General features: G+C 32.2%; 16 protein-coding genes, 1 long non-coding RNA gene and 33 other non-coding genes across 66 annotated transcripts in view; 41 read left to right on the plus strand and 9 right to left on the minus strand.

The window, feature by feature from the left end:
• The first annotated feature begins 2,582 nt into the window (after window positions 1-2,582).
• Window positions 2,583-14,870, plus strand: LOC144844115 (ras GTPase-activating protein-binding protein 2-like). The gene is made up of 10 exons (XM_078700847.1): window positions 2,583-2,743; window positions 3,968-4,105; window positions 6,328-6,406; window positions 6,787-6,888; window positions 7,215-7,392; window positions 10,239-10,350; window positions 10,925-11,204; window positions 11,837-12,035; window positions 12,348-12,472; window positions 12,807-14,870. Exons 2-10 carry the CDS (start codon window positions 3,987-3,989, stop codon window positions 13,002-13,004), a joined length of 1,392 nt encoding a protein of 463 aa, XP_078556973.1. The 5' UTR covers window positions 2,583-2,743; window positions 3,968-3,986; the 3' UTR covers window positions 13,005-14,870.
• Window positions 14,871-15,268: 398 nt separating this feature from the next.
• LOC144844390 (protein KRI1 homolog) lies at window positions 15,269-24,562 on the plus strand. Its single transcript, XM_078701281.1, has 16 exons — window positions 15,269-15,396; window positions 15,847-15,920; window positions 16,406-16,511; window positions 17,789-17,978; window positions 18,548-18,629; window positions 18,725-18,799; window positions 18,941-19,047; window positions 19,843-19,969; window positions 20,529-20,624; window positions 20,974-21,144; window positions 21,277-21,355; window positions 21,619-21,704; window positions 22,246-22,384; window positions 23,006-23,201; window positions 23,407-23,505; window positions 23,788-24,562. The coding sequence occupies exons 1-16, from the start codon at window positions 15,291-15,293 to the stop codon at window positions 24,362-24,364; spliced, it is 2,310 nt and encodes a 769-aa protein (XP_078557407.1). The 5' UTR covers window positions 15,269-15,290; the 3' UTR covers window positions 24,365-24,562.
• A 149-nt stretch (window positions 24,563-24,711) lies between these two features.
• Window positions 24,712-31,177, plus strand: LOC144844391 (AN1-type zinc finger protein 4-like). Of its 2 annotated transcripts, none has more exons than XM_078701282.1 (9): window positions 24,712-25,453; window positions 26,092-26,167; window positions 27,464-27,531; window positions 27,805-27,994; window positions 28,469-28,610; window positions 29,212-29,892; window positions 30,051-30,105; window positions 30,403-30,526; window positions 30,828-31,177. In XM_078701282.1, the coding sequence occupies exons 1-9, from the start codon at window positions 25,315-25,317 to the stop codon at window positions 30,961-30,963; spliced, it is 1,611 nt and encodes a 536-aa protein (XP_078557408.1). In that variant the 5' UTR covers window positions 24,712-25,314; the 3' UTR covers window positions 30,964-31,177. The 2 variants fall into 2 exon arrangements, with proteins under 2 accessions (XP_078557408.1, XP_078557409.1); XM_078701283.1 differs by having other exon boundaries at window positions 30,051-30,099.
• Window positions 31,178-36,520: 5,343 nt separating this feature from the next.
• LOC144844674 (uncharacterized) lies at window positions 36,521-62,152 on the plus strand. Of its 2 annotated transcripts, XR_013612455.1 has the most exons (9): window positions 36,521-36,707; window positions 37,526-37,597; window positions 37,808-37,888; window positions 38,180-38,243; window positions 39,488-39,564; window positions 39,797-39,960; window positions 40,133-40,224; window positions 40,576-41,038; window positions 61,790-62,152. It is a non-coding gene; the product is annotated as an uncharacterized LOC144844674 (long non-coding RNA). The 2 variants fall into 2 exon arrangements; XR_013612454.1 differs by having other exon boundaries at window positions 36,523-36,707; window positions 39,797-40,224; window positions 61,790-62,150.
• Window positions 62,153-67,374: 5,222 nt separating this feature from the next.
• On the plus strand, window positions 67,375-79,203 carry LOC144844486 (uncharacterized). 3 transcript variants are annotated; one of them, XM_078701420.1, is made up of 6 exons: window positions 67,375-67,472; window positions 73,054-73,337; window positions 73,747-74,373; window positions 74,440-74,704; window positions 75,488-75,587; window positions 76,321-79,203. In XM_078701420.1, exons 2-6 carry the CDS (start codon window positions 73,259-73,261, stop codon window positions 76,336-76,338), a joined length of 1,089 nt encoding a protein of 362 aa, XP_078557546.1. In that variant the 5' UTR covers window positions 67,375-67,472; window positions 73,054-73,258; the 3' UTR covers window positions 76,339-79,203. The 3 variants fall into 3 exon arrangements, with proteins under 3 accessions (XP_078557546.1, XP_078557548.1, XP_078557547.1); XM_078701422.1 differs by having other exon boundaries at window positions 75,488-75,578; XM_078701421.1 differs by lacking the exon at window positions 67,375-67,472 and adding an exon at window positions 69,704-69,873.
• Window positions 79,204-80,300: 1,097 nt separating this feature from the next.
• Window positions 80,301-128,614, plus strand: LOC144844306 (zinc finger protein GLIS3-like). Of its 3 annotated transcripts, XM_078701149.1 has the most exons (11): window positions 80,301-80,424; window positions 84,999-85,313; window positions 101,953-103,571; window positions 112,171-112,332; window positions 113,564-113,674; window positions 114,769-114,937; window positions 118,552-118,753; window positions 119,492-119,616; window positions 120,084-120,116; window positions 124,189-124,485; window positions 125,154-128,614. In XM_078701149.1, exons 2-11 carry the CDS (start codon window positions 85,013-85,015, stop codon window positions 125,306-125,308), a joined length of 3,174 nt encoding a protein of 1,057 aa, XP_078557275.1. In that variant the 5' UTR covers window positions 80,301-80,424; window positions 84,999-85,012; the 3' UTR covers window positions 125,309-128,614. The 3 variants fall into 3 exon arrangements, with proteins under 3 accessions (XP_078557275.1, XP_078557277.1, XP_078557276.1); XM_078701151.1 differs by lacking the exon at window positions 120,084-120,116; XM_078701150.1 differs by lacking the exon at window positions 80,301-80,424 and having other exon boundaries at window positions 84,945-85,313.
• A 1,408-nt stretch (window positions 128,615-130,022) lies between these two features.
• On the minus strand, window positions 130,023-133,501 carry LOC144844611 (tax1-binding protein 3-like). The gene is made up of 4 exons (XM_078701595.1): window positions 133,344-133,501; window positions 132,810-132,908; window positions 131,671-131,748; window positions 130,023-131,527 (listed from the first exon to the last, which is right to left on the minus strand). The coding sequence occupies exons 1-4, from the start codon at window positions 133,371-133,373 to the stop codon at window positions 131,408-131,410; spliced, it is 327 nt and encodes a 108-aa protein (XP_078557721.1). The 5' UTR covers window positions 133,374-133,501; the 3' UTR covers window positions 130,023-131,407.
• A 547-nt stretch (window positions 133,502-134,048) lies between these two features.
• Window positions 134,049-149,603, minus strand: LOC144844120 (uncharacterized). Of its 2 annotated transcripts, XM_078700853.1 has the most exons (16): window positions 149,497-149,603; window positions 145,553-145,667; window positions 142,505-144,756; window positions 142,040-142,139; window positions 141,367-141,540; window positions 140,949-141,206; window positions 139,835-139,888; window positions 139,618-139,686; window positions 139,244-139,408; window positions 138,641-138,865; window positions 138,401-138,483; window positions 138,184-138,288; window positions 137,685-137,835; window positions 136,791-137,034; window positions 136,029-136,311; window positions 134,049-135,496 (listed from the first exon to the last, which is right to left on the minus strand). In XM_078700853.1, the coding sequence occupies exons 2-16, from the start codon at window positions 145,623-145,625 to the stop codon at window positions 135,344-135,346; spliced, it is 4,389 nt and encodes a 1,462-aa protein (XP_078556979.1). In that variant the 5' UTR covers window positions 145,626-145,667; window positions 149,497-149,603; the 3' UTR covers window positions 134,049-135,343. The 2 variants fall into 2 exon arrangements, with proteins under 2 accessions (XP_078556979.1, XP_078556980.1); XM_078700854.1 differs by lacking the exon at window positions 149,497-149,603 and having other exon boundaries at window positions 145,553-145,693.
• Window positions 149,604-152,353: 2,750 nt separating this feature from the next.
• Trnan-guu (transfer RNA asparagine (anticodon GUU)) lies at window positions 152,354-152,427 on the plus strand. The gene has a single exon. It is a non-coding gene; the product is annotated as a tRNA-Asn (tRNA).
• Window positions 152,428-152,505: 78 nt separating this feature from the next.
• Window positions 152,506-152,579, plus strand: Trnan-guu (transfer RNA asparagine (anticodon GUU)). Its single transcript has one exon. It is a non-coding gene; the product is annotated as a tRNA-Asn (tRNA).
• Window positions 152,580-152,660: 81 nt separating this feature from the next.
• Window positions 152,661-152,734, plus strand: Trnan-guu (transfer RNA asparagine (anticodon GUU)). Its single transcript has one exon. It is a non-coding gene; the product is annotated as a tRNA-Asn (tRNA).
• A 229-nt stretch (window positions 152,735-152,963) lies between these two features.
• Window positions 152,964-153,037, plus strand: Trnan-guu (transfer RNA asparagine (anticodon GUU)). Its single transcript has one exon. It is a non-coding gene; the product is annotated as a tRNA-Asn (tRNA).
• A 72-nt stretch (window positions 153,038-153,109) lies between these two features.
• Trnan-guu (transfer RNA asparagine (anticodon GUU)) lies at window positions 153,110-153,183 on the plus strand. Its single transcript has one exon. It is a non-coding gene; the product is annotated as a tRNA-Asn (tRNA).
• A 79-nt stretch (window positions 153,184-153,262) lies between these two features.
• Trnan-guu (transfer RNA asparagine (anticodon GUU)) lies at window positions 153,263-153,336 on the plus strand. The gene has a single exon. It is a non-coding gene; the product is annotated as a tRNA-Asn (tRNA).
• A 76-nt stretch (window positions 153,337-153,412) lies between these two features.
• On the plus strand, window positions 153,413-153,486 carry Trnan-guu (transfer RNA asparagine (anticodon GUU)). Its single transcript has one exon. It is a non-coding gene; the product is annotated as a tRNA-Asn (tRNA).
• Window positions 153,487-153,565: 79 nt separating this feature from the next.
• Trnan-guu (transfer RNA asparagine (anticodon GUU)) lies at window positions 153,566-153,639 on the plus strand. The gene has a single exon. It is a non-coding gene; the product is annotated as a tRNA-Asn (tRNA).
• A 1,036-nt stretch (window positions 153,640-154,675) lies between these two features.
• On the minus strand, window positions 154,676-167,810 carry LOC144845832 (S-adenosylmethionine synthase-like). The gene is made up of 9 exons (XM_078703280.1): window positions 167,592-167,810; window positions 164,441-164,518; window positions 162,665-162,787; window positions 160,762-160,874; window positions 157,258-157,407; window positions 156,346-156,564; window positions 155,902-156,084; window positions 155,368-155,501; window positions 154,676-155,209 (listed from the first exon to the last, which is right to left on the minus strand). Exons 1-9 carry the CDS (start codon window positions 167,680-167,682, stop codon window positions 155,107-155,109), a joined length of 1,194 nt encoding a protein of 397 aa, XP_078559406.1. The 5' UTR covers window positions 167,683-167,810; the 3' UTR covers window positions 154,676-155,106.
• Window positions 160,231-160,303, minus strand: Trnav-gac (transfer RNA valine (anticodon GAC)). Its single transcript has one exon. It is a non-coding gene; the product is annotated as a tRNA-Val (tRNA).
• A 1,612-nt stretch (window positions 167,811-169,422) lies between the features above and the next one.
• On the plus strand, window positions 169,423-190,924 carry LOC144844318 (UBX domain-containing protein 8-like). 2 transcript variants are annotated; one of them, XM_078701165.1, is made up of 9 exons: window positions 169,423-169,532; window positions 170,890-171,012; window positions 172,177-172,250; window positions 173,501-173,620; window positions 174,008-174,163; window positions 174,830-174,871; window positions 175,165-175,239; window positions 175,455-176,627; window positions 190,646-190,924. In XM_078701165.1, the coding sequence occupies exons 1-8, from the start codon at window positions 169,442-169,444 to the stop codon at window positions 175,614-175,616; spliced, it is 843 nt and encodes a 280-aa protein (XP_078557291.1). In that variant the 5' UTR covers window positions 169,423-169,441; the 3' UTR covers window positions 175,617-176,627; window positions 190,646-190,924. The 2 variants fall into 2 exon arrangements, with proteins under 2 accessions (XP_078557291.1, XP_078557292.1); XM_078701166.1 differs by lacking the exon at window positions 174,830-174,871.
• On the minus strand, window positions 178,102-189,776 carry LOC144844321 (MOB kinase activator 1A-like). Its single transcript, XM_078701170.1, has 5 exons — window positions 189,674-189,776; window positions 181,166-181,332; window positions 179,664-179,757; window positions 178,631-178,758; window positions 178,102-178,350 (listed from the first exon to the last, which is right to left on the minus strand). Exons 1-5 carry the CDS (start codon window positions 189,685-189,687, stop codon window positions 178,115-178,117), a joined length of 639 nt encoding a protein of 212 aa, XP_078557296.1. The 5' UTR covers window positions 189,688-189,776; the 3' UTR covers window positions 178,102-178,114.
• On the minus strand, window positions 185,682-186,808 carry LOC144844186 (melatonin receptor type 1B-A-like). Its single transcript, XM_078700941.1, has one exon. The coding sequence runs from the start codon at window positions 186,795-186,797 to the stop codon at window positions 185,805-185,807; it is 993 nt and encodes a 330-aa protein (XP_078557067.1). The 5' UTR covers window positions 186,798-186,808; the 3' UTR covers window positions 185,682-185,804.
• Window positions 190,925-191,522: 598 nt separating the features above from the next.
• LOC144844319 (MOB kinase activator 1A) lies at window positions 191,523-200,299 on the minus strand. Its single transcript, XM_078701167.1, has 5 exons — window positions 200,147-200,299; window positions 198,842-199,005; window positions 196,178-196,271; window positions 195,116-195,249; window positions 191,523-193,704 (listed from the first exon to the last, which is right to left on the minus strand). The coding sequence occupies exons 1-5, from the start codon at window positions 200,158-200,160 to the stop codon at window positions 193,469-193,471; spliced, it is 642 nt and encodes a 213-aa protein (XP_078557293.1). The 5' UTR covers window positions 200,161-200,299; the 3' UTR covers window positions 191,523-193,468.
• Window positions 191,523-207,025, minus strand: LOC144844322 (eukaryotic translation initiation factor 4E-binding protein 2-like). 2 transcript variants are annotated; one of them, XR_013612420.1, is made up of 4 exons: window positions 206,750-207,025; window positions 205,282-205,452; window positions 203,100-204,599; window positions 191,523-192,441 (listed from the first exon to the last, which is right to left on the minus strand). XR_013612420.1 is itself a non-coding variant. In XM_078701171.1 (3 exons), exons 1-3 carry the CDS (start codon window positions 206,880-206,882, stop codon window positions 204,565-204,567), a joined length of 339 nt encoding a protein of 112 aa, XP_078557297.1. In that variant the 5' UTR covers window positions 206,883-207,025; the 3' UTR covers window positions 200,470-204,564. The 2 variants fall into 2 exon arrangements, 1 of the variants encoding a protein (XP_078557297.1); XM_078701171.1 differs by lacking the exon at window positions 191,523-192,441 and having other exon boundaries at window positions 200,470-204,599.
• Window positions 207,026-207,304: 279 nt separating this feature from the next.
• Window positions 207,305-210,287, plus strand: LOC144845057 (leucine-rich repeat-containing protein 20-like). 2 transcript variants are annotated; one of them, XM_078702187.1, is made up of 5 exons: window positions 207,305-207,417; window positions 207,832-207,934; window positions 208,254-208,397; window positions 208,873-209,040; window positions 209,218-210,287. In XM_078702187.1, the coding sequence occupies exons 2-5, from the start codon at window positions 207,871-207,873 to the stop codon at window positions 209,349-209,351; spliced, it is 510 nt and encodes a 169-aa protein (XP_078558313.1). In that variant the 5' UTR covers window positions 207,305-207,417; window positions 207,832-207,870; the 3' UTR covers window positions 209,352-210,287. The 2 variants fall into 2 exon arrangements, with proteins under 2 accessions (XP_078558313.1, XP_078558312.1); XM_078702186.1 differs by lacking the exon at window positions 207,305-207,417 and having other exon boundaries at window positions 207,816-207,934.
• Window positions 210,288-212,089: 1,802 nt separating this feature from the next.
• Trnan-guu (transfer RNA asparagine (anticodon GUU)) lies at window positions 212,090-212,163 on the plus strand. Its single transcript has one exon. It is a non-coding gene; the product is annotated as a tRNA-Asn (tRNA).
• A 79-nt stretch (window positions 212,164-212,242) lies between these two features.
• Trnan-guu (transfer RNA asparagine (anticodon GUU)) lies at window positions 212,243-212,316 on the plus strand. The gene has a single exon. It is a non-coding gene; the product is annotated as a tRNA-Asn (tRNA).
• Window positions 212,317-212,396: 80 nt separating this feature from the next.
• Trnan-guu (transfer RNA asparagine (anticodon GUU)) lies at window positions 212,397-212,469 on the plus strand. Its single transcript has one exon. It is a non-coding gene; the product is annotated as a tRNA-Asn (tRNA).
• Window positions 212,470-212,548: 79 nt separating this feature from the next.
• On the plus strand, window positions 212,549-212,622 carry Trnan-guu (transfer RNA asparagine (anticodon GUU)). The gene has a single exon. It is a non-coding gene; the product is annotated as a tRNA-Asn (tRNA).
• A 79-nt stretch (window positions 212,623-212,701) lies between these two features.
• On the plus strand, window positions 212,702-212,775 carry Trnan-guu (transfer RNA asparagine (anticodon GUU)). Its single transcript has one exon. It is a non-coding gene; the product is annotated as a tRNA-Asn (tRNA).
• A 79-nt stretch (window positions 212,776-212,854) lies between these two features.
• Window positions 212,855-212,928, plus strand: Trnan-guu (transfer RNA asparagine (anticodon GUU)). Its single transcript has one exon. It is a non-coding gene; the product is annotated as a tRNA-Asn (tRNA).
• Window positions 212,929-213,003: 75 nt separating this feature from the next.
• Window positions 213,004-213,077, plus strand: Trnan-guu (transfer RNA asparagine (anticodon GUU)). Its single transcript has one exon. It is a non-coding gene; the product is annotated as a tRNA-Asn (tRNA).
• Window positions 213,078-213,156: 79 nt separating this feature from the next.
• Window positions 213,157-213,230, plus strand: Trnan-guu (transfer RNA asparagine (anticodon GUU)). Its single transcript has one exon. It is a non-coding gene; the product is annotated as a tRNA-Asn (tRNA).
• Window positions 213,231-213,310: 80 nt separating this feature from the next.
• Trnan-guu (transfer RNA asparagine (anticodon GUU)) lies at window positions 213,311-213,384 on the plus strand. The gene has a single exon. It is a non-coding gene; the product is annotated as a tRNA-Asn (tRNA).
• A 79-nt stretch (window positions 213,385-213,463) lies between these two features.
• Trnan-guu (transfer RNA asparagine (anticodon GUU)) lies at window positions 213,464-213,537 on the plus strand. The gene has a single exon. It is a non-coding gene; the product is annotated as a tRNA-Asn (tRNA).
• Window positions 213,538-213,616: 79 nt separating this feature from the next.
• On the plus strand, window positions 213,617-213,690 carry Trnan-guu (transfer RNA asparagine (anticodon GUU)). The gene has a single exon. It is a non-coding gene; the product is annotated as a tRNA-Asn (tRNA).
• An 87-nt stretch (window positions 213,691-213,777) lies between these two features.
• Trnan-guu (transfer RNA asparagine (anticodon GUU)) lies at window positions 213,778-213,851 on the plus strand. Its single transcript has one exon. It is a non-coding gene; the product is annotated as a tRNA-Asn (tRNA).
• A 2,606-nt stretch (window positions 213,852-216,457) lies between these two features.
• On the plus strand, window positions 216,458-216,531 carry Trnan-guu (transfer RNA asparagine (anticodon GUU)). Its single transcript has one exon. It is a non-coding gene; the product is annotated as a tRNA-Asn (tRNA).
• Window positions 216,532-216,766: 235 nt separating this feature from the next.
• On the plus strand, window positions 216,767-216,840 carry Trnan-guu (transfer RNA asparagine (anticodon GUU)). The gene has a single exon. It is a non-coding gene; the product is annotated as a tRNA-Asn (tRNA).
• Window positions 216,841-216,919: 79 nt separating this feature from the next.
• Window positions 216,920-216,993, plus strand: Trnan-guu (transfer RNA asparagine (anticodon GUU)). The gene has a single exon. It is a non-coding gene; the product is annotated as a tRNA-Asn (tRNA).
• Window positions 216,994-217,072: 79 nt separating this feature from the next.
• On the plus strand, window positions 217,073-217,146 carry Trnan-guu (transfer RNA asparagine (anticodon GUU)). The gene has a single exon. It is a non-coding gene; the product is annotated as a tRNA-Asn (tRNA).
• Window positions 217,147-217,377: 231 nt separating this feature from the next.
• On the plus strand, window positions 217,378-217,451 carry Trnan-guu (transfer RNA asparagine (anticodon GUU)). The gene has a single exon. It is a non-coding gene; the product is annotated as a tRNA-Asn (tRNA).
• Window positions 217,452-217,530: 79 nt separating this feature from the next.
• On the plus strand, window positions 217,531-217,604 carry Trnan-guu (transfer RNA asparagine (anticodon GUU)). The gene has a single exon. It is a non-coding gene; the product is annotated as a tRNA-Asn (tRNA).
• A 79-nt stretch (window positions 217,605-217,683) lies between these two features.
• Trnan-guu (transfer RNA asparagine (anticodon GUU)) lies at window positions 217,684-217,757 on the plus strand. The gene has a single exon. It is a non-coding gene; the product is annotated as a tRNA-Asn (tRNA).
• Window positions 217,758-217,836: 79 nt separating this feature from the next.
• Trnan-guu (transfer RNA asparagine (anticodon GUU)) lies at window positions 217,837-217,910 on the plus strand. Its single transcript has one exon. It is a non-coding gene; the product is annotated as a tRNA-Asn (tRNA).
• Window positions 217,911-217,989: 79 nt separating this feature from the next.
• Window positions 217,990-218,061, plus strand: Trnan-guu (transfer RNA asparagine (anticodon GUU)). The gene has a single exon. It is a non-coding gene; the product is annotated as a tRNA-Asn (tRNA).
• Window positions 218,062-220,143: 2,082 nt separating this feature from the next.
• On the minus strand, window positions 220,144-222,934 carry LOC144844320 (mitotic spindle assembly checkpoint protein MAD2A-like). Of its 3 annotated transcripts, none has more exons than XR_013612418.1 (6): window positions 222,775-222,934; window positions 222,252-222,398; window positions 221,823-221,943; window positions 221,493-221,596; window positions 220,831-221,133; window positions 220,144-220,743 (listed from the first exon to the last, which is right to left on the minus strand). XR_013612418.1 is itself a non-coding variant. In XM_078701168.1 (5 exons), the coding sequence occupies exons 1-5, from the start codon at window positions 222,845-222,847 to the stop codon at window positions 220,964-220,966; spliced, it is 615 nt and encodes a 204-aa protein (XP_078557294.1). In that variant the 5' UTR covers window positions 222,848-222,934; the 3' UTR covers window positions 220,144-220,963. The 3 variants fall into 3 exon arrangements, 1 of the variants encoding a protein (XP_078557294.1); XR_013612419.1 differs by having other exon boundaries at window positions 220,788-221,133; XM_078701168.1 differs by having other exon boundaries at window positions 220,144-221,133.
• Window positions 222,935-224,787: 1,853 nt separating this feature from the next.
• Trnan-guu (transfer RNA asparagine (anticodon GUU)) lies at window positions 224,788-224,861 on the plus strand. The gene has a single exon. It is a non-coding gene; the product is annotated as a tRNA-Asn (tRNA).
• A 79-nt stretch (window positions 224,862-224,940) lies between these two features.
• On the plus strand, window positions 224,941-225,014 carry Trnan-guu (transfer RNA asparagine (anticodon GUU)). Its single transcript has one exon. It is a non-coding gene; the product is annotated as a tRNA-Asn (tRNA).
• Window positions 225,015-225,092: 78 nt separating this feature from the next.
• On the plus strand, window positions 225,093-225,166 carry Trnan-guu (transfer RNA asparagine (anticodon GUU)). Its single transcript has one exon. It is a non-coding gene; the product is annotated as a tRNA-Asn (tRNA).
• A 576-nt stretch (window positions 225,167-225,742) lies between these two features.
• The window catches only part of LOC144844309 (ras-GEF domain-containing family member 1B-like), an 80,012-nt gene continuing 17,396 nt past the window's right edge, over window positions 225,743-288,358 (plus strand). For 2 of the 5 annotated variants that reach the window (XR_013612414.1, XM_078701153.1), the window contains exons 1-8: window positions 225,743-225,813; window positions 232,433-232,556; window positions 234,158-234,250; window positions 235,376-235,410; window positions 235,753-235,837; window positions 236,309-236,359; window positions 250,444-250,503; window positions 256,811-256,951. Coding sequence is in view for 4 of the 5 variants with exons in the window: in XM_078701153.1 (XP_078557279.1) it covers window positions 232,452-232,556; window positions 234,158-234,250; window positions 235,376-235,410; window positions 235,753-235,837; window positions 236,309-236,359; window positions 250,444-250,503; window positions 256,811-256,951 (570 nt within the window). In the remaining variant the exon portion in view is untranslated. Of the gene's footprint in view, window positions 225,814-229,089; window positions 229,161-232,432; window positions 232,557-234,157; window positions 234,251-235,375; window positions 235,411-235,752; window positions 235,838-236,308; window positions 236,360-243,457; window positions 243,820-247,315; window positions 247,615-250,443; window positions 250,504-256,810; window positions 256,952-288,358 lie in introns of those variants that run through there. The other 3 variants (XM_078701154.1, XM_078701155.1, XM_078701156.1) reach the window with 3 other exon arrangements.

Genomic DNA, 288,358 nt, shown 5'->3' on the forward strand with positions numbered 1-288,358 from the left:
TACTCCATTATTTTCAATTAATTTATTATTAGGCCACAATGATACTTTTGTAAAAAAAAATACTCATGAAGTTGGTATACAATTCCAATTTTTCCCGATAAAGCAAAAAGAAACTACAAATTTTGTAGGTTTTAATAATAAAAATGAAACTGTTGTTGGTTTCGAAAGGAAAAAGAAACTGTTGTTGGTGTCGATAGGAAAAATAAACTTTGTTGGTGTCGATAGGAAAAATAAACTTTGTTGGTGTCGATAGGAAAAATAAACTTTGTTGGTGTCGATAGAAAAAAAACTTTTGTTTGTGTCGATATAAAAAAGATTCATGCTTTGTTGGTGTTGTGTTTATATTAGAAAAATGGAAACTCCACTTTGTTTTGATATCGATAAGAAAAAGAAAACTTCATACAATTTGTAAATGTAATTTTTCGTTATTTTGTTTCTGAAAGTTCTCATTCATCTTTCTTTTCATATTTATTTTTGGTGTCAAGGATTTAGCTGTTGTGAATTATGTATAGAGGGCGCATGTCAATAATCCTGCTCAGAGCCAAAATTATTTATGAGTCGTAACTCGTTCATATCATGGAACTATAATATAATGTTCATATGACTCTGTGTGATGATTGGCGGAATCAACTGTAAGTTCCTGGGTATTCTGTGTATAATAGTAAATTAATAATCTATAAAAACATACAATAAAAAAGTAAAAAATATATTCAATATATACAAATATACTAAATAGTTTAAAAATTGCATTATTGCTCATGAATGATATTTATTCAAAGTAGCCCAATCTTTCAGCCATAACTTCAGTAAAAGTGGTGTCATCATCTTAAACGCTAATCGTCGTTAGTATTGCGCGTTTCATTTGTGTTCACCACTCTGTACGTTTTTGAGCAAGCATGTGTATAGGTCTGCATGTGAAAAGTTCTGTTTCCTTTTTTATATTTGCCATCCATGTTGTTCTTGGTCTTCCTTTTGGTCTTTTGGTTTTTCTCTGAGCAACTCCGAGTGCGACTACTTAGCTGGTGTGTTTTCATTTAAACGGAGCAGGTGACCATACCATGTCAGCCTTCTTTTCTTTATGGTCGAGGTCTTACTCCACTCAGATCAATTTATCCTGTTCTTTTATACAAATCTTCATATTTTATTTTTTGTACTGTACAAAACCCAGAATAATTCTTGACTTCTACCTTACGCTCAAAAGGGAATGGAATAAACTTCCATCAATATTATTAAAAACACTGAATACATTTCAGAAATTATTAAACACCGAACAAAACCTTGAAAGTCTAAAAACCAAAGTCTCTTGCACCTTCAGTCATTTTATTTCAAACAGAAATTCAGAAATGAGGTTTGGAGGCTATTATTCTGTTAATAATATTAATAATTAATAATAATCCATACGCCAAATTTTACAGGTAATGACTTTTTAAACATATTATATTAAGATGTTACTATATATTTTGTAATCAAGTTAATCTCACTTTACTTTTCCTGGTGTTTATGTAAAATGGAAGCATAACTCGACTCCCATAGAGTAGGCTATGCTTCCATTTTTGTATCTTCTTGGAATGTATTTTTCTTTTTGTTTGATTTGATTTATTTTGATACTAAAGTTAAAATATAGATTTCTTCATTAAATATGTTGGTTTTTTTTTTATTGATATTCTATTTAATATAAGAAATAAATATTTATTATAAATTATTTTTTGTTTAACAATCACGTAGTAAATATTTAACGTAACGTAAATATAGTTTGAAATTAACGATTAAAGTCCTAAACTAAACTGGTACTGTACATATTCCGGGCCGTAGTGACCACATACCCCAACATTCCAGTAAACAAAACTTCTAATTAGCCGCTCAGACAAACGTACTCACAATTAAGCAAAATTCTTCATCATACACACCGATCGCAAAAAAATATTTACTGTAGAGGAAGGATTGTTTTGGAAATTATAAATTGACAGCCAAAACGAAAACATATGTTTATTGAACAGGTCTTACAGACTACTGTGTCTGCATAGTCTCATTACTGTCTTCTCCCAGACGTGCTTTGGGGTTTGCGCATTCCCAGTCCGAGTTTCCAAATACCCATTTTGTTTCAGTTAGTACTATATGCTTCCGCGTGATACAGTTTCCTAATCTTTCCGTCCTCTTGAATATAATTAGTTTCAGTTTAGATGGGTAAGTTTGTGCGGTGTGTGCCTTTTTAACCCCATGTCTACAACGAATCCAATCGGTGTTTAATTTAAATGTGTTGGTGGTTTCTGAGGCTTCGTTTATTGGGGCGCATGTGAATAATTACTAATAAAATAATTACTAACAAATTAAAGAAGTGGAGAGTTATTTTCATTTTGTCCTGTTTGTATGTCGGTTAATCGCTTAATTACAATAGGCTATAATCAAGCTGCAAAGTATAGATCCGTTTCTTTTATTAATGTGCTTCTGGTGGTGGACAGGAGGAGGTTTTTCTAGAACTTGGGTTTTGTAAACGAAAATAGAGGGCGACCTATAGGATTGAATAATTTGTGTCGGATTTCTGTTCTGGTTTGCAAAAATGCGCTGTAACCTCTTGGTTTTCAATAGCTAGTGCGCATTGAATGCATGTGCGACGCATTTTTTCCACAGAACGAAGAGAGATATCTTCCAAGGTTTTAACACCTTTACCCCTATAGATATTGCTTATTTTCTGATGAAAATTTGAATCTGTGTAGCTTATAGAGGTAGAATTTTCTGTGGAAAGGTAGGACATTGTTGAGAGTTGTGTGTACGTGACGTAAGGTGTTTTAATATCCGATATAGGGAATGTAATCAATGCTTTTTCTCCCGCGGTTGCCCCATTTCACTTCCTATTTCATTTGAACGACGGTGAACGATCGTCATGCAGTGAGAAAGACATGCTTTTTCCGGCGATGACGAATCTTTATTGAGCTTAGAGCATTTTTTTTCTTTGTCCTAATAACAAATATATATAAAACGTACTTCATATAATCTGCACTTATAAAACATTTTACGGGTAGGTATTTTCATATTTTGTAACCAAATATTAATAATTATTAGTTTTTGTTCACGGGTCACTTGAAAAGTGTTAATTTTTTTTTACTGGCTCAGCCATCATCATTCCATTGGAGTGGCTAGAAATTGTCGCCGAACACAACAAGAGACCATCCAAATTAATTAATATGAAAAGTAGAATGTGAAAATATAAATGCGTTTATTTTCTACATATTTGTATAATTTCCTTTTTTAATGTTATTTGATGTTTTCATTTCAAGAACAAGGAAATACATTGTTATTTATTCAAATCAAACACTCTTGTTCAGTGTTGGGAAATCCATGATGAGTGAATGTGGAATAATGCAATTAAAAATAATAATGACATCCAGATACTAAGCTTAATTTCATCCTATTATTTTTAGTAGTTAGGCCAAGAGAAATACATTTTGATTCTCATCAGCACCAAAGATTTAGATTAGAATAGGTATTTTATTGCCGGGTTTGTAATCGCATGCGAAAACATGTCGCATCAACTCAAAGGTCAACAAGTCGTCCAGATTCAGTTTTGGTCTACAGTACAGCAAGTTTTGTGACATATATGAATATAATATAGAATGAAAGTATCCCGATTGATTTTTATTGTCAGTCGCTGTCAAAACATAGACAAAAGATGACCTTTTTGATGGGGGTAGGGGAGGGGCCAAATTCACATACTGGTGGATGACTGGACCCATGTAATCTATTTAAAAAATAATTACGTCTACGTAATAATTACTGTATAACATGCATTCATAATCAACTGTACAATGTAAATATTGCCCAAAAAAGTAAGTAATTAAAATATATGGACACTCTTCAGTATAAATTTGTCAGCATTTACATACTGGTATTGGTACTGTAATTCAAATTGCATATATTATCAACTTTGATCATTTTCAATCAATCAGTTTTGTGTAATTTTTTCTTCCAGTCTCCTCCAACAGGCGGTCATGGTTATGGCTGATAATCCCTCTCCTCCACCTCAGTTACACAGTGCGGAGGTCGTGGGTCGTGAATTTGTTCGACAGTATTACACACTACTCAACGAAGCTCCGTTCTATTTGCATAGGTTAGTATAATAGTGTTTTTTCCATTTCATTTCATAATGGCAAAAAAAAAAATGAGGGGGATTTCTACAATTTCAGTGTCATGACATAGTGGAGGCAGAAGTAAAGCTTGTCATAGCTATGCGTGATAGTGTCGGATGTGTTACGATGTCCAGCATGTAAACTCTTGGCACTGAAGCAGTGATCCTGTGTATGTTAATGTTTGAGTCATCACGATACGGGGAGAAGTCATCAGCACTCCAAACAATTGTCAATAATGTGATCTGGTCATGGTTTACAACAAAACACACATTATACAAAGTAATAACTTTAAAACAAGTCCCTTTCCTTTTTTTTCTTTTAAACACAATACAAAAAGTTGGTTTCAATATAAATTTTAGGAACAAAATATTATGTTGGCTCTATACCACAGATCACATTGTATGAAAATGACTCATTTGGGGAATACCATGGCCAAAAAAATGTTATTACTAACACATTGTGATAGTGATACACATGACTAACAGTAGGCCTGTCCAAATCTGTATCCAGATCATCTGTCCAAGAACAAACATGCTTGAATAATTGTATCATATACAAAGAAATGGATTGTTTTGTGAATCTGCTATTGTCTTTCACAACAAGCCATAAATAATGTAACTAATTAATTACCTCCTTACTGAAAATCCACAATTAAGTGTTTCTTCCTATACATTTTCAATTGTTAGTAATTTACAATGTAACATCTAGTTCAACTTTGTTATCATTTTCAAGCGGCTAGCTTTTTTTTTTAAATTTAAGAACTCTGTAGTGTAATAGACCATTTTGATTTATTTATACCATTACATGATATGAAATCTGATATGAACTGAAATTGTTATGCATGGTTTATGCAAATTGATTATACAAAAGGTCATGCCTTCATAATTGACTAGACATAACATGTGTTTCATTTATTATTATTTTTTTATATTACAAATTCAAGTTTCGTAATGTATGGTATTTGTGTACTTTGGTTAAGTTTGTGTAATTTTACGGCGGGAAATATTACTTTAAATAACTAGTCATTCAAAATTGTATTGGTCTAGCATCCAATTGTCATCACTACCTGTACTTGTCTATTCAGTAGGCGTATAACCAAGGTATTGTATGTGTCTTCTATCCTGTAAATTGCATTGTTCCAATGTAGAACAAAGCATTTGTAGACAAAGTTTAGATTATTAAAATGTTGTCAATAGCCTGTCAGAGGATATCTGAAATATTGAGTAGCTTGGTAAGGAATGGGTTTTTTTAAATTCATTCAGTCCAGAATATAACAAGCAATTTCAATACCTAACAATACACTAATAGAAACAGTTTCAGCGATCAACATTAAAGTATAAAGAACTTGTCTTATAACAACCCCTAAAGAAGACATTGTATTCTGCATTCCATTTTGATTAATATTCGTAGAAACAATATGGATGTTTAATGATATACTGTACTGCAAAGTACCATATTTTGCAAATTTTGGAAATATCAATTTGTTTAAGAATATGCTGAGAAAGACATTACACAGTAGCACAAAAATTAAATTTAACCCGAACAACATGGTCAACAAATACAATTACTGCAAGATGCATACAGTACTACAATAATTTAATTCCTCATCATTACTTACATTGTCACTGGGTGGAATATGACATGCACGCAATTCAAGGGGAAAAAACTCATCCAAGCCGATGCATTTGTCATGGTAAAATTATTGTGTGGCCATTTTGCATTTACGTAACAGGCGATTATTGGAGATATTGAACCGTATTACATGTAGTTTACCTTGTTTTGCTTTGCTGTCATCAGCAGAAATGACTTTTTTGTTACTATACACAGGCCTTGTCTTTTAAGGCGAGCGAGTGCGATCACTCACCTAACACTAACTGCCCTTGAGGAGTGTGATTTACAACACGCCTAAATTTGGTAAACTTCTACACACCAACATACAAACAGCACACCTACAGCACCCCTGAATGTATTGAGGAGTGCAATTTGTAGCACACCTATAATTTTCAAAAGACAAGGCCTGTATACATAGCCTCACCAAATAATATTTCGTCTCTTTCGAACAAATCTTTCTTTTTTCTTGAGATCCACTCTTTAATATGTTCACTTTTTTGATGAATAATTGTATTCGTAGTTTTTATGATTGCATAGTTTGTTTTCTTCTAATGTGTATGTTAGTGAATGTGGTTTCATTTGGTTCTTTCAGATTTTACAATAAAGATTCTTCATTTGTGCACGGTGGAGTTGATGCTCATGGCAACCCTGAGGAAGCAGTCATTGGGCAGGTCTGTATCTGTAGACTAATAAACAAACCAGTCTTAGGAATAGGCTGTTGTAAGCATAGAAATATAAGCTCATCAATGCTTATTAGAACTTAAAGGACAACTTTACCGAGACAACATTTAGGATGTACATATGATTTCAGAACAATTTCAAGAATTATGTAATAATCATAAATCTTGCAATTGTTCTGAAATCATATGTACATCCCTCAATATGTTTTAAAAATATAGTTCTCTGTAAAGTTGTCCTTTGAAAAAAGGTAGTCTAGACGGTGATTCAAAACATTGAGCTTGAATTACCATATCTAGGCTAACATGAATATGTTGCATGATCAAATTTTTTTTTCACATTTTTAACTGATGTAAATATTTTTGTTTCGTAGGCCATTCGTGAGAAAATAGAGCAGCTGGATTTTAGGGATTGCCACACCAAAATAAAACAGGTGGACAGCCATGCTACTGTCGGTGATGGGGTTGTGGTTCAAGTAAGTATATTGACACTTTTAGTATACAAATAACGCACAAGTCAGAGGCAAGCACCACCCTGCTCGCGACCAAATCACCGCCTAGCTTAGGCCTAGCAAAACAGTTGTGTACCAGAAACAACAAGATATACAAGTGGTATATGTTTGATTTTTAATGGTGCTGCGACACAGAAGACTGGTTTCGTACTCGTAAATTGTGCAGTGCCTAGCGTACAAATTTACATGTTAAAATGGAGTATAATAAACCAGTCATTTTCCTGATAACTATTTTTCCCAAACTCGGTTAGGTAGTCCTCTACTTGAATTTGACACGTTTTAATCCACAGGTTAGTGGAGAACTCTCTAACAATGCTAAGCCGATGCGTCGCTTCATGCAGACATTTGTGCTAGCACCTCAGACCAAGAAAAACTACTTTGTCCGCAACGACATTTTCCGTTACCAAGATGAGGTATTCAACGATTCTGAAGACTCGGAGACAGAGAATGTTGAAGAAGTTCCTGCAAGTAAGTATTGGGCAAAAAATAGTAGTTTTACTATTATTAGGGGCATTCCACAGTATTTTTTTGTTACGGACGGGACATTTTTGAGAATATAACTAGACATATCTTAGAAATAAAAAAGAATACAAGATTCAAAGTAGAATAAATGTATACATATATGGCCAATGTTTATTATGAAAGTCAAAAAAAGAAAAAAGACTGTACAAAAAAAATTTTATTATGAAAATTGTATGCGTCGCGGATGGGACGGCAAATGGACATGACTTTTGAGAAGGTTTACGTATTGTAATATTGCTCCTCATTTAAAAGAGATTTTAAAATTTGTTTTGTATTATTATGTTGCCAGATAGTTGTTTTAGATAACTGAATGTTAATTATAAAAATTGAACTGAAAATTTATTAATAAATATGATTTATATGTCGTTACGGACGGGACATTTCTAACGTCGCGGACAGGACAACTTTGTCCACGTTAAAAAATTGTATCATTTTGCTTTTAAAAAAATTTAAAAATAAGTTTTTTACATCAATGTAATCTTTTATTTACAAATCAAAATATAATTCAACCTTTGAAACACTGTTTAAAAGTTTATGTCAAGTGAAAATATTAAAATTCATAAATATTAAATATTATTTATAAAATTAATTATTCGAAGAGTTATAACGAGAAGCAATATTGTAAAATGTTATCAAAATATTTATTTACACTAATATAAAAGTTATGCTTGGCATATTAAACAAGACTTCAAGATATTAACACATTTAAGGCGAATCTTTAAAAATTGGCGTTTGACGTCTGAATTTGTTAGTGGATCCAAGTTGCATCTGAAATTTCCTTCTATCCTTGCTTGGATTTAATAACTGTAGGCCTACTTCTATTAAAATTCAATCTTAATTATTTAGTATCTGATTTATAAAAGGTTCTTGGTTGCAAATTCACCAAAGAATGAAATCTACAAAGCGATGACCGCACCCAATACTCCCATTCATACTGGTCATGTTGTTTTGGATTTAGGTATTGTTCTTTTGTGGATTGTTATTTTAAATACAGACCACAATGTTTTGTGATTAATAAACAACAGTTAACACCTTTGTACAGTACTTCTCAGCCTACAGTACAAAAACACTTTTTAATTCTTACAATATTGTCATCACATCCATAAAAAAAATGTCCCATCCGTAACATTCAATAAATTTTGATAGTAATGTTTTTTTAATAAAAAAATACAAGTTTTAAAAAACTTGTTTAAATCTATTGCAATTTAATATCCTTAGGAGTTAAAAATTAAGTTTTAAAATTAGGAATTAAATAACAATTTTAAAGCCATTACTTCAATAAACACAAGTGAGGAAAAACCCCCAATCGAAATGTCTCAGAAGTAACAATTATGAATTTTGAAATGCAAGTATGAAATTAATAAACAATTTTAATATAAATACTTTATTATGAATAATTGGAGCTTTATACTTTGAAAAAAAAGTAACTGCAGTATATTTATGGGCAAAAATGTTAACAAGATGCATGGTTTTATTATGAAATAAAAAAGATTAAATGATGTGTCCCGTCCTTAACAAAAATGTCTGTCCCGTGCCTACGAAAAATGTCATCAATATATTTTTGAATATGATATTTTCACCAAGTTTCAAAATATTTGTTTATAATGTATTGCATATAGTTTTAAAAGGAGAAAACAAAATATTAAATTGTGGTATCAATACTTTTAACTGAAATGTAAAAAACACCATAAAACTACTATTAAAATGTCGCGGATGGGACAATTATGAATTTTGAAATGTATATATGAAATTTAATAAACAAAATATGTGTTATAAAATGCTTGAATATGTACAATAGGGACATAGAGTAACTATATCTGGCAAAAAAATGTTTAAAAGATGCATGGTTTGTGAAATAATTAGGATTTAAATGATACGTCCCGTCCGTAACAAAAATGTCCCGTCCGTAACAATATATTTTTGAAATATGATATTTTTATCAAAATCTAAAATTTTCAAAAAATTTGTTCATAATATAATGAGATATAGTCCTCAGGAGGAGAAAATGAAATATCAAGATTTTTGCATCATTACTTTTAAAATAAATGTAAAAAAACCGCCTAAAACGTCGCGGACGGGACATTTATGAATTTGAAATGGATGTATGAAATTAATAAACACCAAAATTTTAATTAAATACTTGATTATGTATTATTGAGATATAAAGTAACTATATCTGTTGAAAAAACAGTAATAAGATGCATAGTTTATGAAATAAATAGGATTAAAAATGTCCCTTCCGTAACGCCAAATATGACTTTTTCATATTTAATATTCAATAACTTAAAAAATCAATATCAGAAAAATAAAAAAAATGTTATTTAATAAACTTCAACATGTCTACTTTGAGAAATGGCCAAGAGTTACATCAAAATCAGTAAATGAAATTTTTAAACCCACGGACCAAATACTGTGGAATGCCCCATATATAGAATTAAGAATGCTTTTCCTATAGCCTGGCAGTAAGAGGCATAAACCATCATATGTAAACTTAAGCCATCATGTAAGCTCTAGAAAATGTAAATTTCATTGACTAGTAGTAGTAAACTATAGGCACTATTTATCTTTTTATTGAACCATGTTTCATGAGGGTAGCCCAGCTAGCAAAGTTGATCATTGGGCCTTCTACAATACAAAACATGTACAGTACAAAAATACACTAGAAAAAATGGCACTAGTAAATACAACCTATACTACACCTTAGTAGCCAATTCTTTGGCTAGTAAATTAATTGAAATCAAGGAAAATTGAAAAGTGCTTTTTGAAACTTCTTATTCTTTTTATTTACCCAGCATCGGAAGAAGAGACCGAGGATGCTGGTGTGGCCCAGACTGCCGTCACTGTCCCTGAACCCATTCAGGATCCAGTGGTTACATCTTATTATGAACCGCAACCAACTGTCAGGTATGTTTAATCCAGTGTTCATTGAATTTTATTTTATTCAATCGAAACCAACAGCGATAATTACCGTCACTAACAGGTTTGATACAAACAAAGCCAGGACTGTTTAAAGCACCTTGATTGGTCCTAACATTGATTAAGGGCTTCTCTCGTCCCACCTGGGCCAATATGTCTGAGGCAGATACTAGATGCAGGGGTTGCTATAAGAGTCAGCAATGTTGATTTCAAATGCCTAACGGACAGTAAACGAAAGGGTCTGTAATTAACAGAGTATGATGATTTGAAAAATAAGTGACGACATTCAGTCTCCTCATAAATGGACACAGACTTGGTGGGTGGGTGTGTGTGGGTGTGTAAGTTTCTTAGGTTAGCAAACTTCAAATGAAGAACTACACCAAATCAAAACCTTAAGGGATGCATACAAGGATTGTTGAAGTGTTAAATGAATGGCCACTGGTGGTTGCCTATTCAATAACTTATTAAATCCTATTATGTGCATGTTGCATATATAGTACAGATTAAAATTATTATTTTGGTTAGTACAAAATATTTACCAGTACTAATTTATTTTGTTTAGCAATGGGATTCCCCATATTGATAATTCCGATGTTGGCGTAACAAAAGCAGAGGAAGAGGAAGTAGCCAGTGAACCATCCAGTTCTGGTGACCAGCCTCAAATCCAAGAACCAGTGGCTGAGAACCATGTCCCCGAACCTGAAGAAGAGCAGCCACTCGAGGAGAAGGTTGTAGAGACTGGAACAAGAGCCCCGGTCTCGTGGGCTGAACGTGCCCGTGGTGGTGCCCCACCTGTGCACAGCATTTCAGTCGTCAATCCAGTGCCTGCTAAATACCCTTCGGTAAATTCTGATTTATTTTTCTTGCGCACATTTATAAGCTAGTTAATTTAAGTTACTGGATGAAAACTAGTAGCATAGGTGCAAACAACTTGTTCTAGCTAAAACAAGTCTACAGTTACTTGTGCACTTGTTTTAGAAAAACAAGACTGCACTTACCTGTGCACTTGTTCTAAAAAAACAAGTCTACAGTTACCTGTGCACTTGTTCTATAAAAACAAGTCTATAGCTACAGTTACCTGTGCACTTGTTCTAGAAAAACAAGTCTACAGCTACAGTTAACCTGTGCACTTTTCTAGAAAAACAAGTCTACAGCTACAGTTAACCTGTGCACTTGTTCTAGAAAAAAAAGTCTACAGCTACAGTTAACCTGTGCACTTGTTCTAGAAAAAAAAGTCTACAGCTACAGTTAACCTGTGCACTTGTTCTAGAAAAACAAGTCTACAGCTACAGTTACCTGTGCAATTGGTTCCTGCACGTATGTTTTGTTTGTTGGATTTCTCACTCCAATCATCAATCTATTTTCTACCCTTCAAAGTTTGTGACCACGCCCGTGCCATATACTGTTAATTCTGATGATTTTACCATCTTTTGTGTGTATTTTATAAGTTAGTATGTATTTTATTTGTTAATAGCATAACCAACAGGCCTCGGCTCCAGCAAAACCAGAAGGTGGCCAGTCCTCAAGAAATGATCCGCTACCCCAGAGAGAGGTTCGTTCTAAAGATCGTGGCAGCCGTGGAAATGCCAGACGTTTCCCAGACAATCTACAACTATTTGTGGGAAATCTGCCTCTTGATGTCGAGGAAGAGGAATTGAAGAGTTTCTTCAGCTGTAAGTGAAAATATAACGCACTTAACTACAAAAGCACTTAACTACAAAAACACTAAAATGATTTCATTACAACATCTAGCTACATGTACCAATTTCATTAAAAAACATGAAATACATTTTGAAAATATGAAACATTCAAACAACAAAATGAAATCATTACAATTCTTATTGTATGCATAATCACAATCTAATTCTAAAATCAATGCTTATTATAAACATTTTAATTTGCATTAGTATAAGGAATTTATGTTTAATTTTGTGGCGAAATGTGAACGATTGTCTATATTTAAACAATACATTATTTTGCAACAGCTTATGGTGTGGTGCTGGAGACAAGAATAAGTAAGAACACAATGGGAAGGATACCTTACTTTGGATTTGTAGTCTTTGAGAACACACAGCCTGTACAAGATTTGTTGAAAATGGCCAAGCAGCAGGTACCTATTTTGATTTTAAATTTTTCTCAATAATGGTTTCTTTTATCTCCTTACTTTTGACTTTACTGCAAAAACAATTTTTCAACATTATGTTCTTCTGGAGCCTAAAATTCCTTTCTTTTTTTTGTTGCTTATTTGAGTTTTCACATAATGATAAATTATGGTAATTTAAGTATGTGAAATAATAATAAACAAATTATATATTTCTCTATCGTATCACCTACACATTTTATATATGGAACAAATAAAGATTTGATTTGATCATTCATTGCATAATTAGCTTTTCTTGTAGGTTGCAATTTGTTGAGTTTAATTTTGAATCTATTTGTTTTAGGAGCAAATCCTGTTCCGAGGAACTCATCGACTTAATGTTGAAGAAAAGAAGCCGAGAGGATCAGATTCACGCCCTCGTGGACGTGGTGGTAACGAACCTCGCTTTGGTGGACCTCCAAGAGGAGGCGCATCCGGTCGTGGTGGAGGCCGAGGAAGTGGCTCTGGAAAAAGTGGCCGCGGTTTCAATCCACAACGTTAGTCTAATATGAATAAGGTGCTTGGTAGCCTATGTCACAAAGCATGGAAAACTAAAAAAAAAATCAAATAAATTAAATGACATTAATCAAACTCTTTTAAAAAAAAACCCGCACTCACGTTTTTTTACAATGAAGAAAAGAGAAAACTAATAAAATCATCAGGGCAGTGTGTGCACTTGCATAGAGGGAGTTTCGCAGTCGTTGGTAACAGCTATTTTTCAGAAATTACTTGTTGATGTCACATAATGTTGTCGTTGGTTGCCAAGATGTGAATTCTTGCAACAAATCTGGTATTAGAGCAATTCCTGAGAATGTTGTTGTTTACTTTCTTTATTTGTTAGCCTTATTATTATTGACCTGTATTGGTTAATGTGTCGCTGTGGTTTGTGTCAATTTGCTACAAATATAAAATTAGAGATAAGTTAAGTTTATGGGTGGTAGAAATGCTATCAGTAATAAGTAGGTCTGCAACTATTGTACATAGTACAACTTTGTGTTTGCTTTACAGATCAAAAGGGAAAACACCTAATAAATCCCTATTTATAGTACTTGAGCCTAATATTCTATGTACCGGTAATACCAGTAATGATTTACAATTGCTTACCCTATTAACAAGCTCATTAACAAATGGTAATAATATGAAATAACAGTGATGGAGAATGCATTAAAAATGTAGTTTATATATTAATGCAAGTTTGAAACTGACTCTTAATATATGGAACTTTTTGTGAATAATATGGAGATATCTATGGCTAGTTATTATTAGCATATGATTAACGCTGGTTATTAACCATAGAAAACCATGTAAAAAAAATATGGCTATGACTATGTAATTTTTATACCCTTAATATGGCAATGTATCTTAATTCTAGTCCTTTGCCACTGCGAGGTCACGGGCTATATGTTATACCAGTAAATGAATTAAAACCGATACAATGGCCATATGATTTCGTTTAATAGAAAATTCTTATTCATGTTTTTCGTTATACCTTTACCACTGGTGAAATAATGTTTGGGAAAAATCAAATATTTATTTCTACTGAAATACTTTAGTTACTTTTTTTTTATTATGTCAATTATACCAGTTTGTAAAGATAAACAATCATCATGTCAAAGGTCAGGAAGTTGTCCCACAACCAATAAAATAAAAAATAGAACATTTTTTTGGACTAGTTGTCGACTGTTCAGTACATAGATTACGCTTTATATATTATTGGGGCAATAATTTGTATACTTCTGAATTAAATAATGTTTTTTTGTGTGTGTGTATTACTTAAATATCTACATGTTCCACTTAAAAGTTGGACCAACTGGGATAAAAATCAATTTCTTTTCAACTCTTAATTTCTCAAGTAAAAATTAATTTTAATTTCAACATAAGCGTTCGCGCAAAAGGTTTAGCAGTTGAATAAATAGAACAATTTTTGTTTATGATTTTTATAATAATATAGAAATACTGGCTACTTTTAACTGCCTTATTCACTGTGTTTTATTGTGAAATTCTGTAATCTAGCCAAGCTAGGCTGCTTTGAAATGCTATCACTGTTAATCCTATGTCATTCACACAATGAGGGAATAACGGTACGGTTGCGAGATATTTATTTTGTGAAATTGCTATCATATTTAGTATATCGTTAATTGTTTATTGATCACACATGTATTCTGTAACAGTAATAACATCGCTACAAACTCATCTAAAAATAGCAGAAAACACACTTATGTATGTAATATATTATGTTTCCCAAGATGTGGCTGTTGTAGGCGAGTGTTGCCATAAATACCCTTGTTGTAGCGGGTGACTGCCTCTGTATTATTTTGGTTTTTTTGTCACAATGTGGAAAGTAAAATGTTTTAATAGTAACTTCTAATTCTGTCCTCCATTTTGTTTTTTTCATTGTTATAATTTAGTTGATATTAGTGATGGACTCGCTAGTCGAATGTCGTCACAACTGAAACGATAATTTAAAGACATGAAATTAATATAAAATAAATGAATTTGGTATTTCTACTGAAAGATTCTCGGCTTTATGAATATTTATGAAGTTTTTCTACTTTTGTTTATTGTGCTTAGTATTTCCTTTTTTTTTTTACTGTTTTTTTCCAGCAGTAGTAGTACAAGACACTTTGGTCGCAATTGGAACGTATTCTATTCTAAGGATTTCAAATTTGACAATAACTGAATAAATTTTATGTACATCCTCAATATTTTGATTGTTCCTTCATTTAAATTGATGAGCCCCCTCTATTGGGTTGTTTTGATGGTTGTTAAAAAGTTAACACATGGTGGAATGGAAAACGTGATGGTGATGGAGGACGAAGATTTAGAATTCAGAATTAATACTGATTTTGCAGAAAAATATGACAATTGGAGGAGGAAAGAAGAGCTTCAGAAACGTAAGAATATTCTAACAACTCCATGTTTTGGGTTATCTGTAATACGTTTGATGAAATGAAAATTTAGGCTAGGCTCGTCGTAGTCCGGCTTCGTGCGTGGATGAAATATATTATACGCCAAGGAAAGAGGTTCCTGTGCGGCCGAATTTTAGATGGAATAAAGCATGTGTATAGGCCTGGGCCTAGAAGTGACATACATTTTAATCGATGTCGATAATATTTTATATAGCATAGGTTGAGAAATTTTAATTATTGCAATGCAAAAGACACACACTGAAAACTCTGTACATTTTTTCTTCTTTATTAACCCTAGCCTAGGCCTATAATATAATTAAACTTCAATTTCATTATAAAAAATTATTATATTATAGGCCTAGCTAGGCTAGCTTGTCTGCATTCAGTGAATGATTTATGCTTTTAATTTTGGTTTAATGTTTGACTTTGATATAGTAAAAGATCGTTACGGAGAGGATGCTGTTGATCAGTCTTCCAGCTCGTCAGAATCTGAGGATGAAGATGCGGAGGTAAATCATTGGTGAACTTTTTCTAGGCTCAAATCATGATATGACTATGAGGCCTCATAACAAGTTGATTTTGTAAAATGATTGAACAAGAAAAGAACTTTATAGATGAAGGGCTGGGAAAAGAATTGGTCCAGTTTGGTGTGTTCAGTCACTGGATTTGCTCTACCACCACAAATGACTGTCTAAAGATTTTAGTTCCGCTACTACAATTGTGGCCACAAAACATTTTTTAACGGGCCACAGGTGACACAAAAAAATAACAATAATGTTTTAACGTCAAAATTATGTTATTTATTGTTAGGAGTTGTAGAATGAGGTAAACCATTACAAGTAATATTTCTACCCAGTCTAGATGGATGAGAGACTAACATTAAATATAATTTATGATTTTTTTCTGTGGCAGACATGAGCAATATAACTTGGAAAATAAAGGAGTGTTGTATTGTATTATATCTTTCTAATGTTGTTTTTATTTTAAATCATAGGCATTAACTCCTCAATTAGAAAGAGATTTTCTGAAAACTCTGTCTTATGTAAAAAGCCATGATCCAAGAATTTACAAGAAAGATGAAATCTTTTATGATTACAAAGGTAAAGTAGGTGATGACATTAAAAATCTTTCCTGCTACTCTTTCTATACTTAATCAGTGGACTCACCAAGTCACCTGACGCTCGTTAACCAGGTCTATGATTTTAACTAACCTGTTTAGCTACTATTGGCCCAGACAGTTTTCAAATTTTTATATTAAATCTACGGTAGAGCCCCTATTAAAGGGATTTCTTGGGACCCAACAAACTGTCCCCTTAGAGCTCAGGTACAGGCATGAATTTTAAATATAATATCTGGTTAATTGTACATAAATCAAATATTTGTAACAGAAATCAAGACGAAAAAACATGAATTTCCCTTAATATGGTCAAATACAAAATATGCCAAAATTCTGCCATAAAAACCAGGAAGACTTTTTTCAGTAGTTAGGTAGTTTAACCTAATGTAATAACATGTCTGGTGACTCCCTAGAAGGTGAAAAAAGATGGTGGATATACGGTGGATAATTGTTGCTATAGCATGAGAATAAAAATCTGAAGTTGAATAAAAATACCAGAAATGTAAAATTCAAGTTATATTACCTATATTTAGTCATCTGATAACATTTTTTACCACACCGTTTATTTTTCATAGCTTTTTAAAATGCCTCTCTATTTACAAAATTTGTGTACAAAAGAATAGATATTTTACTGTATAATTTGAACTATCCCCCCACTGATAAGAATATGCTTATTTTCAACAAGCTCGTGTAACACAAATAAAATCCCAAAAATTATGAAACATAGGGGAAACTATAGATCGATAATTATTGGAATGTATGATCAATAGAAATTTTTTGCCCGCACCTGGCCTTTAAAAGGGGTGTCCCTTGTAATATAGTTACCCTCGTTCGTTTATAGGGGTGTCCCTTAGGAGAATTTCTGTATTTCCAATAATTTATTTTGAGGACAAATTATACAGATGATCGCCTGTGCTTCCGCCATCAAGCATCAAGGACACAGGCTTTTTTCATGGATAGCCCTCATATTACCATGTGTCTGGTACCAGCTTCCCAGATCATTGACAGATGCTGCTATCCTAGAAAGCACATCAGCCTTCATTAGAAAAGTTCACATTCTTTTTGATTTGCTTTAACTGTATTTTGTGTCTTTTATGTGTAAACTGACTTTGGGGTTGGGTCAACTGGCTCAGCTACAGTGATTAAGTTCACTTAGGTTAATCTCCCCAATTTCAATTTTTTTTTTCAATTTATATACTGAAATAGACCGAATAAATAATGAAATGATGATGATAATTTATGGTTTTCAAATATACACAGAAAGTGATGCTGTACAGCCGAGAAAAACCAAGACAAAGAAAGACAAGCCAATGTATCTCAAGGATTTGGAGCGCAAGTTGATTTTGGAAAAGAATGGTGAAATAAGTGATAGTGATGAGGATGGAGAAAATGAAGAAGAAAGACCATGGTCACCGAGTTATGTAGAGGAACAGCAGATGCTTAAAGATAGGTGAGGTCATTATCTAGCCATAGGTTTGACCATCATAGAAACCAAAGTTTCATGGTCAGGGCTAATATCTACTGGTTATACCGGTGTGGTTTATTAAAGCCACAAGATAAAGTAATAATAAATATAAATAATATGTTAAATTTTATTATTATGTTTAACCAATTTTTTTCTATTTTTATAAATTGTCACGATTGTTGTAATTCAGTTTTTTTAACTGCAAGAACAATTGAAATAAATAAACCTTGATTATTATTATAAAGACCAACTTTGTTGATCATTGGATCTGATTGCCGTAATGACTTGGCCAAGTACTAAATAATGGATGTTTTTTTATATGTAAAGTCCTGTCTACACTATCAAACTTTATGTTACAAAAAAATGTGATGTGCCCATATATGGACATGATGATGTCATCATTACCATATTTGGGCATATCACTACCATATTTAGGCACATCACACTTTTTTTTTTCAAACTAGTTTGATTGTGTAGACAGAGCTTAAGGGTTAGCATGATAAGAACTAGTTGAAATTTAAATTTAAATCGTTTCCGATTTTATTGTTTTATAGTTTTAAAAATGCACTAGAAGATAGTGGTAATGAAGAGGAGGAAACAATACTTCAAAAGAAGCCAAAATCTGATAAACAAAAGGTAAGTTACTAAATATTAAAATCAAACTTGGAAATTGAATATAAATAGTTACTTGGTTGTTGATTATAACTGTTACTGAACAAAATGTTTTACAGGAAGAAGAAGAAGCAGATTATGTAAGTTGGTTAAAGGACCAAGGAGAGAAAACTGATGCCCCTGTTCAAGAAATGGTATGATCTTAACTTCAATACATAGTGTGTTCATAATAAAATTACAGACATTTGCTATGCTAATTAGCTTATTGACTTGGTTATACACATATACAAATTTTGAGTTTCATTTTCACAATTTCAAATGCTTTTTCTTTTCAGAAAGCACTCAAGCAGTATTGGAATGATCCCCAATTGGATGATGGAGAGAAGTTCCTACGAGATTATATTCTTAATAAAGGCTATATAGATAAAGGTAGTGAAGAAAAGTAAGTATGCTAGAGTGTTGACAATGAGTGCTGCTCAAAAATATTCTTCAACTCTTTGGAGTGGAGTTGGCTTGGTGGTTATGATGCTCATCTACCAATACAAGGGTCATGGGTTCAAGTCCTCCAGGATTGTTTCCAATGACAATTTACAACTCCACTCCTAAAGACTTGTAATAAGGCTTTGTTTATGTAGAGCATCTTGTGTATATGTTTGTATTGTCAACAGGATTTCCACCTTTAAGAAGGATAGTGAATGAATTCGCTTATGGTAAGCAATTTGCCTAAATATAAGAAGAAGCTCTCAGAGGGTACTTATACTTGTTCTTTTTCTTAAAGATGTATTGTCCCCCTGAAAAAATAATTCTTACAATATTTGTTGTTGAATATGCCATTTTAATGTCACAAAATAATTATCTAATAATTGGATCCAAAAAAAAAATTATTTACCTGAAAAAACTGTAATTTAAAGCAAAAAATGGATTTTTGGTTGAATTTAACCATTTATTTTGTCATTTTATGAATGAAAACATTTTTTCTCTTTTTTCTATGGAAGAGATTTACTCTATTAAAACTATACAAAATAACCTATTCAAAGTCTTGTTCAATTAATCTTCATTTTTCATGTTTTTTGGTAGACAATACATCTTTAAAGAATAATTTCTGATAATAAATGTTATCACATTGAGAAGGAAGTGGGGTTCTAGACAGCCAGTTGTACTGTAAATAAATATATGAACGTGATCAAATATTATAGTATACAACGATGGTTTATTATGTCTATTTTTTAACTACTAGTGTACCAAACTTCCATGAACTGGCAGAAGACGAAGTGGAATTCTCAGAAGAAGAACGTTTACTTGACGAACAAGAAGATTTTGAAAGAAAGTACAATTTCAGATTTGAGGAACCAGATTCAGATTTCGTAAGTTTTAAATTTCTTTAATTTCCTGTGGATGATTAGTTGACAAAAATGACTCCTTGGAACTTACTCAACTATCTTATGTTAACTGAACTTATACTTGCTTATAATTGGGTCTGGTATATAACCATATTATTATAGCGTGGATGTAAATAGACAGGAATGAAGAGTGGGTAAAAACAATACTTTGAGCTATCAAGAGATTTCTTTGGTTGATGCTGTGTCTAAGACTTTGGTCGAAAGTCTTAGTATATTTCCTTTAGGCTCTGTCTACACTATCAAACTAGTTTGACAAAAAAAGTTTGATGTGCCCAAATATGTAGTGATATGCTTAAATATGGTACAGTAGTGATATGACATCATCGTGTCCATATATGGGCATGTCACATTTTTTTGTCACATAAAGTTTTATAGTGTAGACAGGGCTTTAGGCTGGGTGGTGCAGACTTTGAAGGTGGGTATCTGTGCTCATCAACTTGCATCCTTGCTATAGTAGAAGATGAATGTACTGTATAAATTAGTTTTTTGTACTAATAAGCTAAATGTCATTGACACAATACAGATTAAACGATACCCAAGAACGGTAGCTGATTCAGTAAGAAGAAAGGATAAAAAGAGAGCAGATAAAAGACAAGAAATCAAGACCAGAAAAGAAGAGGTATTTCTATTAATAAACAGTGTAGATTTGTCTTGCGTGTTTTTTCCTACTTAGCCTACTTAATTAATCCCTATAGTAAATTGCTATAGATACAAACATTATTTTATTATGTCACAACAGGAGTGAATGTGTATTGTCGAAAGTTGTCAAATCTGTGACTGCAACACGATCAGTTCCATGCCCCTTAACAGACACAACGCGCCGCGGAGAATATGTACATAGTACAGAACTGTTGGTGTTGGCCGCAGCCAGACATAAGATCAAAGGACTGTTACGATACAGTGTATATTTATTTATATATTTTATTATTAATGAATGGTGTTAATGCGGTATACTTTTAAATAAATAGGAAAAACAAAGAATGAAGGAAGACTTGAAACAGTTAAAGAACATGAAGAAGAAAGAGATCATGGAAAAACTAGATAAGCTAAGGCATGTGACAGGGTCAGTTCCTGTTCACTTTCAAAATGAGGATTTAGAAGGTGATTTTGATCCTGAAGAACATGACAAACTGATGAAGGTATTGTTTTAAAACTTCAGACGTTTGGGAAAATTGAAAGTACTTTACTGTCTTTTGTTTGGTGTCTGGGATCTCTCTTGTTTATTATACTTATATCTTGTTTCATGGTATTTAAATGTATTTTTTTTCTAGAAAATCTTTAATGAGGGATATGAAGAAAAATGTGACGATCAAACAAAGCCAGAATTTAATGATAAAGAATTAGAAATAGGTTGGTTTAAATTCTTGTCTACACTATCAAACTAGTTTGACAAAAAAAGTGTGATGTACCCAAATATGGTAGTGATATGACATCATCATGTCCATGTATGGCCACATCACATATTTTTGTCACAAAGAGGTTGATAGTGTAGACACAGCTTAAGAAGTGTTTATTGTTCTTTTTTACTGCAACACATTTTTAAACCTAAGAGCCTAAACCTTGGGCAGTTCTCAAGAGAAAGATTATTTAGAAATATCTATTTCTATTTACAGAAAATTGGGATGAATGGAATGGAGAAGAATATGAAAATGAAGATTATGTAGAAGAGGATGTACACTGCGAAGACAGTAATTTTAATGTTAGTAGCAATCTAAAGCTCTGTCTACACTATCAAAGTTTATGTAACAAAAAAATGTTATGTGCCAAATATATGGACATGATGATGTCATATCACTACCATATTTGGGCATATCACTACTATATTTGGGCACATCACACTTTTTTGTCAAAATAGTTTGATAGAGTAGACAAAGCTTTAATCTATCTGGATTTAATAATTGATCAAAAAGAGTGATTGATTTGACAACAAACATACTTATATGTTTATAAGTAGGCTTATATTGTTGTTACTGATGCTTTAGTGAATTTATCAGATTACACCTAAAATTTGTTGATACATTATATAAAATAGTTTTTAACTTGGGAAGTTTAAAACTTTTAAGCTCTGTCTACACTATCAAACTTTTGTATGTGAAAAAATGTGATGTGCCCATATATGAACATGATGATGTCATATCACTACCATATTTGGGCATATCACTACAATATTTAGACTTGTAAGACACAACACAAGGACATATATGTAATATGTTAAATAATATTTTCTGGTTTCTCTAAAGATGGATGCTGATTATATTCCCCCGCCATCACGGACAGACTTTGGTGAAGAGATGACTAGAATGACTGGTAAAAAGAAGAGAAGGCGTGCTTCAAAGTTTGCACAAGCTGTTGGTCACAAGAAACCAGTTTTTAATCCAGGTGAATAAACTATGCTTACAAACCAAAATTGGGATATTTTTTTTTATTCAGGAACTTTTTATATATTTATATATAATCACTGTGTCAATTATTTATAAATTATACTGTCAAATTATTGTATATATATATATATATTTAGGCAAATTGACATGGATAACCATAAGTGAATTCATTCACTATTGGCTGTTCACAATACAAACATGTACACAAAATGCTCTACATAAACAAAGTCTTATTACAAGTCTTTTGGGAGCAGAGTTTTCATTTGTCATGAGAAAAAATCCTGACACTGACAGGACTTGAACCAAGGACCCTTGGATTGGTAGCCAAGCATCATAACCACCAAGCCACAACTCCACTCCATATGTCATGTTAATTAATTGTACGCATTTGGGATGTCCTGTTTTGCTCGATTCCTTGACACAGTTCGGTGAATTCTAGGCCGGTGACGACCTTTGATACAATATGCATAGGCTAGGTAGCAGCAGGTTTTAGTTCATGAAAAATCGAAAAGCTCCCTCATAATGAAATCAACATGTTGAGTACTCTGTGTCAAATTTATCGTAATTATAACTTGTTAGTGAACTGTTTATAGTGATATTTTCGTTTTTAAAATTTTAGATGACGGGGCGTTTGATGATTATGTAGATGAGTATTACAGACTTGATTACGAAGACATGATAGCAGGCATACCGTGCCGGTTTAAGTATCGAAATGTCATTGCCAACGATTTTGGCTTGACAACAGACAATATCTTGAATGCACGTGAGAAAGAGTTGAACCAGTGGGCGTCGCTAAAGAAAACATGCCAGTACAGGTAGAGTACCTAACTTGCCAGAAAAAGCATCTCATTTGCATCATATGCAAAGTGACTATAAAGTGATGTGTACTTATTCCTATGCCTACAAGATCTTATTTTGACTGGTTTTCAACCTGTCATTTTTTATATAATTTTCACAAGGAAAAAAAGAAACATAATCTATCATCTAAAATGTTTAGATCTTTATATTATTTTTTTGTAGGTCAGAATCTGAAGAAACGAAAGACTTAAAAGCATATTCTGCCAAAGTTAAGTACTCAGACAAATTCAAGAAAGTATTCACCAGTTTATATTCTGATAAGTAAGTAGAAATGGATTTACTTTTCTAAAATGCATTCTGTAAACCTGACTTAAAAAAACTGTCTGATTTCCAGATGGTTCACTATATTTATTGATGGCTTTAGTGATCTATTTTATGCAGTAGTCAGATACTGGGGCATTACAGAAAATTACTAACAAGTTTCTCAATTCTTTTCAGTTGGATTTTTTTTGGTGGGGGCGAGAGGGGGAGGATTGATTTTAGGCGAATATTATTTTACACTTATTTAAATCATTTGTACTTGACATTATATATTTTTTCCAGATCTGACGACCTTGAGGAAGAAAACCATGAACAAAGAAAGAAGTCTGTTAAACAAAAGGAAGCATTTACTAAGCATCAACCTTCAGATGGCGATAAGATTGACGCACAAAAAATACCAAGAACAAATCAAAAACACTCAAAAACTAAGAAAATCCAAAAAGTTACAAATGTTGAAAAAAACAAAGATACAAGTAAAGTTAATGAAAAAGAATCTAAACTTTGTAGAAAAGAATTAGCAAAAAAACAAATTAGGAAACAAAACATTTCCAAAAAGAGTAAAAGGAATGATGAAATATCAAATGTACAAAGAAAGAACAAATCTTACAATTCTATGGCAAATCAAACTGGAAAGAACTTTAGGAATAAACTTTACAAAAGCAACGAGAGAGCAATATCACGGAGTAGTCGACGTCCAGAATTATCAGGTAGAAGAAAAATCGGGAATACTGGTATAGACGTGTCCGATGCAAGACTTAAGGCGTATGGAATCAATCCAAGAAAGTACACATACCGAATGAAGTTCTTGGCTAAGTTGAAATCACGAAAAGAAAGGTTGCAAAAGAAACACAACAAATGATTCGCAAGATTAGCGAGCAAACTAAACCGGCCTAATTTTATTATACATGAAAATATTTGTACCAACATTTATTGATTCCTTATAGAGAACCATATTAGACTAATGTCATTTTTGCATACCAATCTGGTACATGAAATTAAAATCTGAGAATGATAACTTCTGTATAGTATTATTAAACATAAGGTTTAATATTTTATATTAATAAAATGATTAAATGTATTATTTTAAATGTGTCTACATCCTTTCAGGTGCACAGAGTAATTTAAAAATTAAATTTAATATTTAATCATAAAGGTGTATACAGTATTATTATTTATTTTTACAACAAAGTGATCAAGAATCTTAATGAATCAGAAACAGTGCTGATCAGAAACGGTCTCCTATTGTAATTATTTAATGGTAAATGATTTACTTAACGATACTTTGTGTATCTACGGTACTAAGAATGTAGTTAAGTACCTGCGTGTGAATCTATTTTGGTCACCTGATCTTGGTTGCTCTGGGAGATGATCTCAATCCGGGTTCTAAACATGGCTACCAAATACCTGTGTGCGAATCGTCGTCGGGGCAGTGAAGAATAACATTACAAGAGAAACGCCTGTTCTAAGTTCATTTTTATTGTAAAACTTGAACATTTGTGAACAACTAAATTAATATCTTATCTACCATTGAACAAGCTTTATCATGGTCTTAAAACAATTTGTTACGATTTTAACGCCATGGAAGGAACGCTAGTTAGGCCAGTCAGCTAGTCATTCACTAGCCGACCGTGCGCAGAGAGTAAGCCGGCTGCTCCCTGGATTGCTAATTTGCTTGGATAACCTGCGGTTTGTTTTGGTTAACGATGGTAGGGAGTGACATACAATGTGTCTCCTCCCATCTTATGATCAGTGCCTGATAGGCTTTACATTTTAAGTAGGCCTACACCGAACTTATATTAATTAAACAGTATGGATTATATAGACTATTCCGAGTATGCTGACTTGATGGAGTTATTTGTTGAAACTTTGACCGGAACTGTGTTTGAGTTGAGAGTTTCACCCTTCGAGACTGTTATTTCAGTGAAAGCCAAAATACAACGTCTTGAAGGTTTGTTTATTATATTTATTAAAATGTGTATTTCTGTTTTTATAGAGACTTGATTGCAATGCCATGTAACTAGGTCTACTGGCAATATAAAATCATTTTGTGTAGGGCCTAATAATATATAAGAAAGGCTGGTCTACATATTTATTAATACATTTTTTATCATACGTTTTTAAAGCGTCAACTGTAAAATTATAAATACCTGGTAGGTTTTTTTCATGGCTTCCCTAAAGTACCCATACAGTTACTATTATATACCATGTTTTTACGTCTATCTATTCACATTAACTTTGCAAATATGAATAAACTGAATTTGATTGTGTTTATTAATTATTGATGATTTCCATTGACTTTTTGATGTTTTTTATTTTTTACTGAAATAATAATATTTTTTTTTATGAACCGGTTATTGTGCAGTTGGTATTCATTGACGATTGTTGGTATTTTATTTTAGTGAATAACACTTTTTTCAATAAAATTGAGTTAAAATTATTTATGAATTTTGTTCTAGCCAACTTTTTCCTGCTTTTGAACAAGACGCTTAGAATGTTTGAACTTTTAAGATAAAAAAATTGTTTTAGTGTTTGCACAAGAACTGCTGAGATTTTCTTTATTTCTTATTTCATTTACTACATGTGTAGGTATACCTCTTAATCAGCAACACCTTATATGGAAATCAGTGGAACTTGAAGATGATTATTGTCTACATGATTATGGGTAAGCTTATTTTTAATCAGATGTGTGTGAATTTTGGTGACATAATTATTGTCAAACTTCCAATTTTTATCTAGCAAATCTGATTTTCTTATTTTTTGTTGTAAAAGGAGGGCAAATAATAATACTAAATACTTAATATACAAAAGCTTAAGCTATTGTATGAAGTACAGTACTACAGTAGGCCTACTGTTATAATATACTGTATAGAAATTCTCCTGAATACATTTTTATCTTTTGATTCTTTGAATGGATTTTATTTTGTGGTACGTTTCTATTCTTTGTCAATGAATATAGTTTGTATATGGCATGCATTAATGTGTATTTGTATACAAGAAGTACTTGGACTATGCCCTGTTAAAACAACCTCCCGGAGCTTTTCCATAACAGTGCACCCCACAAAGAGACCTCCTTACACTGGTCAAATGTCACAGATATGCCTGTTTACATGCCCAGGGGCAGCCTACTAATAGTGCAGTATATTAGTTTTTAAACTGTACAACAAACAACCAATTGTTTTTGTAGTTCTAGCATTGATTTAGTCCGGTTATTAATCTTAATTACTGAAAAGTACTTACTTAATTAGTTATCATATCTAGATAGCTTTGTTCCATATACTGTACTGTATACTACTATGGTAAAGATTACTTTTATTCCAAAACTATAATAAGAGCAGCCATTAAATGCAACTAATAAACCCATGTAGATACTATATGGATAAAATATGTTTAATATTTACTTATACATTACTGGTTACTTTGTGGTTTAGAAGTATTTTTACAGTGTAATAAAATCATAACACAATTATACTAACAGTCGATCAAGAAATGCTGTGCTGTGAATAGAAACATTTTCTGAAAAGCTCAGTTTGTTAGCCTTGACGTCAACAAACCTTAGCATTTAACAACACAATTAACGTCTTGTTCCTCACTAACACACTTTAACCCCTTGCTGGTGTTTGTATGTTGATAAACATACTTTCACTCTGTAGGTGGTATACAGTAACTTGCAATATTGATTGAATATAACTACTGTACTGTACTGCATATTTTTGCCATTCTATAAGACGAACAAAAATTTTATCAGAGAACCTACTAACTGTTCAAGACCAGCCACGATTTAAATATTATTGTTAATATTATTATTATAATTTATCAACTGTTTTGTTTTGGTTTTTTTTACTACAGTATTAGTAAACTGGTAAATAAAACTTTCAAACTGTTCCTTTTATATAGTATACTATAGCCATTACTATTAGTAATTTGTAACAATTAGTGATTGTTGTAATGTATTTTACAGGATAAGTGGAGGATGTACTTTAAAACTGGTTCTAGCAATGAGAGGCGGCCCCATCAATACAAGGAGAAGTAAGTTTGATGACATTATTTGGCCAACATTTTTAAGAGTTGGAAATACTGTATTGGTTTTTGTGGTCATGTTTAATGAAGGAGTTCGGTACTGAAATCGAGAGACTTGTCTGTAATGTAATTTAGTGCTTACCTTATCTATTCCCAGGGTGGATTACAATTACAGTAGTACAGTAGTTATAATTAATTACACTGTTTTGTTTATCAAATAAATTGACCCATAAAACACTGTGTTAATGTTACCACTAATGTTACAAAATACTTCTCTTTAAGTACCAATGGAAGATCCGGCCGTACGAGAAATGGCCGAGTACATGGAAGCCAACAAGGAAGAAATATGGGAACGAGTTCCTGGTAATAGACAAGTTACACTTTTAGTCTTCCGTGAGGGTGATCAACTCAATTTTTTCCGAGTCGTTGATCGTGGAGATGGCACATTGACTCCATTATCTGAGTCTTTAAGGTAACATTTTTCTTGATTCAATATAATTCAATTTTAAAAGTTTGCCATAGAAGGTAGTTCCATTTCTGTTTAATTATTAACTCTAATGAGATTGAGATGATTTTTATTTTATTGATTTTTTTATACTGAGGGACATCTTCAGTCAAATTCTTCTCCCAGAGGGCCCAGTATCCAGACAAACAAAGTTAAAAAAAACAAAGACAAAACACAAGGAAATGAAAACAACCCACCACACCTTAGAACTATTGGCAGCATTCATTACTCTTTTTGATAGTTATTTATAGTTAAAATCGGTAATATTATAATTTGCAAAGACATAGGTGAGGACCTCACATCAGGCTTAAGACCATACCTAATTCGTCCCCAGATTTCTCAGTATAAAACACTGTATACTCTAATCTAGACCAATATGGGATAGTCTTCCACATGATATTTCAAATATTGACACATGATGTTTTGTTTTTATTTTAAAAGCGGAGCATCAATGTACAACATGGTTGATGACGAGGAACAGGAGCCAGTGATTTCACAAGAAGCACTGAAGGAGAATGATGTGACAATGAATAAAATGAAACTGTTAAGAGCTAAGATGGAAAACATGAGTATTTCTAGAAAAGTAAGATCATTTTTGTTTTTATTCATCATAATTATAGGATTCTAAAAAAAAAAACCATTGTCCTGGTGTAAAGTTGGTGTTAGAACCATTTATCTGTCATGATCCATCTATTAATAGGCTTTTTCGACTAGATCTAGCCCCTCCTCTATCCAAGCAATTTGAAATAAAATCTTGATGACCTTGTGAACAAAGTGTTCTTTTATTCTATATTCATCCATTCATACATTTCACTTTTGATATCAAAGCATTCGACCATCCATTGCGGTGGAGCTGTAAAGCATAGATTTGTTGTTGATCTGTGGCAGGATCCTTTTATTTAATTTAAGCTTGGTTGGAAGCCTAAATCTCTGTCTACACTATCACTACTTTGACAAGAAAAGTGTGACATGCCCAAATATGGTAGTGATATACCCAAATATGGTAGTGATGACACTAATATCATCATCTCCATATATAGCAAATCGCATTTTTTTGTCACATAACGTTTGATAGTGTAGACAGAGCTTTGAAATAAACTGCACAAAATAAAAAGTGATAGCAATATTGTACATCCATTTACCTTAGTAATCATTCATTCTTTGATTTTTTATCCACATTTCAGAAACCTAAGGCACAACCAAGACCACCATCAGCAGGTCGGCCCAAAAGCAGTTTTCGTTGTCGGCATTCAGCCAGTAAAAAGAAGAAACCACATCCTGGTGTAAAACCTGCACCTATGTTTCCTCCGTTAATTTTATCACAACCCATAAACGAACAGGTCGTTACTAGCAGCCATACTCATGGTAGTTCGGACTCTATTGATGGCGCTAGTCATTCTCGAGCAGAGAAACAAACTAAACTAAATAGTCCTGGAACCTCTGCAAAAACATTAGACAATTTAAAGGACGTTTGTCTTAAAAGGTCTTACACGAATCTTGGCACCTTGCCATCAAGTTCAAAACATGTTTTAGAGGACATTCGTCCAAACACTTCAATGACGTCAAACGTAATAACTGCATCAAATGTGGATCATAAAAGCATGAGTGCAAAACGTGATTTTAGTACGTTAAAATCTTCTGATGCACGGATGGTAACAAATCTAGTGAACCAAGCAAGCAAGGAGGGTAAGATAAATAATATATTGTGCACAAAAACAAGAGACACTCATACAAGTAAAGGTACTGGTCATGGACGAGTGACTTCAGGTACTATTGCGTTATCTCGGACCATGAATAGTGCAGGAATCGGAAATACACGGAGGACTGAAAGAATTGCCACACCCGAAGCACGCAAATCATTGATTGTAAGTATTATTATTATCTTAATGTTCTCGGAGAAAATCGACATTTTAAATCAACTTGGTTGTTAGTGACATGTTATGTTTACAGAAATTCTGGATGGAGATATTTCAATAAAAATGTTGAAGGAATTATTTGTTTTTTTCACTTTCTTTTTCTTCAGTCTGCCCACAGTATACGGCATCGATTAAACAGTCGTGATGGTCGAATAGGTACTGGTAAGTTTTTTAAAAACACAGTCAATTAGAAAACAATAATTTAAAAAATTGTAATTTATATCATTAAAAAGATTAAAGGAATTGTCAAAGTGTCATTTAAATTAATTGTAGGCAAAGTAACAGAAGTTTATGGAAATTTTAAAAAAATGTCATGAACCGTCAGAAATCATAAATCCAAAAATAAAAAAGATTCCCACACATAATTGATTGAATTACAAACTTAATGTCATTAAGACAGATCTTATGAAACAGTATGCAAGAGATAAAATGAAATTGTTCTATTTTGATTATGCTTAGTTTCTCCAATTCATCGATTACCACCGGTATCTAAGCCAGCCCTGACATCCAACAAGAAAAAGTCAAGTAAAAGGTGCTTTCTATGTAACAAAAAAACAGGTCTTGCTTCTAGTTATAAATGCAGGTAAGAACAAGCTTATTGTCTACATATATCTATCTGTATATATTATATTCATTGTATTTTATCTGTAATTGTTTAAATAATCAATCTGTCTCCAGTGACTAAGGTGGACATCCATTTTAAGTATCATTAAGTTAAGTTAGTACCTCAAGTTGCTTATAATTTGCTTGCTTGTTATTTATTTTGATTTAGAAAGCATGTTTCTCAACCAGTAATTGGCAATGACATTTGAATAAGAAAATGTAGGCTCTACCCACTTTTTCCTTTTCTTTAATCTCCTTTTTTCTTCTTTTATCAATTCTAGATGTGGCCGAAACTTCTGTGCCACGCATCGATATGCTGAGGTTCATAGTTGTGGCTACGATTACAAAAGTGAAGGACGTAAACTATTAGAACAAAGCAATCCTATGGTTAGCGCCCCCAAGTTACCCAAGATATAACAACCAAGCGAGGGCAGTATAAAATGTTTGAAGCTGTTCAGACTTATTCATCATTCTGCAAAATTAAAGAATTTAATTATTATTAATATTTTTTAAGAATTACTGGTTTAGCATTCAACTAATGCAAATTGATATTTAAAAACCTGCTTGTTAATATTGCTGCAAATGCTAATGTTGTCTAATTGTGTAAAATTAAATCTTATACAAATACTGATTTTTTATCATTATGTACTTTTTACAAACTTTTTTCTTTAAATTTTAAATACTCTTCAAAGATCACATTATATATCAAATAATTTATTTATATGAATAATTTAATTTTTACCTATTTAATTGATTATATAATTCACTTTCTGATATCTTGTTTCAAATCATTGTTTTCATTTTTAGAAAATAATTATATATTGATACTAGTGATAAGATCATTATGTTTAGAAGATAAATTATCAACAGTACAATATATTAGTACAATATATTCTTTTTTTTTGCTCTGCCCTTAAAATTATGCATGCATTCTTACAAATATATCATGAAATGATATTTTTTAATTGATAATTCCATTTTAATCAAAATATTTATTGTATTTCTTATATAATAATTACTTTTTAAAAATTAATTTTTATTGAGGTTACTATTTACAATTGAATTGTATTTTAACTTTTTTAATGTACTTTTAAATTCAGGTATATATTGGGGATAAGTAAAAACCTTTTTCTGACAAGCCTCAACCACTTCTTAAGTAAATCGAAGGCCACTAATATAGTTAATTGCACTCTGTTCATATTAAGAATGTGAATGCTATTCTTTAACACTATAATTGTTTGTCATGCTTTTCTCTGGCCACTGGACTGAATCCATGCTTGGCCTTAATAACTATAATAATCATGGAGAAATTGGGTGATATAATCATGTGTGTGTAATATTACATCATCTTTGTACTTTCTAATTATGTATCCAATAAGAAAACATGTGGTGCTTATTTGTTAAATCTTCCAATGTTTACATTGTTCTGCCATTGTACTAAAGCGTAAATCTCTATCTACACTATCAAACTTTATGTGACAAAAAAAGTGTGATGTACCAAAATATTGTAGTGATATGAAATCATCATGTCCATATATGGGCACATTACATTTTTTTGTCACAAAGTTTGATAGTGTAGACAGAGCGTAAGATGGTTTCCCGGTTTACATTCTGGTTCTGTAAACAAATTCCATAAAGATACATATTCATTGATTTGTGAAAAGGAATAAGAAACAATTGTCATAATTAATATAATTATATATATATATATTCTCACAGATTTCCTCATCCTTTATCGTTTCAAATTTAAGTAATTGATATTCAGTAGTAAATACCCGGGCAGTTTAGAGTTTCTTCTATGCCTGTGAATTTATATATAATAAGGCAGCACTTGCCAGCTCTTATACATGACGTTATCCAAATTCCTTCACTTGCACTGATGAAGGGCTAGTGTTGTCTGGTAACTTTTCTGGCTGTTTTACTTATCGTTTTGATTTAGCTTTTCGCTTTTTTTTTGTATCTCCATTGAGATCGAGCCACTGATAGCCACAGCATTGTCATTTTTTTCAGTAATTTGCCTTTGGAGATATATATATATATATAAATATATAATGTCATAGCTATTTAATCTTTGGCCATACGTCGCCTGCCACAGAATTGGAGGGCAACATAATTTTTACCTGTCATAGCAATTGTACAATATAAATATACTTTATTCTGTCCAATATACATGAAATGCATATATATGGAAAATTGATTGGTTCCAGTGTTATTAAATAATAAAATATACAATAAGTTACATATACAAAATTGACCATTCATTCATACTTTAGACCATATTGTGTCGTTAGGTCCTATAATTACAATTTAAGAAAGACTAATTTAGGACCCATGTATTATAATAAATAGAGCCTACAACAGTATCAATTCAATGAAAAATCTTTTACGCAACACCGTCATGCAGTGTATAGTCAAAATTATTTTACGAGATAAACTCGAGCGCACTTTTGCTGGTACAACTACTATATGTGATGCAATGGTTAATAATGTTTGATCACTGGTGGTCTTGCTAAACATGACTCATTCATACTAAGTTGAGTCCTTATTGATTGATACTGATCAAACATAGACATTTAATTTACTGGACACCTGTATCTTTGGCGTAACTATAGCCTATATCTTGTTTTTCATTTACACAAAATGATAATTTTAGAATTAAAAACAAAATATTATTATTGATTTTATTAAGGCTCAATGTCTATTTTATTTAGTTAATCTATTAGTTTCAAATGTGCAATATGTATGCTTTATTATTTAGGGGGTTAGGGGTACAATTGTGTTGTGAACTTTGACTTTAGTAAAGATGACGTAAGTCACTTTTTATAAAATATCGTCAATAATACAAAGTCAAACTCGATGCGTGCATACAACAAAAGGTATGCTGTCATCGGCGTTCAAATAACCCGTCTCTTTTCTTTTTCTTTTTATTTTTATCTTTATAATATTCTTTAATACAGATTGGTTAAAGTAGAACCCCTTCGGGTCACTTTTATGATATGAATTGGGGCAATTATGGTCAAAACTAATATTCCAGGGGACATCCTTATCAAGAAGAGAACATTTGAAGATAATTCTTTGGTTTTCTCTTGTGTTTTGAATATTATAATAAGTACTTTCACTATTTAGAAGCTTTATGCTTGTAATGACTTTCTCAATCTGTACAGTTTGCATTGTCTCTAGGCCTAGTGTACGTTGTATCGTATTAAAAGCATTCCTCTATCACTTGCTGCGCGCGGCCCGACGCAAACTAGGCCTTTTAAGTGAACTTCTCATCCTTGTAGACTCTATTAAACATGTTTCTCGCTTATTTGCTGCTATATTTTGGTTAAAATAAGAATTCTAAATTCTGGATTTTTAATATAGTTTACAATAATAGTCAGCTTGCCGAAACAAATATGAATATCAGGCTAATAAAATGTTAGTGTTTATTGATTTTTGGCAGATGCATTTTTTTATAAGCGTGCCGATTTAGTTTAACATAAATTTGAATAATAAGAACACACATTATTAAGTCTTATGCATTGTTTTGTTTTTGTACTGTGAATCGTATTCCATTTATACACGCAAGCTGGCACAATTACGATCACGTATCGTTGGCGTAATACCATCCCGGTGGTACGGGCGTTATGAACCTCGGCACCCGCATAGGTCTTGTTCTTGAACTGCAGGAGACGGCCTACCCTCTAGTCCGCCGTTCCGCAACCTATGGGTCGCGACCCAATTTTTGGGTCGCAAAAAAAAATTGATGGTCGTGAAATTGTTTCCGATACTGACACTTTTTATCAATTATACACTGATCTATATGTGAAATGTTCTCAGTTCTGTAGAATCTACAACACTGATTACATTTTTCATCTACAGTTTTTCCCTATGTTGACGTGCGGTGAGTCCGTAGCGTACAAACAATTCGGGAATCGACGACGGGGCAATGGACGCTTTTGACGCATAGTTCGTTGTTAATATACAAGTGGGGAATCCCCTTTTAGGACGTGGATTTAATAACCTTATACCAACTGGTTCTACGACGCTATTTTTCTGTAGTTTGCAAAGTGTGTAACTTGACTGAAAAACTGCGAACTTTGATATACCGGCGGTGCAGGGAAACTTTACAATGAATATTAGAATAATAGAAAGAACAATATAAACAGGTCCATCCCAAATTACACTCCTGGCGATGTTATTCAGGCTCTAGCCAGGGGAAATCTTTATGATTCGGGAGAACCCCTTTAAAGATGTATTGTCCCCCAAAAACATAAAAAAATGAAGATTAATTAAATCAGACTTTGAATACATTATTTTGTAATAACAAAGTTAAACACTTCCGTAGAAAAGAAAACGAAAAAAAAACATTGTTTTCACTACTTATAAAACAGAAAGCCACTCCGAGAGTGCAACCTCCGTCTACTGTAAAATTCTCCTACATAAGATTTTTCCGGGTAAAAAAAAATATATATATATATATATAAACACAAGAGGCAAAGAACATTAATTCTAAACCGCCCGGTGATATACTGAAATTTAATTAATTAATTTGAAACGATAAAGATGAGGAAATCTGTGAGAATGAGAAAAAGTCGCCCCAACCGAGACTCGAACTCGGACCGCCTGCTTGATATGCAGATGTCCTAACCATTAGACCACTGGGGCTTTCATGGTATTGTTCGAACTCGATTGGATAACGACTCTTTAACATTCTCGGCGTGGTACGGCGGAACAGCACTAGTCCTCAGTTGTACGCACGCATATATATATATATATATATATATATATATATATATATATATATATATTAATAGAACTCAACGGCTTTTGCTACGATGGATATATATGTGCTATTTCTCAAATGGCCTTTGCTACTTTGCATTTGACCTGTGACGTATATGTTTTCCTATTCAATTACATTGCTCATCGATAGGAGCAAACGGCCAAAAACGTCTTGAGAATTTAAATTTTCAAATTACGATAACTTTTCTAAAAATGATCGAAATTTGATCGGATAACCACATTTATAAAGACATTTTAATAGAGTTTACCCTATCATCAGCTTATATTTTCTTATCACGCACTTTTTGAAATATTGGTTTCTGAATCATGCCTACTTATCGGGTAGTAGTTTTGATAGGCCTGATTTGACAACAACCAACCTTAACCGTCTTGAACTTCTAATTTTTTTTTTACTTATCCGATTTGAAATTTCTTTTTTGTATACGATAGAAGATCATATAAAGAACGTGTATACGAAATTTCATCGATTTATCTTAATTTTAAGTTACTTAAAAAAAATAATTCTATATTGAATTTTTTCGCGAAAAATTGGGATGTCATTTTGCTACGTACCAAAACTCAAATAGTCATTGCGTTTAACGTATTTACTCAATAAATATAATTTTTGTACAATGTGTTCATATATATTGTTGGATTATGTGTGCCAAATTTGGATTTATAAAACTAAAAAAATTCGGAGATATTTAAAAAATATTGCTCATTTTGGCCGTTTGCTACGTATTTTCTTAATTTTTAAAATGTATTTACAACGTGGTTACTTTACGAACACAAACTATTTTTAGGTATGTTAGTCTATGTTTAACATACTATCGATCTGCTATTTTGATTTTTTGAATTTAAGCGTGCTTATATTTTTAATAAAAACCGACTTTTTTAGATTTTGTGGTCGCTAGAACTCAAATATAATTGTCTCGTTCACTCAAAGTTTATTATAAATGTAAAATGACTTATTAAAATATCTTAACTATTATTAAATAGCAATTTACATAATGAACAGCTTTATTTTCATTATTAGTCATCATTTAGTTAGCAAATGATAATTTTAAAAGTAAATATTACAATTTTTCGGAATTTTGTTTTCATTCTAAAATTGTAAAACGTTTCAAATTTAAGGACTTGTGGCAGGTCTTGTATTAAATTACGATTTATTTTGTTTAACATACTAGAAACAAAAATTCCTTTAATATGTGTAATTATTAAAACATTCTGCATCTACTAGACGTTGATTTTATTGATTTATATAGTTTTAAAACTGTTAAATTGGCGATTAAATGTCACGAAATTTTAAAATCCTAAGCATTTTCACTGGAACCCAGCATCCTAGGCCTAACAGCATCAACAGCCTACAGTAAACTATAGAATAAACCAGGTATACCGTAAGTTGTTATTTATTTTTGTTGTAATATAGATTTTTTAAATAGTTATAGTTTAATGTTATATATTTAATGTTATTATCTGACTCTCTGGCGGTAATCTATGAGAGGTAAATAGGGGCCTAGGCCTTAGGTCTATGATGCACACAAAGTGCCAAACCTTGTGTACGGCCCGGGGGTCTCACACGCCCTGCCCAGGCGGCCTAATTAGGCTTACCGCTTAGGCCTCGTTCTACATTAGGCCTAGGCCCTAGTGTCTGTTTACAGGTTTGTAAGTGCATAAACAGAGTAGGCCTAGACCTAACTTTTCTGGAATCTAGGCATAGGATAGGCACTGACTAGGCCTTTGTCTAGAAATAAGCACTTATTATTTACAACTTTTTAGCCTGGCTTGGGGCCTACTGTAGGAGGCCTAGGCCTACTCCTCTAGCCTAGTCTAGCTAGGAGGCATAGCCTATCTTAGGCTAGGCTAGGCCTAGGTAGTACTCAGTGCTAGAAGCCTGCCTAGGCCTAGATGTAGCCTACATCCTAAAACTAGACTAGGCCTAGGCTAGAACCTCTAGTAACGGCTTTGACAGGTATCTAGGCCCTACCTACATTATGTATGTTAGGGCCTATCTGACTTCTAGCATAGGCCTAGCCTAGACATTTACAGAAGGTGTACTGTAGTAGGTTTCCCTTCTACATCATTAACAGCTAGCTTAGAACAAGCCCCGCATTAAATCAAGCATCCATCCTAAGTATTTTTAACATAATTTTGTAATACTATTATTCACGAATTAAACATACTATTATGACTTACAAAGCAAATTAATTTTTAGTTTTAGTGTCCGGTTTGGAGTATTCAATCAACTACTCAATTTCTGATGACTCAATAATCAATTTAACTTCAGGTATTTTAAGTCTCAAGCTTATTCAACTTATGTTTAATGTGACTAACAACATATAAAAATACAATTACTTTTAGGTCATAAAAATAACAATTACTCCTTAAAAGTATAAATAAACATTAATTCAATCCAAATAATGGTAGCAAAAGAGATGTTTTAAAATAGTAACTATTAAATACTGTTGTGTTGACTGTATTCAGTTTTTTTTTTCAGTGAAACACATTATGGTACAAATGGAGAAAAATATATCTAGAAGAGAGGAAAATAACAAGATGAAGGAGCAGGAAAAATATGGTATACTTGTCATTAGTTCATGTTAAAACAAAATGACTATTGAACTATTTTAAGCCCAATTAAATACAACAAAGCACCCAAGTCAATGACATGAAATGTAATTTAACAGGTGTCTTAAATTAATTCTAAAGCCAATACAAAGCAAATACATTTACAATTAAAATGAAGTGAGAAAAGTGTAATGTAACAGTCAGAATTGTTAAAAATGTAATATAAATAAAATACAAAATTAAAACTTTTATTTTAGACAACTTCTAATGTTTATTAAAATGTGCTTTTTCATTTTTTCAGTTACTGCTGTGGTTTCAAACATCCTCCACTTCACATACAAGTTAATGGCTTATTAATAATTAAGGTAATCAGTAAACTCATTATAAATGTTTTGCTTTAATTTACTAACAATGTTTCATTTATCTACTAACCATACATAAACACACTCACACACCAACATACACAAAACACCTTTTAGAATAGCTTGTATTTAATGTAGGACAAAATTAAACATAACAATGTAGTTGTAGACCAAAGTTAAACACAGCAATGCAGTTCAATTAGTTGTTGTAGGACAAAATTAAACACAACAAAAGTTTGATCTAGGCTTATTAGTTGTAGGACAAAATTCAACACCAATAAAGCTTAGTTAGTTGCTTAAAATTAAACGGAGGAATACAGTTCAGTTTAGTTTATATTATTTACTGTATATAAAATTTAAACGGAGCAATGTAGTTTAGTAGTTGGTTGTAGAACAAATTTACACAGAAGAATGCAGTTCAGTTGAGTTTAGTTATTTACTGTATAGGGAAAAAAAATAACAGAGGAATGAAGTTTAGTTTTAGTTGGTTGTTGGACAAAAATGAACAGTTTGGTTAATTGTTGTATGACAAATGCAGACACAGCAATACAGTTCAGTTTAGTTATTTACTGTAGGAAAAAATAAACACATAAATATTGCAGTTTGTAGGACAAAATTGGTTTAGAAATCATTTATTGACACAACATTAAACTAGTTAGACATGTGTAGCGGTACATTTATTATAGAACACAATTAAGAGTACATATTTAGACAATCTGAAAGTATAATTGGTTGAGAAATCATCTATTAAACAAACCAATAATACAGGACATTCAAGTAGTTAGACATGTGTAGTGGTACAGTTATTATAGAACACAATTAAGAGTACATATTTTAGACAATCTGAAAGTGTAATTGGTTGAGAAATCATCTATAAAACAACCCAACAATACAGGACATTCAAGTAGTTAGACATGTGTAGTGGTACAGTTATTATAGAACACAATTAAGAGTACATATTTTAGACAATCTGAAAGTGTAATTGGTTGAGAAATCATCTATAAAACAACCCAACAATACAGGACATTCAAGTAGTTAGACATGTGTAGGGGTACAGTTATTATAGGACACAATTAGGAGTTTGTTGTAGGACACAATTAAACACAGCAGTTTAGTTAAGTTAGAACAAGCCTCGCATTAAATCAGTAATCAAACACCCATCGTAAATATTTTAAACATAATTTTGTAATACTATTTTCACGAATTAAAAATACTATATATGACTTATAATGTAAATTAATTTTTAGTTTTAGTGTCCGGTTTGGAGTATTCAATCAACTAGCCTATTCAATTTCTGATGACTCAATAATCAACTTAACTTCAGGTATTTTAAGTCCCACGCTTAATCAACGTTTTAATGTTACTAACAACATATGAAAATACAATTATTTTTAGGTCATAAAAATAACAATTACTCCTTAAAATTATAAATAAAGTAATAAATAATAATAATTCAATCCAAATAATGGTAGTAGGCCTAGTGGTAACAAAAGAGATTTCTTAAAATAGTAACTATTGAATGCTGTTGGTGTTGACTGTATTCAGTTTTTTTTCAGTGAAAAACATGATGGTACAAATGGAAAAAAGATCTAGAAGAGAGGAAAATTACAAGATGAAGGAGCAGAAAATATATGGTTGAATATATGACTAAAATCATACCTTACATTAAAACAATCAATTAAATTAATATTTTATATTACAATAAAGCATGAAATCAATGGTAGGACATGTAATGAGGCCAGTCAAACTAATAACATATAGCATTGAAATAGAGTAAATGTAAAATAAAGAGGTAATTTAGGTGGAAAAATGCTAATAAAAAAAACAAAAACTGCTAGTACTACAAGTAAAAATGTTTATTCACATATTTTTTTTATTAATTATATTTTCAGCCTCTGCAATGATTAGTACCAAGTATTGTTAATCAGTCACCACTTCTCATGCTTTCAACAAGTCTTACTTCACAATTTGATGTCTTTTAAAGGTAATTGGTCATCGCTTTATGTTTTAAACCATCAGATAATAGTAATAATTGTAGCAGTACAATTAGAAATTAAATTTACATTACATTTATCAAACAAAATGTCTAATGTGATTAGTTGACAACACAATTACAAAAGACAGTAAAAAAGTAGTTAATTTGAAATGCCCAAATTCAATTTAGCTTTCCCTTCTCCATCAGCTGTTCTTGTTTGGGTACATTGTTAAAAATCACAATATATGGTACACAGAAATACAGTCTGTTTAGGTCATAAAAATGAATAATGCACTAAAAATGTTATTAGTTTTATTAGTATACTAATGACTATGAATATAATGGGTTTTTTTTAAACAGTGATAATGGATAAGAAAGAGGATAATCTAGAAGTGGAAGTGGAAACAAGATGAATAATACATTTAGGAAGAAAAAAAAGGAGATGGTTGAATATAACTAATAGTCTATATTTTCATACACATTAATTCATGTTAAAACAAAATGACCATTAAACAATTTTAAGCCCAATTAAATACAACAAAGCACCCAAGTCAATGACTAGAAATGTAATTTAACAGGTGAAATTAATTCTAAAGCCAATACAAAGCAAATACATTTACAATTAAAAATGAAGTGAGAAAAGTGTAATGTAACACATCTGAGAATTGTTAGTAAAGTATTATATTTCAAATCCAAAATTAAAACTTTTTTTTAGACAACTTCTAATGTTTATTAAAATGGGCTTTTTCATTTTTTCAGTTACTGCTGTGGTTTCAAACATCCTCCACTTCACATACAAGTTAATGGCTTATTAATAATTAAGGTAATCAGTAATCTCATTATAAATGTTTTGCTTTAATTTACTAACAATGTTTCATTTATCTACTAACCATACATAAACACACTCACACACCAACATACACAAAAGACCTTTTAGAATAGCTTGTATTTAATGTAGAACAAATTAAATCTTCTTGTAGACCAAAGTTAAACATAGAAATGCAGTCAGTTTAGTTAATTACTGTAGGGAAAAATTAAAAACAGCAATACAGTTCAGTTAGTTGTTGTAGGACAAAATTAAACTAAGGAATACAGTTTAGTTTAGTTATTTACTGTAGAGAAAAATTAAAAGCAGCAATGTAGTTTAGTTGGTTGTAGAACATATTTAAACTGGGGAATACAGTTCAGTTTAGTTATTTTCTGTATAGGAAAACAATTAAAAACATCAATTCAGTTTAGTATAGTTTAGTTAATTGTACTGTAGGAAAATTTAAACACAGCAATGGAATTTAGTTGGTTGTGAAACAAAAGTGAACATAGTTTAGTTTGGTTAATTGTTGTAGGACAAATGTAGACACAACAATGTAGTTTAGTTTATTTGGTTGTAGGACAAATGCAGACACAGCAGTTCAGTTTAGTTATTTACTGTAGGAACAAATAAACACGAGGATGCAGTTTAGTTTAGTTAGTTGTAGGACTTAATTTATTCATAAATAATATATTGACACAATTAAACACAGCAGTTTAGTTTATTTGGTTGTAAGACAAAATTAAACAGAGCAATTCAGTTTAATTTAGTTGTTTGTAGAACAAAACTAAACAGAACTGTTTAGTTTAATTGGTTATAGGAAACAGGTAAACACAGCAGTTCAGTTTAGTTTAGTTTAGTTGGTTGTAGAACAAAATAAACAGAGCAGTTCAGTTCAGTTTAGCTTAGTTGGTTTTAGAACAAAATTAAACAGAGCAATTCTAATTTAGCTTAGTTAGTTGTAGAACAAAATTAAACATAGCAGCTCAGTTTAGTTTAGTTGGGTGTAGAACAAAATTAAACAGAGCAATTCTAATTTAGCTTAGTTAGTTGTAGAACAAAATTAAACATAGCAGCTCAGTTTAGTTTAGTTGGTTGTAGAACAAAATTAAATAGAGAAGTTTAGTTTAGTTTAGTTGGGTGTAGAACACAATTAAACACAGCAATTCAGTTCAGTTTAGTTGGTCGTAGGAGAAATTTAAACACAGCAATGCACTTCAGTTTAGTTAGTTGTTTAGGACAAAATAAAACAGCAAATCTAACACTGTTGAGAAATCATCTATTGGACAACACAATAATACAGGACATTCAAGTAGTTAGACATGTGTAGGGGTACAGTTATTATAGAACACAATTAAGAGTACATTGTAGTTTGATCTATTGGTTGTAGGATAAATTTAAACACAGCAATGCAGTTCAGTTTAGTTAGTTGTTTAGGGCAAAATTAAACACAGGAATGCAGTTCAGTTTAGTTAGTTGTTTAGGACAAAATTAAACACAGCAATGCAGTTCAGTTTAGTTAGTTGTATGAGAAATTTAAACACAGTAATGCAGTTTAATCAGTAATTATTTGGGTAATTTAAACACAACATGTGTTTAATATTCTAGGAATGTTTAGTTGATTTGATGATAGTAGATGTAGTTGATAATAATTAGTTATTGTTCACCTGATTCAAACACAATAAATGTAGTTGATTATTCAGTAATTGGTTTGGTAATTTAAACACAACATGTGTAGTTTAATATTCAGGAATGTTCAGTTGATTTGATGATAGTAGATGTAGTTGATAGATAATTAGTTATTGTTCACCTGATTCAAACACAATAAATGTAGTTGATTATTCAGTAATTGTTTGGGTAATTTAAACACAACATGTGTTTAAATATTTAGGAATGTTTAGTTGATTTGATGATAGTAGGGGTAGTTGATAATTAGTTATTGTTCACCTGATTCAAACACAATAAATGTAGTTGATTATTCAGTAATTGTTTGGGTAATTTAAACACAACATGTGTAGTTTAATATTCAGGAATGTTTAGTTGATTTGATGATAGTAGATGTAGTTGATAATTAGTTATTGTTCACCTGATTCAAACACAATAAATGTAGTTGATTATTCAGTAATTGTTTGGGTAATTTAAACACAACATGTGTAGTTTAATATCTAGGAATGTTTAGTTGATTTGATGATAGTAGATGTAGTTGATAATTAGTTATTGTTCACCTGATTCAAACACCATAAATGTAGTTGATTATTCAGTAATTGTTTGGGTAATTTAAACACAACATGTGTAGTTTAATATTTAGGAATGATTAGTTGATTTGATGATAGTAGATGTAGTTGATAATTAGTTATTGTTCACCTGATTCAAACACAATAAATGTAGTTGATTATTCAGTAATTGTTTGGGTAATTTAAACACAACATGTGTAGTTTATTATCTAGGAATGTTTAGTTGATTTGATGATAGTAGATGTAGTTGATAATTAGTTATTGTTCACCTGATTCAAACACCATAAATGTAGTTGATTATTCAGTAATTGTTTGGGTAATTTAAACACAACATGTGTAGTTTAATATTCAGGAATGTTTAGCTGATTTGATGATAGTAGATGTAGTTGATAATTAGTTATTGTTCACCTGATTCAAACACCATAAATGTAGTTGATTATTCAGTAATTGTTTGGGTAATTTAAACACAACATGTGTAGTTTAATATTTAGGAATGATTAGTTGATTTGATGATAGTAGATGTAGTTGATAATTAGTTATTGTTCACCTGATTCAAACACAATAAATGTAGTTGATTATTCAGTAATTGTTTGGGTAATTTAAACACAACATGTGTAGTTTAATATCTAGGAATGTTTAGTTGATTTGATGATAGTAGATGTAGTTGATAATTAGTTATTGTTCACCTGATTCAAACACCATAAATGTAGTTGATTATTCAGTAATTGTTTGGGTAATTTAAACACAACATGTGTAGTTTAATATTCAGGAATGTTTAGCTGATTTGATGATAGTAGATGTAGTTGATAATTAGTTATTGTTCACCTGATTCAAACACAATAAATGTAGTTGATTATTCAGTAATTGTTTGGGTAATTTAAACACAACATGTGTTTAAATATTTAGGAATGTTTAGTTGATTTGATGATAGTAGGGGTAGTTGATAATTAGTTATTGTTCACCTGATTCAAACACAATAAATGTAGTTGATTATTCAGTAATTGTTTGGGTAATTTAAACACAACATGTGTAGTTTAATATTCAGGAATGTTTAGTTGATTTGATGATAGTAGATATAGTTGATAATTAGTTATTGTTCACCTGATTCAAACACCATAAATGTAGTTGATTATTCAGTAATTGTTTGGGTAATTTAAACACAACATGTGTTCAATATTTAGGAATGTTTATTTGATTTGATGATAGTAGGGGTAGTTGATAATTAGTTATTGTTCACCTGATTCAAACACAATAAATGTAGTTGATTATTCAGTAATTGTTTGGGTAATTTAAACACAACATGTGTAGTTTAATATTCAGGAATGTTTAGTTGATTTGATGATAGTAGATGTAGTTGATAATTAGTTATTGTTCACCTGATTCAAACACAATAAATGTAGTTGATTATTCAGTAATTGTTTGGGTAATTTAAACACAACATGTGTAGTTTATTATCTAGGAATGTTTAGTTGATTTGATGATAGTAGATGTAGTTGATAATTAGTTATTGTTCACCTGATTCAAACACCATAAATGTAGTTGATTATTCAGTAATTGTTTGGGTAATTTAAACACAACATGTGTAGTTTAATATTCAGGAATGTTTAGCTGATTTGATGATAGTAGATGTAGTTGATAATTAGTTATTGTTCACCTGATTCAAACACAATAAATGTAGTTGATTATTCAGTAATTGTTTGGGTAATTTAAACACAACATGTGTTTAAATATTTAGGAATGTTTAGTTGATTTGATGATAGTAGGGGTAGTTGATAATTAGTTATTGTTCACCTGATTCAAACACAATAAATGTAGTTGATTATTCAGTAATTGTTTGGGTAATTTAAACACAACATGTGTAGTTTAATATTCAGGAATGTTTAGTTGATTTGATGATAGTAGATATAGTTGATAATTAGTTATTGTTCACCTGATTCAAACACCATAAATGTAGTTGATTATTCAGTAATTGTTTGGGTAATTTAAACACAACATGTGTTCAATATTTAGGAATGTTTATTTGATTTGATGATAGTAGGGGTAGTTGATAATTAGTTATTGTTCACCTGATTCAAACACAATAAATGTAGTTGATTATTCAGTAATTGTTTGGGTAATTTAAACACAACATGTGTAGTTTAATATTCAGGAATGTTTAGTTGATTTGATGATAGTAGATGTAGTTGATAATTAGTTATTGTTCACCTGATTCAAACACAATAAATGTAGTTGATTATTCAGTAATTGTTTGGGTAATTTAAACACAACATGTGTAGTTTATTATCTAGGAATGTTTAGTTGATTTGATGATAGTAGATGTAGTTGATAATTAGTTATTGTTCACCTGATTCAAACACCATAAATGTAGTTGATTATTCAGTAATTGTTTGGGTAATTTAAACACAACATGTGTAGTTTAATATTCAGGAATGTTTAGCTGATTTGATGATAGTAGATGTAGTTGATAATTAGTTATTGTTCACCTGATTCAAACACCATAAATGTAGTTGATTATTCAGTAATTGTTTGGGTAATTTAAACACAACATGTGTAGTTTAATATTTAGGAATGATTAGTTGATTTGATGATAGTAGATGTAGTTGATAATTAGTTATTGTTCACCTGATTCAAACACAATAAATGTAGTTGATTATTCAGTAATTGTTTGGGTAATTTAAACACAACATGTGTAGTTTAATATCTAGGAATGTTTAGTTGATTTGATGATAGTAGATGTAGTTGATAATTAGTTATTGTTCACCTGATTCAAACACCATAAATGTAGTTGATTATTCAGTAATTGTTTGGGTAATTTAAACACAACATGTGTAGTTTAATATTCAGGAATGTTTAGCTGATTTGATGATAGTAGATGTAGTTGATAATTAGTTATTGTTCACCTGATTCAAACACAATAAATGTAGTTGATTATTCAGTAATTGTTTGGGTAATTTAAACACAACATGTGTTTAAATATTTAGGAATGTTTAGTTGATTTGATGATAGTAGGGGTAGTTGATAATTAGTTATTGTTCACCTGATTCAAACACAATAAATGTAGTTGATTATTCAGTAATTGTTTGGGTAATTTAAACACAACATGTGTAGTTTAATATTCAGGAATGTTTAGTTGATTTGATGATAGTAGATATAGTTGATAATTAGTTATTGTTCACCTGATTCAAACACCATAAATGTAGTTGATTATTCAGTAATTGTTTGGGTAATTTAAACACAACATGTGTTCAATATTTAGGAATGTTTATTTGATTTGATGATAGTAGGGGTAGTTGATAATTAGTTATTGTTCACCTGATTCAAACACAATAAATGTAGTTGATTATTCAGTAATTGTTTGGGTAATTTAAACACAACATGTGTAGTTTAATATTCAGGAATGTTTAGTTGATTTGATGATAGTAGATGTAGTTGATAATTAGTTATTGTTCACCTGATTCAAACACAATAAATGTAGTTGATTATTCAGTAATTGTTTGGGTAATTTAAACACAACATGTGTAGTTTATTATCTAGGAATGTTTAGTTGATTTGATGATAGTAGATGTAGTTGATAATTAGTTATTGTTCACCTGATTCAAACACCATAAATGTAGTTGATTATTCAGTAATTGTTTGGGTAATTTAAACACAACATGTGTAGTTTAATATTCAGGAATGTTTAGCTGATTTGATGATAGTAGATGTAGTTGATAATTAGTTATTGTTCACCTGATTCAAACACCATAAATGTAGTTGATTATTCAGTAATTGTTTGGGTAATTTAAACACAACATGTGTAGTTTAATATTTAGGAATGATTAGTTGATTTGATGATAGTAGATGTAGTTGATAATTAGTTATTGTTCACCTGATTCAAACACAATAAATGTAGTTGATTATTCAGTAATTGGTTTGGTAATTTAAACACAACATGTGTAGTTTAATATTCAGGAATGTTCAGTTGATTTGATGATAGTAGATGTAGTTGATAGATAATTAGTTATTGTTCACCTGATTCAAACACAATAAATGTAGTTGATTATTCAGTAATTGTTTGGGTAATTTAAACACAACATGTGTTTAAATATTTAGGAATGTTTAGTTGATTTGATGATAGTAGGGGTAGTTGATAATTAGTTATTGTTCACCTGATTCAAACACAATAAATGTAGTTGATTATTCAGTAATTGTTTGGGTAATTTAAACACAACATGTGTAGTTTAATATTCAGGAATGTTTAGTTGATTTGATGATAGTAGATATAGTTGATAATTAGTTATTGTTCACCTGATTCAAACACCATAAATGTAGTTGATTATTCAGTAATTGTTTGGGTAATTTAAACACAACATGTGTTCAATATTTAGGAATGTTTATTTGATTTGATGATAGTAGGGGTAGTTGATAATTAGTTATTGTTCACCTGATTCAAACACAATAAATGTAGTTGATTATTCAGTAATTGTTTGGGTAATTTAAACACAACATGTGTAGTTTAATATTCAGGAATGTTTAGTTGATTTGATGATAGTAGATGTAGTTGATAATTAGTTATTGTTCACCTGATTCAAACACAATAAATGTAGTTGATTATTCAGTAATTGTTTGGGTAATTTAAACACAACATGTGTAGTTTATTATCTAGGAATGTTTAGTTGATTTGATGATAGTAGATGTAGTTGATAATTAGTTATTGTTCACCTGATTCAAACACCATAAATGTAGTTGATTATTCAGTAATTGTTTGGGTAATTTAAACACAACATGTGTAGTTTAATATTCAGGAATGTTTAGCTGATTTGATGATAGTAGATGTAGTTGATAATTAGTTATTGTTCACCTGATTCAAACACAATAAATGTAGTTGATTATTCAGTAATTGTTTGGGTAATTTAAACACAACATGTGTTTAAATATTTAGGAATGTTTAGTTGATTTGATGATAGTAGGGGTAGTTGATAATTAGTTATTGTTCACCTGATTCAAACACAATAAATGTAGTTGATTATTCAGTAATTGTTTGGGTAATTTAAACACAACATGTGTAGTTTAATATTCAGGAATGTTTAGTTGATTTGATGATAGTAGATATAGTTGATAATTAGTTATTGTTCACCTGATTCAAACACCATAAATGTAGTTGATTATTCAGTAATTGTTTGGGTAATTTAAACACAACATGTGTTCAATATTTAGGAATGTTTATTTGATTTGATGATAGTAGGGGTAGTTGATAATTAGTTATTGTTCACCTGATTCAAACACAATAAATGTAGTTGATTATTCAGTAATTGTTTGGGTAATTTAAACACAACATGTGTAGTTTAATATTCAGGAATGTTTAGTTGATTTGATGATAGTAGATGTAGTTGATAATTAGTTATTGTTCACCTGATTCAAACACAATAAATGTAGTTGATTATTCAGTAATTGTTTGGGTAATTTAAACACAACATGTGTAGTTTATTATCTAGGAATGTTTAGTTGATTTGATGATAGTAGATGTAGTTGATAATTAGTTATTGTTCACCTGATTCAAACACCATAAATGTAGTTGATTATTCAGTAATTGTTTGGGTAATTTAAACACAACATGTGTAGTTTAATATTCAGGAATGTTTAGCTGATTTGATGATAGTAGATGTAGTTGATAATTAGTTATTGTTCACCTGATTCAAACACCATAAATGTAGTTGATTATTCAGTAATTGTTTGGGTAATTTAAACACAACATGTGTAGTTTAATATTTAGGAATGATTAGTTGATTTGATGATAGTAGATGTAGTTGATAATTAGTTATTGTTCACCTGATTCAAACACAATAAATGTAGTTGATTATTCAGTAATTGTTTGGGTAATTTAAACACAACATGTGTAGTTTAATATCTAGGAATGTTTAGTTGATTTGATGATAGTAGATGTAGTTGATAATTAGTTATTGTTCACCTGATTCAAACACCATAAATGTAGTTGATTATTCAGTAATTGTTTGGGTAATTTAAACACAACATGTGTAGTTTAATATTTAGGAATGATTAGTTGATTTGATGATAGTAGATGTAGTTGATAATTAGTTATTGTTCACCTGATTCAAACACAATAAATGTAGTTGATTATTCAGTAATTGTTTGGGTAATTTAAACACAACATGTGTTGTTTAATATTTAGGAATGTTTAGTTGATTTGATGATAGTAGATGTAGTTGATAATTAGTTATTGTTCACCTGATTCAAACACAATAAATGTAGTTGATTATTCAGTAATTGTTTGGGTAATTTAAACACAACATGTGTAGTTTAATATTCAGGAATGTTTAGCTGATTTGATGATAGTAGATGTAGTTGATAATTAGTTATTGTTCACCTGATTCAAACACAATAAATGTAGTTGATTATTCAGTAATTGTTTGGGTAATTTAAACACAACATGTGTTTAAATATTTAGGAATGTTTAGTTGATTTGATGATAGTAGGGGTAGTTGATAATTAGTTATTGTTCACCTGATTCAAACACAATAAATGTAGTTGATTATTCAGTAATTGTTTGGGTAATTTAAACACAACATGTGTAGTTTAATATTCAGGAATGTTTAGTTGATTTGATGATAGTAGATATAGTTGATAATTAGTTATTGTTCACCTGATTCAAACACCATAAATGTAGTTGATTATTCAGTAATTGTTTGGGTAATTTAAACACAACATGTGTTCAATATTTAGGAATGTTTATTTGATTTGATGATAGTAGGGGTAGTTGATAATTAGTTATTGTTCACCTGATTCAAACACAATAAATGTAGTTGATTATTCAGTAATTGTTTGGGTAATTTAAACACAACATGTGTAGTTTAATATTCAGGAATGTTTAGTTGATTTGATGATAGTAGATGTAGTTGATAATTAGTTATTGTTCACCTGATTCAAACACAATAAATGTAGTTGATTATTCAGTAATTGTTTGGGTAATTTAAACACAACATGTGTAGTTTATTATCTAGGAATGTTTAGTTGATTTGATGATAGTAGATGTAGTTGATAATTAGTTATTGTTCACCTGATTCAAACACCATAAATGTAGTTGATTATTCAGTAATTGTTTGGGTAATTTAAACACAACATGTGTAGTTTAATATTTAGGAATGATTAGTTGATTTGATGATAGTAGATGTAGTTGATAATTAGTTATTGTTCACCTGATTCAAACACAATAAATGTAGTTGATTATTCAGTAATTGTTTGGGTAATTTAAACACAACATGTGTAGTTTAATATCTAGGAATGTTTAGTTGATTTGATGATAGTAGATGTAGTTGATAATTAGTTATTGTTCACCTGATTCAAACACCATAAATGTAGTTGATTATTCAGTAATTGTTTGGGTAATTTAAACACAACATGTGTAGTTTAATATTTAGGAATGTTTAGCTGATTTGATGATAGTAGATGTAGTTGATAATTAGTTATTGTTCACCTGATTCAAACACAATAAATGTAGTTGATTATTCAGTAATTGTTTGGGTAATTTAAACACAACATGTGTTGTTTAATATTTAGGAATGATTAGTTGATTTGATGATAGTAGATGTAGTTGATAATTAGTTATTGTTCACCTGATTCAAACACAATAAATGTAGTTGATTATTCAGTAATTGTTTGGGTAATTTAAACACAACATGTGTAGTTTAATATCTAGGAATGTTTAGTTGATTTGATGATAGTAGATGTAGTTGATAATTAGTTATTGTTCACCTGATTCAAACACCATAAATGTAGTTGATTATTCAGTAATTGTTTGGGTAATTTAAACACAACATGTGTAGTTTAATATTCAGGAATGTTTAGTTGATTTGATGATAGTAGATGTAGTTGATTTGATGATAGTAGATGTAGTTGATAATTAGTTATTGTTCACCTGATTCAAACACCATAAATGTAGTTGATTATTCAGTAATTGTTTGGGTAATTTAAACACAACATGTGTAGTTTAATATTTAGGAATGATTAGTTGATTTGATGATAGTAGATGTAGTTGATAATTAGTTATTGTTCACCTGATTCAAACACCATAAATGTAGTTGATTATTCAGTAATTGTTTGGGTAATTTAAACACAACATGTGTAGTTTAATATTCAGAAATGTTTAGTTGATTTGATGATAGTAGGGGTAGTTGATAATTAGTTATTATTCACCTGATTCAAATAAATTCAATAAATGTAGTTGATTAATGAGTTGGACACAATTAAACATAGCAATTCAGTTTAGTTTAGTTGGTTTTAGGACACAATTAAACAGAGTAATTCAGTTCAGTTTAGTTGGTTGTAAGACACAATTAAACATAGCAATTCAGTTTAGTTTAGTTGGTTGTAGGACACAATTAAACACAGCAGTTCAGTTCAGTTAAGTTTAGTTGTTTGTAGAACAAAATTAAACACAGGAATGCAGTTCAGTTTAGTTGGTTTTAGGAGAAATTTAAACACAGCAATGCAGTTTACTTTAGTTAGTTGTTTAGGGCAAAATTAAACACAGGAATGCAGTTCAGTTTAGTTGGTTGTAGGAGAAATTTAAACACAGCAATGCAGTACAGTTTAGTTAGTTGTTTAGGGCAAATTTAAACACAGGAATGCAGTTTAGTTGGTTGTAGGAGAAATTTAAACACAGCAATGCAGTTCAGTTTGGTTAGTTGCTTTAGGACAAAGTTAAACAAAGGAATTCAGCTTAGTTTAGTTAGTTACTTTACGACAGAATTAAACAGAGGAATGCAGTTTAATGTTAGTTGTTTAGGGCAAAATAAAACAGCAAATCTAACAGTTTAATTGGTTGAGAAATCATCTATTAGACAAAACAATAATACAGAGCATTCAAGTAGTTAGACATGTGTAGGGGTACAGTTATTATAAAACACACTTTGGAGTACATATTTTAGACAAATATAAAAGTATAATTGGTTGAGAAATCATCTATTAGACAACTAAAAAATACAGGACATTCAAGTAGTTAGACATGTGTAGGGGTACAGTTATTATAGAACACAATTAAGAGTACATATCTTAGACAAATCTAAAAGTATAATTGGTTAAGAAATTATCTAGTAGACAACAAAACAATACAGAACATTCAAATATAGACATGTGTAGGGGTACAGTTATTGTAGAGCACAATTTTTCGTTTTATCTATTGGTTGTAGGAGAAACTTAAACACAGCAATGCAGTTCAGTTTAGTTAGTTGTAGGAGAAATTTAAACACAGCAATGCAGTTCAGTTTAGTTAGTTGTTTAGGACAAAATTAAACACAGGAATGCAGTTCAGTTTAGTTAGTTGTTTAGGACAAAATTAAACACAGCAATGCAGTTCAGTTTAGTTAGTTGTTTAGGACAAAATTAAACACAGGAATGCAGTTCAGTTTAGTTGGTTGTAGGAGAAATTTAAACACAGCAATACAGTTCAGTTTAGTTAGTTGTTTAGGGCAAAATAAAACAGCAAATCTAACAGTGTAATTGGTTGAGAAATCATCTATTGGACAACACAATAATACAGGACATTCAAGTAGTTAGACATGTGTAGGGGGACAGTTATTATAGAACACAATTAGGAGTACATATTTTAGACAATGCTAAAAGTATAATTGATTGAGAAATTATCTATTGAACAACTCAACAATACAGGACATTAAAGTAGTCAGACATGTGCAGGGGTACAGTTATTATAGAACACAATTATGAGTAAATATTTTAAACAAATCTGAAAGTATACTAGGTTGAGAAATCATCTATTGAACAATTTCACAATACAGGACATTAAACTAGTAAGGCAAATGTAGGGGTGCAGTTATTATATAACACAATTAGCAATTAGGACACAATTAAACAGAGCAATTCAGTTGAGTTTAGTTTGTTGTAGAACACAATTAAACACAGCAGCTCAGTTTAGTTTTGTTGGTTCTAGAACAAAATTAAACAGAGCAATTTAGTTTAGTTTGTTGGAGGACACAATTAAACAGAGAAATTTAGTTTAGTTTAGTTGGTTGTAAGACACAATTAAACATAGCAATTCAATTTAGTTTAGTTGGTTGTAGGACAAAATTAAACACAGCAGTTCAGTTCAGTTTAGTTGGTTGTAAGACACAATTAAACATAGCAATTCAGTTTAGTTTAGTTGGTTGTAGGACACAATTAAACACAGCAGTTCAGTTTAGTTTAGTTTAGTTTGTTGTAGAACAAAATTAAACACAGCAGTTTACTTTAGTCTAGTTTGTTGTAAAACAAAATAAACAGAGAAATTCAATTTAGTTTAGTTTGTTGGAGGACACAATTAAACACAGCAGTTCAGTTTAGTCTAGTTGGTTGTAGAACAAAATTAAACCGAGCAATTCAGTTTAGATTAGTTGGTTGTAGGACATAATTAAACACAGTTGTTCAGTTTAGTTAAGTTGGTTGTAGAACACAATTAAACACAGCAATTCATATTTAGACAAATCTAAAAGTATAATTGGTAGTTAAACATGTGTAGGGGTAGAGTTCTTATAGATCCCATTTAGGAGTACATATTTTAAACAAATTTAACAGAATAATTGGTTAAGAAATTATCTATTAGACAACACAATAATACAGAGCATTCAAGTAGTTAGACATGTGTAGGGGTACAGTTATTATAGAACACAATTAAGAGTACATTGTAGTTTGATCTATTGGTTGTAGGATAAATTTAAACACAGCAATGCAGTTCAGTTTAGTTAGTTGCTTAAGGACAAAGTTAAACAAAGGAATTCAGTTTAGTTTTGTTAGTTACTTACAACAAAATTAAAGAGAGGAATGCAGTTTAATTTAGTTAGTTGTTTAGAGCAAAATAAAAAACAGCAAATCTAACACTATAATTGGTTAAGAACTTTTAGACAAAACAATTATACATGGTACAGTTTTTATAGAACACAATTAGGAGTAAATATTTTAGACAAATCTGAAGTAAAATTAGTTGAGAAATTCTATATGAAACAACCCAATAATACAGGACATTCAAGTTGTTAGACATATGTAGGGGTACAGTTATTATAGAGCACAATCAAGAGTACATATTTTAGACAAGTCTAACAGTATAATTTGGTTGAGAAGTCATCTAATAGACAGGAAATTCTAGTAGTTCAAATTTGTAGGGAGGGGTACAGATATTATAGAACACAATTAGGAGTACATATTTTAGACAAATCTAACATTACAACTGGTTGAGAAATCATCTATAGAACAACTCAATAATACAGGACATTCAAGTAGTTAGACAAAACAATTATACATGGTACAGTTATTATAGCACACAATTAAGAGTACATATTTTAGACAAATCTGAAGTATAATTAGTTGATAAATCATCTATTGAACAACTCAACAATACAAGACATTCAAGTAGTCAGGTTACAGTTATTATAGAGCACAATTTAGAGTAAATATTTTAGACAAATTTAACAGTACAATTGGTTGAGAAATAATCTATTGAACAACCCAATAATGCACATTTCACATTCAACTAGTTACACATGTGGTTCTAGAACAAAATTAAACTGAGCAATTTAGTTTAGTTTGTTAGAGGTCACAATTGAACACAGCAGCATAGTTTAGTTGGTTGTAGGACAAAATTAAACACAGCAGCTTAGTTTAGTTGGTTGTAGGACCAATTTAACACAGCAGCACAGTTTAGTTTAGTTAGTTGTTTAGGACAAAATTAAACACAGGAATGCAGTTCAGTTTAGTTGGTTGTAGGAGAAATTTAAACACAGCAATACAGTTCAGTTTAGTTAGTTGTTTAGGGCAAAATAAAACAGCAAATCTAACAGTGTAATTGGTTGAGAAATCATCTATTGGACAACACAATAATACAGGACATTCAAGTAGTTAGACATGTGTAGGGGGACAGTTATTATAGAACACAATTAGGAGTACATATTTTAGACAATTCTAAAAGTATAATTGATTGAGAAATTATCTATTGAACAACTCAACAATACAGGACATTAAAGTAGTCAGACATGTGCAGGGGTGCAGTTATTATAGAACACAATTATGAGTAAATATTTTAAACAAATCTAAAAGTATACTAGGTTGAGAAATCATCTATTGAACAATTTCACAATACAGGACATTAAACTAGTAAGGCAAATGTAGGGGTGCAGTTATTATATAACACAATTAGCAATTAGGACACAATTAAACAGAGCAATTCAGTTTAGTTTAGTTTGTTGTAAGACAAAATTAAACACAGGAATGCAGTTCAGTTTAGTTGGTTTTAGGACACAATTAAACAGAGCAATTCAGTGTAGTTTAGTTGGTTTTAGGACACAATTAAACATAGCAATTCAGTTTAGTTTAGTTGGTTTTAGGACACAATTAAACAGAGTAATTCAGTTTAGTTTAGTTGGTTGTAAGACACAATTAAACATAGCAATTCAGTTTAGTTTAGTTGGTTGTAGGACAAAATTAAACACAGCAGTTCAGTTCAGTTCAGTTTAGTTGGTTGTAAGACACAATTAAACATAGCAATTCAGTTTAGTTTAGTTGGTTGTAGGACAAAATTAAACTCAGCAGTTCAGTTCAGTTCAGTTTAGTTGTTTGTAGAACAAAATGAAACAGAGAAATTCAGTTTAGTTTAGTTGGTTTTAGGATACAATTAAACAGAGCAATTCAGTGTAGTTTAGTTGGTTTTAGGACACAATTAAACATAGCAATTCAGTTTAGTTTAGTTGGTTTTAGGACACAATTAAACAGAGTAATTCAGTTTAGTTTAGTTGGTTGTAAGACACAATTAAACATAGCAATTCAGTTTAGTTTAGTTGGTTGTAGGACACAATTAAACACAACAGTTCAGTTTAGTTTAGTTTGTTGTAGAACAAAATTAAACACAGCAGTTTACTTTAGTCTAGTTTGTTGTAGAACAAAATAAACAGAGAAATTCAATTTAGTTTAGTTTGTTGGAGGAAACAATTAAACACAGCAGTTCAGTTTAGTCTAGTTGGTTGTAGAACAAAATTAAACAGAGCAATTCAGTTTAGATTAGTTGGTTGTAGGACATAATTAAACACAGTTGTTCAGTTTAGTTAAGTTGGTTGTAGAACACAATTAAACACAGCAATTCATATTTAGACAAATCTAAAAGTATAATTGGTAGTTAAACATGTGTAGAGTTCTTATAGATCCCATTTAGGAGTACATATTTTAAACAAATTTAACAGAATAATTGGTTAAGAAATTATCTATTAGACAACACAATAATACAGAGCATTCAAGTAGTTAGACATGTGTAGGGGTACAGTTATTATAGAACACAATTAAGAGTACATTGTAGTTTGATCTATTGGTTGTAGGATAAATTTAAACACAGCAATGCAGTTCAGTTTAGTTAGTTGCTTAAGGACAAAGTTAAACAAAGGAATTCAGTTTAGTTTTGTTAGTTACTTACAACAAAATTAAAGATAGGAATGCAGTTTAATTTAGTTAGTTGTTTAGAGCAAAATAAAAAACAGCAAATCTAACACTATAATTGGTTAAGAACTTTTAGACAAAACAATTATATATGGTACAGTTATTATAGAACACAATTAGGAGTAAATATTTTAGAAAAATCTGAAGTAAAATTAGTTGAGAAATTCTATATGAAACAACCCAATAATACAGGACATTCAAGTTGTTAGACATATGTAGGGGTACAGTTATTATAGAGCACAATCAAGAGTACATATTTTAGACAAGTCTAACAGTATAATTTGGTTGAGAAGTCATCTAATAGACAGGAAATTCTAGTAGTTCAAATTTGTAGGGAGGGGTACAGATATTATAGAACACAATTAGGAGTACATATTTTAGACAAATCTAACATTACAACTGGTTGAGAAATCATCTATAGAACAACTCAATAATACAGGACATTCAAGTAGTTAGACATGTGTAGGGGTACAGTTATTATAGCACACAATTAAGAGTACATATTTTAGACAAGTCTAACAGTATAATTTGGTTGAGAAGTCATCTAATAGACAGGAAATTCTAGTAGTTCAAATTTGTAGGGAGGGGTACAGATATTATAGAACACAATTAGGAGTACATATTTTAGACAAATCTAACATTACAACTGGTTGAGAAATCATCTATAGAACAACTCAATAATACAGGACATTCAAGTAGTTAGACAAAACAATTATACATGGTACAGTTATTATAGCACACAATTAAGAGTACATATTTTAGACAAATCTGAAGTATAATTAGTTGATAAATCATCTATTGAACAACTCAACAATACAAGACATTCAAGTAGTCAGGTTACAGTTATTATAGAGCACAATTTAGAGTAAATATTTTAGACAAATTTAACAGTACAATTGGTTGAGAAATAATCTATTGAACAACCCAATAATGCACATTTCACATTCAACTAGTTACACATGTGGTTCTAGAACAAAATTAAACTGAGCAATTTAGTTTAGTTGGTTGTAGGACCAATTTAACACAGCAGCACAGTTTAGTTTAGTAATTAAACAGAGAAATTTAGTTTAGTTGGTTTTAGGACACAATTAAACAGAGCAATTCAGTTTAATTTAGTTGGTTGTAGGACAAAATTAAACACAGCAGCTTAGTTTAGTTGGTTGTAGGACCAATTTAACACAGCAGCACAGTTTAGTTTAGTAATTAAACAGAGACATTTAGTTTAGTTGGTTTTAGGACACAATTAAACATAGCAATTCAGTTTAGTTTAGTTGGTTGTAGGACAAAATTAAACACAGCAGTTCAGTTCAGTTCAGTTTAGTTGGTTGTAAGACACAATTAAACATAGCAATTCAGTTTAGTTTAGTTGGTTGTAGGACAAAATTAAACACAGCAGTTCAGTTCAGTTCAGTTTAGTTGTTTGTAGAACAAAATGAAACAGAGAAATTCAGTTTAGTTTAGTTGGTTTTAGGACACAATTAAACATAGCAATTCAGTTTAGTTTAGTTGGTTTTAGGACACAATTAAACAGAGTAATTCAGTTTAGTTTAGTTGGTTGTAAGACACAATTAAACATAGCAATTCAGTTTAGTTTAGTTTGTTGTAGGACAAAATTAAACACAGCAGTTCAGTTCAGTTCAGTTTAGTTGGTTGTAAGACACAATTAAACATAGCAATTCAGTTTAGTTTAGTTGGTTGTAGGACAAAATTAAACACAGCAGTTCAGTTCAGTTCAGTTTAGTTGTTTGTAGAACAAAATGAAACAGAGAAATTCAGTTTAGTTTAGTTGGTTTTAGGACACAATTAAACATAGCAATTCAGTTTAGTTTAGTTGGTTTTAGGACACAATTAAACAGAGTAATTCAGTTTAGTTTAGTTGGTTGTAAGACACAATTAAACATAGCAATTCAGTTTAGTTTAGTTGGTTGTAGGACAAAATTAAACACAGCAGTTCAGTTCAGTTCAGTTTAGTTGTTTGTAGAACAAAGTGAAACAGAGAAATTAAGTTTATTTTAGTTGGTTGTAGGACACAATTAAACACAGCAGTTCAGTTTAGTTTAGTTTGTTGTAGAACAAAATTAAACACAGCAGTTTACTTTAGTCTAGTTTGTTGTAGAACAAAATAAACAGAGAAATTCAATTTAGTTTAGTTTGTTGGAGGACACAATTAAACACAGCAGTTCAGTTTAGTCTATTTGGTTGTAGAACAAAATTAAACCGAGCAATTCAGTTTAGATTAGTTGGTTGTAGGACATAATTAAACACAGCAGTTCAGTTTAGTTAAGTTGGTTTTAGAACACAATTAAACACAGCAGTTCAGTTCAGTTATTTGTAGAACAAAATGAAACAGAGAAATTCAGTTTAGTTTAGTTGGTTGTAGGACACAATTAAACAGTGCAATTCAGGTTAGTTTAGTTGGTTGTAGGACAAAATTGGACACAGCAGTTTACTTTAGTCTAGTTTGTTGTAGAACAAAATAAACAGAGAAATTCAATTTAGTTTAGTTTGTTGGAGGACACAATTTAACACAGCAGTTCAGTTTAGTTTAGTTTGTTGTAGAACAAAATTAAACACAGCAGTTTACTTTAGTCTAGTTTGTTGTAGAACAAAATAAACAGAGAAATTCAATTTCGTTTAGTTTGTTGGAGGACACAATTAAACACAGCAGTTCAGTTTAGTCTAGTTGGTTGTAGAACAAAATTAAACCGAGCAATTCAGTTTAGATTATTTGGTTGTAGGACATAATTAAACACAGCAGTTCAGTTTAGTTAAGTTGGTTGTAGAACACAATTAAACACAGCAATTCATATTTAGACAAATCTAAAAGTATAATTAGTTGAGAATTCATCTATTAGCCAAAACAATAATACAGAGCATTCAAATATTTAGACATATGTAGGGGTAAAGTTATTGTAGACAACAATTAAGATAATATATTTTAGACAAATTTAAAAGTATAATTGGTTGGGAATTTATCTAGTAGACAACAAAACAATACAGAACATTCAACTATTTAGACATGTGTAGGGGTACAGTTATTATAGAACACCATTAAGTGTACATATTTTAGACAAATCTAAAAGTATAATTGGTTAAGAAATTATCTAGTAGACAACACAATAATACAGAACATTCAAATATTTAGACAAGTGCAATTCAGTTTAGTTTAGTTGGTTGTAAGACACAATTAAACATAGCAATTCAGTTTAGTTTAGTTGGTTGTAAGACAAAATTAAATAGAGAAGTTTAGTTAAGTTGGTTGTAAAACAAAATTAAACAGAGCAATTCAGTTTAGTTTAGTTGGTTGTAGGACAAAATTAAACACAGCAGTTCAGGTAATAGGACACAATTAAGAGTAAATATTTGAGACAAATCTAACAGAATAATTGGTTGAGAAACTATCTATCTAATCTATTAGACAACACAATATTACAGCACATTCAAGTAGTTAAACATGTGTAGTGGTAGAGTTATTATAGAACCCATTTAGGAGTACATATTTTAAACAAATTTAACAGAATAATTGGTTAAGAAATCATCTATTAGACAACATAATAATACAGAGCATTCAAGTAGTTAGACATGTGTAGGGGTACAGTTATTATAGAACACAATTAAGAGTACATTGTAGTTTGATCTATTGGTTGTAGGATAAATTTAAACACAGCAATGCAGTTCAGTTTAGTTAGTTTAGGGCAAAATTAAACACAGCAATGCAGTTCAGTTTAGTTAGTTGCTTAAGGACAAAGTTAAACAAAGGAATTCAGTTTAGTTTTGTTAGTTACTTACAACAAAATTAAAGAGAGGAATACAGTTTAATTTAGTTAGTTGTTTAGAGCAAAATAAAAAACAGCAAATCTAACACTATAATTGGTTAAGAACTTTTAGACAAAACAATTATACATGGTACAGTTATTATAGAACACAATTAGGAGTAAATATTTTAGACAAATCTGAAGTATAATTAGTTGAGAAATTCTATATGAAACAACCCAATAATACAGGACATTCAAGTTGTTAGACATGTGTAGGGGTACAGTTATTATAGAGCACAATTAAGAGTACATATTTTAGACAAATCTAACAGTATAATTTGGTTGAGAAATCATCTAATAGACAGCACAATAATACAGGCAATTCTAGTAGTTCACATTTGTAGGGAGGGGTACAGATATTATAGAACACAATTAGGAGTACATATTTTAGACAAATCTAACATTACAACTGGTTGAGTAATCATCTATAGAACAACCCAACAATACAGGACATTCAATTAGTTAGACATGTGTAGGGGTACAGTTATTATAGCACACAATTAAGAGTACATATTTTAGACAAATCTGAAGTATAATTAGTTGATAAATCATCTATTGAACAACTCAACAATACAAGACATTCAAGTAGTTAGGTTACAGTTATTATAGAGCACAATTTAGAGTAAATATTTTAGACAAATTTAACAGTACAATTGGTTGAGAAATAATCTATTGAACAACCCAATAATACACATTTCACATTTAACTAGTTACACGTGTGTAGGGGTACAGTTATTATAGCACACAATTTTAGACAAATAATTTGTTTAGAAATCATCCATTAGACAACACAACGACACAGGACATTCAAGAAGTTAGACATCTGTGGGGATACAGTTATTATAGAGCACGATTAAGAGTACAGCTGTATTTTAGACAATTCTAACAGAATAATTTGTTTAGAAATCATCTGGTAAACAACACATCAGTACAGAACATTTAAGTAGTTAGACATCTGTAGGGGTACAGTTATTATAAAACATATATACTAGACAAATCTACCAATACAACTGTTTTAAAAATCATTTATTAGACAATAAAACAATACAGGACACTTAACTAATTTCTTAGAAAAAAACAATTACAAATTTAATTATACACCCAAATGCAAAAACCAAAAGTAACTATTGTTAAACAACTGTACTTTTAGTAGTATTACTGATACAATTTTAATGTTTGCAGTCAATTAAATGAACACTTTACATGCTTATTGTGAAATCTGGTTAAATCCTGCAATATTCTTCTACCCACAGTGTGTTGCTGTTTGGACTGTCATTGAAGGAGCATTTTCATAGAATGAGCATACTGAAGTAGAAGTCTAAATGTATTCACCTATTCATTTGAAACTCATCAGCATTATACAGCAGCAGCTCCATAGTGTTTGGTTGCATGAATGATTGGCCAGGACTTGTATTCAATGACATTTTTTAACAAACGTTAAAAGCATAGATGCTTACATAGGCCTTAATTCTTTAGCCTTTCCAGGTTAAACTATTGAATTTGTTACCTTTTATAAGAAATAATTATTTTGAATTAATTTAAGCTCTTCCCTTACAGTTTGTTTTTTAGTATTTTGTAAGTTTTATTTTAATTTGTTATTAAATTAAATCAAAGATGAAATAAAGTTATAAAAGTTGTCTTCAATTCTGTGTGCACCTGCTTTTATCTAATACATACAGCTACATATGAAGATTTAACTATTTAAAAAGCTCATCATCCTAAAGTTAAATGACTTAATTAATTTTATTAATCTTCAGTGTTCATGTTTTTGGAAGACAGTACATCTTTAAGTCAATGCGATTGGTTTTTTTAAACTGGTTATATATACTTGTTAAACCTTATTTCTGATTTACTTTAAACTGAAACCTTTGTTTTGCTGAAAAGGGTCAAGTCATGACAAGTGCTTTTGCACTTCTGGACTTGATCCTGACTGCCATAATTATGAGGTTTACTACAATAAACATGAATTAAAAATGAATTATGAGAACCCTAGCACATGATGATGTTTATGGATGGAGTTGTTGATTTTCTTGTCCATAATTCTTGTAACATCCAAAGTTGTATAACACCGCATCAGTGTTGTCCACAGCGTAGGTCTATTAGTGTCTGTCAACATATGGTTTTTATTATATAAAATGTTATCAACTACATGTTATTAACATGCTCCAATGTTATTTTCTACCAAAAACAAGTTAAAAAAACAATCTTGTATAGTCAATGTATTATTATCTCTATTCATCCGTTTAAAAAGAAATATAACATCATGTTTGCATGTACTTGATAACATTTTGTCATACAAACTTACTTGGTGTAGATTACTGTAGAAGCTTACTAAACTTAATCTAGGTACTTGGAAATAGTAACCCACCCCACACTCAGCTTTGTACGTCACTAATTTATTGAGAAAAATACAAAACTACAGTAAAGTAAACACATTTGCTGATTTACCTTTATTAATTAGTTTTTATTAATGATTTTGACACCTTTTTTCAAGTTAAACACAGGCCTACTACTATCATATGCTATTTATTACTGTATTTTGTATTCTCATCATCATCTTTTATTATTAGTATTTCTGCACAGCGTCAGCTACATAATCTTCATTGATTCCAGACAAGACAAATGTTCTTCCACCAACATTATATTGGTTATTATTATCAACTAACTTTTAGGATGGGCTTTAAAACTTTCACATCTTTTTATATTAATATATTATAATATCACAACCTGAAAGAAATAAAATAATTATTTAACAATTTGCATAACACATTTAGAAATAAAATTAAACACAGGTATTATAGTTATTACTAAAAGGTACTGTAACACATAATACAGCATAAAAAAGCCTTGCATAAGGCCTAGGCTAGTCCTATATAGCCTACAGACAGGCCCTGTCTAGCTAGGGCCTACCTACCTATGTAGGCTACAGGCCTAGTAGGTTAGGCCTAAGCCTAGGTCCTCTATTAAGCTAGGCCTACTTAGGCCTAGTAGCCTACTACTACTAGGCCTATAGGCCTAGGCTAGGCTTGCCTATGATGAGCCCTAGCTAGGCCTAGGCCGGGCCTAGGCTATATTCAAATGATTTATTTGATTTGAACAGACTTCGAGTCTGACAACAAAGCCCCGATATGGGTAAAAACCCTACCTGCCTAGGCTCCTAGCCTATGTTTGGTACAAAATACACAAAATTACGTACATTAATTATTTTTTATAAATAAATAAAGTTGTTGGAAAGCCTGAAATCCGTCGCAAATGGCAAATCATAATTTCATCGCACATCACATTTCCTTTCAATTTTCGAAGAAGAAATAACGGAAGTGACGTCAAATGGGCAATGAAAACTCCAACGTAGCAAACGTCCATAGCCAACGTAGCAAAATGACAGTAGCAAACGGCCAATGAGTCTTGAATTCGTAGCAATCGGCCATTTGAGTTCTTCAGAACGTAGCAATCGGCCATTTGAGTTCTTCAGAACGTAGCAATCGGCCAACAAGATCTGGATATTAATATATATATATATATATATATATATATATATATATATATATATATATATATATATATATATATATATATATATATATAATTGAAAGTGGATAACTATTATGTGACATTAAAATGCCATATTCGACAAAAAAAATGTAAAAATTATTTTTCAGGGCCGGTGGACAATTCAATACATCTTTAAGTATTGATTTTGGAAATGATATCAAATCCGTCGAGAAATTCATTATTTTATTTATTTTAATTTTATTTTATTCAGTTCACAACCAACAGCGATGAAACCGCCACTAACAGGTTGAATAACATGAATAACATTAACATGAGTGTAACATGCGGCGTAATCTCGGACTCGACCGTCATGGGAACTTTCTATAGTTTAATTCCTATGTGAGCATGGTGTGTGGTATGACGAAACGGAAAATCCATGCTTCCGAGAATTATAATATTGAACAGGAAAAAGTACATAATGTTTACGGAAGCATGCATGTAAAAATGTACTTTCAATCAATTCCGTGGTTTTAACAACCTTAAAATGTTGTGCCTGGCCTACATACCGTTTTTCAAACATTACCGTAAATTCATGCTTATAGTCCAGTTCCCTATGTCAAAAAAAGTGCCTTCGTGTGCAGATCATGGGGAAAGTGTAAACATTGTGTTTTATGAATATTTGAATCATGCTGGTTATAAAAACCCATGTTGTCAAATTTCTAAAATTCAACTTTGACCTCTGACCTCAATTTGAATATTTTGACCCATTGAAAACAAAATGGTCATATCTTTGCAACGCTTAGATTAAATAAAATAATTTTAGTTTCAAATTATTTAGAAGATGCATATTAATATTTGTTCTAATGGAAAAGTTTGTCCAAAAATGGCTGGAAGTATGATTTTTGGCATTTTTGACCTTTGACCTACATATGATATAACTTCGTAACTAACAGTTGGACAAACTTTAAATAGGGCTCAAATTATTCTGAAGGTATAAGTTTCTATTCAGTCTAATAAGAACTTTTTCATAAAAATTACTTAAAATCTTTGTATTGACCTTTGACCTGTACTGGTAGTACACTTTCCTATAATCTCAAAAACTATTGGCCGTAAAAGGGTTTTTTTTTGTGAAATTTTTAGAAAAATTTACATTTATATGTTGTATAATAACAACATTTTATAAAAATGTAAAAAAATTCTATTTATGAAAACTAACTTTGTAATTTATTAACATCACTAGCGTTTGTTATAGTATTAGTAATGTGTTATTTGCTGATTTTGAGCACTTCAAATGAATTTATCAGAATTATGTGTATTTAATATTAATTTTTTTTTTTTTGATATAAAGAAAATTTAATTATCTATCAAATAAGACCATTTTCAAATTATTATGGCTAAAACTTAATTAGATACAGGGAAAAAAGTGTATTTTTACTTGTGTGAACAGCGCCCTCAATCTTCATTTTTTCCCTTAAAATACCACATTTTTGTGTGGTTTCATAAACTTAGCTGGTTATAACTTTGTTTCAAAAATTTTTTACAGTAACCTGTAATTTACATACCCCTTCTATAACATACTAGGTCAGTTTCTGAAAAAATTTAGAAAAATATCCTGATAGCTTGATATTTTTGTTGAGGTTATTACATGATACATGCCAACAAAATATTTTAAATGTTGTGCTAAAAGTCCATCTTTTTGGTTTAATAAAATCTATCTAGCAGTATTACTACACAAAATTCATATTTTATTGGATAGATTTTATGATTATCTTTCCAGTAAAATGTGCTGTTTGTGTAAGAATGTCTGTACAAGATTGTTTGAACTGACCAAAAAGATGGATTTTTAGCACAAAATCAAAATCCTTTTTAGCGTGTACCATGTAATAACCTCAAGAAAAATATCAAGCTATCAAAATATTTTTTTCATTTTATCTCAGAAACTTACTTATTATATGGTAGAAGGGGTATGTAAGTTACACGTCACTGACAACAAATCCTTTAAAAAGTTACAACCAGCTAAGTTTATAAAACCACATAAAAATGTGGTATTTTGAGGGAAAAAATGAAGATTGAGGGCGCTGTTCACACAAGTAAAAATACACTTTTTTGCCTGTATCTAATTAAGTTTTAGCCATAAAATTTTGAAAATGGTCTTATTTGATAGATAATTAAATTTTTTTCATATAAAAAAAATAAAACTTCATATTAAATACACATAATTCTGATAAATTCATGTGAAGTGCTTAAAATCAGCAAATGTAACACATTATAATACTATAACAAACGCTAGTGATGTTAATAAATTACAAAGTTAGTTTTCATAAATAGAATTTTTTTACATTTTTATAAAATGTTGTTATTATACAACATATAAATGCAAATTTTTCTAAAAATTTCACAAAAAAAAAACCTTTTACGGCCAATAGTTTTTGAGATTATAGGAATGTGTACTACCAGTACAGGTCAAAGGTCAATAAAAAGATTTTAAGTAATTTTCTTGAAAAAGTTCTCATTAGACTGAATAGAAACTTATACCTTCAGATTAATTTGAGCCCTATTTAAAGTTTGTCCAACTGTTAGTTACGGAGTTATATCATATGTAGGTCAAAGGTCAAAAATGCCAAAAATCATACTTCCGGCCATTTTTGGACAAACTTTTCCATTAGAACGAATATTAATATGCATCTTCTAAATAATTTGACACTAAAATTATTTCATTTAATCTAAGCGTTGCAAAGATATGACCATTTTGTTTTCAATGGGTCAAAGTATTCAAATTGAGGTCAGAGGTCAAAGTCAAATTTTAGAAATTTGACAACATGAGTTTTTATAACCAGCATGCTTCAAATATTCATAAAACGCAATGTTTACACTTTCCCCATGATTTGCACACGAAAATACATAGGGAACTGGACTATTAGCAATCTCTCGTGAATTACGAGAGATTGTTAAGCATGAAGAAACCCACGATGGTATAAGAACTATATAACATTAGTAATCTTTAGCTCTATGGTATAATCATCAGTAAGTTTTTAATTTTAAAAGAGAGCGGAGTAGAGGTCACGAACCTACTTATGACGGTCTTTTTTTTATTTGCTAATAATCCATGCATTTATTTTTCTCATTCATTGAATGTGCTTAACCAAACAGTCGAATCTTTTATTATAGTGTACAGAGAGCTAGGTCACGAACAAAGCCGATATGATTAAGTTGTATATACACATACACTATAATACCAGTCGAAATACAATACAGTTTTATTTAACTGCTTCTCTAAACCTTCGGATTTCTTTTGAAACTCGTTCGTTACGTCACGGTTCGGTCTCGTGGTTTTGTCGTGGTGAGTCTTCTTTCGGTTTCTAGTACTCCATTGGCTCTCAGTGACGATTGTGAGATAGCAGCTCCAGTTTTTACTATTAAACTAAGGATTTACATTATTGTATGGTAAGTTTCCTGATTATATAGTGCTACACAGCTTAATATTTCAGTTAACAAAACGTGGAATTATAATAATGGAGTCTCTGTTATGTAGGCCTAGGTATAGGCCTACTGAGATATTTAGTGAATCTCACATAAACATTGAATTTTGAAAACCACGGTTCTCATTCATTATACAATCTTAGGCCTACCTAGCTGCATTTCCCAAATATATAAAAACAAATCATGGGTCTTTCTTTCATTTTAATTGATTGTTTGGATTATAATTGTTATTATTGCTTAAAAAAAAGTATTTCAGCATTAGGCCTATATGCCTATATGGATTTGAGTTTCGGAGGCCTATTTTGTATTCTTTTCTTCAATTGACTAGTTTCTTGAAATTTGATTATTTAAGTAGTAGGCCTAATTGATATCATATATCAAAAGCCTGAAATGTTTATTTAAAACATTAATTATAGTGGATGGACATATTGATTATCAATGGTTAACACAAACCAATTTGGTTTGTATATGTTAGTATATTACCATGATTGTGTGTGTATTCATTTTTAGATAAAAATTGTGTAATATATAAACACACCTTTATGACCATAATTGTACTCAAATTGAAAAAATGTCGTGTCAACAATGACACCACCAAATACAGATCAAATACAAACTCTTTTGTATGATTACTGGCACAGACAGGCCTACCAATCAATAGGCAAGGCGGATGCCGGTCCACCACACTGATGTACCACAAACCAATTATTAACTTTTCCTTGGTAAAAAAAGTAGAGAATCAAGACTAATGTTTGATGAAAAACTACATTACCTTTTAAAATGTGTAGTAATTAGTGTTTATACATGGTAAGCCCATACGGTATATGTTATCGTATGAACGCCACACCCTGACGTCACAAACAATCATGGTTCTTTGATTTTTATTATTTATAACAAAATGTATTTTCAAGCCGTATGTTTCTTCAAATTAAAGATTTATGGCTAAATAAGAGATTGTTTAACATTATTATAATCATTGAGTCTATTCCATTTGGGCTATACAGCTCTGTCTACATCAAAGTTGTGACAAAAAAATGTGATGTGTCCATATATGGACATGATATCACTACCATATTCGGGCATATCACTGCCATATTTGAGCACATCACACTTTTATATTTTCCACGAATAAATTTGTATAATATTTGTGATAAAAATCTTAATTCGCGCTAAATTACACTATCATTCATAGTCGTATTTGAACACGATCTGTATCTCAACAATTCCTTTGCAAATATAATAAAATTCATGCATTGTGTGTGACTCAGAATTCTTAACACAAAATTAAACAAACTTGAAGTAGGCCTAAAATAACAATAGATCAGTAAATAACATAATATTAGATTGGATTTATCAGGCGACCATGCACGAGTATAATGCTTTGAATATATCGCGCCATTTTTACAAACATTAGGCCATTCGTCGCTTTCTGATGATATTACTATTATACCAAAGATACAATCTTTGCGTATACGAATTGCGCGCTGATGCGTGCGTATCGAGTGGTTGATCGAGACGCAACGAATCATGCGATTCGATTGTCTTCGATATTCGGAACACATCCTCCACCCTCCGATCCTCCGCGCGCGCCGATGGATATACTTTATTTTTATTTTATAATAATTATTATTTTGTAATAATCTAAAATTATATATTCCGAAATCAACCGGATTGTTGTGAGTAGACCTACTTTAGTATTGTAGAGGTAGAGTATCAAAACCGTCAGTTCGCCGGAATACAGTGTTTTTATTTAGCTCAGTTTACCGCTAGGCTAAGCCTATAGAAGGCATAAGCGCCCAGCCATTAATTTAAGTTATTGACCAACATTCCAGAAAAGAGTTTTTATTTTTTACATTTTTTAGCGGTCTACAAAATTGCAATTACACTTGGTTAGGCCTTAGGCCTGCTGTTTTGTAGTTGCGTAATGGTTCGCGATGAGTTTGAATTCACTCAACCGCATCAATCAATAATTAGATTTCCGTATTATCGTAATAGATTATGAAACGCCATTGCTGCAAAAAAATGTCGACATTTTCAAATACGTTTACGTCATATTAGGCATGTGTTGTTTAATAATGGAAGATACTGTCGGTAGATAAAGTAAGATAACTGATAACTGAACATAAAAGGTCACACTGGTCGATCCAATGTCGTGTCGTCTGGCGTCTTGGATTGCACAATGTTTTTGACTATTTTTATAATTCAACCGTTGGCACTTTTTGCCTCTCATACATTGGCAGATATCTTTTTGTCTGAGTACGATATCTCTCGTTACATAGAAACATCGCGGTGTATTATTTCATGTTTCCGATGGATTTTATGTTATGTTTATTATAAATAGTAGTTCGTCACAAAAACAACAGGGGTAAGTATGCTCATATTTGGTTTTATTTAGATTTTAAAATGTTTATTACAGTATTTGGAAGAATTAAAATGTGTAGGCCACTCAATTTGTATCGTCAAGTCTAAATAATTCGAGTGTTCTTGCATAATAATGACCAATGTTATGTAGTATATTTCTATATTTGTTCGTCAATGTTTACTTGGAATGACCAGTATCTGAAGAAAATATGAAAGAGAAACGCTTTTAATTGTTAATTTATAATTCGTTTTAAATTTGGAAAGATATTGGCTGATAATAAAGACTAGGTTCACTATAAAAAGGTTGCTGCTTCGGTTGACTAGTCTGAGAGAATTCTGAGCGCGTCATCATAGTAGACTTGACAAACACTATTTCATTAGCCTACGCTTATTGTGATGTCGTTTGCTAACAAAAAACTACTATTTCAAGAATGCCATTAATACAACAGTATAGATTAAAGACATTTTTTCTTATATATTGGAACACAAAGGAAATTTAAAATCATTATGGCCTACACAGCCCGATTTTGTCGTTAACTGCGTGTACTGTTTATTGACAATAATATCAATTCAACGCTGTCGGAAATCTTGAAATGTTTGTTGTATTTCCGTATTTGAAATTACCTATAGGCTAGACGGTTGTGAACGCGGATTAGCAGGTGTGAGAACATTAAAGAGGCGATGAGTTGAGATTGACGGTTGATGTATGGGTCGGGAGGGTGACACGGGCCTACATTACAGTGATAGGCCTACATGATCCATACACTATTTATTTGATAGGCCTAATGTATTTTGAACTGTATATTGATTTTAATTGTATGTATTTATAAGTTCTTCTGGGGCACCAGAAATGTTATGAGTGAATCTGTTGCTTTTTGGGTCCTAGGAAATGAAATAAAATACTTTTTATTTGGTAGTAAAATGTGAGATTGCATATCGAACGAATACCTTAGACCATGGATAGACTAAAATCAGCATATTCAAGATCTAATATGTACAATCATGAACATCCTTGTTCAGTGATCGTTCGTTCCTGTGACGTGACAAAGCAACATACCTTATGTCACATTATTGACATTAAATATTATACATCTCAACCCAATGTAGTGAGGAGGGGGGGGGGGGGGGGGGTCGTTGTCACAAATAGGCCTACAGTTTACTTTACAATTCACCTGAAAAATAAGTCTAAAATGAAGTCTGTGTGTGCCTCTCCAGACAACCCCTCCCGCATTGATCACATTCCCACATTTCTGTAATTACCGTAGGCCTCCAGTCTACATCATTTCTATTTTATTTTTATTATTATTATTATTATTATTTTATTTTCTATTCCATTTTCTACAGGCTATAGGCCTATCATTTCTATTTTGAATCCTGATCAATGGGGTAATATTGACCCGGTCGTCGTTGAATATTCAACAATATTTATCGATTGTATATCGATCCACTCTGCTCCGTTAAACACTTTAACATCTGGTAAATAGTGTGCCCCATTTTATAAACATTTTATCAAACAGTAACTAATAATATAATAATTATTGACATTAGTTACTTGTTTACATTAACTACGGTAAAATATTTAAACAGCTTTCTTGGATTTCATATGGCAGTATGTGAAAATGAATTTTCAGAAAATGGATGGCACAGCCTGTTTTTTTAAATTTAAAATAAATAAAAATCATGATATTATAATTTATATTATTGATATTCAGGAGAAAATGTCGGCAGTGTAGCATAGCATAGCAAAAAGCCATAGGCCTACAAAACATTTCTAAAATTATTTAGCAAAATATATAATACAAAACTATGTTTCTCGATTCAAAAATCAGTTTGATTAGCAATAAGCTATATTGCTCAACAACATTTTAAAATGAAAATTCTCCCTGATATTAGATATAATGATTGATTGTCAGCATATGGTGTTTAGGTTACCCTCACTAAATAAGGTTTAATAAATAAATAAAATAAATAATGTGTTTAGTTTATAACGGTATCATTTAAAAAAATTTTTTTTGTATTATAGAAAGATTAGAAGAAGAATATAAAGACGTTGTTTCTGCTTTCACACAAAATTAGATTTGTATGTGACGAATTGCGGAACTGCATCCGAAGGCAGAGCCTGGTCTATCTATCTATAATAACGTTACAATCATTTGATTACATTTACATCAGTGATGGTCGTCATTGAATTGACTACTATTGATTTAACTTTACAAGATACACGGTCTGCCTTGGCTGAAATAAGAAAACATGTATTTCAAACAAAAGAATTTGAATTACTTAGGCCTATCTCTTAATCAGCATTCATGAATATGATAATGTCAGTAGTTCTTGAGTCAATAGAGGGGAGGTTTAAGAATATTTATGAAGTTAATTGCATTACTGATTTAGATAACAATAATATGGTATAACCATGAGTATAACCGATTCTTGTACGGTATCATGTCTAGCGACAATAAACAACATAGAGTATCGTGTCTGCTGACGGAAACATGGCCATATAGGCGTTTTTAAACTCCTCTAAATAATCTCTCATACTACGGGATTTTCCCAAACGGTTATATTATAAATAATTTTAAAAAGTGGTCGTAATATTGGCGGTTTAAAGATGCGGCCCTCACACTGACTCGGTCCGGTGACAGAGAAAAAATCACTTACGTTTTATTTTCGATCACGCACGTTACGTTTCGTAATACGGAATCCGGAATCAGAAAAAGTAATGGAAAACAGGCTTTTAATTAGTTGAACTATGGACCTTTAAATTTAGGTCCATGGTTGAACCAAGCATTTAGTTGAAAAATTGCTAGGCCTAATAGCTTAATTATGATTCTTTGTGTAGAAACAAGTCAAATTAAGCTTAATGACAATATCCGTACTGTTAAGTACAGTATTAATTAAAAAACCCTGGAAGTGACGTATTTCTTGTGATTACTGAAGTGTTTCATCCTTGCTTTAATTATAATAGGTTGATACTTCTGAAATTAAGTGATACAGATATTTTCATATTAGACATACAGTAGCTGATATAGGCCTACGCAGTGTTCCTATATGGACGTTAATAATATTACGACACAACAGAGGTCATGAGCAGAGAATGACGTTTATAGGTCTGTTAACAATTATTTACCGGTTGGTGTTGTACTAATTCGTATTCAATCTCTATTTATATTCTCTATACCTGCAGCTAAACGACACAGTACATACAAGTCCATCTACATTGGGAGCTTCAACGTTCATGGTTGTGAATTCGCCAGTTTAGCGGCATCAAATAACGTACTCACATAGGCTATAGCCTAATCGTAGGAATCAACCGATCATCAAATATATATCTGTATATTTATTTTTGTATCGAAAATAAGAAAGGACACAACAGTGACAAATAAATCAACATGGTTTCTACGAGGCAGTCACGGGATTGTATCTCTAACAGACTACCAGTACTTGTAATCGTATTATTGTTCACGTATGGTGAGTTGGAAAATGTTTTATTTCTACATATCTTGGTATTTGGTGCGATGATCCCTTTTGCAGCTTGGACGCAGCGCAATAACGACGTAACACAACGCATAGTGATTTGTCAATAATAATTATTTGCGTTTTGCTTACGTCATTGCGTTGCGTATCACAATAATACAACGTATAATTCTGTCGTGCATATGTGAACGGTGATAACGTTTCTGTGGGCTACGTTACCGGAACGTTCTGTATAAGTTCCTCATGCGTTATTTATACGTTCAACTCTTTAAAAAGCGGGAAAGTGATTCCCATTTGAAAACTGTTTTCCGCCTAGTAAAGTGTTATCGGTAATATTGTCATTCTGGCCCTTTATATAGTTGACCTACTCTGATTTTTCCCTCATAATTGTTTTTCTCTGTAGGTGTTTCATCGATTTCTGCCCAGACAACGAAGGAAACCACACCAACTGAATTGATAACAACTGATTCACCATCGACAATGATAGCAACCACTGCTGCAGTTACCCCTGACGAAAAAACAACAAATGAAGAAACGACAGTGGCCGCTACCTCAGGGGTTGCTACCACCAAAACAAAGGTAACACCTGCACCTGTATCTGGCAGTCCAAAAAACAATGTATCAGTTACACCTACCATCGGTGATGGTTCGACAAACAAACCTTCGGACGCAACTGGCGCACCTAACACACCATCTGGCGCACCTAACACACCATCTGGCGCACCTCCTAACGCAGACGTGTCTAAAACAGCATCCACTGACGCAACAACTGTTCCTGCTACACAACAAGACGTACAAACCTCTGATACGCCTCCTACGGAAGATGCCGCTCAAGCAACTACTTCTAGTTCCAATGATACATCCACCAATGTAACTAATGATGCCTCCATAGATGTAACTACTAATGCAACCATAGATGCAACTACTAATGCAACCATAGATGCAACTACTAATGCAACCATAGATGTAACTACTGATGCAACCACTGATTCACCTACGACGCTTCTCATAACAGAAGTTGACCAAGCAGGTAATGGTACAATTATTGCCTCAACAAGTCCGTTATCAAATGATAGTGACTCCTCTAACAAAACAGGTACCGACGTGACACCCAACTCAACTACCATTCAATCTACCACAAATGCTCCAACCAAAGCACCATCTGCACCAGCGAAATTACCATCTGTATCACCGGGCAAAACAACAGCATCACCAAGTGGATCAACAAAGAACAAAAATACAGATGTAAACTCTAATGAGGTCTCGTCGGGAGGAAGCGGATCGGCAGGACTTATAGTTGGTATCTGTTTTGCGCTTATTTTTGTAGCATTTGCCGTTGGAACGTTCCTGTATATCAGGCGGTAAGAGCAGTATATACTGTATAAAGCTCTATCTACTTCACTATCAAACTTTATTCGACAAAACAATGTGATGTGCCCGTATATGCACATGACGATGTCATATCACTACCATATTTGGGCACATCACTACCATGTTTGGGCACATCACACTTTTTTGTCAAACTGGTTTGATAGTGTAGACAGAGCTTTAAAGACCTTTCTTCATTATTAGGTTTAATCAAGGCAATCTACTAACTAACAAATGCCGAGCTCCAAAGATCAAAGGGTTTGTGGCTGTGACACAGTCAGTTTCACGCCCCCCTACTGATGTAGGCCTACATCGTACAGTATTGCTATACTATAGCTAGTATTGCTATTTTTAAAAAAGAACTTAAAACGCATCTTTTTAAAATCCAATATAAGCGCCTTTGATTTTTACTTCGGTTTAGTTGATTCTGGCGCTATACAAAATAATACCTAAATTATTATTATTTATTATATTATTAGTACTGGTTTTTGTCGCAGCCAGAGATAGGAAGAACTTGCGAGTACCTATCTTGGCAAGGCGAGCTCAGTGCCCTGTTGTTGATTTACTTAGTTTAATCAACATATGATATAACGGTTATATTCTTAAACACTACTCATTTTTTCACGATTTTTATTCCGTCACCGGACCGTGTTCTAAGTTCAATATGAACGAAACTTAATGATCAATATTATAAATCAGGACAATGACATCTTAATCTTCAGCAACTTCATTAATGGTAGTCTGAACGTATATGCCTATGTTTTTTCCCTTAGCAGACGACGATATGCAAATAACTATGGACGGCTAGATGAAGATAGAGACGCCAGCTGGTCAGCCTTCTCACGGAATCCTATCTACAAAACGGACGTAAGTTTCGTAAGTTACAAAATTTAGGTTTGAACTTTAAATGTAGGCTCATCGTGACTCCTGTGTTTCGTTAGCTACCCTCGTGAAAAGAACCTATTTAAGTTGTGTTTACACCATTCTGTAAGTATTTGCGTGAGTTTCTTTGCACCCCCCCCCCCCTCCCCAGCATGAACAGTGTTATACGGTCACATTATGATCCATGTACTCCAATACATCTTATTTTTTTTTTACTTATGCGTGGTTCCCACTAGAGACGCAACACAACGACGTAACGCAACGTAAGGGATTTGACCAATCACAACCGATGGATTATTCGAACTGTCGCTTGTCATTGGTCAACTCGCTTGCGTTGCGTCTATGTCCTTACGTTGCGTCCTAGTGGGAACCAAGCTTTAGCATGATGTAAAATTAGTTATTATTGTTTCTCTTTACAATGGCATTTCATTTTAAAGCAAAGCACTGACGATGACGAAAGCCATCATGACGGCAACCGTCACACAGGTTTATGACGACTTCCGTAATGGTTCGGATATTGTGTGATTGTATTGATATTAATGATTGATCGACAGTGATTTGATTGAGAAATGTGTTATTAGACAATTAACTGTTTTAAGATAATTTGCGACGATGATGTTTTACCAGGATCGACATCTTAGTATTACACCACTTCTCCCATGCTTTTCACATGCATTGTACTTGTACGTCATGATATAATAACATTTATTTTTGTATACATATTTAGGATTATCAACAGCTGTGAAAAGTGACATGTAGAAGGATCCGATCTTCGTTGACTTTTTGTACATCATGATTAAATAATACTCAGTGTGCTGTTCGAAAGAATTGGTATATCGTACCCGTCGAGGGTAAGCCTACAATAATGCTATCACCTGACATCGTTAGCATGATTGAACTAACTGCGTGGGAATATGGATGGCGACAAATTACAAGAATGATACATTTTGTTGTTTGCTGTTCTTTCCATTTTCCATTATTTGAAAACAGCTCCGTGAAACGGAACTAGTGCAGGTGCTGAAAGCTACCTTGAATACATTTGAACACGATTTTAGCGTTTTAATGCTAGTCCTTAACTTTGTCACAAAAATGTTCAAATAAATAGTTTCGCTATCTCAAATGGCAAAGCTATTTCTTCACTTGGCAACACTTAAACTGTCTTCTTTGGTGTATAACAAAGTATGGTGTAACGTAGGTCTAATTAGTAAGCAAAATAGTCAAAAGAATTAAACTTTTCTTGTTTTTATAATTAACACAAAAAAAAACATTTTCTGCAATTCTTGTTTAACTTTGGTCATGTAAAAAACAGATGTCCTGATACTAAGTCTGCCGTTTTATAGATAGATACATACTGTATAGTTTAAGAAATAAATGTCATCGCCGAGTTATAAACATATGATAGTCTGAATTTAGTTGGGACTGTTGTTAACATTTATGAATAGATAAGGTTTAATGACTAACCTACTTAAAACTGAGGGTGAACATTTTCAGTTGTTCGCAGGGCTTTCATAATTGGCGTATGGTACGCTCAGTAATTCTGAAACATGACTTCTACTAAAGTGTATGTGAAATAAAATTAGATATACTTGTGGCAAGTCTAATCTTATGCCTCTTAAGCTCTGTCTACATTATCAAACTAGTTAGATAAAAACGTGTGATGTGCCCAAATAAGGTAGTTTTATGCCCAAATATGGTAGTGACATGACATCATCATGTCCATATATGGGCACATCACATTTTTGTCACATAAAGTTTGATAGTGTAGACAAAGCTTTATGCTTTGCTTCATATTTAATGTCAGACACAGGCACATAGTTATTATTTATTTATAGAAAATATATTGCTTTTAGGTTAAGTTATTATCTTTCAAAACGTTGAAAAAGAGAGCTATTGTAAGCAATGTTGCAATTTGATTTAAACTGCTGCGTTTATATAAATATATTAGGTGTTCATGATTTTGTTTAGGTCGATATTTTTCTATATAATTATATATATATATAGAGAGAGAGTACGTTTTCTGCATGTATTTTTACGAGAGTTTTAGGAGAAAGAAACAAATTATTTTTGTAGCGAATAGTGATGAGTAAAGTCACGTGACAGTAGGGGCCTAAATAGCCTAATATGTTTTTATCCCTGAACAATATTGCACAAATTTTTTATTGTTGAAACTTTGTGTTATAGATCCGTACCACTGTAACCAGTCAGTTCATTGTAAACTTTGTATTTTATTTAGCGACAATTTAAAATAAATTTGTATTGTAAATTTGTACCCGGTATGGGTTGTGTGTTGAAAATTAAAATCGGGCTTAGCTCTCACAGTAGAAAAGGTTGACATCATTACCAACATTAATGACATAGGCCTATGCCAAATAGATGGTTACAACATTGGCTGATTTATTGGTTACCGGTCTCTATTTCTAAAATTAAAATTGCTCATTTGCTACAGATTGTGGATTTAGCAGGCCTCTCCTTTTCAAAAATCTGAATCGTAATCGATATATGCTAACAAATTCACGATGCACAATTTGAATCACTACTGTATCTTAATTTAGAAGTAAGCCTGGTTGTTCACTACTGTATCTTAATTTAGAAGTAGGCCTAGCCTGGTTGTTCACTACTGTATCTTAATTTAGAAGTAGGCCTAGCCTGGTTGTTCACTACTGTATCTTAATTTAGATGTAGGCCTAGCCTGGTTGTTTGTGGGAGGCAAATGTACATTGTTAGAAATAGTTATATAAGTATTTTTGTACGATGTTATTCCTCGTGTAAAACCGCAGTAAACCTAGTACTAAAATAGTAATTCGTCCAACTTGTATAATAGCAGTAAATAAACACTTGATTTCATCTACACAACTCATAATGGATACTTTTTTACTTGTATATTGCAGTTGAACGTAACTCAAGTCAAGTCAAGTTATTTATTTTCATTAGTTTTAAGAAAAAAAACATAGAAATTCTGTTTGCTCTGTTGGTAGAACTCAATCATATAGGCCTATTTGAATCATTGTATAATTTAGGCCTACCCGATCTCAGAGCTGTATCTCTATAATGCGACAGTATCACGGGAATATTCGGTAATACAGCATCCTGTAGTATCACATGTGGTGCCGTATCATGTAAGGTTAGGTAAGGGTTAGGTCTACTATGTAAAACACATGTGACGCTGTATTGGGGGATTTCCCTATGATACTGAAGAAATCAAGATATAGTAGGCCTACCGAGAATCGGGTGGTATATTTAGTAGATAAGTAATAAGCAATAAGATATAAAAACGTAATCTTTAGTAATACAAATTAGCATTGGTTGATAACATTACTGCCTGCCAGTAAAGTAGACAAATAAAATTGTCTTATCGATCGTCGAGGTTGTGTGTTGTTGAAAATAAAATCCCCTATGTCGGATTTAAGACTAAGATACAACTGTATGTAGCCTTACGGACGTATCTGTATACCGTCTTATTGGAGCCTTGTAAATCATCACATTTAGCACGCGCCATTTTGATGCTAAAATGCTGAATAAATAGTAGATTAAGTTATTTCAAACTCTCATTATTGTGTTTACACAGTTGAACAAACTTGAATAAATTCGCTTAAAAATATAATAAAACAAATTCTTTGTATTTTATTTTCTGCACACAGACACATTGAAGACATAAATAGTTGTTACTAAATGGTATTACAGTATTTATAATATTGAGGGAAACCACTAGAAATCGATGGATATGACCGGGAGCGATATTTCGTTTCGTACATAAGTTGGGGACCCTCATGAAACGTCACAAAATAAACATGAATATTTATTAGTCATATCCATAAGGTGTGACGTAAGAATTGAGCTAACTACAATTCGCGATTTTAAAATGAATATTCATGTTTATTTTGTGACGTTTCATGAGGGGTCCCCAACTTATGTACGAAAAGAAATATCGTGGCCGGCGGGAGGGAGGAGGACATGAAATGAGAGAGGTGGGGAAGTTTTATGATATTTTTACCTTGTAATACAAAATATGTTTGCTGCCACCTCTCGCCACGGCAAGAGTATTTAGCACAATGTAATACTATTAAATAAATGTTTAATAATATATTTAATAGTAATGATGATGATTATGACATGCGGCTAGATAAATGAATAGTGTTGATAGGGATAACAAAGATAATAATTATGATCCAGAACATGATGATTACGCGTGACGTCACTTTTTTTTTATTATGTAAAGCTTAAAGACCCAGTCTCGAGTTTTGGCGGCCAGATGGTGATGATGATGACGCAAATTGCCTATTGAGTAGACAATAACAAAAATGATGATAACAATGTTATGTATAGTGTTGATTGTGATTCTGACAATTTCAAATAATGAATGAAAAAGTATATGGTGATGATATGGCGTTGATAGATGATCAGAATCAGAACATGGAGGATGTGCAATAAATGACTATGACAGGCTGCTGATGATGGATGGATACCATGACGACGACAAAAAGATGAATACTGTAGTATGTTTATATGACGAGTAACAGTGATTATGATAGTGATAACGATGTTGATGACGGTGATAATGATGATACTAAGGAGTCTGAGATGATGTCAATTTGTCACTTGTCATGATAGACGGTGACAAAAATCTTGTAACATTGTGTTATTCCGCCCTCTATGTTACGAAATGCAAATTTGTTGTGGTTTTGAGTTTTGATTGTCAAGTGCAAAAAATGGTATTAAATAGTCAAACTTCTCTTACCGTTTTCGAGGTTTTCATGTTGAATCGAGTGTGAAAATAAATACCAACTATTGGAATAATGGCTTTTTAAATGTATGGAAGTACTGAATTAATGAGGTGAGTATACCATCAGATTCATCACTGTTTTTTACATTTAAAACTAAATATTTAACAGATTTTTTGAAGTTCAGGTGGAGTTCTAACTTGGCCTTCTCGTCTGCTAAGTTTGTACACCACCACCTGACAGTTCTGAAAGATGAAACCAGCCTTGTTAGGAAACGGGAGTTCATTGTAGGCCTAGGCCCATGCTATGGTTCATCAATGTACAAGTGTTTCGTTGAAAGCGAACTATCAAAGAAGATTGTGTTTAAACAATATGTCAGACTGGTACTAAGTAAGGCTAAGCCCTAGCTAACTGTTTTTGAAGTACAATTCTCTCAAGCTTTTAGTTTTAAATTAAAAAAAAGGAATTAAATACAGTTATGACATTTTAGTCATTTATATTGTAATATTCCCCCTCGGAACCTTCCCAGAATGTTTTAACTTTGTCATTAATATATCAGCACCAGTGAAATTAAATGTTTTTTCTTTTTTCTGTACTTCTGTGCACTATATTTTATGCGCTATATTTATATAATTAAGTCAAGTCACAGAGTAACTAATGTAGTGACTTAATAAGCTTGTTTTGTGTAATGGTTATGTAACACATTATAACACACCTAACTATCCTTGTCATTTTTAAACATTAATACAGAATCATGTAATACAGAATCAATCAATCAATTAAAATTGGTTGTTTTTGTATTACATGACATGCATTGTTTTCTCACATTTCAACAATTGAAGAGAATATTGAACGCTAAGCTTTTTGTAGAAAATTGTACAATGTCGTAGGCCTGAATAGTGTACGACTAGAAACCCACCTGTAGAGTACAGCATCCGAAACTACTTTGTTCCCCCAGACAAAATATGAGCACCCCCTCCCCTCCCCTTTTACAACCCAGTACACAGGCCTGATGATACCAGAATGAAAGTCAAATACATATACTGTAATAGGTTAATAATCTAGGTCATTTTACTGGACATCTGACCAAACTCAACATCTGACCAAACTCAACATAAGGAATATCTCTCAAGACAAAAATGGGCTTACAATGAGATGTCTAGAGAAGAGATACAAATAAGAAAATATTAATTAAGCCATCATTAATCAATATTCAGTATATTTCTAATGGTTAATTTATTATAAGTATTTATTAAATTAAATGAATTATTCATACCTTGACAATCAAATGATTGTCAAGTTAAAGTGGCTGTGTGATTGACAAGTATTCAATGGTTTATTGGATTAGACTAGACAATGACTTATGTACACATACGCAGAGGATTAAGAGATTATAGTGCAATTACTGTTAATTAAATTAATTCAATTGATATGTTTGTCCATTCCATGGGATATTTCTCAGAAAAAATGGTGCCACTGTCATTATAAAAAAAGAGACAAAGTGTGGCAGATGACCATGGCATTGAATATTTCATTATCTAAGTTTTTATTTTAAAAGCTTTTAAAACGATTCGTTTTGTGGATGCAAACTAAGTCCATGTCAAGTTTTCACAGCAAGTTATAATAATAATAATAATAGATAGATTTATATAGCGCTCGACAATAAAGAGAAAGAGTGGAAACCAAAAGGAAGAGAACAAAAGACAAAAACACCAAGCTAGCACTCAAACCGAAGTATGGGGATACACCATCAACTGGGGATCAGATTATACACTTTCATCTTCACTTTACTTTTTCCTTTTTTTAAAGTTGTAAAATTATAACTTAATAACACAAGTTATTCTTTATTGATTGTTTATACTAAAACAATGGGGTGGGGGGAATGTAACAAAAGAGATACGACATGTGTGTGTTGACATACAAACCGACATTGTGACCAATTATTAATTAGAAATTATTAAACTTATGCTCACATTTGATAATAATTTTGTAGATTATTTTTGTCATGCTCATGGGAGACCAACAAAACTAAAACTTTATAATCAGTTTCTAGTGAGTAAAAGCAAGCAAATCAATGAACTTCTTTGTTTTCAATTCAGAGGTTTGCTAGGAATTATAGTTTACTCATATGACAAGGTCAAGCAATCTACACCCCACTGGTAACACTGCATCCTTTCCTATACTCAATACCTGTGCAGTTGTCCGTTAGACCACCACATTACACGTCATTCTTACGTCAAACTGTTCTTCGGTTACCAATTCTTAGAAAAAGACGTCGTCAGATTTTTAATCAATTGTTTTCATTTAGAATTAAGTGCAGATTTTGATTTCTTTTTAATTTAAGAATATCACGATGAAGGAATTATTAAAACATCAAATTATAGAGTTCCTCCAGTTATTTACCCTTATAGTATTTGTTTTAAGTTTTCTACACTATCAAATTTTATGTGACAAAAAAATGTGATGTGCCTATTATATGGACATGATGATGTCATATCACTACCATATTTGGGCACATCGCACTTTTTTTGTAAAGCTAGTTTGATAGTGTAGACAGAGCTTAACAAAGTATAATTTTTATGATATTTGCTCTGTTTGTGAGAAGTCACATATTTGAACTTTACCAGAGAGGTGTTTATACACTACAATTAAAACGGAAACTTTGTAACATAACTCATTTTTGGAGAATATAGATATATAATTTCATTTCAACCTAATATTAATAGGAAAATTCACTCCTATTATTAGATACAGTACAATAAGTGGTCAAAAGGTCCAAGTTCACATTCTGATGAATCATTGTAATGGATAATTGTCTGAACAGTTTACAGTTTGTGACAACATAAAACCTCTAGTGGCTCTGCTGCCCCAGACAAAACACCCATATCAGAGTGTAGGCCTACTGTCCTCATAAGATATGCCACTTTGTTATTGTCTGTTGATGTCATGAATCTATGATCCATCCCGTCTTGATAAACCTGTCAAAAAGAAAGTGAAATCAATTGAAATAGTTTGAAAAGAAAAAAAAAACCCAGAATATTAGCACACCTGAAGAGATCAGTAACACATGGTATAAATATTAAAGTCATCTATCTTGTAATCTGAAATATATTTAATATTGATATAGTTATGACAGCACTTCAGTTCATTGACATGCCAATCCTCTGTAGTTTATTTTTTTCTCATCATATTTGCCAGTTTAGTTTAAAGGTGAGATCCAAGAATTTAATTTCTAACATTGTATCACTTTGTCAACTCATTTTGATGAAAAGACAAGCACACAATTACCACTTGCCTTACTGTAATCGTGTTTCAGACTTGTATAAAGGTTAGTTTTGTGAAAACTCACTCAATCAATATCACAATTTTTGCGATTGGGGGTATAATCTTTGTTATTCGGATCACAAGGTATTCCACAGGCACTGATTGGCTGAGATGTGTACTGTACCTATTAAAAATGCTGATTCAGTGTGACTAAACGAACTTGGATCACTCAACCGCACCACCAATTTCAACCAATCAAAAATGTGAGCTAGTATAACGAATATAGCATACGTATGTCAATTAAATAGTTTAATCTTTGGAATTTGGTCCGTTTTGGCACCAACAAAATTTAGGTAATTTATTCACGCATTTAAAGCTGTTATTTCCTTGTAGCACCAAGGCCCTCTGATTGTGGATACTTTTAATTTGCGTTCTCATCATGCGATTGCATGTCTGACTACAATTACAGGCGCATTATAATATGATTATATTGGACAAGCAAAACTAACAAACACAAACAGTATATTGCTTGATTTATATCGCTTTGCTATTAAACAGACTAACTTGTAAATCTTTTAAAATCTTGTCTCTATACTCCTGAGAAGACATATAGCACCTGACTGGCTAAGTTCAGGAAGGGGACTTACTCTGGGGACGAGTCTAGTTTGTTTATGGCATGCAATCTACTGTAAAAAAAATATTGTTCATAGTACAATTAACTTAACATTTGATTTAAATCAAGTTTTTTAAGAAGGCACATAGCACGCGACTGACGAAGTTCAGGAAGGGAATTTGCTCTGGGGACATAAGCCTAGTTTATGGTGTTGGTGACTTTTCACACCTGACTGAGTTTAGAAGGGGACTCATTCTAGGGACAAGTGTAAAAAGTAGTACGGTTGTTAACATATCATGCATATTCCAGTCAAATATTTCCATATATTTCAGTTGTCTGTTTCATGCTTAAACCGACAATACCACAAACTACCATCATCATGTATTCATATGTTTAGTTACTGTGTACAGTATATTAAAATCTAATAGAACAGTTACCAGGCCGGTAAAATAAGTAACGCTTACAAGAATACGGTACACAGCCTAAATAGTCACATATACAGATAAACAAGAGTTGTAGCTTGGTGGTTAGGGTGCTTGGCTACCGATTCATGAGTCCTTGGTTTAAATTCTGTCAGATGTCAGGACTCCATTTTATGTAGAGCATTAGGACAGTGAAGAAATATGCAATTGTCAGTCCTTGGCAATGTTCCTAAATATAAATGATATATAGTAGTAGTAGAAGCTGCCAAGCAATGCTTTCATTTTGTATCAAAAGTGGTAAAACATTTAGTATGAAAATGCTGTTATAGGGCGAGGCAATGATAACCATGACAATGGATTAAAATCATGTAATCTATATTCTTTCTAGGTTTGCTCTCCATCATGAGTGGGTCACAGTCTGAAGAAGGAGGGCCAAGTAATCGCAGCATCCCACCAATACGAGTCCAAAGTGACACGCCATGTCCACCATCCAATGCTAACACACCAGTACCTAATACACTTCTCAAACATGAGAATGCGGAAACGCAGAAGACGGCCGTAACAGCTGGCAATGTACAATTGCCAACCATTATGACGTATGGACATGTGTCCAACAATGGCCAACCGGCAGAGGTAAGCGATCAACATAGGCTGAAGAAAGAGCATGTTGCAAACTCAAATTGTGCCGTCGTCGGAATTAAAGGTATAGTTTACACTTTTATCTCAAGTATAAATATAATATAAAGTACAATTTTAACACAAAACTGTTTCTGTATACTGTATTGTACATATTCAAATCCTTTGAATTATGAAGAAACAATTTCTTTTTGATATTATTTCATATTAGAGTAAAAGCCAGATGTATATTCTAGATATTATATGGACTTTTCAAACAAACTTCTATAAAATACCAATTTAGTGATGTAGATATAGAGCTTCAGATTGGTTTAGGTACCAAATCATAAGTAAAGTGTAAATGGGTCTTTAGTTTGAAGATCATTTAGATCATACTAGAAATTAGAAGGCTTGTTGGATGGGTCTTCAATGTCTTTTATTTTTATTTATTTATTTGAACCATATTTAATGTCTTCTAATAATGGTTTTACAGTGAGTGTAAATGACTCTCTACACCGGTGCTTTCTGCTTTTCACCATATAGATTTTGTCATTATTTTCAAAAGTGCATGTTGCTATTAATAGATGAAATAAACTCTTTCAACAACCTCTCATAAGCCTCTATTAATCAATGGTCTTAAGAAAACCATCAATCAACCATTAAATCAATTAATCAAAATGTATATAATACAATTGTAAATCTCCCAATATATAGATTGTTTTTCTTTTGTATTGTTGCTTTTATATATGATTTGTAAATATTATACACCTGTGATAACAACTATAGGTCTTCAGTACCTGATGTTGAAACACAATGGTTTGTAATGTAAACTCTTTACTATATATTTTATGTTTATTTTTATATACCTTTTTAAATTATCAACTCAAACCTATGATACTGTAGGACAATTTAATACAGTACCTGTATTACCATGTTGATAATGATTTTTCTTTTATATTTTTGCAAATAGTTTAAGAACCTGTATCCGTCATATTATGTATTGTTTTGATGTATTATGTTAATTTGGATGCACCACTTCTGTGTGTGCCACCGATGCAAAGGTGTCATTTCCTAATAAATTATTATTATTATTATTATTAATTGTCTTTATGTTCTAACAAAGTTCTGTACATGGGATATGTCCAAAGCAATTATTGGATATTACAATACTAGGCAAACCGTCTCTATGGTTGTTCTTGAATGGGCACATTTTTAATACTGCAATTAATAACAATTTATTATTTTGGAAATAAAAAAGGTTGATTTTCAACAAACATATGCTACTACATTAAACTATACAAAGAAATGTTTTGTTGCTTTTCTGGCCCATGTCCAATTAAATGACTTTATTGCTTGCTTTTACGTAAGTCTAAAAGTTTTTAAGAGAATACTTTTTGCACCACGCCTTCAGGCAGTTATATTCTTCTTCACTTTCTTCTTCAATTTTAAGGAGCAAACTTCATAGTTGAAGGCTACTGCTCCACTAAGGGTCCCATTGTGACATCGGCAGCCAACTACGGCGCCAATTCGTCTGTCCACGACAGTGTGTGTGTATGAATGAACTAGTACACCGGGGTAACCCCCTACTCGTCTCGAAAGATGTACTAGGTTCTTTAAAGTGCACATGAGCCAGATGTACACTGGACCTACGGTTTATAGTCTTTATCCGAGAAGACTTGTTCTACCACCAGAACCATGGAGCGAGTGAGCCTCGAACCCTTGCCAATATTATGGCTATGGATTTCGGTTCCACTGTCTTAACCGCTCGGCCACACTCACTCGCTCGAGTTCAAGAGAACAGAATCATTAGGAAACTATAGGCCTATCACAGCTATATTACTACAGTTGACAGTTTTGAGAATTTGTAAACTCGACTACTTTATAGGTCCATGCTGCTCGACCCAAAGCAAGTCTGGGAAAAGAGAGTCTATGAGGGCTTTTGGAAAAATTTTCTCACATAATTATTACGTCAAAAAATCGAGCGGCATTTTTTGTAAGAAATCTTTCTTACATATTATTTTCTTTTGGATAAACTGCAACATTGGCCTTTTAGCTTTTCAAGAGGAGAGAACATTCAATATAAATGTCCTTAAATGCCTCTTCAAGACAGTTTACTATCCATGAACCCTGTAGGCCTACTGTGAGTAACCATAAATAGGAATATTGTACAGTATTTTTATGCAAAATCAGAAAAATCAAAGAAGGGACAGACAGACAGACAGAAAATAAAGGCATGTTATCCAGTCTTGTACAGACAGAATCTAAGGAGTGTTCGTAGTATAAAATAGGTCAAGTGAATAAAATATTATATTGACAGTTCAGTACTCAATTATTGAAAACAAGTGACCATGCGCTTAATAAACGACCACATGGCTAGTTAAAACAATGATTTCTAATATTGATGATATTGATATTATATAATATAGGATATTGGTAAAAATTGAAGTTCAGTTGTTTTAAATACAATTATCTTTATGCTCTGACAAGTTCTTGTAATTGAGATTATAGATTAGTTTGTAGCAATTATAATATACAGAACCTTTGATCTAAGCATATTGATAATAGCAACAACGTACAAATCAAACTAATAATATATCAATGAAGGACTGTCCATTATATCATTCCTTAAAATGAATTTGACACTAGTTTTATTATATTTACTAGAAGGTACAATCGTTTTGCTTGCTCACCCTCTAGTTAACTTGAGCCGCACAGTTGTGACGAGCGTTCTGGCCAAAAATTTAGTAGACCATGCAATGGAGAAGCAATATCTCCCTTAATTAAAAAAATACCCATAAAATAGTTTTAAAATTTGTAGATTAATTAAGCACTTCATTTACTATTTTAGACAACCACCCCCTTTTTTTTTTATTCCTTCCCCCCCCCCCCCCACTTTTTTTTTAATTTCTAAAATACTGAATCTTATGACATTATTTAATTACCCAACACATCTACAGAAGTATTGAATCTAATAATAATAAATTAAAGGTTACTTCCTTGTCTTATTCTTTATCTGGTAAGATTCTGATTTTGTTTCTCAAACATTTAATTATCAGTCTCTTCTCGTCACATTAAGAATAAACTTGATGATCTTCCGTATCCAACAGCGATGAGGAAGTTGATTAACATTCAATAAAGTAGAAAATAATCATATATTAGAACCACCTGCCATATTAGATATTTATTCTTCAGTTTATAATAGCTCTGTCTACACTATCAAAATTTATGTGACAAGAAAATGTGATGTGCCCATCTATGGACACGATGATGTCATATCACTACCATACTACCATATCACACTTTTTGTCAAACTAGTTTGGTAGTGTAAACAGAGCTTTACTAACACTTGAACCTTAAACTTTGAAACAATATTAAATTTTTTTTATTAACTTTTTACATGAAGCTCAGTCTAGACTATCAAACTTTATTTGACAAGAAATTGTGATGTGCCCATATATGGACACAATGATGTCATATCACTGCCGTATTTGGGCACATCAACCTTTTTGTCAAACTATTTTGGTAGTGTAAACAGAGCTTTACTAACACTTGAACCTAGAACTTTGAAACCATATTAAATGTAAATTTAACCCAGATCCCAAGGATTACCAATAGTAAATTAATAACTGTCCTATCAGATAGGTGGTAATCCCCCTGATACAGAGGCTATTTTGTGAACCAGTTCACCGGGGTAACCCCCTACTTTTCTCTAATAATGAACTGGGTTCTTTAAAGTGCACACAGGTTATAACTGTGTACACTGGACCTACGGTTTATAGTCCTTATCCAAGAAGACTTGTTCCACCACTAGAACTAGGAGCGAGTCGGCCTCAAACCCTTGCCGATGTTGTTGGCTTGGTAAACGGCGCCCCTGCCTTAACCGCTCGGCCATTTGACTCGCATGTTTAGAAAGATCTTTGTATAGTACTTGATCAGATCCCTGAAACAAAGGCAATATGTTATTCACCACACAACCACATTATTTCTCATAAATAGCCCAGAAATTCCCACCTTGAGTAGAAGTCTTTCTCAACCCTGTTCACACTGCATTTGTTGGCAGCAATGTAGTCGGAGACATTCTTGCTCATTATTAAAAATCAGGTTAATACTGGTCTATTCAAGATACAAAATAGTGTACAGGTACAACAGTATCTTGTCTTGGCCTTCGTCTTGCTGAACAAATACAAGATAGCAAGTGTCAATAGTTTTGGGTAAATTTGATAGATATTAATCATGCAAGTATTTAATACTAATGTCTTTATGCCACAAGTTATGATAACACTATCATCAGGGGGAGGGGAGAGAGAGAGAGAGAGCTTGGATTTAGTTATTAAAGGGCAAGGTTCTTTGACCCTTAGACCCTTGTCCATGATTTTTTGACACTGCATTTTGCACACAACACACATATTATTCTATACAAATAAAGAAATAAATTATTTTCTAATAATTGCTTATATATTTCTTACATAATCATGAATTATTTTGTTATTATCTTTTTTTTAATCAAAACTTTTCACACATCCAAACCTAAGATAAGAGCCTTCTTACAACCCTTTTTCTCTAAGTTTTCTCCATAGTTTTCTTTGCACCGCCCACATTAAATAATCAGGGTATGTTCGCCTGGTGTAGCATATTTCATTGTGTGTGAACATACCAGCATTAGGCCATACATAAAAACATATCTGTCCTTCATCGTTTCACATTCTCATAAGAAACAAGGCCAACAGCCATTAGGTCGCGTGCTACAATGCATAGTGATACCGGACCGACAGACAGACCGACAGACCGTCAGACAGACCGACAGACAGACCGACAGACAGACCGACCGACATAGTGAACTATAGAGTCGCTTCCACGCGACTAAAAATGATGTTTTAAATAGAAATATTTGACATTGTTTGAATTAATTAATTTTATGTTATTCTATATCTATATTTTACTACTTAAAACCCCAAAAGAATAAATGGTAAAGAAACACAGTATTAGTATGTTATAGTATAGTATGGTTATAGGAATTTATATCTTTCTCATTATACCATCCATATAATATTACATAATGAAAATAAAAAATGATATAAAAATCAATATTGTATGTCTACTAAAAATTGAAAAACTGACAATTTAAATTGATGAATTTAGTTTTGATTTAGCCTCAAGGGCATGTTCTATTTTATGTTACCCTGAATAGGATAGCAATAGATTGCTAATATGCAAAAATTACTATAACAATATATCATACATTCTCTAATTAGAAATGCTTTTTGAAGTACGCATTATTGTGAATACGTGTTTTTAGTAATATCTATATTTTTTTATGTTTTGATTGTAAATTATCTTGACTCAGATTTATTACCAATATTGTCATTTAACAAAATAATTGAAAACATGAAAGTTGATGTTGTCAATTATGAGAATAAATTGGTTGATTGATAGATGGACAGTAACAATATGGTAAGTCTGTGTACTTTATACCAGATGTATATGTTTCCATGATAGAAAAGATATTATTGAAGTTGTTATATAACCTAAAGGCAAAAAATAAGATAGACCCACTCAGAATAAAATCAGGATGCATATTCACAGCTGAAACCCTGGTGTTGTTTGGAATTGGGAGGAGGGGGTGGTTGGTAGAGTAGGGGTGGAAACTGCCTATGGACTAGTAAATTATATAGCTAAACTAGCACATGTATGTATGTGTGTATGTGAATGTTTTTTTCTCAGCGGCTTTGGGACAATCTTTTGATTGTATAAACGCTTTATAAATCGAACAACATTACATTACATTGTATTGTAGATTTATTATTTATTTTAGGCTACTAATGTTCATGTATGTATATAAGACTCACTGGTGAGTAAAATCTTACTAACCCAACTAGTCAATTATTAAGAAAAATAAATTAAATAGAACACATGTATAAGATAGAAGGAAGTGTGTATATTGTATAATTGGGGATTTCTTTTATTTTTGGTTACCTTTAACATTAACGATTATTCTGGTATTCTTTCATATTCTCAATTTCTTTGTCCACTGTATTGATCCCATTTTCCTTCTGGAGGAAGCGAACCAAACTGTCGTCATAGCAACATCAATGCAATACGGTGGTGTAACACAGCTTGTACACTATAGCATGCACTCGGGCATTTCCTAAAATTCTTAGCATATAATAATAATTAATAGATTTTTATATTAGTATAGTAATGTATAAGATAAAGTGCAATATTTAATTAGTTAGGTATCATCATTTATTGGGGAAAAATAATTATAAATAATTTAAACCAAGTCACATTTAATTGTGTCGTGTGTAAGAAGGTTGTACTGTATCTTTATTTTTGTTATGTTGTAGTCTATTTTGTGCCTAGCTTACCTGGATAAACTGACAATAGCCCATGCTCTTCAGAAAGAGGGCTTAGATACGAAAAGTTCCTAGGATGCTCTTGGACCATAATGGACTAGTCCGCAACCATGCCCTCATGTGGGAACGTTCCAACGTACCACCGCCATCATTTCTTTTCGTAACATGTTTCGACGTACAAAGATGATACGTTGTATTCAGTGAATAGAAGTTCCTAGTACACGCAGAAAGCGAAAGCTCTACTTAAGTTTAAGTGAGTGTAGCCCACGTCGTGTCACCTCTAGTGAGAAACATTTTTATTATGTTATAATTATTATGAACAATATTTCCTACCTCATTTAGGAAATGCAAAATTAGCATTCCATGCTGAAATGTATTTGTTCATTTATCTTTAAAAAATTGTCCATTTCCTAATTTACTTCAATTTATGTATAGGCCTATGCACTACACACTCTATAGGAATAAACTATTAAATTGTCTATTTTCAATATCATTTTATCAGATACTGCATTATCACATCACATGCTAAAAATTCCCAAAAATTTACAAAACTCTTCAGGTAATATATTTTATTAAGGCAATCTGATCCATTTAAATTGTAATGCTTCTGCCTCTCCAATCCCAAATCTTTTTACAACATAGCCACCTTTTTTTTGCACCTATTATTCATTCAAGGTATCCTTGAACATTACACTATCTTTAATAAGGTTTGAAACAACTCATGTTGAAAATGTAGGCCACTATTATAAATAATTAGAACCAAATGTTACTTTCAGAATAATTATAATGATTTTTATCTTCCATATCCAATGTTGTGTTTCATTAGCTTTCACATTGTGGTCCTAATACTTCCCCGATGTTTACCCAAAGTTAGCTCCAAAAATTCAATTACAAAGTCCACGTTTTCTGACAATCATTCTAGATCCACTGACGTCATAAAATGTTTATCGAGGCCAAGGATTGTTGTAAGAATGTTGAGCTGTTTTCGTCTTTTTTTTGCCTGTTGCTGTTACCTTTCCACAACAGGTGATTTTGTAAAAGTCATATCAACCTTAAATGACCTAACTTAGACTTATGTCTGCCATTTTTACGCTAAATAACAGCCAGATGTTTTTCAGTAGTCTCGTCTCTTGGGACCTTGTTGAGATTCCTTGGGATCAGGCACGAGACACAAAATTGCTCAGAAATTTTACTACTCATGCAGTCCTGATTGACATTTATTTTTATTACTATAGTATGTAGTAAATAATTGTATTATTAATTATGTTGGAAGTTCACAATAGTGGTTCTGTAGGAAGGTGGTTTTATTCTTGTTTAGGTTCAAATCTTGTCACCATCTCAATACTCAATACTTGACCAAAAACAGTTCCAGCACACAGTATAATGATATATACTGTACTTATTAAGCCAGATATATTTCTCCTTCTCTAGATTAACAATGACCTTTTTGCTGCTACAAGCTAGCATTGAAATATATAAGGTGATTTTATTTTGTAATGATGAGATGGTATATTACAGTTTGTACTTCCGAATTCGCTATAATAAGGGTTAAAACAGACAAAATTGAATTGCTTGCTTTTGTCCTATCTTCTTTTTTGTCTCGCAAACCAGTAGTTTTTGCTTCCTTAGAAATGGTATTGATTATTGTCAACAACGTTATGAAATAATAACTTGTTTCATATTAACTTTGATTCATTTGACATACAATCATTTTAGTTGTTACCAAATAGACGTGTATGATATTGAGAACCGCAACATTTACTGTATGCTTACCAGTATAGTTTCTTATAAGTGTAGTAAAATTATGATGATTTGAGTTTAAAAAATATTAATTTATTGACAAAACTATGCTAAATTCAGTTCTTTTTAATGCAAATTTACTGAGAAAAATACAATATGTAGACACTACAGTAGATCTTCGATACAAAAGATATAAGCAAAAAATTTAAATCTTAATTCTCTTTCTACAATTTTAATTAATAACGTACTTAATCTCAATGTTATATAATTCAAAGATTAAAATGTATAGCATGGTATAAATGTAGATCTCTAGTACACCACCAGCGAACAGTAATTAATATACAGTATAGTATATGTGACTGTGCTTATGCCTTCGTATCATATGTGGTATACAACTCCGTAGGACTTAACCGGGAAAAAGATTAGAGGAAGCCTCCTACGGCACTAACCTTTCGTTCGTTACGATAGCTCAAGGTGGAAGATTATTGTAAGGCACTTACGATACGAAAGTCATGCATCAATGATATTGACCTGCAACCAATCGAATTTACTCTTGCATACCAGCATTAGTTAATCGTATCTGAACACTAATGCTGTTACGATGCTAATTACGACCGTGCTTGCAATACGAAAGCATAACTCCATGCATCTGAACATACCCACTGTCTGCTGTCTTTAAAGCAAACAGCTGAAATTTCTGTATTAATTTATCTACAATTGTTTGGGCAAATCCCCTATTGAGTGCAAAGTACAATATTCTACTATTTACCAGTGACATATGCAAGAACATATTTTTACTTTTAACAACTTTTAAATCAATATAATTATTAACTAGGGAAACATTGTTTTTACGAGAAAATTTAACTGATTTGAAATTCAAACTTATAAAATGGAAAATGTGATTATGTACTGTAACATATAGGTACCGAAGTGTCTGGAAAGAATTTTATCAATAACTAATTAAATTTAAATTGCAACAGAAACTGTATTCTATTTATTATTTCATTTCCTATGGGAGATGTATGGTGAACCTTTTGTTGTATATTTAATATTAATTATTCCTTTTATTTGTCATCATAATCCTTATTTCCTCAGCAATGTTAAAGCAGGTGATAGTATGCATTGCCTTGCTCGTTTTAAAGTTCAATTCTATCAACCTGCAAACATCTTATTATATAGTCATTATTTTGGAATTAAACACACTATCCTTTGAAAAACAAATATCTATCATAGTTTATTAATTTAAAAAAGTAATTCCAATTAATACCTCTATATATTGTATTTTTCATTTGAAACTATTCTCATTATTGTTTGTATCATTACTGTATAATAAGGGTCGTAGGCAGAATTTGAAAGGGATGAATGGTTCTCTTGATTAAGGAGTTTCGATTAAGGAGGTTCGCTGTAAAAATCCAGACAACCACTTTTTCCACAGGCCTGAAAATAGCTTACCTCCTCTACAAGTTCTTTTGTGTGTCACATGTGATACCTATATAATGGAAGTTTAGGTTTAAGTTTATGAGTTTATGCATCAGCATTCTTTGAAAACACATGAGATACCTCTATCAAGGAATTATGTTATGATATTGTACAAATTGAGGTACAGCTTGACCATGATGTGCTTACAAGGAGTTTTTTTTGGTTGCACAAAACAGTCCACTAATACTAAGATTATTATAAATAGTATTATTTTTCTTCTTTAATCATATTAAAAATCTATACCTGTAGTTCACCTCTACTTAAAACTGTTCTTTTATAATCACCAATGTGTCTAATTGCTGTTGATATGAAATATTTTCTATAAAATAGCAATGAGTTTTAAACTTGGTGTTTTTTGCACACCAGTCACGTTTTATCATCATCAAAGTAAACCCTGAGGCTTAGAATTCTAAACTTAACCATTATTCAAACACCCTTTGTAGGTTGCTATTCCTGACCTGTATTGTACAATATTTAAATTAATGGGCTATATAATTATTATTAAATGACGTTTTTACGGTTTTAACATTAAATTTATTTATATACATATCAATTCACATTTTCTGAATTTTATTTTTCAATTAAAAAGCAATAATTTTATAATTGTTGAAGTAAATTATATTTAATTGGTGTTATTAAATTTGTTTTATTAAGTTTTTTTATAATTTTATTTCATGTATTTTTTATATTGACTTGCCATGTTCTGTGTCACATCTCATCTGTATAAGTTAGCCTCTGTATGTGGCACAATATACTTGCCATTTAGGCCTAACAACAGTTTCAGATGTTCTGATGAAACAACAACAGTAGTTTTTGCTTTTCATTTTTGTAGTTGTCAGTATCGGTCAATAAACTTCAATATTTCATTTACTATTTTTTTTTCTTTTTTTTCGGTAAAAAGAATACAGAGTACAAAATTCTCCATAGCTCAAGAACAAATTACAATTGTCTACATTATTGTAAATATAAAGAAGAAGAAAAATATATATATATATAAATCCAAATTACTGAAAAAATGACAATGCTGTGGGTATCAGTGAAAAAAACGAAAAGCTTAATCAAAACGATAAAGTAAAACAGCCAGAAAAGTTAGCAGAGCTTTCGGGCAACACTAGCCCTTCATATATATATATATATATAAACCGACGCCACATAGTCACATAATACAATAACTTCATCCATCTACCATAGATTGGATGATGGAAGAGCAAAATCATAATTGCACTTCGTGACCATTGCCTGTCTACAATAATAGTAATTTTTGCTACATTTCGTGTGCATTGGTTGGAAGCACATTGCTTCAAATGGTTCAACCAGGGTAATGTTGTTTTGTAATGTACGCTATTGCATTACATCTGCCAGTTTGCTATTCTATACCTCCATACTCGGCCTAGAGAAGTTTCGCATTCAGAAGCAATATGTAGCTGCAAATAATCCTATTTTTACTTCCCCGATCTGTAAAGTATCATCTCAATCTATCACAGGGTTTGAGAGTCTTTCGTTATTGATATCTTGAGCATTGTGGTTTCTTGAATCAAATCCATTAATCAAATTCTTCAGTTATTCTTGTGTAGTTTATAAAGATTTATTACTTTAGTGTCATTCTGGTTTCTATTTTGAAAATCAATAAATGTCTGAACAAATTTAAAAATCTATAACAAATACATTTTCCTAAATTTCCAACTAAATATGAATGAATTTCATAAAAGAGATACTGATTTATTTATTGATGCCAATAACACACATTTATAGACTTTTTATGCAAATTTACATTTGAAAAAAAATTATTGAACCTTATTAATATTCATAGCTCTTTTATATTTTTTTTGGAGTGATGCTTGACTTAGTTTTATATCATTTTGGATTACTAAAGCCAATGATTGTGTTGATTTTTCACATTTCAATCAAGAGATTAAGCTGGTCTGTTACAAAGTTTTATCTCCACTTATATTCTTGCAATCGGTTCTTTTTGATTAGAAGTTCAATTCATCACAAGAATAAAGTAAGTACGTTTGTGTATGTTTTGTAGAGAAAGAAATTGAACTATTTCTAAACTACTATTAATTTAACCTTTAACATTAATTTAAAGGGTAAAGAAATTAAATAGTATTTCTATTTATTTTACTTAAATTGTGTAATATAGTGATGGAATCATTTTGAAATACTGTAACTCATTATTCAAAAAACATAATGTTAATGTTAAACACGGTATTGAAGGTGCAAAATAGCTTAAAATAGGTTATGGATAAGAAAAACCAGAAAACGTTAAATTGCTTTAGGGCCTGAGTTAAGCCCTGTTCAGACATAATGTTAATGTATTTTACATGGCACACAACTCTGCTGAACTAGGAAAAGATGAATGGAAGCCATCTTGTATGATATTTTGTTATTACAAAAGTTCCAGATATAAGATTAGGGTATGAGTACCCTTATGATACAAAAATAATGCATCAATGACTTTGACTTAAGTCAACCAATCAAATTGATTCTCGCGTTTTTAGATTTTTGCCTCAACCGGTGACCCTTCAGTCTGTAACGAAAGCTATAAATCTGTAGTTGGTGTAAAAATCCAGGGCAGTGTAACACCAATAGTAGTAGTAAATTCTACTATCAGGTGCATGCCCCTCTTCTTCCTTCCTCTTTTCCAACATGAGCTAGATGTGTACACTGGACCTACGGTTTATAGTTCCTTATCCGAGGAGACTACCACCAAATGGAGCGAGTGAGCCTCGAACATTTGCCGTGATTATCAATAACCAGTTAACTAGAATATTAAAAACATTTATAGGGTGACACCCTGGTATCTGTTTCATTCAAAACATTTTTAATCATTATACCTCCATGCCCCAACCACACTCTTGCACCAGTTAAACGTGGTTCCCACTAGAACGCAACGCAGCGACGTATTGAAGCAAAGTGTATTGCATAATCACAAGTGTGAACCGACGACGCAACAGTACTGAAAAAATCGCAGGTTTGATTTCACGCAGGCGGGGCAAACACAATTATTTGAAGGGAATTTTTTTACGTTGCGTAGGTTGCATTACATTGCGTCGCTAGTGGGAACCAATCTTTAGGGGAAAATCGAAAAGTGCAGCATTCAACAATTTTTGGTTTAAATTCAGCAGAAAAGTGCTCATCGCTGAAATATTTGTAATAATTATAATATTCATTGAGGAAATATTTTAGCAATAATTGTACTTTATATAAATAAACTTGTTAACTTATTACAGCAATTAGAGTGTTGATGTACAATTAATCTCCAGTTAATACATTCCTATAAAGCCAAATATTGCCTTTTGTTCAAACTACAAAAGATTTGTCTAAATACTATCGATATGATCATTAAAAAAATGCAAATTAATAATTTACAAATAAATTTTCCAATTATATCTTTTATTTCCAACGAGTAGGTAAACATCCATTCGTATGTGGCCCTATTTAAAATCATCAAATTTCCATGACAATAATACACAATTTTGAACACTTGAAATTCGGTATTAAACTTACACTAAAGACCCCCTATCTTGCTTTCATCTTAAAGTATTCAACAACCAGTTGGTCCTAATTACAAATGATAAATATTTATAACATGTAAAAGAAAGATTATCTTTTTATATTAATTTTAACATGTGCAAATATTACAAGAAAACATATCTATTGAATTTAAATTTTAAGAAAATTGTTTTTGTGAGATGTGCTTTATCTTTTACAGATGGTCTCTTAATTATTTTCCCAAAGAAATGTTGTTAATTATACTCTTAATTATTATTGTATTAATAATAATACAATGTAAAGACACATGTTTTTTTTTTACAATTATTAAAGTCATAAAATTATTACATTATTCAACTTATTTTTAAACTATTTAAAATTCTTCAACATTATAGGATATTAATGGACAATGGGAGTAGGCCTACACACACTTCTAAACTCTCATTTAAGTTTGGATAATTATAATTTATCAACTTCAAGAAAGTTCACCAATGAAAACCAATTTTATTTTTAGTAATATATAGGCTGCAACATGGTCTTAATTGTTTTAACATATTAATTACTAAAATAGGTTTCAGCAGAAACGGCAGAAGGATAATTTATTGTGTGTTTTAAAACATTTCAGACCTAATTTCTACAAAACATACCAGTAAATTGAGATTTACCCCTTTCTGTAAAATTCCAATTATTTCTCAGAGCTCTGGTGTTGTTTTTTGCTAGCTCAGTTTCTGCTGCAAAATCTTTCTTTTCTTTGCTGTTTCGATGCATTACAGTATGTACATAGGTGGTAGATATACCAAGATTTAGGAATTATTCTGTGTTTATAAAGATCTGATGCAGGGCCTGTTGAAAGATAAGTTATAAAGTAATAACTTATGCTAAAAATAATGACTACTAAATAATAATCACGTCATTGAGTTGACTACATGATATATTTCATGATTCATTTTATTTCACTTAAGTATGAGGTAAGCATGTAAAAAAGAAAACAAGTGTCCCATATTTAAAAAGAAAAAGGGGTAGAATTGAGAAAACTTGACAGATGTCCAAACTTTACTGGGAACAAGTTGATGAGAACTTGTGGCATATGATGTAAGCAAATCCTCAGAGTATAGTTGGGGTTAAATGTACTTCTACAAACAGGTCAAGAACAAGAGCTTCTAAAGTCATTTAAAAATACCTAGTTTAATATTCTAGTACAGGTGACTATACAACAAGGGTCCACTGTTCTCAAATCTATGTATATGGGTCTAATGTTTTTATGATGATTGTAAAATGGTAATAAATGATAAATTTTAAAATGCAAACATTAAGGTGCAGTTTGTGACCTTAAAACGCATTGTAATCTTGTATGTGTATTTATTTGTTATATCGAGGGTCCTTTAATACAGGAATGGATAGGCCGCATTAAAGATGATATTAATTAAATAAATATATCTGTCATGAACCAAAATCATATGACATATAATTTTTAAATATTTATTTATTTATTTCAACAATATTTTATGAGGGTGATATAGCATCAGCTGATCATTAGGGACCCTCAAACAATACAAACAGAATAAAGAAATACATAGTGCTACAGAATCTTTGTCTGGGTTTACTTTTAATAGAATATAAAATTTAATTTACAAAGTTTCTTCCCAGGTGGATATTAAAAGGCCAAAAGTCCACCCAGACCATTAAAGCAAATTATTTATTGCAAAGATGTATAAAAACTGAATGGTCAAGAAAAGATGTGTTTAGAATATTTGGTTTGAGTTATGGTTTAGTGGACACCTGTTATTAAGAGTCTCAATTTAATATTTACTTTCTCCAATAAAATAAGTGCATTTGGACTACAGTAAAATCCTTAGTTTGGGACACCTATTCAGGGCAAAAAATTCTGTGTAAAATGAATGAGGAGTCAATAATAATGTTTTAATCTATCTTTAAATTTTTTTTTATTATTTTTTAATGTAATTTAATGTAATGTCTAATGTTTTAAGGCAGGCATACACAATTAGATTTCGTCTGATCATAATGGTGTATAACAGATAAAAAATGTATGACCATGTATGCCTTCCTTTAGCCTACTTCTGATAAATACTTATACTGACAATTCTTATATGCTTTTCAGACATTTTATAATCTGGTCCCTATAGTGGAAGCATATACTTAGTTATTGAAATGAAATGTCTTTGATACCTTGTTTCTTGCGCATGATTTTCATAATCTGTGATGTTCCGAGGGGAAAGCTGACATAAATATGTTAAGTACTTGCAGATGATGTTTAGTTAGATCTGATGGTGGTACTATGTTGTATTCTCTACGACCACCCTAAACAATTGAATCCTAGAGATTAACAAGAAGTTGAATAAACTTGAATAACTATTTATTGTTTATTCAGTAAGTAGTAAAGGGGGTTCCCCTAAAAACTTTGTTTTATAGAAAAAGTAATGTAGTAAAAAAAAAATAAAGTAGCAGCTAAGTTTGTAGATCCTATGACCAATTAAACTAGTGGAAACAATTTGAAAGTTGTTTCAGAGAAAAAAATCTTGGTATGATGGTCAGTGGTCAATTTATGGGAGAGCGACAGTGACTGTGACAACTTTTCAAAATTAATAAGCCATCCAAAATGTATAGTTTAAATATGCATGATGATTATATATAAGAGAAGACAAAACAGCAACAAACTTTTAACCTACTATTTGTATAGTAAAGTGGGAGGTTTTTTTGGTTGGGTGGGGGCAATCAGTGTCATTTTCTATACAAATTTCTGGAATTTGGAACTAACTTATATTTGATTATGACTCATCGGTTTATTTTGTGAATAAATATTTTATGACTGAAAGTAAAATTGTTTCATTATGATTGCTTGGATTATTTTAGTCTGCCAAAGACCCAGCATGACTTGTAAGAGGAGCATCAGTTTTGTATCATGCTGTGTGCTTGTAGATCAGATAGACACAACAGTTTAGGCAAAAAGAAACAATTTTTCTTTTACAGTAGAATCGCACCTTCAACACCCACCAAAGTGTGGGTGTTTGCTGTAGTTTAATCATATGCAGTATTGTAAGAAAGTGTTACCTTCTATTGAAGAGGGTACCTTTATCACCTAACAAAGTGTCCTCTTGGCTTGGTGTTGACTCTATATACAGTATTTTAAAGAAAGTGTTGCATTGTCTTGAAATAAACATAAACAATACATACTTTCATCACAAACAACAGTTCAGTTGTGGCAATAATTATAGGAATATTCGTATGACACATTATTGACTGGAAGCAGAAAGGTTTAACTTTGGCTGTTTACAAAATGTTTAAGTATCCAGAACATGCTGCTAGTGCCAGAACATCCTCAAACTATTATTATTATAAATTATTGTTATTCCTCCAATTAACATTTTAAATTTGTGTGTGAAAGTTGCATTTGCATAGCATTCTAACCAAATACTTGATTTATATTGAAAGGTCACGACATGGTCCAAAAGGACCGGTGTGTACCCTGCAAATCTGCTGGGTCAACTCCAGCCTCTGAAGCCTTGCTAAATCCAGGGACAGTAAAAACTCTCAAAAATCTTGAGCATGCCCTCATGCACTGAATAGAGATTTTATAATTAACAGACATAGATATACAGCTATTTCAATTTTCTAATAAATTAATTTTTTTTTCAATTTCAGAGAGGACTGGGGAAGGCAACACATGTAATGGTTTCAACCAGCATATACAACAAGTATCAACATTGTCTGATCGCACTGTTATGCCCCCACCACAAGGACGTTACCCACTGAACAATCACCATTCTAACAGGTCAATATCAGGGCAATCTCCAACCCCAAGTGAGATAACGAACATCCGCTACACACCTCGCAACGGCACAATGAATGTGTTAGGTTCCATTGGTGGTACAAGTACCAACTTTTCTGGTGGACTGAATGGTGTAATTAAACAAGAAGTACACTCAAATGGCTACAGACATTTACCAAGTTTGACCCCACAAACAAGTGTTGGTCCAAGCTCTCACGCTGGCAGTGAGATTGGTGACAATTTACAGCCTAGTTCAGCATTGTCACACTATGCTTCTAGCAACATCTCACTTTCGCCATTTCCACCAGAATTTTCACCAAGTAGCTCCAGTTTTGCCAGTCCACGTCATTCAGCAAGGTCGGCAAGGTCACGCAAACGTACATTATCCGTTTCGCCTCTGTCTGCCGATGGCATTGACATTTGTCAACTTATCCGTACAAGCCCAACATCATTGGTTGCGTTTATTAATGGATCGCGTGGTTCATCTGCATCACTTTCTCCATCCCCTGGAATGCATGGAGAATATGGACATTTATCTGCCCGGAACAATATCAGTCCCATGTCAGTTGCTTCATCTTGCACACAGAATTACCAGCAACCTGCTCATGCAGATCTGACAACATGTCCTCCACCTCCTCCTTACCATCCTCCAAAACAACAACAGCAGCAGCAACAGCAACAACCACAAGAAGATTATAATGTGTACCAGCACATGCAACAGATTGAGCAAGGCCCTTTGAGTGCTGCAAATCAACCCATGCAGAGTCAATTGATTGTGCAGTCAAGAGATCAAGCCATGCAAGAACTCTGCACAGACTTCTCCACATACAAACAGGAACCTATGGATATATATCCACAAACATCTTCCTACCAACCAAATCAGTCTTTTCCAAACACAAGCACATTTGCTGCGAATACTGCAAGTTTTCCCGTTAGTACATACGAGCCGTCGTCGGCACCATACCAACAAGAGCCTCACTTCTCACAACCTAATAACAACTACAACCAACAGGGTAACTCATTTGCTATTGAACCATCCATTATGCCATCAACCAATATGGGAGCTTCAATGACACCTAACTACCATCCACCTCATCCATCTGTTGGCTTTGAACCAAACCTGCCACCAATTGGTATGGCTAATCATCCAGAACCTCTTCCACCCCCTCCTCCATATAACCAACACATAGATACAACCAAGCCAGTGGTTAACAACAGACAGACACAAGATTCTCCAGCATCTGTCAATACAGACCAGACAGAGGTGGACAGCAAGCTGCATTTGTGTAAGTGGATTGATTGTAATGCAGCATTCGAGGAGCAAGACGACCATGTCAGACACATCGAGAAAGTTCATATAGACCAACGTAAGGGAGAAGATTTCACATGTTTCTGGCAGGGTTGCACCCGACGATATAAACCCTTTAATGCACGTTATAAATTACTTATCCACATGAGGGTTCACTCTGGAGAGAAACCAAACAAATGCACGGTATGTTTAATTTTTATTAAATCACTTTTTTACAAGCTAATTAAAAGATTGCACCCCAATACTCTGATGTTTGTTTCTTCCGATTTTCCCTTGTGCTTTGCTTGAACGCTTTCCAACTGAACTATCTTCTAAAGTCATAAAACAGTGGTTTCATGTAGATATAAAACAGGGCTGTACATATCATAACTTGTTTATACCATGGGGCTTGCTTAGTCATGCTATTTTATTCACAGATCACTTATACATTATCAATTTTTTCCCAAACTTCAATGTGTCATTGCTGAAACAGTCATCTTAAATTAAATCATTTCCATTTTGAATAAAGCATTATGGGCAAATAATTGAATATACAGAAGTGAAATGTAATAACTGAATTAATATGCTAATTTATTTCATTTTGCACAACATGCACTTATTAAGATATACAATTATGCAAGTAGTGGCATGTCATTAATAACCTTACAATTTGTGATGGAGAAACTTATTGTTGTGGGTTCCTAACTTAATTTAACAATGAGGAAATTCCAGTGAGATGCTTTAAAACTCAAGAACTATAGCATCATCATAGATTGGATCATCATTGATAACATAGACTTTTACAATACAGTACTTAAACTTTAAAAATTATGTAAGCTTAGAGCATCTCCCTGCTAACATATAGAATTTCTGTCTGATTGTGGTATGTAGATTGAAAATTTACTACCCCATAGAGAATTTAAAAGCATGATTTTAACACAAAAAGGCACCTGTTTCTGTCTCTCTACATATAATATCCCCTAAATTGTAAGGAAACAATTTCTTAATATAATATTTAATATTTAGCATAACCAAGACAGATTTTACTATATTTACTAATTCTACTTAAAAAATTGCAAAACGTATGGTGTGTTTCCAAAATTAATATTTACTATTCTGCTCAAAGATGGTAGCAGCTGAATTAGAAGAGATTTTAATAGTTGTTGCAATGGATTTCTGCTGGCTAGGCTTTTTCGAAGAAAGGAATAAGCTAAACAGTGTCAGGTGTACATTAAGAATCCATGTACAGTTAACTTAACTCTCAAGCTAACCTACATCAGTGAACCCATTGAGTTCAGTGTCCAAATACTTGTTTCCAAATAGCTATGTTGTTGAATTCTAATGTAATAGTTGCTATTATATAACACCTAAATAGATTCCTGTCATTTGATTGGATGATTATTGGTCAAAAGATGTTTGAATAAACTTACTGTTAAAAAATTGTGTAATATCCAATCGGCTGTAAGCAACAACGTGATGAGGCGTGACCTCCGCTTCAACACAACAATAAGAAAATTGTGAAATGTTGCAATTTTGCTCTTTTGAATGATGATGAAATTGCTAAATAACATACTTGATCCAGACTCGTTTGGGTATAACTTTAGCGGACGTAGAAAGCATAAAGAACTAATTTGTGAATGTAAATAGAGTAATGATCCTGTTTGATTGTAATACTCAAAAACTTGACATTTCAAACTTGGTTTCTGGTCCAATAAAGTAGCATGTAACATTAAACAGTTAGTGTAGTAAAAACTGCATAACAAAATGTTTTTGAGGACCAAAAGTTTGTAATGGTAAAACCGAAAGGATTTTAGGAAAAGGACAAAAAAAAGCAGCTACAAATTACGTAATGTATAATTCAATAATGTATAATTCAATAACCTGAACAGAGTTTTAAAAACAAACAATTTCATCTTTCATGAATGGCTCAACCTCGCCCATTAGGAAAAGAAATATACAACAACAAACATGAGTTTCCAGGATTATAGTTTTAGATTTACGTCACATGTTTTTAAAATGCGTGTTCGGTCATTGTGCTTTTCTGTTTTTAAAACACAGAATTCTGTAAACATCGTTGAAGGAGTGTACGATGGTTGTTTTTGTCATAAATGGAAAACTGAACATTTGTTATCAGGACATTGACCACAAACATACCTCAAAATGCCATCAAGTTCCACATAAGTAACTCACTCACTCACTCACTCATAACATTTACTACATAACAAACTATGTTCCACTGCATGTTTTTATTTATCAAAAATTATTATATAAACATGTTTTTTTGTATGTACTTCCTTTGTTTACTACTTCTGATCCTTTTATAAATCAAATTGTCAATTTTAGTACAGATGAACCTTGTTTTCCGACCACCTGTCGAACTTGGTTGGTGCATTGAAGTAAAAACTACCAGATATATAAAAAACTGAAGCATTGTATGTGTCAATTTGAACTCGATTTTGAGACCTTTATGAACATAAACACAATCTTCATTGTGAATGTGAATTATAAGTTATAATTACATATGAGCTAATTTAGATTTCATATTTTTATTAGACTATGCTTACAAATTCCAAGATTTGTCTCTGCATATTTTCATGTTCTCTGATAACAACAAAATACTGGTATTTTTGTAGTTTTTTATGATGAAAAAACATTTTAAATATGTAGCACTGACATAGCCATAAAATACCTCCCTGGTTTAGATGACCGCAAACTGAGCTTAAGCAAGTAAAAATACAACATTCTTGATAAAATTAGTTTGCCAAACTGGTATGTTGTCAACAACTTATTTTACCATGTAAACAAAATTGAAAGAGCTGGCAATTTAAACGTAAAAGTTAAAGATTAAAATGAGAATCATCACGCCATACTTTGTTGAATGGTTGTCATGTCTGAGTTTGACAGGCATGTACAAAAAACAGACACATAATATCTTTTGTTTACCAACCGTAAAGTAACATTAGGAATCAAGTGTTTGCTGTAAATTAGGTTTATAAATGGTGCCATGTTGAATGTAAAACAGGTTACAAAAAACAGGTTTTAAGAAAAAATAAGGAAATATGCTTAGTACACCTTTGTAAAGTAATAATCTAGTCTATTTCGTGCCTAGCTTACCTGGATAAACCGATAATAGCCTTTCTCCTCAAAGATAAAACTTGAAAAGTAGAAATTTTTAACTGGAAATATTTGTTTTGTTATTTTAAATTGAATATATTTTCCATAATTTGCAGTTTTTTCCATTGTTTGTATTTCAACAATTGCAGTTGTTTGTTGGAATATAGAATAATTGACAATAATATCAATATACAGTTATGATGAAAGTCCTATTAATTACAATGTGTAGTAACTTGTCAATCAATCAATCAATCAATCAATCAACCTTGAGCCATAATCACTAACATATCATTCATCATCAAATGATTGATTGATCAGTTAAATATAGCCAATTTAAATCAATCAAAGAAACGTTAAAATTTGTTCAAGTTATGTAAAATCTTAAAGCAACAACATTTAAAAAAAAAAAAAAAAAATTTGCAGTAGGGTAATGTTGTTTTATTTCATCAATCATCTTGAATATCATTTTTATATCTTGTTACAGTATCAAATTGTTTCTCTGAAATGAGTTTGTTGAACTAAAAGTACCATACTATAATCTATTTTTGTATTTTATTAAAGATGCATGATCAGTGTATAACACCCACAGCTTTCTTTTTCACACACACACTACTTAGCATCATCAGTAGCATTTTTCTTGTTCTTATTCTGCCCACAAACTCCTGTTTAAAGAGTTGTTTATGAATATTAAACTTAAAGAGGTTAGATTTCCTTCTGGACATCAGTTATCACTTATTAAATGATATTGAATATATGGTTATTATTTTTCCATGTGTACATCTTTTCTCTCTCCTTGTATAGCCAAAGCAAATTTACAGATGTGTATAAGTAAAAGGTAACTGTGTACCTGTCTCTACTGTAAAGTTGTTTTTATTTCCTAACTGATGTTTATTTGTCAAACCAGGCTCCAACAGGTCTTGTTAAATATCATGGTCATTCATTTCATAATCCGTCTTCCATAATCTAGTCTGTAGCTTATTCAATCCTTTGCTGTATTTCATTACTTCTTTTACTTTGTTCTACTTTCCTTGGTTTATCTTTCTACATGATTCCTTCTTTACCGCCCATCATTCTTTCCTTTTTTTCTTTCCCTTCTTTTTCTCATACTCTTTTCTTTTTATTTTTTCCTTCTTTTCCACCCATCATTCTTTTCTTCCATTTCTTTTCCCTTTTTCTCATATTCTTTTCTTCTTTTTCTTTTCCCTTTTTTTATATTATTCTCTTTTTTTTTACTTTTTCCTTCAATCAGGCCTTTATTATTGTTACTTCCTTTCCTCATCCTTTTGTTTCTTTTTACTTTATTTCTTTCCATAATTTTTTTCTTCTATTTATCTCTTCTTTTTCTTGCATCTTTTTCTTATTTTTACTTTCTTCCTTCCATCATCCTTATCTTCATTTATGTCTATTCTTCTTCAATTCAACTTCTTTATCCTAACAGTTTTTTCTTGTACAGTTATACAGTAGTTCTTTTAGTTCACAATAGCCTGATGCCCCAGGCTTTCTTGACCTTGACCATTGTAAGGTTTGTTAATAAATAATATATTCTTACCTAATATCCCTACTTTCCCCCATCCACTTTGGATCCACCCCAGAGCCATCACCCTAAATTCATGACATATTATGTAGTACAGACAAACATTCATGAGCCTTCAGACAAAATCTAGAGTAACTTGATTTAAGTAAAACAATTTCCTTTAATGCATCATGCTATTTTGGTGTTAATACTGTAATAGAAAGGTTACTGTTTAACCCATAATGTTACCAGACCGGACTATTTTCCCCATGGCTATCACAACATTCATGAGAACAAAATTTCTACATATTTTTATACCACCGGAGTCTGAAATAAGAAATCGTAGATCCCCGTTTGTTGATCTTTGTGTCATTGCCTGTAAAAAATAAATAAAAAGTAAATCATTAAAAACATAATCATCTATTATTAATTTTGTTGCCTCTTGATATGTCTGACTACTAAATTCTAAAGATGTATCATATAAACAGAAATAATAAATTGTACCTTTTGTGGTACCATTTTGTACTCGCTTCTATCAAGATTTGTTTCAGTATGTTTACAAGATGACAATCCAACCATTCACTTTTTATAGGACCTTATTTTCTACATGAAATGATTCATGTTTTGTCTTAATACGATGTCACGTTGGGGTCAATAACCTCTCTGATTGACACCTTATATATCCTATAGCATCAGCCTCAAAACATAAACAGTGATGATTTCAGTAGGCTCCAACCACAGCCTACAGAAGGTCACATACTCCACAAAGCTAGCCTGTCAAACTTATTACTTCCCTGGAGTTGAATTTCATGCCCGTGAGGCTTGCCTCCCAACTGAAGAATGGTTTTAATTATAATCCTGTTAACTTGATCTTCAATTGGCCATAGACATTTATGTATGTTCAAATTGAATTGTTATTATTATTATTTGACAAATTTGGAAATTGAAAACCATTTTTTTTTTTCAGACTTTGAACCGGAGTATTTGTAATTTACTTTATGATTTATCTCATAGTTGCTTTAGTTTTTTCATATGATTTTAGAATATTATATTTACTAACTAAAGTACAAAGTTAACTACAAATTAGTTGTATTTCTTCCTGTATGACCTGAATACTAAAGAAATAGGATGCAATGATAATTGAAAAATCTAATAGAGGAAGCAATATTTATTTATTTTTTATATACATTTTTTCTCAACACAATAAATATATCTTAGGTGATTGATTTTGTAATTGGGTACAATTTATATACATTGAATATGATCTTGTGCTATTAAAACATAAACATTCAAAATTGTACTGCTTGTAACTAGGCAATAACCTTGTATCTATGCAGCCATTGGTTGCTAAGCAACCATTTGGTTTCCTTGTAGTGACCCTCTAGTTTATACAAATTGCCAGCAAAGCAAAACCATTTAAAAAATATATATTATATAACAGTATACTTGTTATTACATATTTTCAATTAAATATGAGTAATTTGATTTTTATTACATATCGTTTAGGTTCTGAGTGAATATAAATAAATATTGAGATAATAACTTGGTCAAAAAGTTGATAGGAAAGGTATTATAGACATTATAAAGGAATATCTACAGTAGCTAGGTCTACATTATTTATTTTAATTTCAAACAGTAATTTAAAAAAAAAACAGGTTGATATTGCATTGATGGCACCTTGCACTTTTAACATGTTTATTACCACTAAATCCCCTTTGCCCTTTACTCAATTCTGCAACCTAGACACACTTGTTACAACAACAACCCAGATATAATAGTAGTAAATTTAATAATGATATTGCAAGAAACAACAATACCAGATTAATTCCACGCTTATTATAAAGAACTAAAGTTTTACGAGTCCATTTAGCCACGCTTATACAAAATGAGTACCGTACTTAAACTAGGATTATCTTTTCTACCTATACATTTTATTTACAATATACCATAATCCTATTTTTCTATTTACTTTATTGTTCAATAAAGTTTATTGAAAAATCACAATGAGATTATTTAAAATCTTATAATTGTTGTTTGCGCTATCAGATTATTAGGCTTGCTCAATAAAAGTGTTTTTAACTTTTCAATCCAAAACATCTTTTGTTGAAATTATTTTATTTCTCATGTAACCTAGATAAAAACATCATAAAAATTTGTACATATCTTTAGTAGTTCAAATAATTTAAAGAAAGGTTTAATCTCAGGTAAAGTATATGATAAGAATTTAAGTATATACTGTATTATCGGATGTAATAAAAGATTACAAAAGAATCAAACGAAATGCTCACAAACCTGCTAGCTAAATTATGTTTTTGTAACTGTGGTTTTTTTAAAAGGGTAAAGTATACTATTTATTTAATTACTGTAATTATTAAAGGACTTCACAGTCTGTCTGTCTGAACAACAATTTCATTTTATCTGATTTTCAAATCTTTTTAAATAATTTTTTTTTATATATTTAATTTAATTGGCAAAAGAAAGTAACATTTACATACTGTATTAGACCAATAAATATATTGAATTTTACATTTTTTGTGGATTTAGAGAAATAATTGATAGTATTACTGAGCTCTATCTAGTATTGTCTATGCAACAAAATTCATTTTTATTAAAATATTACTTATTACCTTATTTAATACGGTAACATTTCATTAAGACATTTTTTAATGCTGTAATGTTCAAGGCAACATAATTGTATAGTAATAATTAGCAAGAAGGAAAAACCTAGTCTGGGTTCCAGACAGTTTTGACTTAATATTAGTAAAAAGATAAATGTTTTGGCACATATGGCGTTTCATATGTATACTACTTGAGCTTGTTTTCAGACAAAAATCTAAATTTCGACTGGTGGACTAAACATAAAAAAGACAATAAATACAGACTTGGGGCAAGTCTAGTATAAACCCTACAATAAGTAAAACTTATCAACAGTTACACTAGTACATGTGATATGATGAGCCACACTAGTGTCAATTAAAATTGAATTGAGTCTGATGTCATACCATGTTAGTGATGAAGAGGATTTTATATTTTTGGATGGTTTAAATATGGGTTAAAATAAACTACTTGTGATTTACAGTTTTTGCTAATATGTTAAAGCATGGTTAAAGTAAACTAGAATTTACCATTCACCACAAGAACAGTACAGTACAATATAAGTCACTGAACAAAGTATTGTGCGGCTTGATTCATTATTTTTTTTAAAACATTAATCATTTGAACAATGTAAGCCCAATTGCAAATCCTGTTTAAAGATTGGAACACTGCCAAACCCTGATAATAAAATAATAAACATAAGATAACATTGTGGATTTACGTTTGAACTTTTTATACTCCCAGCTGTCGCTGTTGGTGCAAACGAAAATGAAAATCTATAGTTTATAGTAGACATGAAATAATGTTCAAGTGTTAGCTATTCATAAATAGTATTGTATTGAACGGTGTACACCACTTGCATATAAATTTCGCAGAAACTTTTACACTCGTTGTGATTTCCTATTGTGTACACTATTCCATGACGCATTTAGTTATTTGGATTTGTAAACAAAATATAAGTCCGTAATCAAAAGATGGATGTTAATGTAAACAAATATATTTAAAATAAATAAAAGTTCTCTAAACTAATCAAATCAAAGCGACTATTACTACTTATTCTCCCACCCTTTCAATTCCCTCCCTCTCTCCCTCTCTCTCTCCCCTATTTATTGAATACAGCAATGCACGTACAATTATAATTAATTTATAAAGTCATACATATTAATAAAATAGCAAAATATTTTCAAGTAAATTTGTTTAGTCATGGAATTGTATGTTTTTTTTTTTCGGGACAAAATCAACCAGAAGTTGTTGAAATATACTATCGCCACATCATTTGTCATTTTCATGAGACAGATATATCACACAACTCTTGGCATATGAAGATATTAAGGACCATCCCAATCGCTCAAAATAGAGAGCACATTTATCATCATATTAACCCTTTCATCCCAACATGTCAACGAAGTTCTGGCATACCAGCAGTGAACTGGAAGTTTGACTGCATGTATTGTTGTAGTCCATTTTGTAAATATGCAAAAGAAAATTACACCATTAATATACTGTAGTTTCTAAATAATTATTACTTGACAAAAATATATTGTGTCTTAAATTGTTTTTATTTTTTGTATGATTTTGTAGTTTGAAGGTTGTAACAAAGCATTTTCAAGACTTGAGAATCTAAAAATACACCTGCGATCACATACAGGTGAGAAACCGTACCTATGTCAACATCCTGGCTGTACGAAAGCCTTCAGTAACTCATCCGACAGGGCTAAGCACCAACGAACGCATCTTGATACAGTAAGTACAGTTAAATGGTCTTCAATTACTCATTGGATAAGCTGAGCACCAACAAAATTGATATGATAAAAAGGCTATTGGTAACCTGCTATGATTTTGGATTTATAAATTATTATTAACAAATTTCCCTCTACAACCCTCTATTTCTTTATTCGTTGACCATTCGCCAAGGTCCAAACAAAACTAAAACAGAACATAATGAGAAGAAAAGAAAACTAAATTAAAAAGTAAAAATGTAATAAATCATTAGTACTTTAAAGAAGATTGTTTCTCCCATGCAGAACTTAAATATATATCCCAGATCACGTAAAAATCTGTCTACACCACTATCAAACTAGTTTGACAAAAAAAGTGTGATGTGCCCAAATATGGTAGTGATATGCTTAAATATGGTGGTGATATGACATCATCATGTCCATATATGGGCGCATCAAATTTTGTTATCACATAAGTTTGATAGTGTAGATAGAGCTTAATGTTGTGTTACTTTCAAGAATATCAGGTGAACTAAGGTTCTTGTTTTACTTCATCACCTAGTTGACCAGTGATGTAAATCATTTCCGCATTGTAACTTACCTTATTCTGGTTCAATGCTATCAGTCTGACAGGTTTTGTGATTGAAATATGGTTTTAAAGATTATATAATGCATCATTTTTTTGTTCAAATATATCATTTGTAATGAAAACTAAAATATCACCTGCTCTTGCAAATATTAATATTTAGATTCCTCCACAATTTTTTTTATTTTTTTATTTATCGATGCTTTCATTATGATGTTATCCTACTCCTTTCTTTTAATCATACATTTTCCCAGATAGATAGACCAAAAATTCACATAATAACTATTTACACATACCAGGGAATGGTTTTTGTATGGTGTGCACCCTGCAGTGTGTGTAAACTCAAGAGTTTGTGTTATCAGTTTCAGCATAATAATAGAACCTGGTTGAATATAAAAATGTTATATTTATTGTAGCTACAATTCCGATAGTGTTTGACACTTTTTAGCCATTATCTCACACTGCAGGCCGTTGGCTTCCCCAAGCTGAACCCATCCTTTTCTGTCCAGCACAGCTCTAAATCCAGAATATACCAGTAAATGCTGCAATCTTATCTCTCCATCTCTCTATTTTTTTGGTATTCATTTACTCTTGTGTGCCTGTGTTTGGAATCTATTCTGCAACTAATTCATAATTTTTAGTTATAATCATTCTTATTGTTTATTTGTAGAAACCGTATGCATGTCAGATTGCAGGTTGTACTAAACGCTACACAGATCCTAGCTCACTACGCAAGCATGTAAAGGCACATACAGCCAAAGATCAGCAAGCAAGGAAAAAGGTTTGACCAACAGTGTAGTTTAATATAAATATATTATATATAGTATTAATCCTAAAGCTCTATATACACTATCAAACTTTATGTGACAAACAAATGTGATGTGCCCATATATGGACATGATGATGTCATATCACTAATATATTTAAGCATATCACACTATCATATTTGGGCACATCACACTGCCATATTTGGGCACATCACATCACAAACCAGTTTGATAATGTAGACAGAGCTTTACTTACTTAAATATGTTCAGATCAGTGCTGTTCAATCATTTACAGTCATTTACATATAGTGATAAAAGAACAATAATCTGCCCCAATTTGTATTTGAATTTTTCTGATAAATAAAACCACAAAAAAAAAAGTCATGATATCACATATCTAATGTCACATGTCATCTCCCATGGCATCACATGACCTGTGACAGCTTTATGTTGTATCACATTATGACATTATAATATATGACTTGATGTTGTGATATGTTAATGTACTCAAACATTAAAACTAAACTAAAAACACGTATGTGGTTTCAATGTTCTGTAATTAAAGAAATAATAAAATATTATATAGAGTATCACGGTGCTGACGTCACGATGGTAGGTGGCGCTGCATGGTTGCTAGCCAACCAAAAAATGCGTTCAACCTGAGAGTGATTCTCAGGTCACCAATGGTTTGGAATAAGCTTATTGAACATTTTTTGTCAAACCAGTTTGATAGTGTAGACAGAGCTTTACTTTGAAATATGTTCAGATCAGTGCTGTTCAATCATTTTATTGAAGTAGTCATTTTAAAACTTAATAATTTTCAATAAAAACTAAAATTTCAAAAGATCACTAAATATTTGTTTTTAATAATCAATTTATTCTTCAACTACAGTTTAAGTTTAAAAAAAATCAAGTTAAGATACATAATTTGATAGAAATACAGATCTATACAGTTTATCAACAATTGTAATTCATACAGTTATGAATTATGAAAGCCTACTATTGTACACTACTTTCTTCTGTCTTTGTAGCAGAAATTTTCTAAAAGAAAGAAAGTTTTAAAGATTTTTTCTGTCTCATATATTTGATTATTTATTTTATTTTACAGCTTCGAACAAGAGAAGATTTCGGTAGGCCAGATATTCTTAATGACTGTTTAACAATTTCTGGATTACAAACATTTGGACATGCAGACAGTCCGATGGAGATGAGTGACAGCGCCCTCGGAAGATCACTTAATTCCTCGATGACTGGTACCGGTTCCGATATGTTTCCAGGTAAGCATTTTTGGGTTATCTGAATAAAGTAGAATCAAAGTGAGCTACCTGCGTGTCCATACTATCCACACAAAAAAAAGAATGCTCTAGGTAGCAGTGACTGGATTTCAATGGAGATAAAAAAAAAATACAGCAAAAAGCTAAATCAAAACAATAGAGTTAAACAGGCAGAAAAAAAGTTTTCGGAAAATTCTATTCTTTCATCAGGGATAATACTTGGAAAGAGTATGTACACATTAACAGACTTTTCATCTTTTGTAATCTTTGCATAAAAATTTTAAAAAAAAACTTAAAATGTTATGTTTTGTAAACTATTTGCCATGATAATAAATAAAATATGATTAAGCTAACAAAATGAACATCAATAAACATTAAACTATCATAAAACATCAAATGATTAAATAACAATAATAATAAACATCCAATGCCCATTATATTAGTCTTTCAAAGCAGTTTTAAAAAATCCCTATTTTATTAAATAAATGGATAAAAATAAAAGTAAATTCCTTCATATATATATATATATATAGATTTTCATTTTGTTACTACAACAAAGCAGTTGTATGTATCATAATGATGACAATAATAATAGTGAATACACAATATGATTGTTTACTGTTGCTATAGTGATATAAATCTATAGCATTGTTATTAAACATCTATTATACACTTTCCAATAAACGGAATTACTTCCTTTTCAAATGTGTTCAACATGTTCTCTCTTGCATCCTGTTTCTAAAGAAATACCCCAAAGACTGGTATTATTCAAAATTAGTTGTGGTACTTGTTTATAATTGAAGACTGTGGTGCAGCTTAATTTCTACACAAAATAAAACCAGTTTCTCATTTATTGGTCATTTGCGGTTGATGTCATGCAGACTAGTTAAACATTCGCGCCATTCTGTGAGATTGGTTCGTTTTTGTGAAAATCTTCTAAATTCAAGGACATAAACTTCTTTAGAAATATGATAATACATCATTTATGTACTTCTGTAGGATTAGTATTTGAAAGAAATCCCACAATTCTCAAATCATTTATTATATACCCACCAGGTCCTTCCTTGGCCCAACAGGTGTATTAGGCTTATCTGTGGATATAGAACTTGTAAAGCCACTCTCTTCTCATCTCTAATAACAAACACCTGTATTCAAAACACCTGCACATATGACTATGTGTTATAAAAAGTTTAATTAACTGTAAGATCAAGGAAGAGTGAATAATTTCTGAACACTAAACAAAAGAACAATGAATATGGGGAATTTCCCAACTATATACAATTTAGGACTGCAGAGTTATTTTAAATTTTTTAATAGTAAATACCTACATTTACCATATTTATTTACTGAATAGTATGTAAATTATATAGAAATTAGATAATAGATTGAATAATATATGGTTTCAAGAGAAACCATGTGGAACACTATATATGTGAACCAACCTTAATTGTGAATGGGATTTAATTAAACATGGATTCTCTCTGCTAATGAGCTCTATTTAATAATAATAATAATCAAAACGGAAATGTTTTCATCAGCGGTATTAATTATAAATTACTTGATGAGTTTCAACAAGTTTTAATTACTATGTTTTTGCTTTGCCATCACATTATTTATAGAGTATCAAACAAGGGACTTAACCCAAATATATTTAATACTTGTCTAATGAAATAATGCAACTTTGGAGCTATAATTCACAAGTGAAACGTTATTATTGTTTTTCTCCAAATTATGTATTTGTGTAAATTTTGTAAAGCAAGCAATCAAATTGAGAACTTTTGAACCTCGTAAATTCATGTTGTATAATGCTTTATACTGTTTGCTTATGATTTATAGAGGGTGTAGAATTAACATACACCAAAAACAGTCTGAAAAGTAGGTCTTTTCACAAATTTACAAGTAAATGTTGTGTATGTTCGCGATTGCCTGAGGGTGCCGGGAAATTGCAAGGATACATAGACATCCCGGAGATGCTAGAACCACTCTAAGCAACTCTTCCCGCTTGCTGTCAGCTGGATACCAGAGCACATCTCACAAAGGTCGATCTTCAGAACCCTTGAATCCTATTCGTAATGTGATCTCATTGCTTTTCTTCGCAAGATATCCCAGGTCAAAGACCGATATTCTGGTGCAAAATTGATTCTTAATCTTCACGCTATTTTGATTTTGGTAGCTAATCAACACTTTGCACTATTTCAAGTGAAAATTACTCGCTCGCTCATTCTGTTCTCGAAATTAAAGCACTATGTCCTCATCAGGCTACATGTGTACACGTACCACTACTACTACTTTCCCAAGCTCTGTTGTTTTTATTTTATTCTGTTTGTTCATATAATAAAAAGTGTACATAAATTTATAATGTTATATTACAAAATCATTATTTATGGAAGTTGAAGTAATTTTTCAAAATCAACATATTTATTTCTACTTTGCGGTTAATTTTATTTCTATTTATAATAACAGTCGTAACCATAACATCATTTTTTTATGTACCGTTTGTAAATGTTTTTCAGAATCAAATTTTAAAAAATAAATGAAATTGATATATTTGAACTGTTTCCTTCTTAGAAATAGAAATGTTAAAGTCGTAATTAATCTTCAAAATTTATGTTTTATTTTCCCTCCAGAACTTTTCCTCATGAAAATTTCTCATGGTGCCAAAACGTCTCCCAAATATTGGTTCTCCTAAGTAACTCAGCAGCCAAATTAATCTAATTATATTTTGCATTACTTTTGAAAACTTGACCTTTTCTTGTTGCCTATCATATTTGCACTAGGTCAGCAGGTATAAATAACGCACAGGTAGTATGAGAATAACTAATTTACCTGTTTTATGCATGATCACTTTAATACAGGTGTAACATTATCCTAACCGGCAAGATACATTATTTATGATGTACATGACTTTGTGTTAAACTCTGTTTAGTCAAACTTTAATATTTCAACATGTTCTCTTATGAGGAAATTGTTATATAATTCAGTTCTATTCAATTACTGTATTTTATAAACAAATGTACAGTATATAAATCTAAAGGCAAATTACTGAAAAACTGACAATGCTGTGAGCGCTAGTGGCTGGATGTCAATAAGCAGAAAGCTAAATCAAAACTGTAAAATAAAAAAAGTCACAAAAGAAATGCAAGCTTTTGGAAACACCATTCGTTCGTTAGGATATAAAAATGAAATTTGTATTGAATATAATTTTAAGTATACAGTATTTAAACCAAGTAAATAAAATATATGTATATATTAATTTAAATTGTACTAAAAACACACCTCAAACTGTTTCAATGTCATTTAATTTAGAGGTTGTTTACGATACGTTAGATACGATAAAACTTTATTGTCACAACGGCAAAAATGTACAGCTATGAGATATGGGAATTTATTCTCATTGTGTACTAATTATCATTTTCACCATAAAGATATAAGTATACATATCGCATTAAGTACTCTAGGCGTTGTTTTCTGTTCTGATGATGAGAATAGTTTCTTTTGTCCAGACATTTTAAGGCAGTTTGCCTGTTTATCAAATGCCTCACAATAGTTATTTTAACTCGAAAGTTTGGTGGAATCATACATGATTTATCTAAAAAATATATGTGTTTGTTTTATAGGATTATATTCCAGTGTTCAATCCAGTCGTAGCGGTACAGCGACCGGTGCCTCAAACTACGGCAATCTTCACTCACCTGGGCGAAGTGGTACAACAACATGTGCCTCAAACTATGGTAATCACCAATCACCTGTACACAGCTTACAAGGGGGATCACATGGTGCTTCACATCCACTTGCAGCATCTGATGATGCCAGCCAGAGGTATGTTAAAACTATAATAAATGTTTATAGTAATTGCCAATGGATGTAAAGAGATTTCAAGAACTTTTGGCCTGGCTTGGTCACTTCAGGTCAGTAAAGAAGATGGACTACTGTAGGCCTACAACGAAGAGACTACATATATTCTTGTTTAGTATGCTTTCAGTTTATATTCTTGGATTATTTTTAAATGTAGTGTGTGGAGGTGGCTCATGATAAATACTCTCTTGTAACTTTAAGGTAGTACTGTACCACTCTTGACATACATTCCAGACTCCTGTAGCTTACACTCTATTTATTTTATTTTATTTTTATTTATTTATTCGGTATAAAAAACAATCCCAACGGGCAAACCTGTGATTTACAAATATAAAACAAAGAAGAACACAATAAAAAAAGCAAGCAAACAAACTTAATTACATATGAACGGGAGCATATTAAAAAAACGAAAAAAGGAGATTATAAAAATATACTAAATTATTATGATTATTTTTCATATTAAAGTTTCGCAATTATTTATTTATATTATATAGAAATTTAAATAAGCCTATACATATAATGTGCAGTCTCTCCGAATTAACAAAGTGGATTTAATTGTACAATACTGTATATTGTACAGTACTGTATATCCTCAAGAAAACTTGTGAAAGTAGACTGTATACCATTGGATCTTCTTTCTTTTACACAGTGGTTTGACTTCTGTAGTATTGTTAGTAATGTATTTTGTTTCTTTTTTCTTAGAATCAAGTGCCTACCTTCAGTAACAAGAAGAAGCTTTCCCCCTCACCAAGTTCATCTGTCGTGCTCAATTCCTCCTCACTCCTTCATGACAGTTCAACTCAAACCTAGGCCACCTTCAAATCAAGGTTAGTGTTTATTTTAATACCTTGTACGTTTTGGTACATTTTTTGAAAGCAACAATTCAACTACGAGAAATTTAATTTTTTAAAAGATAGTTTTTATAAAAAGAATAATTATTGCGTCATTTACCAAATTATGACCTAGTAGTACTAACATTAGACTTTACATATCACTTTAACATTAACAACTGAATAGCTTACTGAAGTGTCAAAATATATACTGCAATTCAACTCTACAAACTTCTTTTTAATGATTTGCATGTAATTTGCACATGATTTGCATTTTAATAAAGACATATATTCTAGAACAATTTAAATTGTATTTCTTTAAAATAATGACGTATCACTAGATTGCATATCTTTCTCTACAAATTGCATGTTAGTCACATTTCATTTGCATACCATGTGGTTTCTTTATTCTTTTTTTAATTTATGCATGATATGTTGTATATTGTTCTATTTATAATAAACAGATGGAAACATGCATGATGGTAGTCTAAATACAGGTATTAATGTTATCATTGTTATCATGAATGTTGTACTGAGTGTAAGTGGGTAGGTCCACCGCACCCAGTCCTCTCTATACAGTTTACTGTAGAAAGTATATACAGCTTTAGTACCCACATTAAAGCTTAGTTCTCACTATGGCACAGCATAAAGACATACAGTACAGTACACGAATGCAAGTAATTTGGCCAATCACATGCAACAGTTTGGATGATTCATCGCTTGTGATTGGTTAAAATACTTGCGTTGCGTGCACGTCCTTGTGTCGCATCCAAGATTAAGAAAACTCAGAGCTTTCTTTCGATCTTGCATGTGTGCTTCATTTTCCTAAAGCTACAGTATATCTTCAAACAATAATGCATGTCATTCTGGGGTCATTCTCATTTCTTTTCTTTTCTCTGTATGTTTGTTCAAATCATCTAATATATTCTTTGTATGCAGCTTTTTCTATTTCTTTTTTTTTTACTACTTTTTTTTTTTCAATACTACTAATTGATAAAATAAATATCTTAGTCCAGTAAGTTCCACTATTGAATTTGGTAATGTTGTTGGTTTGCTTTTGTATGTTTGTGTGTATGTTCTAGTTACCATTTCAAAAAATATATTCTTATAAATAAATATAAGATTAATCTAGGTTGACAGATCATTTCCCATCTTATAACTCAAGTACTGTGTATTGTTGTTGAATAAGGTTGTTAATGTATCATAATTATTTGTGCATACTGTTATTTTCACTGCCGGTTTCCGGTTTTCTATTTTTGTGACGGTTGAGTCGAAATCGTCATCCACACTTGAAAGTCGATCAGAGACTAGCGTCCTGTTCTCTTTCGTTGAAATGATGGCATGTTGCCTTGAGGCTGTAGCAGGCAACATGACTCAGTAACGCAACAGTGTTCATAAGTTTCAAGATACTTCCTTTCCTTTGAAAGTGCTATAGATAGATAGTATTGGATTACTTGGTACAGTCACAGTAACCCTATTGTTCTGTCACCTTTCATTGTTCAATCTCTCTGAACTTTTTGCGGTCATCTTAAGATTATTAATTCTTAGCAGTTAATTTTGTCAACATGTACAACAATATGATGGGAGTGCTGAATGTGTTTTCTTAACAGTGCATAGAGTTCTTAAAAAGTGTATTTTGAAAATCCATGTGCATAGAAGTCAAGAATTGTCATTAATTCAATTTACAGATGTATAATTTAAAACCATAGGTAAACCCTTATTACTATAACACAAATTAAAGCATTAATTCAATATATATTCTAAGAATACAAATAGCACAAGGAAGTTGAGTGAGGTATGTTATCTAAGAACACCAACAGCACAGTGGGGAAGTTGAACACCAGCAAACTGGGAAATTTTCCTTAAGAACACCAACAGCAAACATCAGGTTTCAAGGTGGGCCCCAGCAAAAGATAGGACATCAAAATAATTTTTTGGCTCTGTCTCCCCCCCCCCCCCCACCCCCCCTATTTCAAAATCTTGGATCCGCCAATGCCATTAGAACAACACAGTGCAGGAAAATGTTCTGTTCTCTATCTTCTAATCAAAAACTGAGATCATAATGGGCTGCACCAAACCCCTCCCTAGTGATGGAATAGGCTGCACCATCCCCTCCCTAGTGATCATAATGGGCTGAACCAACCCCTCCCTAGTGATCATAATGGCTGCACCAACCCCTCCCTAGTGATCATAATGGGCTGCATCAACCCCTCCCTAGTGATCATAATGGGCTGTACCAACCCCTCCCTAGTGATCACAATGGGCTGCACCAACCCCTCCCTAGTGATCATAATGGGATGTACCAACCCCTCCCTAGTGATCATAATGGGCTGCACCAACCCCTCCCTAGTGATCATAATGAGCTGCACCAACCCCTCCCTAGTGATCATAATGGGCTGCACCAACCCCTCCCTAGTGATCATAATAGGCTGCACCAACCCCTCCCTAGTGATCATAATGGGATGTACCAACCCCTCCCTAGTGATCATAATGGGCTGCACCAACCCCTCCCTAGTGATCATAATGGGCTGCACCAACCTCTCCCTAGTGATCATAATGGGATGTACCAATCCCTCCCTAGTGATGGAATGGTACATCCAGCATTTTAAGTACTAAAGCTGCTTACCCTGGGAATTGTCAGGTACTTCACTGGCATGTTTGTTTTAACAGGTGCATTGATATCAGGTGCATGGTGTATCTAGGTTGTGTCGTTATATTCTGCTTCCTCTCAATCTTTTGTAAACGCTGATACCATCCGTTTTAATATTGATCATCATAGCTTCTTTAATCATTGTCAAAGTAGTGCAGTCAACCGTAGCTTTACATTTTGTAATGAATATTGACAATTATACTTTTTAACCGTATTATGTGCACCTGACTTGTTTAGCTGTGCATAAAGTGTTTTTACATACAAATTGATATTTTAATTCACCTAACTTTCCTCATCAGTTAGAATGTAATCATTTTCACTGCACTTTTGAAGGCATGTCCGCCGTGAGAAGTACAATGTCATTACCAAAATTAAAGGGGTGGGGATTTGTATTCAGATGTATTGACCATTAACAGTCAAGCCTAAAGCAGAGATCACCATGGTGTATACTGTTATTGCATCATGTTTTGTTGGGGTTATGATTTTCATATACTATGGTTATTAATATCCAAGATAATAATTAAACTAATGATAATGTGTCCATGCTAAATTAAACATGTTAAGCTGGTGCTCATTACTTAGGCTCATTATTTAAGGCGAAATTAATATGAACTTGTGAATCAAGATTCTCACAGGGCAATTGGTCAAGGTAAAGGGTGCGTGCATGCAGGTGAGAGATACTAGTTGAACGGTTCATCCAAGTAGCCTAGGGGCTAGCCCAGCATGTTCTGCATAAACACATTATTCCAACCCAGATAAAAGGTCTGTTTCATGACCTCCTTTCACTAGTTTTACTTACTGTAAGAATGCACGTTCTCATCAGCCTAGCATGAAATGCTCTTTGGCCTAATTTATTTTAATTTATGTAAAGATTTTGACCATGTGAAATAGAAGTAACAATGGTCACTTTATCTCTCTGGTTTAAGGTTATTGCCATTTTCTCATAGAAATTATCTTGGAATACATTTTATAAAATCAAAAGCAAAAACGAAAGAAAACTTTAATAGTTAGATAATAATACAGTTTGTCAGTTTATATTACAATTTATATAAACAAATAAGTTCATAGTAATAGAATACAGTTAATATAATGTGATGAGGAAACAAACGTAATGTTCTTGAAAAAGAATTTACAAAATTCCATAGTTGTTTAAATATTTTAACCATCTAAATTCAAAGAGTATTTATACTTTTCTTTTAAACTTTAGTTTGATTATGTTGTGTTTGTACTTGTATAGATGGGTTACTGTTTATTCATACGAATTGTTTACTGGTAACCAAATATTTGATACACATGTAACAATGGGTTTATTATCGTGATTGTGCGTCACACAATCAGAAGTAACATGTGATCACTATATCCACTGAGCCTTGTAGTTTATCAAAAAGCTTTTGTTTAATAGAAAATGATCTTGGGAAGAAGGCGGAAAATGTTACCATAGATGTAATGTGCAACCATTTGGGACATGGCTCAATGGTTTTTATGGACTGTATTATAATGGTTTCTTTTTCACTAGTTTCATGTACTCTATTTTGTTTTTGAATCTGGATTGTATGAGGAAGTTAATTAGTTAACTATCATGTTACTCTCCCCTGATACGATTTTCATATTAATAAATGTAGTGAGAGTTGTTTTTACACTGGTTGGCCAATTATAATGGCCTTTAAAATGTTAGCACTGTGTTGTTTATCGTCACTGTTCACCAGGTTTCTTTTTTTTTCTTTCTATGTATTGTAAAAAGTTTGATGTGTTGTCAAAATGGGTGAAAGGTAGAAATTGATGTCTTTTTGTTTGTAAATTTCAACCAAAATAGAATAGGTTGTGATGCCAATATTTATTTTTTTGTACATTTCTCTTATTGTGTCAGTTACCATTTCCAATTGCATTATTTCAGGTTGTTATTTTTTCTTATTTTTTAGGCCTAGGAATTTGCAACAAGCACCAAGGTAGCAACATGCCACACCCTCCTCTTGGTCAGCCCAACAATCGTATGATGGTACATCGTTCCCAGATGGTGCGTCCTAGTCTCACACTACAAACTCTACATCCTATACCAAGACCAATTAATAACAATAATAACAATGAATACAAGTCTCCTAAAGGTTTGCTAGCAATACCAACTTTTGAAGAAACGTTGACGCCTACATCACCTCAACTCAATGTTGAGACAATAGAGAGGGCGCTGTCTGCTCATTCTGTCAGAATCTCTGAGAGTTGTAAGTAAATTTAGTTGATGGTTTACAGTTATGAGCTGTGCATGATCAGTTTTTCTTTATATTAATATTAAGCCTAAACTAATGTGTTTAATAATAACTTGCTTCTTTAAATAGTGGCACATCTACTTTGTGGTTATTATCCATATTTAATATTTTTATTAAATCTTTTATTTCAGAAAAAATAATACAGAGTACAAAATTCTCCATAGCTCAAGAACAACAACATTATAAATATATAGGAAAAAAATATATAATTAATTTGAAACGATAAGATGAGAAAATCTGTGAGAATGAGAAAAAGTCGCCCAAACCGAGACTCAAACCTGGACCTTCTTCTTGATATGCAGCTGTCCTAACCATTAGACCACTGGGGCTTTCATGGTTTTGTTCAAACTCGATTGGATAGCGATATATATATTTGATTTGATCACTTTATTTCAGAATAAATATTCCATATAATATATAAATATTTAATTTAATATTTATGTATGCTTGTTAACATAAGAGGAGTCTTATGTAAATGTGTGACAAATTAATCAAATCAAACAAATTATTCCTCATAAGAGTGAAATTACAAAAATCATAATGTTATCATTGGCTTTTTTACAGCACATCCTAAACCGCTACTGTGTTGCAAAGTTTTATTATATATTTGACTTTCTTTTCAGTTTACAATGATTTACCAACAACTCCAAGTGAGTTTGGTGCATCCATCTTAAGTGCAACTCACACCATAGAAGATACTCAAAGTATGCTGCAAATGAATGCAATTGATCGTTGCCCGAGCCAACTCTCAGCCGTCTACGCAGATGGGGCGTCTTAGGACCAATTTTTTCTATTTCTTTTCACGCACAATCATTTTACATTCATAAAATAGATATATATTTTTAGATATTTTTATTGTATTTCACTATGTAAAGTTTTACATATTTTTGGTAGTCAGTTGAAACCTACTGTATGACCCAAACAACTAACGGTCATGCTACACATATATTATAGTACCTCATTCATAAAATTTATAGAAAAACTGTATTCAATTTTAAACAAAATATCAAGTATATAAATTTAAATAATATTCCAATTACACCAAGAAGTATTTGCAGTGAAATATGATTTTATAAAACACATTCCAGTAAATTTTTACGAAAAAGTTAATTTTTCACAAATTGTTTTTTAAATGAAAATGGCAAAAATTATTGTTTGATTTTAGAAATCTTTACTCATGCTTCATGAAAAAATGTTATTTAAAACTTAGTGATTTTGAAGCCTAACACTTCTTAATAACTATTGATATACTGTATAAATAAATATGATTAAATAAATATAAAATTACCAAGGCCTGCATTAGTTCTGCATACAGCTTTTTATAAGAAAAGAAAACTATTTTGAAATTAGACAACATAAATAAAAGCCACTGATTGCCATTACTTTATTGAAAAGGAAAATAAAAAACATAAAACATAAATTTTAACACGTCCAAAAACAGATTTCTTATTAAAAAGTAAATCAAAGGACCAAAACGTGTTTTTAACTTATAATCTATATTTTTATTTAGGATCATATTATGTAAATATATAAATATCTATTACATTATTTTACATATATTTTTCTGTGCTTAAAAAGTGCCTATGATAAAGATCTTTGCAATTATTTTAGTGAAGTTATATTTTAGGAAAATAATTGAAATGACAATAAGATACTTATTTTGCTAAAAATAGTAGTTTTGTATGTGTAACCAGTGTTTGAGAATACCAGATTGTTTGTATAGCTAATAATGATTATTTAATTTATTGTTTATGCATTGCTAACGTACTGTACATGCAAACTTATAACTGATATGTATTTCCGCAAAAAAACCTTTTAACGAGTGTTACAATTCTATTTTAATGTGATTTATGTAAAACTCTACTTGTATATAATCTGTATCAACTCTATTTTTATTCCTTTCTACAAATTAGCATTTAAAAAAAAGAAATATTCTTATATTTAAAAACAATATTCATTTAAAATGATATTGTAAGGTATATAGTTTTGTAATCAGAAAATTGTAATTAATAGCTCAGTTTAAGGTTCCCATTAGATGAAATAGAGAAACGTTGTCTTGTTCAGACCTACTGTATGTAGACCTGATGTACAATGGTACTGGAGAACATTTTTTACTAGTGGTAGAGCTGTCTCTTGCAGAATAAGATTATTTTTATATTTATTTTACTTGTTCAGGCTTGCCAGAGAATACTGCCTTGTTGATTGCATGATGCAGCATCACTGACTATGAAGCAATAGAACATAGCAAACATATGCGCATACTTCCAGCCAATCAGCATTAAGATAGAAAAGTTAGTCAAAGCACAGGAAGATTTTTAAATTATGCAGATGTCTGTTATGTTACTTTTGATGCGACATCATGCAAATCAAAAAGTTTGTATTATCTAAATAGATTAGATAAATTTGTAATGTTTTGTTTAAAAAAATAAACCATATTATCAGGTGGTAATTGGTTACCAATAAAATAATGATTGTGTTTGGTACTATAAAGATGATTTGTATGCCTAAACATACTGTATAAATAGCCCTGCTATGCGTTAATGCTTGCTGCAGCACATTGAATATTCAAAAAAGCTTATGCATATGCATGTAAATAATAAGTTGCGACGTACAAACTGTATATTATTGTATGTTGTTTTGTTGTACCGTATATATTGCCTTTGCGTGTGCGTGTGCTATTTTAAACAACTCCAGTAGTTTTAGGATGTACGTTTAAAAAATGTTGATTTTAAAGGAAACATATGTTCTAATATGTAAATAAATTTACATATTGTTGAATAATGTAGAGTAATTTACATACTGTTTTAAATAACCTAAATTTACATATACAGTAAGTTATGTATAATGTTCTATGATGTTTTTTTAATGAAGTTTACATTCCTGATATTTTCATCATTAATTGTGCTCCATGTCCGTATTATATTTCCATTCTGACCAAATCTAATTATAATGTATTGATTATTATTATTAATTTGGGGAGTAAGTATGATTTCAAGCCATAAAAAATACCTTGATTTTGATAAAAGTATTAACATTCCTTTGTATTGTTTGTGACCAAATTACTGTATACATTTTTCAATCTCAAATGTTTTGAACAATTGCAGTAATATGTAATTATAATGTAATACAATAACTTGAATTACCTTGCTGTTTGTATGTATAAGATGACACATAATTTAGTTACTGCTGTTTTAAATTAAGAAATTTAGTATTGCATTAATATATTATACTATATGCATATTATTTCCATTCCATTCTGTCAAAGGCCTTATTGTATTTAACCATAAGGTGACATGTCAATGTAAGAAGCCGTCCATAATGTAAGAATCACTACATCCGTCCATTGATGTATTCAGTACTGTTTATATAATGAATTTGAAAAAAAATACTAGAAATTCATTCCTCTAATCAAACCAAAATGCTGTATTAGTAATTTTAGTTAATATGCAAAGACATGTGAATCTAAACTGTTGATTTTTAAAAACCATTGCAGATTATTCAAATTAAATTATACCATTTTAAATTTAAGGATATAACATTTTATCAATTGGATATTGAATTGAATTATGTGTGCTGTGTCGGTATAGGGTTAATTGGTTTAGTGAGTTATGTGGTGTCATTTATTTGAAATTACCCGGGATTTTGACTAATTGGTACGTTTTATTTAATTGGGAAAGAGAAAATATACGAATGCCGGTGTGTTTTATCACAACGTTTGTTAGATATATGGACAGGTCAAGTCTATTTGACCACTTTAGTTGAAGTGACCACTTGTTCAATGTTAACCCTTGTAAACTGCAGATGATATACTGTTATATTCCACATTTTGTTTTATTCAATGGTTTCACAGAAACTATATACAGCTAAAAATTTGTTTTATAAATGTGTATAATATATAGGTATATATATTTCCATGCAAAAACAGTAGTAATCCATGTAAAAATGGTTTAATATAAAGTTTTGCATCTAATTGAAACTTTTTGGTTTAATATTTTTTGGGAAAAAATAATTACAGCAAAATATTCTGTATGTACTGTATGTGTTTGTGTAGTTAGTATGAAAATGATTAAAGTACAAAAAGTATCATATTTTGTGTGTATTTTTTTCCCACATAAACCTGTAAATAATCAATATTTTTTATAAATTTGCGAAATCTGCTGTACTAACTAATAGTACAAGGCATTCGGTAAGTATTAATATTAGTGCATAATAATTACTAAAGCCCATATTTTTAAATAAAAAGTTTGGCCATTTTCTGATAAACTGCCTGTACTATGGTACAGGAACTTTATTGCTGTATATGCACATATATTGTGTTTTTAAAGATGTGTAGTTACCATTTATATCAAAAGAAATAAAATTTGCCATTTTTTCCACAAAAAAAACACTGTACAGGGATTTTGTAGCAATATTATTGCATAATAATTGCATATTTTGGGCATTTTAAAAAAAATCCCTGTACTATAGCACAGGGATTTTTTTTTTTAAATTCCCAAATTTTGACCCTTTTCTTTTATTATATAATTTCTTACTATGCGTCTAAAGATGATGATAACGCAATATATATGCATATGTAGCAATATTATTGCATAATAATTGAATTTTGAAAAGTGCATATTTTGGGCATTTTTCTAAAAAAATTTTTTCAAAAAAAGCCACAATTTTGACCCTTTTATTTCTTTACATAACTGTTTACTATGTGTCTATAAGATGATAATGCAATATATACGCTTATGTAGCAATATTATTGCATAATAATTGAATTTTGAAATTTTGTACAGGGATTTTTTCAAAAAATTCCCAAATTTGGAGCTTTTTCTTTTTTTATATAATTTCTTACTATGCGTCTAAAGATGATGATAACCAATATATATGCATATGTAGCAATATTATTGCATAATAAGTGAATTTTGAAAAGTGCATATTTTGGGCATTTTTCTAAAAAATCCATGTACAGGGACTTTTTTCAAAAAAAGGCCAAATCTTGACCCTTTTATTTGTTTACATAACTGCTTACTATGCATCTATAAGATGATGATAACGCAATATATACGCTTATGTAGCAATATTATTGCATATTAATTGAATTTTGAAAAGTGCATATTTTGGACATTTTTTTTAAAAATCCCTGTACAGGGATATTTTTTAAAAATGGCCATTTTAGACATATAGTGGAAACATTCCTGTGCAGGGAATTTGAAAAATGGCCACATTTTGAGCTTTGTATTTTTCAACATAAAGTAAGAATCAATGAAACCATGCATAACACAATATATGTGTCTGCCTATAGTAATATTCACTCCTAATATTGATTTAATTATGAAAACACTCTAGTTTTCGGTTATTTGTTCTTGGGAATTATTATATGGACCATCTTATATTTTAATATAATTTAGTTCTTTAACACTTACAATATCAATATGTAATTTAAAACACAACAGCAATACCAATATATTATGAGAAACAATCACAAACAACAGGTGGTATGCAGTATATTGCTCTTGAAATTTAGTTTTAATAAATTACAAATGGATAAGTACATATTAGTAATAAAGCTAAAGTAAATGGTATCACTATTGTATAATACATGATAATTAAATGAATATGGCTTTGAATTTAATGTAAAGAGAAGGCCTATACCTAAAGACCATCCATTGACTATGTATTATGTACACTGTTAGTACCTTCTCATGGAGCCAACACAATTTGGTATAAACCCATTTCATGCATAATGATCAGTAATGGCAGTATATATCGCAGTGGTGATATGAGCACTCGCTGGATAAATCCAGGGGCCGTATTCACCATTCCCACTTAGGCTAAGGGAAACACCCTTAAAATTAAATCAATCTCCTATCAAAGTGAATACAATTTAAGGGAAATACTTAAATATTTATTGAGTTAAGTGAAATACTTAATATTTAAGGGAAATATCTCACCTAAGTGGTGAATATGGCCACAGGGCCCAGAGTTTAAGGGGCCTCAGAGCATGAGCAGCCCAATGCAACCACCCAGCGTGCTAAACCAAGGACCTTTTCTCCCTGCATTATTGAATGAATCCAAGTCATACACATATTGTACATGTTGTAATCTAGAAAATCTGGAAGAATTTATATGATAAGCACATAAACTACTATCTACTCTACTGAGTAAAATTGTTATCATAGTTATTATCTCTATTCTACTAGCAAGACTTGAGCAAATCTATATAATATACATTTTTTTAAATGATGGAAAACTAATATATTAAAATGCAATTTAGTTTGAATTTTATCCTAAATGAATGAATAAAATGTGCATTATGGTTACATAGCAGGACATGAAAAAACCCGTCTGACACGGTTTGTTTTATTTATAGTAAGACAGAGTTTGCCGTCAAAGCAACCAAAATCTTTTCATCATTTCATACAGTAGTTGTCTATAGATTGAAACAAAAATAATAATATCTTGAATTTATATAGCGCCTAAACCTCTTTTCGGATCAAACACGTATGGAAACATACTCCCATAAGGGAACTTGCTTAAAATTATGAAATATTGCACTGCAAATGTTTTACTAAACATATTTAATAAATTGATTAATAGGTAAATTAGATAGGTGGGGTAATATCTAGTAACTTGCATATGCATGATAGACATAGCACCATTTCAAAGCTAATTGTATATCCTACTCTTGGCATTATCCTTTGACTTTGAATTTATGAAAGATAATTGTCAGTCATATACTGTACGATCTTATGGTGAATTTTGAATCACACTCAAAATGATTTTGCAAAGATTCATTATCTATCATCTAAGATGACATTTTCAGTTTTCCCTGAAATTTAAATTGAATTCAAATGTTTCCCGATTTTCTATGTTGTTTGATTAGTTTTCATCAACGTCCTCGGATTATGGAAGGTCGGGTCACTTTCAGCATCACTTGTGTTTCTTTCTCTTTACTCAAAAGTTTAACAGCGTGTTTATGAGTAGCCATGGTAACATCGTAACCATTAACCTAAAACAAGTATAATTTCAGAATGTAAACAAAAAATCAAACTTTTGAAAAAATAATTATTGTTTGCCATATTATTATAAAGTATTAATTTTTCATTAAACAATATTGTTTTTAATTTTGTTATTCTAACTTGTCAGCATTACCTCTAGAATCTTATCTCCTACTTGAAGGCCTCCAAGCTCTGCTGGACCACCAGAGGCTACTTTTGTCACAAATATTCCCTGAGAAGGAATGCAAGTAAAAGTAAATTTAAAATGGCTGATAAATCATTAAAAAAAAAGTTGAAAATGACATTAGAAAATACTTCCTTTCTGGGATGAAAAGGTATTATTACAACAAATGGTGAGTAAAGACGATGGTAAGTAATGCGGGCCTAACCCTTAATAAGATGATGGTGCGATTAACCAGCAAGTAGGTTAACCAGAAAGTACTGTAGGTTACCCTGTAGTCAATCAAGTAGATTAACCAGCAAGTTGGTTAACCAGAAAGTACTGTAGGTTACCCTATAGTCAATCAAGTAGATTAACCAGCAAGTAGGTTAACCAGAAAGTACTGTAGGTTACCCTGTAGTCAATCAAGTAGATTAACCAGCAAGTTGGTTAACCAGAAAGTACTGTAGGTTACCCTATAGTCAATCAAGTAGATTAACCAGCAAGTAGGTTAACCAGAAAGTACTGTAGGTTACCCTGTAGTCAATCAAGTAGATTAACCAGCAAGTTGGTTAACCAGCAAGTTGGTTAACCAGCAAGTTGGTTAACCAGCAAGTTGGTTACCAAGCAAGTTGGTTAACCAGAAAGTACTGTAGGTTACCCTGTAGTCAATCAAGTAGATTAACCAGCAAGTTTGTTCCAGCAAGTTGGTTAACCAGCAAGTACTGTAGGTTACCCTGTAGATTGAGCATCAAGTAGATTAACCAGCAAGTTGGTTAACCAGCAAGTTTGTTCCAGCAAGTTGGTTAACCAGCAAGTTTGTTCCAGCAAGTTGGTTAACCTAACCAGCAAGTACTGTAGGTTAACCTGCAACTGTAGGTTAACCTGCAAGTTATGTACTAAATATGTTAACTAGCAGGTACCATGTAGGTTGAGCATCAAGTAGATTAACCAGTATTGTAAACCAGCAAGTTTGTTCCAGTAAGTTGGTTAACCAGCAAGTTGTTTAACCAGCAAGGAGGTTAACCAGCAAGGAGGTTAACCAACAAGTTTGTTCCAGCAAGTTGGTTAGCCAGCAAGAAGTTTAACCAGCAAGTTACAGTGTTGTGACTGGTGATACTATATAATAATACCTTATCATTTGTACTAAATGGATTCTTAGAAGCGTCCTGATCAATACCTCCAGCTATGCTAAAACCAAGGCCTGGGTTCTTCACCACGGTTATCTCAACCTTAAAAAATACAATATATATAATATATATATAATACAATATCAGAAAGTATTTTAGTAGTATAGTAGTCTTTTTTTAATTGTTCAGAAAGTTTTCAAGTATCCAGTACACAAATCAAATTCAAAGATCATCAGGCTACATAATATAAAGGGAAGGGGTAATGCATTTATAATCATAGCACTTTGTTCTATTTATTTTTCGTATACGAAAAAAATAAAATCGATCCAACTTCCAAATTAACTACATGGGCGGAACGGAAGCGTTAGACCAGGTTGAGCCCACCATTGATTAACAATGGGTCATAGAATGTCATGATCATACATTGATCTCAACTGAGTCAGGCGAGATGATGAACCAAAAAACAGATATGCCCGGTACCTGTCTTGATCATCATAATGCTATGCTATCGTTTGAATAAGAAATAAATCAACTTACACACGGTATACCTGATCCAACAAATGACATCCTACTAAAGAAACTATAAATTCTACTTGAATCTAATCAAGTAGGCCTATGCCCAAATTTGGTAAACGCCTTAGATTGAGGTTTGACGGTGAAAGATAGAATTTGGTTTGTTTACCTTGCTTCCCTTCTTTGAAATCATCCATGCATGACCATGACCTAGTAATAAACCCGGAAATACAGGTATGATGAGGGCGTTTATAAAAATGGTTCCCGTAGTGCTCGTTTTGTCTCCAACACACCATGCTGTATCAAAATACGTCTTTTTTTCGTGCCGCTCCTTTAGGCAGTTATATTCTAGAGAACGGAATCATTAGGAAACAGTTACCATGCGGTAGCCCATTGCTTACTACGGCTACAAAAATGGGTATTTGGAAACTCGGCCTGGGCATGCTCAAACCCCAAAGCACGTCTGGGAGAAGAGAGTCTACGAGATGTTTTCGTTACGTCAAAACTTCGAGGGGCGTTTTTTGTAATGAAATATTTCTTGTTTAAATTTGCCAGTATTTATTTTCACATTTAATAGATTCCAATAAAACTGTTTAATAATAACGAAGATTTGTACTATATAATGTATCATAGCATATTGACACATTATCTAATCATAACTTATATTTAATTTAGGACTGTTGAACAAAATAAATACAACTTTGAATTTCTTTTACAATAAAAGTTTTATTATATATATATTTTAGTATATTATTAAAGTTTTGTTATTGACAAAATGTAATTACAATTTATCGGCAATTGGTATTGGTCTGTTCACAATTGCCTATAACACCATAAATTAATTTAAACTAAACTGAAATTTAAAATGTTATAGAATTTAAATGTTTAATTTGTGATATGTTTGAGTCGGCAGAATATTGTCAATTAAAATCTATCTGAAATAGAAAATAGGACATACAGACTATATGATAACAATACATAACATAAATGTATGACGTCTCATTATTAAAACACAAACAAGAAATGTGAACAAGTTTGTTAAATTTTTAGTTCAACCGCTGTCAGACAATGTAATAATGATGTATCTTGTTTGTACTTGGCAAATGTTTTCAGGATGATCTAACTAAAACGTCAAGATAGTCATTCTAACATTTCTCTATCGGTAGTACTGCAAGCATTTTTATTAATATATTACGTAAAACCCTCCAGGTTAAATTTAAAACAAATCTATTGGGCAACAGATTAAGTTAATAATAGACTTTTCAATTCACAACTATAAACCATAACATAACACTACAGTATTTCCAAATAAACAAATAGCAAATTGTCTCAAATGGGACTTAAGTGTGTTTATCTTTAATCCAGTTTAAAAACAAAATCTGTATAAATAGTAATGCTGTAGCTTAACAAAATAAATTTCATTGATCTAAAAATTACAGTATAATGTTTTTATTAGGTGAAATAACTTTAATGATATGTTATATAAGATTAAAATTCTCTGAAATTAAATGGTACATTTTAAATGTACTAAAAATCCAAATATAAGAAAATACAAGCCTTAATACTGTTAAAGACTATTATCATGCATTGTTTAAATTTGATATAATATCACAAATTCAGATCTATAGAAATATATCTTACTTAAGTATATAAAAACAAACAGTACTTCTAAAATGATTAGTCTTGAATAGTCTATTGTGAATCTGCTTTAGAATTACAAATAAACCTATTTTATATTCCTCTTTTATATTCAATTACTATAGTGACTAAAATTCCAGTAAAAAATGTTACATTTTAAATATATAAATACTTCTGTCTTTAAGTTTGCAATATTTTGTCTAAGACTGAGTACAAAGTTAACATCACAATATACATCCTATACAAGAATACATTGTATCCTTGCTTTAATAACACTCATATATTCGCTATCTTTAGAATAAATCCGTTTTCTTCCTTTTCTGAAGAGTTCAAGTTTAAGTCTGGGTATAAAGTTACAGTAGAAGTCAAAGTCTGATATCAAAGACCTAATCAATGATATGGAAGATAAGCTCCATAATAACTGGTCCTTCTTCAAATTGTGAGACTGCATTATGAAGTACTGGTATCATCTCATTGTCCAGACTGTTCATGTAGGAGGATGGAAGGGCCTTGCCGTTTGAGCCAGCTTCATATCCTACCTGAAATTGTAAAAACAAAAGTTTAGGAACTACCGTCTTTCTTGTAAAGGAGGATGGTGCATTAGTATTGTTATTTAATAATCTCTCAAATTGTCACCTTTGGAGAGACAGACATGTTTAGAGAAGCAGAGATGTCTTTAAAGGCAGAGATGAGTCATGGAGAGGCAGAAGTGCCTAGATAGGTAGATGTGCCTGGATAGGCAGACATGCCTGGAGAGGGAGATGTGCCGAGATAGGTCGATGTGCCTGGATAGGCAGACATGCCTTGAGAGGCAGATGTGCCTAGATAGGTAGATGTGCCTGGATTGGTAGACATGCACAGAGATACAGATGATATACAGAAATATTAATATAATGGAGAGAACAATACTTGTACAAGTAAAGAAACTCACAGAGGGACTCGATCATGGCATCATAAGTATTCCTATACTCCATCAACGGTCTTTATAAAATGTAGGGTAACATGAAAAGCTTTTGGAAATAAATAATATAATTTTTGGGATAAATACTAGAGCTGTTAAGTTATACTTACTCGTTCAGCATCAACGGTAACTCTCAGTGCTATTTTAGCCATTCCTGATTCCTTTAGATTGTCCAGATGTTGTATTAACGCTACACAACAAGCAGTAGCTAAGGTTTCTGCCAACCGACTGAGATCCACTGGTTCCAGATGCTGGACAATTACCTCATTCGACTCAAGAAAGAAGACTTCTGTCCAACGGATGGCACGTTTCTTTCCCATGAAGTCTGTTCCATGATGAATACGGATATTGTCGATGCCTTCCATTGATTTACCGTCAATTGGACTCTTCACTCTGAAAATCAATTTATCAAGTTTCAGACAAAACGGAGCTTTTGAATTCCAACAACCTATAACATATGTATATTGGACTCTGTCTACACTATAAAACTTTAAGTGACAAAAAAATGTGATGTGCCCATATATAGAATTGATGATGTCATCACTAACATATTAGGGCATATCACTACCATATTTGGGCACACACAAACTAGTTTGATAGTGTAGACAGAGCTTTATAGAATCCACAAAAACAGTGTTGAGGAATCAAGTGAGAAAGCACATCCAACTGTCACATACACAATGAATCAACATGGCATAACTAGTTTCTAGGCCCTAAATCTTCACAAATTAAAAGTTCCCTAACATCCATACTTTATATCTATATTCTGTTCCAGAAACCTTCCTTTTTTGCTGTTTCAATGAACATCAATGTATCATAAATAAATATTGCACTTATTTTTAACAGACTAAACTTAATAAATGAATACCTACCCTTGATTAACTTTCCTTGTTTCTTCAATCCACTTTACAGTAACAACCTCCTCTGGTTCATTCTCTCCTATTGCCCCACACGGTATCCTAAAATCTTTCATCTCCCTGAGACGTTGTCGGAATGTGGCCATCATGTCCGACTGTATCTGTACCATAACTCCATCTTCTACAATGCTAGACTTGGCAGTAAGGCCTGTGCTTGCTTTAAGGGCACCGTTGAATACAACAAAGCTGGCACCAGTAACTGTAACAATAAATTGTTGTCAGTTTATTGTATGGCCGCCTACTTAATATTCTTTACTTAAATAAGAAGCCTCTTTAATTATTTTTTTTTATATATATTTAGGCTAAGAATAACAATAAGGGAATTCATTCTTAAAGGTGGCAATCCTGTTCACAAGAATAACATACACAAGATGCTCTACATAAACAAAGTCTTATTACAAGTCTTTGAGAGTGGCTTTGTAATTTGTCATTCGAAAAAATCCAGACATATGACAGGACTTGAACCCAGGACCCTTGAATTGGTAGCCAAGCATCATAACCACCAAGCCACAACTCCACTCCTATTATAACCTATTAGTATCTTTCATCCCACTTCCTGAAGCAGTACATACTATTTGAGACTAAAACATAAAAGGGCATACAGTATGTCATTAAATCTAAAATACAGGTGTAACATGTAATTTCAATCCACCAAGCAGTTGTTTGTCAGCTTATTATTACTACTACATTCCCCACATTTCAGCTTTGCGTGGGTAATCTGATCGCAATCAGAGATATCGTACATGGTCCTATGAAGAGTTATGTGCAGTAACAGACTAGAAATTACAATAGCTGTACTGTATTATAAGGTATTTTCGATAAGTGTAAGTTGATGACGTTTATAATTACCTTGCCTGGGTTTGTTTTGAATGTTGATAGCTTGTGTTTGATAATTTGCCATCTCATTCTGTATACACACTAAGTGTGAGTCAGCATCAGTACTAAAGTTGGCAGCCAATGCCATCACATGTTCATTTGAATTACTTATTACTTTCATAATCTAAAACGAAAAAAAAAACATTTTTAGTGACTTTTAATATTTCTTAAAGACACAAAGTTGATTTCCTAAAGCTCTGTCTACACTATCTAACATTATGTGACAACAAAATGTTATGTGTCCATATATGGACATGATGATGTCATATCACTAACATATTTGGGCATATCACTTCCATATTTGGGCACATCACACTTAGTTTGATAGTGTAGACAGAGCTTTAATCTACATTCAAACAGCTTGTTCCATTTCATGCACTGTTGTATAAAAGAAAATCATATAAAGAATTGAACAGCACCATCTTCTACTTAGTGTGAATGCAGCTTTAGGGAGAACACTACATCAACATACCTCATCATATTTACTGTTGGGAAAGTTAATCTGAGTCTCTTTTTTCTGCATATGTATTGTGATCCCTGGAATTTGAGGTAACATGTATTGGTAATTCTTAAAATCCTGAAAAATAAAAAAAACAATAATTATATAAATAAAACCAAGAACTATTTCTACTACTAATGCTTATCAAATAAATAATATAGTAATTTAAGCATTTAAATGTTTAACTTACCGCTAACAGATTCATAATAGTATGTCCAATTTCTCCGTACACTGGTTTGCGCCCTCTAACACTCATTAAGGGACACGGATAATCTGTAGAGATAACATTCTTCAATTAATTAATTCCCTTTACAAAAAAGTTACTACAAACTGGTTTTCATAAAATCATTATGCTATTGGAAAACAATTGCATGTTTCACTGTACCCACTCTCTCTCTCTTTATTTAGAAGAACTAAGAACAGTACTCACATCTAAATTCTGCTCCTAACCTCAGCATGAGTCTCAACGGAAACACTTTAGCCCAGGGCATCTCCCACTTCTGCAGCAAGACACCAAACAGGTAAGGAGGCTCCGGTAGGATGAGCTTCTGCAGACACTGGAATGTTGGTTTTAAGAATAGGAATCCACCATGCTGCCGACTACCAAGGAAGTTATCACCGCAAAAGGAGTGGCTCATATCATTTATGGTGTTACCTGTAAAATGATATATATTTGGTTTCAATTAGCCAAGGTGCAGATAACTCCTTGTAATTTGGGTGCTAGCTTGGTGTTTTTGTCTTTTTGTTCTCTTTCTTTTGTTTTCCACTCTCTTTATTGTTGAGTGCATAGAGACATCGTTTATTTGCGCTATATAAATCTATCTATTATTATTATTATTATTAATTGTCCAATCTCTTTTTTGTTTCTTCATTATTCTTCATTCTGCCATTTTTGTGCAGAGCGTTTCTCAAAAAATGTGTTGACAGAACATGTTGTAACTTTGTCAACATATCAACATTTTACGTGAAGTTGTGTTACTTTTTAATGATGTCATAGTTGGCACATGACAAATTTTACGTATGATGGTCTTACCTTTAGATGCTTCATAATAAAGGTTGTTAAAATGTACAAATACATCTCTTGGGATGGTCTTCTCATCAGGAGTAGACTCTAGTACCACAACCAGTTCATCTTGACCTACGGTTGTCATACCTTTGGTAGAGAAGCACCAACAAGTTCTGTTCACACAGCAATTCACTGTAATAAGATTCAAATATTGTTAATCAAATAATTATTTATTGTTAAACCTGAGAGAAAAAACTTATATACAGTATACTATAGAGTATAATCCCACTCGTCCCAGAACACCTATATATAGGATATATTACATAGACATATTAAGCCAAGGGTGTATTTAATTCCATATCTATATCTATATTATATCTAGAACAACTAATAAAACTTACATTCAATTATTTTGACAAGTACAAAAAGGTTTTTATTTAGTACAAACACAACTGGATTAGGACTGTCATCTGAGAAAAACAAAAATATGTAATTATTATAAATAAAACGAATATAAATGTTATGTTTTATATTTTGTGATTTTATAAATTGATTAAGTAGAGACATTTAAAATGTATCTCGTCATGAAAATATCTTTAAAATTCTTTGTGTACTTACTACGTAGTTCTAGAAATAATCTTTCCACACTTGGATTCTCTTCAACTACATACTCTGAAAAATGCATGATTTTTAACTGAATATATAATCATCTAATTTAATTGAATTCACACACCAATCAAATATTTATTTATGTGAAGGCAGATGTTAAAAAATTCATTAAAAAAAGTCTCTGAAAATGTATAAACATAAAAAAATACTAGTGACTGATATTTATTATTTATTTACACTGGAACCAATCAATTTTCCATATGTATGTATTTCATGTATATTGGACAGAATGAAGTATTATAATGTATTGTATTCATATAGAAGCCCACACTAGTAAAATGACTTTGATATAAGCTCATCCTAGTAACAGTAGTAGAACCTCTATTTAAACAAGATCCAACAAAAGTGTTCCTTTGATAGGGGTGTTTCCTGAATAAGGATGTCCACTGAATAAGGATGTCCACTGAATAAGGGTGTTTCTTGAATAAGGGTGTCCCTTGAATAAGTGTGTTCCCTGAATAAGTGTGTTCCCTGAATAAGTGTGTTCCCTGAATAAGTGTGTTCCCTGAATAAGTGTGTTTCCAGAATAAGGATGTCCTCTGAATAAGGATGTCCCCCTGAACAAGTGTGTCCCCTGAATAAGGGTGTCCCTTGAATAAGTGTGTTCCCTGAATAAGGGTGTCCCCTGAATAAGGGTGTCCTGTGACTAAGGGTGTCCCCTGAATAAGTGTGTCCCCTGAATAAGTGTGTCCCCTGAATAAGGGTGTTCCTTGAATAAGTGTGTTCCCTGAATAAGGGTGTCCCCTGAATAAAGGTGTCCCCTGAATAAGGGTGTCCTGTGACTAAGGGTGTCCCCTGAATAAGTGTGTCCCCTGAATAAGGGTGTCCTGTGACTAAGGGTGTCCCCTGAATAAGTGTGTCCCCTGAATAAGTTTGTCCCCTTAATAAGTGTGTCCCCTGAATAAGGGTGTCCCCTGAATGAGTGTGTCCCCTGAATAAGGGTGTCCCTTGAACAAGGGTGTCCCTTGAATAAGTGTGTTCTCTGAATAAGGGTGTCCCCTGAATAAGGGTGTCCCTTGAATAAGGGTGTCCCAAAGAAGGCTCTAATGTAATTACTATATACCTCCTTTGGTTTCTGTTGCTATGATGACAGGTGGAAGCGAGACTCCATCTTTTGGTATCAAACTTCGCTTGATTGACTTTGAGTTTCGTCTTCTACCAGAAATTGATGCAGCTAACCCCTCTGCTACAATTGAAGCGCCCTCTGACATTGAATGCGTTGTATGCGAGATTGAACGAGGTAGTTCCTCTACTAATTCATCACCAGGGTTTAGACCATCAGAAAAGTGTACTCGCTTACTGCCTTTTGATTTTTGGTTACCTTCAATGTAAAAAAAAAAAAAATAATGAAGACCAAATTTTGCGAAGTCTATGAGGCCTGAATATACAAGCCTATAATAAGTCTATGGCTTTGTCACATGGTAAAACATTACTACTATCTAATTTGCATCTAAAGCTGTGTGTGAAAATTACATAATTACCATCAGCGACAGGTCTACGAAGTGATGACTTTGATACCGGTACCATGACAGTAGGAGAGATAGAACTCGTCTGGTCTTTAGCTTGTTCAAAGGGTGGTACAGTAGAGCAGTACTCAGCAGGGTTTCTAGGGTCTGGTGAGGATGTTGGCTGCTTCATTCTCTGAATAGCTTGGGCTAAACAAAAAAAAGCATGAGGTTAAGGATATTATGTGTGATCAATTCAATGTATTAATGTTATGTTTACCAATAAAAGGTAAAGATAAAGTTGAAACTGCATCTTATTTGCTAACAGCCGTGGTGCCCATTTTAATTTTCTTAGCTTTTGGGCCAGACCCAAATGCATTGTGTATGTTTGTGGTGGTAACCCACTCCTACCTCATGTTAAAAAGAACACAATCATTTGCAATACAATTGTATTGATATTTCTAAAATTGTTGTTACCTGTACACATGTTTTTTTTTAATGAAGGAATAAAGTGTTCAAAGCAGTAGCTATTTTAAGACAGAAACTTTTTGAAATTAATCAATGTAAAATAATTCAACAAAAATTTCAGCCAATTACACTAGAGAATCACAATCAATTTGCAAGGCTAATGCTTTGCTATAAAATGTCATGATGAAAATACATGGCATGTATAATGTGAATTCATATTGAGCTACTATAAATGCCTTACCTCTTAAAATGGTGTTTAGACAGTTTAAGCAAACTCTTGACTCCTTCTGTTCCATATATTTTAAACGAACTCTCACATTACAGCAATTAGCGCAAAATACCTGTTAAAGTACACATATTAAATATACATTTAGGATTACTCTACATTGAAAACTATTCCTATTATTTGCCTGCATAATAAAAATTTGAAATGCAAGTGAACAAATATATTGTCCATTTTCAGAACTATTGCAAAAACCTTTTGTAACATCTATTTCAGATACAGTCAAATTCCCCAATACCGGACTCTCTGAAAACCAGAAATCTTTTTTCCTGAGGTTCAAAATGTTTCAAATTAATTTTTACAATTAAAAACACTGGAAACCCAGATATATTAGGCCACTCCAAAGGTGTCCAGTATTGGGAGGGTTGACTGTTTTCATGCTTTACTATTTTGCTTGTTTCATCATCAGAGGGCACATCTTACCTTGCCACAAGCTCTACAATGATGTCGTCTCTTTCTAAAAGTAAACTTGAGATTGCATTTCATACAGGCGGGTGCAGAGCCATCAGGAATCCATTGAGGTGCCACATTACCAAGCCTCAGGTCTTCCTCAGAAAGATCTCCCACCAGTTGATTCAACCACTCACTGTTCCCATCTTCCATTCCAAAACCATTTGGTAATGCAGACACTCCAGATTCTGGATCCACTAATCTGGTGATCATACCAGTGCCAGAATCTGCAACAGCAGATTCAGCAGCAACAGAGTCAGTTTCTACTATTTGTGCTACTTCCGATGAGGAATCAACATTTTGAGGCTGCTCTGCTCCAATAAAATCATCAACTCGATCGATTATGGGACTTGGCTGCAAAGCCTGCGGGCTAGGTTTTCGTTGGTTTGGTTGTTCAAAGTTTAATGTCAATGTATTCCTATTTTGATTCTGACGACTGTTGATGACATCTTGGTAAGATGGTGGATCAACAGGAAGTGCAGTGTTACTGTATGAGGTCACTGGATGACCTTTTGCTTTTACAAGTGGAGGATGGTGGCTGTTATCATCTATATGGTTGTTTTCAGTGTTCTCTTTTGTATTATGACAGTCTTGTTCTTGTGCAAGACTGGAATGATTAATGCCACTTTCTAATCCATTATTTCCAGTAGATTTATCCATAGCTTCTTCTTTATTTTGATTTTGATTAGCCTCAGTGTGTGCAGTATTTCCTTGCTTAGGATCTGATCCGATTAATACTTCATTTTTATCTGACACAACACTGTCATTGACCTTTGCACTTTCAATGCCCATAAATGGAGATAAGTCAGTCTGTTGCAATAAATCTTGTGAAGTTGTTCCTGACAGTGCAGTGGATAGCGATATAACAGAGGGTTGAGCGTCAGTTGATAGAATATCTGAATTTGTGAGGTCATTGGAAGTCTGACGATTGAATGGATTGTAAAACGGATCCATACTTGCAAGTTCATTAGTTAATTGCATCGTTATTGCATCCTCACTTTTGCCTTCATTATTATGGGCTGTCATAACAGATGATGTCATTGATTGGTTCATTTCAAGACTACCCAATTGTTCTAGGTCAGTGTCTGTTACGGTCACATTTGTAAGATTACCAAATCCTGCTTTTTTTGGTGAGGTATTCGGTTGAGATTCTTTAAAACTTAAAGACTCATTCGTTTTGTGCTTACTATCTAAATTCGAGTTGCAATTAACATTTGTATCTTTGCTTTTTGATGTGTTGACTGTGACTGCAGCAAAATTTGTAATTTTAGAAGAAGGTGGTTTATGATTAAGTTCTGTGTTGGGAATGTAGTCCTGATTGTTCAAGTGTTTACCATTTGTATCTTCAATTCTCACCCCTCCTGTAACAGATTTGTCAAGTTCATTTTCAGTAGAAATTGCTGAATCGCTTACCAGAGGCATAAAAGATAATTCACGGTCATCAGGCATGACTGCCTTGCAATTCTCTGATGCCGATGAATCCATTATGGGTACCTGGACATGGTTCAACAAGCCATTATCGGTAGGTGTTGTGTTTGATATGCTTTGTAAAACAGGCAACGTAATGACAGATTGAGATAACACTGTATTCTTTGGCAGAGGAAACTGCGACAGAGGAGTGTACTGTGTCTCTATTTCAGATGGAAGTAACGGAGTTATCTCTTTTATTTTTGGAGATCTTGACATACTTTGAATTTCTCCGTTTTGCAAATCATTTTTTTGTCGGATCACATTTGGGGTGCTGGTCTTTGAAACAAGCAGAGGGGATGAAGATGGCTGGGTATACTGTGATGGCGTGTTCTCAGGTACTGATGGCGGCGTAGGTTGTGAATTACTATTTACTTCCATGTGATTCAAGGTGTATGGTGAAAATGTCTTTTGTGCATTGTAACTAGATTGTGACTTATCATCAACTTCATTGCCATTGACAAAAGCGACTTTATCAGGATTTTTATCTGTCGTTGTAGAAGGTTCTTTTTGCATTTGAGAGTTAAATTCCTGATTCTTTATTGACAACTCTTTAGCTACAGCTGTCGATTCATTGCTGTTTAATATTGAAGTTAAATTCAATGAGCTGTTCAATGATGCAGGCCCAAAATCAGCCTCTGAGAGGTCAAGAATGAATTCAGATTCAGGTTGGTAGGATATCGGAGAGATCTTCTGATTGACCTCTTGTGTCTTTTGCAAAGACACCTCTGCCACGTCTCTGTGATTGTATAAATGTTCTACAAAATAAAGAGTTGAAAAATTGATAAATATTAAACATGTATTGCAGTAGTTGAACTGGGTAGGAGTTTTATAAGACTATATTTCTTTCCAATAAAGACTTTCTAAATATTGAATAATACAATTTCTATTTCTGAAATGTTTAAAAGACAGAATAGAATAGAACATGAAAATATAAAATAAATGACGTATGATCTACGTCTTTTAGCCTGGCCAAGCACAAAAATTGACTGGCTGCAGCTTTGACTAGGAATTGTACAAATTTCGTACAGTATACGAATTCTCTGATTCAAGGATATTATAATTATGACTTTATTCTTTTAGATCACTGTTGCCTATAAAAACATGAATTATTTTTCATAATTTAATTGTTATTCGATACAGCATCTGTACTAATTAATTATTTAGGCTTGTGAATAGACATGCAAATGAATGCTGTGCATGATTCATTAAGATAGGTGTTTGTGCTAATGATTGTAGCTGTGTGAACTACTTTAGTTACATGTTAATTTGCACACACAATACTTTCAATAATAACATATTGATGGGAAAATGTGATGTAGGAAGGGAGAATGGAAGAACTTTTACTGTACCTGTCCTAAGTCATGGAAGATTTTTGGTTATACAAGATAAGATGTAAGATGTAAGATGCTTAAATAAGCACACCAAATAAGGTATGTTGGAGAAAAATGGGTTACCTTGGCTACCTTCAGCCAAACAAATAATTTCATCATCATGCCTGACTTCTATACCTAACTACACCAAGTGTACATTATTTATTAGTGTTAGGCTCACCTTCTTCATTTTGCTCAAATTCATCAAGCAACTTATCAAGGTCGTTAGCTGCAGCTAAGAATGAGTCCATCATGCTATGGTAGCTTCAATTAAGGTCATGCCATGCAGAAAACCCCTGTGAAGAAATACCAACATAATGCATGCATGTTAGAAATTAATCCATATTATGTGTCAGGTTAAATTTACCCAGAAGTACCAATTGTCTGTGTGAATGGCAATGATGACTTGCCCAGTTTATGACAGGTGTTTTCAAAAAGACTAATTTCCTTTTTGAGTCATGTTATTGTAAAGACAAATAATATTGGTTCTTCTATCACCTATAATTGATACCAATTATATAGAAAATAAGTAAATACGTCCCATTTTCTTGTGAGATTTAGAAATTACTTTTTCAACCTTCAGGAAAAACAAAAACTCTGACATCAATCAGCCCAACCATATGTAGATTGTTATTAACAAATTCAATTTTTTTTGGCAAATTTTTATTTTATAGGGGAAGTAACGTAGCTGTTGTCATTACTTACAAGGACAGTGCTTGGACAATTAGTTGTGCAACTAAAACAAATGTGTCACCATGTGATTGTGATACCATGATATAATATAACGAGTGTGAACCTATGAATTTAATAAAAAAAATAACCCAATAATTCATATAGAAACTTTGTAGTAATTGCTGATACAATAGTGAGATTTCACTTCTGGAGTGGGGAGGGGGGGGGGGGAGATTGGGGACAGGGGGAGAGAGAGCATGACTGTATGCATAATCCATGTTAAGATAGTCTTGTGTATCTTATGACAAATCTGAAACAAATGTGCTACAGCATACTGTACAATTTCCATTGGTTCTTCTAGGTCATTGGAAAAAAGTAAAAAATATCCTTTAATTATGATATGCCTGAATGTTCATATGTTGACATTCAAATTACATTTGGAAAATGTATTATTCATCCATTTATTATGAGACTTTGAAATGGAAAATCAAATTGATGAGGCTAAATACAAACAAAGAATTTGTATGTTAAGAATATTTGAGCTGTGAATAAAATTTCATTTGATATATTTCCATAATAATATAATAAAAATTCATAAAATGTGTAGTGAGTCATAACGATGAAATTAGCATAGCAGATAAATTTCATCAAGAAACTATTTTCCCAAAAAAGCCTCACCCCACCACTTTTAATGCCATTTTTTTCAACAACAAAAAAGCTGAACATACATTTTCTTTACATTTTTTAGGCCTAAAACCATTTTTAATTATAGTTTTTTTAGCAAATACCATAGCAATTTATTTCTGTTTTTTATACATAAATTTTATTTTAAATTACCTTTTGAAATTACTGGTAATCCCAATTCCCAATGCAGTGAATGGTTAAAAAAAGATTTATCATAAATTATGAAAAAAATTAAATATTATTTTACCAATACAAAGGTCAAAAGAGAAAAATCAATACAACCAGGCAATTGGCAAAGAAATTTGATTCTACCATATTTGATCACTAAATGTTTATAGCTTTATAAAGAATTACTAGTTGTTAATGTTATAATTCTGAAAGTGAACTTTTAGTTTATTTGTCATTAGTTTCCTTGTACAAACCAAATAGTAACTGTCAGTGAGAACCATTGTTAACTTGAAAGAGAATAAATTTGGTGTTGTTCCTAGGTAGAGCCATAGTTAAGTAGTACTAGATAAAAAAAGAGCTCTCATAAGTCTTCCATTAACTGCTGGAATTTTCTGATATTTTTAGTGATAAATGTGTAATTTCTCCCCCGATTGGTTTGAATATTAAAAAAAACACGACCAGGATGTTACAGCTCATTTCGGTGGGTAGGGGATGGGGGTTTATTTTGGTCACAATTGGAAAATCTCAAGTCAGCAGCAAACTTGACATGTATGGACTACACTGTCTTCAATTGAATGCCATCAGTTTCAACAAGATCCACAATCCCCATAGCGTTACCAAGCACATCAGACTAATTATCAGCTGGCAAACAAGATGTCATTAACAAGCGTTACAATTCACAAGAGGAAGCGGCTTCCATTGTAGCATCACTATACTCTCCGCTAAATAGCATGTTGCCCGAATATTTGTCAAATTATGTTTATACTTTGATCAGTGATGAATGGGGTTTCAACTACTGCACTTTAGGGAGGAATTTCAAATGATATGCATTTTGTACTGACTTTTTGTATTTCAATTTTAAGTAGATGTACATTACTGTAGTATAAGCACACCAAAAAAGAGGCTAAATAAAACACCAAAAAAAAGAGGCTAAATAAAACACCAAATGCTGAGTAAATCATGCAAAACGATCTAGTGCAGTTTGACTAAACTATTACGATATAATTTGGGATGTGTGGTTGTTACTAGCAGGAGAATGGAATCTGGAGTTTATTTTCGCTTTTCATTTGAAATCATAAATTGTTCATACTTGAGTACTGTATGTTTTCATATAAAGTGTTCTTATAAAAACATCTAAAAACATGAATTAAAGTCAACCTTGGCGTTGATTGGAATGTTAAGCCTAAATGTTGATAATTATGTACCATGTCATTTGTAATCTTGGCTTGCACACAGTACGACATTAACCTTGATGTCTCTACTGTAAACTGATTCCAAAATTGGAAATCGCTTTTGTAGGTCAACTATTATGACAAACGACAACAATAACATTCATTTATTCACTTATTGCCTTACTTATTTTGACAGTCTCTCCATTAGTACTATAGTGTAAAAACGTTATTATCTCCAATAGATTTTTTTTAATTATCAGTTACTAAAATATTTTTTATCTTTTAATTTTTTATGTAATCTTCAAATATTCTTAAGTATTTATATTTTTTCTTTGAATTTGTTGTTTAGTTTTCAGTTCATGGAAAAATGTGAAATATTTACCAGGTTAGTTAGTTTAGTAGAATAATTTATCTGAAATCTTTAGTTTAGGAATTTTGTGCTTTAATATTCATAATTTATCCATATCAATTTTTTGAAGAGAGACTTCAAATGAAGGAATGAAGAAGGATAAGTGCAGTATTAATAAATATTTACAGCAATAATATATAGTTCTCATCTCAAAATGTTGGTGCAGGATTTGGAAAAAAATCAAAAGGTGATTAACTTGATTAAGCAAGACCGAATTTCACACAGACAGACGGCTGAAAACAACCATCTACTACACATTCTCTTATAAATAGAACACATATTCATTTTTAATCCTGTGTTTAATCCAAGTCGTAAATTAATAGGCTATGCTTTCGTACAGCAATGTACTCTAAAGTGAGGATCAGCCTCCAGCCTTCAAAATCCAAAGAAAAAAAATCCTTCCATATTCAATCAAGATGATGGTGAGTGGAAAAAAGTGGTATTGATGTGTTTTGAACGCAGGTATGACATTGTTGGATTCGACTCACTTGCTACAGCAATGTGATGTCATAATCTATTCAGTTAGTTATTTACGCCAAACCATAGTGCATGTGTATCAATAGACCAGACCAGTTGTAAGCACACTGCACAGTGTCCAGTCTGTCACAATTATGCTTACAAAGTCGTACGCATAGCCACTTCCTTTTTTAAAATAAACATTTATTCAATTTTTAGTAAATGTTGATATATTGGATTTTCATGTCAGTGAAAATTATTAATTTAAATATAAAATGTTGGCATAATAAATATTTATTATAGAGCAACGGTGAATATACAATTAAGCCTAGCTAGGCTAGTCCATAAATAACACCTAGGCTAGATGACTGATGATTAACTTCCCATCCCAACCTACAAACAAGGCTAGCTATAATCCTGTTCTGTGTCCTGCAAATGGAGCAATGAACCATGAGCCTAGCTAGCTTACAGTAAATCGGTTTCTAGCCTAGCATAAGTACGTACTTATTCAATAATAGAGATGTCCATATTGTTTATGTATAGCGTGGACAACATCCAACATACCTTATAAAACTATCAGCTGAAATATGAGGGCAGATTATACGGTAAAGAGTAAACCATTCGCCATTTTGCCATGGTCATGAAACGTATTGATAGTAAAATTATGTGATGTTGTGTCGTGTGTGGTGGTAGTTGAATTGAATGAGTCATCATCTACGGAAGCCAGTTGGTGCCACCGCCAAAGCTGGCCAACCTGCGGAGGTATAGAGCGTCATAAGCACAGTGATATAAACAGAAATAAAGTCACTCAATGTTATATCCCATTCATATGTTAATACACTGTGCTCAAGTGGATCAAATTTGGCACCGGTGGAGCACAGCTAACATATAAAGTCACAACTACGGTATTATTTCATTCGTATGTTAATACACTGTGCCGTGTTACAACCGCTAATGTAGAAAACGCCAGCTAATGTCGAAACAACCGTTAATGTAGAACAATCCACCGCTTATGTAGTAAAACCGCCAGCTTATGTAGAAACACCAACAGCTTATGTAGTAAATAAAAATCAACACCAGCTAATGTAGAAACAGTCAACAGCTTATGTAGTAACGAAAATTGCCTCCCAGCTTATGTAGTTACTATCGCCAGCTAATGTAGAAAATGTTATATATTTTACAAAAATGTCTATAATTCATGTGCAAGCATCGATCTTTACTTAGCTATCAGTCTTTCCACCTCTCGTAAGCGACCACCTCTCTTAACGACCACACCTCTCGTAAATGACATCCTCTTTTAAGGGACCACGACCTCTTTCTCTCTATTAAAGGACCGCTTCTCATAATCGACTATCTCCCGTCACAACGACCTCTGGTAAGTGACCACCTCTATTGAACGTCCACCGTTTCCATTATTAAGGGACCACTGCTTATAATAGACCACCTCTCGTAAGTAATCACCTCCTCTCATAAGGAACCGCTTTTCATAATCGACCACCTCTCGTAAGCGACCACCTCACTTAACGACCACACCTCTCGTAAATGACTACCTCTTTTAAGAGACCACGACCTCTTTCTCTCTATTAAAGGACCGCTTCTCATAATCGACTATCTCCCGTTACAACGACCTCTGGTAAGTGACCACCTCTATTGAACGACCACCGTCTCTTTTAAGGGACCATTTATCATAATCGACCACCTCTCGGAAGTGGTCAATGATAAGAAGCGGTCCCTTAACAGAGACAGTGGTCGTCGCAATAGAGGTGGTCACTTTCGAGAGGTCATTGTGATGGAAGTTGGTCGATTATGAGAAGCAGTCCCTTAATAGAGATGGTGGTCCTTTAAAAGAGGTCGTCAATTACGAGAGGTGGGGTCGTTAAGAGAGGTGGTCCTTTAAAAGAGTCGTCACTGACGATTATGAGAAGCGGTCCTTTAATAGAGAGAAAGAGGTCGTGGTCCCTTAAAAGAGGTGGTCATTTACGAGAGGTGTGGTCCTTAAGAGAGGTGGTCGCTTACGAGAGGTGGTCGATTATGAGAAGTGGTCCCTTATGAGAGGAGGTGATCCCTTACGAGAGGTGGTCGATTATGAGAAGCGGTCCCTTAACAGAGATGGTTGCTTACGATGTGTGATCGTTTTAGAAAGTTGGTTGCTTACGAGAGGTGGAAAGACTGATAGCTAAGTAAAGATCGATGCATTTGCACATAAATGAGACATTTTTGTAAAATATATAACATTTTCTACATTATCTGGCGATAGTAACTACATAAGCTGGGAGGCAATTTTCGTTACTACATAAGCTGTTGACTGTTTCTACATTAGCTGGTGTTGATTTTTATTTACTACATAAGCTGTTGGTGTTTCTACATAAGCGGTGGGTTTTACTACATAAGCGGTGGGTTGTTCTACATTAACGGTTGTTTCGACATTAGCTGGCGTTTTCTACATTAACGGTTGTAACATGCCGCTCAAGTGAATTTGGTGCTAGTTGAGCACAGTGATATAAAATAAAATAAGTCAATGCAATTTTAATATTTTTTTGTACGGTATGTTAATACACTGTGGTATAAAATAGAAATAAGTTACTGAACTTTAATATCTTTTCGTATGTAGGCCTACTGTGCTCAAGTGGACCAAATTTGGAGCCAGGGGAGCACAGTGATATAAAATAGAATAAGTCACTGAATTTTAATATCTTTTACCCGATCTTTTAGTATGTTCTATACACTGTGCTCAAGTGGACCCAATTTTTCGCCAGTAGAGCACAGCTAACATATAAAGTCACAAGTACGGTATTATTTCATTAGAATGTTAATACACTGTGCTCAAGTGAACCCAATTTGGTGCTAGTTGAGCACAGTGATATAAAATAAAATAAGTCACTGCATTTTAATATTTTTTTTGTATGTTAATACACTGTGCTCAATTGAACCCAATTTGGTGCTAGTGGAGCACTGTGATATACAATAAAAATAAGTCACCTAATATACGTGGTCGTACCGCAAACTTTATATCAACATTTGATTTCGACATGCAAACCTTCAAACAATATAATATCCCTTGTGTTCCCTTTAGCAGAGTCAATGTTTTAAATTGTGATGTTGTCAATCTTTTTTTTAAAAAGGTCCACTTGTTTAGGCCTGACATTTACAACCCTCAAAATATATCTCTTTCAAAATAAAAAAAAAACAATATTCATTATTTTCCATTAAAAAAAAATATCCGTAAAGAGATTCGAACCCAGTCTACTAGAGCATTACCCGTTACGCCACAAAGTAGTACATGATTGACTAGTTGATAATATAGTCTATTTATATGTGTATTACGTAATTCATCATTACGTCATAAATATATACTCAATTTTTATTTTATTTTTTATATAAATTTCACAAATTCCAAACAATAAAACATTCTAACCAATATGTCTCTGTGGCGCAATCGGTTAGCGCGTTCGGCTGTTAACCGAAAGGTTGGTGGTTCAAGCCCACCCAGGGACGATATGGTTTTACTCAATTTCTATTTTATTTTTTATATAAATTCACAAGTTCCAAACAATAAAACTTTCTATCCAATATGTCTCTGTGGCGCAATCGGTTAGCGCGTTCGGCTGTTAACCGAAAGGTTGGTGGTTCAAGCCCACCCAGGAACGATATGGTTTTACTCAATTTCTATTTTATTTTTTATATAAATTTCACAAATTCCAAACAATAAAGCAAATTCTATCCAATATGTCTCTGTGGCGCAATCGGTTAGCGCGTTCGGCTGTTAACCGAAAGGTTGGTGGTTCAAGCCCACCCAGGGACGATATGGTTTTACTCAATTTCTATTTTATTTTTTATATAAATTCACAAGTTCCAAACAATAAAACTTTCTATCCAATATGTCTGTGGCGCATTCGGTTAGCGCGTTCGGCTGTTAACCGAAAGGTTGGTGGTTCAAGCCCACCTAGGGACGATATGGTTTTAATCAATTTTTATTTTATTTTTTATATAAATTTCACAAATTCCAAACAATAAAACATTCTATCCAATATGTCTCTGTGGCGCAATCGGTTAGCGCGTTCGGCTGTTAACCGAAAGGTTGGTGGTTCAAGCCCACCCAGGGACGATATGGTCTTACTCGATTTTATTTTTTATATAAATTCACAAGTTCCAAACAATAAAACTTTCTATCTAATATGTCTCTGTGGCGCAATCGGTTAGCGCGTTCGGCTGTTAACCGAAAGGTTGGTGGTTCAAGCCCACCCAGGGACGATATGGTTTTACTCAATTTCTATTTTATTTTTTATATAAATTTCACAAATTCCAAACAATAAAGCATTCTATCCAATATGTCTCTGTGGCGCAATCGGTTAGCGCGTTCGGCTGTTAACCGAAAGGTTGGTGGTTCAAGCCCACCTAGGGACGATATGGTTTTAATCAATTTTTATTTTATTTTTTTTATATAAATTTCACAAATTCCAAACAATAAAGCGTCCAATATGTCTCTGTGGCGCAATCGGTTAGCGCGTTCGGCTGTTAACCGAAAGGTTGGTGGTTCAAGCCCACCCAGGGACGATGAGGTTTTACTAAATTTCTATTTTATTTTTTATATAAATTTCACAAATTCCAAACAATAAAATATTCTATCCAATATGTCTCTGTGGCGCAATCGGTTAGCGCGTTCGGCTGTTAACCGAAAGGTTGGTGGTTCAAGCCCACCCAGGGCCGGGACGATATGGTTTTAATCCATTTCTATTCATTTTTATATTTATATTCTATTCATAAATATACATATTAACCTTGTTTAAACCAAAATGACCAGTTAGCTCAGTCGCCTGAGCGTCGTGTTGACAACACGTATGTCGTGGGTTCGATTCCCATGCTGGTCGGTGGAATAGAGTTAAAGGTATGCGACCGACTGGGTTTGTGGTTCACAGAATTATACGTCCCCCTTTCCACTACACATCATGCATCTGGTGATGTGCTGGAAACGAGCCCAAAAGGCTGTGGCAGGGCTTTAGTGCTGAGGCAGTGACATTTAACATCCTTTTTTTTAATGTTTTTTTTCAACCTGTATTCGATCTCGTAAATTTTATGTTTGGCGCCCTCAATTTTAAAAGAAATTGAATTTATATTTTCATCGCAGGTGTACAAAACGGTTTGGTGGGTATGCCGTGCGTTGTTGTGCAGGTGTAGTGGGAAAGACGGTAGTGTCAGTCATTGGCGGTCAACACGCCACACTGTTAAATTTTGATTTTGTTAATCAATATTGCTACATTGGTAGCGAAATGTCCGATTCATGCAAGATATTGTATTGTAATATGTTATGAATAAATGTTTATGGTAGTTAAACAGTACAATATTTTGCTGGAAAAGTTGAGTCAATGTTATCGTCCCACTCATTAAGGTCTACTCATTAAAACATTAAAAGCTAATTTAATTAACAATGCGAAATGGCCTATTCAAAGTCTCTTTTTATTACCATAATCTTTGTACTGTTTTCGGCGACCAATATATCTGTAAAAATTTGTTTATAAGCTTTCAATTTGGCCCATTTTCCACAATTGTCAAAAGCTTGCTAATAATGTACGATGTATGTTCCAATTTGTTATTCATTTAATAGGCACATCTCCCTGTTTTATTTGTATATACTCAATGACTCTTGTTTTTTGTTCCCAACAGGAAGTGAATGGCCAAACGGTTAAGACAATGGAACCATAATAATATCCCAAGTAAGAAAAAAAAATCAAACAAAATACCGATAAAATAGTCTGTAATCTTCCCTTTATTTATTCAAATAATAAATTTGACACAAACAAACTTCCATTAAGAACAATTAATTCAAAAGTAATCCACGATTTACTGTATAATAAGCTGCAGCTGGTCATTTAGTTGGTTCTGATCCACAACTTACAATCTAAACAAGGAACTACCCAAATTTATTTTCAAAGCCAAATGTTGGCAATACATTTTATATTCTCATCATTTAATCTCAGAGTTACTACACAATTTTAAAATAATGCCTATGTATAAACTAGTATAGAAAAAGCAGTTTTATCAATGTTATGCTATTTTTATGTCTAAATTTGACACAGTTGGCAATTTATGGTAATAACTGAAATTATTTTATTATATCCAACTTGCCATATTTACATCCTATGCCACAGATATGCCTTTTTAATACTCAATGTAAATTTATAATTTGAGCGTTTTCGGTTTTTCCCAGGAAAATTCAGATCTTCCAAAATGACCGTACGATGCTGTTTGTTCATAGATTGGCTTTCGTAGATCCAGATCCCTGAAAAAAAATAGTAGTTGTATTTATTCTGTAATCATAACTCATCTTCTTTTGCGATAACCAACATTCAGTAGTTATTGACTTGCTGTTAACAATACTGATGTTTTACTCTTACTGCCAGATTTACATATGACAATCAAACATTGTATTTTACTTACCTGATTATAATACCAGGTCGAAGGTCAAAATTATCATTGACCAGCTTAAGTAGTTCATCTTGACTCTTGTCTGATGTACCATAGTCCCATACTGTGACAGATAATGGTTCCGCAATTCCAATGGCATATGCCACCTACATTAAAAAAGAACATTATTACATTAACATCACATAAAAAAAAAATTATAAATGCAAAATGTCAATAATGAAATAAGTTCATTTACAACTATGTTTCGTGTACCTGTTATTATTTTGGACCAATTGATAGTACCTTCTGTTTTTGATAATATTCTAATACAACATGATGATGGAAATTTTGAAATATTAATTATGATTATGAAACATTTATAACCATTCTAAAGTTCAACACTATCAAATTAAAAATGCATAATCATATTGTGTCAACATATATATTCATTTCAATGAAACATAAAAACTATCGGCCAAAGAGTGTGTCTCTCCAAAAAAATGACGCATTGTAAACATCTCAACACATGTGACCACCATCACTAATTTTGTCTATATTTATTATTACCTGCACAAGAGCTCGTTTGCAAACTTTTGCTGCGACTAAAGATTTAGCAACCCATCGTGCAGCATATGCAGCCGAACGATCCACTTTGGTCATGTCTTTACCAGAGAATGCACCACCACCATGAGCTCCCCATCCACCGTAAGTATCGACAATGATCTTACGTCCAGTTAACCCTGCATCACCCTGTAATTGCATAAATATAAATATTAATATCTTGTCATCTTTTACTACTTTATTAAGTACATACTAAGTACAGTAATTTGTAACTAATTTTTCTGCTTATAGTATTCGTGATACAGTCGCTTGTCAACCTAGATGGCCTAGAAAATACCAGTTCAGTTTGAGAACATAATTTGGTAGAAAGCATGAAGAAGTCCAAGTCCAACTTGTACAGAAATGTATAAAAGCTATCAAACAATCTGTAATACTAAATATGCATATTACCTTTGGTCCACCCAAAAGGAAACTTCCTGAGGGATTAAAATGGAACACAGTGTCCTTATCAAGGTACTTGGCTGGAATAACAGCGGGAATCACAATATCCGCTAAGTCTTTCCTTAGTTGCTTTTGGGTTACATCACCGCTGTGTTGAGTAGAGATAACCACAGTGTGCACACGCAGTGGAACACAACATCCATCGTCCATTCTGTATTGTACGGTAACCTGCCAGAACAAAAAGCTTTAGCTAGCTAGGAAAAGAAGCCTTCTGAAAGGTATTTTAAAAACATCAAAAGGTCACAGTTTCCTTAAAGCAGCCTCAAACTTCCAGATTCATTGAGATCAAGAGGACATCATCAAGTCATTGTGAGTGGGTGGTCAAGCAGTTAAGACAGTGGAACCGTAATTACGTAGCAATAACATTGGCAAGGGTTCGAGGCTCACTCACTCCATGGTTCTGGCGGTAGAACAAGTCTTCTCGGATAAGGACTATAAACCGTAGGTCCAGTGTATACATATCTAGCTCATGTGCACTTTAAAGGACCTAGTGCATCTGTCGAGACGAGTAGGGGGTTACACCGGTTTACAAGTACACAAATAGCCATTGATCATAACTGGGCCCTCTGGGAGACCAGTCTTCGACTGAAGAGGTTACCCAGTATAAAATAACAAAAGTCTGTAAAGGCCAACCCATAAGTTATAACCTATACAATTCAAGAAAACCCCACAATAAAAGTGTTTTACAAAATGTTTTGGTCTGCTATTGTTTTGGTCTAAGCCTAGGCTAGAGAATTTCTTAAATTGTGTCTATCGAAACTGGTATTTACAATTTTACTACATATATTATTTACTTTAACACAAAAACCCTGCGATGGTTTAAATCATGAGGTGCAGTGTGAACAAAGAATGAAAATATACCTGGCTTTTGCAATCTGGTCTTAGGTAAGACATTTGTCCATTTTTTTTCCGCCTTTCTTCAGCTAGCTTCTTTGTAAGGCCATGAGCTAGAACTACCGTCAATGGCATTAGTTCTTCGGTTTCATTGGTGGCATAACCAAACATAAGACCCTATACAAATAGTTAAAATAATAATGGAATAACACTATCGGTGATATCTATCCTATTCCGAAAATGAGCTCAAACACTATAAATAGTATCTAATAAAATGCTTACCCATAACTTCTATATTGTGGTTAGGATTATAGCTATACACTATGAAAGTTGTTCCCTTTCATCTTTAACAATTATAAAGTAGTTATCCTCAAACAATTAGTTTACCAAGAATTCACCAGTGAATATCATGTGGGCACTTTAATTTGGGCTGCTGTTAGGGCCTAGTAAATAGGTATTGCTGTGGCATCAAGTTGGGCTGCTAGGGCCTAGTAAATAGGTATTGCTGTGGCATCAAGTTGGGCTGCTAGGGCCTAGTAAATAGGTATTGCTGTGGCATCAAGTTGGGCTGCTAGGGCCTAGTAAATAGGTATTGCTGTGGCATCAAGTTGGGCTGCTAGGGCCTAGTAAATAGGTATTGCTGTGGCATCAAGTTGGGCTGTTAGGGCCTAGTAAATAGGTATTGCTGTGGCATCAAGTTGGGCTGTTAGGGCCTAGTAAATAGGTATTGCTGTGGCATCAAGTTGGGCTGCTAGGGCCTAGTAAATAGGTATTGCTGTGGCATCAAGTTGGGCTGTTAGGGCCTAGTAAATAGGTATTGCTGTGGCATCAAGTTGGGCTGTTAGGGCCTAGTAAATAGGTATTGCTGTGGCATCAAGTTGGGCTGTTAGGGCCTAGTAAATAGGTATTGCTGTGGCATCAAGTTGGGCTGCTAGGGCCTAGCAAATAGGTATTGTTGTGACATCAAGTTGGGCTGTTAGGGCCTAGTAAATAGGTATTGTTGTGACATCAAGTTGGGCTGTTAGGGCCTAGTAAATAGGTATTGTTGTGGCATCAAGTTTCAAGAACGTGGGCTTTTAAGAACGCAGAACGTTAGAAATGCAAGAAACTCCTTCTAGGAGGAACATAGACTACAGATGCTGCAACAGCATTGTCAATTCATTCGACTCAGTTGATCAAATTTAAACATTTTGCTTGGGTATTATTTAAACAAATGTTGAAACTGTCTGAAATCACTTCTAGAAAGTTTTTGCCAACAAACAATGTTTACTATATTTTATTCAAAGTATTGTACTGCATGCTGTACATACAGTACTTCCTTGAATAGGTAGTTTGATACTATGTATGCACCAGCAAGATGTAATAAGCCGAAGGCTAGAGGGCAGACTCCAGAATGAAAAGTGATTCCAAAAGGCGGGAGCACCAACAAGATGGCGGTCGTAAATGTGTTTAAAAACATTATTTAATATATAAAAATTAATAATCTAATATAATACATTAAAACCGCATAAATTGTCAAAGCACAGTGAAGTTGTTATAAAATTAAATCTATTGTTAATCACAATGGAATGCATAATTTCTTGGTAATCTAGCATTTTTTGTATACGAGGATCATATAGAATGCGTTCGCGTTTACACGCTGCGTTGCGTATCGTTCTCACGCAGATAGGCTCAACACAGGCGTATAGCAGTGCGTACTGCGTAGGGCATATCTGATTGGTTGATTGCAGGCGCCATCTTGTTGGTTGACATCTAGCCTTCGGCTATATAAAATCATTGGTATGCTGCCCTCTATAACATCAATACACTGAACCTTCTAAAAACATGTTTGCTGCCCCCTATAGTATGCTCAATCCTTACAGTGTATAAATATACCAATAATCTTCATAAGAAAATGGTCTCATCATAGAGCTGTACACAGAGCTCTGTAGTCTCATAACGACTTGTGCACAACTTTTGTAATTTTTGTTTAATTTTATGACATGGTTTCACCTAAAAATTTGGACTAATAATTGTGAATGCCTACATATAGATAAAAGTTGGTTCCACACTCAACAAGATTGCATTTAATTGTTTGATAAAATTCCTTGTTATTGGTTCATATGGAAAGAACCATGCTTCATTAACTTTATGTCATTTAAGAATTTGGACAATGAACATAGAAGGTTACGCTCAGAATATTATATCTGAATATAGAGCTTTTAAAGTATTAAAGTTCACGGCCTTCAGCTATTGTGGAAAGTTTTTAATCTTTCTCTCTCAAGTGATTGATATTCTAATCAAGTATTGCTAAAATAAATCAGGTTATCTGAAAGATAATATGCAGTATTGTTAGAACTTGTCCTGTAGAGTAGAAGGCCTAGAGAACAATCAAACAGCAACGTCACTCAAGGCTACACCCTGAAAAAAGAAGCTTTGAAACGTTATCAAGATGCATAATAGATGGAAAAGATATGCTGTTTGTTAGTATCCCAAGTTATGTATTGAAAAAAGGGGAAAGAAGATCATTAGAATTTTAAATGGTTCTCAAATGTTATTATAATTATAGTGAAAAATAGATTTGTGTTTAAAAAAAAAAGTGTTATAAATAAAATCCTAATTTTGATTTATTTTTAGCACAAAATGTAAAACCATAATATCTATTGTTGTATTAATATTTAAAAAAAAAAGAATAAAAGGGAAAAAATGTTGAAAAAATATGTACCGGTATATTAGAATTCTTTGACTTCTTTTGGACATCTGGTGAAACATTTATTAATTAACTAACTAAATGTAAATATTATGGTTAATTACAATCATACTAGGCCTAGCATAAACATGCATAACATAAACACATGTCTGGTAGCAATAATTGGCTTTTTCGTTTATTTTGTTTGCGGTTCTATAAAATAATTTTTAAAATATACTATTCTAGTTTATTTAGCAAGAATTAAATTCTTATTCAACCTAAAAAAAATCTACCTTTAAAAAAAAATTTGACTGGCCTACTGCACTTAATTACACTACGACTGGGAATCGAACCCAGGGCCTCTCGCACGTCTCGCAAGCGCTCTTGCCACTGAGCCATCGTAGTGTTGTGGCAGCGGTTTCAGTCAAGTCTATGACACCCTAGCCTAACAAAAAAAAACAAAAAAACAACCACCTAATTTATTTCATTTTAGTCCTAAATTATGCTATTTTACTATTGCAGAACCTCTACTAAACAACAAGTTCCGAGTCAACCTAAATTATTTATTTATGGACTATAAACAATTTTAATTGTTGTTCTTTATTTACTCAAATCAAACATATAACCAGGATGTGAATATTATCTTTCTATTATTATCTTCAATTGGATTAAATTAACTAAATTTAGATTTTAGAATTAGAAAGTTATTATAATTTATGCAGTAAATTTTAATATACAATTAAATTGCTGTGATCATCAAATGAAAAAACCCCTCTCTTAGAATCACTTGGTATATGTTTAAGCCTATACTTATAATCATGGTTAGGCCGGCTTTTGTGCCACCACCACGCCTCTACGCCTACCTGATCACCTGCACCTATATCTTCCTCCTTCTTGTCGATGTGAACAGCAGCAGCAATCTCTATGGCTTGCTCTTCCAGTGCGACGAGTACATTACAAGTTTCGCAGTCAAAACCTAAAAATAAAAATCAATTTTAGATTTGATTTTCTTGTATCAATCAGATCTTATCTCAAATTATTATATTTTGTTGTAAAGTATAAAAAGTATGAAATCATTATTCAGAGAGAAATAAAATTATACTAGGAAAATAAATAATACTGATCAAAGGTCATACAATAAATAATAATTTGTCCTCATTAAAATAATCTTTCATCATTCAATAATCTCATGCCATTATTTGTAGTACCATTACATTCATAAACATTCATTATTTGTATAATATTAGTAATATCTCTAGAATACACTAAAATAGACTTTCTTAATCAAAGATAATTAAAATCAAAGAGAAATAAAATTATACTAGAAAAATAAATAATACCGATCAATGGTCATACAATAATTAATAATAATTTCACCTCGTTAAAATAACCTTTCATCATTCAATCTTGTACCATTATTTTTATACTATTAAATTTATTATTTGTATAGTAATATCTATAGAATATACTAAATTAGGACTTTCTTAATCAAAGATTCTCCTTATATTTTATCAGGGCTATAACTGTTAAATCTACTTTCTTTTATATTATACCATCAGATTTATAGTTTTGGAAGATGTTCAGTTATCTTTCATACTGTAGCCAGCTTTCAATTTGTATTCAATGAGCTTCAACAATTTAGGAATTAAAAAGCCGCATTTTATATAAAACCATTAATTAATGTTAATTATCAATGTTGAAATATATAGATACATTATGTTATAAGCCATGTCCTTTACTAGTAGCAATTGTACATCTAGTACAACAGTAGTACATAGATTAGAAACTAAATGGGTTAATGGGATCTAAACTAGAGATAACCAATGGAATATTAAATGCAAGTCATTGTTTAATAAACATCGGTTTATATGGCTACTTATTTACTGAAAAAAGCAGGCGTGTGCCTAAACAATAGAACTTTACTATAGTATACACATATAAATTATTATAATGTCACTGTTTAAACAAAGAATGACTTTACAGTTTTAGATCATATACGGTAGTGTGCCACAGATGACTATGTTCTACTGCAAAGAATAATGATATAATGAAATCAATAAAGTTACATTGAAGATTCAACAATATTTCATTATGTAACGTCACAGTCTTCCTTTCAATTAAAGGAACATATGTGAATGTAGCTCAAATGAAAATAATTTATTGAGTAAAATAAACAGAAAATTTGAGTGTCATACCAGATTATACAAACGATATAAATATTAGTAAACTATGCACTACAGTTTGACATTATTATTATTATTAATAAGTTAAAGTTTGAATGGTTTGTAAGCCTGTTTTCCAGTTGACATTAATAACATATTTAGTGACCCAAAATTATGTTGACATAAAGCCGGATACCCCTTTTCCTGTAAAATCGAATCTGGTTAACTCAACACAATTTAATTGTGGAATGGAAAACAGGTTTAAAGACACACACAACTATTAAGGTTAGTAATACTATAGATGGAAAATAAACAAAAAATGTTTCCAAAAGTTTGGCATCATTAGTATTTGCATTCTAGATACCTACATACAATTATATAAATAAAATTGTTTGTGCCAAAATGTGGCTCAAAATTCTACTATTAATACATCTGTACCGGTTGTAACCCATTACTTATCAATTTACAAACCCCTCGCTATAGTATAAACTATAAATCCCTGCAACAAAAGTCCAAAGTTCATCTTCGGGGGGATTAAATAAGGTTTTTCATTAGAGAGATTACCTCTGTGATAACAAAGCATAGCATTATCAGAGTTTAATACCTTTTGAGGAATCATCATAGCCAATTCTTTTGATGGTATTCCTGATAACGGACTGGTAGTCGACATGTGCTTTTGATGTGATCTCCCCAGCTACAAGTATCATTCCAGTCTTGGACACAGATTCTAATCACAAATGAAAAATAACAAAACATAACATAAGCCTGTTATTCAATGACAAAAAAAGACTTGCTAAATGTACATAAAACATTATCCTACTATATTTTATGGACTGGGGCTAGTTAGCTGTATAACTGTATCGCTAGTGACACTGTGCTAGCTCAAACAAAAACTACAACTTTATAATAGGATATCATCCCAGTCATTTAAAAGAAGCAGAATGTTCACATTTTCATTATTAGCAGTCAGTCAGTTTGTTATCATATGCAGATAAGATGGGTTGAGAAAAGATTATTACTGGACATTGCATGCAAAGATGTGAACATATTTCAGCATGTTAAGATATGATATGCATGAATAAGAGATCAGGTGACACCTTTTAACTACCCTGTGTCAATGGTGTCAGACAACATACTGCAAGTTCATAGGTCATTCTATGATGCAATTCAATAGAAAAGCATGTACAGTACCACTGTAGGCTAGCCAACCATCTTTCGTTGTACATTATGGGTTGTAAGATGGGATGTATGATGGGGAATGCATGAGCTAGTAGCTAGTGGAACTCATATTAGTAAAATGTACAGGGGTAGTGGTTTTTATTCTTAACTCCTCTTAGGGCTTTTTTATTTGAAACCTTGAATAATAAATATTTATAAATAATACAGTCCCTGGTCAGTGACATAGTCTGTTAAAAATATATATGAACTGCCAGTCAAATATAAATAAAGTAAACACTTTAAGGCCAACCGAATGGCTGGTACGCATAAATGTATAATTTTTTTTTCAATTTTCATTGTATAACGATAACTTGGGGCAATATTCCGCAACTAGTAATGTTATTGTCAAATGTGTATTGTATAGGTATAGTATTTTTGCGTAATACTCTGTATGATAAAAGCCTTCCTCATTCATATAATAAACAAACTGTTAATGTGTGTCCTTAGTCCACAACACTGTCATGTCATTGTAAACAAGATCTACCAATCATTAGAAACGATCCGTGAAAAATATTGATGAGTTATAATATTGATTATAATACTGGCTAAATATATCGTATGTGGAAAATATTGTATGATTTTTTAACCTGTATACAAGTGACCTCTATCACATTTTAATAACTACACTGGATAATAACCAATAAATTAAAACACTGCAAATTAAAACCACTTTCTACAGCAGCATAATAATACAAAATATAATGTATTATAAACAAAGTATGACTATACGATATGTTTGAATGCATCTTATGTAAAGTATCCTAGGAACAATAATTCAGCTCATGAATTTTAGAAAATAGAGTTGAAGAAAATGATCTTAAACACACAGAGGCTTAAACTTGACATGACATGGGTGGAAATGTGTTGGCTGCATAACATAGCAATGTGCAGATCCATTTATTTAAGGGGGTTATAGTTTCCAAGCTCTATTTTCCAGATCTGCATCAGTAGATGAGTGATATTGTTAAGGTGGTTACACATTAACTGTAACATTTATTATTCAAAAAATTAATTACAGATACATTTGCAGACTCGCCTCACCAAGCACGGTTTAGAAAATTACCTGTACTCTACACACATCAATGATACAGCCTAGTAGTATATACCAGGTACAAATACAGCAGATAGGCTGAGCTGATAGTATTTTCTATAGTATACTTACCACAGGCTACCTTAGCATATGGATCCTGTTTAAGATGGGCATCCAACACTGCATCACTTACTTGATCACATATTTTATCTATAAAGAGAAGATTAAACATTGTTGTAAATAAGCAACAAGTAGTTTGAGAAAATTGTTTGCCAGAATGTCATAACACAGACATGCTCTCTGCTCTTATGCAACTAAATAGCCATATACTATAAACCTCTCAGAGAAAAAATTATTTCAAATTCAGGAATGGATTTTTTTAAAAATAAACTGTTATTATTTTAACAATTATGAGATCCAAACGTAAATCATTAAACAAGTAATACTGTCAATAAAGATACTAAATCTGATCATAAAAGTACTAATCTATACAACAAAATCACTGACACCAAGGTCATTTACAGTATAATATGCAGTTCTTGCAACTAAATTCTGATTGTTTGAGTTTGAAAAGACTCTCAAACAAATTCCTTGGATTTACTGAAGGTTAAAACAAAATTTAAAATCACAATAGATTCATGACAATAGTGTAAAGAATTAGCACTCAGAATTAGGTGTGGTTTGGCTACGTGTACAGAACATTGAAAATGCAAATGTGATTTTGAAATAAATTGAAAAATCTAAATATGTTATACTGTAGTATTCTTAAAAGATGCCCAGGGAACTCCCACTATGCAAGCAAAAATCAACCAGTGTGAACTGGAATAGGCTGGTTATATAATAACATCAGATGTTTTGTACACCAACTGCATATGGGAATTTGAACAGCCAGAGACTGAGCGCCAATAATAATGTTGAATAATTCAATTACAAAGCAGAAATTTAACACTCAACAGATGTGTATTTATCGATAATGTACAGTATTTCAATGTTCAATGTTAATGATGTCAAATTGTATTTTATACCTAATTCAGGTTGGTTTCTTCATCACCATTGCAAATACATTGTTTGAGAAATAATTAAGCTATCAATAGATGCAGTACAAACTGTTTTAACTATTCAGAGAGTTTTCATTTTAAAATATTCCTAATGTACTTTTGAAGACAGACAATTGGGATAGAATACACCTCTAATTAATAATGGAAGGATCCAAATAATGGTCTGAGTTTTTGAATAGCAGCTTATAGCTACTGTAGATAGCAGGCAAAGGAGTTATTATACAGTAAACCTTGTATACAACCTTGATATAAATCAGAATAGATTAATTAAACAATGCAATTTAAATCAAACAGTGTCACAATGAAAGAACCCCAACACAACATTTGATATATTTCATCAAGTTACAATACTTCAAAAGTTCATACCAATTTCAATTTTGTTTGAATAAATGTACAAGCAGTACATTTATCACAAATCATTTCCAACAATAGTGAATCTGCCTGGAAGCGTCTAGAAAACTGATAGATCTGATATATAATTTAAAAATCCCTCTGACAATAATGGAACGATCCAAATAATGGTCTGACTTTTTAAATAGCAGCATCTTGAAATCTATATATCATAGTCTCTATTATCTATATCTATAAAACTCTATCTGATATCTCGCGTTTTCTAGATCAGATTTAGAACACTCATACTGTATATATCTTAGATCTGAGTTTTCCAGGCACTGACAGTCACTAAGCTGAGGTTATTACAACCACAGACTAGGCCTAAAACAAAGTTGCATCATCAAGGTCAGCTTCATATATTGTACCATGTCAATTAATTTGGAAATTCATTGTTAGAATTTCATTGATTGAAAAGAATGGAAAGTGAGGCTACCTTGATTAAAACCAATAAAATATTACAAACACCTACAGTATATTCAATTTAAATGACAAAATATAGTCAATCTGTAAGTATATAACAAATTAAAATAAGCTTTTTGTATTCTGGCTATAAAAATCATAGGCAGATCCAAGACAGCCTAGGTGATCCTAAATGTTAAAAATTATTACAGTGTAAAAGGTTAAAAGGTTCAGAAATTCATTTCACAATTATTTATCCCGCCTTTATTTCATCATCATGCATATGTTCGCTGATCACATAATTTTTCACCTAGTTACATGCAAAATAGACCAATCAGCTAACAATCACATGGTTATTCCATTTAAATGCCAGGGAATGGAAATTTACACACCACATGTTTGAGCTTGAACTGTAGATTCCTAATTGCTGTGTCTAGCCGGGTCAGAAGGACCATGCATGTTCTAGATAAATATATATATATATCTGACCTAGAGAAATAACTAAAAAAAAATCATATTTTTTTGCAAGATTGATTATTAAATTTCATTCAAAATTATTGTTATTTTGACTCATTTAACTATCAAATCCATTATTACTAGAAATATTATTTTGGTACAGTAAATCAGCCCAATATTACTTTAAAAATGTCAAATATTGTATACTTAAGCTGCCAAATATTTGATCTGGTGCATTTAATCTACCCCTACAGTAGCTAGTATTACTATTACAGTAGGTAGTGGCATTATGAATAATATTAAATCTACTACAACAACTTCGCACCTAAGTCTACCTAAATCAGACTTTAAAAATTCTAATTCATATATTCACAAACATGATGATCGCTACATGCGAGTGTCATTTCTGGCCAACTATAGGTGCCATTTATCATGCAATTTTATGTGTACAATTTCCAAAATTTATCTACTACTAGGGGTGTCATTTAACTAAATTCGCTTCGCCCCAGCCCCAATAAATAATACTCGGTGTCCTTTTTATGCCATGGGCCCCTCTATTTCAGAATCCTTGATCCGTATATGAGTCTACAGTAAGCTGGGCCGTACACCCCTTCTATTATTGGCTATATTTAGCCTTCATTTTATCTTAGCTATACTATACAAGTACATATAATCACTAGGCCTAGGCTTTATCTCTATATTAATTTAATACTAACCAGCAGCCAGTGAGTGGGCCAGGGTAGGGAGTTGTTATTTTGTTAACAATTCAATCAACCACAACAAAGCAACTAGCTAACTACGCTAGGTTAGGTTATTATTATATTACAGTAGATTTTAGAACTGTTCACAAAAGTCTCAGCTCCTAGCCTTGTTGTGAAAGCTATCCGGCTCAACCACAACCACGTGCTGAGCCTGAGCCTAAAATTGGCAGTTGATCTGAAGAACGCTTTATCATCAAACAATAATAATGCACTTACCTGGATGGCCTTCTCCTACTGATTCTGATGTAAAAAGAAACGTGTCAGACTCTGAAGAATCTCCATTACCATTTGTAAAATTTTGAGACATTGTTTATATTGTTTTATGGAAAATTATGTGTAAAAGTAAAGGCACTACTGAGAAACTTCACATCTATCGCACGCCTAGGCCACCACTCTGAGCTAGCTGGAACTACTAACGAACGACCAATCGTTGAGGCTTATAAATCGCGATGCGATGGTGACGGTCACTCCTCTTTTTCTTTGCTCATTTCCTATGCAAAAACAGAGGGTTTGCTTAATTCGCGACGTGATTGGCTGGATTTATAAGCATAAAAGATTGTCATTCAATACAAATTATTACGCCACGTTGTTTAAACTTTTCACAATAATTTAACGATTATTTGGGTAGGCTAAATAGAAAGACATAACATCATAAAAAGACATGTCACATCGAACATTTATGTTTAAAAAGCCACACACTCGCTAAAAAAAATGTGCGTAAAAAGTGCTACAAGGGGAAGCGCGGTGTGTGTGGGTACTGTTGGAGTAGGGGGAGGTGGGGAAAACTATTATTATTTCTTCTTAAATATAGTATTTCAGCTCTTTCCAATCTCTAGACCAAATCTCTTCTCTAAGGATTTAAAAAAGAAAATTATTTGGATCACAAATTCTAGGTCCTACATCTTTTTTTCGCGCCGCGGCTTTAGCCAGCTATGTCCCAAGAGGACATACTCATTCAGAAGCTATATCAAGCAGTAGCTATAGTTCTAGAGGCTGACGTTTTTGATAATTTGTAAACTAGGACGGGTCATGCTCAAATTACAAACCCCAAAGCACGTCTGGAAAGAAGAGAGTCTATGAAAACATTTGCTGATAAATACAGTATTATTGAGATGCATGTAGACGTTAATCTGTAAACTCTTGTTCAATAAATAATGACTTTGTTCTTGCTCTCAGCCTAGGCCGGTATTATATTAATTCACTGTCAAATAATCAAAACTTTATTTTGGATGTATAGGCCGGTATTTACAATGACTCCCATTTGACTGTCAATCCAGGCCGATGTTAATATAATACTGTCAGATAATCATTGAATTATGATCAAAACAGTCAATAACAAAGTTTTTGTTTTGTAATATAATTTATTATAATTTTTGTAAAACAATTTGTTCACACTTGAATGTCCCATTTATCACTTGTTGACGTACATCTAGGCTTGATGAAGTGACCACCCCCAGACTTGACCTTAGCAATAAAATAAACTAATGTGACAGAAATTGAGTTTGTTTAGTGGTCTAAAATTGGCTTTATACATTATTTAGACATCATTTTTATTTAAATTATTTAATAAGCACATCATCTTTTACAGATTCAGTATTTTTTATTTTTCAATTTCAATTGCACAATTATGACATATCAAAGTATTAATTCTTGTTGTATTTTATTTCAAATATAAAAGTTATTCACTTCCGTCAAAAAAATTATTATTCACTTATAAAAAGAGAAAAGACACATTTAATTTTAACCAAAAGCCATTGTCTGACAGACAATTTTATTTATTTTTAAAATTTGTTTTTTTTATATATTACATTTTTTCAGGTAAATACTTTGTTGGTTAACGTGAATAACCATTTATGTGACAATAAAATGACACATTAAAAAGCAAATTTGAAAAATATTTTTCAGGGGGACAGTATATCTTTAAAACTGTTACGTCAACAAGTGAGCGGCGTTTTTTGTAAGAAATAGGCCTATTTCTTGTTTAAAAATAATATTAATAATCAAGATAAAAATTGAACAAACTAAAAAGTTTATTTGGCAACCACTCTTTATCAATACAATACAAAATGGCTGCGCCCAAGAACAGAAGTGGTGATGGGTGGTTTTTATTTTCTACGATTTTCTTTATCATGGCTATTTTCGCGTATTTTAATTTTGGTATAAATGCATTCATAGAATTATTTCGTTGATTATATTTTGTTGTTATTGCAGTTTTTAAGTTGTGAGGTAGTTGGGCTCACTCAAGTCTAGCGAGAGAGGCTCCCGACTAGGCCTACTACTAGGCCTAGGCTACTAGGGAGCCTCTCTCGTCCGCCGCCGGCGGTCTGCTGCCAGAGACTGCTGACCCGAGTTGCTAGCAAAGTACAGTATTAAGCCTACTACTACTACTAGGCTAGGCCTAGTTTAATAGTAGGTTCGTCATTTTCGACACACACACACACACACACACATCTATATACTATAGCTAGTCTGATTTAATTAATCTTCATTTTTCATGTTTTGAGGGACAATAGATCTTTAAATTGTTAAAATATATTTTTAAAAATTAGGAAGTTCATTCATCCATTAGTGGTGGTGGTGTAATGTTAATACTGTTGTAGTAAATAGGACCCTGTAATTGTTAATACAAACACAGTATTTATTTTAATGAAGGTTATATGGGCTAATAATAAAGACTTTACATAATTAAAAGTGAATATCACACAAAAAAAGAAATATTTATTAACTCAATTGAAATACTTGGTATGGTATTTAAAGGAAATATCTCTTTGAAATGTGGAAAGTTATCAAAAATTTGTCATAATGATACAGTATGATATTAATTACATAAATAATGAAATAAATGTTGCAGTTTATTTGTCTGAAAAATTTAGAGACAGGGCCATTAAAAAAATAAAATATGGGAATGACAGTTAATTCAATTCAATTCAATTTTTTTTTATTTCGGAAATATCATCCATATTAATAAACTTAAAAACAGAAAAAGAAAAATCGTGAACTCTTAAGTATAACTTAAGTATATAGAATGCTTCTCCATCTACAATACATTTTGGAGTTATGGAGCATATGTTTGCAAACACAAGCAACAAGGATGTTACCACTATTCAACATATGTTGCATGAAACCATAGGTAGATTTTCGCATGTACTCATTAAAGGAAGGGACACATGTTCAATAAACATTGCACTGGCACTACTACTTCTATAGACATTAAGTATACGGCGCAGAGCATTATTGTAGCATATATTAAGAGATCTAATATTCTTCATACGATAGTTACACCAAAGGGCTGCACAATACATATTAATACAGTAAGATCTAAAGAGACAACATTTAACATTGGTAGAGCATTTCATAAATTTGTGATTGAGTGAGTTGCTTCAAATAAACAAAGATCTGTACTGATTTTGAATGTCGGCCACATCACTGCAATCACACATAAGAATATGACCAAGATAGGTACCTTTCTCAACATATGCAAATATAATGCAATATAAACCTTTGTTTTTAATAGATAAATCCAGAATATTTACAGTGGCGACAAAATGTGTTTTATTGCTTGGTTTCCTCACATTCCTCGTTCATCTTTTCAAGAAGATAAAACCAAAGTTGATACCAGTACCTGACATCAAATCTAGTATGTGTGCTTAATTTTTTCCTCATATAATAATTTTTCCATATTGTTGGCAATACAGTAGTAAACTGTAACTCTAGATTTTAATTTGATTCTGATCACTGTCACAATATTCACTACATCATCTCTTTCGCAACAAATCATTTCGCTTATATAATCTATTGTGATTTTATCATAATGATAACCCAATAATGATATTGATTCTAAACAAATCAAATATGCCTTTCAAATTAGTTTAGGACCCCAGTGAGCTAGAGATAAAGATTGTCAACCATTGTCAGTATGCTCCCATCACACAAACACTATCTGACGTTACCTACCATGTCATGCAGAAGATAGTTTAACAATGGGTCATAGATAGATAGAATAAAACAATCAAGATATAGAGAGCCTCATCACTCTGCAACTTATCTTCACTAATCATTGATAAGACTAATAGTGAGCACCTAATAAATATTAGAATTATTATATAATCATGGACCTATAAATTAAGTCCATGTTATAATATTGTTAATTTCTGGTAGATAGATATATGGTACTGTATATTGAACCGTAAAAGTTCCACACTGCTCATTTCTGTCAGATAAACATTATCATAATTTGGATATTCGATTCTATCTGTACGATATTTAAGTATAAAACCATTCTTTTACCATATTGAATCTTGCTGTAGAGTGCTGTAACCCAGGACAGTTCAATTTCCAGTCCAGTCGTGACAACCACAACTTAATGTAAAACTTAATAAATGCTAGACTAAAATAATTATAATCCATGTTAAAAAAGCTTTTTTTTTTTACCCTTTGAAGCGCGAGGTTTCTACCCCAAGTGACTACAGTAAGTTATTTTTAATAGGTTTAGGAAAAATGCAAAATACATTTTTATGACTGTAATTTTCTGCAATTGTTGGTTTTATTGTTATGTTATTGTGAAATGTTTTGGCCTTCTGAAAAATTGCATTTGTTTTTTACCTAGGTCAAAGGTCAAATGCTCAAAAAGTACAATTCAGTGACCCCAAAATATCAACCCATACATATACGGGCCCCACATCCTGGGATAGTAAATTACCCCATATGGTATATGGGCCACGTCTTCAAAGGGTTAGTATGATGTTTAAATAATAATTAATATCTTTCATTGAAGGTTTTTTGTTAATATTTTTTGTTATAGAATATTCAAAAGATGAGCTTAAATCCAAACAATCTGATCATTGGCTTTTGAAACAAGAAGAAACAGACACAAAGGTTGAATTTCAAATTAATATTAGCATTAGGCTAGAACTATTTTTACAATGACACAAGCACACGTAGAAATTGTTTTTACACTAGAACAAAATATAAAAAGGTTAGAGGGAAAGATGGAGGTCGAAAGACGGTTTAACAAGAGATTAAGGAAACAAGTAAAAAGACTTTTAAAAATAAAAATAGAGTAAAGATGGGAGACCTCGCCAAAAAGAGGTAATAATAGCTTACATTCAGATGCTAAGTCGGAAGGAAACGGAGAATAAGAAGAAGGAGAAAGAGAAGAAGGAGAAAGAAAAGAAGGAGGAGAAAGAGAAGAAGAAGGAGAAAGAGAAGAAGGAGGAGGAGAAGAAAAAAAACACACCACATTCAAATTATTACAAATTGAACCTTGACCTCGTCTACTACTAGTACTACTACTGTTGCTGCTACTACTACTATAAATGTTGCTGCTACTACTACTACTTCTACTTCTACTTCTACTTAGTACTACTTACTACTACTACTACTTCTACTTACTTCTACTTAGTACTACTACTACTACTACTACTTCTACTTCTACTTAGTACTACTACTACTACTACTTCTACTTCTACTTAGTACTACTACTACTACTACTTCTACTTCTACTTACTTCTACTTAGTACTACTACTACTTACTACTACTACTACTTCTACTTACTTCTACTTAGTACTACTACTACTTCTACTTCTACTTAGTACTACTACTACTACTACTTCTACTTCTACTTAGTACTACTACTACTTCTACTTACTTCTACTTAGTACTACTACTACTTCTACTTACTACTACTACTACTACTTTGACAAAGGGCTAAAGTTTTATCTATGGTATGTCAAAAAGAAGGAGAAAAAGAAGAAACCACTGAGAGTGTTAATTCATCTTAGAATTAGTGTTCCCAGTACTAACTGGGGAACTGGGCATTGCAATGTCCATAATTATAAAGTTTTAGTGTTAATAAATTAAAATTAATTTATTCATTTTATTTATTTCTTGTATGCTTTAACCTCATCATTACAAAAGACTGTTCCACAAAGCCCATATACAACTCATAAAACAGTAAAATATACAAAATATATACTCACACATAACCCACAAAACTTGAAAATAGAGCAAAAGTGACAACAGTGCTGTATTATTTGACATATATACAACATATATTTTGTTATTTTAAAGATCACAACAAATTGAATGTTCAAGCTTTTAATCATTTTTAAAAATGTATTTTTAGGCTGCAAGTTTTGAAGAACGAGTCTTCAAACCTAGACGAGAAACTCATTTAAAGAAAAATGAAGAAAAATATCAACAATTTTCTGGTCCAGTTTGGAAAGGCAAAGGATATACGTTAGAGGTTGGCGATTTAAATTTTTATGTATAAATTATTCATAAACCAAATCAAGGCTTTTGTCAACCATCACATTGACATCACTAACTTTTGCCATACAGGTTATTGTCTTTACTGACAAAACCGATGAACTATTTAAATTAATATTTCTCAAAAATATATATAAATCCAAAGGCAAATTACTGAAAAAATGACAATGCTGTGGGTGGATTTCAATGGAGATACAATAAAAAGCGAAAAGCTAAATCAAAACAATAAAGTAACTCAGCCAGAAAGATTAGCAGAGCTTTCGGGCAACACTAGCCCTTCATCAGTGCAAGTGATCACAAGTTAAAAATATATATATATATACATGCACATTTGATGATATTAAATTTAATTTCTGTGTATTAGGGAAAAAATACAGAAACCGTCACAAAGAGAAGGGGAAAAGGGAGCAGTAAAGATGCCATAGCAATGCGTAATTTGCCAGATTCTGCTTACCCTCCTCCAATGGAGTTGAATGAGGATGCTGCTAAAAATAAACCAGTTATTAAACAAAAGAAAATGGTAGGCATTTTTCCGTATGTTTTTATTAATAGATTTAGTGATTTTATTAATTGATTTGATCTTAGCATTAATAAAAACTAATGATTTTGTACCTTCTGGAACAGGTTGAATGTTGCCATCGATTATTTTTTTCTTAGTGATTATGAGTTATTATGCTTCATTACTATTTATTTATACAGAAATATGGTACTGAGTAGATCAATAAAAAAAACACACAGATGGTTAAATGTATGCAATGAAGACATTTTAATTTAATTGGTTTATAATAAATGCAGGGGTTATTATTTTGAGCTACTTATTATAGTATAATTGGTAAAGATATTGTATTGTTGTTTGACTTTTAAAAGATGTACATTACATTAGACCAATAAAATAGGTGTTTAAGTAGGTTGAAACAAGAACAGCCTAGCTAGGCTAGACCAGAGACTGTGACAGGGAACTCCATCCTTGTCAGAGAACTTTCAAAAAACGGTGTTTGATATTGGGAGAGTTTACTGTAGCCATTAAGCTTAGTAGTATTCTGTAGCCTATTATTGGAGTAGTATTACACCCATTCTTTAATAGTATTTACATTCAAACACACACAAATACCAATTAAAAAGAAGAAAAAAAAAGATTTTTATATTAATTCTTAAGAATTGTTGTTTTAAACCTTCACTTTCTCAGATTAAACTACCTGATGAACCACCGCCTGGGAGTGATTTACAAGTAAGCTTCTGATTAGGCCGAGAATAATTTGTGCAGAGTTGGCACAAATTTGGTCAGAGAAAAAAAATTGGTGTAAAGATAATGAAATAAAAAAAAAAAAATGAAAAAAGTTTCTATCATGATGGTATAGTAGCATTTTAGAGTATAATATGATGATATAATATGAAAATTATTTTAACTACTACGAAGCAGAAAGAGAACTCAAAGAAATACAAAATATGTATATTAAATTGTATTCTTTCTACCATTAAGATGGTATCCAGGATGACTTATCTTTTGTGTTTTATTGGCAGGCTGTAACAATCGCACTGCGGGTTCCATTTGGTGAAAAAAGACGTCGAAGATTTTTAACATCAGCAACTATTCAGGTAAAATTTTTTGTAAATTGTTGTAAATTTTTTTGTTTTAAAGAAAAAAAAGTATGTTTTAATATTCATATAATATTATAGAGGGGGTACTGTTCACCATGAAGTAGAGTGGCATTATTATAGAGGGGGTACTGCTCACCATGAAGTAGAAAAGCATATTATAGAGGGGGTGCATACTTATTCAATATCTAATGCATATTTATATTCTTGTCTAGGTTATTTTTGATTGGTTGACTGTTGAGGGCTACAACACAGATATTTACACTATTAAAACAACATATCCAAGTAAAGACTTAAGTGACTCGAAAAACAAAACACTAGAGGAATTGGGGCTGTCGAAAGATGTGATATTAATAGTAGATGATAAAGATGTCTAGTCAACTGTCACTCTCGAAACTGAACTGGTGACTCCGACTATCCCAAACCAAAATTGTTGTAAGGTCCAAACTACTTTTTTAATTATTTGGAGAGAGGGGATCACTAGAGGTAAAATGAGATACGACTATAAAAAAATAACTCTCTTGCTACTAAAAAGCCCAATCATACCCCTAGTCTACTCATTTAATTAGTTGAAATACTGACTTTTCTATTAACCCTTATTAAATTGAAAAGTCAGCCTTTCAATGAATGCAAATATTTATTATTATTATTTATTTAACAAAAACATATCCACCCTCGTACTAACTCATTCCAAAAGATAGTGCTCGAATTTTGGTTGCCTAGAGAAGTTACAGTCTGCACACACTACAGGTTAGTTCTGAGTTTGAGAACAAAAGTTTACAAAAAGCTGAATGTGCAATAGTATCATTAAATATCACTTTTCCGTGCCATAGAACTAATACTAATGAATGTACGGCACCAAACAGATGATCATTAAGCTCTGTCTACACTATCAAACTAGTTTGACAATTGATGTGCCCAAATATGGTGGTGATATACCTAAATATGGTAGTGATATGACATCATCATGTCCATATATGGGCACATCACATTTTGTTGTCACATAAAGTTGATAGTGCAGACAGAGACTTTACCTCTGTATTCAAGAGTATTGGTTCTACAAATAAAATGTTTGAGACTGGAGTAATCCTGTAAATAAAATGACACAAGACAGGAATATCTTTATTGAGGTTTAATTTACCGTAAGACTAAAAGCAACTTAAATCTACATAAATTATCAATCAAGGTTTAATTCTTTGAATGCATACTGTCTTTAAATACAGTAGAAGTAAGATTACTCAAAAAAATATAATTATTTTATGCCAGTTTATATGCCTTTAAAACATGGTAGTTCTCTACGATACAAATATTTTATTCTTCACTAGGACGTGTGACCTTTATTTTACAGTTTTTAATAGGTTTTGTACCCCTGGTGGGAACATCCAGCAGTTTTTATAACACATTATGTAGAGGAAATATTTGTTCATATATGATACAAGGCTAAGTAAGTGCCATCATGGATTAAAGAATAGAATATTCTTTAAGAATATTCTTTAATCCATGGTGCCATTAAAGAACTACAAAGCATGTGTTAAGTTAATGCAGTATTGACAATGGTTTTTACCATTTTACATATTTGTTTTTTCTATTAATTTGCCATCTTATTGTATGGTTTTACTTTTTTTTTTTTTTATTATTTTAGTGATTTAAATATTCCTAACATTGTTCTAATATTAAGGGATCAAACAGAATCAAATGTGGCATAGCTTCTATTTTTTGGAATAACCTTACTCATACTATTTATAGTCATGACATATAACTTTTTTTAATACAAAAGTATGGTACGGTAACTGAGCATTAACATCATGAATACCTGATAATTAGCACTTTGATTTACATTTAACTACAATGGTGAAGCACAACAAAAAACAATTTAAAATAATGAATTAAAAAAACAAATAACAAAATAGTGCATACTTCCAGTGTGGATTTACATCATTGAAATAAGTATTATTAACAGCAATAATACTAATTCATTTGATAGAAAATAAAGAGACATATTCACATAGAAAGATCAGCATTGGTGCCGTTCTGCATGCTTGCTTTAAAAACTACTCATTGGTTTGAAACTACAAATTGACAAACATCATAAAGATAGTTCTCCTGTACTATTTACAAACTTTATAATGATATACAGTATATATATATTTATTTTTTCTGATTAGTCTTTCTATTTAATATTAAATGAATATTTTGGTTTAACTTAATAGATTTGGTAGGAATAAGCAAGGTGTAATAATAAGCAAATATTAAATATGAATATATGGAAAAATGTTTTTTTTTTTATTTTCGTTCATTTTCCTTGTGAAAATAAATATATTTGTCATTTACTGACAAACCAATCACAACCCCAAGAATTATTTAAGTTGTCAAATATGACAATAAATATAAGTATAGACACAAACAAACTATATCAAGGTAGCAGTACAGAGAGTATAATAGAAAGAGTGTTGTATCTGCATAAAGCTATAGAATAAACTGCATAGTTTAACATACTTGATTTGTGCCTGGTTTACAGTACATACGGTAACATAAGAATGTTATACTATAACTCGGTATTAACATTTACATCACTCCATAATTTAATAGTAATGAATTCATATATTTATCAATTATGATTTGTATAATTAATATCATAGAACTTTATATTTTTCAAAAAGTGAAACATGAAACGGACATTTGAGTCATGTTAATAGGATAACATTGATACAAATTAAATGTGTACAGAAAATAAGTGCACTGTTACTATTAGTGTTATTTACAGAATCGATGTATATTTCATACATAATTTGCGAAATTCACAAGCTGCTTACAATTTTTCAATCGGACATTTTGATTCGTGCAATAGTTGGAACTACATCATTCAGTCTGTTGATTACTTTCCCAACAATCTTTCGATAAGTTCTTGTAAGGGCGCAAGCTCTTTGCAATCAATTAGGTTGAACTCCTGGACAAAAAAAATAAAATGCTTGAACGATGTGTTCAGATGAGCTTCCTCTTTGAGTCCTACTACCTCCTGGAAATGCTGATGGTAGATGTGTGCATACACTCGAAACAGACGCTTCAGTATTGTTTTGGCAATTGTCAGAAAATTTTTTGGATATGTCACTCCTGTGAGATACAAAAAAAGAGTTTTAGTTCAAGACACATTGTTATTTGGCCGGGGCACCAACATACTGTACAGTGTTCTCCCGAAGCAGGTTTTGCCAGCAAGATTTGCCAGTTACAATATAGGTGTTTTAAGATACTGTACTTATTATAAATGCACCAACATATATCCATAAAATTGGCACAATCCGTTCCTTCTGGTGGTAGAACTAGCCCTTAGCATTACCCCATATCACACTATAGGTGTTTTAAGATACTTATAAATGCAAAGTTAATTATTTACCAATTTTGGAGGGAAACAATGCCTCATCATCAAATTGGTCTTGTACCCAACTCATTACAAAATCTATATATCGTGGTGCTGAGCACTTTATTGGTTTGGTCTGTCCATCTGCCCAGTGGTATTCATACCTGAAGAAAAAAACAATTCAAATAAAGAGGTTAGGTTTGTTTTTATCAATTACAACATGACTCAACTAGCGACTTTACATGAACTTCATCAAACCACTCTGTCCACATTCTTTATCTCACTGACTAAATTAGCATTATGTCCCTGCAACTACAGTTCATAAGAGTTATTTTTATTATTTATTTTATATATATAATTACATACTAATCGTGAATAAAAATACTGAATAGATGAGGGCGTATCAATTTGATCTCTGGTGCGCGTGCGTACAATTGAGGACTAGTGCTGTTCCGCCGTACCACGCCGAAAATGTTAAAGAGTCGCTATCCAATCGAGTTTGAACAATACCATGAAAGCCCCAGTGGTCTAATGGTTAGGACATCTGCATATCAAGCAGACGGTCCGTCGAGTTCGAGTCTCAGTTGGGGCAACTTTTTCTCATTCTCACAGATTTCCTCATCTTTATCGTTTCAAATTAATTAATTAAATTTTAGTATATCACCGGGCGGTTTAGAATTAATGTTCTTTGCCTGATATGTTTATAATTACATACTAATGTATTTTTTTCTTTTCGTTTATGGGTCTTGCGTGACAAGAAATCTCTTCTTGCAAGATTTTCTATTAATGGTATTTTTGTATTGTCTCATTATAAATTATCACTCTTTTTATTGTATTGCTTTACCATTCATAGAAACGAATAAATGTTGAATTACAATATCTTAATAGCTTATTGTAAGTAATCAATATCAGGTTCATAATTGTTTGCAGTTTTATTGCATTATTAATTCCTTCAAATGTTATTAAATACTAGAATTATTATTATTATTACTATTATACTAGTGTTCCTTGGTTACAATAACAATAATAGTACTTTACAACAAGAATATTGAAATACTTATTCCCTTACTTTGGCCCTGCAGACATGACAGGACATTTTTTACCAGTGCAGAACTCTGTTATTGTTCCATACAACATGTTTATTTGATTGAAGAAGTCCACAGCTAGTAAAATATTTAAAAAAAAATTATATTCAATCTATTCATTTAATATAAATGATACAAAATTATATTTACTGTATAAATAATTCATGTTCCAAGCCATATTGAAATTTTAAAGATTGAAGCAGTTTCTGTATTTCAGTTCCTATGTACAGTATACACACTTTCCTATTTGTTTTTTTCTTCAAATTTGGAAATTATGTTTTTTAACTTCCTGCCTTTCATAACTTGTGGTGTGTGAACGGCAGTCATAATTGTTCAGAGATATTATTTATTGTAATTAATCGATATTAATTAGTGTTTTTCACAGATCAGAACAAAAAATCCATATATTTTTTAATTGGACTGCAATAATGACATTAGAATTAATATTTAAATATAACTAATGACATTTCATACCTTGCAACTGTTTTTTGATTTTTATTTTTATGAATACTACAGGAAAACATGCTATGGTTTCATGTGTAGAATGGAACACAGTAGTAGCAAATTGGTCAATACTGTTGTCCAGTCATGTTTAAAAGGCTAAGAGCTATATTCTACATGGATGATGATACCGAGAGTATAATGTTTTTAATAGTTAGAATTTTACTGATGCTTTTGTATTATTTTGTCAAATCGTCTGTATCTTTATGGTTTTTTGCTATAAAAGATGTTTGTATCTTCTTCTACACAGATACTGAGAGCATTTTGTTTTAAGTTTTTGAATTTTACTGATGCTTTTGTATTATTTTGTCAAATCGTCTGTATCTTTATGGTTTTTTGCTATAAAAGATGTTTGTATCTTCTTCTACACAGATACTGAGAGCATTTTGTTTTAAGTTTTTGAATTTTGCTGATGCTTTTGTTTTCTTTTGTATTGTATGTATTTTCTATAGTGTTGCTGAAAAAGATTATGGATTTTGTACAAAATTGGTTAAAATAATAATTTAATGAATTTAAGTACAGTAAGTTATGGCACAGCATCCTCATTTATTATTGTAGCAACGTACTGTTACTATGGAAACAGTAAATTGATACTGTTAATGGCAACCTATACTATTCCACAGATATAATGAATATACTGTATTTGTATCTCCATAATTTTCAATGATTCTATAATTATTATTATATATTAGTATGTATATTAAAAAAATGACCACTTTACAGAAGTTTACAGAACACCTGGAGAATATCTATTTGAATACTATGAACACAAACTGGTACTGTAAAAGTAAACGTCTTGGTTAGTGGCGGTAATTATAAGGAGGCTTGGGAGGTTTGTTTGTTTAAAATTCTAGTGGTAGTAAAATCCTAGTACTGTAAAAGAAAGAAGCCCATCTCCAAAAAAAGCCAACCCAAGAGTCCTAAAAAAAAACCCCCATGGGCTTCTTTTCAAGGTTTTACAGTAACTCGTTTGTAGTATACTTACTATTGACAGCAACCCATTCATTGAGCTCTTCTCCTTCAGGCAAGGCGACAGCCTGTTGCAAGTTGCCACTTTCGAGCGTCTTTTCCACATGTTTCATCAAGTCATACTGATGTGTTCCTTCAGGAATATTCTTCTTAGGTCGGACTGTTTTTGACTTTGTACTACTGCTGTTTGAAATATTGAAGATTATTAATTAGAATTAGTAAATTAACAAATGCCAAGCAAATTAATTATGACAACATCTAATTTTTTGTGTTTGACAGAAAAAATCTCATCTCACACTTGTCTTGGAAAGCCATTGAAACATATTCATCAACAGCCTTAAATGTGGAAAACCTTAGCGCCGTCACACACGTCCTCCCCCGTAGAGGCTTCCAAAGATCACAGGTGTAGTGCCGCTACTAGAAAGAACTAAGCGGAGCGCGTCGTTCTTGACACCAATTAATTGTTCAACAGTCGGAACAATTTTTGGATGCTAGAGAAGACGCCTCTTGGATGCGACTGGCATCAGTGGGAGGAACTGTACTGTACTGTACTGTTGACTATACGTTTGGAAAAGGGAGAATCACTTGAAGGCAAAGATCGTATAGCGCCACGTGGCGCTATAGTATCTTTGCTTGAAGAGGGTCTTTCACACCTGTTCCGGCGCGCACGGTTTCGGTCCGGCGCCGGAAAATACAATCGGAACGTCAATGTTTCGTTTTCGCGGCTACACGAATATCGATTGGCGCATATAGCCGCGTGGAGCGTCGTGAAAACGAAACAATATTGGTGTGAAACAAGTGTGAAAGACCCTTTAGTCGGAGACTACGATAGACGTACAATACAATACAATTTAATGTTTGTGTAACAGTAGCACACGTTAGACAATACCTAACGGTGCATCCAAAGCAAAATTAAAAAGAAAAAGCAAAATAACATGACGAATAAGAGATCTAGTTTCACTGAATAAGTAGCTCAACTCAACTATACTTCCATAATATTAAAGTTGGTACAAATTAAAAGCAATTAATATACAGTTAAAAAACAAAAGAAGAAAAAAAAAACAGACAAAAAACAATTTAAACATTATTTGCAGAGTTATTTAAAATTTCAGTTCGTTTTTTCCAAGAATATTTTAAATATATCTTACAAAACTTGTCAAAAATTGAACCAAGTGTGGCATTCTCAGAAAATAAATCATCAAGTAAATAGTGAAGTTTTAGGTCAGCGGAACAATTTGTAAATTTGTCCCAGTACTCTTGTGGATTGTTTTCATATAAAGAAGTTTTAATTTCATCAAAAACCTTATACCTAATATTATTTAATTTAGGACATTCTAAAAGGAAATGTTTAATATTTTCAATTGACCCATTAATACATAATTTACAACTACCATTAAATTTCTCGTGCCAACCAATCTTTCTTCCTTCAAGATCCATTTTAAATTTACTCCTTTAAAGTCAATTTTGTCGTCTAAGTATTTTTCGAATGACGGTTTACCTTTATACATTAAATAATTGTTCAATGTTGATTTCTTTTGGGCTCTTTCGAACCATTCTCGATCATCATTATTACAATTTACTGGCATAAAATTTAACGAAAGGTCAACTGATGGATCTATATTAAAATAATTACACAAATCGTATTTTGAAAGTAGACATCGAATATGGCTTAGCCACTTCCATTTCAGGTTATTTTGATTTTGCATGATTGCTTTAAAGAGTAGACGTGGCCACCTATCATCATCTAAGTTCTTCAACCGTTGGAAATATTTTATTCAAAGTTGTTATGTATAGTGGCAAGTGAGTACCATCCTAGGTCACCATAGAGAGCTTCTTTAGCTGTATTTCTAGGTGCTTTTAGAATTATCCTTGCCATTTGATACTGAAGGTTTTCTATTTTTTCAGATTTCCCTCTACTTAACCAAACGGAGCATCCATTGATAGTGGGCAAGTCAATCACTCTCCAAAGCAAATCACCAAAATAAACTCTATTAAAATCATCTTGGTTGTAAATTATAGATTTTATGTATGCAATTACCTTTCTTTAGGACTTCCTCAACATGTTGTAATCGGTGTTTACGTTAGAGATATTTATAAGAATTAGTTTCCGTAATGTAGTCGTTTCCTAATTTCCACTTTTTATATTTGTTTGTCCGTTGTCGAGGACATTGGATTTGTTAAAATTAAAAGCAAGCTTCCACTTTCTGGAAACACTTGCTGTTTGGAGAAGAAGGTTCAATTCTCTTTCGTCATCACCGATTAACACTACATCGTCAGCCCAAAAGAGAGCTCCAGTTCTAACATCAAATATGTTTACTCCAATGTCTTTGGTACGTATCATTGTTTGAAGTTCATTTATGAAGATGGAAAATAAAATTGGGGATAGTGAACACCCTTGTTTTACACCTTCTTCAATGTTAAAAAAGTCAGTTTCAATATCACCAAACCTAACTTTACCTTTTACATTCATATAAAGAATCTTAATAATTTCTAGCATATTACCCCTAATACCTATTTTCTCTTAACAGCTGAAAAAAGTCCATCTCTCCAAACAGTGTCAAATGCTTTCTTAAAATTCAAAAAAGCGAGATGTTTTTTCCCTTCTGATTGTCTTGCACTTATAATGCTCTTAAGTGAGAAGACGTAATAATCATATTCTTCACCTGCATACAACTAAAAGACTAGTATGGTAATACTATAAGTACTTTTCGTTGTATGCATATATCGTAGTTAAGCAATTAAACCAAGAGACTGTTATAGCAATCTCTTTAACATATTGTGCACAGTTTCTATTTCTGATTTATTAATAGTCAATTAAATATATTGAAACTACATTATTATATTTCTTTTTATTAGCATGATACCAATTCTTGTGAAATATGAAACGTGACAAAAATATAGTGTAATTTGAAATCACAACATGTTTATTACTAATAAATATGCATATAATAAACAGTTTCGTCGCCAAACTTATGATGATCCATTTATTTTATTACAGTTTATACCATTGTCTATGATGTCAAATTATTCCTCTGTTTATTAGTCAACACTGCAGTTACTATAGAAAAGAAACCGTCATTCTAAATCTCCGCTCCCTTGTGGATATCTACAAGAGTACACTTAGAAAACAAATTTGGAGAGGAGCCCCTAATGCAGTTGGATAGATCTGTCGTTCTGTAGCCAATCCAACTCCAAATGTAGTGCTAATCTGTATTCCTTCGGACGCTGTCGGTGAGGCCGAGAGAGGAACCTGTTGTTTGGGTCTCCATATTCTTTTACCCAGGCTTACCACCTTGGAGAGGCCAACCCAGTCTTGCCATTGTAAATGCCATACTTGTATTAAAATCATTCTGTAGTTACAGGTATATAAAATAAATACTGTACTATTTTAACGGTATACAGTAGCATACTGTAAGATGTAGAGAAAATACAGCAACATGTCAACAACCCTATAATAAATACCCAATATTGAATACTTATCATGATGCTATTAACTTATAGCAAAACTTATAATTATTTTATAATTTTTTTCAAAACCTTACATCAGTACATTGAACTACAAAAGTTCATGTTACAGTAATTAAAATTTTCCAGGTTCCATTTTTACCATGAAGATCAAAGAACTATCAAAGCCCCTGAAAAAGTACAAATTAGGTTGATTGAAATTTCAGCACACCTCATGACCATTTTGGTAATATTCTCCTCCTTATGCCCACACCTTAATTAGTTAATCGTGCATTATGTATACCTTTATTATCAGTTCAAGTAAATAAAAAATGGGTTCTACTGTACTTTTCATTTGATTGCATACTTAATAGACTGTCCTTTTCCCTCCTAGGTTGTAGTTGTTATTGACTAATTATCTGCTTAAATTCTAACACTATTAGCCTAATACTGCTTTCATTTCATTAATTTCATCTTTTATTTCGGAAAAAAAATACAGAGTACAAAATTCCCCCCTAGTTCGAGAACAAAAGTGTCTACATTATTATAAATATAAAGAAAAAATATATATATATATAAACACAACAGGCAAAGAACATTAATTCTAAACCGCCCGGTGATATACTGAAATTTAATTAATTAATTTGAAACGATAAAGATGAGGAAATCTGTGAGAATGAGAAAAAGTCGCCCCAACCGAGACTCGAACTCGGACCGTCTGCTTGATATCCTTGATATATTGTATATATATATATATAAATAAACCTTTAAGGAGAGAAGTGCAGGATTGGTCCAGCTTTAAAATGTACTGGTGTGGCATCATTATATTTATTTTAATAACAAAAGCAAGAAGCTAATAACAGGATGACTAATGATATATATTTAAATATATAATAAAGGAAATTTAAATAAAATTAAACATTCACAAACATTTGATATATACTGTATAAATTACACATTACTGAACCTTCTGTAGTCTCAGTACCATTTAAGTTAACATTAACAGATTCGAAATATACAGTATCATAAGAAATCTTAAAAAAATCAGAAAGTGTTGAAATTCCTATAGATGTACTACTCATAATTATATTACTCACAAAAACGTCCAATGCCAACGCTGGCTACAATTCCCTCAAACTAAACCAAGCCAAACAGTTGGTTTTACCAACCGTTACATGCCCAGTAGAAAAGAGCACATGATCTACTTCAATTTATTTTGAATGACCTGACTCAGATGGTCTAGAGTTTTCACTAATGCTTGCTTGAAAATTAGCGCAGTTGCATTTTATAGTCTGTAGATAGGCCTGTTTAAACCCTCTGTTCTTCCACGCATAAATAATTGGATTAATCATAGAGTTTGCAAGAGCTAAAACGCCAACAGCGCGCCATAAAGTTTTGGGAGTGTTTCCTTTTACGTCGGCAATAGATAATATCATGATCGGAGCCCAGCAGATTGCGAAAACGAGAGAAACCAGAAGAAGATTTTTAGCTATCTTGATATCTGATGGACGAAGTAAGCTTCTGCGTCCATGCATAGACATTCTTCTATCTGACGTTGGTTGCGTTTGAATTTTAACCGAACTCGTTTTAAGCAATTTAAAGATCTTGTAATAGCAAATGAAGATGATAACTGCGGTACATCCAAAGTAAATGGTTAAAATCGTAGCCATATATTTCCACGATTCTCGTGAACTTGATATGTTGCAAGACATAAGATTGATATTCAGACCGTAGCTTCCAAATCCGAGTAGCGGCGGTAAGACCGATAGAAGCGCTAATAACCATGTTAAACAACAGAATAATATGGTATTTTGTTTCGAGAAAATGTCTGTATAACGTTTAGACTGCACAATACAGATATAACGGTTGATTGCGATCGCTGCCAAGTTCATCAGAGAAGCTCCGCAAGTCCAAGCCGTTGCAAACCCAATGTATTTACAAATAGCATTACCCAATGGCCATTCTTGGTGTATGATTGTTAATACGTAGGATGGGTTCACAAACAGACAAACGATGAGATCGGCTACAGCGAGATTTGCGATGAAGAAGTTTGTAGGTGTTGATAGTTTGTGTATTCGTATAACTGCGATTATTGTAAGACTGTTTCCACAAATTCCGACGATAGAAAATATCAACAAGAAAATTATATGAAACGATGAAGCAATCTGTTCAACTTTTGTTAATTCATGCAACATTTTGGTCATGTTTAATTTTCTGAAAAGGAATAGTAAGAATAACAATGTACTGGCGCACAATTTTTAATTAATTAGGCCTACATAGTTCAGGCAATTAAATAGCTTTGAAAATAAGAATTTTTGACAAGTTTCTTGTTGATTTTTTAATAGTTTATTTAACCCTTGTACAGTCTCATTGAATGCTATAATTTACAATAATCAAGACTTTATATGGATTGTAAACATATGTAATCAATGAACTATTCTAGAATAAATAAATTCTTGAAATGCAAGGAGGTAGGCTCAATCAAAATACATTATTCAGTGTTCACTTGCTGTTTTAAAATAAAATAATTATATAAGAGAGATTTTAAAGACTTACTGTATACTGCAAGGCCTAAACGGCAGCCGTTCTCATATGTATCGTTCTCATCCAGTACTTCTCAGAACGAAACAAAATCTCTATTAACTTTCACAACATTTCAGGCATTCTAGACAATTTCATTTTCCATTTACACAGTCGACTCTTGTGTTGAAACTATTGAGAACAACGTTAATATTAAGTACATCCTGGTTACTCTGTCGCTAAAGTGAAAGACAGGGTATTCCCATACACTTAATGTTAAGTCTAGAAAAAACCAACATCTTATCTATAACCTACTGGTAGTTACAGACTATCTGCTGCATAGTTTATAGAACTTGTACCTTACTTTCGGCTTAATATGATCAGAATGTTAAAAACTAGTATCTAGTTTCTACTGCCAGATTACTGTTAGATAATAGTGCTCTCGATTGAGCTATTTATTAATATAGTTTCAAAAGCTTAATTACCAGTAAAAACTAAATAAAAGTACATCTGATCATTGGTATAGATAATTCTTTTTTATTTCAAGACATAACTCATCACACACCCAGTGGCTTAACGGCTATGAACGCTCACTGGCTATACCCAGGGGCCCCAGCGCGTATGGGGGCCCCTGAGCAGTGTGTCCAGAGGAAAAAACAGTCATTGAAATACTGTATGTTGATAAAAGCTATAAACGCCTGAGGACTCCAGCGTTGGAGGGCCACTTAAGGTTCCTAAAGCAGGGGCCTCTGCATTACGTCACTGCACACACACCGATTTTACATACATTTAACTGGAGTATTCTGCCTTGTTTAAATAATTCTAATATAGGTCTCAGGCATAAGCATAAACAAACCTGTTACTTTTAATATTAAAATATTTAATCATGGATAATAAATAATAATAATACATTTTTTCTCCATGGTTTGTTTAACTTTAGAACACAGTAAATCTTAGAGGAAATTAATACACATTGTACATTCTCATTAAATGATGATTTAAAAAATACACAGTACATTATAAAGTAATAAAAACATAATTCTGACCTGTTACTAAATAATTCTGATGAAAAGTATGCATATAGTTTAACACAGAATATCAGATGATATACTGTTCTACTTTCACAAACAAACAGGCAAGAAATGGTACTGCTACAGTACTAATACTAAACATGAATATGTGCTATACACTATATTCATATAGTACAGACTAATTGTACTACAGTTAAGTACATAACAAAATTGTTTTATTTTTCCCTACTGTTAAACCACAATAAAATGTGTATTTGATTGTCTATGTCTACAAAACAATAGACACTTTATTTTCTTCACTTTTTTATATTTTAGTCTAAGTATGACTCACCTGGTGTAAATATAAGATAATCCTTTTTTCTTTAACCTTTTCAGAAGATTTTCTTTACAATTTTGGTTCCTCAATAAAATGTTAGGCTTCTGCTTCCTCAATATGTCAATCAGTTTTTGGTTGTTTATTAAAACATTTTATTTTGAAAATGAAGATATTTATTTATTCTTAAACTATATTTATATTTATTTTAGCAAGCCTGTATTTTGATCAATTTAACCACTGCCTATAATGTGGTTGGTGTAAGTAGGCTCTTTAAAACTTAAGGTCCTGTTCGCACTACAGAGTTATGGTTCTGCTATATAAAACTTTTATGTTAAAATGCACCATGTATAATAAGCAGATCTTTTTTCACCAATTGCAAATAATGAAAGTTATCATCATAGGGTGCTAATGAATATTGTTTTTGTGGGAAATTAAAAAGTAGGATATGGCATTGAAATTTGGAGCTACCTTGCACTCATTCCTAGGTTCAATTCCTCACATGGTACTACTATTCATTTTCACACCAAGAATCATTGATTAAGTAAGTTGCCAAAGTGTCTAACATAACAAAAAGTACTTTTTTGATATATGCAACTTAGTATGTTACTAAAATCTACAACGAAAAAAACATACATTCATGTCAAACCCTTGCTATATAGAGAAAAAATTAATAAAAAAATGTACCTTATGTTTCTAAAATCTACAGCGAAAAAACATAATTCATGTTAAACTGAAATACAAATTATGCAAATTAGGCTACTTCCCGTTGTCCTAACGTTGATAAATGTGTTCAGTAGGGTCTAAAGAACACATTTCATCAAAAAAACCTTTTCTTGCAATTTGTGTGAGAAAAGGGTCTTTTTTAGCTAAATCCCATGGACTATAGTGCCGCTAGCGCGTCGTTCTTAACACCTGGATGCGTACTTAATTGGGATAGATAAGAGATATAGCGCTATACGATCTTTGATTGGAACGCATATCGATTGGCGCATATAGCCGCGTGGAGCGTCGTGAAAACGAAAAATTGTTTTCATTTTTCAGTCGGAGACTGGACGATAGACGTAATAATCATATTCTTCACCTGCATACAACTAAAAGACTGTAGTATGATGAGTACTTTTCGAAATTAAACCAATAGACTATCAGTCTCTAATTTAACGTACGTAGGCGGCTAGAGGCTATGAAGATGATGAACTAGCCTAAATAAACTTACGAAAGAAAGCTCATTCTTCGTCCTCCTGACTTCGTCCACTATTTTTCTGAAAAACTAATTCTTGTATTCTTGTGAATTGCTATAAATTATATTTGTTTTTTCGTCTTCCAAAGCACCACGATATTTTCTTTTATGATGGATAAACTCGCGCGAGAGTTTTTATATTAGTTGGAAAAGACGTGATAAATGACGTCATAATTGGCTGACCAACCAGTTTTCAATAAACTTACACCCCATTCCCCAGTACATTTTTTTCTTCCAAAAACAATTTTACTAATATTCTATCATTGTCAACCTTTATTGTTAACAAATATTATCTTAATACTGTACACTGTTCTCCTATGTATTTTATGTAGATGAAAATATGTTGTAGTATTGTTGTCTGACTGTACTGCATGAAGTAGAAAAGCATATTATATATCTAATGCATATTAATACTCTTGTCTAGGTTATTTTTGATTGGTTGACTGTTGAGGGCTACAACACAGATATGTATCGTGGTGATATACCTAAATATGGTAGTGATATGACATCATCATTTCCATATATGGGCACATCACATTTTTTTGTTACATAAAGTTTGATAGTGTAGACAGAGATGTTACCTCTGTATTCAAGAGTATTGGTTCTACAAATAAAATGTTTGAGACTGGAATAATCATGTAAATAAAATGACACAAGACAGGAATATCTTTATTTAGGTTTAATTTAAAGACTAAAAGCAACTTAAATCTACATAAATTATCAATCAAGGTTTAATTCTTTGAATGCATACTATCTTTAAATAGTCTTTAATTTGAAATACAGTAGAAGTAAGATTACTCAAAAAAATATAATTATTTTATGCCAGTTTATATGTCTTTAAAACATATATTTTATTCTTTACTAGAGGTGTGACCTTTATTTTACAGTTTTTAGTAGGTTTTGTACCCCTGTTGGGAACATCCAGCAGTTTTTATAACACATATGTAGAGGAAATATTTGTTCATATATGATACAAGGCTAAGTGAGTGCCATTAAATTAAAACTACAAAGCATTTGTTAAGTTAATGCAGTATTGACAATGGTTTTTACCATTTTACATATTTGTTTTTTCTATTAATTTGCCATCTTATTGTATGGTTTTACTTTTTTTTATAGTATTTTAGTGTATTTAAATATTCCTAACATTGTTCTAATATTAATAATTAAGAACCAAACAGAATCAGATGTGGCATAGCTTCTAATTTTTGGAATAACCTTACTCATAATATTTATTTTTAATACAAAAGTATGGTACAGTAACTGAGCATTATTAGCATCATGAATACCTGATAATTAGCACTTTGATTTACATTTAACTACAATGGTGAAGCACAACAAAAAACAATTTAAAATAATGAATTAAAAAAACAAATAACAAAATAGTGCATACTTCCAGTGTGGATTTACATCATTGAAATAAGTATACTTAATTAAATTAACAGCATTAATACTAATTTATTTGATAGTAAATAAAGAGGCATGTTCACATTGGTGCTGTTCTGCATGCTTGCTTTAAAAACTAGAGGCATGTTCACATTGGTGCTATTCTGCATGCATGCTTTAAAAACTACTCCTTTGTTTGCAACTACAAATTGACAAACATCATTAGATAGTTCTCCTGTACTATTTACAAACTTTATAATGATATACAGTATATATATATTTATTTTTTTCTGATTAGTCTTTCTATTTAATCTTAAATGCATATTTTGGTTTAACTTAATAGATTTGGTAGGAATAAGCAAGGTATAATAATAAACAAGAATAGATTACATAAATATTAAATCTGAAAATATGGAAAACTCATGTTTTGATTTTCGTTCATTTTCCTTGTGAAAATAAATACATTTGTCCTTTACTGACAAACCAATCACAACCCCAAGAATTATTTAAGTTGTCAAATATGACAATAAATATAAGTATAGACACAAACAACTATATCAAGGTAGCAGTACAGAAAGTATAATAGAAGAGTTTTGTGTCTGCATAAAGCTATAGAATAAACTGCATAATTTAACATACTTGATTTGTGCCTGGTTTACAGTACATACGGTAACATAAGAATGTTATACTATAACTCGGTATTAACATTTACATCACTCCATAATTTAATAGTAATGGATTAATATATTTATCAGTTATGATTTGTATAATTAATATCAAAGAACTTTATATTTTTCAAAAAGTGAAACGGACATTTGAGTCATGTTTAGGTGATAGGATAACATTGATACAAATTGAATATGTGTACAGAAAATAAGAGCACTGTTACTATTACATTTCAACAAGTTCTTCTTTGTTATAATGAACACATCCTATAAAAACATTGACAAGTTGATACAGTATTGTATGAAACCATTGGTGCAGTTCACTGCAAACTATACAAGTTATATTAATTCCATAAATACATGTGTAGTCTTAAGTAACACCATATGAAATAAATGGCAATGAGTTATTCATTTTTCAGATTCACATAGACCTACTTTCACTGAGAAAATGTCCATTATTGTATGTAGCCAGTGACTGTCAGATAAAACACTACATGCAAAAAGTGATATTCCACAGACCAGTAGAATAGTAGTCTTGAATAACACCGTATGAACTGAAAAAAATGTAATACTTTCATATAAACACCAGACCTCACTACAACACCAAGAAGTTTGATCCATCCTTGTATGATGCCTTTATAAATTACATGGAGACTATTAAAACAACTGATATTCCATGTCTTAGCTCTGTCTACACTATCAAACTAATGTGATGTGCCAAAATATGGTGATATGACATCATGGTGTCCACATGAACACATCACATTTTTTTGTCACATAAAGTTTGATAGTGTAAACAGAGCTTTAGTCATAAAGGACACCACATAAATGTATGCCAATTCCTTTGTCAGCACATAACTAGATCCAGTGATAAATGAAGCCATTGGGTTTGAAATGCTCAAATACTTTTCAATTTTTAAATACAACACCAACCTAAATCTGTGGGAATAACACTTAATTTTAAAATTACAAAAATAAATATAAAATAATTTTAGTTCCTGGACTTTCCTAAAGCATAACATTAATACCTAAAATAAAAAAACTAAAAATGTCAGTCATAATAAAAAATAAAGATCTGAACTCATGCAGAAATGAAAATACTTATTATCTACATCTATTAACTTTTTACAGCAAAAACAAATGTGATTAGTAGTTCAACTACTTAATTAGAAAATAATCAAATATAATTAAAACCAATAATATACTGTTCACTCATAATTGTCTGGAGTTGATTAAATGAATTTAAGTCATACATTGAGGTCACTAGCAAATATAAGAGGGCACTGAAATGAATTACACAGCAATATTGGTAGATTTCAAGTAGCATGAACCAATAAGCAAAGTCCTTAGTGACTGCTATGTATTGTTATTACTTCATGTTTAGTTTTTGATATAAGTACAGGGTTTATATTCATACTTAGTTGACATTTTCAATTTGCTTACGACCAGCAGTAAGCAAATGGCAAAGGATAATTATTTTGTATGGATTATTCTTGAATATAATAAATAATGAATTTTTTGCTTGCTGTATTTTTAATATTTTACCCAATGTTTTGGGAATAGAATTAGTTTGTCTTTGCTGAGAAAATCCTAGTGTCAACTTTATTTACAGAATCGATGTATATTTCATACATAATTTGCGAAATTCACAAGCTGCTTACAATTTTTCAATCGGACATTTTGATTCGTGCAATAGTTGGAACTACATCATTCAGTCTGTTGATTACTTTCCCAACAATCTTTCGATAAGTTCTTGTAAGGGCGCAAGCTCTTTGCGATCAATTAGGTTGAACTCCTGGACAAAAAAAATAAAATGCTTGAACGATGTGTTCAGATGAGCTTCCTCTTTGAGTCCTACTACCTCCTGGAAATGCTGATGGTAGATGTGTGCATACACTCGAAACAGACGCTTCAGTATTGTTTTGGCAATTGTAAGAAAATTCTTTGGAAATGGCACTCCTGTGAGATACAAAAAAATTGTTTTAGTTCAAGACACTGTTATTTGGCCAGGGCACCAACATATATACAGTGTTCTCCCAAAGCATGTTTTGCCAGCAAGATTTGTCAGTTTAAATTTCACACTAGGTGTTTTAAGATACTTATAAATGCACCAACATATGCCTTGATGTTTACGGATTCCTTCTTTTTATGAATTGTTAAGAAAATCAATATATGGCCTGATGGATAGACTAAATGCACGCGAAAATGTTTTACGCCCATATTCTTAAACCGGACTTTAGTCGTAGTTCGAAGTTCGACTTCAAAAAGTCATAGTTCGAGCTATTACTTCAAATTCGATTCATAAACGAAGTATTCGAAGTTTGCAGTTCGACTTTGAAGTCAAGCTTTTAGTCGAGTTGCAAACGTCTGGGTAACAAAGGCTATACATTGGCCAATGACAAGAGAGTATTTGAGGAGCAGACGAAATTTTGCGCATTGATATCACTTTCCATTTTCTTACAAAACTTTTTACGCATCAGGACTATGTACATGAAAAATAATTTTAATCGTTAATTATTAGAACAAGATCAGTATTAATTTAACAGTGAAGTACTTTTGATTAACAACAAACAAAATCTTCAAAAATATATTTAGGAACCATGGCAGTACGGTAACTTTCATATTTTCTAGGCCTCCAACAAAGTATGATCGCGACGAACCACGCACTTCATAGCGTGACAAGAAAGCGCTAGGCCCCCTAAACATTCCATCGCGTGGTGAATTTCCGCATCTCCCCATTGTCGCTGTGGCGTGACGTAGTTCAAGACTTGCGCGAAGAAAATAATGTAATTTGTATTCAGTAAATAAAGATGATTTTCATTATTATAACATATACCAATGTATATTTAATTAAGCTAATATAAAAATAGATATTTCATTCTTCAATATCTGGCCAATATAACAACTCAATGACTGTTACATTTTTTATAAACCTCATTTAAATACCATTTAGTCGACCATTTAGCCTGCCCCCTCGAGGACTAAAAAAATCGATCAAAATCCATCTCGATTTAGTCGAGGTTGGCCTGATTTAGTCGGCGATTTAGTTGAAGTTCGGTTTATGAATTAAAGTGACATCATTTTTAAAGTTTTAGCTCGAACTACGACTAAAGTCCGGTTTAAGAATACGGGCGTTAGTCTCAACGATTATAAGCAACGTCTTAGTTAAGTTGAAGATGCTCTCCAGTTGGAATGCCATCCTGAGATGAGTAGTAGTAATTTGTATTGGACCAGAGATTCCGAAACAAAAGATTGAATGAATATATCCATAAAATTGGCACTATCTGGTGGCAGAACTAGCCCTTAGCATTACCCCATATCACACTATAGGTGTTTTAAGATACTTATAAATGCAAAGTTAATTATTTACCAATTTTGGAGGGAAATAATGCCTCATCATCAACTTGGTCTTGTACCCAACTCATTAAAAAATCTATATATCGTGGTGCTGAGCACTTTATTGGTTTTTTAACTGTCTGACCATCTGCCCAGTGGTATTCATACCTGAAGAAAAAAACAAAAACAATTTCAGCTAAAGAGGTTTGGTTTGTTTTTATCAATTACAACATGACTCAACTAGCGACTTTACAGCTCTTATGAACTTCATCAAACCACTCTGTCTAAAAATTAGCATTATGTCCCTGCAACTACAGTTCATAAGAGGTTCCAGTTATTTTTTAGTTCTTTTGTCATGACCTTTTTTATTTTATATATATAATTATATACAAATGTATTTTTTTTTCTTTTCGTTTATGGGTCTTGCGTGACAAGAAATCTCTTCTTCCAAGATTCCTCTATTAATGGTATTTTTGTATTGTCTCATTATAAATTATCACTCTTTTTATTGTATTGCTGTTACCATTGATAGAAACTAATAAATGTTGAATTACAATATCTCTTGTAATAATTCCATGACACTATCGTTTATTAGGAGTTGCTGTGACCTACTTTACTTGTTCACTATACAACTCTTTTTATTGCTCCTCCTAGCTTAATAGCTTATTGTAAATAATTAATATCAGGTTCATAATTGTTTGCAATTTTATTGCTTCAAATGTTATTATACTAGAATAGTGTTCCTTGGTTACAATAATAATAATACTAGTGGTTAAGGTGTACACTAGTAGCTGTGATGTGCCCAAATATGGTAGTGATATGACATCATCATGTCCATATATAGGCACATCACATTTTTTGTCACATAAAGTTTGATAGTGTAGACAGAGCTTAAGACCTGGTTGTCGTTTGTCGTCAATGAAGTAACTAAGGTAACATTTTTAGAACACAACTAATGAAAATGCCTTTTATACTCTCATACTATAAAAATATGGATGGACATTGTACAGGTTATGTCATCTGAAAACTTATTGGTAAGAGTATTCAAGAAGCAGACGGGTTTACAACAAGAATATTGAAATACTTATTCCCTTACTTTGGCCCTGCGGACATGACAGGACATTTATCAGCAGTGCAGAACTCTGTTATTGTTCCATACAACATGTTTATTTGATTGAAGAAGTCCACAGCTAGTAAAATTTTTAAAAAAACATAATTAAAATATCGAATCAATCTATTCATTTTAATGTAAATGATACAAAATTATACTTACTGTATAAATAATTCATGTTCCAAGCCATATTGAAATTTTAAAGATTGAAATGATAGATAAGAGACATAGGCCTACACAGTTTCTGTATTTCAGTTCCTATGTACTTGTACAGTATGCACACTTTCCTATTTGGTTTTTTTTTCTTCAAATTCGGAAATTATGTTTTTTAACTTCCTGCCTTTTCTAACTTGTGGTGTGTGAATGGGAGCCATAATTGTTTAGAGATATTATCAAGTTTTATTTATTGTTAATTAGTGTTTTTCAAAGATCAGAACAAAAAATCCATATATTTTTGTATTGGACTCCAATAATGACACATGGATTCAAAAAAACATTAGAATTAATATTTAAATATAACTAATGACATTTTATACCTTGCAACTTTTTTTGATTTTTTATGTACAAAATTGGTTAAAATATGTAATGAATTTAGGTACAGTAAGTTATGGAACAGCATCATCATTTATTATTGTAGCAACGTACTGTTACTATGGAAACAGTAAATTGATACTGTTAATAGCAAACTATACTATTCTACAGATATAATGAATGTACTGTATTTGTATCTCCATAATTTTCAATGATTCTATAATTATTACTATTATATATTATTATGTATATTAAAAACATGACCAAAGATTTTGAACAAGTTTTAAATTTACAGAAGTTTAGAACCCCTGGAGAATATCTATTTGAATACTATGAACAATCTGAATAAACATAAACTGTAAAAGTAAACGCCTTGCTACTGTAAAAGCCAGGACTGGTACTGTAAAAGCCAGGACTTGAACCAAGCATGTTCTTATAAATTTAATTTATAGGGCCATGAACCACGGACTCCATGATTGGAAAGCTTCATAACCAACAAGCTACTCAAAAAAGAGGGATTTACATATTTCTAAAGATTTTTATCTGATACTCGGATTAAACACACACTCAAATGAAGGTCAAAATTCATTTATTATTACCAGATGGAACAAAAGCCATTGCTAGTGGTTTTAAAAGACAAATATTGTTATTGAATTCATTATGCAAGACAACAGTGGTTGGGTTTGCAGTATTAAATATATTTATATATGCTGTTAAGCAACTAGGACCTTCCAACCGTGAACTAAAGAGGGTAGTTTATGCAGCCGAAAGGGACAATATCCAATTGTGGGATAGATCAAATATAATTAACTAATTAAATAGTTACTAAACTGTTGTAACATCATGACTTTGTCAAAAAAGATTTTATACAAAAATAACTACCAAATATTTAAAATGTGATAGCTTATTTTAAATGGAGAAGAATATAAAAATTGTTTAATTCTCTTGGTATTTTCTGAAGAAAATCTGGTTTGATGATGAATTCTTCCTGGTTTGGATTTGAAAGAAAGATACCATTGTTTAATACTATACTGTCTAGTATTTTATGAGTTTATCCATACCAATGACCAATTGGATATAAAGAAATTCTTCTCATACACTAATAATAAGTCAAGTTTCTGTTTTGTAAACGAAATTTCCTTCTCAAACCTACTGTAATATACTTAAATTTACCATTTTCAATACTAGTACTATAAAATACATGAATGGCTTTATCTATTCTAAAATATGCTGCTTCTAAAATCCTTATGGGATAATTCAATATAATGTTGGGAGGAAGGAAATTTGTGATTTAGAGACAACAACTTTGAGTTCTATTGGTAATGCCATTTTAGTATTTTGGATATAAATAATGCAATTAATAATAGAAAGAAAGTTATTATGGATTATTATAGGAGTGGTCACATTTGTAGATTTAATACTATGACTCATACAGTAGATACTATCTACAATGCAAACAAAATGAAAGCAAATAAGCCAAGGAAATGTTTAAAATCTTCCCCTGAATAAACAAATTCACTAGAATAAAAACTTTAATTAATTTATCCACGATGCTTCACACAGATGGTTCCAACTTGGAATAATGAAATATTTGGAGAGACTAACTTTAGTGTGGCCAAACCATAGAGGACACTGTTTATTTTTAAAAATTACATCATCTGCCTCAGACATATTAGCCCATGCCTTACCTCAGGTCAAGGTGGGCACTGGACGAGAGAAGCCCTTGATCAATGTTAGGATCAATCAAGGTGCTTTAAACTTGCTTGAATCAAACCTGTTGGTGACAGTAATTATCGCTGTTGGTTGGGATTGAATAAAATAAAATATTTTTAAAAATAGAGAGATGATGCTATTTTATCCATTTATGACTTTTAGTGGGAGAAATTATTGGGAAACTCATGTATGATTAATTACAGTATCAGGAGGCTTGGGAGGTTTGTTGTAATCCTAGTACTGTAAAAGAAGCCCATCTAAAAAAAAGCCCCCTCTGTGTTTTGAAAAAGTAATCTCAAAAAGAAGCCCATCTCCAAAAAAAAAAGCCCACCCAAGAGTCATAAAAAAAAGAACCCATGGGCTTCTTTTCAAGGTTTTACAGTAACTCGTTTGTAGTATACTTACTATTGACAGCAACCCATTCATTGAGCTCTTCTCCTTCAGGCAAGGCAACAGCCTGTCGCAAGTTGCCACTTCCGAGCGTCCTTTCCGCATGTTTCATCAAGTCATACTGATGTGTTCCTTCAGGAATATTCTTCTTAGGTCGGAATGTTTTTGACCTTGTACTACTGTTGTTTGAAATATTGAAGATTATTAATTAGAATGATGAGTAAACAAATGCCAAGCAAATTAATTATGACAACATCTTTTGTGTTTGACAGAAAAAATCTCATCTCACACGTGTCTTGGAAAGCCATTGAAACATATTTATCAACAGCCTCAAAGTACTAGTCGAATAATGGTGGATGGGCTCGTAATCGTATAGCTGCCACCACGCCAGTAAGGCAAAAGGCACACCACAATAAAGATGACCGGACACGTAGGACTCAAGTAGAATAAGATCTTTATTCGTCGAAACCAAATATCACAACAATAACATAACAACCAGCGGCCATGGTATGTGAGTCAACCCAGATAGGGGGCGCTAGACTGGCGTAGAGCTTCCAAAGATCCCTGGCACCAGACCTTTCCCCCTGTTTGTCTGGATGCTGTTTGCGGATATAGAACAGACGTCAACCTAGTACTGATGATTGCTGGGTTAAAAAGCTCACACATGCACAGTTCAACAGTAATTATACACAAAGTTTAACACTGACTTCTTTAACCAGCTGGTTGCAGTGATGGGGTTAGGGATCTGAGGATTTTGCGGTTTTTTTCGGCATGGACATTTTTTTCTTTATTGAGTACAAGGGTTACGGTAGGATTTTTGTTGGGGTTAGGACCTATTTTACAGTTGTGGAAGGACGTGCTCGTCGTTGCCTGTTCCCTCTATTGCAAGTCTGGATCTAGATGCCACAACAGTCGGCAGACAGAGGGTTATTGAAAACTCCATCACCCTTTTGACACCATACGTAACATTTGATTGGAAGAATTGTATGTATGAGAAAAAAACTTTAATTTTTACAAACACCAGAAAGAAATATACAGTGTAATGTTAATGAGGGTCTACTCTCTAGGCTAGTAAAGTAAATTATCAAAACTAGACTTCAATAGCTTCAAAACCACCATACCAGACAGACGAGTCATCCCGCTTAGCCTAGAGTACTAAGCCGGCCTAGGCTAGGCTAGTACTTGCTACGCTAATTAGTAGTAGTGAATAGCCTCTACCAGCTCTCTCTAGCCTAGCTAATGTAGGTCGACGTACGTAGGCGGCTAGGCTAGGCTCCCGGCTAGGCTATGAAGATGATGAACTAGCCTAAATAAACTTACAAAAGAAAGCTCATTCTTCGTCCTCCTGACGGGACTCAGCTTCACTATTTTTCTGAAAAACTAATTCTTGTATTCTTGTAAATTGTTTGTTATAAATTATATTTGTTTTTCTTCTTCCAAATCACCACGACATTTTATGATGGATAAACTCGAGCGAGATTTTTAGTTGGAAAAAAGATAAGAGGCTAGCAGAGGCACGAAAACCGTGATAAATGACGTCATAATTGGCTGACCAACCAGTTTTCAATAAACGTCACACCCCCATTCCCCAGTTAAAAATACAGCATTACATTGTTTTTCTTCCAAAAACAATTTTACTAATATTCTATATCATTGTCAACTTTTATTGTTGAAAATATCATCCATCCATCGTTTTCCATGCTCTGTGTAAAAAACTTTAAAAATACAAAAATGCAACAACACAAATAAACATGAAACTCATCTCATTATCAAGATTTTATGTGATATATTTATTTTCAATTCATGTTCATCATACGCATCATACATATTGTAAATTATTTCAGTACACTTAGCATATGTCATAACGTTTTCCAAGTTAGAGGGACATATCAAATCTTTAACACTCGGGTACATTTTTTTTCTTCATAAATAGGGCCTTTGTCAACATTTAACCTTCTCATAAAAATGAATCTAACAAAACAACCATAATATTTATATTCATGTAAACAAAATGATTTCATGAATTAGGCCTAATAAGGAAAAAAAGAAGCTGTGAACTCGGTCAGATGGGCTCAATATAATAAAATAATTTTATATTTAACTGAGTGTTCAAAATCAAAGTATACTTTTACATTTATTTCTACAAAAGTAGTATAAACTGATTTTTTTTTATTAACTTTCTCTTAGGATTTAAAAACAAAATCAATGCTAAGCTATGTACAACAAGCTCAACATACCATGCCATCAAAGATAATTCAATCCGATTGCACAGATTATGAAATATCTAACATAATATCTTTCTCAAAATCACACAAAATTCAACAGTATATTCCAATATTCTGGGAATGACATGCAACTAGAAAAATAATATAAATACAATTCTTAGAAAGTATTATCTATGACTGAAAGCATATTCTATTTTAGAAATAAATCTTTTAATTTGTGTTGTTCCCAACTTTAGATAAGAATAATCAAGTATCCTTTTAAATATTCTACCTGTAGCATAATATGCAAGATCAATTATTATTAATATTAAAAAAATAAATTGAAACCATACAACTAAGTACTGTGTGTTGATAATAAGAACATAATGGAGGTAAACAAGGCCATATACATGGCTACAGTCGCATGCTCAAATTTGAGTAAGTGTTTACCGAACAAGTGACCGACATAGTGAGCTGTAGAGTCGTGTTTGTACGCGACTAAAAATAAGACAGGCATAAATTGAAATGTGACCATGTACGCTATGATTTGGGGATAATCTGTTATGAACACAAATAATTCATTCTGCTGTAGAAATACTGAATTTTCTTGCACATTTTTTTAAGGGAAATATTCCCAATTAAAGGTTATTAAAATTTAATTAAATAACGTGGGGACAATGCACTTTCAAAATGATACACACTGTAAGTGATGTTCTTATTTGAATGAAAATAAAGTAGATAAGCAGACTATAAAACATAGGGATAAACGTATTCTGGTGAATTTTGATTACAAATTAATCATTTTTCAGGTGAAAATCCATCTTTTATAAAACCAAGTGGTTATATTTTAGTAAAAATAATCACACTGTAGTATGTCTCATTTCTAATACATATTGATAAAGTACACATTAAAGAAAATGTAAGGTTTTATCAAAATACAATAATGTAAAATATATCTGAGGTATATATTATAAATGGCCATACTATTGTAAATTGGCTCTCAAATTTTATAAGGAATGATCTAGAATTACCGTACACAAATCGGGTATGAGTCCACTTTCCTTGGAACATTAAATTTGGATTGGCAGTGTGGGGTTTACACTCGAGAATGAACATGATTGTTCTATACCAACATGGATCGAGTTGAATGATATAACTCCACAATTGTGAGTGGGTTTATACATTGGGGCAGGAGTTTTCTAACATGGGGCAGGGGTTTTCTACCATGGGGCAGGGGTGTTCTACCATGGGGCAGGGGTGTTCTAACATGGGACAGGGGTTTTTACCCTGTGGTGTTCAGAATAAAGATATGATTCAAAACATTTTATGTTCGTGTCAATCAATCATTAATTTTAAATAATGAAATATACAGAAAACACTTAGATTAAGGGAAAAAAGGAAGTGTCATTTATACCCTGGTAGGTACCCAATTTAAATATAATATGATCTGCTTTTGTTTGAAAAACATTACATCTAAATCTTGTATTGGATTTAGCTGTTCATTAAACTTATAAAGATATCCTGATTCACAATTCAAATACGAAATATTTGTAAAAATATTTCTACAATTTATCTACATGTTAAAGAAATATATTAAACTGCCTACAATATTTGTTTGTTTGCTGTCAAGATTAAGAGAGATGGTGGTTTGTGTTGACAATATTATAGCAATTGGGAAAAGACCCTGCCAGCTTCTTTCATTATTGTATTTCTATTACCACTGACATATATATGGGGTAAAAGCTGACAGCAAACAAACGAATTGTTTAGGCCTAATGTGAGAAATCCTAAGCACCATTGTGAACACTGCATGTTTTATTCATATGCAGTTAATTATAAACTTAAAATAGTAAATTACAAATAGGAAAATATAAGCATGGAAAATGTAATTTGTCTTGATTAACTTTATATTTCAACATACATGAATTCTCTAAGTTCTGCCTGTAAATAGGCAGAACCTACAAACTGCATGTTGAGATATAAGGTTGGAGTCACAAATCAAAAAGCATCCTAATTCAGTTCATCAAATCCTTCTAAAGCTCTGTTTACACTAACTAAATTAGTTTGACAAAAAAAAGAGTGATGTGCCCAAATATGGTAGTGATATGATATCGTGTCCATATATGAGCACATTACTTTTTTTTGTCACACAAGGTTTGATAAGTGTAGACAAAGCTTTATGAATATGTTTGAAAATGTTAATTATCTTAATACTGTACACTGTTCTCCTATGTATTTTATGTAGATGAAAATAAGTTATTTGTAAAATATACATTCTCGCAATTTTCTTAATGAAAATTAGCACTGTTAAATAGCTGATTAGAGGTATTTTATGATTGTACATCAACATCATAAATAGAGTAACATGAAAATCTATAATTATTATAAATTTGGGTTAAATCAGTTATAAAATCATTTATTAAGCAATATTAAAGAAAATATCAGTAGGTTCTATAAGAACGAATATAAAATTTATATAATTGTTTTGAGCAAAAATTGGGTTTTCACCTTTATTTGTCTCAAGAATATAGCAGAGCAGAGCCCTGTCTCCGGTACTTAAGCATACCTTTATTTTTAAGAAAGTGTTTATTTTATTTGGTATTTGAAAAAAGCTGCTCATGTTTTGTCCTATTAACAATACAAAATTAGTGACATTATTGAAATATAATCTATATCATTTAACTGTAAAACAGGGCTGTAAGTAAAATGATGGTGGTCCTACGTTTTACCATGGAAGAAGTAGTGATCCTGAATTTCAAATGAACTACTGTACTATAGACCACCAAAGTGTCTAGAAGATGATTGGTGGATAACAAAATATTTAAATTGACCAAAAAAAAAGGAAATGAAAAATAATTAGAAATTAAGATGAACCTAAAGAAATATTGCAGTTCTATAGTAAGGTATGAAAGCTTACAAGAACAATAATTATAATCAGTAAATTACAAGGCTTTAATATTTATTTTAAATGGAATTTAGCAAAATTGCTATTTAAGCTGACTGAATGTGGATTAATGCCATGTTTGTTTGTCTTAATTCCACAATACAAAGCATTCTATTGAGGAAAATTGCAGAAAATTTGTATAAAATTGTCAAATTGATCACACACATATTTTGTTAATAGAATAACGGTCAATTATGTAATAAGACTGTACTCATGAATGTAAACTGTATTCATTCAATTATTTGACAAAAAAACAAAACAATACTGTTGACTTGAACTTGGTAATTTAAAAGCAATTGTTTTTAGGATTATTTTTTTTTTTGTATCATTTTAACTACTGAAGAAAGAAATGTTAAATCTAGCTTGTAGCGTCTAATTAGGCAATTATTGAATAGACAGCAGTTTATATGATTGAGTATATATATTTGATGATGTTAGACCTTGATTCACTGAGACATTACTGTAGGCTTCTCTCCCCAGACTACTTTTATTGCACTGAGCACTGATTTTGCTGCTGCTTCCAAGTCTAGTTTTTTTTTAGTCTGCAAAATGATGCTAAGTTGCATGGGAGTTGCAAATGAAGTCAAATTTCAAATATCCATCTCGAACTGAGCTTCTTCAGCAACTAATAAGAATAATATTAAATATAAATCATTATAAATAAACAGTATTGTAGTTTCACAACTAGATTTCCTTGCAACCCCAGAGTTATAGTCTGGTGGTGTCAAAAGCTAGCTTTTGGAGGGTACATGTAGATGGCAGCAAACAGTATGGTATACAAAATATTAATCTATGCATGCATATAAGCCTAATATACCCCTAATCTGGGACTTTGTTATCGGGAGCATATACGGTACTGTATATTCACAAAACAAAAGCTTGCTACTGTCAAGGTTTAAACATTAAGGATATGTTCAGATCCATGCATTATGCTTTCCTATCGCAAGCAATGTCATATTATAATTAGCGTCGTAACAGCAAAATGTTCAGATTTGCTTAACTAACGCTTTCATATGCAGGAGTAAATTTGATTGGTTAGAGGTCAAAATCGTATGCGTTGTTCACTAATCTTGTACTTTGAGCTTGCGTAAAGAACGAAAGATCAGTGTCATAAAAGGTGGCTTCCACTCTTTTCCTGGTTCAGACGGCGGGTACGATACGAAAGCATAACTCTGTAGGTCTGAACAGGCCCTGAGTTAAGTTAAAGTAGGAACTTGTTAAGACGATTACTGCTGCTTATAGGGCAGAGACGATCTAAGGCCACAATGTTTAATTTAACCTCCAATGAATCCTAATTGGACACTTACTAATGACATCATCAGTTGATGATTTTGGTTTAGGTTTTTCTTTAAACCCATCATCAGTATTACCAGTAGTTGTAACCCCTTCAATGTACGGTAGATTCTTTGGTGGCGTTTGAGCTAATGGTGAATTGCGCATTTGCATCAGGAAGTTTCTTTCGTAAATAATGCGTGTTCCTGGAAACAATTATTGAAAAAGGATGTTGATTAAAATTTTAAAATGCAATTGTTGTTATTGATTATGTTTATATCTTTTCTGCTATTGAAGGAAATAAATGTTTATTTTGATTTGATTTGATTTTGATTTGAAAAGCACTTCACTACTGATATTTAGAGGCATACTTTCAATTCATGTATGTATCCCTGTGAATAAAGAATACAAATACATATTGAATGGTACATGCATGACTTACTCTACCAACCCATGTGGCTTTCTTTGTGTAATCAATGATTATGTAACAATCAGTAATTACAAATGCCGCAAAAACGGAAACAAATCCTAGTCAGATAAGTTAAAAGGACAAAAATTGAAAAATGCACAACCACCTTTAAATGGTTATTCACATGGCAGGACATTATATATTTAACACTCAAAAACTGTTTATAAATAAACTAAATTATTTTTCAGCCTATTGTGTGTGAATGTACACATTGTACAGAACAGTATGATAAGCTAACAGTAAGTATAACACGCTTCTCGTTCAAAGTAGGTTCGTTAAAACAAATAACATTGAATGTTTTATATTTTTAAAATTAAATGGTACAAATAAATTCATTCAGTCTTTCTTCACCTCATGAAATTATTTGTACCATTTCAACCATAAACATTTATTATTCAACATGCACAAAGGCAGCTGTGAAAATAACCATACCATGCAAAATGCAAAAAAATATGGACAAATTAATTGCCTTTTGTTTCATATATTCTAAATGTATTTCAGCATCATTCGCTTTATACTTCTAAACTAACTTTATCTATTCATGTGTTCTTATATCATCTATTTTACTTGATTACATTATTAACGATTTAATTAAGTAATTTAATTTCATGAATTCTGCCAAGTAAAAAGAATTATTCAGTTTTTTAGGCCTAGTTTAACAAAAAATCAATTGGTTGCATTAACTGTATTTATATACTTGGTCTATCAGATTGCATCATACCATTTTTTACAATCATTAGGAGAATCTAGGCCTAATGTAAATAGTTTTAGAGCAACAACAAATCAACGTCACGCCACCAAAATGTCACGTGGGTTTGTTTACAACGAGCTAGTTGCTCATGCCGAACTTTAAAACGGAAAATTTTGAAACGAGAGTTCATACTAAATGAAGAATTGCATTACTTTAAATTAGGCAAAAGTTATAGGCAGAAAAATATATGAAAAACATAATTCGTTATTATCAAATAGAAATATTTTATTTTTTAAATATTTTAAGTAAATGTAAACAAATCTTGTTTGAAGCTAGGCCTTACCTCCTGGTGTTGTTCCAAACATCGTCCCTCCAGGCGTGGTGCCATAATCGCTCGGTAACTGAGATGGGTCAGATACTCGCACTGTTCGTGTTGGGATATTTCTTGTTCCAGAAATACTGTTTGTGCCCGACATTGCGAAGAAAGTATTAATGCTTATTTGTAAAGTAATTTAGGAGAATGGTTTACATTAATATGGGCTTACGAGCGAGTTTAGTTGGACCTAATTCAAAATGCTTCAGACCGCGTTGTCACGAGATGGTGGAAGAAAATAAAAACAAGAACGTTGGACCGCGACCTCTCGCTCGGCTTTCCGATACTTGCCGATCAAAATACGATTATTTGATTTCGTGACCTTTAATAACGTTGTAGAATAAACTATATTATACGATCATATTTAACCAATTTGCTTAGCTAGTCTATGCAAAATTACACATATACTTGAAAATATTATTTTAAATACACTATAGAAATGAAAAATCAAAATTTAGTTAATTTAAATTTGTTTATAATGCCCGATAATGATACTCCATTTGTAGCAGACTACACCTTTTACACATGCTTTTGTGTTCCTGGTTCGTTTCATGTTATTGTTCTATATTTATTTTCAGTTAAATCTACATTTTAGTAACTTCGCCCGTTTGTGTTTTAAAGCATTTGTGGAATAAGCTGTAAATATCTTCTTTCTGTCATCTCTAGGCCTACTAACTACTGTCTTGTACTATTCTAAGAAAGTATATGTTATGCCAGTCTATACTAGCTAGTGTACATTAAATAGTAGGCCTAGCTAGCTAGTAAAACTAAAGTATGGAGGCTAAGGCCTAGTAAGTACTACTTTCTCTACTCTACTAGTAGTACTAGTAGCCTAGGAAGATACTACCGTAGCCTACTAATAGTAGGTAGCCCTAGATTCAGAATCCACAACCAAATAAATAATTACTTTGCATGCATCATCAGACATTTGCCATTTTTTTGGTTCGTTGATTCAGCTAACAGCTACGCCCATTGTGAACTAGTAGTTACTAAAACCTGGCATTGAATGTTTACAGGTTGTCTTATCTAAAAAACTTTTTTTTTTGCATCAGAAACTTGTGAGTAAATGACTAAATAGTTTGGAATTGGAAATGGCTTCAGAGGTGGCTGCTGTCGTAAATCGATGTGAAAGCGGAAAAGAAAGCCAGTCATTGGGTAAATTATTGGTCACTTGTAAAAGCAGAACATGCTATATATTTATTTGTTTATTATTCTTGTATTATTTGTCTTCCATTATTGAATAAATGTTATTATTGAATTATCTATTCTGAGACATTTTGAAAAGCTAGTCTGTGTAGTCTCTAAATATCTGACCAAGTAAAAGTACATTTATACTGTAAGTATAAATAACAAAAATTGATGGTTTCAAAATTAACCTCACCCAGGTGACCATTACGTACAGTTTAAAAGAATATTTTTGCCATTATTAAGCATTTAAGTTGGTAATATACCATAATAATTTTATTTTTTTCAGATTTATCAGAGTGTGGCCTGATGAGTGTACCAGATGCCATTTTCCATCTGATGCGGGAAACAACTGTTTTAAAATGTGACTTATCAAGGAATCAACTTAAAAAGCTTCCTTCCAAAGTAGCTATTAAATTCAAAGATATTGTAGGCAAGTCTTCATTCTGAAGAAGGAATACTAATAGACATTTTTGGCTTTAGAACAGTTGACTATTATTACAGCTATTCATCATATCCCAACAAATAAAAATATTTGACTTAAAAGCGTAGCCAAACCATAGAGGGTGCTATCATTTTATAAATGCATTTAAAATAGAGGGCCCTATTCAAACATTTTTTTTTATAGTTTTATGCATTGTTGTATATGGTTGTGTTTTGTATATAAAAATTGCATCTTTAAAGGGAGACAAGATATTGAAATATATAGAAACACCTGATTATAGGGCGACCTCGGAGGTCAGACGATGTCACTACTGGAAAATTAGTCTCCTTGATGCTTTTTCGTATGGGTTAATATAATGATCGAGTGTTATTTTTAACTGCTAGTGGGCACTATTTATTCCGTAGGCTGAGGAATACCAAGTTAACACCACAATCATTAGATTTTTATAATTTATTATTTTAAGAATTCAACGCTTCAAATAACCAGCTGAGTACACTTGCAGATGATTTTGGACAGCTTAAATCGTTAACACATCTTAACTTGTCAACAAATAATATTGAAATGGTACCAGAAGCAATATACAACATGTCTTCACTTATTCATCTAGACTTGTGTAATAACAACATTTGTGGTGAGTCAACTTGAGTGTAACCTTTGACCAATCACAACATGATTGGCCATCAAACTCTCCCATGTGATTGGTCAACTCACTTGCATTGCATCCAAGTGGAGAGCAAGCTTTACCTATTTTTAAAGGTTTTATCAATTTTAAACTAACCTGTGACATTGATTTTTTTTTTTTTTGTAGAATTCAGCGCTTCAAAATTGTTGGAGATGAAATCACTGAAAATTGTAAATTTAGAAAATAACCCATTGACATCCGATTGTTTTTATCTACTCTCTAATCTGAATAATGTTGAGGTGAAATTAAGTGCACGTTAGGCTGGGGTCAATGAAACCTGAACTTGACCATGAAGCTTCTTGACTTAAAGAAACTGGGTTGAACTAGTTTGGATGCGACATACTTATCATGGCTAAAGCAATTCTGTTATCGGTTGCCACGAACAAGTGAAGATTTTATCAATTTGTCAAAGTTGTATTACAGTGCAAGTTTGAAAATGTTTGTATAGATTGTAAGATAGCATAGAGACTTGACCGTGAAACTTTTCATATAATTTTTATTTGAACTGGTTTTAACTAGTTTAGAAGTACTTGAAACAGTTACTGTAGGCCTACCATTTAAAATCAGGAGTCGATACAGAGATTAGCACTAGAGGCACTGTGCTCGCTGAGGGCCTAAAATAAAGTGCCAAATTAACCTCACATATCCTCTATTTTGCATTGTATTTTTCTAAATTTAGTGGAGGTGGGGGCAGACCAGCTGAATCACTTATGAATCTCCATACTGTGTGATTGATGTACTTGCTGTTCAAACTACGAGTAAATCTGATTGTTTATTTACCTCCGCCAAGGAGGTATATGTAGTCACGTTTTGTAGATGTAGTCGACTGGTCAGAATATTCTGTAGGTTCAAATTTTCATTGTTGGCTTGAAGTCAATATTTGTTGAGTGATGAGTAATTACAAATTTGTTTATTTCAAAAACCCTGTAAATGTATTAGTTTATTAGTTTCTGGGAAATGACTAGAAAGTCAAAAATAGTCATGCTTCATTGCACTTAGATTCTTGATTTCTTTAAAATTTACTCAATTCATGAGTAAAACAATATAGTTTATCTGTCATATTTGAACAATATGAAATTATATATTTTGAAAAGAAACATATATGGTAAAATCGGAATATTGTTTTTTAGATTTTGAAAGATACAGTATTTCAATTTTAGTAAATATAAGTAAAATCATATAAATACTATACAATTTTACAAGTATATTAAATTATTTTTCTCTATTTTAAAAAAAGGAAATACAGAGTATCTATGTTTAAGCATAGATTCATATATATTGCATTATTAAAGCTGTATGTTGTACACACATGTCGTCCATTAGTCTTCCGTCATTCAGAACTTATTTCCGAACTCCGGAAAATCGTCATTGACGTTGTCTCCATGGTGATTGTAATCGGCTTTCCTTTCATATGTAAATATCAAGGTTTTCCCTGAAGTCAGCATAAACAGTATCCAATGAAACCGCTCAGATATGACGTCAGAATCTATATTTGTTTTTTAAGCTTGACAACGTCGTAAACACAAGAAATCGTCAGACAACGGCTGCGTGTGATCTCGTAGTGTCAGGGTACACTTCTAGTGCTTACATTTCACGATGTTTGGCTGGAAGGAGGTACTGTCTCTGGTTCCGAAAGAACACCCGTTATGGAACCATTATGCATACTTCGCTTTTTTCCTTGAATTTCTATTCTTGGTTAACTTCAATCAACCAGACTCAACCCTCCTGTCATCAGCATACGCAATACAGAGTGACGTATGGTTTGACGTTGATCGAGTGGATGGTCTGAACATCAGGTTCCTTTGCTACGGTACCGCTGCGGCCCTGCTGTCACCATTACGGTGCTAGGGGTTGGTACGTGCTCTGTGAACCGCTTTCTTGCTCATGGTTGTCAACATGTTATACTTCTGTCTGCTTGACACTACTAGTTTGAAAGTGGTTACAGAGAAAGTCATCCAATCGGGAAGATTTCAAGAGATAGGTAAAAACTAAGAATAGAAATTCGAGGATTTTTAGCAAAATGCATACTTTCCATAACTGGTGTTCCTTTGGACTTGAAGACAGTACTTTCGTCCAGTGACTTAATCATCACGATAGAAATGCAACTAAGTTCCGTAGACCCATTAGCATCATGTCACGCAGAAAATTGATAACTGGTCAGCTAGTTTCAATTCCCAAATTTGCATTGGACCAGTTAGAACCAGAACAAGGCCATATCATGGCCATATACAGTACATGGCTGCAGTCGCGTGCTCAAGTTAGTATTTAACAACCCGACCGACATTAGTGAGCTGTAGAGACTAAACATCCGATTTTAGTTCACAATACAAAAGGCAAAAGTTCATTATGATTTTTCTATATCATGATAATTACACTAAAATTACAATTATGCAAGATCACCATTACATTCAGACATTATTAGTAGCTCAGACAGGGCTAGACTGCACTGCATATACCCAACACTGTATGCGACATTTTTATCACTGAGATTTGTTCCCAAAAAAATATGAAATGAGGACGTTACTAAATTTAAATAAACTGAATAGGCCATTTTGCAGTTTTTAATAAAGTTATTCACTTCCATAGATCACAGAAACGAACAAAAGTAATGATTTCACAAATTGATTATTACAATTAACCAAAAACCTATTGTCTGACAGGCTGCCGACAATATTATTATTTTTTTCCCGATCGAAATCTTTGGATGTGAAATTAAAATGGCATATTCAACGAAAACATTTTGAAAGCTCTATCTAGTGGCTGTTACACATTTTTATATATTATTTGGAATATTTTTTTGTTTATCCCAAAAAGTCGGGATAAATTAGATTTAGCGGGAGATGGTGATACTGTGAGGTAATCGGTTAGCGCGTTCGGCTGTTAACCGAAAGGTTGGTGGTTCAAACCCACCCAGCGACGATATGGCTTTACTCAATTTCTATTTTATTTTTTATATAAATTTCACAAATTCCAAACAATAAAATATTCTAACCAATATGTCTCTGTGGCGCAATCGGTTAGCGCGTTCGGCTGTTAACCGAAAGGTTGGTGGTTCAAGCCCACCCAGGGACGATATGGTTTTACTCAATTTCTATTTTATTTTTTATATAAATTTCACAAATTCCTAACAATAAAATATTCTAACCAATATGTCTCTGTGGCGCAATCGGTTAGCGCGTTCGGCTGTTAACCGAAAGGTGGGTGGTTCAAGCCCACCCAGGGACGATATGGTTTTACTCAATTTCTATTTTATTTTTTTATATAAATTTCACAAATTTCAAACAATAAAATATTTTATTCAATGTGTCTCTGTGGCGCAATCGGTTAGCGCGTTCGGCTGTTAACCGAAAGGTTGTGGTTCAAGCCCACCCAGGGACGATATGGTTTTACTCAATTTCTATTTTATTTTTTATATAAATTTCACAAATTCCGAACAATAAAATATTCTAACCAATATGTCTCTGTGGCGCAATCGGTTAGCGCGTTCGGCTGTTAACCGAAAGGTTGGTGGTTCAAGCCCACCCAGGGACGATATGGTTTTACTCAATTTCTATTTTATTTTTTATATAAATTTCACAAATTCCTAACCGTAAAATATTCTAACCAATATGTCTCTGTGGCGCAACCGGTTAGCGCGTTCGGCTGTTAACCGAAAGGTTGGTGGTTCAAGCCCACCCAGGGACGATATGGTTTTACTCAAATTCTATTTTATTTTTTATATAAATTTCACAAATTCCTAACAATAAAATATTCTAACCAATATGTCTCTGTGGCGCAATCGGTTAGCGTGTTCGGCTGTTAACCGAAAGGTTTGTGGTTCAAGCCCACCCAGGGACGATATGGTTTTACTCAATTTATATTTTATATAAATTTCACAAATTCCAAACAGTAAAACATTCTAACCAATTATATGTCTCTGTGGCGCAATTGGTTAGCGCGTTCGGCTGTTAACCGAAAGGTTGGTGGTTCAAGCCCACCCAGGGACGATATGGTTTTACTCAATTTCTATTTTATTTTTTATATAAATTTCACAAATTCCAAACAATAAAATATTCTAACCAATATGTCTCTGTGGCGCATTCGGTTAGCGCGTTCGGCTGTTAACCGAAAGGTTGGTGGTTCAAGCCCACTCAGGGACGATATGGTTTTACTCAATTTCTATATAATTTTTTTATGTAAATTTCACAAATTCCAAACAATAAAATATTCTAACCAATATGTCTCTGTGGCGCAATCGGTTAGCGCGTTCGGCTGTTAACCGAAAGGTTGGTGGTTCAAGCCCACCCAGGGACGATATGGTTTTACTCAATTTCTATTTTATTTTTTATATAAATTTCACAAATTCCAAACAATAAAATATTCTAACCAATATGTCTCTGTGGCGCATTCGGTTAGCGCGTTCGGCTGTTAACCGAAAGGTTGGTGGTTCAAGCCCACCCAGGGACGATATGGTTTTACTCAAATTCTATTTTATTTTTTATATAAATTTCACAAATTCCTAACAATAAAATATTCTAACCAATATGTCTCTGTGGCGCAATCGGTTAGCGTGTTCGGCTGTTAACCGAAAGGTTGGTGGTTCAAGCCCACCCAGGGACGATATGGTTTTACTCAATTTAGGCTATATTTTATATTTTATATAAATTTCACAAATTCTAAACAGTAAAACATTCTAACCAATTATATGTCTCTGTGGCGCAATTGGTTAGCGCGTTCGGCTGTTAACCGAAAGGTTGGTGGTTCAAGCCCACCCAGGGACGATATAGTTTTACTCAATTTCTATTTTATTTTTTATATAAATTTCACAAATTCCAAACAATAAAATATTCTAACCAATATGTCTCTGTGGCGCAATCGGTTAGAGCGTTCGACTGTTAACTGACAGGCTGGTGGTTCAAGCCCACCCAGGGACGATATGGTTTTATGTATTACGTAATTTTTCATTACGTCATAAATATCCTATTAACCTTGCTAAAACCAAAATGACCAGTTAGCTCAGTCGCCTGTGCGTCGTGTGAACAACACGTATGTCGTGGGTTCGATTCCCACGCTGGTCGGTGGAATAGAGTTAAAGGTATGCGACCAACTATGTTTGGGGTTCACATAATTATACGTCCCCCTTTCCACCACACACCATGAGGCGACAACATCAATGCATCTGGTGATGTGCTGGAAACGACCCCCAAATGCTGTGGCAGGGCCTTAGTGCTGGGACAGGGAGAGCACACTTTAACATCTTTATTTTTGTTCGCCACCTGTATTATTATCTCTTAAATTGTATGTTTAGCGCGTTCAATTTTAATTAATTTTATTTGTTTCGTGTTTGGAAGAGAATTTATATCTCACCGTAGTTTGGTATGCCATGCGTTGTTATGCAAATGAGTTTGTACACTTGCAGTGGGGAAGATGGTATTGTTAGTCATTCGTGGTCAACACGCTAAAACACGTTAAATTTTGATTTTGTTAATCTTTTACATTAGAATATTATTATTCACATTACTATATACATTACTGTTGCTATCCGTTTCATGCAGGATATGTAGGCCTATTGTATGCATAAAACGTTTATGGTAGTTGTGTGGCCGCACCGTCCCAGAATAAACATGTTTTAAACAGTTTGTTTTATATGGGGTTAATGGGGACTGATGAGATAAATATAGAACATTTTGTAAAGAAGGACTCCCGCGATTCAAGAGGTTTTCTTTTGTATAACGTTTCCTTGACGTGAATGCATTTTGCGCTTCATACACCTTTTGAAAACACATCAATTATTTAAGATACATATAATATTATAATTTCCAAATTGACGTTTCTTGTAGTGTATACCAATGGGGTGAAGATCAGTTTTCGCAATTAACCCTTGACTGACGGCAAAGGTTATAACTATAACGTTCATACGTGGCGTTCTTATTATTGTCTGATTGCATAACAATGGATCATCGGTATTCAGTGGGCTGTCTATTTGCCAACGTCGGCAAGTTTAAGTATCCAATGAAACAGCTTACCTATGACGTAAGAGTTTATTCTTACATTTAGTCGGACCTATATAAACATTAGAAATCAGTGCAATCGTCAGACAACGGCTGCGTGTGATCTCGTAGTGTCAGGGTACACTTCTAGTGCTTACATTATTTTCACGATGTTTGCCTGGAAGGAGGTACTGTCTCTGGTTCCACAAGAACACCCGTTATGGAACCATTATGCATACTTCGCTTTTTTCCTTGAATTTCTATTCTTGGTTAACTTCAATCAACCAGACTCAACCCTCCTGTCATCAGCATACGCAATACAGAGTGACGTATGGTTTGACGTTGATCGAGTGGATGGTCTGAACATCAGGTTCCTTTGCTACGGTACCGCTGCGGCCCTGCTGTCACCATTACGGTGCTAGGGGTTGGTACGTGCTCTGTGAACCGCTTTCTTGCTCATGGTTGTCAACATGTTATACTTCTGTCTGCTTGACACTACCAGTTTGAAAGTGGTTACAGAGAAAGTCATCCAATCGTGAATATTTCAAGAGATAGGTAAAAACTAAGAATAGAAATTCGAGGATTTTTAGCAAAATGCATACTTTCCATAACTGGTGTTCCTTTGGACTTGAAGACAGTACTTTCGTCCAGTGACTTAATCATCACGATAGAAATGCAACTAAGTTCCGTAGAGCCATTAGCATCATGCCACGAAGATGCAATTGAAAAGTTAGAAACTTGAAAATTGACAACTGGTCAGCTAGTTTCAATTCCCAAATTTGCATTGGACCAGTTAGAACCAGAACAAGGCCATATACAGTACATGGCTGCAGTCGCGTGCTCAAGTTAGTATTTAACAACCCGACGACCGACATTAGTGAGCTGTAGAGACTAAAAATCCGTTTAGTTCACAATACAAAAGGCAAAAGTTCATTATGATTTTTCTATATTATGATAATTACACTAAAATTACAATTATGCAAGATCACCATTACATTCAGACATTATTAGTAGCTCAGACAGGGCTAGACTGCACTGCATATACCCAACACTGTATGCGACATTTTTATCACTGAGATTTGTTCCCAAAAAAATATGAAATGAGGACGTTAATAAATTTAAATAAACTGAATAGGCCATTTTGCAGTTTTTAATAAAGTTATTCACTTCCATAGATCACAGAAACGAACAAAAGTAATGATTTCACATTATTGATTATTACAATTAACCAAAAACCTATTGTCTGACAGGCTGCCGACAATTTTATTATTTTTTTTCCGATCGAAATCTTTGGATGCGAAATTAAAATGGCATATTCAACGAAAACATTTCTATTTTATTTTTTATATAGGCCTAAATTTGACAAATTCCAAACAATAAAATATTATAAAAAATATGTCTCTGTGGCGCAATCGGTTAGCGCGTTCGGCTGTTAACCGAAAGGTTGGTGGTTCAAGCCCACCCAGGGACGATGTTGTTTTACTCAATTTCTATTTTATTTTTTATATAAATTTCACAAATTCCAAACAATAAAATATTCTAAACCAATATGTCTCTATGACGCAATCGGTTAGCGCGTTCGGCTGTTAACCGAAAGGTTGGTGGTTCAAGCCCACCCAGGGACGATATGGTTTTAATCAATTTCTAAGTTTATTTTTTTATATAAATTTCACAAATTCCAAACAATAAAACATTCTACCCAATATGTCTCTGTGGCGCAATCGGTTAGCGCGTTCGGCTGTTAACCGAAAGGTTGGTGGTTCAAGCCCACCCAGGGACGATATGATTTTACTCAATTTCTATTTTATTTTTTATATAAATTTCACAAATTTCAAACAATAAAACAGTCTGGCCAATATGTCTCTGTGGCGCAATCGGTTAGCGCGTTCGGCTGTTAACCGAAAGGTTGGTGGTTCAAGCCCACCCAGGGACGATATGGTTTTACTCAATTTCTATTTTATTTTTTATATAAATTTCACAAATTCTAAACAGTAAAACCTTCTAACCAATATGTCTCTGTGGCGCAATTGGTTAGCGCGTTCGGCTGTTAACCGAAAGGTTGGTGGTTCAAGCCCACCCAGAGACGATCTGGTTTTAGTCAATTTCTATTTTATTTTTTATATAAATTTCACAAATTCCAAACAATAAAACATTCTAACCAATATGTCTCTGTGGCGCAATCGATTAGCGCGTTCGGCTGTTAACCGAAAGGTTGGTTCAAGCCCACCCAGGGACGATATGGTTTTAATCAATTTCTAAGTTTATTTTTTTATATAAATTTCACAAATTCCAAACAATAAAACATTCTACCCAATATGTCTCTGTGGCGCAATCGGTTAGCGCGTTCGGCTGTTAACCGAAAGGTTGGTGGTTCAAGCCCACCCAGGGACGATATGATTTTACTCAATTTCTATTTTATTTTTTATATAAATTTCACAAATTCCAAACAATAAAACAGTCTGGCCAATATGTCTCTGTGGCGCAATCGGTTAGCGCGTTCGGCTGTTAACCGAAAGGTTGGTGGTTCAAGCCCACCCAGGGACGATATGGTTTTACTCAATTTCTATTTTATTTTTTATATAAATTTCACAAATTCTAAACAGTAAAACCTTCTAACCAATATGTCTCTGTGGCGCAATTGGTTAGCGCGTTCGGCTGTTAACCGAAAGGTTGGTGGTTCAAGCCCACCCAGAGACGATATGGTTTTAGTCAATTTCTATTTTATTTTTTATATAAATTTGACAAATTCCAAACAATTAAATATTCTAACCAATATGTCTCTGTGGCGCAATCGGTTAGCGCGTTCGGCTGTTAACCGAAAGGTTGGGGGTTCAAGCCCACCCAGGGACGATATTGTTTTACTCAATTTCTATTTTATTTTTTATATAAATTTCAAAAATTCCAAACAATAAAATATTCTAACCAATATGTCTCTGGCGCAATCGGTTAGCGCGTTCGGCTGTTAACCGAAAGGTTGGTGGTTCAAGCCCACCCAGGGACGATATGGTTTTACTCAATTTCTATTTTTTATATAAATTTCACAAATTCCAAACAATAAAATATTCTAACCAATATGTCTCTGTGACGCAATCGGTTAGAGCGTTCGACTGTTAACCGAAAGGTTGGTGGTTCAGACAAATTTTGATTTTGTTAATCTTTTACATTAGAATATTATTATTCACTTTAATTTCAGTAAAATGATAAAAATGATCACCTATAATTCGTCAAAGTGACGAATTAAATTCTAGTTCACATTACTACTGTATATACATTACTGTTGCTATCCGTTTCATGCAGGATATGTAGGTTTTCTTTTGTATAACGTTTCATTGACGTGAATGCATTTTGCGCTTCATACACCTTTTGAAAACCCATCAATTATTTAAGATACATATAATATTATAATTTCCAAATTGACGTTTCTTGTAATGTATACCATTGGGGTGAAGATCAGTTTTCGCAATTAACCCTTGACTGAAGGCAAAGGGTATAACTATAACGTTCATACGTGGCGTTCTCATTGTTGTCTGAATTGCATAACAATGGATCATCGGTATTCAGTGGGCTGTCTATTTGCCAACGTCAGTAAGTTTAAGTATCCAATGAAACAGCTTACGTATGACGTAAGATTTTATTCTTGTATTTTGTCGGACCTATATAAACATTAACAATCACTGCAATTGTCAGACAACGGCTGCGTGTGATCTCGTAGTGTCAGGGTACACTTCTAGTGCTTACATTTCACGATGTTTGCCTGGAAGGAGGTACTGTCTCTGGTTCCACAAGAACACCCGTTATGGAACCATTATGCATACTTCGCTTTTTTCCTTGAATTTCTATTCTTGGTTAACTTCAATCAACCAGACTCAACCCTCCTGTCATCAGCATACGCAATACAGAGTGACGTATGGTTTGACGTTGATCGAGTGGATGGTCTGAACATCAGGTTCCTTTGCTACGGTACCGCTGCGGCCCTGCTGTCACCATTACGGTGCTAGGGGTTGGTACGTGCTCTGTGAACCGCTTTCTTGCTCATGGTTGTCAGCATGTTATACTTCTGTCTGCTTGACACTACCAGTTTGAAAGTGGTTACAGAGAAAGTCATCCAATCGTGAATATTTCAAGAGATAGGTAAAAACTAAGAATAGAAATTCGAGGATTTTTAGCAAAATGCATACTTTCCATAACTGGTGTTCCTTTGGACTTGAAGACAGTACTTTCGTCTAGAGACTTAATCTGATCATGATAGAAATGCAACTACGTTCCGTAGACCCATTAGCATCATGTCACGCAGATGCAATTGAAAAGTTTGAAAATTGACTACTTAACTTTATGGTAGGCAACTAGTTCCTTCATGCACACATAAGGTGCCGAGGTATTGTCCCCCAAAAACATGAAAAATGAAGATTAATTAAATCAGACTTTGAATAGGTTAATTTGTAGTTTTAATTGAATTACTTCCTTAGAAAAAAACCGAAAAAAAAATGTTTTCACTTATAAAATAACATAATAAATGGTTAAATTTAACAAAAAATCCATTAGCTGGCAGCCAATTTGACAATTCTTTGCTTAAAATTGTTTAATACATTTTTTTTAGATCCAATTTTTGGTCAAAGTGGATAACAATTATGCGACATTAAAATGGCATATTCAACAAAAAAAAGTAAAAAATCATTTTTCAGGGGGGACAATACATCTTTAAGAAATTATAATCCCGAAGTTAGACCGTTTCCACTATGCAAATCTAGTGTTGATTAATGGATATACGTATGAATACTTTTTGTGACATGCAAAATGCGCAATCACAACTCAAGAATGTTTGATTCTTACGAATATATTCGCTAATGGAAAACTGGCTTAAAGATACACCTTTTAAGGCCACCAACCTAAGAAAACCATAGTTCCGCCACTGCTGTAACAGTAAAGCTTGGTTCCCACTATGACGCAACGAAAGGACGTAAACGTGCTCAAGCGTGCTGACCAATGAAAAGCGAATAAATCCATCGCTTGTGATTGGTCAAATCCCTTGCGTTGCGTTACGTCTTTAGTGGTAACCAAGCATAATATAATAATAGACAGGTGGTACAATACTGAATGTGGTTACATTTATTCGACAAAGTTATGACATTTACACAATTTTATGGATGTTCAAATGATCTTACTAATGACTCGCAGAACAAAACATGCTATAGCTGAAGCTAAATGTTTTCAAATTTATATTTTATTAGCACATTTGATTGAAGTTGAACTACCATGTCTACACATTTTAACATCCCTACCCCTAAAAGAGTATGTATGTATTGTTTAGAATGAATAAATATTACAGTCAATATTTCTAATTAGTACCAATAAGCTGAATAGATGGCAATCTGTTGACTTTTCAGGACAGAATTCTCAAAATAAACTGTACAACAAAGTCTTACAATAAATGTTTGGGAGTAGAGTTGTTACTGTAATGATCAAATCTGGACATCCAGACAGGATTCAAAAGGACTTGACTAAAATTCATAAAGACAATTACAATCACAACAATGATGGCATTCAGGTTCAGGGTCAAAAAATAAATCTATTTTACATATTTGTACAATTTGCATAATTTTTTTTTACAAGCTAACATATTTACATATTGGAGGCTTTCACAAAATATTAGTTAACCCCTATGAATCATGATCTTTCCAAATAACTTAAGCATAAATCTTGGCATGGTACTAAATCCTACCAAATAACTTAAGCACAATTCTTGGCTTGGTACTAAATCCTACCAAATAACTTAAGCACAATTCTTGGCTTGGTACTAAATCCTACCAAATAACTTAAGCACAATTCTTGGCTCGATACTTCTCATATCAGACGTCCTTAAGAAATTCCCTCCCTGTCTGAAAGAATACTTGACTTTGTGGAACTTAAACATCATCATTTTTGTAGCACACCATGGCATCAACTTTGTGTACTGATGTTGTAAACGAACGTAGCCTTACTTCCTGGGAGTTGATAATCATTCGAGGTCCAGACTCTTCCCAAGTTTCTGGCGTTTCTTGGTCCTTGTCCGTATAAATCAACAGATCAAACACACCTTAGGAGAGCAAGATCATTGAAATCTTAAGCCCTGTCTACACTATAAAACTTTACGTGTCAAAAAATGTGATGTGCACATATATGGACATAATGATGTCATATTACTACCATATTTGGGCACATCACACTTTTTTTGTCAAACTAGTTTGATAGTGTAGACATAGCTTTAAGACGATTTAAAAAAAAAATATAAGCATGTTTGATAAATCTGACACCAGGTCATCAGGTTCAGAGGCACCAACGCCCCCACCCCGCTTTATTGCAAAATCCTAGATACGTCACTGAGAGGAATTGATTGCCCAATAAACATCTTTTGATAGAATGTTACATTGTATTTAACTTTTATTTGGTACTTACATCCAGATTCTAAAAGTGGCAAAAATGTAACTGTTGCAGTTATTTGTCGTACAACATCTCGGATACCACGATTAATTTCTTCAAGAGATTTCTCCTTAGGCTTACTGTAATAAATAAAAATGCTAATTAATGCAATGTTTAATCACCGTTTTCTTTCAAGTAAGTACAGAATTCAATCTACCTGTATTAATTATAGCCCTGCCATGGGTATAAATTGATTAACTGTTCATTGTTGTCAGGAGACAACCATTTAATTTACACTGAAAATAAGTAGTGTGTCTGAAATTTAACGTAGTATGCATTGTTTAATTTATACAAAATTGGTGTTACCTTTCACTATTCATTTCCTTGTCACATTGGATGTCAAACTGCCAGCGTTCAAGAACTTCATTGTTATCGGTACTTGTAACAACTAATACCAATTTTTGAACAGTCTTTTGAGTTAACCATTCTAAAGTAATACAATTAGTTTTATAATATTCAGAAATTAATGGATGGTGCTACAAATTAGGTAGAAATTCCCTCTCGAATTCAACTGTTGGTGAAGCTACCAGAGAGTGTAAAGCTCTGTCTACGTACACTATCAAACTAGTTTTGACTAACAAAGTGTGATGTGCCCAAATATGGTAGTGATATGACATCATCATGCCCATGGGTTTTTTTGTCACATAAAGTTTGACAGTGTAGACAGAGCTCAATGATTGGTTGGGAAAATATATTAGTCTGATTAAGGGATGATACTTAACCCAGTAAACCTACCTTTCAACTGAGTAACAATATTATTAAGATAGTTCTTCAATTCCTCGTCTGTAGTAGTCCACATGGTGAGATTGTACTTGCTTGAGCGGCTGAAGGACTCCGACGGATAGATACCACGTTGATACAGAATACTGTTGATTCCATAATCTATTTAGTATTAACAATACCTTGCCTTGTTACACAGCAGAAGATCAGAATCAGTTAAGTTTTGATTGGTCAAATTACTTTTGGGTTGCAATTGGCACTTGCAAATACAAGTTAAATCATTCATAATATAAAATCCGCCTATCATTTATAGCCAAGCCTCTATATTACTGTATATAGCATTATTCTAGCTCTAGGTTAGAATGGTATGAATGAATGAACTGGCACGGCAAGAGGGACGAAACGACCAACTAAACAAGGCAAGGCTAGAGGCCTACTAGCCTACTCACTGTACTAACTGGGCTATAGGCATATGGTCATGTCCTAGCCTAAAAATAGTTAACTACCATCAATTTTTAATAAAAATACATGTTATTACAAAAGAATTCCGCAACAATTTCACTGGAGCCTTTCAGTGTGATCTTGCTTTTTGCAGCTTGTTTAGTTGTCATTTTCGTAGAAGTTATATTTGCCGCACGAAAATCAGAACGTGTTGATGAATTGAAATGATTGGTTGTTGTGTCACAACAATAGAGGGCGCTACCTTAAACAAAATTTTAAAGAAGAACAACAATTCTTTTTTTTTAATTTGTTTATTAATTTATAATTTGTTGATCTATACATGGCCTCCGTAATCTATAAGAAAATAAATAAGTCCAAATAAAATATTGGTGCGTTTCCGAAAACTCTCTGTTATTTGTTTTCAATGTAGAAAAGTAATTGAAAGAAATGTTTACTCATACAAGACTTATTACAAGATGTTAGTACTGTATCAGTTATTTTTGTACAGTATTTTTAGGATTTTAATTGACCTAATTTATTTTAATGATATTCATAATTTTATTTCATAATTTGATATACTGTATTGATAATAGGATTTAGGCTATATTATTTTGTATGTATTTTTTTATTCTGAAAGTAATATAATAAATTTCCATTTTAAGTGGACCAATCAATTTCTTGAATCTAGACTCTTCAATAATATAAGTTTTTAATTTAAAGATATAGGCCTAGGCCTATTGTCCCCCTGAAAAAACAATTTTGTAAACATTTTATTGTTGAATATGTAATTCTAATGCAAAAAAATGATTTACCTGAAAAAACTATAATTTAAACCAACAAATAGTCAAATTGTCTGTCAAGCAATGACTTTTTGGTTAAATTTAACTGTTTATTTTGTTTTTTTATAAGTGAAATCGTCTTTTTTCTATGGAATTGAGTAACTTCATTAAAACTCCAAAATGGCCTATTAAAAGTCTGAAATCTTTATTTTTCATGATTTTTGGGGGATAATATATCATTAGCGTAAAATTTCCATCAGCATACAATATAAATATGAATTTAATAATATTATTTTTAAAAGTATAACAACATACACGTACACTGTGCACAGGATTTTCGATTGTTACATAATCATTTTAAATTCAAAAGTAATACATGGTAGCTATAATCGGACATACCATAAGAAAAGATAGCCTCTCCTCGTTCGTGACAAAAGGTCGTTCAACTTCAACAAATCATAATGTTATCTGATAGTGCCTACTATTGGGTCGTAGACGTACTAGGCCTAAAATATCTTTAAAATTCTATTGTGTTCTTAATGTAATTACAAAGTAGGCCTCTTATTTATCAATTAATATGGCACTCAAAGTTTGTATTAGTGTAGATTCAGAATCATATAATTTGTTTCATATAATTTCAAATCATTTAAAATGCCATTTTTTCGGGCGGCAACCTATGCAGCTCTATTTCTAAACATTGTCTTTGCTCAGCCCCAACCATGAAGATTCTTATACGTGTTAAAAAAAATAATGGATGTCATTTCCGAGAACCTTGCAGCTCTATTTTAAACAGTTTAGTATGCCGTGCGTTGTTATGCAAATGAGTTTGTGCAGGTGTATTATGGGGAAGATGGTATGTTAGTCATTCGCGGTCAACACGCCACACTGTTAAACTTTGATGTTGTTAATCTGTACATTAGAAGATTGTTCAAATCATGTAAATAAAACATTTTGCGGGCGGGAACCTAGCAGCTCCTCTCTTTTAGTTTGCAAAAGTAATCTCGAAAAGAACTCCATGTGGAAAAGAAGCCCACCCAAGATTACTAAAAATGGAGGAGCACATGGTCTTCTTTTCGAAGTTTCATAGTAGGCCTAGTATATTTAATGGAAAAATAATGCCATACAACTTTGTTTCTGATTTTTAAAAAAAGGTCCACTTGTTTAGGCCTGAAATTTACAACCCTCAAAATAAAAGAAAAACATATTTATTATTTTCCATTAAAAAAAAAATCCGTAGATGTTCGAACTCAATCAATCTAGAGCTGAGATTTCTATTTTATTTTTTATATAAATTTCACAAATTCCAAATAATAAAGCATTCTAACTAATATGTCTCTGTGGCGCAATCGGTTAGCGCGTTCGGCTGTTAACCGAAAGGTTGGTGGTTCAAGCCCACCCAGGGACGATATGGTTTTACTCAATTTCTATTTTATTTTTTATATAAATTTCACAAATTCCAAATAATAAAGCATTCTAACTAATATGTCTCTGTGGCGCAATCGGTTAGCGCGTTCGGCTGTTAACCGAAAGGTTGGTGGTTCAAGCCCACCCAGGGACGATATGGTTTTACTCAATTTCTATTTTATTTTTATATAAATTTCACAAATTCCAAATAATAAAGCATTCTAACCAATATGTCTCTGTGGCGCAATCGGTTAGCGCGTTCGGCTGTTAACCGAAAGGTTGGTGGTTCAAGCCCACCCAGGGACGATATGGTTTTAATCAATTTCTATTCATTTTTATATTTATATTCTATTTATAAATATACATATTAACCTTGTTAAAACCAAAATGATCAGTTAGCTCAGTCGCCTGAGCGTCGTGTTGACAACACGTATGTCGTGGGTTCGATTCCCATGCTGGTCGGTGGAATAGAGTTAAAGGTATGCGACCAACTGTGTTTGGGGTTCACAGAATTATACGTCCCCCTTTCCACCACACATCATGAGGCGACAACATCAATGCATCTGGTGATGTGCTGGAAACGACCCCAAAAGGCTGTGGCAGCGCCTTAGTGCTGAGGCAGGGAGAGCACATTTAACATCTTTTTTTTATTCAATTTTTTTTTTCCAACCTGTTTTCGATGTCGTATATGCTTGGTAAACTGGAGATCATCAATTCATTTTTAGTTTTTAATCATGGAGGAAACATCCATGGTTTGATGAACAATAACAAGTATGTGATAATAAAGTAAAGTGAAAGTGAGCCCTCTGTATTTACTACAAGCAGACTAGACTATTAGCACACTTAGACGCAGCAACTGTCATGCTGTACTGCTACTTGCTAAGCAACGTGAAGCTGGTTCTTAAATTGTAATGGTATATTAAATAGTCATGATAAATTAGAAATGGAGATTAGTAAGTACTCCATTTTGTTTAAAATTGTTCATTTCATAGTTTGATTGTATAGGAGAGAGAGATCGTGTTTGTATGTATTATTGTATTTACAATATTTATCTATTGTAAAGTAAGTACTCACTTATCCGGGTACTTCTTTCCCACTTGGGGAAAATCCAATGTATAATACAGTAATATCTGTATAATATCGTTTGCTATAGTACTATAGTATAGTCTGTTACCACAGCAAAATCCTGTGGCTAACTGATTTCCCAAACATATGATCAGCCGGAAGGTTCACTTTCCACCCCCGGTATAAACCCTGTTGATCACTTAATGGTCGCCCGCAATTCCCTCGCTATAGGTAAGTGAAAGTCCCACTAATGTTATCTTTTCGCCACGAAGCAACAAACCGCATCCATCAGAGTGCGGTTATAGCGCTCGACCTGTCCATTGGCGGACGGCGGATAACTGGTCATCTGGGTTTTATGGATTTGAAGAACCTTACAGAGAGACCCCAAAACGACCAAAAAAATTACCCACTAAGGCCCATGGCATTCACCTCTGCAGTGTGTGAAGGTAACAGACTAATTTTTACCCACTTGTTCCACCATCATCAGGATCTGAACATCACCAGCATTCGGTGATGTCCAGCAATGGTCCCAGGAAATCGATGTGGACCTGCTCCATTGGCGCTCCCTGCGTGGACCTCTGGTAACGGAGACCTGCCCTTAGTGTAGTCTTGTTGTTTTTGCAGATCTCACGGGCACGGATGTAGCGCTCCACCTCTCTCCCCATCCCATATTAAAAAAACTTAGCTCGGAGTTTAGTGCGGGACGTTCCCTGATGCTGCAGAGCCACACCCTGCAATTCCCGTGGCAAAATTAGCTGCTGCCCCTAAATCAAGATCCTTAGCTGGAAATTGTTCAAGCTCTTTACGGAATACCCAAGTCCACAAACCCCTTCTCATTAGGGTCCGGTCCTATCTGCCGGCTTTGTGAAATAGGGACCACGTCATCTGCATCCTCCCATAACCGGACCCACCGTCCAGTGTGATGCATTGCATATCTCTGGTGGGTCAACTCCCTGCTCAAAGTAGGCAACCAATTTGGCCTGACAGGATAGGGCATCCGCATTCCCCTGGAGTACCCCCTTACAATGTTCCAGGACGTGATTATAGAGGCTAAGTTCCTCTATCCAATGAACCAATTGCCCTTGGGGGTTTTTGAAAGATAATAACCAGACCAGACTGCTATGGTCTGTTCTAACCCTGAATGGTCTACCCAAGAGTGGCGAAAATGGCGTTTTATATATACCACCACCAGCAATTGTTTGCTGGTCATACAGTAATTGCGTGCTGCTCCGCCTTGAAACAGGTGCTACCATACTTCTCCAGCCCCCCCTCCCCCAATTGCATTTGTATTAGCTCTCCCCTAATGCCAGGTCTACGAATCCACATCTAAAATGAATTCGTCCCTGGTGTGACATTGCCTAAATGGTCATCAAAATGTCATCCCATAACTACAATGTCGTCCAGAAACATAAGAACCGTGTCCCCTCAGCACTAAACCCATAGACAGTGAAAAAGAGGCCGGGCAATTGGACAGCCCGAACGGCATTTTTATAAACTGAAATAGCCCGTACTTAGTAATGAACTCCATTTTCCTCCTATCCCTTTCCCCCATATTAATTTTCCAGTACCCCCATATGGCATCTGATTTGGAGGGTTTCCATGAAATGTCCACCCCTACGACGGACACTGACCCCCCTTGAGGGTGCATAATTACCTTCCCAATCAGTGGCATTCCCCACAAACTCTCTCTGTTTCGTTGTTACAAACCTTCCCGTAAGATTTGCCACGTAAACCTGGGTCCCACCCCGATAAATGGTTGCTGGAATTAAATAATTAATGAATTTTATACAGCAACGTATATACCCCACCAAAAACGGAGGGAGCACCCTGCATTTGCCAACCGTCACCCAGGCAACCTTACGACTAACCTCCCCCACCTTTTTCTGAAGCGAAAGTGTACTCGTTCCCACAGCAACATATCGTCATTAATCGGTGCCACATACATAAATTCAGTGTACACTACGTGGGCCTGGTCTACACTCGACTAACCAGACCACGGCCTCTCCCTCATCCTCTGGTGGACGGGAGTGGAAGAAGGCGGGTTGGGTTGTGCAATCGGCCTAGTCGAGACCGTTGAGGACCTTGCCTGGGGTGGCGGGGACGCTGATTTTTTCCCCACTTAATCTCATAGAGAAACTGGAGGCTGTTAAATTTTTCGTACTTTCTTAGCACATTGGACAGAGTAGCACAGTTTTCGAAAAGTACCAATTTCCCCACCCCCGTATTACGGCACCCAATACAGAACTTCTTTGCTGAATACCTCTGTATCCATTCAGTGGCTCAATCTATGTGAGCTCTATCAAAACCAAACCCCTAGCCTCCCCTATCAGCTCCACCCTCAGATTCCAAATGTTGGACCTGGGTATGAGCACTCAGATCATTTTGACCATCCACCAAGGAAGACACCAAACCCAAAATCCGATGATAATCCGGTGATAACTTAGGGTTAGGGGAAAAATCAAATCTGTTTAGGAATTCAGGCTTCTTACTCAGACCCTTAATTGAACTTATATATGTATAATTATTTTATACCATATTTTGAGTACCCCGTTTCTGTTAGAAGTACTATCTTGAGTGATCATGTTAAAATTCATCTTATTTACCCAACCTGCCTTTCGATCCCCTAAAATGGGGACAAGTTATTCCTTCCTTGCTCGAATTAGAATTTGTTATCTTTGGCGATCTTGTAGCCTCTACTTTCACAGTCTCTTTTTGTTTTTTTATTGACTTGTTTCAACGACAAGCACCCTGTACTCTCCTTTAATTTTTGCTAAATTATCTTTCTAAACCTGGCTGTCCTGTTTGTTCCCTTTTTTATTTTTTAGCATATCTATTTAACGTGACGCATACAATACAGAAAGGATAGTTTGGAATATTAAAGCTAAAAAGAAAAGAAATTGTCCAAAAAAAGCACCAAAAAAACCCATTAATTAAAGGTGATAAATCCCAGACCGACTGGGAAATACATGTGTTAGATTTTAAAACATGGTGTTAGACATGTGTTCTATATGAGATGAATTCAACCAATCAATTGTGGTATGAAAAGACCAATATACTTGGCATTGATCACAATCATATGGCAGGCTTCAATGCATTCTGGCTAGGTTTATTGCAGCCTCGTTGCCAATTCACAAAACATTGTAATTCCAACTGACATGTCGGATTTTTTAGTTCTCTCCTAATATTTAATATCAGACATATGTTGATTGGATTCTGATATCAGTACATGTTGCATGTAAGTATAACCTATAAAATAATTTAAAGTATTAAGGATAATTTATATGTTATTTAATGATTTGCTGATCAATAAAATAGAGTTATTTTATGTAAATGTTTATTTATAGATATTGATGGATTTATACAACTGTGATAATATTATAAATTCCTGAATATGAAATTCTATCGTAATATTTCTTGCTATCTTGGACATTGTGAATAGGATATTTGGAAATTATTATAGGCCTATTCTTTTATTGTTATTATTATTTATACAGTTATTGTAATACTTATAGCTAATAGCTAGTATAGTATTGATAAAGTTAGACATATGGATGTATTTATCAATACAAAAATATGTTTAAATTGGCAGCTAAGAAAATAGGTTCATAATATATATATCATGTTTATTTTGTTATTACGTTTATACACATTTATTAATTGTTAATAATTGTCAAGAAATCATGCCTTATGTTAAAAATTAAATTACTTAATAATTTTGTTTTTATCAGTTTTAAGAATATGCAAATTTTCAAATTTCATTGGTATATTTTTATTCCAATTACTGAGAACCAATGAAGGGGATCAATACCCTTATATTTTGTATCTTCCGGAATTATGATATATAGTTTCATTGAGGTGTACTTTGAGCATGACAAAGCACTTATAACTTTTCAGCAGTTGCCCAAACATAATTGTTAAGTTATTTTAGTGAAATATATATAATGTTGAGTAATGCATAGTAAAGAGAAATTAAAGCGAGTTTTGAGTAGGTCTATTCATAATAGAGGTACACAAAGGTAGGTTAATAGAGTTGGATACAATCAACTCGGAACTATTATATATTATAATACTATTAATATTAAAAATAATTATTATTTTGCATAAGTTAATACTAATAGTGAATAGTGACCTTCAAAGATGGTCAGTTGGTCAGTAATAATACAAATTATCAGAATAAATTATTGTATTTATTTATTTTAAATTATTTATTCAATTTTCTGCCATAAACAAAACAAAGAAAAAACAAATATAAAAGGCAAGGAAAGACCAAACAGGTGCTAAACACCTATGCTAGTTGGCAACCCAGAACAGAGCACAGAAATAAACAAAACAAAAATTACATTCTACAAGAAAGCCACCAACTACACACATTTATTATTGTATTGTACATATTATTTACATATTAAGTGGCAGATTATTATCTGTCCATATTTACCAGTTTATGGTATATATTTACACATATATAGTGTAATTGTATTGTTCAAGACTACTTGTTTATCTGGGCTAGGCCTACATATTGATTAGTTTTCAAACAAAGCTGGTTGACAAAATTAATTTCCTATAAAATATGGAAATTGAACAATTCCTTTATGAATATCATTATTGTTTCATTTATATTAAGGAGTATTAATTGTTGAATTTATAAAAAGTAGCAAAAAAATGCATCATCAGTATCGTTATTGCTATTTTTCCTCATGTTTTCATCACGAAAGAGTGATCATTTTGATCTTCCCTGATTTTCTCAGTCTTTCCACCATCAATTGAATGATTGTGGTATTAATTATTCAATCATCTTTGTATGTAAAAGTCATTAGCGAAATTATTTTACTAATGGATTTGTATGTCAGGTTGTATTGTAGCTACCACTTAGATGAATGAATTATGATGTGTTTAATGTTGATTATACATTATGTAATGACTTTAACCATGATGTTGAAAGAACAATGTGAAGGGCAGTCAATGTACAACACATGTTGCTAATGACATGTTTCTAATGACATGATGTGGACAGGCCTGTTTCTGCTGCTTTAAAATAACCAGTTAAAGTCGGTGTGAATAAATGAAGTCCATTTTCTTGGGAGCAGAAACAGGACAAATTTGTGGTAACCGGTTAAAAGGTAGCGCAAAATAACCGGTAAAAAACACCCATTCAATTCGATGTTAGAACGCCATTTAACCGGTTATCGCTGGGCAACTTTTAGCTGCAACACAAAATAATGGTTATTTGATTGACAGCTGCTGACCCCGAGTCAACTACACGACAGTAACGTTTGAATTAACCGCCAGAACCAATTGCATTTTGAGTAATTCTAACGATTTACCACCCATTGATTTAACCGGTTATTTCGAGCAGAAACGCGGTCTTGTTATTTTTAATCCATTTTAAAATAAACGGTTAATTTACGTTATTTAGCAGAAACAGACCCAATGGTATAATCTTAGTTTTTAACTTACAACACTGCTCATTCAAATTATTAGTTACATTAACATCTCTATAGGGTATACCAAACCGGAACTTCTGGTCCACCAAACATTGCAGGCTCATACATTCGCCTATACACACACCATAGTTAGTAGCCATAGAGTAGAACTAAGTTCAATGTTTACTATATACATAACAAAAATAACCAAAAACAAACATAAACTGTTAAGTCATCAAGAACATGTGTTAACAAGATGTCTGACAATAGACTAGTGAACTTTGTTTAACTTTCAAAGTACAAACCTAATGACAAAGTGATTTGTTTAATTGTCAGAAATGAAATCTAGACATGCCTATCCCAATAATATAAAGCAAATATTGTTTATTTGCAATAATTACAAGTAATTTTTTTTTTAAATTTTAATTTTTAATCTGTTCGTGTACTTATATGGTATGGTATCGAAATAAATCAAATAAAAATAAGTAACCACTTTCATATACTTTGTATGTTTTGTCATTGTGTTACAGTACATAGTAACCATGGTAAATAAGCACATCAACTTTCATGAAGGCCTACTTTGTATGTCACTCTGTTACATAGTTACCATTGTAAACAACCATTGTCATTTATTATTAGTCATGCTTTTGAAAAAGATCAACAAAGCCACATTTGTCAGAGACTATAAGTATAAAAAAGATAATACAGGAGTTTTACCTTTTCAGGCAAATTCTAAAATCAATAAAGATTTTTAAATGAACCCATCCAGAAAGCATTCTGAAACTGTTTGTGATGACTCCTGGAACCTATCCAGGGTTCTGTCCCTAATGTCCTATCTATAACCATTTTGTAACTACTAGTAGGGCTACCTCAACATACACAGTATTAAAGTGTCCGTATCCGTTTAGTTTTTATGTAATTGTATAGTTTTAATACTAAATAATTTGAATATATAAATCTCTTGAACAAGCACTGCTGTCAATTACATTACCAAAATCATAGTTTTCACTAGATACTGTTTATGATAAGCATGTAAATAATTGAGAACAATCTTTTTTATTTATGTGATGTTTTTTTTATTTTGTAGGTGAACAGGTGTAGCAAGGATGACACAAGAGGAGCAGCAACATGCATCACCCTCCTCTGCTCCATCATCAGTAGTCGTTCAAAGACGTAAACAGCAGAAAGACATATTTGGGGTACAACTTGATGTAAGTTACTAGTTCATCAAGCCCTTAACCAGGGGAAGGGGGTGAGTTTAAGGTTCAAACACCCTCTCTCCCTTCCCCTTTTTTTTTCCCACTGAAGTGCTCTTTTCAAACTAGAGACCAGTAGTAAGTAATACTATGATAAAGACCTACTAGCCCAGCTTGTGATGATTTTTTTCTCCCTTTGTGGAAATCAAACTATCCCCTGTTAAAATCCTGGCTACAGACTTGAGCAATGTTCTCATGGTTTTTAGAAATTAACAAATATAAAAATATATGGTGACGTATTATAATAATATAATATGTGGTTAAAATATTTCAACCCTTACGTTTGTTTCGTTTGTCTCATCTTCTATACTATAATTATTATTATTATATCAAAATTTATAAAGCGTCAATTCAAAGACTGAGGTACAAAATCAAAGGCGTTATTCATGTTAGTGGTCGAAAAAATAAGTTTTGAGCAATTTTTAAAATAAGGCAACAGAAGAGCAGTGTTTGTGCGGGGAGTGAATTCCAGAGTGTGGGTGCTGCAAAAAAAAAATTAGATAAATAAATAATAAATAGCAGAGGTATTTGCTGTCTATTGCATTTAACACAATAAAACATTTTTAAAGCAAATGCCAATTGACGATCAGTTCATACAATAAGTTAAATTAATTATTTTTGTTCATCTCTTAAGGCAATGTATTGAAATCACCACTATATTTTTACCATCAAATTTCAAGTAAATATTGACATTGAATCCAATCAAAGCAGCAGTTCACATCGAATGATCTATCACACACCTGTTGGGAGAGAGCTCCCTTTCATTGTCATGACATTTCTATTATATTACAGGAATACTGTTAATTATGTTTTCAAATCATGTCAGATGGTCTATTTTAATATCATGAAACCTTTGATCTGTTAGTAGTCAAACGTATATGTCATCACAAATTGTAAAGGCTGGGGCGTATGCATAAATTTGTGGCTTTTACAGCTCATAGCAATGAAAAAACATCTCAAATAAAATTTAGGTGTGCTTTTAAACAAAAATAGAGCAGTAGTAAATACCCGTTCAGCAGAACTTCATCAGTTTATACACAAAAGAAACAAATAGTAGATTTTAGTACTTCTAAAAAAGGACATCGAGGATGGGGTTTGGGACTCAACGGACACCCCTGGGTCTACCAATGGGAGGTTCAATTAAGATATTCTAAATATTAAAAATAACATCATAGCAGAGTGCATTAAATCTGTTACAGATACATCATGTCAAAGAGCTTTCACAGGTAAATCATCATTCTGATGACCTGACAAATGAAAAACCCAAGAAAGAGAGAGAGAGAGGGAGGATTAGGTGCAGGCGAGAGGATGGTAAGGGTAGAAGAACACAGGGGCTGCACATTTCCTGTGTTTTAAAGGGTGTCGATCAATTCAAAAGCTCTGTCTACACTATCAAACTTTATGTGATGTGCTCATATATGGACATGATGATGTCATCACTACCATATTTGGGCTATCACTACCATATTTGGGTACAGAGCAGCAGACTTGTGTTATTAAATCTGAAAGACCAAACAACCAATAGAATAACCAAGTGCCTTTAACATATTTTTTAGGTAACAAGTCGGCTTTTAGATGCAGAAAAGCTGAAGTTGGCAATACTTCAACGAGAAATAAAACAAAAAAGACATCTTGAAGGCACAAAAAAGGTAGTTTTTTTATTTTATATAACAATATCTAATAGCCAGTAAACTAAGTTGTATTTTTATCACATATAAATATTACAGGCTTCCGTAAAATTTCTTCACTCTTTTGTGGGACCAAGATCGCCAAGAGTGTATCACTTTTGTTTGAAATGATTTTATAGACAAAAGGTTGTAATAATATACCAATTTTATAGAAACTAGTCTTTAGTTTTAACAAATTAAAATTTCTATGCTAAATTCAACATCTTATTTGCTTTTGTATTATTTCTTTACTTTTTATTGCAGTCCGGAGAAAATCGATATGAAGAAGTAGGTTTATTGTAGATGAAAAATATTTCGATGTTTACTTTTGTTTTTCTTTTATTCCTAGTATTTTCAAATTTAGTGTTCATGTTTTTGTAGGTTTAGATTTTTTTTATTGCAGTTGGTAGAAAGAAAATATAGAAGAAGAATGTTTTTTTCAATTTCGCTTTTTAGTATTCATTTCATAATAGTTTTTCCTTTTGTTTTTTATTGCAATAAAAAAGAAACTGTGCTTTATTAATATTTATATAATAATATTTTGCTTTAGTTAGAATTTTTAATTCACTGTTTAAAATTGTGACTGAGTTTGATACTGTACATGAAAAATTTGCCTTTTTGGTAAATAATATAGGATTCTTTTAGGAATTCTTGTATTGATGTTATCAACATTTACAATCTCAAGTTTACTCCTACTTGTTTTAATGTTAAATCAAGTACATTCTATTTTGTATGAAGTTGATACTTTTATAATAGATTTATTTTGATTTACGAAACACTATATTGCAATCATCTTCATATAAAACAAATTGAAGTTAAAAATTGGTATACATCATTTGATGTATGAACAGTTGATCATGCCAACAGAGTTTTTCTAAAAAGAGAATAATACAGTTTTAATAATTATTTAAATGTATGTAGTTTATGTGCATGTTCGATACAGTACATAATAGAATTTTCATTTTCAAAACAATTTTCATTGTATAAATTCCAGTCAAATCTCTCAAAATAAACATGAAAAGTAAAAACTGGTAAGAAAGACTTTTTAGCTCAGCGCGAGGGTGTTGTTATAGATATTGTGTTTAAATAATTGTTTTTTCTTTTAAGGAAAAAGAGCTCGAAAGGCAGAAGAATAATTTAGAGTAAGTTGTCAGACCTTTATTATACTTTACTATATCCTTCTAACAAAAAAAAAACAAATTGTTTAATTAGGATATAGGAAATTTAACTCATAGCCCTTCAAGAGTTTACACACACTGGGTTGCACATAAAAAAATACTGGTGTTGATGCCTGGTGTGTGTAAAGGCCTTAATTTAGTAAGCCATTACCAGATTCATGGCTGTAGTTTAATAGTTAAGTTGTTAAACGCAGTGCATATGGTTACATTTGTAAAATCAAATATGAATAGAATAAACAACACATTTATCACATACATTGTATGTTCTAATGATGATTTAAAATATTTGAATTTGGTTTCTTGCAGACGATTTCAGATCCAACATGACAGGCTTGAATGGGAGTATGAACAAGCAGCTTGTGACATGTTCAAAGGCTATTATACATTAAAGGTAAATAAGATGTTAATGGGAGTTCAATTTAAAAAAAATTAACCAAAAACTAAAGGTAACAATGTATGAGGGTATGGACCGTGGTAAAAGAGCAGCATCGATGATATTCAGTGTATTTTAGATGTTTGTCTTATTGTTATATACAGTATTTATTTATTTATTCTTTCTTTTGACTGGATTGCATTTTCAGTAATGCAGTACTGCTTTCCAAAATGGTCCAGTTACAAGTAAATACAAATTATAACATATAAAAATACAGAAAGATAAAAGCATAGTAGGCCTAGTAGAAATCCTTTGGGACACCCTTATTCAGGGGATATTGTCTCATGAAATGAACGAGGGGAAATACAATAGAAAAAATTGTAAACATAAAAATATATCATAAAGTTGTGCCTGTAAACTTTATCCAAGTTTATAGGCATATCTAGTTTTATTAATATCATTTAAAAATATTTCTAAATTACTTCATAGCCCCATCGAAGCTTGCCGCATTTGGGTCTCAAACAAACACCAAAAACAAGAGTAAGTAATCCAATTATATATTTGAATATCAATTTGCTTAGGGTCTGTTTCTGCTGATTAAAAATAGCAATACCGTGTTTCTGCTCAATTTGTGCTTCAAAATAACCAGTTAAATCAATGGGTCGGCCGTTCCAAGGCAAAACAACGTAACTACAAAATGTTGCTTTTCGAGAAAAATTGAATTGAAGTTTGAGTGTTTGCATTTCAGCAACAAATTATCGTAATGATGTGAAATTTTGCATGAGTATATATAAATAATAATTATTATTAAATACGAAATGTTGAATAATTTAAACAATTTTATCAAAAGTTATTACCACTTTTAACAGATACGTTGTTTTGCCTTGGAAATGACGTGTATAGAATGAAAGTCATTTCTTAGGCAAAACAACGTAACTGCGATATCCTGTGGCAAAACAACGTAACTGTGGTCATTCCATGGCAAAACAACGTAACTGTGATGATTTTAAAAACAATGGATTGAAACTCTTTTTGAACAACAGGGAGGGCTGCAATCACTAATAATGCCTACCAACTAGGTTGGCTTAACAAAGAGTGCATTTGAAGCTAGGCTTAGCCATTTTAACTATTTATGATATAGACTTACATTATTATGTTATAGCCTACCTACGGTACTAACCTGCTACTACAAGGCCCACGTACAACAATGCAAAAACGGCCGTCCTACTAGCCTAGGCCTAGCCTAGTTCCATTGACAGTACTGGGATACTAGGCCTAGGCTAGATTAGGTAGGTCTGTCAAAAATAATAGCCTAGCCTAGTTTCAAGCTTGCCTGAACTTTTTCGTAAATATATTTAATTCTTAGAATAAATTTTAATACATTAAATTAGTTGTCTAGCCTAAAAAGCCTAGTATTGTTTAATATATCTTTTACTTTTAGTTGAGGTCGTTGCTATGCATATTGTCATGCATCAGCGGTTTCTGTCTAAAAATTACGTAACTTAGCTGATTGTGAGAATTTGAAGCGAAAATCGTATGCATTTCCGTGGCAGAACAACGTATCTGGTAGATACGTTGTTTTGCCTTGGAAAATACTAGAATTATTTGTTTTTTGCTTAAAGATACGTGGTACTATCTCTAAAAATAATGATCTCTGAAACCTGAAATTTTTACAGGTTGTTCATAAATTTGTAATAATTCCCCAAATGAAAAAATCTCAAAATTGACCAAAATGCGAGTTACGTGGTTTTGCCTTGGAACGGCCGGGGTGGTCGTTGACAAAAATCTATAGAATTACCCAAAATGCAATTGGTCCTGGCGGTTAATTCAAACGTTACTGTCGTGCAGTTGACTCGGGGTCAGCAGCTATCAATCACATAACCGTTATTTTGTGTTGCAGCTAAAAGTTGCCCAGCGATAACCGGTTAAATGGCGTTCTAACACCGAATTAAATGGGTGTTTTTAACCGGTTATTTTGCGCAGCCTTTAACCGGTTATCACAAATTTGTCCTGTTTCTGCTCCCAAGAAAATGGAGTTAATTTATTCACACCGATTTTAACCGGTTATTTTTATGCAGCAGAAACATGCCCTTAGAAACATTTGACTGTAGAAGACAAAACATGTTTATTTTGTGGTGTATGTGAAACACATGTTTGTTAATATGTTATTAATAAACACATGTGCATCATCTGGAAAGAGAGAATGAAGGTTTGCAATATTCATGGATGTCTAGCAAGGTCCACACATCTGGTATACATCTGTAATATAACAAAAGTCTAAACAAAGCCTCTGAATTTGGAATTTTATGCTTTTACTAAAAAACAACAAGAAAATATAATATTCATACACAAACTGTTTTTGAGTTTACATAAGACTTGAACCAAGACCCTATGATTTGAAAGCAAGCATGTAAAGCTACAAAGCTTAGATAGATAACACAGTATTATGATGAAAAAAAAAATTATCAACCTTAGATTCACACTAAAAATCTATATTCTTATAATGAAATAAAATTAGTTAAAAAATTGACTGGTTTTAATTTTTGTAATTTTTTAAGCTTGTGCACTATCATAAATTTTTTTTAAAAATACATTTTTTGAGACTCGTGGTTCATGGTTGAATAGAAGTTTAAATCAATATTGTTTTAGTGATTTTCTGGTTTTTTTTGCACATAACCAGCTGCATTCACATTCTCCTCAGCTGTTCCTTTTATTATAATCTGATTTAATATCTCGGCAAATATTTTAATAAAAGATTCCATATAATAAGAAAGTACATTGCATCATTAAGCACTGACTTAAATGCATAATACATAGGCTGCTGCAGCTGTAGCACATTCACACTACAGCGAACATAATTAGTATACTTGAAAGTTAGCCCTCTGTTGGTCAGGGTGTAAGTGAAGGGTTTGATGACCTCATCGGGAACAACTAAACTTGCCCCAAGTCTGTATTGTCTTTTTTATGTTAGTCCACCAGTCGTTTTGATTTTTTTCTGAAAATAGGGAAGCTCAAGTAGTATACGTATGAAACGCCATATGTGCCAAAATATTTATCTTTTAACTAATATTAAGTAAAAACTCTGTCTGGAACCCAGAGTAGGGAACAACAAAAATGTTTGAAATATAACCACTGTTTGGCAACTGTATTCAATGAGAGGTTCTTGCACAGTAGTAGGCCTATTTTAGGTTGAGTATAGGCCTATTCAACATATTCCTGAGGAGAAAAAATGCAAGTAGGCCTACTGTAGGTTGATCTATAGACTCATTCATCATTTTACATTAATATCAATACTCTAAACGTCGTTGGGCATCTTCCATAGTGAGCTTAATACAGTACGGTTATGTTAGAATGTTATACATTATACCATAGAGATAATAATATCTCTATGAATATACACAATATTTTCTTCACAGAATATTTTAATAGTGAGCCCTCTATTGGTGAAATTAAGATGAACCTACATACATGCGATTTATATTTAATGATATGATGATCCCTCTCTTGGTATATCATTGACCTAATATGAACTTGTGATGTATTAATCTGATATTGCATAATGCGAACTAAAGCAGTAACTCTACTTACACATATGGTTTTATGTTGTTGTTTTCCCGATGTTCACTTATATATCATTTTCACTTCCTTACCAAAGATAGATACAATAATATATTCTGGTAATTGGTCATTGGAATTATATCAGTATATAACATTTTTTTATTAATAGTATTATTGCTTCATAATTAATTATCCATCAAGGGAAGAAATATGCAATATAGTTTTGTTTTGCACAATAATTTTAAACGAGGAATCTTGGGCGACCAGTATTTTTTAATTTTGTCAATTTTTCATGTGATGGTCCGTGCCGACGTCTACCATTTTATCATTACATTTTTAATTAAAAAGAAATGTCGTTTAAGTTAGTATAACTTGCAATATATTTGATCATAAATTGTTGCCTAACTTTGTAAATTTATATTATTGTAAAAACATAAAACATTGGCGAATTGCATTTATGATGAGCACAAGGAAAGTAAATTTGCAATGCAATTTGTATGAGGAATAATATTGGCATAATTCAACATCCATAACATTACCTTTTGCTGACTATAGTCATCAATCAATTCATCAATTAAGATTCCAGTAACCTGCTCAAGTTAGCAGTGTGCATGTCATAAATGAAACATGACGTCTCGCATACAAATGTATAGAAAATAAAGTCCATATTTAGCTATAAAGCGAAATTAGACTACTCAAGTATCAAGTAATATACATTAATAGGTCAAGGTCTTTATTTATAGTTGCTGGTTATAAGAAGTTTTTTTATAATACAATTGTTATATTTCTAGATGCTTGGCCAGAAGGGAGGGATGTTTATGCAGGTTGAACTCCCTTGTCCATCAAATCCCACTAAAATTAGGCCTACAGCAAATTCTATAACAAAAAGTAATATTTAGAAGTAAATCTGCAAACAATGTATCGTCTTTACCAGTTGGCCTGTATAAAAAGATGAAGTAACAGTCTTACATGGTTAACTTAGCCCCTGGATGCCACCCCTTTGTTATACTGATAAAAGTTAAATTTTAAGATGTTTGAAATGGCAAAAATGTTTTTAAATTATTGTAAAAATAGATTTTGTGTAGTATTACTGGTACTGTTATATAAACATTTATGTACATTGAACTTGAAGATCATACATAGGCCTACACATTTCTACAAGAAGTTTATAAAAATTACAATAAAAATACTATATTTCTCATTGAAATTTGATTTACTGTATATGTAGAGAAATAAGCTGCAAGTCACATTCAACTTTTTTTGGGGAAGGTAAAATTACCAGTTTTATGTTCATTCTGTTAACCGACTTCTGTCAACTCTACAACATTCTGAGTAACTTAAATTATGTAATCATGCACAAGTTGCATTTCATATAGACTTGATCAACTTCTCAATTGCAAACAGATTTATGGATATGATACCAATTTTTTATTAAGTATGATTCTGGCTCTTATTTGGACAATTTAACCATTTATACTCCTATAACATTATTAACGAACCTAATTCACTGGTGATACTTTATAGTAGAACGAAAAACACAAACCAAACCGGTATAATTTATTAGTTATTCGATAAAATTGTACCTTATTTTTTATTTTAGGCAGCCCTTCACAAGTTTTTACTTTTTGGGTTTTGCCGCTCTTATTTATAATTAATTCATCACAAACTTTGTACATAGGTAGTAAAGAAAAGAGAAATAAATGTTGTAATGTAATGAGTACACAGAGGCCTAATTTTGCTATACCTCCCTGGTAGAAACTTCATCATCTTGTTATTTGAGATGTTATCTTACAATTTGATTGAAATTAAAGATGAGCTAATCAAGCACCATGAACATGTTCCACACCACTGATTCTTGTTCCGCACTATATGAATGATCATAAAGTCCCTGTCATGAGATTCCATCCTCTGCATCCTCTGTTATCTTATCTACCATAAAGTATGCTAGGAATTTAAATCTATGTGAATGATTGCTCATAGTATTAAAAGCATTTCCCATTGGCAGATAAATAAGTGAGAGAAACAGTATACCAATCGTTTCTAATCTACTACAAAATTAGTTGATATTTTAACAAGAGGCAAAGAAGAACAAGTGATAATTTTTAAGGCGAAAGTTTCAAGGGCATATCAGCTGCTGGAAGGATTCATATGATACTTGTTGCTGCTTTTATAAAGGAAAACCATTTATTCACTTATTAATGAGATATCTCCCTGTTAATGTGATGAAGAGATCTTGTGGATTCGTACAGTACTTGGAAGTTGAAACAATGTTTTCTAGTAGATTCAACTTTAGTGTGATATAATAGCGTTCAAGGCTTTTGTGATTGGATTATTTTATAGGTTTTACAAGCTTCTCTGCTATACATTTAATGTTTCATTCATTTTAGAGTTTATTTAAAGAATTCACACATGTTCTAAACTTCTAAATATAGTACTTTCTTATTATAAGTAAATTTACCAAAACTTAAAACAAATCTTGGCCAAATTCCAATTTCTTACTTTAAGTACTGTACTTCTAAACAGTAATTACAGTGCTTGTTTCAGTTAACTGCATTAGGACATCATTAGCAAATTTTGTAAATTGTACACAATACAGATTTATATTGCTTTATCAATGTTTAAAACATTTTTTCTGGAATTTTGAAATAGGCTCTTTTTCTAATCCAGCTTGAAATTTAAATACTGTTGCACTAATTTGTAAAATATTGTTCTTTTTTTATCCTAAAACTTTCATCAAGATTTTGATTTAAAAACTTTGTAACATTAGCTGAGATGTTAATCCGAATATTAACAAGGTTTTTTGCTACAGGCTATAAGAACCACAAAACTGCTAAAAGCATTTAAACATTCCTGGGTGAATTAAAGACTTGTATACTGTTATCACCTTATTAAAACTTGCTGTGTGAAGCATAATCATGCTGGCTTCATGTGTATGAACAATATTAAGTAGACAGCAACTTTAACAGTTCTTCTTGGTCGATACTGTGTCATTTTTTGGAAGAAAATCAAATAGTAGGCTTGCTAACTTTTGGATAAAAACAACTTGTTACCTAATTGGAACAAGTTGTGTTTTAGTTTTTGGAAGAATTTGGATTTGGAAGAAAGTAGTAGACTTGCTTACGGTTGATAAACAGATTTGCTACTTAATTGGAAAAAGTTGGTATTTATAGTTTTTGGAAGAATATTGGAGGATTTCTTCTGTCAACAAGGTTGGAAATTAGTGATCAACAACTTCAGGATTCAGACTAATTACCACTTCCTAGAACTTTTTGGAATTGAAGAAAGTTTATAAGATTTCAGGATAGTAAACAGCAATTACAGTGGTTTGTTACCTGTGTCCTAAAGATATTGCACTTTTGCTAATGTGTTTCGAAGAAAATAACTTTCTTCGATAGTATTTTTATTTTCTATCATCAGTGTGAACAGTAGCTTCTGCGGAGTATTTGGTACCACCAGTGTTTTGTTTTTGAAGAAAATCAGATTGCTGTACTTTCTTCAAATAGTTTCTGTTTATTTTACCAGTGTTCCAACTGTCTTGTACTCAAATCTTTTGAAGAGAATGATAATGTATACTGAGTAATATGAACTGTCATCAGTGATTGTGAAATTCATCTTCTATCTGTTTCACATCAATATTGTTTATATACATATTGCAAATAGAAATCATCAATCAAACTTCAATGACCAATGTTAGCTGATTGATTGATCAATTGATTACATATTATAATCATTTATTTATGATTAAATAAATCTGACTATTGGATGAGCGAATATTGCTAAGAACAATATAAATGTCATTTGCATTTAGAGATTTGACATAACCTCGTTTCTACGGAAGAGATCCCTCATTGGTGTTTTTTCAATATGGATACTTAATCCAATAACATATTGTTATACCAAACAGAGTTTGTACATTTTCATTGGAATCATTTATGTTGATTTTCGTTGCTATTGGAAGAATATTATATATTGATTTTATGGTAACGATTTGATACACGTTTACATGATTGTCAGCATTTCTTGGTTTTTCTTGATAAGCATAATTTTTGTTGGAAGAGCTTAATTCATTTGAGCAGAACATGCATTTTTTTTAAACTTGAGTTTGATCTTCAGATTTTAGTTATTTTATTTGTGAAGAACTGTATTTAATACGCATTTCATTTGAGAATAAAATCAGGTTTTGTGCATCACCATTTCATTTTAGTCAGAAGATTGGATTTTGTGAAATACACAAATTCTGAACTCTTTCATGAACGACATTGGCACCAATGGGTGATCATTTTGTGGTGTCCATTTTGGAAGCCATTTTTGAGCTTGTACTCTATGGGTATGAAATCATCTGGTTTCTTTTTATTGGAATTTTGACATTGGTGTGTCGTGACAATCAACATTCTAAATCTGATAAACGGATCATACGAAAAAACATTGTGATGAATTCAGAGGTATGTATACCATTGTTATTTAATAATTTGACTGAGATTTGTGTGCAAACACAGTAGCTAGTTAGTGGTATCATCTGTACATGTAATGATCCTAATAATAGTAAAGGTAGAATGGAATAGACAGACTGATGAATGTTTTCTAAAAATGGATTTTGGATTTATACAGTTTGTTACACACCAAAAATAAAACTTGATCAGTACTTCCGCTGTCATCCTTGCAGTGGTGATGCTACATTCTACACACCAGAAGATGATACTATAAAAAAGATGGAGTAAAATACACAAATGATCTCAACATCAATATTGACTGTGTATTATGACTCAAATGGCTTAAGTTAATGGCTACCAAGCTTGCTGTTTTTCTTTATTGGGTATGCATTAGCTTTAACTGTCTTGGCATTTATTAACGAGACAGTAGATCAAATGGTAATGCATATGTCCAGTCAAAATAGCCAGTATATTGTTGTTTGTAAAATTTCAGTAAGAAATGTGAGCAATATCTAAAGCATACATTAGTCTGTGCATAGTACTTATAAGTTAAAATAACATAGTGAGGCATTTAATGAATAGGCAAACTGCCTTTAAATGTGACATGTTTCGAGAAACTATTCTCATCATCAGAACAGAAAACAACGCCTAGAGTACTTATATACCAATAGGACAGGTTGTATGTACTTATAGTTAGTAATGTATATTATACAAATAATGAATGTTTGTGAGTTGAATTAGGGAGAATATTTCATGAGCTGAAAGAAGGCTACATTCAATATTCAGATATTAAATGGTCAATATATTTAAATTTATATTATTACATTTTAGAAATCTAGTATTTGTATTATTTTAGATTTTTCCTTTTTATGGGTTGCATTTAATCATAATCGACTACCTCTCAATGAATTCCATCTTCTCGCATATTTTTTAATCTAATAATAGGCTCTTTAGTTCATTGTGCTAGTCTAGCTCCCATTTTGTGAAAAAAATCCCCTCCTTCCTGGCTACAGCCTTGTTTCCCAATATCCTTAGTCTATTAAAACTCTTCTCTTACAAACCATCTCAGTTTGATATCTCTCCCATGTGATACTCAATTTTCTCATCATCCATTATTAATATAGCATTCTATTACTAAATAAATATTGAAATTTAAAAAATTGTATATTGTTTGGGTAATATAAATAATTTCCATAATTTTAATTACTTAACGATGCCTCTGGCAGATTTAGGATCATTTCCTTTTTTTACATAAAGTTAATTACCTTTTCCATCAATGGAAAGACGTATGACTCAGGTGAAAGTAAAAGGTATTGATCAGAAATATTAACATAAAAATAGGAAGAATTATCATAAATATACTTTAGACTTCTGTATATCCATGGATGTATACCGTCATGATATATCATAATTTTTCATTTCCAGATGAACATTAAAATGTACATTTCAATTTGTAAAACATGTTTATAAAAGTAAGAAACATTTCCTGCAATTTATTTTATATTTAACGACCGACCATAACTATTATGTGAGAGCACAAATTTAGCAGAAATGTGGTCTATAACAGTTTATTCAGTACATTATGAGATCATTTTCCAAAAAATGAGCACTGAGTATTGAACTGTAAAGTAGGCCAATTGACATATCCACTTGACTTAGGGAGAGGCACTTACTCAGATTGTTGAGTGTGAACTACACTAATGTTCCTTAAATGGAGAAAATAAAACATCTATGAATATATTAAATAGTAGTAACGTATTACCCCTATAAATGCACTCTCTGTTTATTATAATACCAAAATCATAGTTAATTAGGTACAGTAGGCAACATAATTTAAAATTGGATTGATTGGTTCACACAAAACTGCTGGAGGACATTTTTATTTAAGCATATAAACAGAGATTGAATACTTTGTGTGGAAGTCCCTTTAAGCTATAAAATAGATTAGCATATAAACACAGATTGGATATACTTTCAGTAAAGTCCCTTTAAGCTATAGACCAGCTTTATTCCAAGGTGAGGTTTCCTGCTTGTTGGCTTTATGAACCATTGTTAATGAGCAGTCAGTGGTGGAGAAGTCCTATTGCGGAAGCGTTCCATGATCTACCACCCGGAATACACCTCGATTCCATATTTAGTTGCTCTACAACACTATTAATAATATACTGTGGTTTCCAGAAGCTAAAAAGAGTGGAACAACCATATTGGTTGCTGGTTTGTTGTTGTTATTCATGGATTTAATTGTTTGATAACTTCAGGTTAAGTTCAATGCTGATCAACAAGTTCATATGTGTTGTTTACCGATTCATTCATATGTTGAGGCTACACACTGATTAAGATACGACGAGGAAGCCAAGGTTGCAATTGCTTACCGTGAAGGATTTTGTTTACTACCGCTTAACTTACATTAATGATCCATGACATTGAATTATTTTAAGTGAACACTAAAATATTCATTGAATAATTTTATATCATTTTATGTATGTTTGTATCAACGCTATCGTTCTCATTGGTGGAGAGATACATACAAGGATTAATGAAAAAGCAAGTGTTTCTTGAACTGTGAAAATATCAGGTTAATATTGTTATGTTACCCCAATGAATTCTAATTTCTGCCTCCATCATTTCAAAGATATCTAGAGCACTTGTAAGCAGATTATATACTTCTAAACAGTGAATAAATTTCAGAAATATTTTTATGTGAATTCTATTATAGTAAGCTGTGGAAATAACGAATGATTTATGAGTTTAGATTGCATGTAAATTGTCGTCAATGGATATAGAACAGGAAGCCAGAACGCGGTAATTACCACTGATATAGGTACTGTTTCTCTTCGCTACAGCTATTGGTTTGAACGCTGATAACGCAGCTTATCTCTAAAACGAATATTCATCATTGTTTTGATGTGTAGATTTTACCAAACGACAGTATTTTGTTATTATGACGGCAGATGTGAATTAACTATCCTTTTGTTATAGCGGTGGGGAGTCATCTTTTGTATTCTGTAGATATCAAGGCTGATAGAAGCTAGTTCTTGTAACAATGTTTGTGCTTTAAATATTATAAGCTTTTGCTTTATTTTGAGATTTATAATCCTACGTTTTGGAGGTCAGAACAGAATCATTACTTTGCTATCTCTTTTGTGGTTGGAAGTGTTTTACTTTGATTGTTGTTCCATTATATTGATTTTTAAAGTGATTTGATCAAGTAGAAGAAATTTTGATCTTGGACCTGTTTCTTCAGTGTTGGTTACATTTCATCAAAGACATTATGTTTGCATGGTTGTGTATTTTATCTTGATTGTCTACACCTGTGCTGTGGAAGACATTTGCATAATTTCTTTCAAGATATCATTCAATACATCAAGTTTATGTTGACATTTTTTTGGTGGAAATATAACTAAAATTAAGTAATCTAAACTTTGACTAATCTGTTGGATATAATATGTTAAACTTCTCCAATAACAATTAATATTCAATTTCGCAACATATTTTATGTACTGAATAGATTTATCATCTTTGAAATTGTATTCAATACTTTTTAAAAAATAAGTTGTTGTTTCAAACTGAACTCTCTCGTTTCTTTTACAAAATATTTTGATTAATATTTAATGGCTATTTGACTGTTCTGAGGAATTACCACCAGCTTACTGAGGATTTTTAAATGGTTAAAAACAATTTTCAGTGAAAAATTTGACATTTGGAATGATGGAGCGTCTATCTACTATATCAGACAGTTCACTCGATGACGATTTAAATGGACTTAAATTTCCTATAGTTGATTTTTTAAACTTGGAAGTAACTGAGGTAAGACGCATAGACTTAAATATTTATAATATAGTGAAAATAAAATTAAACCGTAGGGAAAAATGTATTTTTTTAGGTCATATTTTCTTAGCATCCAAGTTATATTATTATGTCGTCTTGTATCAATAATTATTCATACAAATTGCAAGTGTATACTATAATGATATTACTAATATTATTCATTTGGTTTGACACTAACTGTTTTGCTTAAATCTATTATATTTGTTGTGACATTCTCAAAAATAATGTTCTACTTGAAATCTTAATATTAAAAGGAGTGATTTTTGTTCATGGATCAAGGTTCATGTACCTAGGTTATTTCAGAATATCTGTAGGATTCAATTCAATTCATCGACATTTTTGAATGATTGAATTGAATACCATATATGACAAAATATAGTCATAGAGTGTCGGGTATAAAATTTGGTGAATACTTGGTTTGCATTAAAATCATTAAAAGTATTATGTCTTTATTTAGTCAAAATCATGGGGTGGGATACTCAAGGATAGGATTATACCCGGTATTATGCCATCAAGAATTACCTTGGTATAGCTTGAATTGTGTACAGAACAATGTGCAACAAAACCAGTATATGGAAGCATGAATTTGACTGCGGACCATGTGGCTTGTTTACTTTTATTTATTTCACATACATCCAACAGCGATATCGCCAATTACAGAATGCCTTAAAGAGTATACATATGATGAGTTTGTGACAGTGGCTGTGTGAACTAGTGGCTACACCGGAGTAACCCCCTACTCGTCTCAAAAGATGTACTAGGTTCTTTAAAGTGCACATGAGCCAGATGTGTACGCTGGACCTACGGTTTATAGTCCTTATCCGAGAAGTACTTGTTCTACCACCAGAACCATGGAGCGAGTGAGTCTCTAACCCTTGCTGATGTTATGGCTATCCAATCGAGTTTGAACAATATCATGAAAGCCCCAGTGGTCTAATGGTTAGGACATCTGCATATCAAGCAGAATGTTCCGGTTCGAGCCTCGGTTGGGGAGACTTTTTCTCATTCTCACAGATTTCCTCATCTTATCGTTTCAAATCAATGAATTAACTTTCAGTATATCACCGGACGGTTTAGAATTTATTCTGTGCCTGTGATGTTTATATATAACCATGGAGAAATACCTCCATGATGTAATAAACGAATGATGTTAATGTAAAGTGTAGTTTTTGAGATGTAGAATGTTGCAAAAAAACCTAATAATAGATAATATTGGATGAGGTGTTATGAAAGTGGCCAAGCCCCTCTGACTAAAGCCACCACTGAATATGGCCTGTGGAGGGGAAGGATTGTACAGTGTTGGAAGATACACAATTACAGTAAAGTAGAACATGATAGGGAAAAATGTTCATTTTTTGTTGATCCATGAACAAAAATCACTCCTATTAATATTAAGATTTCAAGTAGAACATTATTTTTGAGAATGTCACAACAAATATAATAGATTTAAGCAAAACAGTTAGTGTCAAACCAAAGTAATAATATTAGTAATATCATTATAGTATACACGTGCAATTTGTATGAATAATTATTGATACAAGACGACAGAATAATATAACTTGGATGCTATGAAAATGGAAAGGTAATCAATTTCAAGTACTGCAGGCAATGAAATACATACAATCATGATACACGGTGGTGGGGTAGTCTTGTGTTGAGTTTTGTGCTATGATCAACAATTGAAATATAAAATGTGTAAACCGGCTCAGCTACAGTTATTAAGTTCACTTAGGTTGACCCTGGTCTCCCCAATTTCATTTTTTTTTTTTATGTATATACTGAAATAGACCGAATAAATAATTAAATGAAATAAAGGTTTTATGAATTGCTGGATATCCCCAGTAATGCTGCTATTTTGAATTTCAATATACATCTATTGAATAAATCATGAGTTGTGTATAGTAAAAAATGTACATAGAAATATCACCATGAATATACTTGATTATTTTTACACAGACATACTGACCAATATAATGAAATCAGAAAATGTAAATTATTTGTTTATTTGAAAAAGATAAGACGGTTTAAACTATTTTAAAATATAGTATATTAATTAACAGATATGAATAAAATATAATGTCACTGTGTGTTAAAATGCAGTACTTTTATCGCTGCCCGTCCTTGCTTGGTAGGTGGGCTAACTGTATTCAAGAATATATATGAGAACCAAAATATACTGGTTTAGCCTAATAATCATCCAGACTCCATAACAAAATGATGGAGATCCTGAGATGATCTGATACCGGTGTGTTTTTTTGTGTCTGGCTTTATTATATAAACTGAGGCTGTGTTCGGACGTAAAATCAGTTACATGTGTAACTTTACATGTGTAATCAGTGATCGTTCAGACGATGAACAATTTACACGTGTAAACTAACAAAAAATACCCAGCAGGGTCATATTTCATGCATCTCTTTACACTATTAAGGTCAAATTGCTCCTTATCTTGCGGTTATCAGCTTGCGGTTAAAGGTGTAATTGAAAAATCCACCTCATGAGGTGGATTTTTGAAACAGCAAGTTTATCTCAAAATTTACACCACACGCGACCATTACACGTGTAAATTTGTTCCGTCCGAACAGGCTCTTATTTATGCAATTGATTTTGTAGCTATGGATGTCCGTTTCCGAAATACTGTTAAAGTAAAATGAATGAATGAATACACATATGAATCATAATGATGATGATGATAACTTACTCCAATTTCCAATTTTAATTTTAATATTTCCAATAACATTGTGGATTTAAATAACTTTATTGTATTATCCTATTATATATAAACATTATTTATGAATTTTATTCTTTCAGCCAAGTATATTTGGAACGCTTGCTAAAGATAAGTCTCCTGCTAGAGACGAAAATAAGAGGGTAAGTCCCTACCAGCAATCTTCTTCCTGAAATAGATCACTTTGTTTGTCAATGCTTTGTCTTTTAATGATAACACACTTTTAGTAGTTACATTATTACTCTCGTTTACAGATAATAAAACAGGTTTTTTTTTTGGTTGGACAATCCCATTCCAAATTTTCCCTTTGTTGTGTATTCTGTTAATGCTGTTTAAGTTAAATATTATATTGAACTCTGAATGTTTGAGGATCATCATTGTCAATTAACATAGCATGTTAAATGTTTAAGGCATGACATCATCAAATATAGGGGTAAAGCGTCTTAAACCTGCTCCAGTCCAGATCCGCTCTGACTCCGGCAAGTAAAAAGTGAATCTTAAAGTTTTGTTTTCATGACGCTCCACGTAGCTATGTCCCAATCTTGTTTCTTGATATGCGCATACCTGTATAGCACATTGCTAAATATATTAAATTAGAATTTGAGGATGATCATTGTTGTCTATACTATATCTTATAGTATATTATATATTAATTCTGATATTATTCCTAATTTAATGTTTATAATGATTGCTTGTTATTATTAATTGTTGCAATGTATTTTTATTTTATTAAAGAGGGGCCCTGAATATCACTTAACCCACTGGGCTAAACTTGAAGGATTACCCTCTTTAAAGAGTTGAAATTTAAAAGTCAGTTAACCATAGCATGTTGAATATTTAAGGCAGGGCACCATCAAATATAGGAGTAAAAGCATCTTTTACACCTGCTCGAGTCCAGCTCCACTCCAGCTCTGACAAATAAAAGTGAATCTTGAAGTTTCATTTTGATGACCCTCCATGTGGCTAAAGCGCCAATCTTTATACTTGATATGTGCATAGCCATGTACTGCATCGTGAAAACGAAAAGTTGCTAATGCTGTACATGTAATCTGATGTGTTTAAGTTGAAAGAGAACCAATTTAGCACATAAAGAGCCTTCTTATTATGTGTTACATAATAATAAACTACAGAAAAAAGTAAGCACTATCAGATCACAATACAAAGAATTCAATGAATATGATTTTGTCTTGTTATTCAAATTGGAAGTGAGCCCTCTATTTATTCAGACTTTTTAAGTTAACATTCTGAATAGAGTTTCATATTATGTAACCCATTTTACCATTTGTGTTAATAGCATGGTAATACATATTAGTTATAAAACCTAAATTGAATATATTTTTTTTAAAATTATTATTTGATAGAAATGAGCAAAAAATTTCATTCACAAAATACTTTATACTTTATTCATTTGTAAAAACTGAACTACCAAAAAGTCTTTTGAAAAGGTTTGTTTTATTACTATAATAAAATTGAGGTTTTTTTTCTTTTTTTTTTAATCACTTTATAACTACATATTCCTTTATTATGGATAGAGACTGTTTCTATTGTATTAATATTGATTTTATCATTTTGGTTTTGCTCATATCTGATATCAAACACATTTACATTTTCTCTGCCTTGCGGTTCCTTATATGGAGTTGAATATCCATATTTTTTCAGGATTCAACCAATGATTAAACTCTGTATGTAAACACTACGTTCAAATAACCCTTAGGTGTACCCGAATCGTTCTGTTATTACAAACACCTGGTTATTACTAATTTTAGCGGTTTCATTTATGGTTTCTTCCATGTATGAGTAATCATGTCAGCAAAGAGCTGTGCACGCTAAATTATCGAAGTCTTCTTTTATTGACATTCCCAGGAGTTGGCACTTGAGGCTATGCTCGCTAATTGTCGTGGAAACATTTGTAGACTGAGTCATACTCTTATACTTCCTTTTACAAACATTTATGAAAGTTGTCTACATTAGTTCACAGACAATATTACTGTGTTGTGAAAATGAATAAAATGTTGATTTAAAGAATACTTTTGATCAACTAAAAAAGAGAACGTATGCCAGATTTAAACTAAGATCATTAATGTTCGAGACGCTCATTTTATAAAAAATATGCAAATATAGTAATAAAACTGTTTGTAAATGCTAGAGTCCCTTTGTACAAACACAAGTTTTAGCATTGACTACTAGGCCTACCATTTAATACCATCTGAACATCCTATATATTTCGGAATTCCAGAAATAGGGTGACAATAGGAAATAAAGTAGAGTTTAACCTTGTGACTCAGTTGACATACAAATATTGTGAGTGAGTGAGAGTGATAAAAACCAGCAATTTAAAAAAGAATCATTGAAATTGAAAGGCCCTATTTCAATTAAATCAAGTCAAACTATTTTAAATGAAATAGCTTGGTGAAATAAACCAATAACAATAGAAAGTGTGTCTAACCTTGTGCTGAGTTTTCTATAAAATGCGTCTGTATTGTTAAGTGACAGAATTATAGCTGTCATTGTCAAAGGCTTGTGCTCATTGATGTTACAAATTTGAGGCACTAATTCAAACTATAATTTGCAACTGAATTTTATTTTGTATTATTAAAAATGAACATGCTTCAGCCTCAAACAATTTTACTATAAAATCTGGCCTATTGAATTGACTTATTTGACATTTAAATATGTTTTACAGAGATCTTCCAACAGTGGCGTACGGGCTATAAGCGCTTACTGGCTAAACCCAGGGTCCTTAGAGCTCCCAAGAGCATGAGCGGCCCCAGAGCATGAGCAGCCCCAACTACCCAGCGTTGGAGGGCTCCTTTAGAGTACTATACCAGGGGCCTTTGTCCCTTTCATTACGCCACTGCTTTTCAAAAACCTGTAGGCTAAACAATAGTAGCTGTAGTATATTATTTGGTCCGACAGACTAGTATGTTTGTGTGGGCAATAACGACGTTCTATTGCACAATTTACCAAAAGAGTTCATTAAGGGATGAATGATCATTGTTCAAGTTTTAAGCCACTACGCCAACGTAGGTGAAAGTCCATACTTTGCCATTATTAAATTTTAATTGCTAAAGGCCATCAAACATTTTACCTTATTTTTAAATATCACTATTACGAGGCATTCAATAGTAAAATCCAATCCAGGATTATATACAATTTGCGCAGTGAGTTTGTAAAGAAATGTTACCAGGCTCATCTTGTTCTGTGCTAGATAATTTGTTTGTTTCCAAATTCAGATAAGGACATTGGCTAGTAAAATAGAGTCATTTATAGTCAATGGGCTAATGGAAAATCCTAAATTAAAATGATCCCTGATAATATAGGCTTAATTGGCCATAACTCTGCTTAATTTTGATAATAGACTGGGGCTAGCGTGTCACATCAACAATACTTAAATGGTGCAGGATTAACTCACACCTACTCAACTGTGTTTTCAGATAAAACGCTCTCACTTTGTGTGTAGAAAATAGCAGGACAGTTGATTGTATTACTGCATTATTAGCTTTGTCAGATTGACACTGGACACAGTCACACATAGACTTGTTTATTGATGGAAATTTATAAGACCTATATACTGTATTTGTATTTTAATGTTAGGATATTTTGAAGCACAAATGCTTTCAATTTTGTTTTGAAAATGAAAATTTATTTTTATTGCATATCAGTTCTCAATTTCCTTCACTGTCAATTGGAATAAAATCTGGTATCACTCTACATAATTGTACCAAACACATTGTATACATTTTAAAATATACAGTATATATAATATATAAACAAATTACAGATGAAAAGCGTTTTATTAAACATTTATTTCATTTCATTTAAATTTAATTCTATTTTATGATGAACTATATATAAAACTTTATTTCGCAAATAAAATGCATATCAAAAACATACAAAAGGTATAAAAATACATATATATGTTTTTATATAAAAGTTTTGTACAAATTACATGCGACAAACTAATTAATAAAAAAAAAAATTCTTGCCATAATAAAAAGTTTTCAGTTATCAAGTCAAAATAGCACCCTCTATAGTATGTATGCATGCCATTTGGAATTATGATTTGCAGTTGTTTATTATACAATCAACATTTATATATATTTATTTTATTAACTGTATTTTTATGAATTGTTAAAATATATAACTTGAATTATAGTGTATCAAATGATATATCAATGCTTCTCTATTTATTTATATTTATTGAGACTTGGAAGTATTAAGGAGAAATTAAGTTGGCAAAAGAATGAGTTCAAGTAAATTATTTTTTTTCGGCTTTGTTGAAAGGCGGTAGAGATTGATGACTACTCGGTGTGTCAGAAGGGAAGATAAAAGTTAATTGCGACCAGGCGGCTATTGTAATGCGGTAATGAGAACTTTATTGTGTGAACTGAGTAACGATTTATGACCTAAAGTTAATGTTTAAATTGGTTTCTTAACCACAAACTATCAAAAATGAATTGATTTTTGCTTTGCATGGATTTTAGGAATGAAGTGTAATGTTGAGTTGCGACTGCATATACAAATCTCTAAAAATAGCACATTTCTTAAACTTCATTGCATATCAATTCAAGTTCAAGTTTATTGCTTCACACATTACAATATACAGAACATTTGATAAATTAATAAATTTAATTGTGTGAGGAGGACGCATTAAAGCCAAGGCTTTATGTTTGGTCCTCCGGAAGAAGAATATAATTTTATAAAAAATAAGAATGACGACATAAGGTTTTTTAAAGAACTAAATAATGAACAATTCGTGGAGTTAGTTATGAATGTTTTTTGAAAAACAATGGAGTTTGCATCATGTTGAGAGTAATTTTATTTTCAAGAGGGCTTAAGCACGGAGTGCTTTGATTCAATCCTGTTGATTCAATCCTGTAGATTCAATCCTGTTGGTTCAATCCTGTTGGTTCAATCCTGTTGGTTCAATCCTGTTGATTCAATCCTGTTGGTTCAATCCTGTAGATTCAATCTTGTTGATTCAATCCTTTTGATTCAATCCTGTTGGTTCAATCCTGTTGATTCAATCCTGTTGGTTTAATCCTGTTGGTTCAATCCTGTTGATTCAATCCTGTTGGTTCAATCCTGTTGGTTCAATCCTGTTGATTCAATCCTGTTGATTCAATCCTGTTGATTCAATCCTGTTGATTCAATCCTGTTGGTTCAATCCTGTTGGTTCAATCCTGTTGATTCAATCCTGTTGATTCAATCCTGTTGATTCAATCCTGTTGATTCAATCCTGTAGATTCAATCCTGTTGGTTCAATCCTGTTGGTTCAATCCTGTTGATTCAATCCTGTTGGTTCAATCCTCTTGGTTCAATCCTGTTGGTTCAATCCTGTTGATTCAATCCTGTTGGTTCAATCCTGTAGATTCAATCCTATAGATTCAATCCTGTTGATTCAATCTTGTTGATTCAATCCTTTTGATTACCAAAGTGAACAAGTAAATAAAATAAAACTAAATTCTATATTTTGTGCTCATTTGTGTTCCACAAATGTTTTATTTAATCGTAAAATATTATGAATTGTTTTTGATGTCATTTAAATTTTCAATCTTGACACTGTCTACCATCATGTAAGTCAAATATTTTATATGCCAAAAATGATGTACATATTCAGTTCATTATATGTGACCTGTATATAGTTGTCAACTCAGGAGAGGTCGCTGCAGGCGGTTGACATGTGACATCAGTTAATGTCATCATGAAACCTTTCTTCACTCTGAAAATTTTAATTACGTTCCTTTCCAAGTTGAACTGCTGTAATGACAGCTATCTGGTCTGGTTGCTTGACAACCTTCGCTTTCTAATTAAACGGTGATGATGCAGTAGCGAAGCCGCAAAATAAAAATTCTTGTTAAATTCAAATTCAATTTTCTATACAGGTCAGCCTTGGCACACAAAAACTATCCATAAATTTTTAAGACCTGTATTTTTATTTAGTATTAATAAAAACTGTAGAAGGCATTGTCAATAAGATATAAATTTCCTCTGTATTTATAATATACTTATTTGATTTCTATTTTACTTAAAAGATAATACAAACCATAAATAAATAACCCATAGAAGTTGTTTTAAGCAGGGTCCATTTAATATCTGGGAATGTCAATAAAATAATTTTGTATGATTTTAAAAATAAAATTACAGATTTAAAAACATTAAATACAGACAAAAAAGAAATAATATATTAAATATTCATCATAAGCTATTATAATGTACAAATCCTGATATTATCTTTTCCCCATTTGAATATAAGAATCAAATGTTGCAAGGATTAAAATATAAGAAAGATGCATAGTGGTTGGTTCATGTCCTACCTATCAGCATTCTGAAGACTTTGTTTAGAATATCTTGATTTCTACCTATTCGAAGCAGCATTTGAATATTAATACCGAAATAATTAAATTTAATAAACGAATGAATATCTATGTTTCTCTTTTTTTTTCACAGAGAAGTATGCCTCAAACTCCATCTTTTGCTAATATTTTCAAAGCTGTAGAAGGAGAGAGTACAACACCAACATTGTGCAATGGACATACAACCTCCGAGACATCTTCTGCGCAAGACTCAGAAGAAGTCGAGAAAGACAAAGTAAGTCATTAATATTTTTTGTGTTGACTTTGTTACGAGAAATTTTAGTTTTATATACAAAGTGATCGTGTCAGTTGGTATAACAGTATTTACAATTTAAACCTATCATCAAAAGTTCTAGCTGACGCCCATAGTGTCGATAACAAAATCTGAGTATATTCAAAAACGTGCGAATCATGCATTTGTTTGTGATTATGCTTGGTAATCTTAAGCATGTGCATTGCTATAGATGGCGCATAATGTCATGGATCCATGCTCAACACACACAAACACAGGCGCTGAGTAATGCGATCGTTTCAATAAAATATTCGTCGTATAGATTATTTTCTTGTGTGATTGATCCACTGACTAACACTTTTTATGATTTTAAAACACGTATAATCTATGTTAGCAGCTAATTATATGGTTGATGGAGACGTTTAAAGTCTGATGGCTCTGCTACGGGACAGATGGATTTCTGACCACAGTATCCTAGAAATAAATTGATCATTTAGATGAAAAATATCAATAAGGTTATATTACTTTGAAAATCTAACACTAGACAAATCGTTGCATAGTATTACTGAAATCCATACTAAGTCGTCTTTGCTTTTATTAGATTAGAAATCTTCGACCCTGAATGGAAAATTTACATTAGTGTGAATTATCTTAGATATCAGGAATTTGGCATTGATGATAGCACGGATGACGGATCTAGTCTCTCTACACATCCTTTCATTTCATGTTGATATTGTAAAACATGCGGCGGATTAATATTGTATTTGTATCATGTGACATGGTGTGATAGTGTATTTCATATCATTAAGTTAAGTGAGTCTGAGAGATATTTCATTTTATGAAGCTGTTGTGTGATGCATAGTATTAATCCACACTTGCACTGTTTACTCTTTAATCTAACATTCCATCTCGTTTTTTAAAAATGAATTTCCGTTTTTCTTAAAGCTGATTGAGTTTTATTAGGTCAAATAAACAAATGTTATTAGATAAACATTGATTGATTCATTAAACTTGAGTATGTTTTGAGTCGAACATTTTGTAAAAAAAGAAGAGTTCTATTAAGCTTTATTGTCACGCATTAATGATAAAGTTGTTTTTTATATATTTTTTTATTTAGGGGACCATTGATTGATTCATTAAGAATTTGACTATTAAACTTTATTGTCACGCGTTAATGACAAGTTGTTTTTTATTTGTAATGAATGACATTGCCAATCAAATTTTCAAGTTCAGTGTCGACTTTAAATTGTGATTAGTAGTAACTAATAAATAGTGTTTTTCTGTCAAAAGATATTTATTGTGCAATGTTTGTTAATCAAGGTTACGTTTGATATTTGCCTGCAAAAGCAATGACCTTAACGCAAATTTGTAATAGAAGAATTGTTCAGTGTTTAATTATGAATGTTTATTAAGAACCCTGGATAGATTGTCCTTGTTGCTGTCAAAAAGTATTAAAATGACAAAATAAACCGAAGGAGATATCGCGATGTAATTTTTTATAGGGCCTGCTTATGTTGCTGGGTGAAGGTGCTTTCCTCTCACTACTAGCTTCTTAGGAACAATAATTGTTAAGCTATTAAAGTCCCTCAAAATACAGTATGAAACAACCTCATTGGGGATTGTTTTATGGTGTGCTAATTATGAAAGGCTGTCCGGGTTGGCAAGAGTCTAAACATGTGCCATCATCAGCATCAACATCTTGTTTGTGGATACCGATGAATACACAGATACATTTAAACAAATGTCATCTCTAGTATGCGTTGAAGTAAAATAAATTGGCATCTGATCTTGAAGCATAGTAAACAGTAAAAATCTGGACAATTTAGAAAAGCATGTACTAATATATTAGCTATAAACGTTTAACTTAACATTTTGAGTATTTTAGCTTGCGAACATACCAGTGGCACCTGCTTAAATCCTATCATCACGATGCATTCCTTTTACCTTGCTTTAACCAAGGCTTTTAATAGTAGAGGAACCATTTGCTTAAAGTGTTTGTCTTAAATGACTTTAAGTGCATCTTAAAAAAGATTATAATGTCTCCGGTACCAGCAGGAAACGTGCATCAAATACTTTATAGGTCTTTATCGGCAAGGAATTTGTCTGGGAGGTAAGGAAGTGATCACTCGCAGAATTCTGACATAAAGTGGAAACTTTAAAAAGTTAGAATTGGCTTTACTTGTGAGGTCAAGAATATAAAACACAATGAAAATTGCCATGCATTTCTAAAATGCATTCAAGATGAAATAATAATTGCATCTACTGGTTTAATTTGAAAGTCATTAAATGAAATTGTTTTCTATAATTTACTATTCTTATAAAATCTAAATAGCCGGTAAATAGATGTAATAATTCGGTATGCCACCATTCATTCTCAGCATTAAAACTCACCAAAAAATGTCTATAAGTCAAATGCGTAATTAATGTGCCTGTATTATATTGGTTAATCAAGTGTTTTAAAGTAGTTCATAGACCTATATAATCATAGTATAAGTATGATTAGTGTAATTGTGCATTATTACGGTAACTGACAAAACTGTAATAAATAGGTTGCTGACCTATATTAAAAGTACATGTAAAGGAAGAGCCTGTTTTAAATTTATGATTACGAAAATGGAATTTGATATATCATATTCAAATTAAAAAGTACTATATGCTGACTAAGTGTTGGACTTAGCCAGTGGCATAACAAGCTAATCCCAGGGTCCCCAGAGGGGCCACAGAACATGAACAGCCCCAATTCAACTACTGTACCTAGTGTTGAAGGGCTCCTTAGGTGTGCTAAACCAGTCCCCAGTGTTACACGCCACTAGAATTAGCTAAGGGAGGAGAGTATATCACCTCCATATTTTCTGCAGTAAATAAATGTTTTTCTTTTTACCGTAGATCAAAATATTTCAATATCCAAGTGTGTTTAGAATAAAGTTAGCTAATTCAACATATCAATTACTTTTATGATCGATTAACTCTCTTTTACCTCTGATGTACCTCCCATAGCCACCAGTACGGTTGGTTCGGTTTGAACCTGACCACTTTTTCACAGAGGTTTTTGACAACCCAGTGGCTTGAACAGAGATTGTTCCCTTTTCTTGTGAAAACTGAACCACTTTATTATCACTGCCTCCGTTGCAACTCCGATAGGTACATCTGACGTAACTTTCACTCTGATAGATTTCAGAAGGTAACATTGGATAGAACAGTGATAGAAATACCTTACTACCGTATTAAAACAGGCTTATAGGATGTTTAACTATATTTTTGTGTTTGAACACAGATTGAATGTATTTAACTCCAGTAGAAAAAAGAGCTATAGATTCCTACGTCCATTATTTACTTTACTTCAATTTCACAGTATTGTTAATTTGATATATTTGATTGATTGATTCATTATCAACTTCATATTCCTTACGGACTTGCAATGTATGTGTACTTCTAGTGGCTTTGTATAATTTCTGAAATTCTACACAGGATCGAATATTATGCAAGTAAAAATGCACTTAACATTGAGTTGTATCCTTCAAAATTAATTTAATATCCTACCAAAAAAAAACCTCCAAGTCAATATTATTAATTTCTTACTTTAGATTCTGTTTGGTTCGTTATTTGATATCTGCAAATTCGAGTTTATCCCAGGTTTTTTGTTTTCAATTGATTCCAAGCCAAACAGAAATTCTGAATTGATAATTATATTAATTCAATACCTTTTGATATCTTGTTCTTCTAGAAAGTAGATTTTTTAGGCTTTATAGTAATGTAATGGCATGTCAAATTGTTGTTCCTGCATCATGGTTACTTAGCAATCTCAATGTTTTCCTGTCCCCTTCCAAATATTCTGTCAACACCCATCACACCTCATTTTGTAGGTTGATACATTTCTTTTCTGTGTGTTTAATTTTTTTTCCTTCTTCATTATGAATGCATCTATGCATACTCTGTATCTCTCTAGGGTTCTTCGGAAGAGTGTTCTACTTCGCTGATGGCAATCTAGTAATTTATGACATTGAATTCTATAGAATCTTCATTGATGTGTATTTAGAAAGCATGATTGAATTATAAATATTAATATACTGTATGCATAATGTACAGCATTTGGGATACTCAAATTTATATAAGACTTGGTTGAAATAAATGCATTAAACATGTATAAGACCTAAAATAGGGGTGTCCATTGAATAGTAGTATTCCAAAGGAGGTGTACTGTATACTGCATACATTGCATATTTTTTTAATTTTTTATTCAGTATATTACACAAAGGCGCCTTACAAGGTGGAACCACCTTAGCTTCCAAGCGCCTCAGATTAACAAATACAACATTTTAAAACAAAAAACTAACAGAAACATCAATTAAATCTTCCAGAATTAACAAGAAATTGTTGTACATAATAAAACAATAAAGCATTTTCACAATTCGAAAAAAGATCGGAACCAAAAATAAAAATTTCACTTAAAAATACTTTTCACATTTTCTAATAGACCTATTGGTTTTTTCCACATCACGAAAAAGAGGTCTTGATTTTTATAAGCTCACAGTAACTTGCTCACAAGTTGGTCATCTTTATGTCGGACATTGTTTAATAAAACATGTAATAATTGTCTGATTGTTGGTCATTTAGGGCCTATCATATTTATCACTGGCCAGTTGTAACCAGCAACAATATCTAAAGGTCATTCGTGTGGCCCTGATCTTTATTAGTTTTTGTTAATTATATAATCAATATTATTAATTGTCAATAATTAACTTTTATTTAATGGTAGGCATACCAAGGTTCATTTATACAAATAGAATGACAATAGTTTTCTGTGTATAGGACTAGTTTCAGATGCATAAAACAAAGGTCAATTATGTTGTTGAATAAATTGCTATAAAGACCAAAATGAAAATACCAGTTAAATAGCCTTCTTAATTGTTAAAACATTCATGCCTTTTACTGTAATTGTTTGACCATTGATGTCCAATTTACTTCATGATGCTAACCACACACTGATATACCAGGTGTTTTGAAAAGTAGAATGAGTTCTGTTAATTGTATTTTAAATAAATTCTCATCTACAGCAACTAAAATGTATTCAGGGTTTTGTGAACAAAAGATAAAAGCCAAATCAATGATGTAACAATGTAACAATGTTTTGTTTTATTTCTAACAGTTAGTCAAATCTATTGCATAATATACAAATGCCAATTTATGTGTTCATTGTGGGTTTTAAGAAAACTATCCTTTTAGAATTCATTATAGTTCTTTTTTGAAAGAATATGTAAAGTTGATTCAATGATGTCAACTTTTTTTTAATGTTAGCCAAGAGCCATTTTATTACTTTGAAGAATTAGTACCAGGTGGTTGTGGACAATTTGAATTTGTAGGTATTTGTATATATTGGATTTAATACTGGCATGCTGTGACGAATGAAGATACTATACTATTTTTTTATTCCTGCATGCTGTGTGAAGAAACATAACTTATAGCATTTTATGCAACTTAGCATCAGACAGGCTTCTAACTTCAATTTTGGAAGGAGTAGAACAAGCTTCACGCTGGTAATACAAATGAATGCAATTTATATAATCCCTATAGGATTTCTTCCAGGGATCGTAGATGATGTACCTCGATTAATGGAAACCGCTTTAGGTATTCTGAAAGTGCAGTTTATTACTGGATAATTTGTAAGACAAATGTATACCCAGTAGTTACACACTGTGAATACGAACTATACTAATTTATCTACATCCTTTGAGAGTTTAGTTGATGAGTAGGATTATTACATTCACACAGGTGGAGGTAAATTATAAACATATGTTTCATATAAATTATATCTTTTGGCTTGATACCAAAAGTGAATTGTTCAGTACAAATTGATAGTAATAGTATGATAATATAAAAGATGAAAATTATATAATTGTAATATCTTTATATTTCCGGGGGAAAAACATAATAAATATGTCTGGTTTGATTTTTAATAATAACTGTTGATCATCTTTGATAGACATTTTAATTTTGCAGGCATCCCTTCATTTTTTGCAACAGTGGTGGATTTTAGGCATTTGTGACAGGACTACACAGAAAAATTATATTTATCAATTTTAATTTAAAGATGTAGAGTTGAATAAGGAGAATATTTTTTTGAGTTGTTCTAATCAACTATGACAATGATGTTCAGGTGTATTAGCGTCAGTATCATAGGTTATGTCATCCACCTCATAAAGCATTTAGCCTTTCTGCTAGTTCAAAGTTACCAGATATCATCTTTCGCCGTATTCCTTTTTGTTTTCCTTATCTATGTCTATGTGTGTTATATACTTGTAATATCTTAATTTGCAAATAGAAAATGTATTACAGTAAATACACAAAACCATCCAGCTCCCCAGCTTAAAGGGTTTCCTCTGCTATACTATAAATGTATAATTATTTAGTTTCTGTATGATTTTGTTAATTTCAAATTATAATGTCTACAGACAAAAGGATATGTGAAATTGTTGGAACTGCATATACAGTCAGTATATCCGATACGTTGGTCATATCTGTAGAGGACCGAATACGTCAATTACAAAAAAGATGCTGTTTGCTGTTCCAACAAGACGGTATTATAGTGATCCGTGGATTAAAATTTCTCGTAATTTAAGTAAGGAAATCAGGCAAGTCAAAGCTATTACACAATCAAAGAAAATTCGAACGAACACCTTAGTAGGTTATTTGGTGCTGAATAGGTTTTCGACTCCAGTTCTACGACGTAGAAGAGGAGGATCCCATATGTATGTATGTATGTATTGTACTGTGTATATTATGGATAGCACTAAATATTACAAACAAACAAACAACGAAAATGGCATAAAAATAGTTGAAAGCATGCATCATGTAGCAAGCAAGACAAGAGGCATAACTGATGATGTATGAATGTCCATACTACTATAGCTTTGAACAGATCACCTATTTATCAATACTTTAATATAGCAAATGATCTGGGTTTATAGCAATGCTGTCAGTGACGGATATTATGTCCGGCGTCCTTTAGTCTGAAGTTGATAAATCATGGATTATATGATTTGTCACAAATATAATTTTTTTCATGATGAATTATTTCCACTACCATACTTAAATAGTAAGAATTTTTTTTTTGGTAATGAGTTATTACCAACCGTAAATTAAAATTGATTTATGATTGTTGTTGATGAATGTTCTCAAAATAGTGTGTGTCCAAAATATTGTATTTACATACAACCTGTCCTATTGGTATATAAGTACTCTAGGCGTTGTTTTCTGTTTTGATGGTGAGGATAGTTTCTCGAAACATGTCACATTTTAAGGCAGTTTGCCTATTCATTAAATGCCTCACTATTGTTGTTTTAACTCGAAAGTTCGGTGGAATCATTCATGATTGTTTATTTTGAAGTTGATAACAATTTAATGGGGAAATGTTAAAATTGTGGCTTACACCTTTTTCACTTAAATACAACATTGGTCTATGGGGATAGTAGGTTATATCGCATTAGGGCCTATTTAATATCTATAGGCCCCATCGATATATATTCTAAATTTCATCACATTTTGCAATGTTTGCTAATACTTTTTTTAGAGTATTCATATAGAAATAATGTATAAGATATGTTCAACACCTACTTGAATTATATCTTTACTCCATGATTACTGATTATATGATTTGTTAAATTCTTCTTCTTGACCACTGACCACTGAAATTATTATTAGCTGCTAATATATGGATGATTGATTAAGGTGTGAAGATGGCCACTAAACAAATAAATCTGTTTATGATTTATCTATTCCGAAAATTCCTTAGATCCTAGTCAGGTTTTTCTTGTGAACTTTCACCTGTTCTTACCTCCTATCATAAAATGTCTTTAACATAACATTTTATCATGATGGTAGAATATAATGATGTTATTTCTGCTGTGAGAATTAACCAGTTTATGTGAATAAATCACCTGTTTTTTTGTACCCGGAGGATAAAATGTAACCATTTATTGTGTCAAAATATTTAGGTTATAAACATAAAAAACAACATTCCCTACTATTGAACATTTGAACTCCCAGAATTGAAAAATGACATCTTAATATCAGAAAGGTAGAATATAATAATGTTGTTTTTGCTGTTAAAAGAATCTAAAATTGTTCCTTTTAATTAATGGCTAGGGCACTTTTATTAAAACACTTATTTTTGCAAGTTTACTCATTTATGTATTTTTTTATCAACTCCCTGTATTTTAACAGGTTTGATGATATATAAGAGAGATACCTGTGAGAAATATAAGATTGGTAAATCACCCCTTCTGTAGCCCCATGGAATGCAATGTTACTTAACCCAAGTGTAAACTAAGCTTTAATGAGGCAAGATAGTATCCAATGATTACTTGATCATTACTTTGAAATATTATTTAGGCTATGTTCAGACCCATGGCGTTAGACCATTTTAGCGTACAATAGCAAGGTCACATTACAAACCGCAGAGAAAAAAATGAGGTGTTCAGACCCATAGCGTACGATTATCGTTACAATGGAAGTGCGTCATTCAGGTTGTTTCTACAGTAGTTGCATAATATTCATGTGCTCTTACCCACATGTTTTCATCATTATTTCCACTGTATATAGGCCTAGATCTCAGCCTAGATCTCAGCCCTACAATTATGAAAAAATTTGCCGTAAATAAAACATACCTCAGCATTTATTTAAGAAAAATATAGTAAAGCCAAATTTCTGTTTCCTAATACTTTGACCCATAATTTTCTTTAAAAAGAGGTGATGGTATTCTTCCTAGTAGATGGTAATATTCATAATGTATTTATCTTATGTTATTATGATATATTCTGTCTTGATTATTACATGGAGGAAAAAATAATAATAAAAATAATAATTTATTTTTTCCTCCATGATTATTAGTTATCCGCTTGGTATACCAAGCGGATAACTCCTTGTAATTGTATGAGATCAATATTTTTTGGTTATCCGCAACTTAGAAGTTGCGGATAACCCTTGTGATTGTAAAAATCATTTTCATCTTTATTCTTCTTTCTTTCCCGGATTTTTGTGAGCAGCATATCCCCTATTTCTTGTAAATATATCTTTTGTATAACTTTGTCATTATATGGACATTTACCTGAAGTTGTGCACCTCCATATTTTGAATGACGTCAGAGTTGCGCAAAGTGACTTACGCGCGATTTTATGAATTTCAATGATTGATCATAGGATAAAAAATAAAAGTCATTTTGTATTGACACTTGGTGAAAATTTAGGTCATATCAAGGGCAAACTTTCTATGGATTAAAAATGGCATGTTTTACAAGAAGTTACGCGCGCACGCGCATTTAAAGTTTCAAAATGCGCAAAATTAATTTCTAATCAACTTTCTGCGCTGATCATGACATTTTGAGCATGTCAAAAATTCCCACGCGCGCGAAAAATTTTACGCGTAAGGTGCGCACGGAGCATGAAAAACATGTTTTTTTCTCTTGAATTGTGATTTTCCAGCCTTTCCTAGTCATTTAAAAAAAGATTGACATCATTTCAAATTAAAATGATGTCATACGAACACGTTGATTGACACATTTGCGCGCGTTTTAGTTGAAAAAGTTACAAAATATTGTCAAATATATGCCTATTTTGAATTTATTATAGCTCTTCAGGATCGAAGGTGACCCCCAATTTTTTTAACTTATTATGCAAGAAGATAAATTGTAGATATGAATTCATGCAGAATTTTTACCTCTCAGATGTTATGACGTCATCGTATGGCCACACGAATGTAAAATATAGGATTTTTTACTGTTTCGTTATTGCTCATCACATTAAATAGAGCGCATCTCGCTTATACGTATTCCATTTCACCCGATATTTTAATACTGTCTAGGTCAATTAACTATATTTCGCATGAGTTAAAAATATTTTAATTTTTATGACGTCATCATGTCTAAAAATGTAAATAACGTGGGTCACCTATTTTCATCTTTACAGTAAATTTCAATCTGCTATAGCTCGTCAAAATAAAAAGTGATAATCATAATTAAAAGGTTTTCTGGAAGCTATTGGATTGTAGATACGAATTCATGTGAACATTTTTCAAATCAGATGTTGTGACGTCATCATATAGCCAGTTGAATAAAAAAAGTCGTATTTTCATCTCTTGCGTAAAAGTTCATTGCGTTTAAGCGAGAGCGCATCTCACTTTCACGTGCCCAAAATTCTTCAAATTTGTATTAATGTAATTATTTAGATAATTATCTTCTAAAATAGTTATCTTTATAAGTCAATTTGATGACGTCATCGTGTTAATAATTGGCTTTAAAAGATGGGTCTCGTAATTTCGTCTATGCTACCACTGTATATAACATATACAGTGTATTCTGTAAATACTGTAATATGCTGTATGCTACAAAATAGGTACAATTCAGCACTGTAAACATATTTAATTCATGTCATAGGATGGCATAATAATTTTCGGCGTTCATATATTTTAAACGTATGTGCATGTTGCGTTTGCGCGGATAACCCGAACTCGTCAAAGTGACGAGTTCAAATCTAGTTTTCTGTATTATTCTTCTTTCCTTCCTTCCTTTTTGTGAGTCGTGTACCTCTAAAATGTGTAAACATAACATTTCATAACTTTGACAACATATGGGCATTTACGTGAAGTTGTGCACCTCCTATTTTTGAATGACGTCATAGTTGCGCAACGTGACTTATGCGCAATTTTATGAATTTCAATGATTGATCATAGATTAAAAACCAAAAGTCATTTAGTATTGACACTTTGACAAAATTTAAGTCATATCAGGGGCAAACTTTCTACGGATTAAAAATGGCATGTTTGACAAGAAGTTACGCGCGCACGCGCATTTAAAATTTCAAAATGCGCAAAATTAATTTCTAATCAACTTTTTACGCGTTTCTTGTCATTTTGAGCATGTCAAAAATTCCCACGGGCGCGCAATTTTTTATGCGCGCGGTCCGCACATAGCGTTAAAAACATATTTTTTTCTCTTGAATTATATTTTTCAAGCCTTTCCCAGTGATTTTGAAAACAATTTAGACCTTTTCCAGTTTAAATAACGCCATACGAACACGTTGAATTAGACAATTCGTGCGCGTTTTTTATGAAAAAGCTTAAAAAATCGTCAAAATTATGTCTTTTTTTAAACAGTCATAGTTTCTAAAGTAAACCGTTAACCGTTTATTTTTATTACAAAATCTAGAAGTTGATGAGTTGTAGATATCGGATCATGCATCGATAAGGCTAAAAAAACATTGTGACGTCATCGTATGGCCACACGAATGTAAAATATAGGATTTTTGTCTCTTTCGTTATTGCTCATCACATTCAATGGAGCGCATCACGCTTATCTGTATTCATTTTTCTCCTACATTTATATATTGTGTAGGTCAATCAACTTTCTTTATCATGAGATAAAAATATTTTAATTTTTATGACGTCATCATGCCTAAAAATTTTAATTACGTGGGTCATTAATTTCATCTTTACAGTAAATTTTAATCTGTAATAGCTCGTAAGAATAAAATGTGATAATCACGATTAAAACGTTTTCTGGAAGCTATTGGATTGTAGATACGAATTCATGTAAACATTTTGCCAATCGGATGTTGTGACGTCATCATATGGCCAGTTGAATAAAAAAAGTCGTATTTTCATATTTTGCGTAATAGTTCATCACATTTAAAAGGGTGCGCATCTATATTTTACGTATTCAAATTTCTTCTACACGTTAATATGTTGTTCCTGAGATAATTTCCTTCTGAAATTGCTATCTAAGTGTTTCATTCTGATACCGTCGCCATGTTAAAAATTGGAATAAATGGCGGGTCCCGTAATTTCACCTATTCTACACTGTATGTAATATGTATACAGCTTATACTGTTTGCATGTATATACTATATGACACAAAATTCAGCACTAACAGCATGTCATATTCTTCAGTTCTTGTCATAATGCCATAATCTTTATCTGTGTGCAATATTCCAACGTATGACGTGCACGTGGCGTTTGTCGTGGTGCGGATAACTAACTCGTCAAAGTGACGAGTTTCATGTCTAGTTATAATGCTCATCCAAAGGTTTAATTTAGTGTAGGCTACCATGTGTCTTTTTTGTGTAAGATCGAATAAAATATCTTTTTGTTATTTTTTATGGTTTTTAATCTGAAAAGTATTATTTATTTCTGTTATTAATTATGGGTCATTCAATGAGGTTGTCAATCAATGAATTTTACATTAAAATTGATTATTTTTTATAGTATAAATCAATCAGGTACTTCACATAATTCTTGAATGTATAGAATATTGCACATTAAATCTATTTTAACATTAATGTTAATAGTACTAGCAAGAAATAAAATGGCAGCAGAAATGTTGCCTTAATAATGAATACATTCACTAAATGAGACTTGTGCGTTTTTCTAGCATGTAATCATTCGATATTAGCCGTCCGTGTAAGACCTGGTAATATGCGGTAATCATTGAACTGGGAAGTACTTTAATAAACTTTATTGACTGAGAGAGAGAGAGAGTCTTGATTGGTATTTATTGATTATCTTCTTTCTGGTGGGATTGAGGAACATCATCTGATCATTGGAGTTGTGGTATAGATTCTAAACAGATTGTCGTCTGCATTTTGAGGTTATATACATCAGCAGATAGTAATGGGGGTTGTGCAACCTTCCTTCTCAAAATAAATACAATGATTTATCAGACTACATTATGGTTATGTCTAGAGAATATGGGATGATGTACTCTATAATGTCGGGAATAAAGGTCGGCAGAAGGGGATGCCGATGTGTATGCCATCCTTGATTTTGAAGATCATCGATTAAAATCCTTGCGTCGCCCACAGAGGCTTTTGGTTGTAATCCAAAAGGGATGCTTGTTTTTGTTTTGGATTTATACTTGCCTTTTCATAAGTAAAAAATATACTGTAGTACGACTACGATATATATAATAATATTAGTTCTATACCATTGTTTTAATTTTACATGACACATCTTGTGGTTTTAATGACAAAAATCATTCTGAATGAAGTAAGTTTCATTGTTTTAAAACAGACAGGACTCCCTTGCGTTTGGCTTAACAAACTCGTATTCGACCTTATTCCAGATAGACAAAGGAACATGTTTTGTTTTCTCTTGGTAATAAAAAACAATTCAGTCATTATGCAATCAACAATGGAACTTTGCAATCAGGAATATATTTGTGGTCAGGATTTATTACATCATTGTAACGCTATTAATTTAATTTATCATCCATACTTGACAAACAAACCTTAATTCCGCCTCAACCACTCTGCTATAGGCAAGTTAATGATCACTGTCTCTATTAGATTTGAACTTTTTGCTTATTTAATTCACCTTTTGATAAAATGGTTCATTCCATGAAATACCCTGGCTAATGATACACTAAACCTATGATGTGAGCGGTCATGCATAGATTGTGTATTTTTCTTTAAAGAATGTAAGACAGGACTTGGAATGCATACCTTTACAATGACATGAGCCTTGGTCTCACTTCAGCAAGTGTCAATAAGTACTATTTATATTCCATTCCAAGACTTTTATCTCTGTGTGGACGGAAATTTGTACAATTTTGTCAGTATTTCACCTTGCTTAAATGTGTGTTTTTATCAGGATCACCTTGTAAGAGAAGGTTGGGTTCACCTTGGAGATAATGAACAGCTAACATGGATGTAACAAGGTGCCATTTATATATTTGATTTCTCAAGAATTGGTAATAGTTGGTGTAAGGTGCTTGTCTGATCTGGTACATACACAAGACTCTGTACATTGATTATCTCAAATCCAGTGTATCTTTTAATATGGGATATTTACAGTATCATATTGTACAACTCTCTAAAATAATGGATATTACGCAGATTCTGTCTTAACAAAAGTCTCTTACATTAATTTAATTGTTAGACAGAAACATTGTTTGAACAGTGTCCATATGAATCCAGTATTTTCCTTTCAATAGAAAGTGATCTTATCTGTTTTACTTTTGAATATCAAAGAATAAACAACAAACTGAACGAGCTTTTATTAGCTAAACTTCGTATTTTCAAGAAAGAGGTGGTTTTCTATACCGTTTTCCTAAATGTAGCTAAGAATTTGTTTATGCTTTCACAAAGAAGTCTTAGATCTGAGACGGATTTTTGTTTATATATTTCAATATTGAGAACCAGTTGGGATTTCTTTCATGATGGAGGACATAAATAAAATGACCAGAGTGAGATTTCTTATGGAAAAACTCGATATAAATCAGAACATTGAAGAACATGAAGAAATTGTAAGTAATCCAAAACAAAGTTTTGTCTTTTGCAAGTTGTTTGTGAGCACTAATGTCTATAGGGTCAAATTCGCCCAGATTCTAATTGGTGGACAAACGTGACCCTATTATAGATAGTGTAAAAAAGAAAGTCTTATAAGGTGTGAAAGTTTATTTACACACAGAAAGAAACTAGGGCAAACTACATATATAAAGCCTATAAAACATTTATACAAGATAGTAAATATATATTACGAAACTAGTAGTATAGTTCAGTTTACTTTGTAGTTTCAAAATAACATTAAATTCAACATCAGCATTTTGAAATATCAACCCTGCATTTTGAAATTATTTAGAATGTAACTGTAATGCTCTTCAACATTAATGTGGATTATAAAACATAATAGTGCCGTCTGTATATGTACAATAAAATTGTATTAAATTTAGTCATATAGTGGGTCATTCACTCTGACAATAAATAAGTACAAATATAGCTATTTCTTACTTTTAATTTGTTGATTTGTTTGATTTGTGTTGATATAGATTGTTGCATTTATTATACAGTGGAGTGTAAATTAAATCTTATGTATTGTGCTTTATGTAAAGTTTGCCTCGCAATCAAAACCAATCAAGTTGACCAATACATCATTGTGGGCACTTTTCCTTTGTCATTTCTATTTTACTAATTTTAGATACTACTGTAATTTACAAACTAATTGACTTGTAGAGTTTGGATAGAATTTCCAAATTGTTGATCTGGAATTTCCCTCCTGCTAGGATTTGTAATTGATATTTTGTGTCTTAATATAGCATTACATTCCTATTTATAGGGTTCTGAATATATATATGTGTGTTGCCTGGGTATTGCTAAACTGCGCAAACTGCGCAAACACTGCGCAAACTGCGCAAACAACAAAAAAAGCTGCGCAAACCTCCTTCAAAACAATTAATATTGATAGAACACAACTAAAACTATATAGGGAGACAATTTATGGGAAAAAAAATTTGAAATTCTTTTAAGTTTGCCTTTTTTTGGGTGAAAAACTTCAATTTTTGGGAAAATTACTGATTTCACAGCGCAAACAACAAAAAAAGCTGCGCAAACTTCCTTCAAAACAATTAATATTGATAGAACACAACTAGAACTATATAGGGAGACAATTTATGGGGAAAAAAATTTGAAATTCCTTTAAGTTTGCCTTTTTTTGGGTGAAAAACTTCAATTTTTGGGAAAATTACTGATTTCACAGCGCAAACAACAAAAAAAGCTGCGCAAACCTCCTTTAAATCAATTAATATTGATTAAAACACAACTAGAACTATATAAGGAGACAATTTATGAGAAAAAAAATTTGAAATTCCTTTAAGTTTGTCTTTTTTTGGGTGAAAAACTTCAATTTTTAGGAAAATTACTGATTTCACAGCGCAAACAACAAAAAAAGCTGCGCAAACCTCCTTTAAATCAATTAATATTGATTAAAACACAACTAGACCTATATAGGGAGACAATTTATGGGGAAAAAATTTGAAATTCCTTTAAGTTTGCCTTTTTTTGGGTGAAAAACTTCAATTTTTGGGAAAATAACTGATTTCACAGCGCAAACCCCCAAAAAAAAGCTGCGCAAACCTCCTTCAAACCAATTAACATTTATTAGAACACAACTAGAACTATATAGGGAGACAATTTATGGGGAAAAAAATTTGAAATTCCTTTAAGTTTGCCTTTTTTTGGGTGAAAAACTTCAATTTTTGGGAAAATTACTGATTTCACAGCGCAAACCCCCAAAAAAAAGCTGCGCAAACCTCCTTCAAACCAATTAATATTTATTAGAACACAACTAGAACTATATAGGGAGACAATTTATGGGGAAAAAATTTGAAATTCCTTTAAGTTTGCCTTTTTTTGGGTTAAAAACTTCAATTTTTGGGAAAATTACTGATTTCACAGCACAAAAAAAAAAAAAAGCTGCGCAAACCTCCTTTAAATCAATTAATATTTATTAGAACACAACTAGAACTATATAGGGAGACAATTTATGGGAAAAAAATTGAAATTGCTGTAAGTTTGCCTTTTTTTGGGGGAAAAACTTTAATTTTTTGGGAAAATTACAGATTTCACAACGAAAACTTTAAAAAAAACAGAAACAAGAAAATTTTTTTTTTCAAATATAACTTTATTTAATGAAATGTTTCGCAATTATTTACCTTCAAGGTTTTTTTATAACATTCTACTGTATTTCCAAATCAACATCATGTAGGTTTGCGCAGGGTTTTTTTTGGTTTGCGCGATTTACACTGTAAAATCTGACATTTCACCCAAAAAATGATGTTTTTCGCCAAAAAAAAGCCAACTTACACTTACAGCAATTTCATAATTTTTTTTCATAAATTACTTGCTATGATAGTCCTAGTCATGATAGAACCAATAATAAGTGAGTTGGAAGAGGTTTGCACAGGGTTTTTTTAGGTTTGCGCGATTTACACTGTAAAATCTGACATTTTACCCAAAAAATGATGTTTTTCGCCCAAAAAAAAAGGCCAACTTACAGCAATTTCATTATTTTTTTTTCATAAATTACTTGCTATGATAGTCCTAGTCATAATAGAAACAATAATAAGTGATTTGGTGGAGGTTTGCGCAGGTTTTTTTTTAGGTTTGCGCGATTTACACTGTCAAATCTGACATTTCACCCAAAAAATTATGTTTTTCGCCCAAAAAAAAAGCCAACTTACAGCAATTTCATAATTTTTTTTTCATTAATTACTTGCCATGATAGTCCTAGTCATGATAGAACCAATAATAAGTGATTTGGAAGAGGTTTGCGCAGGGTTTTTTTTAGGTTTGCGCGATTTACACTGTAAAATCTGACATTTCACCCAAAATGATTTTTTTTTTTTTCCAAAAAAGCCAACTTACAGCAATTTCACTATTTTTTTCTTCCTAAATTACTTGCTATGATAGTCCTAGTCATGATAGAAACAATAATAAGTGATTTGGTGGAGGTTTGCACAGGTTTTTTTTAGGTTTGCGTGATTTACACTGTAAAATCTGACATTTTACCCAAAAAATGATGTTTTTCGCCCAAAAAAAAGGCCAACTTACAGCAATTTCATTATTTTTTTTTCATTAATTACTTGCCATGATAGTCTTAGTCATGATAGAACCAATAATAAGTGATTTGGAAGAGGTTTGCGCAGGTTTTTTTAGGTTTGCGCGATTTACACTGTAAAATCTGACATTTCACCCAAAAAATTATGTTTTTCGTCCAAAAAAAAGCCAACTTACAGCAATTTCATAATTTTTTTTTCATTAATTACTTGCCATGATAGTCCTAGTCATGATAGAACCAATAATAAGTGAGTTGGAAGAGGTTTGCGCAGGGTTTTTTTAGGTTTGCGCGATTTACACTGTAAAATCTGACATTTCACCCAAAAAATGATGTTTTTCGCCCAAAAAAAAGGCCAACTTACAGCAATTTCATTATTTTTTTTTCATTAATTACTTGCCATGATAGTCCTAGTCATGATAGAACCAATAATAAGTGAGTTGGAAGAGGTTTGCGCAGGGTTTTTTTAGGTTTGCGCGATTTACACTGTAAAATCTGACATTTCACCCAAAAAATGATGTTTTTCGCCCAAAAAAAGGCCAACTTACAGCAATTTCATTATTTTTTTTTCATTAATTACTTGCCATGATAGTCCTAGTCATGATAGAACCAATAATAAGTGATTTGGAAGAGGTTTGCGCAGGTTTTTTTTAGGTTTGCGCAATTTACACTGTAAAATCTGACATTTCACCCAAAAAATGATGTTTTTCGCCCAAAAAAAAGTCAACTTACAGCAATTTCATTATTTTTTTTTCATAAATTACTTGCTATGATAGTCCTAGTCATGATAGAAACAATAATAAGCCATTTGGAGGAGGTTTGCGCAGGGTTTTTTTTGGTTTGCGCTGTTTGCGCTTGGTTTGCGCAGTTTGCGCAGTTTAGCAATACCCTGTTGCCTTGTATGTTTAATAAATCTTGCTACTAATGTTTTGGCAATTAGACTGCTGCGCTAGTTGCCCACATTGTTTAAATGTGTACCATACACTTACAGTATTGCTATTTTAAGTCAGCTTACAGTAGTAGTATTAATTATCCCATTATTTTATCCCATCCATATTAATTTCTAAATATTTCATCATAGTAGAGAAAATTACTTGAAACTTGTTTTGTTGACCATCCTCATTATTGAGTACAAAATTAAATTAAAGGCATACTGCACATCATAAATGAGTTTACATTTACTTGATTTTAAACCCTTGGTAATTTACAGTAAGACTGTGATTTATTATCTTGCTATATTCATTGATTACTGTAGTGGATTCTGAGTGTCTTTGTTAAAGTGGCAACAATGGTCTCATTCATTGATTTGCACATTTTGACAGTTCGCATACAAAAACTGAAATAAAGACAATTGATAGTGATATCACACTTTCTTTCTACTATCTTCAATGTTCTTTGTTTAATTTTGTTTAATGTGTATTCTTAAGTGAATAACACTTAAATGGTTAGTTAGTATTTAATAACTGTTTCACCCAGTTTATAGCTCCCCACCCAAGTTAATTTTCACTTAACACCTACTTTACAAGCCTCTTGTCATGTCAGAGTGTACAGTACATTATTGTTAAAGTCCTTGCCACCCATGCTGAATATCAACCATCCCTACTGTATAAACTTTCACTTCCCTATAAAATTCAGAATCAAATGAAGACCCATAATAAACAATAGGACTTTTCAATACCGCCCCTGTCAACTTATTGTTTTTTATTTTTCACCTTTTTATAGTTTTGATTATATTAACAGGATGGTGATTTGATTTATGTAAAATATTGACAATGTTTAGTGTACTGTCTCATTAACTTTACCATACTAATAAACACACAGATATTTATTGATATATTTTTTACTCGGGTTACCCGAGTCTATGACTCTCTCATCTTCTCCTCTTCCATCCGACACTATTGAGTAAAAAGTGCGATTTATAAAGTACTACTCCTCCCTTATTCGTTGTAGTATTGAGCTAGGATTTGGCATGAATATACTACAGAGACATATCCTCAAAGCTATAGAGCCGGATGCAGCCATATGATGTCTCGAAGATGGTACCGTATAGCCGTATAAACTATTTAGTAGCGAGGTTATTGATGTGTATGTGACGTTACATCCCGTCTTATGACGTCATTACATCTTCTTTTGCTGTACCCCGAGTATCGCACATTCATGCTTGTTTGTGTTGAAAAATGCTGAATGTGCATAATTTCTACTGTTTTTCATTCAACAAATTAAACAATTTAAAAGATACTTCATAAATTTGTTAGTGAATTAAATAATAAATTTCATCCTGATGTAAATTCTGGGTAACTTTAATTTGAAATATTCATCGTTAATAATTTAGGTGTTTCACTGAAATACTATTCTATTTTTGTGTCTTTCTTATTGGTCGTGTAATTATGACATCATTGAAGAACCAGAGGTGTAAAGTACTAAATTATTTATATCCAAATTTACAGTATGTTCAGAATATTGATGTACTACTGTACATTTTACATCATTTTTTAGTTTTCTTAATCAAGTCAGTCACCATAATTTGATCTGTGATCTGGCTTAAAGTTTGCAGTGATTATTCTTATAGATGATAAAAAAGAGAAAAATGATATGTACATGAATGAGGAGATTGTATGACATGTGGAGTATAATAAGTGAGACCTGGAGAAAAATAGGGAATACCATTGTAGGATACTCAATTTAACAAAGCCTAGCATATGCCCAGACCCAGAAAATAGACAAGATCATTTTAACAAACTCTTGAATAAATCTTAATTTATTAAAATAAAGGTAGTACAGTACTAGCGAAATAGTTCTTTCACTTGAAGCTTCTACATTTATTTTTTGTCTGTTGTGGCATGAACCAAGCTCCTACATATCAACTACCCATTCAACAAGTTCACAAACCTTAGAAACTGAAAGACAGATGTTACAGTAGGGTGAAAGCAGTCCATAAGGAATAGTAAACACAAACCAGGAATATCTATTTAGTAACTAGTTTGTTACCAAAACCTTTAGACACAATAGCTTGTTTTCCTGTTTGATATTTAGCTTCCAAGTGGATTGCTTGCTTTTTATCAACAGGGGACATACAGATCAGGAAGTACTTGGGATGGGCAGTTCTAGATTTGATTGATTAAAACATAGTTTTAAATAGAGTAGTGAGATGCTATACTATATATCTATTGAATATGAAATTCAAAACACTTGATTACAGTCCTTGCTTTGTATGTATGTTGTTTGAAACATTCAACATTTTCCAGCTTGATATTGTCCTGATAATATATACTCAATGCCTAGTGTGGTCTTCAATATGGGCTGAAATATTAAATATCACGCTATCTGTCGCTTTAATAATAAATATTTTAAAATATTTTTAGATTTAGTATCCTTGCTTTAGTAAAGTTATGGTATATACTTATTAACAGTACATTATTTAATTTGGATGTTTAATAAACAATCTTTATAATATTATTTTATAAGAAAAACAAGACAATTCATTTATATTTGTATTTAAACATTATTTTTATATTGATTATAATTATAGCAAAAAATGGCAGTAGGATTCAATATTCAAGTGAATAATGTTCTCATTTCCATAATTTCTACTCTGTTTAGCACTCTCCTGTAAGTTGTAGCTTATAATGTCTTTTTAATGATGTTACATGTCTTATAAATCATTTACAACCTGCACAGCTCTTATACTAATGAAATATATGTACAGAGTTATGGAGCCCACATCTCAGATACATGTTCTAATTTGAACTCAAAGTGCGACCAGCCTGAGCTTATTACATTGCAACAGTGCATACAGTCGGTGTCAAACACAGGCAATAACTTTACACCTTGGTCGGATAGATCAGTAGCGAGCCAATAAATACTTCACACATTTACTATTTGTGTTTTTGACACTGCTAAATTAAAATTATCTGTCATTTTTAGGGCAATGAACTTTTGTTTATGAAGAGAAAAATACTGATTTAGTCATTTTTCCAAAAATGTTATTTGTATAATGATATGAATTTGTATTGCACCACTCAATACTGTACAGAAAAAGAATAAGGGTAATAAAATAAAAATTACCTTTTGTAGAAAAAAAATGTAAAAAATAAATGTTTTCACTTATAAAATTCAACCAAAAACTCATTGGCTGGCAGCCAATTTTACTATTTTTTTGCTTTAAATGACAGTTTTAGGTAAATACATTTTTTTTCGATCCAATTTTTGGTCAAAGTGGATAACTATCATGTGACATTAAAATGGCATATTCAACAAAAAATTGTTTAAGAATTATTATTATTTTTTCATGGGGACAATACATTAAGTTTAAATTGAAAATGTTAAATGTTTATTCCAAAGTTGTCTAATTGTTTTTGTGCTCTGTTTGTCACGTACAGTATACAAAGTAAAAATGAACAAAGCTTGTTTTATGTACTGTAATCTTGTAGTAATCATGATTTAGTATCAGTTTTCATCTTTCTCATAATTTAAATCGCTTTGAAAGGTTTTGTTATTGCAAAGTAATCAAGCATGGTAGTGTTTTAAGAAGCTTTACAAAGTTGATATAGTGTTGATTCAATGGGTGTGAGAAATTTAAACTTGTTAACAATACTTGCTATTACATTCCTTTAATACAGGTTTTACCGAAATGGTAACGCAATATATTTTGGAGAAAAAATATCCTGCCGTGCTGGCAATTAAAAAAGTACCTAATTACTGACAAAACATATAATTAATAAGAAATCAAACGTGGAAAGTAGCTACTGACTTAAAATTTAGGTTAAATTTTAGTAGTTTTTATTGGAAAATACAATACTAGAGGGTCTGGTTCCATTATTATAATCATTTTTATATGATTTATGATACAATCAATTTTCTCAAAACAGAACACAGAAACTTATGCAAAACCAAATCGGTTATGTTAGTTTATTCTGTAAACCAGATGTCAACCAGTGTTTTTTTTATTGTATTGGTAAAACCAAAAAAAAAACAACACCACCAAAACAAAAATGCTTCTTTCCATGAATGCGTCTAGAAATATAGTAATGTTTATTAAGCTTATTTTGAAGCAGATTCTTCAACAATATGTCACTTTAAATTCAATTACTTTTATCATCAACCATTGATGGATCATGTGACCAACACCATTATTGTTCCAACTCACATAATCACATCACTCAATGCTTTAAGATGTGATTCAGATATGAGTCACCATTGACGAACCAAATTAAGTATGCATCTTGCATTTACCGTACATGTGAAATGAAATCTTATTCCAAATTAAGAAATAATTAAATGTTCTTTATGTTTGTTGCAGCCAGAGTCAGTTTTTGTTTATTAATTTGCTTTTTTAATCCTTTTATCCTGAAACTGTATTACTGTAATAAGACAAGCTAATATAATAAAGTAATATGGCTGAATTTAATTATTATATAATCAGCTTTGTTTGAGGAAAATCAATGTCTTTTTAGCTGACTATAAAAGGATGGTTTGTTCGTGATTTGAACAACATGACAGCAGAGAGAGCATTGCGTTTAGAATTTGAAAAAATGAAATGAAAAATGTTGATTTAATAGAAAATGTTCTGGAGCTATTTGTGATGTGATATGGAGAGTTTTAGTTTGCCAGTGTTGCTGCACTGACAGTCAGTGCATTACCTAATTATAAATCACTCAATATCAGTAATCAGGTGTAGTGTTATTTAGGTCTCCATGTTAATCAAGCGTGGTGTTGGAGTTGCGTGAAATATTAATGGAATTGACGCTTAATGGACAGTTGTTTACTTGAGGTCAATAACTTGAGCTCCAAAAACAGATGAATTTGATTCTTTATTAATTATTAATAATTAGTTGAACAGCGCCCTCTTTTCAGTGAAAAAAAATATAGGTCTATCCTAGTATAATAGAAACTAACTCTGCGATTACAGTTGCTGATGAGGGTGGGCGAATGGGTGGTGTCAAGAATGTTTAAATAGTAAGCCCTAGTACAAGATTATTTAAGGCTTCTTAGGTGGGAGGATTATAAGAAAATCTTTTACACTGGAGGGAATATGTGATGTACCTCCTACTCCTTTTAGTACAAACCTATATATCCTTATAGTATTTCTAAATAATATTTTTGTCTTAAATATTTTACCACATCCACTTGCCCATCAAAGTTCTTTCTTTTCTTTCTAAATGCTGAAAAAACTTTACAGAACTTCGAATCTATGTAACAGATGGCCACGCTAATTTTAAGTCCGATTAAAGTGTGACTAATCTTAGATTGATTTGAAAATCTTCCTTCTACTCTGAGATCATTATGACATTAATTTATCACTGACATTGTTGCCTCTGGAATTACAAAATGAATGTAGCATTAAATTGTTGAAAGTAATAGTTGTAAATTTCCGTTAAAACTGTTTGATAAATTTAAATATTAATAAGTTTTTACCAAGACAAAAAAAACTACCGTAGAAATGGATATGTCTCCAATAGTTATAAAAATATGCTGAGAATATTTTATACAATAGTCTCACCGCAACCATGCAATTCATTGTCATTAATAATAATAATTGAGATTATTAAGAAATAAATTACATATATATATATATATAAATCCAAAGGCAAATTACTGAAAAAAATGACAATGCTGTGGGTATCAGTGGCTGGATCTCAATGGAGATACAAATAAAAAAAGCGAAAAGCTAAATCAAAACGATAAAGTAAACAGCCAGAAAAGTTAGCAGAGCTTTCGGGCAACACTAGCCCTTCATCAGTGCAAGTGAGGGAATTTGGATAAAGTCATACAGTAGCATATGAGTTGGCAAGTGCTGCCTGGGTGGACAGGAATAAAAGAAATATAACAATAGAAACAGCGTGTTGAATAGTGGGTGGAGACTGAATAAGAGTAGAAAACAAAGAAGGTAGCTTGGTAGAGATATAAACAATTTTTATATATATAAACAAATCAGGCAAAGAACATTAATTCTAAACCGCCCGGTGATATACTGAAATTTAATTAATTAATTTGAAACGATAAAGATGAGGAAATCTGTGAGAATGAGAAAAAGTCGCCCCAACCGAGACTCGAACTCGGACCGCCTGCTTGATATGCAGATGTCCTAACCATTAGACCACTGGGGCTTTCATGGTATTGTTCGAACTCGATTGGATAGCGACTCTTTAACATTCTCGGTTTTATATATATATATATATACAGCAGGCGGTCCGAGTTCGAGTCTCGGTTGGGGCGACTTTTTCTCATTCTCACAGATTTCCTCATCTTTATCGTTTCAAATTAATTAATTAAATTTCAGTATATCACCGGGCGGTTTAGAATTAATGTTCTTTGCCTGATTTGTTTATATATATAAAAGTATCTCTTCGGAGATCCCGCCTCGTGAATAAAAATACTGTAAGATGAGGGCGTATCAATTTGATCTCTGGTGCGCGTGCGTACAACTGAGGACTAGTGCTGTTCCGCCGTACCACGCCGAGAGTGTTAAAGAGTCGCTATCCAATCGAGTTCGAACAATACCATGAAAGCCCCAGTGGTCTAATGGTTAGGACATCTGCATATCAAGCAGGCGGTCCGAGTTCGAGTCTCGGTTGGGGCGACTTTTTCTCATTCTCACAGATTTCCTCATCTTTATCGTTTCAAATTAATTAATTAAATTTCAGTCACCATCACCGGGCGGTTTAGAATTAATGTTCTTTGCCTGATTTGTTTATATATATATACAGTAGAACCTCCATTTTACGTACGGTACGGGACCGAAAGGCGTACGTAAAACAAGGGATTCGTAAAATCGAGGTTGACCTTAAATTGACCCCTAAATACGTAGATCATAGCTAAAAAGGCTGCCGTGTTTGCCTACAGCATGCAGGTGGTCACTAGCTTAGCTAGGCCATTCCTAGGCCTAGACTAATCTAGGCCAGGCTAGCAGGCCTAGCAAGATGTGAGCCCTAGAAAAGTACAGTATATGCAGGCTGTGCGATTCAGTTTAAATAAAGTGTTATAAATAAAATATCAATGTTCTTGTATTTTCTATCAATAAAAACAGTCGCTGCTGTAGGGGAATGCACATGAGTTCCTCACACAGCCATGGCTTTGTGCTTTGTTGTTGTTAAATTGCGCCCTCAATGTAAGAAAATGATGACGTCATCGGTCATTTTAAGCGTACGTAAAATCAAGGGAACGTAAAATCAGGGTACGTAAAATGAAGGTTCTACTGTATACATATATATCAATTCAGTATAGAATATTAACATATTAAACATTATTAATATTACTGTATATGTCAATTGTACTCCGTATAAGCACAAAGAAAGGTTTATAATAGTTGATAGTAAAGTTAGACCCTGTTTACACTTAGGTATTACTCAGGTATCAGCGAGCCCGAGGCCGGCTCCGAGCCAACAATATACAAAAGCTGAAGGGAGATTGTACCAGCGATGTAGATTATAAACCCCATTTCGATGATATAATTATGATGAAGTTGAGGTTTCAGTGTGGTGCTTATTTGATTGAAGTTGTTTATAACATTTAACATTTCATTTAATGCTTGGTTTTCTTGGAGGAAAGGTTTGACGAAGTCACATAGGGTTGTTCTGGCAGTATGAAGTATGCAGGTACAAAGATGGTTGACGTAGTGGATGCTGCTAATTGTTAAAGACACCAACACAACATGCATATGTGTTCACTTCATCTTCCAGCATCATTTAAATATCGCTATGAATTGATAAACTAGATCTTCTTATAGATACAGAAAGCAATTTTGTACTGTATTCACTTGTAGGATAAACTTTGACCATTTGAACTTATGTCTCAGGGATTGGAAGACAGGCTTTCTTAGGCTATGTTCAGACCCATGGGTCTTAATAAACAAATTAAGCTACATACATAATATGTTACCAAGTATTCCCAGCTCAAAATAATATAGAGTACAGTAGCCTAACCTTTTCATCTCTGCCCTTTGGTTGTTCTTATATAGAGGGAGCTCTTCATAAATTTCCATACTATTTTTGTGTGTGGTGGTACAATCAATTATTGTATTTCAGTTCACACTAAATTAAATGTTGGACTCTGTAAATCATTTTTACACAAATACTTATACTATTTGGTTATATTGCTGAATTTCAAACAGATCAACTGTAACTGTTCCGTGAATACCAGAAGAATTATACACATTCAGAACTTCTTGGAACAAAATTAGTTGTTGCATTGTGCAATTGAAAAGAAACTATTTGTTTAATAAAAGGACGTATATATTATTTTTATTTTTTAAATTTTTACTTTGGAAGCATGCCTAAATTCATGAAAAACAAGGCCATTGGAACCCTTTACAAAATAAAGATTACGCAGCTGGCATACAATTCGCCTAAATTGATAAGGCCCATTTATTTGTATAAAATAAAATTTGAATATGTTCCAAAAACTGAAATCTTTGTAATCTGCAACTACAGCTTGTATTGGGTTGAAAAAATGGCATAGTTTGGTGTAGGTTTTGCAACAAACAAACTTATGTCTCTGTTTGAAAATGTATAGCAAGTCAATCTTCGGGTAATGTACACAATAAACTCGGCCAAAGCAATAAATACACTCTGAACAACAGTGAAACCCAATTAACAAAACAGTTTTTTATTTTAAAAATAAGATAATGATTTAATATGCTATAATGACTCGCTTAGATTCTGTAATTAAAAAATGTTTTTTAATTCTTTAATGGAAAGCTTGATCTTGACCTAGGGTTTAGATCAACAGCTTCCTTTGTAATCCTCCTTCTGTTTAGCACATGTCTTTCTACAAGGAGTCTGCAGTTTATTCTGCATCATTGCCCTAGCCTAAACAGCCTAGACCGCAGGCATTAGGTCAACTCTTACTTATTGCTACTGTACAATATAAATGTAGAACTTGAATTGAATTAAACATGGTTGACATTAACTAACCATAGACTCATCATAACATCCTGGATGCTTACCTTTGGCTTAACTTAACACGTCTAACCCAATAAATGTACTTGACATTCTTGTCCGCCCACTTTTTAAGCCTAGATAAAAGATACATTTCATTATGGAGTCAGTTTATAGCAATCTGTGGTTCCATGTTAATTACCTGGTGAATTAAATTAATAAATATATTTTAAGGAGTCATTTCTTTTCCAATTTGTATACAAAATGTTAAAACTTCACCTATCTGTACTTCTACCACACACATCAAATTCTACCACGTAGGCCTCAGCTGCCCATTGTTACCAGGTAATATGTTTTCTTTAACAATACAAATGTCCATGTCATTTATTATTCCAATTTCTGCCCTTGAATTAAAAGCAAAAACATGACAAAACCATCTAATTAAAACTTTACCATTCTAAATTTACTGGCAAGACTGTTTATTTATAATATTTTATTGTTATTATTATGTTCTTGATAAAACATGATTTGTTTGAATTTTAATGTATGTCTTTTTACTAGAAACGTGTGGACTAAATGTCATGGCATGGTAGTGTGTTTGATGACGCGTATCATGACACGTTTAGCATTTAACCCCTGGTGAGGGTAAATATAGGTATCATGATTTGATCTGGCGCTCTGATGGACGTCACATAGGTTTAGTTGTCTTAGTAAGAAATCTGGCAATTTACGCACACTCATCAAGGTTTCTCACTATGGTTTCTCAGTAGAGAATCATTAATCACAGACAAGTTACCCACATTTTAACCAAGGGTTAGTTTCGTACAGGGGTCTTTAATTTGAAAATAAAATTAGAATATTACGTTTATTTACCAAACGTAGTATGACCATTTAATTGTAAATTGAACTGTTTTAAGTGGTGTTTTCTTACAGGGCTATGATGGAAAAATTAACCACTTTCTAACCCAAGGCTAGTTCCATACAAGGCTCTAATTAAAAAATAAACTTAGAATATTACGTTATCTACCATATACACTATGATCCATTTTCTTATTTTAGTTTGGTTGTTGTTGTTTGGAAGTTGTTTTCAGTATCTCAGCGGTTTTGAAAGAGCTATTCTAAATTAATCAACTGTTAATTTGTTTGTTCTTTATGTTTTGATTTTAAAAAAACAAATATGATGACATAATTCTTATTTTTAGAGTAACATAAGCAAAAGATTTATAATTTTTAAAAATATTGACAGTATGGCAGAGGTCTGTCGCAAACGACAATGTTAAATAGATATTTATCACGGAGACCTTTTCCTCAACATCTTAATGTTTGTATGTTAATAGGTATAAAACAAATGTTCCAGATTAGAAATAAAAACATTATGGATCAGTAATTTCTCTTTGTTTTCCATAATCTTATAGCACTTTACTTTCATTCCATCAAGTCCATCAATTTGAAATCAATAGTGAAAATGAACCCTCCCAGCAGACAAGGTTTACCCCTTCATTCTCAAACTTAATTAGCATTTCTGTAATAGTTGTGAGTTAATTACAATGTTTTCTTTCATCTGGAGGTATGTGTCAGTCGTGTTAAGTGCTTTCTTAGTCCGCAGGGATATTCGCCGGTCGAAAACCTGTGTATTGTTATTTTCTTCACATGCTGTTGGTAATCGTTCAATGTATTGATCAACATCTTGGTGGCGTTCTTTTACCCCTAAGCTGAATGAAAGTGCAGCTTTTCATACAAACATTTTAATCTGATCTTTGTTATACTGTACTACTACAGTGGGTCATTGTGAGTAATACTTAAAACTATTTTCCAACTTTGGTTAATTATGTTAGGTCAATAAACTTGCTTTATTTTGATTCTTACTCATCATGTTATTCCAAGGTTTATGTTATGATGATGTGGAGTAGCTTCACATACTTTAAACAGTCACTTTTTTAATACTCCTCATTTACACAGTGGGTCAGTCATCACCCTTGTATTTTACAGGAGTGTTCTGCAAGAAGATTCAATTTATGTCTTACAGTACATAGCCCCTATGGTCACACAGAGCAAGGGTGATCCAAATCAGTGGCCGTATTCACCAATCACACTTAAGTGAGATATTTCCCTTAAACATTAAGTATTTCACTTAAATATTTAAGTATTTCTCTTAAAATGTATTCACTTAGATAGGAGATTTTTTTAATTTTAAGGGTAAGTGATTCCCTTAGCCTAAAGAGTGATTGGTGAATACGACCACAGATTCGGACCACCGGCAAACTTTAGGTCTGTCTATGATTATTTCTTTATTGCTAATTGTAATATTGAAGTGGCTTCATTTCTCTTTCTCATTTTCATTGGCTCTAATTAAATATTTATTTATCTTAATGAATTAAAAATTTCACTTAAAATATATTTGTTTTCATATTAAATTCCTCAATCAAAATTATCATGATTTTACAATTTCCATTTTCTCTACATATTTATCATTTTATTAAGTTACTAAATTTTAAGATGGCACAAATTTTACAAAATGAATATTTATAGTGAAATTAAATACAATCATCTTTCATAAATCTGTTTTGACATGCTTTCATCAATAGATCTGTCTGCCATACTTCTGTCATGGCTTGTATCTTCGTCCACAAATCATTTTCTTCATTTACATCTTTCAAATAGCAGAAACAAGTTGACTGAACTTCTGTTTGCTTCGGTAAAGTATCCTATTGCAGAATTCGTCAATATTATATTACCGAATGATTGGTCCTCTGCTGTAATATTAATCCGATTGCCAATTCATTTGTTGTTTTAATTTCACTCTGTTGTAGTTATTCTGGAAAGTTTGTTTTTCTGTTTGAATAGCTGTAGTAATGTCAATATAATGTTTGGTATTACAGGTGTTGAAACAAAAACATTACTTAAATTTATAGATGTTTTATTGCTCAAGATGAAGAGACGAAGATGGAAATTAATTCCATGTGTCAAATAAATTAATGTATTATAGCAGTGCACATCATTTCTAAATAATTAACGTCTAAAATTTAGTTTACATTTCAAATGCATTCCTCGATTGAAATTTTAAAGAACCATTAAGCCAAGTAGATTTGGTACAGTACGGTAGTCCAAACTTTCTATAATTACTGTGTGAAGATCTTGTATGTTAAATGTCATCTGGTTTGAATTGTGAGGCGAAAGGAACATTTTATTTTATTCAATCGAAACCAACAGCGATAATTACCGCCACTAACAGGTTTGATACAAACATAGCCAGGACTGTTTAAAGCACCTTGATTGGTCCTAACATTGATCCAGTGCCCACCTTGACCAGAGGTCTGAGGCAGATACTAGATGCTTGACCAATACTTTTTTTTTACCAAGTTATCAGTATGATGTATTTAATAATGATGTAATGAAGGAAGGTGTTGAGAATTATGGAATTAAATAATTACATTTTTGACCTCAAGTATCCTGCAGTGTTTATAATAAGACTTTAACTTTAATGATAATCACGCACATTCAGTTAATTAAATTTCACCCTTTTCCTCTTCTCTACAAACCCACAGTTAAAAATTCCAATCAGTCGTACTTTCACCTCAGTTTTCAGCCGTATCTGTATCTGGCCAGCAGCCAAGCGAAGCATATATTACATAAATTCAATTAGTATCTAGTTGTAATCTAATAATAGAAATAGAAGAATTGACTGGACGAGAAATGAGTATCGGTTAATTTCATTGGGATTAACGAAGAAAAAAGAAAGTGCACGGTCACATCCAGAAATCTGCAAGTTAATAGACTAGATATTCATAGTATGTTGTAAGTGTGATATATCGTCACATTACGATGAAGTTTCAGTGCTTTTACATTACCGTATAATGTAATATAATTATATAAATAGTGCATAGTCATGATTTATATGTCGCTAAAGTCATTATTTACTTCTCTTTATAAGTCATAATATATTCATGGAAAGAAAATTGAGATTATTAATATTTTAAGAACGTAGTGTGGCCCACAGAATGTAGGTTGCAGATAAAAGTAATACAGTACAGTAATATATGATGTGTTTCACCCAATGTTTACTATTGTGGTAGGCTATGAAACATTTTGGTAGTTTACATATCCTACTTCTTGTGACTAATGACAATACTATAATAATATCATATCATTTTAGTGTCAA

This window comes from Antedon bifida, chromosome 6, assembly GCF_963402885.1.
Source record: "Antedon bifida chromosome 6, ecAntBifi1.1, whole genome shotgun sequence".
Lineage (NCBI taxonomy): Eukaryota > Metazoa > Echinodermata > Crinoidea > Comatulida > Antedonidae > Antedon > Antedon bifida.

Excerpts from the sequence above, each read along its gene's own strand:
- LOC144844319 (XM_078701167.1), bottom strand. Across the intron at positions 195,250-196,177 it reads GTCATGTCCGCAGGGCCAAA|GTATGAATACCACTGGGCAG; the intron begins GTAAGGGAATAA and ends TTTTTTCTTCAG. Across the intron at positions 193,705-195,115 it reads ATTATTTCCCTCCAAAATTG|GAGTGCCATTTCCAAAGAAT; the intron begins GTAAATAATTAA and ends TGTATCTCACAG.
- LOC144845832 (XM_078703280.1), bottom strand. The coding sequence starts at position 167,682 with ATGTCTCAAAATTTTACAAATGGTAATGGAGATTCTTCAGAGTCTGAC. Across the intron at positions 156,565-157,257 it reads GACCAGATTGCAAAAGCCAG|GTTACCGTACAATACAGAAT; the intron begins GTATATTTTCAT and ends TTGTTCTGGCAG. Across the intron at positions 155,210-155,367 it reads CGACCTGGTATTATAATCAG|GGATCTGGATCTACGAAAGC; the intron begins GTAAGTAAAATA and ends ATTTTTTTTCAG.
- LOC144844318 (XM_078701165.1), top strand. The coding sequence starts at position 169,442 with ATGGCTGCGCCCAAGAACAGAAGTGGTGATGGGTGGTTTTTATTTTCT. Across the intron at positions 171,013-172,176 it reads AGTACCTGACATCAAATCTA|AATATTCAAAAGATGAGCTT; the intron begins GTATGTGTGCTT and ends TTTTTGTTATAG. Across the intron at positions 172,251-173,500 it reads AAGAAGAAACAGACACAAAG|GCTGCAAGTTTTGAAGAACG; the intron begins GTTGAATTTCAA and ends ATGTATTTTTAG.
- LOC144845057 (XM_078702187.1), top strand. The coding sequence starts at position 207,871 with ATGGCTTCAGAGGTGGCTGCTGTCGTAAATCGATGTGAAAGCGGAAAA. Across the intron at positions 207,935-208,253 it reads AAAAGAAAGCCAGTCATTGG|ATTTATCAGAGTGTGGCCTG; the intron begins GTAAATTATTGG and ends TATTTTTTTCAG. Across the intron at positions 209,041-209,217 it reads GTGTAATAACAACATTTGTG|AATTCAGCGCTTCAAAATTG; the intron begins GTGAGTCAACTT and ends TTTTTTTTGTAG.
- LOC144844390 (XM_078701281.1), top strand. The coding sequence starts at position 15,291 with ATGGAAAACGTGATGGTGATGGAGGACGAAGATTTAGAATTCAGAATT. Across the intron at positions 15,921-16,405 it reads CTGAGGATGAAGATGCGGAG|GCATTAACTCCTCAATTAGA; the intron begins GTAAATCATTGG and ends TTTAAATCATAG. Across the intron at positions 22,385-23,005 it reads GAAACCAGTTTTTAATCCAG|ATGACGGGGCGTTTGATGAT; the intron begins GTGAATAAACTA and ends TTAAAATTTTAG.
- LOC144844611 (XM_078701595.1), bottom strand. The coding sequence starts at position 133,373 with ATGTCATTTGTTGGATCAGGTATACCGTGT. Across the intron at positions 131,749-132,809 it reads CATTTAGTACAAATGATAAG|GGAATATTTGTGACAAAAGT; the intron begins GTATTATTATAT and ends ATTCCTTCTCAG. Across the intron at positions 131,528-131,670 it reads TAGGAGATAAGATTCTAGAG|GTTAATGGTTACGATGTTAC; the intron begins GTAATGCTGACA and ends TACTTGTTTTAG.
- LOC144844321 (XM_078701170.1), bottom strand. Across the intron at positions 179,758-181,165 it reads TGAATGGGTTGCTGTCAATA|CTGTGGACTTCTTCAATCAA; the intron begins GTAAGTATACTA and ends ATATTTTACTAG. Across the intron at positions 178,351-178,630 it reads ATTGTTTCCCTCCAAAATTG|GAGTGACATATCCAAAAAAT; the intron begins GTAAATAATTAA and ends TGTATCTCACAG.
- LOC144844486 (XM_078701420.1), top strand. The coding sequence starts at position 73,259 with ATGGTTTCTACGAGGCAGTCACGGGATTGTATCTCTAACAGACTACCA. Across the intron at positions 73,338-73,746 it reads CGTATTATTGTTCACGTATG|GTGTTTCATCGATTTCTGCC; the intron begins GTGAGTTGGAAA and ends TTTTCTCTGTAG. Across the intron at positions 74,705-75,487 it reads ACGTTCCTGTATATCAGGCG|ACGACGATATGCAAATAACT; the intron begins GTAAGAGCAGTA and ends TTCCCTTAGCAG.
- LOC144844186 (XM_078700941.1), bottom strand. The coding sequence starts at position 186,797 with ATGACCAAAATGTTGCATGAATTAACAAAAGTTGAACAGATTGCTTCA.
- LOC144844322 (XM_078701171.1), bottom strand. The coding sequence starts at position 206,882 with ATGTCGGGCACAAACAGTATTTCTGGAACAAGAAATATCCCAACACGA. Across the intron at positions 205,453-206,749 it reads GTTTGGAACAACACCAGGAG|GAACACGCATTATTTACGAA; the intron begins GTAAGGCCTAGC and ends AATTGTTTCCAG. Across the intron at positions 204,600-205,281 it reads ATCAACTGATGATGTCATTA|TTGCTGAAGAAGCTCAGTTC; the intron begins GTAAGTGTCCAA and ends TATTCTTATTAG.
- LOC144844320 (XM_078701168.1), bottom strand. The coding sequence starts at position 222,847 with ATGACAACTAAACAAGCTGCAAAAAGCAAGATCACACTGAAAGGCTCC. Across the intron at positions 221,944-222,251 it reads TATTGTTACTCAGTTGAAAG|AATGGTTAACTCAAAAGACT; the intron begins GTAGGTTTACTG and ends GTATTACTTTAG. Across the intron at positions 221,597-221,822 it reads AAGGAAATGAATAGTGAAAG|TAAGCCTAAGGAGAAATCTC; the intron begins GTAACACCAATT and ends TATTTATTACAG.
- LOC144844391 (XM_078701282.1), top strand. The coding sequence starts at position 25,315 with ATGGATTATATAGACTATTCCGAGTATGCTGACTTGATGGAGTTATTT. Across the intron at positions 25,454-26,091 it reads CAAAATACAACGTCTTGAAG|GTATACCTCTTAATCAGCAA; the intron begins GTTTGTTTATTA and ends CTACATGTGTAG. Across the intron at positions 29,893-30,050 it reads AAGCACGCAAATCATTGATT|TCTGCCCACAGTATACGGCA; the intron begins GTAAGTATTATT and ends CTTTTTCTTCAG.
- LOC144844115 (XM_078700847.1), top strand. The coding sequence starts at position 3,987 with ATGGTTATGGCTGATAATCCCTCTCCTCCACCTCAGTTACACAGTGCG. Across the intron at positions 4,106-6,327 it reads GCTCCGTTCTATTTGCATAG|ATTTTACAATAAAGATTCTT; the intron begins GTTAGTATAATA and ends TGGTTCTTTCAG. Across the intron at positions 6,889-7,214 it reads GTGATGGGGTTGTGGTTCAA|GTTAGTGGAGAACTCTCTAA; the intron begins GTAAGTATATTG and ends TTTAATCCACAG.
- LOC144844120 (XM_078700853.1), bottom strand. The coding sequence starts at position 145,625 with ATGATGGACTCATTCTTAGCTGCAGCTAACGACCTTGATAAGTTGCTT. Across the intron at positions 137,836-138,183 it reads CCAACAGTAAATATGATGAG|ATTATGAAAGTAATAAGTAA; the intron begins GTATGTTGATGT and ends TTTTCGTTTTAG. Across the intron at positions 136,312-136,790 it reads ACAAGGAAAGTTAATCAAGG|AGTGAAGAGTCCAATTGACG; the intron begins GTAGGTATTCAT and ends ATTGATTTTCAG.
- LOC144844306 (XM_078701149.1), top strand. The coding sequence starts at position 85,013 with ATGAGTGGGTCACAGTCTGAAGAAGGAGGGCCAAGTAATCGCAGCATC. Across the intron at positions 120,117-124,188 it reads TGATGGTAGTCTAAATACAG|GCCTAGGAATTTGCAACAAG; the intron begins GTATTAATGTTA and ends CTTATTTTTTAG. Across the intron at positions 124,486-125,153 it reads TGTCAGAATCTCTGAGAGTT|TTTACAATGATTTACCAACA; the intron begins GTAAGTAAATTT and ends CTTTCTTTTCAG.